The 221935-nt window shown below is 39.2% G+C and overlaps 1 protein-coding gene and 1 long non-coding RNA gene across 2 annotated transcripts; both read right to left on the reverse strand.

The window, feature by feature from the left end:
* Nucleotides 1-31045: 31045 nt before the first annotated feature.
* LOC136862844 (ADP-ribosylhydrolase ARH3) lies at nt 31046-208544 on the reverse strand. Its single transcript, XM_067139110.2, has 6 exons — nt 208270-208544; nt 192802-192901; nt 163227-163503; nt 115222-115334; nt 67227-67416; nt 31046-31381 (listed from the first exon to the last, which is right to left on the reverse strand). The coding sequence occupies exons 1-6, from the start codon at nt 208436-208438 to the stop codon at nt 31160-31162; spliced, it is 1071 nt and encodes a 356-aa protein (XP_066995211.2). The 5' UTR covers nt 208439-208544; the 3' UTR covers nt 31046-31159.
* On the reverse strand, nt 130252-131480 carry LOC136862845 (uncharacterized). The gene is made up of 3 exons (XR_010859074.2): nt 131041-131480; nt 130852-130952; nt 130252-130703 (listed from the first exon to the last, which is right to left on the reverse strand). It is a non-coding gene; the product is annotated as an uncharacterized lncRNA (long non-coding RNA).
* Nucleotides 208545-221935: the final 13391 nt, after the last annotated feature.

Genomic DNA, 221935 nt, shown 5'->3' on the forward strand with positions numbered 1-221935 from the left:
GTTTCGTTAGTCCTAGTAATTACTTGTGTTTGCATTGAAAGACGTACAAGATCAATAATCAACTCTTTCAATGACTGCAAATATGAATACTGTAATGCACATTATCTACTCAGAAGTGTTCTACAATTTATGTTACTATAGACTGATTGTGAAATACTGAAGTTCAACATTATAAGTACATAAATTATAAAATAATTAAACTCAAACCTTATTTCTCTTACTATTAGCAAAGTGTTTCACAAGTCCTGTTGTGTGTTTAACGTACGTGTAACAACTTCAAGTCTAGGTTGCCAAAACAGAATAAGGACGACAATCAAGCTGTAAGTCAAACTGTTCTTTGTATCACTTTTAGGATTTTACCAATCAAAAGGAAATTTCCTTTTACTGCAAGAATATTCATGCTATTTTAAATCATTCAAGGCTAGGAAAACAACAGATAGGGAATCTGCCACCTGGGCGACTGCCTTAAATGCAGATCAGTACTGATTGATTGATTGATTGATTGGTTGATTGATAAATGAGACTTAGTTCATTCACTGGAAACCTTTATTAAACAGTATTATGAAGCAATTAACCTAGTAGCCTATTATGTAATAGCGTTTAATAAAAAATGTAGTTCTTACTTTGTGTTATATTTTTGTGCAAATAAAAGAGAGAAATCAGCTTAGTTTTTATTTGAATAACGAATTTACCCTAATCTCAAAAACACGTTCACAGGTGAAAGTAATGTAACACCTACCATTGGAATTGGATACCAAAATCATAGGACACGACCTCATGAATTAACTCTAAGTATGACTAATTTAATTTCATTCTTGAAGGTATATTTAACTGGAAGTTAACTCTGCTCTAAGTCTACTCACACCAGCTGTTTCAAACACGACGGTCTACTGTCCTCAGTAAAAAAAACACACACACACATGAAATATGGTGTGAACAAATTATTCCTTACAAAATGATATCAAAAGACAACATTTGATACTTCAGACAAAGCTTTAAAAATCTTCATCTACTAACCTTTTTTGAAAAATAATTCTTTACAGACATATTTGAAGAATGAAGTGAAACAGAGTCAATACATGTGAAATGGTCATTTCACCAAAATTACTCACATGAAAAAATATAGTATATTTCAATAGTACTAAATGAAAAATATTTTGGCTAAGTAACTTTGCAGGCCTATCGAGAGATTCAAAACACCTAAAACAAGCGACGCCTGTCACGAAATCTGAAGCTGAAACACTAGACACCAGTCAACCGCCCGGAAGCTATGTATGCCATGGAGCGTCCGTCACTAAATAGAAAAGGCTTGATTGAGATACACAATGACATACAGGGCTCGGAGAGATCCTAGAACCGGTACTGGAAAATGAGAATGCCGGATAAATAAAAATTCAGAGCTCTACTCTCCGACAGAGAGGCTCTCTGATTATGCCAGAAAAAGGATGGTAGGTTTCTATGGTAATGTGTCAAGATTTTCTCCCAACACACTGACCAACTGGCTGTTCACCTTCTGGTAACACAAAAAAGTCCGCACCACAAGGCTGGGGGAGACTGAGAAGGGCATAAAAGAACTGGGGCTGATAAACTTACAAATCAGACAAACTTTGAAGAAAGTATGTGTTTTTCCAATAAAAGCCTCTAAAGAAGAAGGGTGTCCCCTGGTCAGAGGACAGCAACGAATTATACCGGCAGAACGCGACAATACTGGGCAAGAATCAAAATTCAATGGTTGAACATGCGTGGTCCCATGTAGGAAGGAAAAAAGAAACTACTTCATTTTTATACCTGTTTAAAACATTCATTACTCTATAAACATGACTTCGCCGGGCTGAGTGGCTCAGACGGTTGAGGCGCTGGTCTTCTGACCCCAACTTGGCAGGTTCGATCCTGGCTCAGTCCGGTGGTATTTGAAGGTGCTCAAATATATCAGCCTCGTGTCGGTAGATTTACTGGGACGTAAATGAACTCCTGCGGGACTAAATTCCGATACCTCGGCGTCTCCAAAACCGTAAAAGTCGTTAGTGGGACGTAAAGCCAATAACATTATCATTATTATTATTATTATCATTATTATTATTATTAAACATGACCTTCAGATTGCAAACTTAAAAATAATCAGTTTTAATAAACATATAGGTAGATATAATTTCATATTATCTGTTATTTGTAAATATGTGTACGTGTACGTGGGAATTCTATTCACGGACGGCAACAACAACAATAACAACGGAGAGTTCGATAAATCACCAGTGTGCATTTTCTGTTGTTTACTGTCCTTTATTGTCCAGTATCACTCGTCTATCGTCTGTGTTTGTCTTGTTCTCCTTAATTCGATCTTCTAAGATCAGACGTAAAGTCAAGATTGCTTCACGTGTTTCTTTGGAGATTATATACGCTCACCAAAAACACATATCAGTAAGTCCATTGAAGTGTGTGCTGTATGCGCGGTAACGTTATCTTGTTGAAAATACCTATTGAAAATGTCATCTTCCGTTAATATAACTATAAATCGATACAAAATTTCCGAACAGTATCGTTCGGTATTTATTGGTGTCGAAAAAAAAAGTAGGGCCCACAATTCTTTATCTCGATATCGCTAACCACACATCAAATTTTTGACTATGTAGAGGTGTTTCAATAACAGCATATGGTTTTTTTAGGAACACCGCAAGCGACTGCTTTGTGAATGAACACTATTTGACAGATAAAAAGATCAAGCCTCGTCTGTATAAAACGCAGAGTTTAACATTTCAATAACTTTTCTGCTGACGAAATGTTTAAATCACTGGCAATCGTGATTTGGGGCTTTTAATTCAAGAGCTGACGTTACTTTATATGCATGTAGAGCAGAGCCATTTATAACTCTTAAACAAATATTGGGGGTTGGCTTTAAAAATTCATAGTATCCAAACAGTATAATTTTACTGCGTCAAAACGGACTGCAGCATTCTTAGGGGAACGGCCGTCCTCTTTCAACTGTTTTTATTTCTCTGCTGCGCCAACAGATGGAGTCTGAAGCTTGTAAACAAGGACTTGCCACCTCGTGTTGGACACACTGAAGGTAAATATATATTTAATTCTTTTAAAATGCTGCCCTGCAAAGTTTCTACATTAGTTTCAATCAGAAAAGCATATGGCAAAGTTTCTACATTAGTTTCAATCAGAAAAGCATATGGAATTAACATTTCAATAGTGTAATACGAGTATATTTGCCATCTTCTTCACCATCTCCACATTAATGTGCACCACCAAGATTTTGGGGGTTAGGTTTAAACTCAACTTTTAATTTACGTTTACATATTCTCTTTCCTCCTGTAAAACCACATACCATGTGTTGTTTTTACATTTCCTTCATTTCTCGTATTATTTCCAGATTTTCTCAATGATGATTTGATCTTCGAATTTTTAAATAATTCAGACATTGATGAACAATCTAGTGACGTTGACGATGATGATCCAGTGATAAGTACTTACGAACATCCTGTACAAGTGGAACCCTTAGAAAGTTAAGCAGATGAACAAGAAGAAGAAACAAATGGTACTGCAATAGAGACACCCTCTCCAGGGCCAAGGACTGATACTACACCAAGGCGGCTGTTTTGGAAGAAAAAGTATTTCCAGGAAAAGCCACATCCGGTGCCTATTGATTACACCAATATTCAGGTAATAATATTTGCATTATCGACTGACTGTTATATAAAAATGTCCTCAGGTGAAGGCAAATGCAGTTACAATCACTTTTATTATACACTGACTGACAGAGCAAATGCAACACCAAGAAGGAGTGGTTCGAAAGGGATGAAAGTTGGGGAAAAAACAGAGACGGCACGGACGAATAATTGATGTTTATTTCAAACTGATATGCAGGTTACACAATGCGCACCGCATCGACTCAGTAGGATGTAGGACCACCGCGAGCGGCGATGCACGCAGAAACACGTCGAGGTACAGAGTCAATAAGAGTGCGGATGGTGTCCTGAGGGATGGTTCTCCATTCTCTGTCAACCATTTGCCACAGTTGGTCGTCCGTACGAGGCTGGGGCAGAGTTTGCAAACGGCGTCCAATGAGATTCCACACGTGTTCGATTGGTGAGAGATCCGGAGAGTACGCTGGCCAAGGAAGCATCTGTACACCTCGTAGAGCCTGTTGGGAGATGCGAGCAGTGTGTGGGCGGGCATTATCCTGCTGAAACAGAGCATTGGGCAGCCCCTGAAGGTACGGGAGTGCCACCGGCCGCAGCACATGCTGCACGTAGCGGTGGGCATTTAACGTGCCTTGAATACGCACTAGAGGTGACGTGGAATCATACGCAATAGCGCCCCAAACCATGATGCCGCGTTGTCTAGCGGTAGGGCGCTCCACAGTTACTGCCGGATTTGACCTTTCTCCACGCCGACGCCACACTCGTCTGCGGTGACTATCACTGACAGAACAGAAGCGTGACTCATCGGAGAACACGACGTTCCGCCATTCCCTCATCCAAGTCGCTCTAGCCCGGCACCATGCCAGGCGTGCACGTCTATGCTGTGGAGTCAATGGTAGTCTTCTGAGCGGACGCCGGGAGTGCAGGCCTCCTTCAACCAATCGACGGGAAATTGTTCTGGTCGATATTGGAACAGCCAGGGTGTCTTGCACATGCTGAAGAATGGCGGTTGACGTGGCGTGCGGGGCTGCCACCGCTTGGCGGCGGATGCGCCGATCCTCGCGTGCTGACGTCACTCGGGCTGCGCCTGGACCCCTCGCACGTGCCACATGTCCCTGCGCCAACCATCTTCGCCACAGGCGCTGCACCGTGGACACATCCCTATGGGTATCGGCTGCAATTTGACGAAGCGACCAACCTGCCCTTCTCAGCCCGATCACCATACCCCTCGTAAAGTCGCCTGTCTGCTGGAAATGCCTCCGTTGACGGCGGCCTGGCATTCTTAGCTATACACGTGTCCTATGGCACACAACAACACGTTTTACAATGACTGTCGGCTGAGAAATCACGGTACGAAGTGGGCCATTCGCCAACGCCGTGTCCCATTTATCGTTCGCTACGTGCGCAGCACAGCGGCGCATTTCACATCATGAGCATACCTCAGTGACGTCAGTCTACCCTGCAATTGGCATAAAGTTCTGACCACTCCTTCTTGGTGTTGCATTTGCTCTGTCAGTCAGTGTATGTTGAATTTTCTCGCTTCATTTTCAGAATCCGCCTAGTGAAAGAACGCCTTTGCAGTACCATGAAGTCTATTTTGATGACGACTTCTTCAATTTCGCTGCAGAGAAGACTAACATGTATTCCGTGGTAAAAACGGGGAAGTCCATCAATACAAACCCACAGGAATTAAAGAAATTGTTTGGTATTAATTTACCAATGGGTTGCATTCGGTATCCCAGGTTGTCCATGTACTGGCAGAAATGTATTCAGCTGAATCTCATTTCAGAATGCATGTCGCGAGACAGATTTTTATTACTGCGTAAACATCTACATGTAGTCGATACTGCAAATAAACCCAATGATGCTGACTCGAATGCACTTTGGAAAGTGCAACCTGTGATTCAAAAAGTGCGTGATGTGTGCTTACAACTTCCTCGGAGAAATGGTAGTTATTCAATTGATGAACAAATGATTCCTTTCTTAGGGAGGCGTAAACTTAAGCAGTATGTGAAAAATAAGCCACGCCCAGTTGGTCTAAAGAACTTTGTTTGACTACTTCCAAAGGTCTTGTGCTAGATTTTGAGGTATACCAGAGTCAGTCAACTCCTATAGTTAATAGGGAACTTGGTCTTGGTCCAGCAGTTATTATGAGGCTTGTTTCTTCTCTACCTCAAGGAAGTTTTGTGTATGTTGACAGGTACTTTACAACTATCCCACTGCTACAGGTACTTTCAAAAAAGGGGATTGAGGGAACAGGCACGGTCATGAAAAACAGGATTCGAGATATAGAACTGTCACAGAAAAATATGAATAGGGGTGAAAGCAATGAATATCTCAGAAGCGATGAGATAAGATTGTTGCAACAGAGTGGATGGACAACCAAAAAAAGTGGTAATAGCTTCCACGTGTGCTGGGAAGCATCCAGAGCTGCATGTGAGAAGATGGTCCAAGGCTGAAAAAAGACATGTTGAAGTGGATTGTCCATCTGTTGTCTGTAAATACAACCAGTGTATGGGCGAGGCTGATATCTGCAACCAGCTGGTGGAGTGTTATCGAACATGGTTCAGAACCAGAAAATGGACTGTGAAAGTAATTCTTCACTTTCTAGATCTAGCAACGGTAAATTGCTGGATGCTATATCGGGAAGATGCTCTGGCTAATAAGAGAAGCAACAGAGAGATCAAAGATCTCCTGAAATTTAGAATGTCGATAGCTGAAGCAAGGTTGGCCACCCATGCTAGGAAAATTAGAACTGAGGATGATGGAAATAGAGGAATTGAAGAAGTTGAAAATGGTATGCCTGAACCACCTAAGAAGATTTACACACCTTCTCCAATACCTGAGGTTAACAAGCGATACGACGGATATGGCCACTGGCCTGTTGCAGATGACATCCATTCATCGAGAATTTGTCGCATAGAAAGTTCTTGTACGCGCACAAAATTACGCTGTGAGAAATGTGGTGTATATTTGTGCTTACCCAAGGATAAATCTTCTTTCAAGTTATTTCATGTCAAACCTAGATCATAGATATTTCAAACATTAAGCCTGTCAATTTTTGTATTATCTTGAGAGAGAGAATATGTGTATATGTATGTGTTTAGAAAAATATGTAAAAGAGAGACAAAGTAAATGAATGTTATCATTAAGGTGTATATGAATGTAAACTTGTAAAATGTTGCAGAAAGAGTATCAGCAAAAGCCTAACCCCCAACATCTTGGGGTCAATTTTCTTCAAAACTGCGTACACAATATTTTAAAACTATTTTTCTCAACTTCAGGAGACTTGTCTAGTCTAATATAAGGCACTTACTTTTAAAAATCGTGAATAAAATCCTTCAGGGTGGAAAGGGACAATTAAAACCAGACGGTGCACTTGGCCGAGAGGAAAGGAGGCGTGTCCGAGTTTGGATGATGTTTCGCTCATATTCAGTACATTTAGACCAATACAATGATTATAACAAATGCACGCTATTCATAAAATGTTAATAACAAACACTCACATAAGTAAATGCTTTCAGTAAAGTTAAACGTATACACTTTACACGCACAGAAACAAAATACTTAAAATATTCACAACTCAGCTTTTGTCGAGTGACAACTTTCTCCGCTTAATATTTTTATTCTCACTGCTGGCATAACTCTTATTCTTTATCTTCTGCTTTCTACAATTATTTAACATGGCATTGAAAAATGTAGACAATAAACAGTCTATCAGACTACTATCGTCATTCCCATAATGACCAACTTCAAACCAGAACAGTTGATTTTCATCCCTTCCTAAAGCAGCTCTGAACAGTGAGATGAGAACTTTCTTATTATTTGCACAATACAAGTAGTCTTCAGATACCAATAAAGTATTATTATTATTTGATACATGCTTAATGTCGCAATAACACATGGAAGGTTTTCGGCGATAGAGGGATGGAAAAGGGCTAGAAGGTAGCGCCCGTGAACTTAAATAAGGTTTTTACGGCCTAGATTAGTTCTGAAGAGAAGAAGACTACTGTTTTGTAAAATGAACAGCATACGGTATCTAAAAAAGTGTTAAATCCGTGTGTGACAACAAGGTGCAGAATTGGGAATACTACATGGATCGAAATACCGTTTGTCGTTGGTACTGTCTATGAGACTTGTGTACGCTTACACAAATTTATCAAAGTGTGTCGCTTTTGCACTTGCTCTTCGTTGCCTGTCGGTTGCTGCATATGGTACCGGTAGTAAATCGCCATCATCTTGAGTCGTTACGGAAGAGGGGCCATGTTTTCCCGTGTACTTTTATTTCAGACTAGCAAGATACCCGTGCTTCGCTACGGTATTATACTGAAATTTATAATTAAATGCTTAACGTTTTATATATAATCCTCCGAAATTCGCAATCTGACTCGTTTTCTTAGCCGCCAAAATTCGCGATCTGACTCGTTTTCTGAGAGATTACGGCAAAGTTCCTCACATTTTTCAATCTTTCTTTCCAGCAATCGATTTCGTACTTCCCGAGGTAGGTCCAGGTATTCCACGCGGTCAGTTCGGCCCCTAAATCTTTGCCATCTTTTCCTATAAGCATTTTTAGTATGGATCAAATCCTGAAGGAGATCCGGCGTGGTGTCGTCTTGGGTGCCCTGGCGGTACTGAACCCGCGGCTTGACTGTATTCGTAGTCATTACCAGGCCAGGACCCGTTTCCAGCGCGGTCCGCACAATTTGACGACGGTCCAGAACATTATTATTATTATTATATGTTCTGGACCCCACAGCAAGATGCAAGACCGCTACTTGGCGGTAAATTACATCTGCTACCATTGTCATTGTTGACATAGTGACCAGCACCATTGTCGCGCGTAGGCAAGTGTGCGGGATTTCTGGCGATACGAATGACATACTTCCGTGCATTATTATCCTTATTATAGAGGTGAATAATTTGACGGTCAATCTCATTCCTATCGTTTAAAACCGAGCGAGTTGTCCGTGCGTGTAGAGGCGCGCAGCTGTGAGCTTGCATCCGGGAGATAGTAGGTTCGAATCCCACTATCGGCAGCCCTGAAAATGGTTTTCCGTGGTTTCCCATTTTCACACCAGACAAATGCTGGGGCTGTACCTTAATTAAGGCCACGGCCGCTTCCTTCCAACTCCTAGGCCTTTCCTATCCCATCGTCGCCATAAGACCTATCTGTGTCGGTGCGACGTAAAGCCCCTAGCAAAAAAATAGCCTATCGTTTATTTCAAATGTGTTTAAATTTTTATTTATATGCCAGGAGAGTCTACTGTAATCTAAGAATGTACTCCCGAAGGAAAAGATGGCTGTTGAAATCGAACCCAGGAAAGATTAAAAATGATCGGTTTATGATCAGAATAAGTACATCGAAAATCTACAGCCTGTTTCCAGTCATTCGACAGAGTCAGGAATGGAATGAATAAAGCCCCATCTAACGGCGACAATAGGAATTGTGCCGGCTGCCGAAGCACTCCTCTGGGGCAATAAGCGATGAATGACAAATGAAATTAAATATTGGACAGTGTTGCTGGAATGAATGTTGACAGGGAAAACCGGAGTATCCAGAGAAAAACCTGTCCCGCCTCCGATTTGTCCAGCACGAATATCACATGGAGTGATCGGGATTTGAACCACGGAACCCAGCTGTGAGAGGCCGGCGCGCTGCCGAGTGAGCAACGGAGGCTCCTTATAAGTACATTATGAACAGTAAAATCAATTGGTCTCACCTCCTTTTACACACCACCGCCGTTAAGTTTATTTACTCCCCCCCCCCCCAAAGAAAAATTAAAAGAAGGCGTGTTTCTTTATGTTTAAAGGAGACTCCAAACACCAATTTTCACGTCTATTATCTTCAGTTTTGAGATTAAAGTATCCCCATACAAATAATTCACCTTTTTGTCACTTCCTTTCACCCCCCCCCCCCTATCCCGCGCGGGTGAATTTTCCGGCAAAAAATACTTGTTTCTTTAATAGTAAATGATCTTCTAAATACCAATTATCACGACTCTTAACTTCTTCAGTTTTTGATTTGTGTGTCCTCATGAAACGAATTCAACTCCTTTTCACTCCGGCCGCCCAAGATGGTTTCCCCTTCAGAACGCGTTTTTCTTTGTTTATAGAGAGCCAAATACCAATTTTCACGTCTGTAACAACTTTAGTTTTTATTAGATGTATGTATTAAGTCAATTCATTTTTCAATTCTTTCACCACCACCCCCCCCTTCATTGGATTTTCCGAAAATACGTGTTTCTTTACTTTTAAAGCAGATTCCAAATATCAAATTTCACGTCTGTAACATCTTCATTTTTGAGTTATCAGTAGCCTAATTAATAGAAATCGACACCATTTTCAGTCACTTTTACACACACACCCCCTTCCGCCCAAGTGGTATTTCCGAAAACCCCTCCTATTGGGATTTACAGAAAACAAAAACATACGTGTTTCTTTATTTTTAAAGGAGATTCTAAGTACCAAATTTGACACCTATAAACTTTAAAAGTTTTGAGATATAGATATACTCATTTTAAAAATTCACCCTCTTTTCACCCCCCCCCCCCCATTAATTGGATTTTCCAAAAACAAAAATATACGTGCTTCTTTATTTTTAAAGGAGATTCCAAACACCACTTTTCAGGTCTGTAATATCGTCATTTTCTGATATATAAATATCCTCATTAAAGTCATTCAACACATTTTTCACCCTTTTTCACCCCTCCTATTGGGATTTTCCGAAAACCAAAAAATACGTGTTTCTTTATTTTTAATGAAGATTCTAAATACCTATTTTTACATCTGTAAACTTTAAAAGTTTTGAGATATAGATGCACTCATTTTAAAAATTTACCCCCTTTTCACCCTCCCATTAATTGGATTTTCCAAAAACAAAAAAATACGTGTTTCTTTATTTTTAAAAGAGATCAAAAGTACCAATTTTCAGGTCTGTAATATCTTAAGTTTCTGAGATATAAGTACCGGTATCCTGATTAAATGCATTCAACCCCCTTTTCACCCTTTTCACCCCTCCTATTGGAATTTTCTGAAAACAAAAAAATACGTGTTTCCTTATTTTTAAAGAAGATTCTAAATACCAATTTTTACATCTGTAAACTTTTAAAGTTTTGAGATATAAATACACTCATTTTAAAATTTCAACCCCCTTTTCACTCCCTTAGCGAAGGAATCTCCAAAAATCCTCTCTTAGCGAGCACCTACATCTTAATATGAATATATCCCCAAAATTTCATTTCTTTATGTCCAGTGTTTTTGGCTCGGCGATGATGAATCAGTCAGTCAGTCAGTCAGTCAGTCAGTCAGGACAAGTTATTTTATATATATATATATACTAGCAAGATACCCGTGCTTCGCTACGGTAATATACTGAAATTTATAATTGTTTTTGCTAATTGCTTTACGTCGCGCCGACACAGATAGGTCTTATGGCGACGATGGGACAGGGAAGGGCTGGGAGTGGGAAGGAAGCGGCCGTGGCCTTAATTAAGGTACAGCCCCAGCATTTGCCTGGTGTGAAAATGGGAAACCACGGAAAACCATTTTCAGGGCTGCCGACAGTGGGGTTCGAACCCACTATCTCCCGAATACTGGATACTGGCCGCTCTTAAGCGACTGCAGCTATCGAGCTCGGTAATTTATAATTGAATGCTTATCGTTTTATATACAACCCGCCGATATTCGTGATCTGACTCGTTTACTGAGAGATTACGGCAACGTTCCTCCCATTTTTCAATCTTTCTTTCCAGCAATCGATTTCGTATTTCCCGGGCTAGGTCCAGGTATTCCACCCGGTCAGTTGGGTTCCTAAATCTTAGCCATGCTTTCCTATAAGCATTTTTAATGTGGATCAAATCCTTGAGGAGATCCGGCGGGGTGTCCTCTTAGGTGCCTTGGCGGTACTAAACCGGCGGCCGGACTGCAATCGTAGTCATTACCCGTCCAGGACCCGTTTCCAGCACGGTCCGCACATGTTGACGACGGTCCAGGACATTATTATTATTATTATTATTATTATTATTATTATTATTATTATTATTATTATTATTATTATTATTATTATATATGTTCTGGACCCCACAGCAATATGCAAGACCGCTACTTGGCGGTAAAATACATCTGCTGCCATTGTCATTGCTAACAATGTGTCCAGCACCATTGTTGCGCGTAGACAAGTGTGCGGAATTTCTGGCGATACGAATGACATACCTCCGTGTATTATTGACCTTATTATAGAGCTGAACAATTTGACGGCCAATCTCATTCCTATCGTTTATTTCAAATGTGTTTAAATTTTTATTTATATGCCAGGAGAATCTACTCTAATCTAAGAACGTTCTCCGAAGGAAAATATGGCTGTTGAAAAAGAACCCAGGAAAGATTAAAGATGATCGGTTTATGATCAGAATAAGTACATCGCAAGTCTACAGCCTGTTTCCTATCATTCGACAGGATCAGTGATGGAATGAATAAAGCCCCATCTAGCGGCGACAATAGGAATTGTGCCGGCTGCCGAAGCTCCCCTCTGGGGCAATGATCGATGAGTGACAAATGAAATGAAATATTGGACAGTGTTGCTGGAATGAATGATGACAGGGAAAGCCGGAGTATCCGGAGAAAAACTTGTCCCGAGTCCATTTTGTCCAGCACGAATGTCACATGGAGTGACCGGGATTTGAAACATGGAACCCAGCTGTGAGAGGCCGGCGCGCTGCCGACTGAGAAACGGAGGCTCCTTATACGTACATTACGAACAGTAAAATCAATTGGTCTCACCTCCTTTTACACCCCACCGCCGTTAAGTTTATTTACCCCCACCCTCCAAAAAATTAAAAGAAGGCGTGTTTCTTTATGTTTAAAGGAGATTCCAAATACCAATGTTCACGTTTATTACCTTCAGTTTTGAGATATAAGTATCCCCTTAAAAATAATTAACGTTTTTAACTTCCTTCCACACAATCCCCCCCCCCCACCCGCCCCTCACTCGCAAAGTGATATTAAAGCAAAAAATACTTGTTCCTTTAATAGTAAAGGAGCTTCTAAATACCAATTATCACCACTCTAACCTCTTCAGTTTTTGATTTATGTGTCCTCATGAAAGGAATTCATCTCCTTTTCACTCCCGCCCCCCCCCCCCCAAGATTGTTTCCCCACCAAAACGCGCTTTTCTTTGTTTTTAAAGGAGATCAAAATACCAATTTTCTCGTCTGTAACAACTTTAGTTTTTATTAGATGTATGTATTCTCATACAATTAAGTCAATTAATTTTTTCTATCCTTTAACACTCCAAATCCCCTTCATTGGATTTTTCGAGAATACGTGTTTGTTTACTTTTAAAGCAGATTCCAAAAATAAAATTTCACGTGTGTAACATCTTCATTTTTGAAATATCAGTAGCCTAATTAAAAGAATTCAACACCATTTTCAGTCACTTTTACCCCCCCCCCCGCCAACCCCCACTACCCAAGTTGTATTTCCGAATACTAAAAATACACTATTCTTTATTTTTAATACGATAAAAAATGACCATTTTTCACTTCTGTACATGTTAAGTTTTTTGAGATATACTGTAGAAATTCTCATTTTAAAACTTCACCCCATTTTAGTTCCCCTTAAGTGGAGTTTCCAAAGACAAATCACCTACGTTTCTTTACACTTACAGGAGATTCCAAATACCCACTATTTACGTCTGTAACATTTTACGCTTCTCAGATATTCTGTAGATATAGTCTTTCAAAATATTCACCCCAATTTGCCACTCCTGTTTAACCGCCATTAATTGAATTTTCCAAAAGCGAAAATATACGTGTTTCTATATTTTTAAAGGAGATCCCATTTACAAATTTTCAGTTCTGTAATATCTTCAGTTTCTGGGATATATGTATCCTCATTAAAGGCATTCAACCCATTATTCACCCTTTTACACCCCTCCTATTGGGATTTAGAGAAAACAAAGAAATACGTGTTCCTTTATTTTTAAGGGAGATTCTAAACACCAATTTTTACATCTGTAAACGTTTAAAGTTTTAAGATGTAGACACACTCATTTTAAAAATTCACCCTCTTTTCACCCCCCATTATTTGGATTTTCCAAAAACGAAAAAATTCCTGTTTTTTTATTTTTAAAGTAGATCCCAAATACCAATGTTCAGGTCTGTAATATCTTCAGGTTCTGAAATATAAGTAGCCTCATTAAAGGCATTCAACCTATTTTTCACCCTTTTTCACCCTTCCTATTAGGATTTTCTGAAAACACAAAAGTACGTGTTTCTTTATTTTTAAAGGAGATTTCTAAATACCAAATTTTACATCTATGAACTTTAAAAGTTTTGAGATATAGATACACTCATTTTCAAAATTTCATCCCCCTTTTCACCCCCCATTATTTGGATTTTCCCAAAACGAAAAAATACCTGTTTCTTTATTTTTAAAGTAGATCCCAAATACCAATTTTCAGGTCTGGAATATGTTCAGTTTCTAAGTATTCTCTTTAAAGGCATTCAACCCATTTTCACCCCTTTTCACCCCTCCTATTGGGATTTTCCGAAAACAAAAAAATACGTGTTCCTTTATTTTTAATGAAGATTCTAAATGCCAATTTTTACATATCTAAACTTTAAAACTTTTGAGATATAGATGCACTCATTTTAAAAAATCACCCCCCTTTTCACCCTCGCATTAATTGGATTTTCCAAAAACAAAAAAATATGTGTTTCTTTATTTTTGAAAGCGATCAAAAGTACCAATTTTTAGGTCTGTAATATCTTCAGTTTCTGAGATATATGTATTCTCTTTAAAGGCATTCAACACATTTTTCACCCCTTTTCACCCCTCCTATTGGGATTTTCCGAAAACAAAAAAATACGTGTTCCTTTATTTTTAATGAAGATTCTAAATACTAATTTTTACATCTCTAAACTTTAAAAGTTTTGAGATATAGATGCACTCATTTTAAAAATTCACCCCCCCCCCTTTCACCCTCGCAATAATTGGATTTTCCAAAAACAAAAAATATGTGTTTCATTATTTTTCACAGCGATCAAAAGTACCAATTTTGCGGTCTGTAATATCTTCAGTTTCTGAGATATAAGTTGCGTATCCGGATTAAAGGCATTCAACCCCTTTTTCACCCTTTTTCACCCCTCCTATTGGGATTGTCTGAAAACACAAAAATACGTGTTTCGTTATTTTTAAAGAAGATTCTAAATACCAATTTTCACATCTGTAAACTTTTAAAGTTTTGAGATATAGACACACTCATTTTAAAATTTCACCCCCCTTTTCATCCCCTTAGAGACGGAATATCCAAAAATCCTCTCTTAGCGAGCACCTACATCTTAATATGAATATATCCCCAAAATTTCATTTTTTTATGTCCAGTAGTTTTGGCTCGGCGATGATGAATCAGTCAGTCAGTCAGTCAGTCAGTCAGTCAGTCAGTCAGTCAGTCAGTCAGTCAGTCAGGACAAGCTACTTTATATATATAGATATAGACTAGCAAGATACCCGTGCTTCGCTACAGTATTATACTGAAATTTATAATTGAATGCTTAACGTTTTATATATAACCCGCCGATATTCGCGATCTGACTCGTTTACTGAGAGATTACGGCAAAGTTCCTCCCATTTTTCAATCGTTTTTCCAGCAATCGATTCGTATTTCCCGGGCTAGGTCCAGGTATTCCACCCGGTCAGTTGGGTCCCTAAATCTTAGCCATGCTTTCCTATAAGCATTTCTAATGTGGATCAAATTCTTGAGGAGATCCGGCATGGTGTCCTCTTAGGTGTCTTGGCGGTACTGAACCGGTGGCCGGACTGCAATCGTAGTCATTACCCGTCCAGGACCCGTTTCCATCACTGTCCGCACATTTTGACGACGGTCCAGAACATTATTATTATTATTATTATTATTATTATTATTATTATTATTGATGTTCTGGACCCCACAGCAAGATGCAAGACTTGTACTTGGCGGTAAATTACATCTGCTGCCATTGTCATTGATGACAGTATGACCAGCACCATTGTCACCCGTAGGCAAGTGCGCAGGACTTCTGGCGATACGAATGACATACTTCCGTGTATTATTGACCTTATTAGAGAAGTGAACAATTGCACGGTCAATCTTATACCTATCGTTTATTTCAAATGTGTTTAAATTTCTATTTATATGCCAGAAGAATCTACTGTAATCCAAGAAGGTTCTCCAAAGGAAAAGATGGCTCTTGAAAACGAACCCAGGAAAGATTAAAAATGATCGGTTTATGGTCAGAATAAGTCCATTGAAAATCAACACTCATTCAACCGGGTCAGAAATGGAATTAATAAAGCCCCCAGCTAGCGGTGAGGATAGGAATTGTGCCGGCTGCCGAAGCCTGTCGCACTCCTCTGGATCAATTATTAGTGAATGACAAATGAAATGAAATGATACTGGAGAGTGTTGCTGGAATGAATGATGACTGGGAAATCCGGAGTACCCGGAGAAAAACATGTCCCGCCTCCGCTTTGTCCAGCACAAATCTCACATGGAGTGACCTGGATTTGAACCACGAAACCCAGCGGTGAGAGGCCAGCGCGCTGACGCCTGAGCCACGGAGGCTCCTGGTAAGTACATTAGGAACAGTAAAATCAATTGGTCTCACCTCCGTCTTCACCCCACCGCGGTTAAGTTGAGTTACACCGGGCAAGTTGGCCGTGCGCGTAAAGGCGCGCGGCTGTAAGCCTGCATCCGGGAGATAGTAGGTTCGAATCCCACTATCGGCAGCCCTGAAAATGGTTGTCCGTGGTTTCCCATTTTCACACCAGGCAAATGCTGGGGCTGTACCTTAATTAAGGCCACGGCCGCTACCTTCCAACTCCTAGGCCTTTCCTATCCCATCGTCGCCATAAGACCTATCTGTGTCAGCGCGACGTAAAGCCCCTAGCAAAAGTTGTTACCCCCCCCCCCCAAAAAAGGCGTGTTTCTTTATGATTAAAGGAGATTCCAAATACCAATGTTTACGTGTGTTACCTTCAGATTTGAGATATAAGTATTCCCACAAAAATAATTAACTTTTTTCACTTACTTTCACACTCCCTCCACCCCCTTAAGTAAATTTTCCGACAAAGAATATTTGTTTCTTTAATAGTAATGGATCTTCAAACTACCGATTATCTTCAGATTTTGAGATATGTGTCATGAAACGAATTCAACTCCTTTTCACATCCGCCCCCAAAGATGAATCCCCGATCATCCCTCCCCCAAAACGCGTCGTTTTATTATTAAAGAAGATCTAAATACCACTTTTTACGTCTGTAGATGTAAGTATCCTCTTTCAATTAATTCAATTAATTTTTCAACTTTTCACCCCCCACCACCACCCACACTCCCTTCATTGGATTTTCCGAGAATGCCTGTTTGTTTACTTTAACAGGAGATTCCAAATACCAGTTTTTAAATCTGTAACATTTTACGTTTCTGAGATGTACTGTAGATAGAGTGTTTCTAAAAATTCACTCCAATTTGTCACTCCTGTTTAACCCCCATTAATTAGATTTTCCAAAAAACAAAATAATACATGTTTCTGCATTTTGAAAGAAGATTCCATATACTAACTGTCTGGTCTGTAATGTCTTCAGTTTCTGAGATATAAGCATCCTCATTAAAGACATTCAACAACTTATTCACACTTTTCACCCCTCCTATTGGGATATTCCGAAAATTAAAAAATGCGCGTTTCTTTATTTTGGAAGTAGATTCTATGTACCAATTTTTACACCTGTAAAGTTTGAAAGTTTTGAGATATAGATACATTCATTTTAAAAATTCACCCCCTTTTCACACCCCCATTAATTCGATTTTCCAAAAACAAAAAAATACGCGTTCCTTACTTTTTAAAGGAGATCCCAAACACCAATTTTCAAGTCAGTAATATCTTCAGTTTCTGAGATATAAGTATCCTCATTAAAGGCATCCACCAATTTTTCACCCCTTTTCACCCCTCCTATTGGGATTTTCCGAAAACAAAAATATACGTGTTTCCTTATTTTGAAAGTAGATTCTATGCACCAATTTTTAGATCTGTAAACTTTCAATGTTTTGCGATATAGATACAGCCACTTTAAAAATTCACCCCCTTCCCACCCTCCCAGTAATTGGATTTTCCAAAAACAAAAAAACACGTGTTTCTTTATTTTTAAAAGAGATCAAAAGTACCAATTTTCAGGTCTGTAATATCTTCAGTTTCTGAGATATAAGTACCGGTATCCTGATTAAAGGCATTCAACCCCTTTTACATCCTTTTCCCCCCCTCCTATTGGGATTTTCTGAATACAAAAAAATACGTATTTCCTCATTTTTAGAGAAGAATTTAAATACCAATTTTTACGTCTGTAAACTTTGCAAGTTTGGAGATATAGATACACTCATTTTAAAATTTCACCCCCCTTTTCACCCCCTTAGCGACGGAATTTCCAAAAATCCTCTCTTAGCGAGCACCTACATCTTAATATGAATGTATCCCCAAACTTTCATTTCTTTATGTTCAGTAGTTTTGGCTCGGCGATGATGAATCAGTCAGTCAGTCAGGACAAGTTATTTTATATATATAGACTAGCAAGATACCCGTGCTTCGCTACGGTATTATACTGAAATTTATAATTGAATGCTTATTGTTTTAGATATATAATCCACCGAAATTCGCGATCTGCCTCGTTTTCTGCGAGAACCCACCAAAATTCCCGATCTGACTCGTTTTCTATTAGATTACGGCACGTTTCCTCCCATTTTTCAATCTTCCTTTCCAGCAATCGATTTCGTACTTCCCGGGCTAGGCTCAGGTATTCCTCCCGGTCAGTTGAGTCCGTAAATCTTTGCCATCTTTTCCTATAATAATTGTAATATGTATAAAATCCTTCAGGAGATCCGACGCGGTGTCATATTGGGTGCTTTGGCGGCACTGAACCCGCGGCCGGACTGCATTCTTAGTCATTACTCGTCCAGGAGCCGTTGCCAGCGCGGTCCGCACATTTGACGACGGTCCGGAACATTATTATTATTATTATTATTATTATTATTATTACTATTATGTGTTGCTGGAGTGGCTGATGACAGGGAAAACCGGAGTATCCGGAGAAAAACCGGTCCCGCCTCCGGTTTTTCCAGCACGAATGTCACATGGAGTGACCGGGATTTGAACTACGGAACCCAGCTGTGAGAGGCCGGCGCGCTGCCGCCTGAGCAACGGAGGATACTTATAAGTACATTAAGAACAGTAAAATCAATTGGTCTCACCTCCTTCTACACCCCACCGCCGTTAAGTTTATTTACCGCCACACCCGCACGCCCCCCCCCCCAAAAAAAATTAAAAGAAGGCTTGTTTCTTTATGTTTAAAGGAGATTCCAAACACCAATGTTCACGTCTATTGCCTTCAGTTTTGAGATATAAGTATCCCCATAAAAATTATTTACATTTTTCACTTCATTTCACACTACTCTTCCCCCCCCCCCTAAGTGAATTTTCCAGCAAAAAATACTTGTTTCTTTAATAGTAAAAGATCTTCTAAATACCAATTATCATGACTCTAACTTCTTCAGTTTTGATTTATGTGTCCCCATGAAAGGAATTCAACTCCTTTACACTCCCACCCTCCAAGATGGTTTCCCCACCAAAACGCGTTTTTCTTTGTTTTTAAAGGAGATCTAAATACGAATTTTCACGTCTGTAACAACTTTAGTTTTTATTAGATGTATGCATTCTCATACAATAAAGTCAATTAAATTTTCAATTCTTGCACCCCCCCCCCTTCATTGGATTTTCCGAGAATACGTCTTTCTTTACATTTAAAGCAGATTGCAAATATCAAATTTCACGTCTGTAACATCTTCATTTTTGAGATATCAGTAGCCTAATTCAAAGAAGTCAACACCATTTTCAGTCACTTTTACCCACCCCCCACCAGCCAAGTGGTATTTCTGAAAACTAAAAGTACACGATTCGTTATGTTTAATAGAGATAAAAAAAAAACATTTTTCACTTCTGTAATATGTTAAGTTTTTTTAGATATACTGTAAAAATTATCATTTTAAAATTTCACCCCTTTTGAGTTCCCCTTAAGTGGAGTTTCCAAAAACAAATCACCTATGTTTCTTTACATTTACAGGAGATTCCAAACACCCACTTTTTACGTCTGTAACATTTTACGTTTCCAAGATATTCTGTAGATATAGTCTTTCAAAAAATTCACCCCAATTTGTCACTCCTGTTTAACCGCCATTAATTGGATTTTTCAAAAACTAAAAAATACGTGTTTCTTTATTTTTAAAGGAGGTCCCATATACAAATTTTTAGTTCTGTAATATCTTCAGGTTCTGAAATATAAGTATCCTCATTAAAGGCATTCAACCCATTTTTCACCCTTTTACACCCCTCCTATTGGGATTTACAGGAAACAAAAAAATACGTGTTCCTTTATTTTTAGAGGAGATTCTAACTACCAATTTTTACATCTGTAAATTTTTAAGTTTTAAGATGTAAACACACTCATTTCTAAAAATTCACCCCCCACTTTCAACCCCCAATATTTATATCTTCAAAAAACGAAAAAATACGTGTTTCTTTACTTTTAAAGTAGATACCACATACCAATTTTCAGGTCTGTAATATCTTCAGGTTCTGAAATATAAGAAGCCTCATTAAAGGCATTCAACCCATTATTCACCCTTTTACACCCTTCCTATTGGGATTTTCCGAGAACAAAAGATTACGCGTTTCTTTATTTTTAAAGGAGATTCTAAATACCAATTTTTACATCCATACACTTTAAAAGTTTTGAGATATAGATACACTCATTTTAAAAAATCACCCCCTTTTCACCCCCCCCCCCATTAATTGGATTTTCGAAAAACAAAAAAATACGTGATTCTTTATTTTTTAAAGAGATCCCAAACATCAATTTTCAGGTCTGTAATATCTTCAGGTTCTGAGATATAAGTAGCCTCATTAAAGGCATTCAACCCCTTTTTCACCCATTTTTACGATTCCTATTGCGATTTTCAAAAAACCAAAAAATACGTGTTTCTTTATTCTTAATGAAGATTCTAAATATCAATTTTTACATCTGCAAACTTTAAAAGTTTGGAGATATAAATTCACTCATTTTAAAAATTCGCCCCCTTTTCACCCTCCCATTAATTGGATTTTCCAAAAACAAAAAAATACGTGTTTCTTTATTTTTAATAGAGATCAAAAGTACCAAGTTTCAGGTCTGTAACATCTTCAGTTTCTGAGATATAAGTACCGGTATCCTGATTAAAGGCATTCAACCCATTTCCCCACATTTTCACCCTTTTTCATCCCTCCTATTGCGATTTTCTGAAAACAAAAAAATACGTGTTCCTTTATTTTTAAGGAAGGTTCTAAATACCAATTTTTACAGCTGCAAACTTTAAAAGTTTGGAGATATAGATTCACTCATTTTAAAAATTCACCCCCTTTTCACCCTCCCATTAATTGGATTTTCCAAAAACAAAAAAATACGTGTTTCTTTATTTTTAAAAGAGATCAAACGTACCAATTTTCAGGTCTGTAATATCTTCAGTTTCTGAGATATAGGTACCGGTATCCTGATTAAAGGCATTCAACCCATTTTCCCCATTTTCACCCTTTTTCACCCCTCCTATTGGGATTTTCTGAAAACAAAAAAATACGTGTTTCCTTATTTTTAAAGACGATTCTAAATACCAATTTTTACATCTGTAAACTTTTAAAGTTTTGAGATATAGAGCAACTCATTTTAAAATTTCACCCCCGTTTTCACCCCCTTAGCGAAGGAATATCCCAAAATCCTCTCTTAGCGAGCACCTACGTCTTAATATGAATATATCCCCAAAATTTCATCTCTTTATGTCCAGTAGTTTTGGCTCGGCGATGATGAATCAGTCAGTCAGGACAAGTTATTTTATATATATATAGATTTAGATTTGTGTTTATATGTTCAAGTGTTAGAGGAAAAATTTCCAGTCTTTTGTTTGTTCATTTTGTTCATTTTTTTTGCTAGGGGCTTTACGTCGCACCGACACAGATAGGTCTTATGGCGACGATGAGATAGGAAAGGCCTAGGAGTTGGAAGGAAGCGGCCGTGGCCTTTATTAAGGCACAACCCACTATCTCCCGGATGCAAGCTCACAGCTGCGTGCCCCTAACCGCACGGTCAACTCGCCCGGTCCCTCCAATTTAAACTAAAGCATGGTAATATACTCTTCTCTCAGGGAGTGTGCATGCCTTTGTGTTTTGGTTCACCTGCTTCGGGCCATACCTAACCCGCTGAATATGACTAGAAGGTCGGGAACTACATCACAGTTATGTGCCTTAAATGAAACCTCCAAAATGACTTGGAATAAATACAGTAGCTATACTGACATTGCCCACGGAGATCTGTTTCATTAAACATTTGTAACATGCATATAAACAACCCTATAAGAATGAACAAAATGACCGGGCGAGTTGGCCGTGCGCGTAGAAGCGCGCGGCTGAGAGCTCGCATCCGTGAGATAGTGGGTTCGAATCCCACTGTCGGCAGCCCTGAAGATGGTTTTCTGTGGTTTCCCATTTTCACACCAGGCAAATGCTAGGGCTGTACCTTAATTAAGTCCATGGCAGCTTTTTTCCCCCTCCTAGCCCTTTCCTATCCCATCGTCGCCATAAGACCTGCCTGTGTCGGTGTGATGTGAAGCCACTAGCAAAAAGAAAAAATCGAGGGATACATTTTGTTAAGTTCTGGCTCCCAAATTTACGGACATTTTTATTATTACTGTGTGAATTTTGCCTCAGTTTTACGGCCGGATGTCTTTCCTGACACCGAATCTCTGTGGAGGGGTGTATTCATTATTGCGTGATTCTGTGGTGGTTTGTAGTGTGATACGTTGTGTGTAAAAGATGTGTATTAACATGAACACAAAACACCCAGGCCCCGAGCTAGAGGAATTAACAAGACAAACTTAAAATCGTCGGCCGGGACACTCTGAAATGAAGGCCACTACGCTGATCATTCGGCCAAGGAGCGCATGAAGTTAATTCTTTCGTCAATATAACACGAGTGTTGAGAATTAAAATTGTTTTGAACTGTGTAGTATTTTTACGCTCTTTTGTTTTTGGTTGTGTATCATGTCATGGCGACTCTTGGACCAGTGAAGTGAAATAGTGTTGTTGTCTAAGACTGTAATCTATCACGATTATGTGTCGTTATTGAGTTTAAATAATAAATATATTGCATGTATGGAGTCAGATCGAGTTTATTACAAAACGAGGTATTAATTCCTTCTTTAACACACAATCAGTTAAGACATAGATAACGGTAGAAAAAGGTAATGACTGGACCATGATATCAAGAATGAGGATATGCATACCATGATTTGGAGATCTTCCATTTACATAAAAATGAAATGGCGTATGGCTTTTAGTGCCGGGAGTGTCCGAGGACAAGTTCGGCTCGCCAGATGGAGGTCTTCTGATTTGACTCCCATAGGCGACCTGCGCGTCGGGATGAGGATGAAATGATGATGAAGACGACACATACACCCAGCCCCCGTGCCAGCGAATTTAACCAATTAAGGTTAAAATTCCCGACCCTGCCGGGAATCGAACCGTGGACCCCCGTGGCCAAAGTCCAGCACGCTAACCATTTAGCCATGGAGCCGTACTTCCATTCAAAATGTGGTTGGGACGCTAATACGTTCCAAAGTGCGCGAAAACAGCTTCAGTTATGTCGCTAGAAACAAGCTAACAAGTCAATTTGCTACTTGAGGAAACAATGCATTACATGTTTATCTTGTAAGATCAGATGTCTTACATGTCCGGCTCCTTGGCTTAATGATCAGCGTTACGGCCTTCGGTTCAGAGGGTCCTGGGCTAGATTCCCTGCGGGGTCGATCTTGTTAATTACTCTGACTCGGGAACTGGGTATTTGTATTCAATCACACACAACGCAGCAGACTAGTGATGGACAGTCTGAGACTAGGTCTCGAGATTTCTCGAGGCTAGCGTAGGCACAATTTCTCGCGAGAAATTTCGAGAGATCTCGAGAGCGTTGTCCCCGCATTGTGCGGCGAGCTGCGTGTCGTTAGGCCTACAGGTGTCGGAGTTGAACGTTGTTTGTGCTGAGTATGCGAATAGCCAACTACGGGCCTTCTCCATTTCGTAAATACGTATTAACAAACGACTAAGGCGTTCATTTCTACCGAGGTCTATTTTAACGCAGTATAACATAATTATAAAGGATACGCATTCTGGCATTGTATGCACTGGTAGGTACACGAATGAGTGGTTTAAGTACAGAACCTGACGGCTACTGTAGGTACACGTACCTGGATACTAGAGGCGTGCAGTATTCGAACTCGAAACGAGACAAGATGCACCTTGCTGCATATGCAACCACCATTACGCATGAGTGGAATGTGTAATCTAAAATGCTTGGGTTTGCTCCAATTCTTTTGACAGGTAGGTGTACATTGTTATCAGACCCCACATTCAGTATCAGGTTATGACCACTGCTTGTGTTTACCGATATTTTGGTGACGAAGGAAATAATTCCTTACAATGTTATAGAGTAATCGCGTCATATGTAAAGTTAGCATAATTATCCAACAACAACAACAACAACAACAAGAGTACAACAGGCAATTCCATGGAAAGGAAATATTACAAGAAGTACTACTAATTTAACACTCTAAATCCAGCATCATCATACACAAATTCAGTATTTCCAGTGCTTAACATTACCGCTTACAATACTACAGGTTGAGCTTTCTACTAGAGTAACATTACAAGTGATAATAAAGTAAAGTTAAACCATCATCACCCTACAACTATAACGACAACAACAACGAAAGAAAATATGACAAGAAATACTACGAGTTCAACTTTCTAAATCCAACATCAGCTTAAGTATTTCCATTACTTAACACTATGGCTTACAATACTATAGGTTGAATGTACTACTAGCTTAACACTACAAGTGATATTAAAGTTAAAACAAAACTATCCAACAACTACAACAACAAGCAATTCCATGAAGAGAAAATATTAGAAGAAATACCGTACTATTAGTTTAACATTCTAAATCCAGAAGAAAATTACAAATTCAGTGTCCGTCATTTACAGCTTTTAATTTTTTCACTTTACACTAGCATTAATCATCATCTTAAAGGATTTGATACCGGAAGAGAATCTATCAAAGACTGCTGCAGGTAAGTTATTCCAATCCCTTATGGTCCTGTTTACGAAGGAAAACTTGCCCACATCAGTATGCTGGTTATTATTACACTACTGTTAGTGACAGTTGCCACCGGGATATGTCCCATTTGCGATGCATTTGTTATTAATAATAATAATTAGGCACTTCGGTATATGACAGTGCAATGTGTAATTGTGTCTAGTTGTACGCGACAACTTGAAGACGATGTCCCAAATGCAACGTAAGTCGTGGATGTCGGTTATTTTGAAGAGATGCCACCTAGCACAGCCCGCTGCATTTTTTTATTCAAAAGAAGTAAAATACGTCTGTAGAAAAACTTCTGGGATGGTCCGACACTTAAAAACACATGAGGAGGAATAGTCACAGAACACCTCTGGCCCGGTCTGAATCACAAGAAGGTACCCTGCCGACGATTGTGAGGCATCCAGGTAGGTTTACTTACATCCTAATAAGAGTTATTAACACATTATACCAGTTACTCGGATAAGAAGTTCACTTGAAATAACTCGTGAACAGTTTAAGATACTGGCATTCTGTCTTCACTTTCGTTAATGGTATTACGGAGCTCATAGTTCAACATGCAGTGCTTTCATAGGCTTTTGACAAAATTTATCGTCACACACGTTTCTATATGAGAACTGCTAATGATAACTATCAAGCTTACACTCGTAGTTACTGGGACGTCGCACAGCTCGCAGCACACGAGAATCGGTCTCGAGAGCGTTGCCCATCACCCCTGCTGAAATAATTGGAGCAAAATCGGGCATTTTAGATTACACGTTCCACTCATATGTAATGGGGGTTGCATATGTAGCAAAGCACATCTTCCCCCTCTCAAGTTCGAAAATTGCACGCCTCTAGTATCCTATCTACAGTTATTCACAAATTATGCAGGGTTATTCAGCTAAGATGGCCACTCCAAATATTTCGTGAACTGTTTAAGATACTGACATTCGTTTTTCACTTTCGTTAATGGTATTAAGAGGTTCAGAGTTGAAAATGCAGTACTTTTCCAAGCTTTTGACAAAAATGTATTGACTCACACGTTTTCATATGAGAACGTTATTTCACGCAATAACTGCCAATGATATACTATCAAGTTTTCAGCCGTAGTTACTGGTACGTCGCACAGCTTGCACTACAGGAGGACCGGTCTCGAGATCTGGGACGTCATTCTCGAGAGTCTCGAGTGAGAGCGTTGCCCGTCACTAATTCTCTCATTACATGCAGCGCAAGTATGCGAATGAATAGGCTAAGTACAGAGACGGACGGGTACTGTAGGTACACTTACCTGGATACTAGAGGCGTGCATATTCGAACTCGAGACGAGGCAAGATGCGCCTTGCTGCACATGCAACCACGATTACGCACGAGTGTAATCTAAAATGCTTGAGTATGCTCCAATTCTTTCGACAGGTAGGTGTGCATCGTTATCAGACCCCACATTCAATATCATATGATCACTGCTTGTGTTTACCGATATTTTGGTGACAAAAGAAATAATTCCTTACAATGTTATATAGTATTCGCGTCATAATTAGGTATTTCGGTATATGGCGGTGCAATGTGTAATTGTGTCCAGTTGTACGCGACAACTTGAAGCCAATGTCCGAAACGCAACGTAAGTCGTGGATGGCGGTTATTTTGAAGAGATGTCACATAACACAGCCCGCATACTATCGCTGAAGAAGAATCGTCACAAAACACCTCCGGGCCGGTCTGCATTACAAGAAGCTACCCAGTCGACAACTGCGAGATATCCAGGTAGGTGTACATCCTATATACAGTTATTAACAAATTACACGAGCTATTCAGCTAAGAAGTCCACCTGAAATCGGTCGTGAACAGTTTAAGATACTGACATTCTGTTTTCACTTTCGTTAATGGTATTAAGGAGGTCATAGTTAAACATGCAGTGCTTTCCTAGGCTTTTGACAAAATGTATTGGCACACACGTTTCCACATGCGAACTGGTGATATACTATCAAGCTTACACTCGTAGTTACTGGGACGTCACAAAGCTTGCAGCATAGGAGAATCGGTCTCGAGAGCGATGCCCATCACCCCTCTCGAAAGAATTGGAGCATACACAGGCATTTTAGATTACACGTTCCACTCATGTGTAATGGTGGTTGCATATGTAGCAAAGCATATGTTTCCTCGTCTCCAGTTCGAATAATGCACGCCTTTAGTATCCAAGTAAGTGTACATCCTATCTACAGTTATTCACAAATTATACAGGGTTATTCAGCTAAGATGTCCAACTCAAGTAAGTTGTGAACAATTTAAGATACAGTACTGACATTCAATTTTCACTTTCGTTAATGGTATTAAGGGGCTCACAGTTCAAAATGCAGTACTCTCCCAGGCTTTTAGTAACATTTATTGGCACACACATTTCCATATGAGAACTGCTGATGATATACTATCAAGGTTACACTCGTAGTTACTGCGACGACGCACAGCTCGCAATACAGAAGAATCGGTCTCGAGATCTGTGACGTCAGTCTCGAGAGTCTCGAGCGAGAGCGTTGCCCATCACTACCTACTACATATTCCACTGACTAACCTTGCAAAAACACTAATATGTCATCTGCCGCTTCCTTCTCCCTCTGAGAAATGTCTTGCGTTCCTTTCTGACGGAAAGAAAGAATTTTACTTTACGTCAATGTCCGCCAACTATTGCTGTAGATATAAGGCAATGTTTGCTTTGTTTTTCGTTGCCATTGCACTTGTTTATACCAATACTACTAGCAGTATAGCACTGTTGTGATGTACGTGTCGACTGTGCCGTTTAACTGTGCCTCATAGCCTCACACTCTGTTCACTTTTGGATACCTACAGTCCCCCCCCCCCTCATGCCATCAGCAGCCAATAGTGTGCATGAGAGGCAGACGTGTCGTGTCACTAACACGGCGCATCCCACAACCCGAGTACGAAAGGGCGAACTGTGACCTCTCAGTATGAAAGTAATGTAAAACAGGAGTCACCGATTTAAGCAAAAGGGAAACTCAACTCTAAGATTCATAACAATGGCATAGTGAAATACTGAATCAAGGAAAGAAAGTGCTCAGTATTCAGTGTAATAAAATATATGAGAGTAAGTTTAATTCATATATGAATTACCATAAGACAATGCAGTTCTTGAAAAGTTTGAAACTAACCAGGGCATGATGAAATATTAGAACACACTACAGGATGTTTGTACCGTCCTTATCATCGTGTGTACATATTCCAGGGGCAATAGATGAGAACTTGAAGGACGCACGTAGACACGGAAAATGACATGATCTCCAAGCTTCGAGAAAGAACGGATGACAGCTATCTTACTGGGGAAGGGAAGGCAATGACCAATAGGAAAACGCCAACTCAGGATCACGAGTAGAACAAAGTCGACGCTGAATCGTAGGTTTGAGAAAAACAAGAGGTAACTTAAGTCAGGCAGTCGGTCAGCAACAGTAAATCGGTCAGGCCGTCAGTCGGCAGCCAGTAGTGAGGAAATAGTGAGTGAGGGCTCGGAGTCAGGACCTAGCACTCAGGGAGCCACGATCAAGAGTCGGCCGTCAGGCGGTTTGCCCGGAAATCACATAAAGTCAGACCGAGAAGTTAGGGGTTGAAGCGGCACTTAAACGGGTCAAGTAAAGTCTGCAAGGTCAAAAGGGGAAGCCATGTAGGCAGCAGTGAGTGCTCAGGAATTGTACAGTAATTAAGCAGGGAGCTGATCATCACAATCACACAGCCGCGGTATACAGACAATCCCGCGTAGTTAGCCCAAAGACTGCAAACTAAGGTCAGTCGTTCTCCTCAGTTGATTGATTGATAGTCCATGGAGGAGACCAGAGATTAATTTAAGAGACATTACGGGAACAGTTCAAGGGAGAGTCCCAAGTAGTAGACGTCGAGCCATCAGGTCACAGACTCGAGCGAGGGAGAAGGAACTTACGGACTGCAGAGAGGACAGTTGGGAAGAGGAAACAACGGAAGGTTTAGACCCAGTATAGTAACCAATTCCAATAAAAGAGAAGACATCCAGGCATAAAGAACTGCATTCTCTCAGTGGTTGAAACGTGTGAAGTGTTAACGTCTAGCGAGCGTCAATAAGTGCTAGTGAATACCGTAGAAGGAAGAAAGAAGATGTCACAGGAAGCTCCTTCATGTTGGAAGATAAGTATTAACTAGAACTATCTCCTGAAGGAAAATAGGTAACCAAAGCTTCTTAAGTAGCTTGAATGTATGTAGGTTAGGAAGTTCCCTAATAAGAAGAAAAGAACTTTAATCACTTATAACTGTACGTAATTGTACATATGTATTCTTGTGTAATTTATCTTGTTGGTGACTTTTCATTATATTCAGTTCAGCATAAGGCCACCTAATTTGGTGTTGTCATTGTAGAGACAGTTGTGCACTAGAACCCTTTCCAGTCCCAAGCCTGATCTATTCCTTAGGATACAACAGACGATAGATGGGGCTTTGAACGCATTCAGTATCATTAGCCGTTTGCGACCTTGCACTTGCGAGTGGAATCCACTTGCAGATTTCTAATCAGATAGTACAACCAGTTTCTCCTATATTATCTCAGGCTTGGAATACAAAATTACTCTTCGAATATCTCTTGCTACAAGGTCAGGATTAGAATCAAGAAATGTATCACCAACATTGGACATTTTGTCTACTCACCTGCCTTGTTTAATTTAAACATGGAGAAGGAATTCTTGGTGTAATTGAGGGACTTGCTAGATTAAAGGAACTGTACGTAATTGTACATATGTATTCTTGTGTAATTTATCTTGTTGGTGACTTTTCATTATATTCAGTTCAGCATAAGGCCACCTAATTTGGTGTTGTCATTGTAGAGACAGTTGTGCACTAGAACCCTTTCCAGTCCCCAGCCTGATCTATTCCTTAGGATACAACAGACGATAGATGGGGCTTTGAACGCATTCAGTATCATTAGCCGTTTGCGACCTTGCACTTGCGAGTGGAATCCACTTGCAGATTTCTAATCAGATAGTACAACCAGTTTCTCCTATATTATCTCAGGCTTGGAATACAAAATTACTCTTCGAATATCTCTTGCTACAAGGTCAGGATTAGAATCAAGAAATGTATCACCAACATTGGACATTTTGTCTACTCACCTGCCTTGTTTAATTTAAACATGGAGAAGGAATTCTTGGTGTAATTGAGGGACTTGCTAGATTAAAGGTACTTCAACACATATGTCCAAGTGAGACAGACGTAACTAACGATGTCAGTCTTGTCACATGCTGGGGCTGTACCTTAATTAAGGCCACGGCCGCTTCCTTCCCATTCCTAGGCCTTCCCTGTCCTATGGTCGCCATAAGACCTATCTGTGTCGGTGCGACGTAAAGCCAAAAAAAAGTCTTGTCACAAATATAATGTTATGAGCATAGCTAATATAAAAATAATTCAAATCCAACAAGTGAATTTCTTCTGAACAGAATTTAAAATTTTGTGCTCTTAACAACAACAACAAACCAGTGGCACAATAGTCCAATAGGGTCCTGGCCTGAGAAGATGAATGTTGCCCAAGCAGGTGGCCTGCAGATAATGAAGTGCTTCACAGTTAGCGTGATGACATCCTCAACTGAACTGCTTGACTTCTTGACCAGATTTGCTGCTTCTCATATCAGACAACTCTTCAGTTGGTCTCACGAGGCTGAGTGAACCCTGTCCCAGACCTTACTCAAACCCAGGGCGTCCAGGCAAGAGGTAGATATGTTACGTGTCCTCCATAGGGCTCTACTGCAATGCACTTTTCTTGGTCACTTCCAATAAGCATGCAAGATACTGCTTAAAGTACAGTAGTTTTACCCACACATCAAAATACAAAATTAATGACATACATTCTTACAACTTGAGGATCTTACAGAATATAGCAGATATACAATGTGGAACTAACTTAGAACCAAGACTTGATAGACAGCTCAGAGATACCTCTAACTAGATCTATTTCAGAGAAGTGTGTGTGTGCTGCATTAATATAAGCAAATAAAGCTTAACTTTGTAACGATCAACAGTGAAACACTGCCAATATTTTAAGTTGTATTTCTGATAAGGGATGCATAGACCTATCCAACAAGTCCTTCAATTACTGGAGAATGTGACATAAAAACAGGTATCAAGCAAATGAAACAAAAATATGGTAAAAATCAGTTAATGGATGTTTATTATAATTTGCAAAATAATCTTAAGAAACTATCTAATATTCACTGGTATTCTTTTTTTCTAGATCTAGAGGTACCTAGAGATTGAATTCAACTTCCTTTTCCAGCACTTCTCGCAATGGAAGCATCATATAATTCATCGGCTAATTTGATGATCTCTTCTGATGATTCACAATGCTTAATAAAAGAATCATTTATCACACTGGAGCCATAAAATGCACCTGCAATGGCCCCTGCCACGCTAGCTATGGTATCTGTGTCTCCACCGAGAGAAATAGCATACTGGATTGTACGCTGGAAGGGATTCTCTGTCTGGAAATAGAAGAAAATATCATGAGGATGATGTACACCATATTAAGTACAGTGTAAGAACAGGAAAAGCATGTCAAGTATTAAAAGAAAAAAATTCAACCTGTCCAGATTTCAAGCTTTCCAGTCAGGTAATGTATTAAAAAGTAAAGATGCACCACAAAAGACAACACTCAAGACACTTTCACGCTAGAGCAGTACTACCATATACAGAGTGTTTCACCTAAAACTTGCACCCAAAATATTTCTGAAAAGGAAGGTGCTATCGATATGCTGTTTTCACAGAAATGAAGTGTAACCCAAGGACTCATAACTGTAGCCCATACACAGATTTTAATAATTATTAGAATGCGCATTTACTTTAGAAAGTTACATTTTTTCAAATGGTACAATGCCTGTTAACATTAACAAAATAAAACTTGAGTAAACGAGAATGTCAATGGTGGTTTTTTTTTTTTTTTAATTTCCAGGATTCTAGCACAAGTAGTATATGAGCTATTGTAGTTTGAAAATAGTAAATATCGGCAGTTGTCCGCTCCATATGTCAGCGCTAAGTTAACAAAAAAAAAAAAAAAAAAGTGAATAAAGAAATTCATTGCGATTCTGAAGAAGAAAGAGAACTGAACTTCAAAGGTTGTGTTCAAAATGGTGACCACCAGCTTCAATCCAAGCTTCCAGTCTGCCATGTAAAGACTAATGCACACATTCTAACATTAAATCAGAAATTTCAGTGCAGAGAACAGTAACAAGCAGTTTCACATCATCTGGTGTAATCGGTATGTCCTTGTAAACATTGTCTTTTGGCTTTTCCCAGAGAATAAATCTATTAAGATCAAATCTGGTGAATGAGCCGGACAAAGAACAGGTCCCCTTTGTCCAATCCAACGATTTGTAAACAATCGGTAAAGACAAGCTGTACTCATGCACTATGTACTGGACAGTCATCATGTCAATATCACATGTTTCTCCTACTCTGTAAAGGAACATCTAACATCTGTGGAAGTTGGTCTATTAGCAGGTTGAGATACTTTTCAGAATCTAGTGTTCCTTCTTTGAAAAAGGGGCATATGAACTGATGATTCACTATTCTACAACACACATTTAAACTCCATCGACGCTGATATTCCACCTGATAAAGCCAATTGAGATTGTTTACGGAACAATAGTGCATGTTCCGGAAGTTTACGAGGCCATGATTTGTCAATGTTCTTTCATTACTAAACAAGAAACATGACAAATCTGGTGTATCTTGTCTTAATGCTTATGTATAAAAGTTTTACACGATTTTCAAAATCATTTCCATGCAACTCTTGATGGGGAGACATGATACGGATGGAACTGATGATGGTAGAGAATGCGTGGTACACTTGCCTGATTTGTGCCACTTACTGCAAAGCAACAACAGCTAGAATATTCATTTCACCCTCATCTCCTGTCACTCGTTTGTTTCTGTTACGTTTCAAGATGTTACACTTTAGGTTTCATGTAATTGGTTGAAGTGGTTCACAAATAATTGTTGAGATGATGTCTACTGGGATATAGTTCTGCGTACAGAGCACAAGAACAAATAGCATTCTTCCTAAATTCTCCATACACCATTAATATGTCTTTCTTTTTCAGCGTAGATAAATACAGAGATGCCAACTTTCAAGAAAGGCAATTTGTAATGCAGCCGTTGGGGCGGGGCGGCGGCTGTAGAATTTATTTTTCCGAGATCTTACTAACTTAAATATCATTGAAAAATCAATGAACACCAGACAATTCAAGTAGATGTAACATATTCAAAGAATGGCATATAAAGAGTGTAGGATTCTTACATGCTAAAGTAACAGGTGATCTGCAGTACATATCTGAGTGGAGGATGAAGGATCATTTCTTTTACTGAGTACTGTAGTTGCTCCCTTAGCAGCTTGTAATTCCTGTTTGGTAAACATACACTGGTGACATGCTTTTTCTTTTGATATCATGTGCATGCTCTGCACTAACAGAGCACTTAACAGTTCGGAGTTCATATTAGCAAGGAATTCCGTCTTGTTCTTCCTCATCATGCGATCTAAAAAATCGCGGCTGCACACATTACAAAACACATATGAATGACATTTTGGGAAACTCAGTAAACAGGGCCATTTTTTCGAGTATTTCTCCCTAAATTTTTGAACTATTTTTGGTTTATTACTAGCGTCACTAGTCATGGTAACGTGATCACATGAACTTTCCTGCACACGAAATCGCTTCATTATTTCAAACCTTTCGCATTTTGTAACACACAATTCCATTAGCACATATCGCAGAAGAGCAATATATGTAAATTTGGCAACCAAAATCGCAATAAATACTTCTTCAAGTCACGCACACAGTATTCACAATGAAACGGAGTTAGTCACCACTTTGCCGCCAAAGCGAAGACAAAAGAACTCTGATACTTCCATGGAATTCTTATCATGTGACGAACAAAGAAAACAACTCCGCAAGTCATACCACTTCACAGGTGCCTATTTTTCCGGTACTGGAAGCAAACACTGTGTTCAGCACGTGAAAACTCTAAATATTCTTAAACGAGGAACAGGAAAGAGGTATAAATGATTACTGAGGAATCCGAAAATAATGTTCTGAGAATTCAAGCTGTAATGGCATTCCTTGTGTATCCTTTTAAACACTTCATACACTTAGATTTAAAAATCAACAAAAAATCGTAATTTTTTTTTGCTAGTGGCTCTACATCGCACCGACAGAGATATGTCTTATGGCAATGATGAGACAGGAAAGGGCTAGGACTGGGAATGAAGCGGCCGTGGCCTTAATTAAAGTACAGCCCCAGCATTTGCCTGGTGTGAAAATGCAAAACCACAGAAAACCATTTTCAGGGCTGCCGACAGTGGGGTTCGAACCTACTATCTCCCGAATACTGGATACTGGCCGCACTTAAGCGACTGCAACTATCGAGCTCGGTAAATCGTAATTTATGGTGTGTGATTCGTAAAGGCGTAATTATGATGGGTAATTCGTAATTATTACGATTGAATCGTAATAGTTGGCATCTCTGTAAATACCATCTTCCACCACGCCCTACTTCTTGAACTATCACAAAGTAACTGACAAGGAAGTTGCACTGCAATCGGTGTACTGTAAAGGAAACAAACGTAAGAACATCATAGCCTTGTAACTAAGCAGTGGATTGCTAGTGGCTTTACGTAGCATCGGCACAGATAGGTCTTATGTCGACGATGGGAAAGGAAAGGCCTAGGAGTTGGAAGGAAGCGGCTGTGGCCTTAATTAAGGTACAGCCCCAGCATTTGCCTGGTGTGAAAATGGGAAATATCTTCAGAGCTGCCGACAGTGGGATTAGAACCCACTATCTCCCGGATGCAAGCTCACAGCTGCGCGCCCCTAACCGCACGGCCAACTCGTCCGGTGGAATGGAGCAAACAACTGTCTATATTTACAATGTTTAAACTACTTGTACTAGAATCCTGGAAAAAAAACCCCACCACTGGCATTCTAATTTACTCTACTTTTATTTTAGCTAATATCAATAGGCATTGTACCATTTGAAAAATGTAACTTTAAAAAATAATACACGTTCTAATAAACAACCACAATGTGCTCCAAGCACATGAACTTCCCACACAAATAGCACTTGTATTTTGTTTTACGATTTTTTTTTTAGTCACAGTATGCGCACCGACCATGCACTTTTTCTTCCTGTGTAGGCACCGGCATGTTCTCAGCTGAAATGTTACAGATCTCTTGAATTCTCATTCGAGTCAGTCTTGGAACATGCTTGACTGTGGATCTTCTTTTTCGATGATCTCCAATTAAATTGAATACCAGTGTTTCTAAGAAAATTCTTCGCATCATATTAGCTTTAGGATTGTTGCTGTTCATTATCACAAAAGCATTTATAGCAGCAATGGTCATCAAACTGTAAAAGATTACCATAGGCCACCGGCAAGTTTATCTGGCACAGTTATACCCTGCACTAAGCTTATCAACCACAGCATATTTGACACTTGCGATGTATTTTTTTAGTAATAATATACAGCCAAGTTTCATTACCAACTTTCTGTTTAGAAAAATATAAATATTTATGTTTATTTCTGTTTAAATACTTATGAACTTGAAAAGCTGGAACGTATCTTAATGAAAGAAATAGAGTTCAAAATGGCTATGGAAGTAAGGAGAAATTGAAGGAACCTACCAGGAAACTGAATCTAGCAAAGAAGTAAGCTAAGGATAACATGATGGCAAGCATAATCGGTGGTCATACAAATCTTAGTGAAAAATGGAAGAGTATGTATAGGTATTTTAAGGCAGAAACAGGTTCAAAGAAGGACATTCCAGGTCATCATTAATGAACAAGGGGAGTGTGCATGTGAGGATCTTCAAAAGGCAGAAGTATTCAGTCAGCAGTATGTAAAGATTGTTGGTTACAAGGATAATGTCTATATAAGGGAGGTGAGTAATACTAAAAAAGTATTAAAATTTACCTATGATAACAATGACATTTACAGTAAGATACAAAAGTTGAAAACTAGAAAAGCAGGTGGAATTGATAAGATTTCTGGGGATGGCAATGGGTTGGGATACAGTACCATATCTGTAGTACTTATTTGATTATTGTTTTGGTCGGAGGAGCTATACCAGATGAATGGAGAGTTGCTATAGTAACCCCTGTGTATAAAGGAAAGGGTGATAGACATCAAGATGAAAATTACAGGCCAGTAAGTTTGACATGCATTGCATGTAAGCTTTGGGAAGGCATTCTTTCTGATTATATTAGACATGTTTGTGTTAATAACTGGTTCCATAGAAGGCAGTTGAGTGTTAGGAAAGGTTATTCCACTGAAGCTCAACTTGTAGGATTCCAGCAAGATATAGCAGATATCTTGGATTCTGGAGGTCAAATGGACTGTATCGCGATTGACATGTCTAAAGCATTTGATAGGGTGGATCATGGGAGACTACTGGCAAAAATGAGTGCAACTGGACTAGACAAAAGAGTGACTGAATGAGTTGCTATATTTCTAGAAAATAGATCTCAGAGAGTTAGAGTGGGTGAAGCTTTGTCTGACCCTGTAATAGTTGAGAGGGGAGTTCCTCAGGGCAGTGTTATCGGACCTTTATGTTTTCTTATATATATAAATGATATGAGTAAAGGAGTGGAATCGGAGGTAAGGCTTTTTGCGGATGATGTTATTCTCTATAGAGTGATAAATAAGTTACAAGATTGTGAACAACTGCAACGTGACCTCGAAAATGTTGTGAGATGGACAGCAGGCAATGGTATGTTGATAAACGGGGTTAAAAGTCAGGTTGTGAGTTTCACAAATAGGAAAAGTCCTCTCAGTTTTAATTACTGCGTTGATGGGGTGAAAGTTCCTTTTGGGGATCATTGTAAGTATCTAGGTGTTAATATAAGGAAAGATCTTCATTGGGGTAATCACATAAATGCGATTGTAAATAAAGGGTACAGATCTCTGGACATGGTTATGAGGGTGTTTAGGGGTTGTAGTAAGGATGTAAAGGAGAGGGCATATAAGTCTCTGGTAAGACCCCAACTAGAGTATGGTTCCAGTGCATGGGACCCTCACCAGGATTACTTGATTCAAGAATCCAAAGAAAAGCAGCTCGACTTGTTCTGGGTGATTTCCGACAAAAGAGTAGCATTACAAAAATGTTGCAAAGTTTGGGCTGGGAAGAAATGAGAGAAAGAAGACGAGCTGCTCGACTAAGTGGTATGTTACAAACCATCACTCTCCTGGCCAATATTCTTTAGCTCCTGTTCGCAAAAATAAACAAAATCCATCCTCATCGTTTCAACCAATCTAGTCTATGAAGACTTGTATTGACAATTGCCTCAAGCTAACATATGCTCAAATTTTCTTACGAAGAAGATCCACTTCAGTGCCAGACAAGAGTTGTTTTTAGAATTTTATATGACACAAATTTTCTTTTGGACAAAGATTTTAAAATTGTTTACAATGATTTTAACATGTGTTGTATATGTCATGTCTTAAAATCATATTTTATAACTACTATTCCTTAGTGTTTTAAACCTTACGAAATCACAGTTCAATTTTTATAAATTATAAATGTCAATGTCCTCTAAATAATGTTTAAGATTAAATAAGGCTGATGATGCCCAATAAAAGAAGGGCAAACTATGCCCCCTTAATGTTTGGAATTTCTATGTTTATTTAACCACATAACGTAGTATTAATTGTATTGAATAGGTGGGGTAATAAATATACTCCTTTTGTAAACTAAGTGAGATCGCTGTTTTCAATACGGAACAAAACTGAGAGTGATGGTTTGTGATGTAGTAGCCAACCAGGCAAGATGACAACTGAATAGATTCCTTAATCTTAAAACAAACATATGTAAATTAAACAAGGATACAGCTTTCCTAAAAAATTGTCTGAGACTGAAATTGATCCCAAAATTCTTATAATCAACACAAAGAAAGAATTTAAATAATATTAATATGAACAGCGTTCAAAATAGAGTAAATGATATTTGGTTAAAGAATGAAATTAAAATATTGTACAAAAGGGAAGCCCAATTGAACTTACAGCTATATCGAACACATTTAATAGTAGCCCAAGAATTGGCCCCGTTAGAATGGAAATCGTTCCAACAACATGTAGACAACAAATTGATGCATTTGATGGATAAGAAACAGGCGACACTAGTTAAAAAAACTAAGGCATTTAAGAGTATCCCAAACACAACATTCTAAGCAGAATACGGATAAACAGAAGATAAACCCTTTATGTACCAACACTCCTACAGTAGTAAATTTGACGGATACATAGTTTTCAGATAAAGACATAGAGCTCTTGAACAAGAGTCCTAAGTATAATTGGCCTAACAAGAATAAAGAGGTAGACATCATAAAAACAGTAGCCGAAATAGAAACCAACGTTTTCAAACTACTATACGAAATACAAAACAACATACAAACAGAATTAAAGAAAAAACTTCTAAGATTAGCAGAAAATCTGAATACTAAATTTGATCCTAATCAACACACATTAATACAAAACTTGAAAACCAAGATAGAAAACAAATATTGAAAAAACAGCAGATTTTTTAATAGTAATAGTTATACGGTACTTAATAAGGACCTGATAGTAAAAATACAGCGTAATTTAAAGACATTATTAAAGAAATCTATATTTCTCTTTAACGAACAAGATCAACAAAGACTTAAACATGAATCCTAACATCCCTGTAGCAAGAGCCCTTCCTAAAGTACATAAGAATGACATCCCAATACGTCCCATTATTAACTGTCGCAATAGTCCAACCGATAAAGCTTCTAAGTATATTCATGGCTTCCTTAAGAAACATTACACATTTAATAACAAGCAACCTTTACAGAATTCCATTGATTTTTGTGAGATCCTAAATAAGTTCAATCTACAACCTAATCACACAATATGCTCCTCTGACGTGGTTAACAAGTACTCAAATATTCCGACCAGAGACACTGTCAACATCATCCATAATAAAATTTGTAAACATAGTGGCCTCAGTAAAATGGAGATCGATGAGTTCATGACACTATTAAATTTTGTTTTGGACAACAACTATTTCACTTTTAATAAGAAAATTTATAAACAGAATGGCTTAGCAATGGGTGACCCAATTTCGGGCATCCTAGCTCATATTTACATGGACACGATTGAACACACAAAAATAAGAACTTATATTAAAGGGATTTGTTTATGGTTGAGATACATGGATGATACGTTTGTAATAATTGATAAGAATGTCACCAATAGCAGCAGTCTTAGAAAGCTTAAATAATATCAACGCTAACGTAAATTTCACTACGGAAGATGAAGACAAAGGCTCCTTAAATTTCTTAGACATGAAGGTCACCCGAACCAATAACACCTTTGATTTTCAGATTCACAGAAAGCCTACACATTCGTCCGTAACCATAAATAATTCCTCACTACACCTTGGTTCTCAGAAACAGGCATCTTTTTATAGTTTGATATATAGAGCATTAAGAATCCCATTATCCCCTACTAGCTTAAAAACAGAATTAAATTACATAAAGAACCTTGCCCAAATTAATGGTTTTAAGATCGAAATGGTAAACTGCTTAATTCATAAGATTAAAAACAAGATATCCACAAATCTTATACCAGACTAACCTAAAAAAAACTGAGTACGCCACTTTCACATATACCGTAGTAGCCCAGTTGTCCACCAAATTACTAACACTTTCAACAAATATAATATGAACATAGCCTTTAGAACAACCAACACAACACAAAATATATTTTTCAATTATAATAAAATCAATAACAACAAGAATAAAGATTCAGGCTCAGGGGTCTACAGGTTAACATGTTCCCAGTGTGGAATTTCATATGTTGGACAGACTGGACGAAGCTTCTTTATAAGGTACATGGAACACTTCAATGCAGAAAAACACAATAAATATTCGGCAATGAGCACGCATATGAAGGAAACTGGTCATCATTTCACTTCAATAGAAAAGGACCTCACAATAATCAGAAATACAAACAAAGGTAGACTTTTAAATGAATTAGATAATATATATATTTTTCTGGACAAAACATACAATAAAGAACGAAACCTTAACGATGATACAGAAGTCAAAGTCCCTTATATACTTGAACGCCTAAGTTATTAAAAACAGTCAATCCAAATCAGAACAGAGTCCCATGAATATTTAAATCCTTTGAATCAAAAACTCCCCTTATCTCATCGTATACTAAGCCTGCACTAGCCCCTCCAAACAATCCCCCTCCCACATTAACATTGACATGTGATGCTCCGCCTACCTCCGCTTCCCCTCAACATTCCCCTCCTCCTCTACTGCATCAATACAACACGAGGAGTAGGAACTCCAGACAGACCAACGCTGCTAATACATTAAGATAGACATAGTTACGGCGAATGAGTAAGTACCCGTTTTACATAACACATAACTCTTAGATATTAACATACGATTTAAACACACACCGTCATACACGTCTTCTTTTTGTTTCATTACAGTATAATCACTTCCTTTTCAACAATGTTCTACATCTTCTAGACGGACTACACCTTCATGAGACAGTCAAACATACCTGTCGAATACCAGATATACTCGTCTCAAAAGCAGCTTCAATCAGCACATAAACATCTTTTTTGCACTGGTCATATTACGATATATTTTGATAATTTATGGATCAACCAACTTAATAAGATAATTTAAAACATTCACCTTTTCTCCTGGCTCCTGTTCGCAAAAATAAACAAAATCCAACATCAACGTTTCAACCAATCTAGTCTATTGAAGACTTGTATTGACAATTGCCTCAAGCTAACATATGCTAGAATTTTCTTATGAAGAAGATCCACTTCATTGCCAGACAAGAGTTGTTTTAGAATTTTATATGACACAAATTTTCTTTTGGACAAATATTTCAAAATTGTTTACAATGATTTTAACATGTATTGTATATGTCATGTCTCAACATCATATTTTATAACTATTATTCCTTAGTGTTTTTAACCTTAAGAAATCACAGTTCAGTTTCTATAAATTATAAATGTCAATGTTCATTGAAAGGGGGGGTAGCAGCCTTTCGGTAGTTGCAAGGGCGGCAGTCTAGATGATTGACTGATACGGCCTGGTAATAATACTCAACATGGCTTAGCTGTGTTGATACTGCTACACGGCTGAAAGCAACGGGAAACTACAGCCGTAACTACCTCCCGAGGACATGCAGCTCTCTCTATATGAAGGATGTACTGACGATGGCTTCCTCCCGGGTAAAATATTCCGGAGGTAAACTAGTCCCCCATTCGGATCTCCGGGTGGGGACTACACGAGAGGGGGCAATCATCAGGGAGATGGATACTGACATTCTGCGAGTCGGAGCGTGGAATGTTAGAAGTTTGAATCGTTGTGGTAGGTTAGAGAATCTGAAAAGGGAGATGGATAGGCTAAAGTTAGATGTAGTTGGTATAAGTGACGTACGTTGGCAGGAAGAACAGGATTTTTGGTCAGGCGACTACCGAATTATCAACACGAAATCAAACAGGGGAAATGCAGGAGTTGGTTTAATAATGAATAAGAAAATAGGACAGCGGATAAGCTACTACGACCAGCATAGTGAAAGAATTATTGTCGCCAAGATAGACACCAAACAAATGCCCACCACAATAGTGCAGGTCTATATGCCTACTAGTTCAGTGGATGATGAAGAAATTGAAAGAATATATGAGGAGATAGAAGATTTAATACAATATGTTAAAGGTGACGAGAATCTAATTGTGATGGGAGACTGGAATGCAGTGGTAGGCCAAGGAAGAGATGGTAGCACAGTAGGAGAATTTGGATTGGGACAAAGGAACGAAATAGGAAGTTGGCTGGTTGAATTCTGCACTGATCATAATTTAGTCCTCGCCAATACTTGGTTCAAACACCACAAACGACGGCTGAATATGTGGACGAGACCTGGAGACACTGGAAGGTATCAAATAGACTTCATTATGATTAGGCAGAGATTCAGAAACCAGGTGTTGGATTGCAAAACTTTCCCAGGAGCAGACGTGGACTCTGACCACAACTTGTTAGTCATGAAATGCCATCTGAAGTTGAAGAAATTGAAGAAAGGAAAGAATGCTAAAAGATGGGATCTAGACAAGTTGAAAGAAAAGAGTGTGAGGGATTGTTTCAAGGAACATGTTGCACAAGGACTAAATGAAAAGGCCGAAGGAAACACAGTAGAGGAAGAGTGGAGAGTCATGAAAAATGAAGTCAGTAGGGCTGCTGAAGAAATGTTAGGAAGGAAGAAAAGATCAACTAAGAATCAGTGGATAACTCAAGAGATACTAGACCTGATTGATGAACAACGAAAATACAAGAATACTAGAAATGAAGAGGGCAGAAAAGAATACAGGCGATTAAAGAATGAAGTGGATACAAAGTGTAAGGTAGCTAAGGAAGAATGGCTGAAGGAGAAGTGCAAGGATGTCGAAGGCTGTATGGTCCTGGGAAAGGTAGATGCTGCATACAGGAAAATCAAGGAAACCTTTGAAGAAAGGAAATCTAGGTGCATTAATATTAAGAGCTCAGATGGAAAGCCACTTCTAGGGAAAGAAGACAAAGCAGAAAGATGGCAGGAGCATATCCAACAGTTGTATCAAGGTAACGATGTAGATAATTTGGTTCTGGAACATGAAGAGGCTGTTGATGCTGATGAAATGGGAGACCCAGTTTTGAGGTCAGAGTTTGACAGAGCTGTGAGTGACCTAAATAGGAACAAGGCACCTGGAATTGATGATAACCCGCTGAATTACTGACTGCCTTAGGAGAAACCAGCATGGTAAGGTGTGCAAGATGTATGAGACAGGAGAAGTCCCATCCGATTTTCGGCAGAATGTTGTTATAGCTATTCCCAAGAAAGCCGGTGCTGACAGGTGTGAAAACTACCGCACCATTAGTTTAGTATCTCATGCCTGCAAAATTTTAACACGTATTATTTACAGAAGAATGGAAAAACAAGTTGAAGCTGAGTTGGGGGAAGATCAATTTGGCTTCAGAAGAAATGTAGGAACACGTGAAGCAATCCTGACTTTACGTCTGATCTTAGAGGATCGAATCAAGAAGGACAAGCCCACGTACATGGCATTCGTAGATCTAGAAAAGGCATTCGATAATGTTGATTGGACCAGGCTATTTATGATTCTGAAGATGATAGGGATCAGATACCGAGAACGAAGAATTATCTACAACCTGTATAAAAATCAGTCTGCAGTGATAAGAATCGAGGGCTTTGAAAAAGAAGCAGCAATCCAGAAAGGAGTGAGGCAAGGCTGCAGTTTGTCCCCTCTCCTTTTCAATGTTTACATAGAACAGGCAGTAAAGGAAATCAAAGAGAAATTTGGAAAGGGAATCACAGTCCAAGGAGAGGAAATCAAAACCTTGAGATTTGCCGATGATATTGTTATTTTATCTGAGACTGCAGAAGATCTCGAGAAGTTGCTGAATGGTATGGATGAAGTCTTAGGTAAGGAGTACAAGATGAAAATAAATAAGTCCAAAACAAAAGTAATGGAGTGCAGTCGAACGAAGGCAGGTGATGTAGGAAATATTAGATTAGGAAACGAAGTCTTAAAGGAAGTAGATGAATATTGTTACTTGGGTAGTAAAATAACTAATGATGGCAGAAGTAAGGAGGACATAAAATGCAGACTTTTGTGTGGAGCGTGGCATTGTATGGAAGTGAAACATGGACGATAACTAGCTCAGAAAGAAAGAGAATAGAAGTTTTTGAAATGTGGTGTTACAGAAGAATGCTGAAGGTGAGATGGATAGATCGAATCACGAATGAAGAGATACTGAATCGAATTGGTGAGAGGAGATCGATTTGGCTAAATTTGATGAGAAGAAGAGATAGAATGATAGGACACATCTTAAGACACCCAGGACTTGTTCAGTTGGTTTTTGAAGGAAGTGTAGGTGGCAAGAACGGTAGGGGTAGACCAAGGTTTGAATATGACAGATTAGAGCAGATGTAGGATGCAATAGTTACGTAGAAATGAAAAGGTTAGCACAGGATAGGGTGGCATGGAGAGCTGCATCAAACCAGTCTATGGACTGATGACTCAAACACACAACACACAAATGTCAATGTCCTCTAAATAATGTTTGTTTTAAGATTAAAGGATTAAAGGATTGGAATGACTTACCACGGGAAATGTTCAATACATTTCCAATGTCACTGAAATCATTTAGGAAAGGCTAGGAAAACAACAGATAGGGAATATGCCACTTGGACGACTGCCTTTAATGCAGATCAGTATTGACTGATTGATTGAAATCTCCACATCCAAAAGACCTAGAAAGATGAAATCAGGAACATACATTTATTTTTACCCTGTAGGTGCACTAAGAAAGGATTTTTCAAAATTCAGCTTCTACCTTAAATTTAGGCCCTTTGCCCAATAGCATAGGCTAATACAGGCGAAATCGAATTTGTCGTACAAGGATGAGACAAAGCTCATTTTAAGTCTCACGACTTGTGGAACAAATCTCGCATGTTTTAAGGCCCTAAAACCTCCCATTTTCGAGATATTGACATAACACTGCCACAGCTCTATGATCTAACTTCTGGAGAGCAGACATTGACAGACTCACGAATGAGGGGATCAGAAGCATTAAAACTTCTGCTTGGCAGATTGTGTAAGACGTGCAGAAAAACTGCAGGAAGAAGGTTTATTCTGTGAGAAAAACTCATGGTATTCACTTTCAGTTGTCTCATTTACAGCAATACGATCAAACGTGCTTCTACATGTTGCTTTCTCATTTACAGTTATATGATCACACGTGCTTCTGTGTTCCATCAGCTTTATACTGTTCACTGAACTTACTTTTATTCGTCATATACATCTTATTTTCCTTTATATCTCTTTTCTATTTTCTTCTTGTTATGCATAGTATCTGTAATGGGTTCTAGCTCATTGTACACAACTTTGTTAGGTATTATCCACCACTGTCCATCTTTCTGGTATGTTTTGTTGATGCAGGTCCTTCCAATCCTCCTTGCATGCTTGTCTCTATAGATGAGCAAAGTGGCTCAGTAGTTAGTGAGACGTAAAACCACTAACATAATAGCAAGGGATATATTTGTACCTCAAACTAAACTCTCAAATCAGAATAATGAAATAATGAATAACTGTTAATTAAAATTCACATTCTTACTTCTACAGATTTCTAATTTTTAACTGTTTCCATGCCTATGTTGACAATGTTTTGACACACTCTTAGTGTTGTAACAGCCACTAAGTCAAGCACCATGCCAGGCCAGGTGTGTTTTGGAAGTAAACAATGCCTCATGCAATACAGTTGTGCGTGATATCAAAGTTTTATTTTGTATTCTCCAACCCAAACATGAGAAGACTTGGGTGAATCAGATATATCTTACTTCTAAGCGGAAAATAGAACTGTCAATCCGAACGCATCAACTTCCTTTACAAAACTTCCTAAAAAAATTTTTTGGATATAAAAGTTACCCGATCTAATAACTCCTTTGAATATCAAATTCATAGAAAGCCTACACACTCGTCGATTACAATAAATAATTCTTCATTACATCCTGGATCGCAAAAACAGGCATCTTTTTACAGCCTAATATATCGAGCCTTAAGAATCCCCTTATCTCCCGTAAATTTGAGAACTGAATTAAATTACATAAGAAATCTTGCAGTAACCAATGGATACAAAATTGAAATGATAAACCGTCTGATATATAAAATAAAAAACAAGCTATCCACTAACCTCAAACCAGATAGGCCCAACAGAAATAAACATTACATGTAATAAATATCATTTTTGGTCCGTATTGATGATGTAGATTGAAATAATAACATTAAGTTATTTATTAGACCACCTAATCAATACAAGCTAACAAATTTATGTAAATCATCCAAGACGATTTTGTATTGATTAGGTGGTCTAATAAATAACTTAATGTTATTATTTCAATCAGAAATAAACATGCCGTTTTCACATATAACAGCCCAACTATTCACCAAATTACTAATACCTTCAACAAGTATAATATAAACGTAGCTTACAGAACAACCAATACTACACAGAACATATTTTTTAATTATAATAAAATAAATAATAATAATAATAATAATAATAATAATAATAATAATAATAATAATAATAATAACAGCAAATATTTAAGTTCAGGAGTATACAGGTTGACATGTTCGCAGTGTGGTCATTCATACGTTGGCCAGACTGGGCGAAGTTTTATTACAAGATATATGGAACATTTCAATGCCGACAAACATAACAAATATTCCGCTATGAGTACACACATGAAGGAAACGGGCCACCATTTTACCTCAATAGAAAAAGATCTGACAATAATAAGGAATACTAACAAGGGAAAACTACTAAATGAATTAGAAAATATTTATATTTAGCTGGATAAAACATTTAATAAAGATCGCAACCTTAATGACAACACGGAGATTAAGAGTTTTTTATACACATTAATACCTAAGTTGTTGAAAACAGTTATCCCAAATCAAAAGAAAATTCTGCATATATTAAAAGTTGCCAATTCAACAACTCCATCTACCCCCCCGAATACTAAACCTACAATTCCCCCTCTGAATAATCCCCCTCCCGTACCAATACCAATATGTATTACTCCGCCCAATTCTTCCCTCCCTCAACCCATCCCCCTCCCTCCGCCGCACCCTTACAATACGCGTAGCAGGAACGCCAGTCAGACTAACGCTAATAACAGAACAAGACAGACACTCTACGGCATTCGAGTAAGTATCCATTTTTACGTAACCCATAACACTATACAATCACATCCATTATTTATACACACACATTAAATGCGTTTTTATATTTCTTTGCAGTTTATCAACATTCTAACCATTGAGATTTACACAACAAATGGGAAGACTACTGATGTAGTGATAAATATTTCAACTAGTACATAGGAAAATTTTCAACGTATATTCCATTTTAACGTATTCTCACCTGAATGTGTTTTAACCAATTTACGGTAACTCAAGAAGAAACACCATATGTTCATTCCTGATCTAATTTTCTACAATAGGAACATATATTTTATACATATTTTATTCCTTAAATCTACTTGGTGGTTAACACGACAATAATATTGACTTTCACCAAAAAGTTAAACGAAGAGGATCCATTTCAATTCCAGACAAATGCCGATTAAAAAACTTCACGCCAATATAAATATATATATTTTTAGACAATATTGTAAAATTGTACTATAATAGTTTTAACTTGTGTTTTTAACATTCACGTCAAACTTTTTAATCATGATATTGAAAATAACTTTTCACATCACAACGTCTCATTCCAATTTTATATGACCAATAATTGTAAACAGTCTTAATTGCAATTATTTGATTTAAGGTTATCCATTGTGCTGATGATGCCCATTAAAAGGGCGAAATATGTTCACATCTTTCTATTTTTTATAATTATTTAACAACAAAATGTGGTATGTAATCAACTTCCTTTGCCAGTGACAGTGACTCTTACAGAGACAGTGAGCATGAAGTGCTCTGAAAATTCATCTAAAGGACTTGGACCTAATAACGATGTTTGCTTGATGATGAATATGACGACAATGACAGAGATATGGGTAGTGATGGTGATAATTCTTTGACTCTTCCAATGAATGGGGCAGACATGAGACGAGATTCATATGTCACACGTGACCAAACACCTGGTGTACATGTAGGCATGTGCTTCAAGAAGTACCAAAATTTGATCAAATATAGGCCGTGTCTATGTAACATTACTGTTTGAATTTTGTAAGTAAAAATTTTTTCCTGCAGATTAATGACAGAAGTGTAGGAAATAATTTTTCTGAATAAATCAGAGTGAAATGACTAAGAACTAAGAGTTTAAATTGGAGTGGAAATGGTTATAGAGAATGTATTAACTATACTGTTGCGGCTTTTGTGTTGGTACTCGTCTGCCGCATTTCATTTTGTAATAACAGTTGGCAATGTGCTGCTGCGTTTTTGTTTTATACACAGACACTGAACATGGCGACCGGCAGCAGTACACGTGTTTTGGTGTACCTTCGAATTTGTTGTACATAATGTGTAAATATGCAGTGTTTTATTCATGTGTAATAAATGTTTGAATCACCTTGTGAGTGATGTGTTTGTGTCTGCTCGTTTGGGGCAGTCTGGTCCTCCATTTGACTTGTTTCAAAATTGTATTTGTGCGCCTGTGGAACTGAACGTTGTTATGTGCGGCCGATATGGTGTTTCGTCGTTCGCAACATAAAATTTTGGTCCTTCCGGGCCGCGATGAGAATCATTGTGAACCTTGAACGTTGTGTTAGTCGTGCTAGTCACCAGAAAATTGTTATCGTCATGAATTGCTGCCTGCAACCGCCGTTTGAACACAGCAACGAGCTTGGTGCGAAAAGCATCGTGAACAGTTATTGTACAAAAGCACCAGGATATCGTGCTTAATACTAATTACTGCGAATGTTTGAACTCGTCATATTGAGATTTCAACGAAGCCTACATTGTTTTGGAACTGTTTTGATATCGCACGTTAACAATCTGTGGAAGTTACCACGTGCTAATGCATTTGTTCTTGTGAGCTGTTTACGCCAGCTTGTATCTGATACCCTGATGTTCGAGATGTTAAATGCTACTTGGAATTTGGACTCCAGTGAACATTACATCGCAGACGTCATCCTTTGGACTTTCCAGTCACTTTGGGCATGTGATTCCAGCCAAGGAGTGTTTCCAGTGGTAGTGATGATTGATGATACAGCACCGCCATGTACTGTAAGTCTGTTCCATTTGTCTTTATTGTTCCTATCTTGACTAGGGTGGACATCCTGCCTAATATCCTAACCCTACTGCTAGCACTTTTCGTGTATAGAATTAACAGATTTGTCTTGACTTCTCATGGGCATTATAAGATTTCGTGCTAATAATTTGTTGGGCCGCTTTGTGTATTTTTCATATTTTAGAACGTACGTGGTTTATTATACGTTATATCATGCTTTTGTGCATCTACCTACATTGTTGGTTCCATTCAAAGACTGTCACTCATTCTAACAATGCGAAATGAATGCAGTGCACTGAATATAGGGCTTATTGTTTGTATAGTCACCATAGTTGTAGGATTGATTTCTATTATTATCTTGTCAATAACTGATTACCTGAACTACCGGTATTCATCATGGTGTTTGAATCCGAAGCAAAGGCTGTTCAAAAACGTGGTCTACTTAAAAGGTCATTAACTCACCTTGAAAATTACTTAAAGCAAGATAATATCAACCACTACGAACTGCTCTCCAAACAGAATAGGTTGCCAGAAATTTGGAAGGAATTCAGCGCAGTTAGGGAGTATTTAGAATGTGAATTAGACTCAAAATCTGGCGAAACTCACTTCAGAGAGCATGATGAATTTGAAAACAGGTATGATACAATAGTTGGTAGGATTCAAGAATTGCTTTGTTCATTTGAAAGACCCAGGAGTCCTAGTAACACATCCATTGTCTCTGATAACTCTACTCGATCTAGCTGTAGCTTCAAGCTTCCTCCCATTGAATTGCCTGTTTTTAAAGGAGATTTGACAAAATACTTGAGTTTCAGGAACACCTTTCAAAGCTTAGTTATTAACAATACCCGCATTGACAATGTGCAAAGACTACACTACCTATTGTCGTTTCTTCAAGGCGAACCCAGGGATTTGTTAGATAACCTATCCATATGTGCTGATAATTTCACTGTTGCTTGGAATTTAGTTGATGAAAGGTACAACAACAAACGCTTGATTGTTTCACAGCATGTAAAACATTTGCTCAATCTCCATAATTGTACTAGTGGATCTTCCATTGAATATCGCAAATTGATAAACCAAGTAAAATCTAATCTTAGTGCTGTTGACAATTTGGAGGGTTAAGTTCCACTACATGAAATTTTGCTACAGGAACTGATTCTAAGTAAGATCAAGTACAACCATAGAAGTGAATGGGAAAACAAATTTGCCTCCACTGATATTCCCACACTAAATAATTTGATTGATTTCTTGGAAAGAAAATGTCAAACACTAGAGCTAACAGAATGCAAGAAACCTGTTATTGAGCAAAAACGAGACTTAAAATCCAACCTAAAAGCCCTTCACTTTGCCAACAATAGCACTTCCTTGAATTGTAGGTTTTGCAAACTTGATAATCACAGCATTTCTGATTGTAGAAAGTTCAAACAAGCAAACACTGATCACCGTTGCAAGTTTGTGAGGGAAAATAAACTTTATCATCTTTGTTTTTCTGCTTCTCATGTTTCTAAACAGTGTAAGCAAAACAAGTTCCCCCAGTGTAATGGGCCCCACAACTTATTGGTTCACAAGGAACAAGCAAGTCCCAATAATAACAATAATATGAATGCTACAAGTTCTGCAATTGTTTCACCCACTGCTATGAAGGTTGTTTCAGGACTAGGTTCGAATGTTTTGCTGAGCACAGCGTGTGTAGGAGTAAAAAATAGCTCAGGAGAGATTATACTAGTTAAAGCTTTGTTAGACTCTGCGAGTCAATTATCCTTTGTGACTTCTGATCTTGTCAAGAAGCTTGGTATTCGTACTAGGTCTTGTCGTCTACCTATTGTTGGTATAGGCAATGCGAATGTGTCTCCTGTAAGTTCCACATGTAACCTTGTTTTATTCTCCAACGTATCAGATTATACATTGAACTGTGCAGTAGTGAACACAATCACAAGTCCACTTCCTGCACAGGAAATTGATTGTTCCAATTGGGTTATTCCTGATGATATTATTTTGAGTGAAAGGACATTTAATCAGCCCTCTACTATTGATATTTTGCTAGGTGCTGATGTCTACTATGAAATTGTGTCTTCTAACATTTTGCATAAGAAGGGTTATCCCGCCTTATTAGATACCGAATTTGGTTGGGTGCTCTCAGGCACTTTCCCTGAATCGTGCATTAAGAATAATGCCAAGGCTCGTCGTGCCAATCTTGTGAAACTTGATTCTATTGACTCTAAACTCCAAAGGTTCTGGGAGCTTGAAGAACTTCATCAACCAGTTCTTACTCCTGAAGAAAGGGCTTGTGAAGAACACTTTGTGAATAGTGTTCAAAGAGATGATTCTGGTAGGTTTGTTGTCAAACTTCCTATTCGTGCGGAAGTGCCACCCGTGGCTGAGTCTAAGCATAATGCAGTTAGAAGGCTCAAACAGATGGAAAATAAATTTGCTAAGCTTCCAGACTTGAAAAGGAAGTATGTAGATTTCATGCGTGAATACAGTGAAATGGGTCACATGGTAATTGCTCCTCCAGAGACCTCTAACTCTGTAAGCTTTTACTTGCCCCATCATTGTGTGCTCAAGGATTCTAGCACTACAACCAAGTTGAGAGTTGTGTTTGATGGAAGTTGTGAATCATCAAATGGGATAGCATTGAATTCTATGTTAATGGTTGGTCCTACTACTTAGCCTGACTTGCTGTCCATTGTTTTAGGGTTCAGAACCTATTTTGTTGCTCTTACGGCTGACATTGCTAAGATGTATAGATGTGTGCTAATTCATCCTGACCACAGAAATCTTGGACTACCGTCTTACTACTGTCACATACGGTACAAGTTCCGCCCCTTTTCTTGCCACGAGATGTCTAGTTCAACTTGCTGATGAACACAAGGAATCTCACCCCACTGCATCAGAGATCATTCGCTCTTGTTTTTATGTTGACGACCTGCTGACAGGTACTAGTTCAGTTGAAGAAGCTAAGGAGCTTCAATCAGAAATCTCTTCTGTGCTTGATAGTGCACATTTTTATCTTAGAAAATGGACGTCAAATTGTCCAGAAGCTCTTGCCAATGTCCCTGTAGAGGATAGAGAAATGTTGTCACCTTGTAACCTCACTAAGGATGAAGCTATTAAAACATTAGGTATCGTGTGGCATCCTAAATGTGATGAGTTTCAGTTTCAAATAAATTTGAAGAAAGCACCCAAGGAAGTCACTAAGAGAAGCATTCTCACTATCATTGCTTCCATATTTGATCCCCTTGGATTGTTAGGATGTGCCGTAGTTAGGTGCAAACTTATCCTGCAGTCTCTTTGGCAGTTGAAAATTGATTGGGATTTTGTGTTAGAACCTTCATCTGAAATTATTGAAATCTGGAATGCTATCTACAGTGAGCTCTCCTTGCTTAACGAACTCAGAGTGCAAAGAAATGTAATGCCCTTTGCTAAGAATAAGGTTATTGAAATCCATGGCTTTTCTGACGCTTCAGAAGCTGCCTATGGTGCTTGTGTGTATGTTAGGACAGTATCTGATAATGATGAGGTATCAGTGATCCTGTTGACTTCTAAATCGAGAGTTGCTCCATTAAAACAGCAATCTATTGCCCGTTTAGAGCTTTGTGCTGCTCTATTGCTTTCTCGCCTAATGAGTAAGGTAACTGAATCGCTGAAATTGCAAATTCCTTTCTCAACATACTGCTGGACTGACAGCACGATAGTTCTGTGTTGGTTACAGAAACCCGCCAATTGTTGGAAAACCTTTGTCGCTAATAGAATTGCTGAAATTCAATCCCTCACTTCAGTCTCAGACTGGAGACACGTACCTACCCACAGCAATCCAGCTGACCACTTGTCTCGAGGTGTTTTACCCTCACAAATGTTTTCTCTTGATGTATGGTGGCATGGTCCATCCTGGTTGCACGAATTATTCCCGGTGTACCCTGATTTTGTTGCCAGTAATTCACCATCTGCTGTGAATGCAGAATCGAAACCCTCTTTGAGAGTCTTGCTAGTTAACATGTACCCACCTGAGTTAGAGAAGTTTTCGTCCTTTCTCAAACTTAAGCGAGTTTATAGCTATGTTCTGAGATTTATTACCAATGTTCGCTCCACTAAGGATGCTCGTGTCATTGGTTCACTCACCCTTGAAGAACTGATGATTAGTGAAATGAAAATAATAAGTCTGATGCAAGCTATTGAGTATGGTAAGGAACTTCATGACTTGAGGTCTAATCATGTAGTTGCCTCTTCGAGCTCATTGAAAACTTTGAATCCATTCCTCGACGATTATGGGTTGTTGAGAGTCGGTGGTCGACTCATGAATTCTCAGTTAGAATACAATGAAAAACACCCCATCATTCTTCCTCCGAAACACTTTGTTACTAAATTGATTGTTAAACATGAACATGAGATACTATTGCATTCCGGCCCTCAGGCTGTATTGTTTTCCTTGAGTAACAGATTTTGGATTCCACGTGGGAAGACAGTTGTTCGTGGTGTGATCCATTCATGTTACAAGTGCTTCAGGAGCAAACCTCCACTCACCACTCACATAATGGGTCAGTTACCCTCGTATAGAGTTGAACCATCATTACCCTTTGTTAAGGTTGGCCTTGATTATGGTGGCCCAGTCATCATAAAAGGTGATAACCCGAGGAGTAAGATAAAGTTTAAAGCGTACATTGCTCTCTTTGTTTGTCTTGTCACTAAAGCAATACATCTTGAAACTGTGAAGAGTCTAACGACTCAGGACTTCCTCGCCGCATTTAGAAGATTCACGGCCGGTAGAGGATTTCCAAATCTCATCTTGAGTGATAATGGCACAAATTTTGTTGGAGCCAACAATGAGTTATTAAGATTTATTAAGGATAGCTCTACTGAAATAAAGGAATATTCATCTAATTTGAATATGAATTGGAAATTTATTCCACCCTCCAGTCCTCATTTCGGTGGGCTTTGGGAAGCTGGAATAAAGTCTACAAAATCACTTTTAAAGCGGACCCTAGGAAAATGCATTCTTAATTTTGAAGAGCTGAGTACTCTTTTGTATCAAATTGAGTCTGTGTTGAACTTGAGACCTCTCTGTTCAATGACTGACGACCCCAATGATCAATACTATTTGACACCTGGACATTTTCTAGTAGGGAGACGATTGACCTCTATCCCCTCTCCAGACATATCCAACAGCTCCCGCTCCTGTCTAACTAAATGGAACTTGGTGCAACAGCTGTATCACAATTTTTGGCAGAGGTGGTCAAAAGAATACATACAATCACTTCAACAAAGACGTAAATGGTCTTCTGTAGGGAAGTGGACTCCAACTGTGGGAGATTTAGTGCTTCTAAGGGAGGATAACCTTCCTCCTCTGGTTTGGAAGACTGGTATAATCCAGGAGCTCCATCCTGGTTGTGACAATATTACTCGTGTGGTCAGTGTAAAGACTAAAACTGGTCTTTTACGCCGTGCCATAGTGAAATTGTGTCCACTGCCAAAGGATGTTGTATAGTTGTATATTTGTATATGTTTATCTGAGTTTCCTTTTTATTCATTTGTCTGTGATGAATATGAACACTTGACTTTGATTTTGAGTGTTGAGATCCCTCAAAGGGGGGAGTATGTTGCGGATTTTGTGTTGGTACTCGTCTGCCGCATTTCATTTTGTAACAGTTGGCAATGTGCTGCTGCGTTTTTGTTTTATACACAGACACTGAACATGGCGACCGGCAGCAGTACACGTGTTTTGGTGTACCTTCGAATTTGTTGTACATAATGTGTAAATATGCAGTGTTTTATTCATGTGTAATAAATGTTTGAATCACCTTGTGAGTGATGTGTTTGTGTCTGCTCGTTTGGGGCAGTCTGGTCCTCCATTTGACTTGTTTCAAAATTGTATTTGTGTGCCTGTGGAACTGAACGTTGTTATGTGCGGCCGATATGGTGTTTCGTCGTTCGCAACATATACTTACGCAAAGCTTTCTAGATAAATTTTAATAATAGATGGAAGGAAAATGTACAAAGTTATCTTTTGATTTATTAACACCATTTTCAGGTTTTTCCAACAATTATTAATGACTTCCCATCAAGTTTTGAAATCGAAAGAACCTAATTATTGATTAATTTCTCTTCCTCCCCACTATATCATATCTCCTGCTTATACAGTAAAAATATTTTGCTAGTGGTTCAATGTCGCACTAACACATCGAAGGTTTTCAGTGACGAAAAGATTGGAAAGGGTTAGGATTGGAAAGGTAGTGGCCATGGCCTTAATGAAGGTAAAGCCCTAGCATTTACCTAGTGTGAAAATGGCAAACCATGGAAAACCATCTTCTAGGCTGCCGAGAGTGGGATTCCACTATCTCCCAAATGCAAGCTCACAGCAGCAAGACCATAACCACACGGCCAACTCGCTCGGTCTTATAACTATCATTGTTCAACAATTCTTTCTGAGAAAACAGTGTGTTCTAGTGGAAAGAAAAGAAATATACCTCCAACAGTTCTGCTGGCTTGAAACTTATATGTTTATGATAAGCTTTCACCACAGACCACGGGGAAAATCTTAAAACCCTAGATGGCTGAAGGCTATCAATGCCCACAAACACAGAGATGAGCAACAATCCCTGGATGAACTTATTAGAGAAATATTTATGCAATTACATAGTATTTCGAAGAGTAGAGGGGGAGAAAACATCTTAACCCATTGCTTCAGGATTGATGGTCCCGCACACTCGCTTAGAAATCAGATTTAAATCGCCCACAACACAAGTACGCCACCTGGTCAGAACTACTGTGCACCGCTCTGAAATAAACGCCATAAATGGAACAGCAACCAGAATTTTCATGCACAGTTTTCAGTGAAGCATTTAAAATAATTGTACTTACCAACAATGACATCAAAACGAAGCATTGAGTATATGTAGAGGCACTTCACACCTTTTGAGGTCTCAATATATTTATCTTTGCACCAATATAATTGGATGCGAGGCTTAAGCACCTGGGATGTCAGAATGCAGAGGGCAAAGTAGGCCTCATTAGTGTCAAACCACTTGTCATTGTCTATTTTTTTTCTTCCTATCTGGGTCCGATAATTGTTCTGTAGTGCAAATATTTGTTTCCCGCGCAATTGGGAAAACAACAGGTCCATAAACTTAAAAAGCACAGACAAATCTGATTCCGTCAGTTCTCCTGACACCACTGGAGAGCCTGTAAAATGATAAATAATTGGTTGGATATCGCCATTACTAACACACACCCAGTCACTATGTTTTGCTTCCATACGTGGGACTTCAGGTACAATTTTTACAGTCACTCGTATCAGATGAACAGTCACGTTCACTCAAAATCTCTTCTTCAATATTATCATAATCGCCATCACTGTCCAAATCACTGTCTCAAACATTTTCTATTAACTCAGCAACAGCACTGCTGTCAATGGCTTTTACTATGCCCGGAGCCATGGCTAGGAGACACTGACACCTGACAAAATGTTTGTGCTTTCACACAGTGGCGGTGGGCTCTCAGGAGCACATGAGCATGTGAACACCCAGTTCTAACGCATATTCACGCATTCATGGATACCGGTAATTCAAAACTGTTTCCTTTGTTTCTGCCTGATTTCGTCAATTGATCAAAAGCACTTGACTTATATCGAAGCTTCGTTACACTGACAGCTGTTTGTTTCAAATGGCAATACCAGGTAGCACACTGGAGATTTTGCTACGAGCCTAAAGACTATACGCATGCGCATGGAGATGACGTCATGGTTTATGCACAGATATCTCCAAAAGCGAGAAGCACAGTAAGGAATGTGCCTTTCTGTCTACAACCACCCCCCAAACCAGAGATAGTATTACAGTTGACCACAAGGGTCCACCACCTCCCCTGTTACTGTTGTCCACAGGTCCCAAAGTTACGATCGCATTACATCGCCGGAAGACTGCACTAGTAGCTAATTCTGAACAGGGGTTCGTAATCACGCGATCAGAAAGCCAGAGCCTCAGCCTCAGCCAACGCCTGAGCGACTAAGCCCGGCAGTCGTGATTTTAGCTTTCTTGTACACTTACAGATTAGCCTCGGGAAAATGCATCCTCACTTATAAGGGTTCCACCATATTATGAGTAGAGAAGCAACCGTACAAAGAACTTTTAGTGAAATGATTTAAGTAAGTGATTTTGTACTTATTTGCATTCTACTTTGGTATATTTGAGACGTGAACACAAATTTTGTTGTGAACCCCCTGAAAATTTGGTCACGAGCCGCCACTGCTTTCAGAGGCTACAATCGGTCGATAAATTACGGAACAAGTTCCTGTTCTATTCATAGAAGTTCACTAACGGGAAACCCTTACAGGGGTAATAAAAATATAAGCAAGTACATACGACTTGGCACGGCACGTGTATGTCTCGACATTTGAGTTGAAGGCCTGGCCAATGTTCGCGTGAACGTCACGTCAAATGAGTCAAGTGGGTTAAAGAATGCTGAGACCCATTTCTAATCAGATGACGTACACTAAAACCTCATTTATCCAATCATCAGATCATCCGACAGTCCTTCCATTTTTAAATAAGCTAAAATTCTATGTACCTGTTAGAATATAATAAGGCATTGTCTCCCTTCTAAAGATAAGGTATAAAGTAAGAATGGATATTGTGTGAGGCTACATTTGCCATTCACAAAATATGGTATTCTCATTATTCTCATCTGCTGAGCATTGCCTTATTGGCTGCTGTTCAGATCATCTCTCTGAACATCAGTGACCATTCACGGAAGTTTTAAAAAGTCAATCACATGGTTGCGTCTTGTTGACTACTATCAGTTTAGCTTCATTGTTCATTATTAGTTTCAGGGACATTATGCTGAGCTTGTGTACAAGACTATTGAATTGATTTGACAGTGGCAAGGAAGATAAGACTTGATATCATATTTCTCTACAAACTGCACTTGAATCAGCAGAAACCCTCATACAGTTTATGGAACAAGAGGATGACACTTCATTCTTGGACATGATGTTACACTGGAGAATCAGAGTGGACACCAGGAAAAAAAATTGCTGATAGTAAATTTCAGAAGATAGTTACAGACTGCTTTAGAAGAATACATAAATAAGGTAAGAACAAGTTGAAGTGATTTGGTTCCTTTCATCAACCTGTGTGTCCTGGCCAGTGGGCATGGATTTGAAAATAAGACCTCATTCTAAAATACCCTTCAAACAGCATAATCTATATATATAAATTAGCTTGTCCTGACTGACTGACTGACTGACTGACTGACTGACTGACTGATTCATCATCGCCGAGCCAAAACTACTGGACATAAAGAAATGAAATTTTGGGGATATATTCATATTAAGATGTAGGTGCTTGCTAAGAGAGGATTTTTGGATATTCCGTCGCTAAGGGGGTGAAAAGGGGAGTGAAATTTTAAAATGTGTCTACATCTCAAAACTTAAAAAGTTTACAGACGTGAAAATTGGTATTTAGAATCTTCTTTAAAAATAAGGAAACACGTATTTTTTTGTTTTCAGACAATCCCAATAGGAGGGGTGAAAAAGGGTGAAAAAGTGGTTGAATGCCTTTAATCAGGATAGCGGTACTTATATCTCAGAAACTGAAGATATTACAGACCTCAAAATTGGTACTTTTGATCGCTGTCAAAAATAAAGAAACACATATTTTTTTGCTTTTGGAAAATACAATTAATGCGAGGGTGAAGGGGGGGGGGTGAATTTTTAAAATGAGTGCATCTATATCTCAAAAGTTTTAAAGTTTAGAGATGTAAAAATTGGTATTTAGAATCTTCATTAAAAATAAAGGAACACGTATTTTTTTGTTTTCGGAAAATCCCAATAGGAGGGGTGAAAAGGGGTGAAAAATGGGTTGAATGACTTTAAAGAGAATACTTATATCTCAGAAACTGAAGATATTACAGACCTCAAAATTGGTACTTTTGATCGCTTTCAAAAAAAAGAAACACATATTTGTTTGTTTTTGGAAAATCCAATTAATGCGAGGGTGAAAAGGGGGGTGAATTTTTAAAATGAGTGCATCTATATCTCAAAAATTTTAAAGTTTAGAGATGTAAAAATTGGTATTTAGAATCTCCTTTAAAAATAAAGAAACACATATTTTTTTGTTTTAGGAAAATCCTAATAGGAAGGGTGGAAAAGGGTGAAAAACAGGTTGAATGCCTTTAATGAGGCTACTTATATTTCAGAACCTGAAGATATTACAGACCTGAAAATTGGTATTTGGGATCTACTTTAAAAATAAGGAAACAGGTATTTTTTCGTTTTTGGAAAATCCAAATAATGGGGGAGGGGGGTGAAAAGGGGGATGAATTTTAAAAAAAAGTGTGTCTACATCTTAAAACTTTAAACGTTTACAGATGTAAAAATTGGTGTTTAGAATCTCCCTTAAAAATAAAGGAACACGTATTTCTTTGTTTTCTCTAAATCCCAATAGGAGGGGTGTACAAGGGTGAATAATGGGTTGAATGCCTTTAATGAGGATACATATATCTGAGAAACTAAAGATATTACAGAACTGAAAATTTGTAAATGGGATCTCCTTTAAAAATAAAGAAACAAGTATATTTTTGCTTTTGGAAAATTCAATTAATGGCGGTTAAACAGGAGTGGCATATTGGGGTGAAGTTTTTGAAGGACTATATCTACAGAATATCTGAGAAGCGTAAAATGTTACAGACGTAAAAGTGGGTATTTGGAATCTCCTGTAAGTGTAAAGAAACATAGGTGATTTGTCTTTGGAAACTCCACTTAAGGGGAACTAAAAATGGGTGAAATTTTAAAATGAGAATTTCTACAGTATATCTCAAAAAACTTAACATGTTACAGAAGTGTAAAATGGCAATTTTTTAATTCTATTAAAAATAAAGAAACGTGTATTTTTAGTTTTCGGAAACACCACTTGGGTAGTGGGGGGGGGGGGGGTAAAGTGACTGAAAATGGTGTTGAATTCTTTTAATTAGGCTACTGATATCTCAAAAATGTACATGTTACACACATGAATTTTGATTTTTGGAATCTGCTTTAAAAGTAAACAAACACGTATTCTCGGAAAAATCCAATGAAGGGGGTTTGGGGGGTTAAAGGATTGAAAAAATTAATTGACTTAATTGTATGAGAATACATACATCTAATGAAAACTAAAGTTGTTACAGACGTGAAAATTGGTATTTTTATCTCCTTTAAAAACAAAGAAAAGCACGTTTTGGGGGGGAAACAATCTTGGGTTGGCGGGAGTGAAAAGGAGTTGAATTCCTTTCATGAGGACACATAAATAAAAAAACTGAAGAGGTTAGAGTGGTGATAATTGGTATTTAGAAGATCCTTTACTATTAAAGGAACAAGTATTTTTTGCCTTAATATCACTTTGTGAGGGGGGGGGGGGAGAGTGTGAAAGGAAGTTAAAAAAAGTGAATTATTTTCAAGGGGATACTTATATCTCAAAGCTGAAGGTATTAAACGTGAACATTGGTATTTGGAATCTCCTTTAAACATAAAGAAACACGCCTTCTTTTATTTTTGGGGGTGTGGGGGTACATAAAACTTAACGGCGGTGGTGTGTAAAAGGAGGTGAGACCAATTTGATTTTACTGTTCATAATGTACTTATGCCTCCGTTGCTCAGGCGGCAGCCTCTCACAGCTGGGTTCCGTGCTTTAAATCCCGGGTCACTCCATGTGACATTCGTGCTGGACAAAATGGAGGCGGGACAGGTGTTTCTCCGGATACTCCGGCTTTCCCTGTCATCATTCATTCCAGCAACACTGTCCAATATTTCATTTTATTTGTCACTCAACGATCATTGCCCCAGAGGGGAGCTTCGGCAGCCGGCACAATTCCTGTTGTCGCCGCTAGATGGGGCTTTATTCATTCCATCCCTGATCCTGTCGAATGATAGGAAACAGGCTGTAGACATTCGATGTACTTATTCTGATCATAAACCGATCATTTTTAATATTTCCTGGGTTCTTTTTCAACAGCCATCTTTTCCTTCGGAGAACGTTCTTAGATTACAGTAGATTCTCCTGGCATATAAATAAAAATTTAAACACATTTGAAATAAACGATAGGAATGAGATTGGCCGTCAAATTTTTCACCTCTATAATAAGGTCAATAACACACGGAGGTATGTAATTCGTATCGCCAGAAATCCCGCACACTTGCCTACGCGCGACAATGGTGCTGGTCACATTGTCACCAATGACAATGGCAGCAGATGTAATTTACCGCCAAGTAGCGGTCTTTCATATTGCTGTGGGCTCCAGAACATATAATAATAATAATAATAATAATGTTCTGGACCGTCGTCACATGTGCGGACCACGCTGGAAACGGGTCCTGGACGGCTAATGACTAAGAATGCAGTCCGGCCGCGGGTTCAGTAGGATACCGCCAAGGCACCCAAGACGACACCACGACAGATCCCCTGAAGGATTTGATCCATATTAAAAATGCTTATAGGAAAAGATGGCGAAGATTTAGGGACCCAACTAACTGGGTGGAATACCTGGACCTAGCCGGGGAAGTACAAAATCGATTGCTGGAAAGAAAGATTGAAAAATTGGAGGAAACTTGCCGGAATCTATTAGAAAACGAGTCAGATCGCGAATTTTGGCGGATTCTCGCAGAAAACGAGTCGGCGGATTCTCGCAGAAAACGAGTCAGATCGCGAATTTCAGCGGATTATATATCTAAAACAATAAGCATACAATTGCAAATTTCAGTATAATACCGTAGCGAAGCACGGGTATCTTGCTAGTCATGTAGTATTTTTAAAGTATCAGTTAAGAAATGTATTCCAAATACAACTTATTAAGCCAAATGCGCACTGTAATGGGGAAAATAATTCAGCTCAAATGTAAAGAAATCAGTTAAGGTCCCATGCTCCAAAGGAAAGACTATCATCATGTAGAGGTGGACATGATAGCCGAAGATGGATTCATAACCAAATTGATCAAGAGTTCCTTCACCACAGATGACGGGACCTAGAGAATACCATGACAACATTCCCCAAACCATAACACTGCCCTGTCGTTTCTCGCTGGACACGCTGACATACATCCATTCTACGCAGCTGAAACCGTGACTTGTCGGAGAAGGCCAATCAGCAGGGGTCCAGTCACCATACTGTCGAGCAAATTTCAGTCCTTTTTGTCGATGCACCTGCGTTAGCATGGATGCAGTCACCTTCCATCTACTCTGGAGTCCCATTCGCATAAGGGTTTGCTGAACTGCTGCAGTAGAAATATGTCTGGATAACGGGCTATTAATTTTTTTTTTTTTAATTTGCTTTACATCGCACCAACATAGAGAGGTCTTATGGCGACAATGGGATGGGATGGGGCTAGAAGTGGCAAGGAAGTGGCCGTGGCCTTAATTAAGGTACAGCCCCATCATTTGCTTGGTGTGAAAATGGGAAACCAGGAAAAACCATCTTCAGGGCTGCTGATAGTGAGGTTCGTACCCACCATCTCCTGAATGCAAGCTCAAAGCTGCGTGACCCTAAACGCACAGCCAACTTGCTCGGTAGTTTGTCTGGATAACAACTGGTTCATTTGGACAATGAGCTGTTCCACTGTAGCCAGTCGATTGGCCTTCATGCACTGTCGTAGTTGACATTCCCCTCAGACATAAATGGCGCGTTGAGCTCCACAGTTTCTATAATGGTTATTCCCAATGGTGCCATTCTTCCACTCACGATCCACCTCCACCACAGAGGCATGTGAACAGTTCACAAAAGTTGCTGTTCCTGAAATGCTGACCTCCTTGGCCCGAAAGCCTACGATCATCCCTTTCTCCAACTCTCTTAAATCGCTTTCCTTACCCATAAGAGCAGAAATGCAATGTGTTCAGCCAGCCTGTCAGTCGCATTATACACCCGCTTTACCAGCCCACGTCATGGGCTACGCACTGAAAATGGCACTTCTAGAAGGTGGTCTAACAAGGTGATTCAACTATGCATAGTGTAATATACTCCTATTAATTTTACATACTCATCTATTAATATATTTGTTATTTCACTGTAAGAACAACCTGTTACTGCCGTATCCTTCATTGTTCAGATCTGGCTTAGCATCACTGCAACACAGGTAGCCTATGAAGTGAAAGTTTGTTTCCGTTCCCATCGCTGTCAGACAAATTACTGCCCTCAATTTCACACACAGTGGGCAAAGATGTATGAGCAACCTGCTATAGCTTCACTTTGTAACCTTTAGTGGTAACCTGAAGCAACAATTTTACTCATGAACAAGAGGAAACCTAAAAGTTCAAACAAGATAAAACAGCAATTGTTATTTCATTTTAAAGGACATTTGAAACTAATATGAATGCTGTTTTAGCTTAGTGAAGCAGTGGTTCACCTGCTTCAACCCAGTGCAATATGGCAAAATGACAATATGACTGAAGTATGAGCGGAATTATTTCCTACCAACTGTAATTAGTGAATTACTGTTGCTTGACACAGCCATTATAGCCTATTTCAAAGGACACTATAGAACAGGGATTTCCAACTGGCAGCCTGCGAGAGCTTTTTGAAAATATATTTTATGATATATGAAAAAAATTAAGAAAAATATTTCACAGCTCGTTCAAGGCTGTACTAATTTTCAAACCCATTGCAGACCCAAGTGAGAACTAATTCATTCTTTATTATAATTTCCTGTTTTTAAGTATTCACTTGATCTAACTACAGTATATGTCATTGATTTTTTAAATTTAAACCTGAAATTTTGTGGAAAATGTGCTCTCAGATGTCAGTGTTAGATCTTAACCATTATAAAAATGGCTATGGTATCCATTCCAAATCTTGAACTCCATGCCAACCTAAGCTGTGGAAATTTTACGCAACTGAAAAATACCACATTTACGCGAATAACCCTGCACCCTAATTTTAGGAAGGATAATTTTGAAAAACTGAAATGAACTAAAATTCCTTCCATTGAAAGAGTAACGTAGGTATAAACAAACATTTCATACCACTCCTCGAGTACCACGAACATGAACATGACGGATATAGCTACTTTGCCTGAACATATTTGAGATGATAAAAATGCATTATCACTACTATAAAATATATTTGCCATGAAAATGAGCAAGTAGTCCTTCTTACGTGACAAGTATTGCATTAATTGGAACTTAAAATACATTCGATTTGCTGTAGAGCGGAAGATTCTTTGTCTCTTGCATCACCAGAATCCTCTCCTAAATTACTTACAAATTCGTCACACTCCACGTCTAAAACACTTCTCACACACGGTCACCTCTTACTCATATAGTAACACGACCAGTGGTGGATAATTCTTTTCGTGCAATGTAAAGACTTGAAACACACACACCTGCAAAATCGTTTGTTAGTTTTGCGATACAGTAAAACCTTGTTAATTGGAAATCGTAGGGACGCAAAATTGTTACTTCGAATGACGTGATTTCGAATTAAGCGCCAACTCGTAATTCAGAAATGCCAACCCCTGCCGCATCAAAAAGTATTTTAAGACCCATTAATGCATGCAATAACCTTGATTCACAGTTTAAGCCTTTCAAATGCCATGGAAAAAAAACTATTTCCGAAATGTATCCAACAAGGTGCATTTACATTATTCAAATAAAGCACTTGGATAAATCACTGGCAAACATAACCTCACACAACTAAAGAAAAAAGAAAAGATATGATTCAAAGACAAGGAGAAATCTATGCTGCCTCCCCTGTGCGAATGCTTTATTTGTTGGATTACTGTACTATTAGCATCTTTAGATGCCTTGTACTTGCACGGAAACATCGTGGCTTATCAAACTTTCCTATGACGAGGGGAGGAAGTCTTTCGCATCCATATCAACACAGTAGTGTACAATAAGCCCGTTTCATTTCGACATTAAAAAAAAAAAATAGTTTTATCGGCATTTACAATATTGTTTGGTGCATACGAACTGATTATAATTATCAGCCACGCTTTTTTTGCCAACTGTCGATATCGCCTGTGTTCGCTGATTCTGCTTCTCTGCCTGCTTGCTACGTGATATTGTGGTGATCTTTAAAACTCTGAATACAAACGAATTATGATTTCGTTCAAACTTAGCAACAATGAAACACACTGTAGACACACCGAAGCGAGTGAAAGTGCAGAAGACGCGTTTTATCGTGACGCCGAGAAAATTCAAATTTATATTACTCTGTAAAATACTATTTTTTTAAAATGTAATGGCAGTTTTGAATTTAAAATCTGAATTGTTTTCCATTTAAATATTACATATGGGGGCAGTTTTCTTCCATCTGCAGTTACACAAAGCATAACTGTACACCCAATATCGAAAACTATGTGACCCAGGAGCGTATTGACAACCTTGACGCAAATAAAACACGCACCCCAATTTCATGTCTCAATTTTTTTTTAAACTATGCAGGGATTAATCGCGTAAATACGGTATTTTCATTTCTATGGGTGTAAGAGGCGGTTCCAGTTCTTCTCTTGTTGGTAGTACTGGCTAGTACACAGTGCTGCACTTTTGCAGAAATTTCCAGAGAAGTACTCTTGGAAGCACGCTGCTGGGATTTTAGGCTCTTGCAACTAAAAATCAATGCTTCCTCCACAAGGAATATCTTTGCATTTGGACCACACACAAAAAAAAAGGAACACTTTCTTTTAAATTGATATCCAGCAAAATAAACTCAAACTTAAGACAATTTAGACTAAAAATGACTTCAAAGTTTGGAAGCATGTGCATATGTGAAACTGTGTTTTTTCTTCCTATAAAATTCATTAAAAATCAGTATAGAAGTCAACTTGCTGATTCTTCCTTGCTTCCAGCTTATGAGGTTAGCAACAACAAAGCTGAAGGTGGACATTCATTCACTAGTAGATAGAGATGATAGACTACAGTACTACCACTGAATGCTCCTTTCTGAAGTTCTGTTTTGACTACATTATTAATTTTACTTTAGGCTGTTTTCCTTTTTGCCATTTGTTAAATATTAATTCAAATAAATTGACATTGTTGAGTACTTTTATTCAAAATTCAATTATTCTTGGTATAATAGATTTACTCTTTTATGCAAATGTAAAATTGTAAAATAACATTTTAACCCTTTCCCGCCCTTAGCGCCCGAAAGCGCCTGACTTTTCACTTCGCCTTCTAGTCCTTAGCGTCCGAAAGCACCCGGTTGCATTATCTGCATACTTACGCGAGCTATGCGATAGTTTTTTGTTTTCTTCAGCTTTGAAGTGTTTATGAGACATTTGTGAACACGCAGTACGATCTACAAGGCTTAGGAAATGAAAGAAGAGCGATAATCTGTCTTGACGTTGCCTAGGAAACGGTCTTGAACTTCTGCGAGCGCGGGACAGCTGTTTCGTTCGTAAACATGGCGGGATTGAATACTGCGGATATTGAAACTGGGTTGAATATAGGCGACGAAAGTCACACAGAATCGTTGAGTAGGGGTGGAGGTGAAGTTTCAATGAGGGAATAACGTATCAACGAAGATAATTTTAGTGATAACAGTGATGTAAGTGAAAACCGATATCGAGAATTCGGACCTGATTGCGATGCCATGGCTTTTCAGTTAACACAAATATTTTGTTTCGTTACTCCGAATGATTATATGGATGATGATGAACCTGTCCATAATTTTGAAAGAGTATTATTATTTTTGACATATGTTAGGAGGAGACAAACTATTCAGTGAGATAGCCACTTGCTTATAATATCAATGCAGCATTCAAACAGGCACATTCCAGAAACATAGATACAGAATGTGAAGACACTTGCTCAGGGGAAATAGAAGCTGATATACAGTACATGTTCCACTTCCAGAATCACGCAGTTATTGGTTTAGAGGGATTCATACAACATGAGAATGCGACAAATAGAGCCTACCTTTGTGTCGAGTACCACAATTGGGGGGGGGGGGGGAGGTTTGAACCAACAACCTTATGATTCAATGAATACGAAAATGGATGTGATGGTATGTTTTCTAATATTATTGAACATTTGAATACATTGTGATCAGCAGTTTTTATTATATATAACTTTTTCTGAAACAATGTGCTCTGCTTCACTTTTTCCCAAATAATAGGTTGAAATCTGGCGATAAGCGGACTGAAAATGTGGGCGGGAAAGGGTTAAACAATTAAAATGTTTAAACCATCGTTTCAATTGAAATAAGCATATTCTACTATGTTACTATAAGAATACTTTCATACCTCTGTTCTATTTGCAGAATTTTACTACAATTGGCCTATTATTAGTGTGCGGCCCACAATCATCCCTAACATTTACACTGCGTCCCTCAAGCGCTTACAAATTGGAAAGCCCTGTTATAGAAGCTTGGCAGCACAACATGTAACCACTGAGATAGAAGAAAGGAAGAAGAATCTGTCACTAACTCTCCACAAATATATATCTTGGGCTCTATCTCAACACTCCACCAATACCAACAGTCATCCCTTTAAATTTCTAACAATCTTAAATGCAACTATACTAATGCAATTTACCTCAATATCAGGAATAGATTCTTGTGCTCTCAGGAAGCAGAAAATGGCAGTTGGCACAGAGAACTGAGCAGCAACACTATTTCCCAGTAGTTTTTGAACATCTCTATCAGTTGCTCCATCTTCCTTAGCCAGCAAGTCTTGGATGATTTTGAGCTGAGTCTGGTATGGGTGGGGGTCATCCAATCCCAATCTAAACAACAAAACACATATACAATAGCAGTCTTCCAGTTTTTTATTTATACCATGGTGAAACATTTACAATTAAAGTTTATGAATATAACGAGACCAGAAGAGAAGAAGGGTAATTAAAAATGTTCAAGAGCAGGAATTCTTAAAATAAAAAGTAAATTTAAAAAATGTATATATATTGCGCTTCTAAGACAGTGTGATGTGTAAACAGATTACAAGCAAGCACTGTTTTTGACTGAAATAAATAATAAGGGTACAACAAGATTTCATTGTAATGTAAAATGTAGAAAATTTTTACCACATGATTTTCAACTCATGGTATTTCTCACTTAATGGCTACTCTCAACATGGAATTAAAAAATGAACAGACTTTTCTCAGAGTTCAAAACTGCTAGTACATCTATTAATAACATATCTCTAACAGCAAGTTGTTTGATTATTTGTTGTTTGGGCCATAAGCCCATACACTGGTCTGATGCATTTCTCCATCCCACGTATCCTATGTTAACCAATTCATATCTACAAGATGTAAAAGCACTCTTGTGAAACAAAATTCTGATACTTTGGCATATCTGAAAACCACAAAATTAGTTAGCAGGGCATTATTATTATTATTATTATTATTATTATTATTTTTATTTTTAATATTATTATTAGTGGTTCATGTTTGTGGGTTACTGTAGACACGTCCTAGTTCGTGAACCATGGGCAACGGCTGAGTGGCCTAGTAAGTGGTCCTGAGAGTCGGGATACCAGTTGCTATGGAATGGGAGTGGGCATCTCGGACATATTCTGAGTCGTGGCCCTCCTTGTGCTCAGGCGGCTAGGACTATACAATTCACCGGTGGTCCATAACCCGTTAGAGGAGAGATCCTCACTTGGACTATGTGCAAGTAGGGCAGCATCCTGCTTCATGAATTTACCGAGCTCAGAACACTTTAAGCAAGCCTCGGACCTATGGGAGTAATGGAGTCCCACTACCATTTGACAGGCGAGGGACTCCTTGGAAACAACTTGGCAAACGAAATGGAATTCGATGGGGAGCTATCAATATTAATGGGGCTTATGGAAGAAAGAAGGTAGAACTGGCTCAGTCAGCAAAGAGGATGCATCTGGATGTGCTAGGAGTAAGTGATATTCGGGTAAGGGGAAATAATGAGGAAGAGGTGGGAGATTATAAAGTGTACTTAACGGGTGTTAGAAAGGGAAGGGCAGAGTCTGGGGTAGGGCTCTTTATCAGGAATACCACTGCACGCAACATAGTTTCTGTTAGGCACGTAAATGAGCGAATGATGTGGGTAGATTTGTCAGTGGGAGGAATTAGGATAAGAATTGTGTCCGTGTATTCACCATGTGAGGGTGCAGATGAGGATGAGTTGACAAGTTTTATGAAGCATTGAGTGACATCGTGGTCAGGGTCAACAGCAAGGACAGAATAGTGCTAATGGGCGATTTCAATGCGAGAGTTAGGAATAGAACTGAAGGATACGAAAGGGTCATTGGTAAATGTGGGGAAGATATGGAAGCTAATGGGAATGGGAAGCGTTTGCTGGACTTCTGTGCTAGTATGGGTTTAGCTGTTACGAATACATTCTTCAAGCATAAGGCTATTCACTGCTACACATGGGAGGTTAGGGGTACCAAATCCAAAATAGACTATATCTTAACAGACTTTGAATTCAGAAAATCTGTTAGGAATGTACGAGTTTTTCGTGGATTTTTCGATGATACAGACCACCATCTGATCTGTAGTGAACTAAGTATCTCTAGGCCTAGGGTAGAGAAAGTGAAATCTGTCTGCAAACGAATAAGGGTAGAAAATCTCCAGGATGAGGAAATTAGACAGAAGTACATGGATATGATTAGTGAGAAGTTTCAAACAGTAGACAGTAAGCAGGTTCAGGATATAGAAAGTGAATGGGTGGCATACAGGGATGCTGTAGTAGAAACAGCAAAGGAATGCCTAGGAACAACTGTGTGTAAAGATGGGAAAAGGCGAACATCTTGGTGGAATGATGAAGTGAGAGCAGCTTGTAAACGTAAAAAGAAGGCTTATCAGAAATGGCTCCAAACAAGGGCCGAGGCAGACAGGGATCGGAACGTAGATGAAAGAAACAGAGCGAAACAAATAGCTGTTGAATCCAAAAAGAAGTCATGGGAAGATTTTGGTAATAACCTGGAAAGGCTAGGTCAAGCAGCAGGGAAACCTTTCTGGACAGTAATAAAGAATCTTAGGAAGGGAGGGAAAAAGGAAATGAACAGTGTTTTGAGTAATTCAGGTGAACTCATAATAGATCCCAGGGAATCACTGGAGAGATGGAGGAAATATTTTGAACATCTTCTCAATGTAAAAGGAAATCATCCTGGTGGTGTTGCAAACCGCCAAGCTCATGGGGAGGATGTTGGTGAAATTATGCTTGAAAAAGTGGAAAGGATAGTAAATAAACTCCATTGTCATAAGGCAGCAGGAATAGATGAAATTAGACCTGAAATGGTGAAGTATAGTGGGAAGGCAGGGATGAAATGGCTTCATAGAGTAGTAAAATTAGCGTGGAGTGTTGGTAAGGTACCTTCAGATTGGACAAAAGCAGTAATTGCACCTATCTATAAGCAAGGGAACAGGAAGGATTGCAACAACTATCGAGGTATCTCATTGATTAGTATACCAGGCAAAGTATTCACTGGCATCTTGGAAGGGAGGGTGCGATCAGTCGTTGAGAGGAAGTTGGATGAAAACCAGTGTGGTTTCAGACCACGGAGAGGCTGTCAGGATCAGATTTTCAGTATGCGCCAGGTAATTGAAAAATGCTACGAGAGGAATAGGCAGTTGTGTTTATGTTTCGTAGATCTAGAGAAAACATATGACAGGGTACCGAGGGAAAAGATGTTCGCCATACTGGGGGACTATGGAATTAAAGGTAGATTATTAAAATCAATCAAAAGTATTTATGTTGACAATTGGGCTTCAGTGAGAATTGATGGTAGAATGAGTTCTTGGTTCAGGGTACTTACAGGAGTTAGACAAGGCTGTAATCTTTCACCTTTGCTGTTCGTAGTTTACATGGATCATCTGCTGAAAGGTATAAAATGGCAGGGAGGGATTCAGTTAGGTGGAAATGTAGTAAGCAGTTTGGCCTATGCTGACGACTTGGTCTTAATGGCAGACTGTGCCGAAAACCTGCAGTCTAACATTTTGGAACTTGAAAATAGGTGCAATGAGTATGGTATGAAAATTAGCCTCTCGAAGACTAAATTGATGTCAGTAGGTAAGAAATTCAACAGAATTGAATGTCAGATTGGTGATACAAAGCTAGAACAGGTCGATAATTTCAAGTATTTAGGTTGTGTGTTCTCCCAGGATGGTAATATGGTAAGTGAGATTGAATCAAGGTGCAGTAAAGCTAATGCAGTGAGCTCGCAGTTGCGATCAGCAGTATTCTGTAAGAAGGAAGTCAGTTCCCAGACGAAACTATCTTTACATTGGTCTGTTTTCAGACCAACTTTGCTTTACGGGAGCAAAAGCTGGGTGGACTCAGGATATCTTATTCATAAGTTAGAAGTAACAGACATGAAAGTAGCAAGAATGATTGTTGGTACAAACAGGTGGGAACAATGGCAGGAGGGTACTCGGAATGAGGAGATAAAGGCTAATTTAGGAATGAACTCGATGGATGAAGCTGTACGCATAAACCGGCTTCGGTGGTGGGGTCATGTGAGGCAAATGGAGGAGGATAGGTTACCTAGGAGAATAATGGACTCTGTTATGGAGGGTAAGAGAAGTAGAGGGAGACCAAGACAACGATGGTTAGACTGGTCTCTAACGATTTAAAGATAAGAGGTATAGAACTAAATGAGGCCACACACTTGTTGCAAATCAAGGATTGTGGCGACGTTTAGTAAATTCTCAGAGGCTTGCAGACTGAACGCTGAAGGGCATAACAGTCTATAATGATAATGTATGTATGTATGTTATTATTATTATTATTATTATTATTATTATTATTATTATTATTATTATTATTATTATTATTATTGGTAACAGAAATCACTGTCATTTCTGCTTCAGATATATTACTGTAATGGTAAGGCGGATGTGCTTATATATATATACTAGCAAGATACCCGTGCTTCGCTACGGTATTATACAGAAATTTATAAATGAATGCTTATCGTTTTATATATAACCCGCCGATATTCGCGATCTGACTCGTTTTCTGAGAGATTACGGCAACGTTCCTCCCATTTTTCAATCTTTTTCCAGCAATCGCTTTCATACTTCGCGGGCAAGGTCCAGGTATTCCACCCGGTGAGTTAGGTCCCTAAATCTTTCCATGCTTTCCTATAGGCCCTAAGCATTTTAATGTGGCTCAAATCCTTGAGGCAGTATTCGGGAGATAGTAGGTTCGAACCCCACTATCGGCAGCCCTGAAAATGGTTTTCCGTGGTTTCCCATTTTCACACCAGGCAAATGCTGGGGCTGTACCTTAATTAAGGCCACGGCCGATTCCTTCCCACTCCTAGCCATTTCCTGTCCCATCGTCGCTATAAGACCTATCTGAGTCGGTGCGACGTAAAGCAAAAAAAAAAAAATCCTTGAGGAGATCCGGCGTGGTGTCCTCTTAGGTGCCTTGGCAGTACTGAACCGGCGGCCGGACTGCAATCGTAGTCATTACCCGTCCAGGACCCGTTTCCAGCACGGTCCGCACGGCTCTTGAAAACGAACCCAGGAAAGATTAAAAATGATCGGTTTATGATCAGAATAAGTCCATTGAAAATCTACAGTCATTCAACCGTACAGGAATGGAATTAATAAAGCCCCCAGCTAGCGGTGAGGATAGGAATTGTGCCGGCTGTCGAAGCCTGTCGCACTCCTCTGGAGCAATTATTATTGAATGAAAAATGAAATGAAATGATATTGGAGTGTGTTGCTGGAATGAATGATGACGGGGAAAACCGGAGTACCCGGAGAGAAACATGTCCCGCCTCCGCATTGTCCAGCACAAATATCACATGGAGTGACCGAGATTTGAACCACGAAGCGCAGCGGTGAGAGGCTTGAGATATAAGTATTCCCATAAAAAAAATTAACTTTTTTCACTTACTATCACACTCCCCCCACCCCCTTAAGTGAATTTTCCAGCAAAAATATTTGTTTCTTTAATAGTAAAGGATCTTCTAAATACCGATTATCTTCAGATTTTGAGATGTGTGTCCTCATGAAACGAATTCAACTCCTTTTCACACCCGCCCCCTAAGATGATTGCCCGATCCCCCCTCCCCCAAAACGCGTCGTTTTATTTTTAAAGAAGATCTAAATACCACTTTTTACGTCTGTAACAACTTTAGATTTTATCAGATGTACCGTAAGTATCCTCTTACAATTAATTCAATTAATTTTTCAATTTACACCCCCACCCACCCACCCTTCATTGGATTTTCCGAGAATACCTGTTTCTTTACTTTAACAGGAGATTCCAAATACCAGTTTTTACATCTGTAACATTTTACGTTTCTGAGATATACTGTAGATATAGTCTTTCTAAAAATTCACCCCAATTTGTCAATCCGGTTTAACCCCCATTAATTAGATTTTCCAAAAACAAAATAATACATGTTTCTGTATTTTGAAAGGAGATTCCATATACTAACTGTCTGGTCTGTAATGTCTTCAGTTTCTGAGAATAAGTATCCTCATTAAAGACATTCAACACCTTATTCACACTTTTCACCCCTCCTATTGGGATTTACAGGAGAAAAAATACATGTTCTTTTATTTTTAAAGGAGAATCTAAATATCAATTTTTACATCTGCAAACTTTTGACGTTTGGAGATATAGATATACTAATTTTTAAAATACACCCCCCCCCCCCTTTCATTCCCCACTATTTGGATTTTCTTAAAACAAAAAGTACGTGTTTCTTTATTCATAAAGGATATCCCAAATACTGATTTTCACGTCTGTAACACCTCCAGTTTCTGAGATATAAGGATCCTTACTAAAGGCATGCAACCATTTATCACCCCTCCTATTGGGATTTTCCGAAAACAAAAAATACGTGTTTCTTCATTTTGAAAGTAGATTTCAAGTACCAATTTTTACATCTGTAATCTTGGAAAGTTTTGAGATACAGATACACTCATTTTAAAAATTCACGCCCCTTTCAACCCTCCACTATTTGGACTTTCCAAAAACAAAAAGTACATGTTTCTTTATCTTTAAAGGAGATCCCATATACCTTTTGTCAGGTCTGTAATATCTTCAGTTTCTGAGATATAAGTATCCTCATTAAAGGCATCCACCAATTTTGTCACCCCTTTTCACCCCTCCTATTGGGATTTTCCGAAAACAAAAAAATACGTGTTTCTTTATTTTTAATGAAGATTCTCAATACTAATTTTTAGATCTGTAAACTTCCAAAGTTTTGAGATATAGATACACTCACTTTAAAAATTCACCCCCCTTCTCACCCTCTCAGTAATTGAATTTTCCAAAAACAAAAAAATACGCATTCATTTATTGTTTAAAAGAGATCAAAAGTACCAACTTTCAGGTCTCTAATATCTTCAGTTTCTGAGATATAAGTACTGGTATCCTGATTAAAGGCATTCCACCCCTTTTCACCCCTCCTATTGGGATTTTCTGAAAACAAAAAAATATGCGTTTCCTCATTTTTAGAGAAGACTTTAAATACCAATTTTTACGTCTGTAAACTTTGCAAGTTTTGAGATATAGATACACTCATTTTAAAATTTCACCCCCCTTTTCACCCTCTTGGCGAAGGAATATCCTAAAATCATCTCTTAGCGAGCACCTACATCTTAATATGAATGTATCCACAAAATTTCATTTCTTTATGTCCAGTAGTTTTGGCTCGGCGATGATGAATCAATCAGTCAGTCAGTCAGTCAGTCAGTCAGTCAGTCAGTCAGTCAGTCAGTCAGTCAGTCAGTCAGTCAGTCAGTCAGTCAGTCAGTCAGTCAGTCAGGACAAGTTACTTTATATATGTAGATATATATATATATATATATACTAGCAAGATACCCGTGCTTCGCTACGGTATTATACTGAAATTTATAATTGAATGCTTATTGTTTTAGATATATAATCCGCCCAAGTTCGCGATCTGACTCGTTTTCTGCGAGAATCCGCCAAAATTCGCGATCTGACTCGTTTTCTAATAGATAACGGCAAGTTTCCTCCCATTTTTCAATCTTTCTTTCCAGCAATCGATTTCGTATTTCCCGGGCTAGGTCCAGGTATTCCACCCGGTCAGTTGGGTCCCTAAATCTTTGCCATCTTTTCTTATAAGCATTTTTAATATGGATCAAATCCTTCAAGGGATCTGTCGTGGTGTCGTCTTGGGTGCCTTGGCGGTACTGAACCCGCGGCCGGACTGCATTCTTAGTCATTAGCCGTCCAGGACCCGTTTCCAGCGTGGTCCGCACACTTGACGACGGTCCAGAACATTATTATTATTATTATTATTATTATTATTATTATTATTATTATTATTATGTTCTGGACCCTACAGCAATATGCAAGACCACTACTTGGCGGTAAATTACATCTGCTGCCATTGTCATTGTTGACAATGTGACCAGCACCATTGTCGCGCGTAGGCAAGTGTGCGGGATTTCTGGCGATACGAATGACATACCTCCGTGTATTATTGACCTTATTATAAAGGTGAACAATTTGACGGCCAATCTCATTCCTATCGTTTATTTCAAATGTGTTTAAATTTTTTTTATATGCCAGGAGAATCTAGTATAATCTAAGAACGTTCTCCGAAGGAAAAGATGGCTGTTGAAAAAGAACCCAGGAAATATTAAAAATGATCGGTTTATAATCAGAATAAGTACACTGAAAAATCTACAGCCTGTTTCCTGTCATTCGACAGGGTCAGGGATGGAATGAATAAAGCCCCATCTAGCGGCGACAATAGGAATTTTGCCGGCTGCCGAAGCTCCCCTCTGGGGCAATGATCGATGAGTGACAAATAAAATGAAATATTGGACAGTGTTGCTGGAATGAATGATGACAGGGAAAGCCGGAGTATCCGAATAAAAACCTGTCCCGCCTCCATTTTGTCCAGCACGAATGTCACATGGAGTGAGCGGGATTTGAAACACGGAACCCAGCTGTGAAAGGCCGGCGCGCTGCCGCCTGAGCAACGGAGGCGCCTTATAAGTACATTAGGAACAGTAAAATCAATTGGTCTCACCTCCTTTTACATCCCACCGCCGTTAAGTTTATTTACCCCACCCCCCAAAAAATTAAAAGAAGGCGTGTTTCTTTATGTTTAAAGGAGGTTCCAAACACCAATGTTCACGTCTATGACCTTCAGTTTGGAGATATAGGTATCCCCTTAAAAATAATTCACTTTTTTTAACTTCCTTTCACACTTCCCCCCTCCCCTCACAAAGTGATATAAAGGCAAAAAATACTTGTTCCTTTATTAGTAAAGGATCTTCTAAATACCAATTATCACCACTCTAACCTCTTCAGTTTTTTATTTATGTGTCCTCATGAAAGGAATTCAACTCCTTTTCACTCCTGCCCCCTCCCCAAGATTGTTTCCCCCCAAAAACACGCTTTTCTTTGTTTTTAAAGGAGATCAAAATACCAATTTTCACGTCTGTAACAACTTTAGTTTTTATTAGATGTATGTATTCTCATACAATTAAGTCAATTAATTTTTTCAATCCTTTAACCCCACCAAACCCCCTTCATTGGATTTTCCGAGAATACGTGTTTGTTTACTTTTAAAGCAGATTCCAAAAATCAAATTTCACGTGTATAACATCTTTATTTTTGAGATATCAGTAGCCTAATTAAAATAATTCAACACCATTTTCAGTCACTTTTACCCTCTCCCCACTACCCAGGAGGTATTTCCGAAAACTAAAAATACACGTTTCTTTATTTTTAATAGAATTAAAAAATTACCATTTTTCACTTCTGTAACATGTTAAGTTTTTTGAGATATACTGTAGAAATTCTCATTTTAAAATTTCACACCTTTTTAGTTCCCCTTAAGTGGAGTTTCCAAAAACAAATCACCTATGTTTCTTTACACTTACAGGAGATTCCAAATACCCACTTTTTACATCTGTAACATTTTACGCTTCTCAGATATTCTGTAGATTTAGACTTTCAAAAAATTCACCCGAATTTGTCACTCCTGTTTAACCGCCATTAATTGAATAAGCAAAAATATACGTATTTCTTAATTTTTAAAGGAGATCCCATTTACAAATTTTCAGTTCTGTAATATCTTCAGTTTCTGAGATATATGTATCCTCATTAAAGGCATTCAACCTATTATTCACCCTTTTACACCCCTCCTATTGGGATTTAGAGAAAACAAAGAAATACGTGTTCCTTTACTTTTAAGGGAGATTCTAAACACCAATTTTTTCATCTGTAAACGTTTAAAGTTTTAAGATGTAGACACACTCGTTTTAAAAATTCACCCCCCTTTTTACCCCCCATTATTTGGATTTTCCAAAAACGAAAAAATACATGTTTCTTTATTTTTAAAGTAGATCCCAAATACCAATTTTCAAGTCTGTAAAATCTTCAAGGTCTGAAATATAAGTAGCCTCATTAAAGGCATTCAACATCTTTTTCACCCTTTTCCACCCTTCGTATTAGGATTTTCCGAAAACAAAAACATACGTGTTTCGTTATTTTTAAAGGACATTCTAAATACCAATTTTTACATCTATAAACTTTAAAAGTTTTGAGGTATAGATACACTCATATTAAAAAATCACCCCACTTTTACCCCCCACCATTAATTGAATTTTCTAAAAACAAAAAAATATGCGTTTCTTTATTTTTAAAGAAGATCCCAAACACCAATTTTCAGGTCGGTAATATCTTCAGTTTCTAAGATATAAGTATTCTCTTTAAAGGCATTCAACCCCTTTTTCACCCCTTTTCACCTCCCCTATTGGGATTTTCCGAAAACAAAAAATACGTGTTCCTTTATTTTTAATGAAGATTCTAAATACCAATTTTTACATCTCTAAACTTTAAAACTTTTGAGATATAGATGCACTCGTTTTAAAAATTCACCCCCCTTTTCACTCTCGCATTAATTGGATTTTCCAAAAACAAAAAAATATGTGTTTCTTTATTTTTGAAAGCGATCAAAAGTACCAATTTTGAGGTCTGTAATATCTTCAGTTTCTGAGATATAAGTACCGCTATCCTGATTAAAGGCATTCAACCCTTTTATCTCCCCTTTTCACCCCTCCTATTGGGATTGTCTGAAAACAAAAAAAATATGTATTTCCTTATTTTTAAAGAAGATTCTAAATACCAATTTTCACATCTGTAAACTTTTAAAGTTTTGAGATATAGACACACTCATTTTAAAATTTCACCCCCCTTTTCACCCCCTTAGCGACGGAATATTCAAAAATCCTCTCTTAGTGAGCACCTACATCTTAATATGAATATATCCCCAAAATCTCATTTCTTTATGTCCAGTAGTTTTGGCTCGGCGATGATGAATCAGTCAGTCAGTCAGTCAGTCAGGACAAGCTACTTTATATATATAGATATATGAGTCGTCTGTTTGCAAAACCGGCCATCTCCAAATGGTTAAATTTTTCAGGAGACCAAAAAAAACGTATAAAATCTAAATAAAGAGATCTAGAATTATTTTTATTTGCTATATCACTTCTAAATAGCATTGCAATGAATATTACAGAATGCCAATGTTTTATTCGTATAATTATTTGAAATATTTAAAGTTCAAATTTGGAGATGGCCGGGTTTGCACCAAACTAAAGAAACTAAGGAAACTGAAGGAATGAAAATATACAAAAAATGCTTTATTTAAAAGTTAACTTAAAAAATCAATGCAGTATTTACACAAAATGAACCAGAAATAAATTTTCAAAAATTAAAAGTAAAAAAACATTAAACATTAAATTAAACATTAATGTCATTGTCTACACTGTGCTCACATGCATCTCCCTCATCTTCTGGTTGTTTTGTGGAAGGTTATCGTTATCAGTGAGTTCTTTGTAAAACTTAAGCACGTCAACATTTCTCCACTGAGTCCCAATAATAATAATAATAATAATAATAATAATAATAATAATAATAATAATAATAATAATCGTATGGCCTCAGCTACCGTTTGCAGACATTTCGATTTGACGCCATCTGGCTGTCTGCTCGTCAATTTCGACGTTCCGGTTTACTCTGTCTGCCATCTAGCGGACCTAGAGTAAACCAGATCTCTCTTGGGCGTCTATGGCTGAGATTTTAATTAATTTTGTCGGGTAAATACCAAATGTATCACCAGAGATCTTTTACATGCCGACATCGTACGACATGGAGTGTCGATTGGACTTTTTTCCGCCCTTCAAAAATCCGACTACCTCTGCCGGGTTTGAACCCGCTATCTTGGGATCCGGAGGCCGACACTCTACCACGGATCCACAGAGGCAGCTACTGAGTCCCAAAATGTTTAGTCAATAGAGATTCAACATCTTTGGCCTTTAAATTCTTTACTATTTTACCAGTACGTATAACTTCGAGATTAATCATCAAAATATTTTTGCCTTTCTTACAAACGCCTAATTTTGTTCCAACATCTATTCTGTAGTTGGGTTCACCTTGATTTAACACTGAATTGCCTCCTTTTGATTTGGTCAAAATAACCCTTTTCGCAGCAGAAAATTTGAAGTGCCATTTCCCTGTAGGCTTGAAAATAGAAGTACATTCTGTTTCCCAGTCAAAGTCGGGAACATTGTCATCTTTTCCTAGATGAAATAATTTGCCATACTGAGAAAGAACATTATGAAATTCCTCAGGTTGTATTAAAGTTTCTATTTTCTTTGTTTGTTTTTCAATGAGCCCGAAAAATCTGTCGGATAGTAAAAATGAATGGCCTGTCACAGGGAAAATTAACTCAATTTCCTTAATGCTTTTAGATGCCTTTTTGCCAAACCATAAGGAGAGCATTGATATCGTAACAGAATTTTTTCTCCCCCCCCACATCCATCAGCAAAACACCTTATAAAATGAAACATTGGATATATCAGTAGTATTTAGCTTATGATAAAGTGCTGATGCTTCTCATTGCCTTTTTCTGGCCCTTTCAGGTGTCACTTCATCAACCTTAGTGTCCATTTTTCCCAATATAATTATAATAGCTACACAGTTCTATGATAAAAACCACAACTTTCCTTACAACAGAACTACAACACCTACAATAGTCACCATGAATAAGATGTTCTTTCCCACACAATTACTGCGATTCCTCTGCCCTCTAGCGTTAGAGGAGATGGCCGGTATTGCAACTCATAACCATATGCGGGTGGCCGTGTTTGCAACTAATCCAATTTATGATGAAGTAAATAAGCTGGTTGGGGGCCGAGCTTGCAGCTAATAGTTTGCTACCTTGTATAAAAGTGGACAGAGAACACAATCAGCACAAAAAGTGGATTTCAATTTTTTTAGGAGATGGCCGGTTTTGCAAATAGACGACTCAACATATACTGTTTTTTAATACAAAATCTGCACAAGAGTAGCACAAGCAATTAATGCATATTTTACATTCTGTAAAAGTAGAAAAGTGCAAAGTGCCAAAATTAAACCTGTACAAAAATGTTGTTATAACAATACTTTCACACAGATTGGGTTCATATTTTTGTTACTGGTACACAACAGCATGGGAACATGAGCTATGCATGTGTATAGAGCTGCTCTTTGTTTAGAGCATTTGCCTGGAAGTGAAGTGAAAATGGGAAACAAAAAAAAAAAAAAAAAACATTCTCAGGACAGCCGATAGTGGGGTTTGAATCCACTTGCCTCCCATACGCAGAGCTTGGCTCCATATGATATAGATGTTGATTCCCATAGGGAACTTGGCTCCATAGCCGTAGTGCATTAACACATGCGGCCACTCCGCTCAGTCCTTGTCTAGATCAATATAAATGCCATATATGTGGGCATCCTCAAAGACCAGATGTGGAATCACTATTGTTTTACATGATCCTACATTTCTTGGAGGTCAAACTGATCCTCTTCTAACTTGGTTTCAACTTGTGTCTCCATTTTTCAGTATACAATATGTATTCAAATTTTGCAAGCTTGAGATAACTAATGGTGCAATTGTTTTCACATATGTCAGCACCTTCTTTCATAGAAATAGGGATAACAACATTTGTTTTAAAATTAGACACCATTTCTCACGCATTTTACACAAAACGGAATAGCTTTGCCATGTTCGTTTCTCCCAAGGTCTCTCAATGCTCTGTCAAATCCTGACCTAAGAATTGGGTCTCCCATTTCATTAGCATCTACAGCCTAGTCTTTTTCCAGTACATTTATCATCTACATACTTCTTTCCCTCAATACAATTGCTGAATATGCTCCTGCAATCCTTGTATACCCGAAATATGTCGGAATTTTGGCCACACTTGAGACGACAGTTGTGCGATTATGGACAACACATAACTTTCTCACGAGTCTTTCTTACTTGTACCTTAGCGCGGAGTTTCTTAAATGTTACCAAGTTGGCCACAATGGGTTACCTTCAATAGCATTTATGAGTGCAATGTTAATCTTCTATAGCTGCTGCTATTTCATCATTCCACTAGGGAACAAGTCAATGTCGAGGAGCCCTAGGAAAAAAGATGGGATGGACTCCTCGGCAACAACAAGAATAAATTTTTTAACATTTTAACAATTTAACAATTGCACCATTTTAGCATCATCGTCTATGCTCCAGCAATTTGAGTCATTAACCCATTTGGTGGGCGATGTGGTGAGATCCATGGCTACAAGTCACTTGCTCGGCGGGGAACACGGATATTTCCACCAATTCTAATTATATTTTTTTCTCAGTTGCCTGCCTGCCGAGGTTTATTTCTTTTCCAGCAGTGTGTTCTGGATAAGACTGCCCTCTGATGTGAATTTTTTCAACTATGTTCTCTTGATATCAACGTGTCATCCATGAGTTGCATAATAAAGAACGTAACTTACGTCCGGGCAAGAATGACCTAAAGCCTAATAACCTTGCGCTGAAGCTTTAGCTCATCGCCTTATCGTCCCTTGCCTGTAGATGGGATTTCTGGAGATTACAATACTAAACATACCTCTCTGATGACACATTAAAACTGTGACCTAATTTATTACACTCACTCTTGAGTTCTTCCTTCACGACTGGAGTGAGGGTTTACCACGAGTTACAAAACATTTATTATCACACGCATGTGTTCCATAATACAGGTACAATTCATGATTTACTTCCAAACTGCAGAGACCATGGTTCTATTAAATTCTTTTCCTTACATTTTCCCCCGCTAAAATGTCTAAAAGGAATTACCGGCCCTCACCGTTAAAGGATGATTTACGAGCCATGATAAACGAGATGTTGGAATTTAGTGGAGAGGATAATGATCTTAGCAAAGTAAGTTCTGCCGAAGGGGATTTTGTGACAGGAATTTACCTGAAATAAATACTGCAGACTCAAATGTACAAGCTTTGGGCCCAACTGATGCGAATGTTCAGCAGATGCAAACCATTGCAACTTCTTTGTCAACTTAAGACTGAAAATGGACAAAGAAGGTCCTGCTTTGATCCAAAATTCCATAATGGTGTAAAGGGACAGTTTATTAAGATGAAACAAAGGAGTCGAGATCAAGACTGGGTCCTGACAAATCTGGACAAAATAAAGCTTTTTATGGGCATACTACTGCCACAGGAAATTGTACAGAAACTTAAATTAGGACATATTTCTCACAATCACTTGTTGACCATGCCTATTTTTTATGAGAAGAGATTTTTCCTCCACAGCTTTTCACATTTCTGACAATGAGGCATATAACAGACAAATTCCTCCCAATGTATACAAGATAAAACCAGTTTTTGACCACCAGGTAGCAAAATTTTCAGAAGCTTATACCCCTGATGGCAAAGTGTCAATTGATAAGAACCTCTTGTTATGAAAAGGGTGGCTAGGATGGAAAATTTACATACCAAGAAAACTATCACGTTTCAGAATGGAATCATACATATTATGCAAAGCTGGCGCAGGGTATGCCTCCGTGTGCATCATAATGAAGAGCTGTAAAAGACATAGCACTGTGAAGACTGTAAATATTACCTGTAGTGTAGTGTAATATATTCTGTGTGTGTTACCTATGAACTCGTTTCTAGACCCTCAAAAGCGCTAACCAACATAAACAGAAAATTGTGCGAGTGTAATCATTTATTCCATTCGAAATCTTTAAAGTACGTATATGTAAACTTTGTAAATCTACAATTTACAGTATATGTACAAAAATTTATTTCCAGGCAGAGATTGTTAGTGAACTGCTTATAATATTTACGTATAAGTTACTGTAAAAACGAAAGCCAGGGATTTGGTATTAGGAAGAAATAAGCTTGGTATCATAGTGAAAAAGCACTTCATACGTTCTTGTACCAAGTACTAAAAATTAAAATAAGATTTTTCAACAATTAAATACACTATATTCAAGTAAAAAGGGGCTGCCCGGCCGAAGTGGTAAAGACGTGCTCGGTTCGCCCGGAAGGACGTGGGTTTGAATACCCGTCAGGAAGTCGTACAATTTAAGAAACGAGATTTCCACTTCTGAAGGTGCACATGGCCCTGAGGTTAACTCAGTCTACACCAAAAATGAGTACCAAGTTAATTGCTGGGGGCAAAGGCAGCCGGACGTAGAGCTAACCACTCTACTATCAAAGGGTAAAGAAGGATCCACCTATTCAATACCAGTGATCAATTGTCTTCATCATCATTTCATCCCCCATCACGACACACAGGTCGCCTATGGGCATCTATTTGCTTTTTACGTCGCACCGACACAGATAGGTCTTATGGCGACGATGGAACAGGAAAGGGCTAAGAGTTAGAAGGAAGCGGCCGTGGCCTTAATTAAGGTACAGCGCCGGCATTCGCCTGGTGCGAAAATGGGAAACCACGGAAAACCATCTTCAGGGCTGCCGACAGTGGGACTCGAACCCACTATCTCCCGAATACTGGATACTGGCCGCACTTAAGCGACTGCAGCTATCGAGCTCGGTGCCTATGGGCATCAAATCAAAAGACCTGCACCTGGCAAGCCGAACTTGTCCTCGGACACTCCCGGCACTAAAAGCCATACGCCATTTCATTTCAAGTGTCAATACGGACCATAATAAAATTCATAACTTATAACCCCTCTACCCCATCAAGTACCGAGGTTACGGACAGTGGAAGTCTTTACCTTCCACCCCTCCAAGGGCCTTCATGGCCTGTACGGAGAAGACTTTGCTCTTTCAAGCAAATATTGACTTTCAAGTCAATATTTCTCTTAAGGCCCTTATATAGTTCATTTTAGTAGAAGATTGGCTTTAAGCAAGTAATTAAATATTTTCTTCAATCAGGAAATTGAGCCAGAGTGTACCAAGCTGCCCCCTTAAGAGGTTAAAGACAGCTAATGATGTGTACTTTGGCCAGTCAACACGTTTCAGAATGCGTTGAGGAGGAGCCTTGATGGATTACTATTGCAAAAAAGGAAGAAAATATAGGAAAATTGTCACTGCCACAGAGGTCATTATGTATATCCCACTAAAACAGGAGAAAGAGTGCATGGCTCCAAAGACTAATGTCAATCCAGGAAAAAGTTCCATGTGCTAAGCTAAAATAAGTTGGTTTCCCTGTATTTAAAAGGTATAAACTCAGCTCCCCTATCAGCTCCTCCAGCACCCTTCCACTGGGGCAAGGCATTTCAGAGCCCCATGATGGCAATGAGCATTAAAACCATGCAATAGGAGGAAAGATGAAGGGAGCTGATCAATAAGATCAATTAAATCATCATTGATATTGAGAGGCTGGCCTGGTAGAATATACACATAAACTGTAGCCATGACAGGTAATGAAACATATACCGCTACTCTCTTCAGTTCGGTTTTAGTGAAACTGGTTCATTGTAGGTATTAGAACGAATGAAGATACCAATGCCACTGGAAGCCCATTTGGGATAATCCTGTTGTTTCGAGTATAGTCTAACATTTCTCAAGACCGTATTATGATCTGATCTGAGATTAGTTTCTTAAATAAATTATTGACGTAATGGCATAGTTCAGTAAGATCCTGCTATAACTGTTACAGTTCCACTGTCATAGTGCCATAGTGTGGACTCTTGCTTGCCCTAGCCTAACTACTGTTACCACTGCTTCTGTCTCCATTAGAGGATGGAAATGAACCCTCAACATCCACCATCTCATCACTGACGAGTCTTGGGAGAGGCTGAGGGTCCTGGAAGGTCTCTGAGACACTTTTCAGCGGTGGGGGTCCTCTTATGAGACGAGCATACTGGCTTAGAAGCAGATACTCCACCTGGTGCTGACACAAGCCCTCCAGATGGAGAGCACTTTTTCTCCCTCATACATGGGGTGAGGGAGAACCTAGGATGGGCTCTCTTCTTCCCAGTCTTCTGTTCTTACTTAGACAGGCTGGGAGGGACGTTCCCAGCCGTGGTTGACAAATCCACCTCCGGCGGCTTGGCTGCGGATTTCACTGACCTACTGGGGGAAGAAGGGCAGCGCAGGCTTGCTTGTGGCTCAAGGTGATTTAGACTGCACCTTTGGACTTTTACTCTTTGAGGCGGTGTTGCTCAATGGAGCAACTGTTGCCTTGGAGGCAGCGATCTTAGCAGGTATAGATAGAACAAACAACGAACTTGAGGGACTCTGTGCTGTATCGTTATAATTCCATATGCTTTGAAGGAGCATTCATACAACTGAATTTATGGCACGCTTCCTGGTACGGGTGTTAATATCCTAGATCTTCTTCTCGCAGAGATAAACAGGACTGTTTCTATCACAAGGAGAATGAAGAACAGAGCAGTTAGTGCACATGTTTTGAGGTATGCGCTATTCTGCACCAAGAGCTTCCTTTCCACAAATAGCGCAGATAGATTTATTCAAGCACTGAGATACCATGTATCCAAATCTCTGGCAATTATACCCTACATAGGAGGTGGAATGTGCGGCATCATGTTGCTACAACAGACTGTTACCTTCACTTTCTCTGGTAAAAATGACAATTTGAAGGAGACAATGAAGGCACTGGTGGAATGTCTTCGCTTTTGACTTTGCACATAATGCGCATGACATGCGTTATACCACAGTTCTTCATATCGTCTATCAGTTCATCATCAGTGTTCAAGATTAGGTTACGGTGAAGGATAATTTTGCGAATCAGATTCAGAGATTTTTGCTCTTCCACTTTGACAGGAAGATTGCCAAAGTGGTTACTCTTGAACAACCACTCAGCTTAAGCTGCGGTACAAGTTTTCAACAACAAACTACCATCATGCATCTTTTTAAAGTTCTCACATTCAATGCAGACACCTTCCATGTGTCTACTGAACAAAATAGTCTTCACCAGCTTGTAGTCATTCCCACCTGTCCTGGTAGCAACCAGGAACCCTAGGGTAGCTGGATCCCAAACTTTTATGCTGCACTTGCTCACGGAAGGTACCTCCCCTGAGGGAATTAAATGTTAAAGACTTGAGTGATGGACCACCCTGGACAGGTTTCGGATATTTCGAAGCTATGCCCAAAAGTATCCTCCTCGAAAGTTACTAACTCTGATCACTGGCAGACTATAGCCACCACACAGCCAAAGCAATACTCACCTGACTTGGAAGATACTGCCCGGGGTCCAACGTTAAACGATGCCATTTAGGTATGTACACCACAGCACATACAGAGAGGTTCCTGGTCAGGCATTTGGCTGTGCAAGAAGCTTTGTTTTCAGGCAGATACGACTACAGGGTACATGATGTTCCCACCTGATGGGTTGTGGATACTATTTGGGTTTTTGAGCATAGTTACATATGTAAGAGGCCCTCACCCAAACAGCACATATATTAAATTTTGAATTGTTCTACAACAAGCCCTCACAGGAGGGAACCAATAGCCACATGACCCTTTTAATTGCCTTCTATAACAGCTATTCACACCCTCCCACTAATAGGGGACCCAAACACAATTACAATGTTGTAATCCATTTCCATGCCAAGATTTCCCCTTTTAGTTGACAAATGTAAAGACAAAAAAATTTTGCTAATTATGCAAGATAATGGCCCACATCTGGAAATATTGTTCTACATACCTACACTAACATAAGGTTAGGACCCCTGCCTGCAGTAAAAGATTGCCAGTAGACTATAGATATTTTGAAACTAATGCACTTACTTATCTCCAAATACCTTGTAAGAATACTGTTACGGTGCTTTCAGACAATGGTTTTGTCTATATGCAGCTTATATTTTACAATACACAGCAAATGGAGTTATGTGTAGAAAATAAATTTGTTCAACTGGTCATGTCAACAAAAGGAAATTTATTTCTTTATCAGAGTTTGCTCAAATGAAATTATTTTACATTGCTCCTTATGCAACTGTACACAGGTATTACAAATACTTTTGTTCAACTGGTATTGATGATGATGATGATGATGCTTGTTGTTTTAAGGGAACTAACATCAAAGGTCATCGGCTCCTAATGGAACGAGATGGACGACATGAGATATGAAGTTAAAACTTTAAAATGTATCCACTGACTAAAGTTAAAAATATGGTGATGAAGAAAAATGAGTATGAGATTAAAACAATCAGTGGATCTAGTGCGCAATGCCTTATCTATATATATAAAATAACTTGTCCTGACTGACTGACTGACTGACTGATTCATCATCGCCGAGCCAAAACTACTGGACATAAATGAAATTTTGGGGATATATTCATATTAAGATGTAGGTGCTCGCTAAGAGAGGATTTTTGGATATTCCTTCGCTAAGGGGGTGAAAAGGGGGGGGGGGTGAAATTTTAAAATGAGTGCATCTATATCTCAAAACTTTAAAAGTTTACAGATGTGAAAACTGGTATTTAGAATCTTCTTTAAAAATAAGGAAACACGTATATTTTTGTTTTCAAAAAATCCCAATAGGAGGGGTGAAAAAGGGTGAAAATGGGGAAAAATGGGTTGAATGCCTTTAATCAGGATACCGGTACTTATATCTCAGAAACTGAAGATATTACAGACCTGAAAATTGGTACTTTTGATCTGTTTTAAAAACAAAGAAATACGTATTTTTTTGTTTTTGGAAAATCCAATTAATGGGAGGGTGAAGAGGGGGTGAATTTTTAAAATGAGTGGATCTATATCTCCAAACTTTTAAAGTTTGCAGATGTAAAAATTGGTATTTAGAATCTTCATTAAAAATAAAGAAACACGTATTTTTTTTGTTTTCGGAAAATCGCAATAGGAGGAGTGAAAAGGGGCTAAAACGTGGTTGAATGCCTTTAATGAGGCTACTTATATATCAGAAACTGAAGATATTACGGACCTGAAAATTGGCGTTTGGGATATCCGTTAAAAATAAAGAAACACGTATTTTTTGTTTCTGGAAAATCCAATTAAGGGGGGTGGAAAGGGGGTAATATTTTAAAATGGGTATATCTATCTCAAAATTTTTAAAGGTTATAGATGTGAAAATTGGTATTTAGAATCTCCTTTAAAAATAAACAAACACACGTATTTTTTCGTTTTTGGAAAATCCAAATATTGGGGTTAAAAAGGGGGGAGGGTAAATTTTTTAAAATGAGTGTGTCTACATCTTAAAACTTTAAAATTTACAGATGTAAAAATTGGTAGTTAGAATCTCCTCTAAAAATAAAGGAACACGTATTTTTTTTCCTGTAAATCCCAATAGGAAAGGGTGAAAAATGGGTTGAATGCCTTTAATGAGGATACATATATCTCAGAAACGAAAGATATTACAGAACTGAAAATTTGTATATGGGATCTCCTTTAAAAATAAAGAAACACGTATTTTTTAGTTTTTGGAAAATCCAATTAATGGCGGTTAAACAGGAGTGACAAATTGGGGTGAATTTTTGAAAGACTATATCTAAAGAATATCTTGGAAACGTAAAATGTTACAGACGTAAAAAGTGGGTGTTTGGAATCTCCTGTAAATGTAAAGAAACATAGGTGATTTGTTTTTGGAAACTCCACTTAAGGGGAACTCAAAAGGGGTGAAATTTTAAAATGAGAATTTTTACAGTTTATCTCAAAAACTTAACATGTTACAGAAGTGAAAAATGGTATTTTTTATCTCTATTAAACATAAAAAAACGTGTATTTTTAGTTTTCGGAAATACCACTTGGGTGGAGGGGGGAGTAAAAGTGACTGAAAATGGTGTTGAATTCTTTTAATTAGGCTACTGATATCTCAAAAATGAAGATGTTACAGACGTGAAATTTGTTATTTGCAATCTGCTTTAAAAATAAAGAAACACGTATTCTCGGAAAATCCAATGAAGGGGTGGGGGGAGAATTGAAAAATTAATTGACTTAATTGTATGAGAATACATACATCTAATAAAAACTAAAGTTGTTACAGACGTGAAAATTCGTATTTGGATCTCCTTTAAAAACAAATAAAAACGCGTTTTGGGGGGAAACCATCTTGGAGGGCGGGAGTGTAAAGGAGTTGAATTCCTTTCATGAGGACACATAAATCAAAAACTGAAGAAGTTTGAGTCGTGATAATTTGTATTTAGAAGATCATTTACTATTAAAGAAACAAGTATTTTTTGCGGGAAAGTTCACTTAGGGGGGGGGGGGGGGGGAGTAGTGTGAAATGAAGTGAAAAAAGTAAATTATTTTTATGGGGATACTTATATCTCAAAATTGAAGGTAATAGACGTGAACATTGGTGTTTGGAATCTCCTTTAAACATAAAGAAACAAGCCTTCTTTTAATTTTTTGGGGGGGTGGAGGGGGGTGGCGGTAAATAAACTTAACGGCGGTGGGGTGTAGAAGGAGGTGAGACCAATTGATTTTACTGTTCTTAATGTACTTATAAGGATCCTCCGTTGCTCAGGCGGCAGCGCGCCGGCCTCTCTCAGCTGGGTTCCGTGGTTCAAATCCCGGTCACTCCATGTGACATTCGTGCAGGACAAAACGGAGGCGGGACAGGTTTTTCTCCGGATACTCCGGTTTTCCCTGTCATCATCCATTCCAGCAACACACAATAATAATAATAATAATAATAATAATAATAATAATAATAATAATAATGATGTTCCGGACAGTCGTCAAATGTGCGGACCGCGCTGGAAACGGCTCCTGGACGGGTAATGACTAAGAATGGAGTCCGGCCGCGGGTTCAGTGCCGCCTAGGCACCCAATATGACACCACGCCGGATCTCCTGAAGGATTTTATCCAGATTAAAAATGATTATAGGAAAGGATGGCAAAGATTTACGGATCCAACTGACCGGGAGGAATACCTGAGCCTAGCCCGGGAAGTACGAAATCGATTGCTGGAAAAGAAGATTGAAAAATGGGAGGAAACGTGCCGTAATCTAATAGAAAACGAGTCAGATCGGGAATTTTGGTGGATTCTCGCAGAAAACGAGTCAGATCGCGAATTTCAGCGGATTATATATCTAAAACAATAAGCATTCAATTATAAATTTCAGTATAATACCGTAGCGAAGCACGGGTATCTTGCTAGTTTTCTAATAAATTAAGAGAAAATACAGGAGACAGAGGAATAAGGCATTGCCTGGTAGTACAAATATATATACATAATTTACGTTAGATGTTAAAATAAAACATTAAAATACGCAACACAAAGTAAAATGAAGTCAATAGGATAAAAGCACAATTAACACAAATACACTAGCACAAAGGACATTACACATGATAAAACAGACCACTATCCCTCATAAAGCGGATGACGAGGTCTGCTGACTGCTCGTCATCATGCAAGATAAGGGAGATTGTACTCGGGAGGTAAAGACTACGGCGCAGATCAACCAGGTCCACACACTCTGTAAGGATGTGTACCACGGTAAGATGATCGCCACAAGTACACACCGGAGGAGGTTCTCCTTTCAATAGATGGGAGTGAGTCAGGATACCGTGGCCGATCCGAAGAAGACATAATACCACAGCTTCCCTCCGCGAAGGAAGTCCTCCTTACCTTCGTTGTACCTTTTATCGCTCTCAGCTTATTTGGAAGAGGAGTGGCCTGCCACTCTATCTCCCAATGGGACATAACCAGATGTCTCAGCTGAGAGCGAATATCACTTGCTGGAACCTTGAAAGGCAACGGGTGGCAGTGTAACTGCCTCCTTGGCAGCCCTATCTGCTAGCTCGTTTCCCTCTATACCCATGTGGCTTGGGAGCCACAGAAACATGATTCTGGTGCCGACATCCGAATACCCGGCCAGCAGGTCCTGGATCCACTGTACCAGAGGGTGCCGAGGGAAACAGTAATCAATAGACTGTAGAAAATGTCGGCACTCATTGGACAGTGCGTACCTCAGAGCTTCACGAATAGCATAGAGATCTGCTGTGTGCACACTACAGGTTTCCGGAAGAGCAAAAAGAAACCTATTATTGTCGACAATGAACGCACAGCCCACCTTCCTTTCTGTCCTTGAACCATCCGTGTAGACGACGACTGAACCTGGATATCGGCCAACAACGGACAGGAAGATCCTCCGATAAATCGAAGGGTCCGTGTTTTCTTTCGGGCCAGTGTGCAGATCCAGGATTATTTCGGGTCGTCATACTACCCAGGGAGGTACTCCACTCGGTTGTCTGACAAGGCAAGGAACCGAAGGTACGTAAAACAATCTGTTACTGCTATCCAAGCAGATTCCAACCGGCCGCGGTGCTCGAGGACAACCAGCGTACAGCAAACGGTTGCCATTGTTGAATACACAAGGATAGCTTGGATGAAGTGGCATCTGTCACATATTTGCAGCATACGAAAGTAGGAGTTGCTGGCGCCTCAGGTGTAAAGGCGGCACACCAGACTCAGCAAGCAGACTGGCAATGGGGCTTGTACGAAAAGCTTCCATCGCCAACCTAACCCCGCTGTGGTGGATGCTGTTCAGCTTAGCAAGAATGCTTGGTCTTGCTGAGCTATATGCTGCACTGCCATAGTCTAACCGGGATAAAATATGTGCCCTATAGAATGGTAGGAGCACAGTGTGGTCAGCACCTCAATTAGTGCTGCTAAGAAACTTCATGATATTCAGCTTCTTAGTGTATTGCACTTTTAACTGCCGCACGTGTGGTTCCCACGATAATTTGCTATCAAGAAGGAGCCCAAGAAATCGGTAAGTGTCAACAACTGATAGAATGATATTTCTAAAATAAAGCTCAGGTTGTGGATGAAGAGTACGGAATCAACAAAAGTGGACAACAGAGGACTTCACGGTGGAAAACCGAAAGCCATGTTCTAAGGCCCACTGTTCCACTCTCCTAATAGCTTGCTGTAATTGTCGCTCTGCGACTGCCATGTTACGCAAGCTATAGGGCAAAGCAAAATCCTCCACATACAGCGACGGTATTACTGCTGAACTAGCAGCAGCGACAATACCGTTTTTGGCAATCGCGAACAGAGTGACACTAAGAACCGATCCCTGTGGGACTCCATTTTCTTGAACGTGGTATTGCGAATAAGTCCTGCCTACTCCGACACGGAATAGACGGAGGGACAAAAAATTCGCAATAAATACCGGCAAGTTACCTCAGAATCTCCATTGATGCAGGACTGAAAGGATACCATATCGCCATGTAGTGCCGTATGCCTTCTCTAAGTCAAAGAAAACAGCTACTAAATGCTGTTTGCGGAGAAACGCATCCTGGATAGAGCTCTCCAGGTGTACCAAGTGGTCAGTGGTCGATCGAGCGGCTCGAAAACCACACTGGTACTCGGACAAGAGTCCTCATTTCTCCAGACACCACAAAAGTCGGCGATTTCCCATCCTCTCAAAAAGCTTACACAGGCAGTTTGTAAGACAAATCGGTCTGTAACTTCCAGCATACTTAGGATCTTTGTCAGGCTTGAGGACAGGAATGACTATGTCCTTTCGCCACTGAGATGGAAAATTCCCCCTCTATCCAGATTCGGTTGAACACACGAAGGAGATATAGTAGACTATCCTCACTAAGGTGTTTCAAATCTAGTTATGGAAATTGTCTGGTCCAGGAGACGTGTCCTTGCAAAGCGCTAATGCACTGCGGAGTTCCCACTCCGTAAAGGGCACGCTGTAGTCTTCTGAAGCTTGAGGGCCAAAACTAAGTTGATGACGTTCTGCCCCCCGCCTCAGAGCGAGGAAATCACGATGGTAATTCCCGGAGCCAGATACGTCCGCAAAATTACTAGCTAGATGGTTAGCAATCAAGAGAGGGTCAGTGACGACACTGCCTGCAATGGAAATTCCCGGTACAGAAGATGATCCTTGGATACCCGAAATTCGTCGAAGCTAAGTCCACACTTGAGATGATGGAGTATATGACGTCATAGATGACACATTTCTCCCACGAAGCCTTCTTACTTTGACGAATAAGAACTTGCGCCTTAGCGCGGAGTTTTTTAAATGTAACCAAGTTGGCCACAGTATGCTGCCTACGATAATGTTTATGGGCTCGACGGCGTTCTTTGATAGCTGCTGCAATTTCTTCGTTCCACTAAGGAACGAGTTTTCGGCATGGAGGCCCGGAGAAGGAAGGAATGGACTCCTCAGCAGCAGCAAGGATAATTTGTGTTATGTAAGTTATTTCGCCATCTATGCTCCGCGTGGCATCGGCGTTAAAGACAGCTAGGGATGTGAACTTTGGCCAATCAGCATGTCTAAAAATCCATGGAGGGGGAGCCTTGACGGATTTTTGTTTCATCAAAGTAAGAATGATGGGAAAATGGTCACTGTCACAAAGATCGTCGTGTGTATTCCACCAAAACAGCGGAACCAATGTTCAGCTGCTTAGACTTGCGTCTATATGAGAATATGTGCCGTAATGTACACTTAAGTGAGTGAGTTGGTTCCCCTGTGTTCAAAATACATAAATCCAGCTCTATTACTAATGTTTCCAGCTCTCTTCCCCGGGGGGCAAGGCGTCTCAGAGCCCCAGATGGGGTGATGGGCATTAAAATCTCCCAATAAGAGGAAGGGAGGTGGAAGCTGATCTATAAGATCAGTGAGTTCATTTATGTTAAGAGGCTGGACTGGTGGAAAATAAACATTACACACTGTTGCTATGGCAGGCAGTGGAACGCAAACAGCTACAGCCTCAAGAGGGAACCTCTTCGTTGTAGGTATCAGAAAGGACAGAAATGCCAACGCCACTGGAAGCCCGATGAGCATAATATCGTTCTGTCCCGTATAGTTGAAAATCTTTCAAAACCGTATGACGACCTGGTCTGAAATTTGTTTCCTGAATACAGACTATACTCGCCAAATACTTGCTAATGAGCTGGCGCAGCTCAGCAAGATGCCTATCATAACTATTACAATTCCATTGTAACAGTGCCATATTGTGGCTGTGGACTTCTGAGGTTTAGGTTAGGAGCAGCGTTATGCTACCTAACCTAATCTACACTCACATCCCCATCTGAAGATGGAGATAAATTCTCCATGTGCATCACCTCTTCACCAGACGAGGTGATGCATGCCTTGAATTTCTTCGACGTAGTCCGGGGGCGGGGTTTCTTCCTATGAGAGGAGCGTGCAGGTTTTCCAGGAGGAAGACCCGCTGGCGCAGAATCAGGTCCTCCAGGTGGAGGGCGTGAGGCCCCATTTGTAGGAGAAGTAGAAGAACGCCTGGTAAGGGCGTCCTTTTTCCCCGCCGTCGATTCTTGTTTAGACAGGCTAGGGAACCACAGAAAACCATCTTTAAGGCTGCCGACAGTGGGGTTCGAATCCACTACCAGGTGAATGCATAAATCTTTTCAGGTTTTACTAAGAGATGGGCACCAGCAAACAGTACGCAGCGTATGAATTTGACACATCAGTTTGTTCGTCTGACATTAACCTACCAACACACAAAAGCTGAACCTGCCAAACACTAGCATCTGTGTTGTAACATTCAGTGATCATGTCGACGTTTGTGCCTGAAAAGGAACATTTGCGGCACGCATTGCTTTTCTTATTTAATCAAAAGAAAAAGGCTGTGGAAAGTCATTGTTTGCTGGTAGAAACATATGGCGAACACGCTCCATCGATTAGCACATGTGAGACATGCTTTTGACAATTTAAACATGGTGATTTCAATGTGAAAGACAGTGCGCGCTCTGGTAGACCACAAAACTGAAAAGACGAGCAATTGCAGGCATTACTGGACGATGACCCAACTCAAACTCAATAGCAATTGGTACAAGCATTAAATGTGTCACAGGAAACAATCAGCAGATATTTACGAACAATGGGGAAGATCAATAAACTCGGTAAATGGGTCCCACACGATTGGAATGAACGGCAAATGGAAAATCGTGAAGTCACTTGTGAAATGCTGCTTCAACGCCACAAAAGAAAATCATTTCTGTACTGATTTGTGACGGGTGACAAAAAATGGATTTATTTTGAAAACCTAAAGCAGATAAAATCATGGTTGTTACCTGGCAAAGTTGGTCCTTCAACACCAATGCCAAATTGCTTCGGCAAGAAGACCATGCTTTGTTTCTGGTGGGACCTGAGCAGTATTGTGTATTATGAACTCTTGAAGCCCGGCGAAACCGTTAATGCCCTACGCCATTGCCAACATTTTATTTATTTGAATCAAGCATTGATCGAAAGACGACCGAAATGGGCCAGAAGACATGGCAAAGTGATTTTGTTACACGATAATGCGCCGTCTCACACAGCAAAACCAGTGAAAGACACCTTGAAATCGCTTGGATGGGACATCCTTCCACACCCGCTGTACTTCCCTGACCTGGCACCATCTATCACCTCTTCGCATCAATGGGGCACACGCTCGCACAGCAGCACTTCAGCAATTCTGAGGAAGTTGGAAAATGGCTCGACGAATGGTTTGCCGCAAAAGAAAAGCAGTTTTGCTGGCATGGAATACATAGCTTACCTGAAAAAAATGGGCGAAGTGTGTAGAAGCCGATGACCAATATTTTGAATAAACAAAAAATTAATTTTCCTTGAAAATTATGTGTTTTCTTTACCACAAAAACTGGCAAAAACATATGCATATACCTGGTATTTCCCGGATGCAAGCTCACAACTGAACCCCCCCCCCCCCCTTCCCAGCTCACAAGAAATAATCATTACCTTAGGTTGTTGTTGTTGTTGTTATTATTATTATTATTATTACATTTGGAGGAGAGGGGGGGGGGATGATTAGTTTGGTGGCTTAGCTGATGGCTTTCCACCCAGAAGGCTGAGGTTTGAATCCCAGTCAATTACAGATCAAGATTTTTATCTCAAAAAAAAATCACATGGCATCGGGAAGGGCATCCAGCCTTAACACACTGAACACTGGCATATTTGTAATGGTTTAACTGCTGTATACTGAGCATTTTAGCCATATTTTGAGGCTTTATAACTTCTCACAATTTTTGAGCTAAATAAATTATTATTTTTTGTATCCAAAACTGTAATTATCTGTCTCAACGCTGAACTTATTATTATTTTTTCAACACTGAAATATGAATGGTCGGCCCCGTGGTGTAGGGGTAGCATGCCTGCCTCTCGCCCAGAGACCCCGGATTCGATTCCCGGCCAGGTCAGGGATTTTTCTCTCGACCTGAGGGCTGGTTCGAGGTCCACTCAGCCTACATGATTAGAATTGAGGAGCTATCTGACAGTGAGATGGCGGCCCCGGTCTCGAAAGCCCAGAAAAACGGCCAAGAGGATACGTCATGCTAACCACACAGCCCCTCGTAATCTGCAAGCCTTCAGGCTGAGCAGCGGTCGCTAGGCAGGCCAAAGCCCTTTCAAGGGCGTTAAGTGCCGTGGGGGGTATGAAAGAGGGCCAATACACTTAATGTGTTTTCGAGCTTAATATTTATTTCAAATAATGTATGTAGTTAATTTTTTTTTTTTTAATTTGCATCTAACATTGTTACATCAGTGTTAATGTGCATTCTAAACAAAATGTGACTGGTAAGGGTAATCCTTTTTCTACAGTCCCAATTAAGAAAATTTTGACTGTGTGTGAGAAAAGTTCAAAACATTTGGGATACAAGTATATCACCGACAGATTTTTGTTAATATTTTGCTACTAGTAAATGTACCCGTGCTTCACTACAGTACTGTGCATTGTATACAGATTTCTGCGTAAATTACTGTACATGCAGTGAGTAATATCTTATTAAATTGCATGACTCTTAGCGTTATCTGAGAAACACCATGGGGAGACCCCATACGTTGTTTCCAATGTAAGGTGTGTGTTGGGGAGTTTTGACGATAATGACAGGCCACGTTTCCTACTGCAGGCTCACTTGCCTACTGCCATTCATTATAATGACAGGCCCCTTTTCCTAATGCCAGTCAAAATTGAGTTGGGGAGTTTTTAATTACATGGCAGGCACACTTGCCTACTGCCAGACACAACTGTGAAAGGGAGTTTAGATTATAACGGCAGGCCTCCTTGCATACTGCCATTAATACCAGAGGTGGGGTGCTTTCATTATAATAGCAGACCCACTTGCATACTACCAGTCACAATAGAACTGGGTGTCATCATTATAATGAGGGGCATACACTCCTACTGCCAGTCACAGTCAAACTGGGGAGTACACATTATATCAGGTCATCTTTCCTACTGCCAGTCGCATTCGAGTAGGGGGGTTTCGATTGTTAGAGAAGGCAAATTTGTCTACCACCAGTCACAATCTACCTGAGGAATTTTGTTTATAATAGTGGACAGCCCTGTCTACCGGTGAACAAAATCGGGTAGGGGAGGTTTGACAAAAATTGCAGGCTCCCTTGCCTATTGCCAGTCAAATGGATAAGGGGATTTTTCATTAGTACAGCAGGTCCCAATTACTAATGCCAGTTACAGAGGAGTTGGGGAGTTTCGGTTATAATGGCAGGCCTCTTTTCCTACTGCCAATCATTATCAATTTGGGGAGTTAATTATGATGGCAGCCCCCACTCCCTCCTTTCTAGAACACTACAAGTCCACCAGCACCTTGCGATCCAGTTTTATGCATCCCTCCACATTTGCTACAATTCTGAAAGACATCGGTCCCTCTCCCTAAACCGGGGTAATATAATGAGATGTGTGTTTACGGGCTAGAAGACAGCAGGAATCGTGATTGCCACTATTAATTCATTATCGGTACATTGAATGAACCCGTAAAACGTGTACAGATACGCAGAACACATAGTTTAAAACAGGAGGTGGACATACCGACTGGGAGCATGGTACTGTATAGTCTGGGAAGTGGGCGCCGTAGGTCAAGTGTCACTGCAGCTCACATGGCAAGCGGGCGGGGAGGTATGTGGTAGTGGACAGTGCTCGCAGTAGGATGTTCAAATCCCACATAAAATTTCTTGTAACAGCCAGTTGCCTGGGATGTGGTAAGGTTGCATACTTCTTAGCTTCCAAGGACTGATTTCTTAATTTTTTTTTTTGCTATTGGCTTTACGTCGCACTAACACAGATAGGTCTTATGGCGACGATGGGACCGGGAAGGGCTAGGACTGGGAAGGAAGCGGCCATGGCCTTAATAAAGGTACAGCCCCAGCATTTGCCTGGTGTGAAAATGGGAAACCACGGAAAACCATCTTCAGGGCTGCCAACAGTGGGGTTGGAACCCACTATCTCCCGAATACTGGATACTGGCCGCACTTAAGTGACTGCAGCTATCGAGCTCGGTGATTTGTTTATTTGACCCTGTAAAAGACCGTATGTATTGTTGCATTGGGTGTGGTGCTGGGTTGGACGAGGATGAGGAGATGATGGTCTGTGGCCAGTTAGCTACGTCGTACATGTTCCAAGCTTCGTAGACCACAGGTAGGGCAAAGTATGTAGCTGTGTGAATTCTCCTCCTTCGAAGCAATTCACAACACAAAGAGATAGGGATCTGCACTCAGATGGCCTTCACTTAAACCGCAGTGGTACATATAAGTTAGGAAATTTGTTTAGAAGGGTTATGGGGAGGTACAATCAGGGAAACAGGGTGCGCTAGGCAGCGGTGTTAAGGGAACAGGGAACTGGAAATCAAGTAGGGATGACATAAAACTGTTAGTGCTCAACTGTAGAAGTATTGTAAAGAAAGGAATAGAATTAAGTAATTTAATAGATATATATACTTACCAGATATTGTAATAGGAGTTGAATCATGGCTGAGAAATGATATAATGGATGCAGAAGTTTTCTCATGGAACTGGAGGGTGTATCGTAGAGATAGGATAGGAAATGTAGGAGGGGGAGTATTCATTCTCGTGAAAGAAGAATTTGTAAGCTACGAAAAAGTTAAAGATGACAAGCATGAAATTCTAGGGGTAAGGCTCATTTCTAAAGATAATAGGCAACTAGATGTCTTTGGAGTGTACACACCAGGAAAGGGTAGCGCAGATGCTGATTCAGAATTATTTGATAAGATAATCAGCTATGTGGGAAACGATAAGGAAAGGAACGTGATTGTAGCGGGTGATCTCAATTTACCAAATGTCAATTGGGAAGGTAATGCGAATGACAGGAAGCATAACCAACAAATGGCAAATAAGTTAATATGGGAAGGGCACCTGACTCAGAAAGTGATGGAACCAACTAGAGGGAAGAATATTCTGGATGTGGTGCTGGTAAAACCAGATGAGCTCTATAGAGAAACCGAAGTAATAGATGGTATTAGTGATCACGAAGCTGTTTTTGTGGTAATTAAAAATAAATATGAAAGAAAGGAAGAGATTAAAATTAGGACTGTTAGGCAGTACCATATGGCTGATAAAACAGGCATGAGGGAGTTTTTAATAAGCAACTATGATCGGTGGAAAACGGTAAATAAAAATGTAAACAGACTCTGGGATGGGTTTAAAGCAATTGTTGAGGAATGTGAAAATAGGTTTGTACCTTTAAAGGTGGTAAGGAATGGTAAAGATCCACTATATTATAACAGGGAAGTAAAGAGACTAAGAAGGAGGTGCAGGTTGGAAAGAAATAGAGTTAGAAATGGCTGTGGAAGTAAGGAGAAATTGAAGGAACTTACTAGGAAATTGAATCTAGCAAAGAAGTCAGCTAAGGATAACATGATGGCAAGCATAAATGGTGGCCACACAAATTTTAGTGAAAAATGGAAGAGTATGTATAGGTACTTTAAGGCAGAAACAGGTTCTAAGAAGGACATTCCAGGAATAATTAATGAACAAGGGGAGTGTGTAAGCGAGGATCTTCAAAAGGCAGAAGTATTCAGTCAGCAGTATGTAAGGATTGTTGGTTACAAGGATAATGTCCAGATAGAGGAGGTGACTAATACTAAAGAAGTATTAAAATTTACCTATGACAGCAATGACATTTACAGTAAGATACAAAAGTTGAAAACTAGAAAAACTGCTGGAATTGATAAGGTTTCGGGGGATATACTAAAGACAATGGTTTGGGATATAGTACCATATCTGAAGTACTTGTTTGATTTTTGTTTGCATGAAGGAACTTTACCAAATGAATGGAGAGTTGCTATACACAACTCCCTTCCGTGCGCCAATCACAAACCTACAGCCCCGCCCCCTCCAAACCATTCCCCTCCACACAGACGACATGCGTACAACACAAGGAGTAAAAACGTTAGCGACCACTAGAATCCTGACAACGAATCTCACAACAAGTCAAACAGGCCAACAACGCCACAGGTAAGCACCAACATCCTCTCTTCATCAACACTTTTACAAAACCTTCCCAAGTTTTTTCTTCTATTCTCATCAAAATTAATACAGCTTTTTCTTCATTTCAGAACCAACCAATCTACAACATTATTTCAACAGCCCCATCAAACTTCCACAACATTCGTCAATAAGATAAAATTTCCAATATCAACACTTTGAAAATAATTGTCAATCAGTTATGAAAACAACAGCCATTCAACCTCATGTCAAATCTTTCCAACGTAGAGAATAAATGCTTATCACCATCTCTACAAACTTACTCCGATGATTCAAAATAATTTTTTTTTTTTTTTTTTTTTTTTTGCTAGGGGCTTTACGTCGCGCCGACACAGATAGGTCTTATGGCGACGATGGGATAGGAAAGGCCTAGGAGTTGGAGGGAAGCGGCCGTGGCCTTAATTAAGGTACAGCCCCAGCATTTGCCTGGTGTGAAAATGGGAAACCACGGAAAACCATCTTCAGGGCTGCCGATAGTGGGATTCGAACCTACTATCTCCCGGATGCAAGCTCACAGCCGCGCGCCTCTACGCGCACGGCCAACTCGCCCGGTCAAAATAAATTTAAGCCAACTTTAAACTTTGTGTAAACACAATCTCGCTGAACTATTTTATAAACAATCTACGAACTGTTTGACCATTAAATATTATGGGCAAATATACGCTGGCGTCAACAACAATTGCCCAGCATTTTGGAATGTTTTTTCTTTATCTTTTATATTCATTATTGTAATCTTTTTCATTTTCTTGTACCTCATATTAACGTGTTATTTTACTTATGCATCAAACTCTGACTACGGCTTTAAGCCATCAACTGTCACTCATAATCATAAGATACCTCCATTTTTAAGTGTACCACCGAAGAACCTAAGAACCTACTATTTTAATATCATTTAAATGTATTATATATTTTTAATGAAATGATTTTATATGCTTTCCACTATGTATTTAAAATTTAATATTGACTAAGGCTTCTAGCCATCTTCTGTAATACTGTACCATCCTATGACGTCCTTTTCATCAAGTGAACAACACATGTTTTCATCACTACAATAGAGTTTTAGTTATTTCATGAACATTTGTGTAACAGCTGTAGAATATTTGGAAACGTTGTCTGACAGAAATAATAAGGTTTTGATTATTGACTGAAGATGCCTCAAAATATGAGGCAAAACATGTCTCACTTTTGAAAAATGTTTTAAGTTAAATGTCAATATCTTATATTGTATTGAATAGGTGGAAATAAAATTTTAAATATTTTCCTATATACTTAACGAAATTTTCAATACGGATAAAAATGATTTTCATTACTTGAGTGTAATCTACTCGTAAACAGCTTTGACAAAGAGAATATGAAATGATAGTAATGTATAACCGAATGTGTTGTACGGGCCATATAGATCTAGCTTGCATTCTGGAGACCGTAGGTTCGAAATGCATCATCGGCAATCCTGAAGATTGTTTTCTGTAGTTTTCCTACTTGTTCACCAGGTAAATACTAGGGCTGTTATTATGGCCACAGCTCTTCTTTCCCAGTCCTCCTCTTTAAACAATAATTACCACCACTTGCTTTTTCCTATCTCATAGTTGCCAAAAACTTATCTGAATGAGTGCAACGATTATGTATAAAAAACTCATACAACCTACTTTTGAGTTTTCACTATTATGTGTGCATGTGTGCTTACTTGGCAGTGAATATAAGTGAATCCCTCCCAGTTGATGTGTGTGACAGCCCTCTGACGATTGGGACAAGTAATTCAGACATGTATGTAGTCAAAGTGACCTATAATTTCATGGAAATTATCCCATGTATAATAAAATATATCAGCTGCCAAGAATTGTATTCAAGTTGACAGTTACCAGACTGTCCCTTTGTCAGTCTCAAGAAAAAAGTCTCTTGAAGAGCGAAATATTATTTTAAGCTCTACCTCCCCGTACATTTCAAATAAATTGCTGCGATTTCGCAACAGGTGACCCACAGAGAGGCCGTTGGACTAACCTTTCTTCCCAGAATCCTCTCAACATGATAATACAAATTACATGTTTCGTGGTACATAACCTCTGATTGTGATTCGTTCCTCTCACTTAAGGTTAAACAGTGTTCTCAGCAGTGTTTAAATACGGCCGGTTGAACAACAGTTTTAGACAGTCTTTAAATGATAAATAACGTCTCTGCAATGCGGCAGCCATACTTAGGCATTGTATAACCGTAAACATCGTCTAAATACTGTTTCTGCAATCGGCTTTATAAGTCTGCCAAATTTCAATTTTCTAGTTTGTCTGGCAGACTGTGTCCACCATCTTAATTTGGGGGGGGGGGGGGGGGAAATTAAAAATTAGGACTTTCAGGAAACTGTTAAGCCCATGAAAACTATAGGTCATCGCTTTGGAAAAATATACCCTACTAGGTGAAAGAAATGAAAGTATTTACTATTTATTTGTCATAAGTCTGTACAGAGTTCTCCTCCATTTTCACAGACACTATACATATGTGTATATAAATGCCTGAGTGAGCTTTTTTTTTTTTTAAATGAATGATTCCATGACTGAATTAAACTGTCATGCATGCAAGAATAAATGAATGAACACTTCTCTCCCAGTCACAGATAGCCACCAACTGAGGAGAGAGCATTTGGTTCGTAGAATAAATGCATGGATGGGATTATGCATAACTACTGCCCGGTCGTGTTATCCACCCCTGGTGAGAAAAGGAGCCACCTTCCCAGGGATAACACGCCCGGCCCTTTCTCTTGAGGCCCAAACGGAAGACCCCACCTAATCTAATAGCTGTCAAACACTAATTTCTCACCATTCCCTAATTTCTGCAAGGCACACGTAAGCGGAAATCCCGCTCCCCATGTGCCCCCTCCCTATTCTTCTTTCTCTGTTGCATTTAGGTCACTCTACATATTCGATTGGGATAGGCCCGTCCTATCCTGTCCTGCTTCGGTTATATGCTTACATAAGTGTATGAATTAATGAATGAATGAATTAATTAGCTATGATTCCCTGCCTAAATTAGTGCCTCCTTGCACACGCGGATCACCATTCCACATGCAAGGGCCACGCCTACGATTTTATCTACATGAATGTATGAATAAATGAATTAATTACTTAATTACTGATTCCCTAACTGTATCGAGGAAACATGTATGAATAGATTTATGAATGGGTATATGAACATTCATGCATGCATAATAGGGGAGAAGACTCATCTCCCCCAGTACGTATAACCAGTAACTGGGGAGAGAGCCCTTATTTTGAATTAAATAAATGATTGAATGAATAATAAATGTGGAATGAGTAGTGAATGACTGAGTGAATGTTATCAACCTACAGCTACGGATCGCCACCAGCTGAGCCCTGTCTCATTACAAACAGTTTAACAGTTAATTGGGTTATGGCTTACTAACATATCGATTTTACAGTGCTACTTATACTAATATTCCTTTTACTACATATCACTATTGGCAAATTCTTAACTAACAGGTTCGTAACACAATCATCCATCTGTAATCTGTCCTACCCTCATTGTAGGCTCTTTCAACACTCTTCTACATGAAATTCTAATTACAATTAACAGTTTACTGAGATTACCAGGCTTATACCATTCTTTGCTTATCATCTTAATAATCCTATAGTCATTCTCATCCTCATTTATCATATATTGTTCCTTGCTATTCAAAAATTTTCTTCTCACCACTATGGTTTCTTTACATGATTTCAACATGTGAAATTCTTCTCTGTTTTCACCACAGAGAAGGCACCTTGTTGCATCCTTCACCCTAATCCATCCCTTGTTTTTGTAAATTCCCATCATCCACCATATCAAACCCCGGATTTCCCTTCTATTTACACTCACAATATTTATGTTCATATCCTGCCTTATCCCATTAAACTCTGAGAGGGTCGCCTTGCTTCTACACTCGGATACCAACCACTGTCTTTGAATATCTCCGAGTCATCTAATGATTAGTTTATTCGTCGATCTTTCCAACCTCTCCCAATAACTTCCGTATCCCAACCTGTCTAATATACTTCTGATTTTTGTTAACCAATACTCTCCCTGGATATTTTCTCTCTGATGTTGATATGCGATCTGCAGAAGCTCGCCACCCTCTCTTCCTTTCAGTCTCAACAGATATTTCAAAATTCTCTTACTTGGATATTTTCTTCATATATTAATCTTACTCCACAATTTGCTGTACAATTTGGTAACCCCCTTCCAATTTTACAGAACTTACTTATAACCTGGTTCAGCATCTCACACTCTTTCTCTACACCCCATAGCTCAGCTCCATATAGCATTCGATTTTTTACTAAGGCTTGCAGGACATTTCTCTGAATCTTATAGTCTATATTTGGGAATTTATTTTCAAGAATTCTAATTACTGATAATGCTGCAAGACCCTTCCATTTAGCTTGTTTTATTTGATGGACCCACTTCCCGTTATTTGCTATATATATTCCCAGGTACTCTAAATCTATTTGTGACCTCCACTTGACATCCATCTATCGTCCATTGTTCATTCTTCGCTCGCTTACAGCCTTTCTTACAGATCAGAACTTTCGTCTTAGAAATGTTAATTTTTAATGACCACTTTTTAGCAAACTCTGTCACAGCATTCATGCTCTTTTGCATGCCTCCGGCCGTTAACGTCATCAGCAGGACATCATCCGCGAAAATTAGGCCTGGTATTTCTTGATTTACTAAAACTGGGCTCATCTACTTATCACCTCCATGTCCATTTAATATATTGTTTATAAAAAACAAAAATAAAATAGGACATAGCTTACATCCTTGTTTCAAACCCAATAGAGATTCTATTTGACCACATGCTACCCCATCACCTACCGTAATACTGCATTGCACCCTTCAATAAACCGCCTCCAATGCTTGTACCATCTTACTAGATACCCCTAATAGGCGTAATTTCGTGAACAATGCGCCCCTGCTGACTGTGTCAAAAGCCTTTTCAAAATCTATAGCCGATATATATAGTCTTCCTGCTTTCAGTTTTATATACTTACCTATTATTGTTTTTACAATCATGATGTAATCTATTGTTCTTCTGCGTTTCCTGAAACCACTTTGATATCTCGAGAGGATGGAGAATTCTTCCGCCCATTTCATCAGTCTATTTGCCAGAATTCCTGTATATAATTTACTTAGGGAGTCCAATAGTGTTATACCTCTATAGTTATTTGGATTACTTCTCTCCCCACGCTTCTTGCAGATTGGACATATTATACCTGTCTGCCATGCCTTAGGAAACTCCAAAGAATCAAATATCCTATCGAACAATTTTACTAGTATTTCCAGCATTTGTTGACTTTTTACTGCTTATTTCCAAAATTCATTAGTTATACCACTGAAGCCCCCCGCTTTCCTACATTTTGGCCTTTCTAATCATTTCTAAAACCTCACATTCTGATATTTCTCATCTAAGCAGGGGACACAAATCTCGAAACCCCTCGAGATATTCATACATGTTCTATTATTTATCCAAGTATCCTGTCCTCCTAGCACTTTATTAAAATAATCAATTCAGACTCCATTAGCAATTTTAACATTGGAATATCCTCTCTCACCTCTACTTACTTTGTTAATTCTATTCCATACCTTATCACTTTGATTATTCTTACAGTCTATGTTTATTAATTTTGCCTCCTCCTGTTGCCATATCCTCTTTTGTTCTACAAACAACACTTTATATTCTTTTCTTAGTTTACAATAATGTGCCCGAACCTCAGGCTCCCCCTCTTTTCTATATGCCTTTAGGGCTCTAATCACCTCCATTTTCTTTGTTTTACACACATCATTATACCATCCTTTCCTTTTATCTTTATTATTAATCTGCTTTCTTTTCACATGAGCTACAGTTTTAAAGGGTTTCTCTACCAGTTCTACCGCTAAGTCCACCTTACTACTCAATAACGCTACCTCTACTCCACTCTTAATTATCTGGAATTCTTCTCCCTTTAAATATGACTCTAATCTTTCTGGGGTATTCTCGCACCACTTATATTTATTAATTATCCTATTATTATCTTTTTCATTTACAGTGTTACGTTCCTCCTGTTCTTTCTCATACACTTCTAGGGTAACAGATACCGGGGAATGATGTGTTTCGGCCCATTCTAAGATCTCTATTCCTTTACCATCTCTAAAATATCTCCCATACACACAACCAAATCAATTACACTATATCCCTGCGCTGTGATATGTGTTAGCTTTCCCGTTTCATCTCCCCGCCACAATCCATTTAGAATATATAAATTCTCTGTGGCACATAGTTCTAGTAGTTTATCCCCATATACATTACGTTCTTTATCCAGGCTGTTTCTGCTACCTATCATTGGCTCTAATCCTTCTTTACTATATGCTGGAATTGACTCTCCAATTCGTGCGTTCCAAACTCCCAACATAATGATTCCTGCTTCTTCATAGTTACCTCTCATTAAGTTAATCTCCTCTATTAAGTCCTCAAAAAAGTTCACATTCGTATATGGTGACCCCATCGGATGGTTGTATATAAAGGCTATGCATATATCTCTCTGTTTACTCCCTTCCAGATTAAGTTTGATCCAAATTACATCTTGCACATCGTTAGGCAATTCTTCTATCTGACTACTAAACTCTTCCTTTATCAGAAGTGATATTCCTCCCAGAATTCTCCCTCGAGTCTCTCGTTTTCTTTTTATTACACTTCTCGTAACATACCCCTTCCATGTTAAAATCTTTCCTTCGGGTATCCATGTTTCTACAAAAGCATCTCAAAATTTTCCACAAGCTCAGACACTCCATCATTCCCCAGTTTACTTAATAAGCCTTCTATATTAACAAAACCAATTCTCAATGCCAGTTATTTCACTTTCCTGTTATCAGAGACACTTCCTGTTTTGCTACGTGTGTTTATTGTTTTATCAATTTGTACTATACTTCCATGGCGTGCTCGGTCCGCCCGGAAGGACGTGGGTTCGAATCCCCGTCAGGAAGTCGTAAAATTTAAGAAACGAGATTTCCACTTCCGGAGGTGCATATGGCCCTGAGATTCACTCAGCCTACACCAAAAATGAGTACCAGGTTAATTCCTGGGGGCAAAGGCGGCCGGGCGTAGAGCTAACCACTCTACCCCATCACGTGCCGAGGTTAACAATGGTGGAAGCCTTTACCTTCCACTCCTCCAAAGGCCTTCATGGCCTGTACGGAGGTGACTATACTTCCATGAGGAGAACTATAAATTTCCCCTAGCTTCTTTCCTTCCCGATTATTACCTTTTCCATCTGAGAGCACTCCCTTCTTAGCCCATAAGTTTTTCAAGCTCTGTCCCTGCTTCTTTTTCTTATCTTCCCCTGTCTTGCCACTGCTTTTTTCAGCTACCGGAGTAGTACACGAGATATTTCCCGATTCCTCATCAGGTGTTAAACATTTACTTACAGGTCGTCCCTCCGTACTAGTGGCAACGCTCTCACTCTCAGTAGGTGTCAGCAACCTTGACGACACGAGCTCTGCTCCTGTTTCCTGCACATCATCATTCCTTCTTCCGTATTGCGCTGGTACCGCACTTCCTCCTTGCATCAAGGCTTCCAGCTGGGATGGCGTGTAGTTCTTTCTCCAACCATCGCCTATGATGGATAGTCTCTTGCCTCTAATAAACGCTGTAAGGCCCTCTCTTCTTGCTCTCCCTATGTGAAATCGTAGGATTCTCATCTCCTTCCTTTCTTCAATTCCCAGGTCTCTCTGGATCCAGACTTCCGTCCCTTTTAAATTCCTGGCATTCCGAAGGACTTGGTAGGTTTTCATTCCAGATACCAACTGTACTTTAATCGGCCTGTTCCCTTGGGTCCTTCCTATTCTCTGCACGTTGTACACATCGGATACCGTGCAATTTACTTTCACTCCTAGCGTGAACACTTCCAACACAGCATCTAGTAAAGCCAGTTTGTCCTCGCTTCTATTCTCCTTGATCCCATGTATGACCAGGCATCTGCTACGTTGGGCAAACACTGATCTCCGGACCTGCATCTCCAGCTCCCGTGTGCGCTGCTCCAACACTAATCGGTGTTCCTTAGCAATTTCCATTTCTTCCTGGTATTTATCCAGAGATTCTTTTACACCTGCCATATCACCCCGAAGGCTATCTTTCATATCCTGAATATCTTTATTCTGTGCTATAATGAACTCCCTCGTTGTGTCTGTTTGGCTGACCTCTTTTATCACCTCTTTGACCTTTGCTATATCTTCCCAATTCAGTGGCCCAGGGTTGCTTTTCACTCCTCCAAATACTAACAGCGCAGCAATCACTATCGCTGCCAGCACGATTTCAGAGTATTTTATATCACATTTTAAACCCCATACCTGATATTTTATTCTATTGTTCCATCGGCCGATGACCGCTCGGTAGAGTTCTATGCTTATTCCCATTTCGCTTACGCCACAACACTCAGCACTCCGCACACACATCTGCTCCGTTTGCAGGGCTCCAATCGACTGGGTGAAAGAAATGCTTACATTTTTATTCTTATGCTGAGCCCCAAATTTCAAAACCAGTAGTGAATTTGATCCTGCCTTAGTTCGACGATATGTGAAGAGGTGTCACTCACGGGAAGCTGGAAATCAGTAAAGCTCATGTCGGTAGAACTACCTGTACATAAATGAAATCTTGTGGCATAAAATATCTGGCTCCTCAGTGTCTTTGGAAACCATGGGATGTAAAGCAACATTATTAAAAGCAGCCCCAGATGTCCCAGATTTTCAATGATGTTCTCTCTGCGAGCTATCAGCATTGTACCCCAAATGTAATCCTACATGTGACCACATTCAAACCGGCCTCACGATCAGAAGCATTCTCAGATGCCCTAGAAGTGGAATAGTGTTTTTAGGCTTAGAACAAAAATTTTTCAAAGGCAGCTGGTTTTTAGTTGCCATAGAAAGAGGCACCAACTCTCAAAAGTGTCAAACTACCTTGCCTTTGGTCGAGATCTATCCAGCTGTTTCGCCATGGTGTTGGAACAGACAGACACGAAAGCTAAAAACCACTGATATGTACTTGAGTCAACCTAAAACGGATAAATATATGAAAAACTGCAGACAACTTTATATAGATTTCACCAAAACTGGGTATGTGTTTTTACCTGAATTACTGATGGAAGGTATAGATCAGGGATGGCGAACTTATGACACGTGTGCCACTAGGCGACACGCGAACGCAACTTCTATGGCACGCCGCTCAACTAGTGAAAATGAAAATCCACAGCCTGTTTCCAGTCATTCCACCGGGTCAGGAATGGAATGAACAAGGCCGCCATCTAGCGGCGAGGATAGGAATTGTGCCGGCTGCCAAAGCTTGTCGCACTCCTCTGGGGCAATGATTAATGACTGATTAATGAAATGCTAGTTGCTTTATGCCGCACTGACACAGATAGGTCTTATGGCGACAATGGGACAGGAAAGGGTTAGGAGTGGGAAGGAAGCGGCCGTGGCCTTAATTAAGGTACAGCCTCAGCATTTGCCTGGTGTGAAAATGGGAAACCACGGAAAACCATTTTCAGGGCTGCCGACAGTGGGGTATTAATGAAATGAAATGATAAAGGAGTGTGTTGCTGGAATGAAAAATGAGAGGGAAAACCGGACTACCCGGAGAAAAACCTGTCCCGCCTCCACTTTGTCCAGTACAAATCTCGCATGGAGTGACCGGGATTTGAACCACGGAACCCAGCGGTGAGAGGCCGGTGCGCTGCGCCTTAGCCACGGAGGTTCCCGCACAACTACTAACATTAAAAAATTTTTAACACGTAATAAATAGATAAAAAATCTACCAACATTGCACATTAACATTACGCTTTAATAAAAAAAGTATGTCAAAGTTAATTAATTCTATGATCATATTCCTTAAAACATTTATTAGTTTAAAGCAAAAATAAAATGAAATGAAATGGCGTATGGCTTTTAGTGCCGGGAGTGTCCGAGGACATGTTCGGCTCTCCAGGTGCAGCTCTTTCGATTTGACTCCCTTAGGCAACCTGCACGTCATGATGAGGATGAAATGATAATGAAGAAAACACATACACTCAGCCCCTGTGCCAGAGAAATTAACCAATAATGGTTAAAAAATTCCCGACCCTACTGGGAATTGAACCCAGGATCCCTGTGACCAAAGGCCAGCACGCTAACCATTTAGCCACGGAGCAGAGCAGTTAAAGCAAAAATATATTTCTTAAAATTTACCACATTTAAAAAAATGTAATTTCCAGTGATGTTTGCAAAATAAACAGTCAGTGGAATGGATTTATATATAATGCAATGTACTACCTAAATTAAGTCAAATGAAGGGGTTTCATGATCATTCTAAAGGAAAATATAACAGGTGGCACACTAGACAGTAAAAAGTAATAAACAACACCTTAATTGACATGCAAGTCGGAAAAGGTTTGCCATCCCTGGTATAGATCATCGCTGCCATCCAGTTCAAGTCCTGAACCAGTTTAGTAAGGTTTATATTGCACAGAGAATCAAGACACTGTAAAGCAACTGTTGGAATGAACGGGAAAACAAAGTGCATGGAACACATGCTTGCTACCTTTTAAAACAAACGTTCGTATTCTATCCCGCACGGATCAGTGGTCTGATCTAGCAGCAATATAAGGAAATGTAATGCTGTCAATCATGTTTACCAGCGACATGGATGCATTTCCAGCTTGTGACGGTTTATTAGTGAAGAAAACAAAGCCTGAGCACTCTCGGCCACTATATATGGCAGAAAGTAAGGGAGCCCGAGCAATGCTCAGGCACCATGCTCAATGGCCAAAACCAAAATAAACCACGATGAATCCAGTGGTCCCAAAAACAACTGGGATAAGCTGAAGAAAGTTATTATTTATTACTTTTGGAAAATAAAATTTAGAAATAGGTCACAAATTGTCTATAACATAGTTCCTTTAAGGATGAACATTGTTTATGATTTCAGTAAATGAATAACACAGGAAGATTATCCTTACAAAAATCTGAGTTGATTGTGAAGATCTCATATTGAGAAGCTTCACTATGCTCATCCCCGGCTTCTTCTCTCCTGTAGCTACATCTTTACATTTGCAGTTACCTAAGAAAAGAGATATAGGATTTCCAAGACTATTTATCCAGTAATCATGGGTACTTGCTCCTTGACATTTTCGTTTTGTTTCTTGAGCCTTTCCGTATATCTAGCACATTAGAAGGGTACAGGTCAACGAATACCCGCAATATTAAAAAAACAAGAGTTATTTCGAGCATCAATTTCAAATGATGCAAATTTTATTTGACAGTAAATTTACACTTATTCTTGAAATGTTTTTTTAATTCTTTTTGCTAGTGGCTTTACGTCGCACTGACACAGGTAGGTCTTATGGCGACGATGGGACAGGAGAGGCCTAGGAGTTGGAAGGAAGCGGCCATGGCTTTAATTAAGGTACAGCCCCAGCATTTGCCTGGTGTGCAAATGGGAAACCATGGAAAACCATCTTCAGGGCTGCCGACAGTGGGATTCAAACCCACTATCTCCCAGATGCAAGCTCACAGCCGCACGGCCAACTCGCCCGGTTTCTTGAAATGTGAAAAACATATAATAGCCCTTTCGCTCCCTGCACTCACAATTGTGAGTGTAGATTTAACATTAGGTAGATGCAAATTATTATTGTTGACTTTGTTCACTCCGCTCTCGCATAAAGTGAAGGTTCTGGCTTAGGCGAAACCACTGCAGTCTGGTGGTATACCTCAGCATCAAAGTTGAAAACAAGGATTCTCATTGCTTGCTCTGTGACAAGATAGCACAAAGAGATAGTTATGTTTCTATTTTAGTCAATTTGCACTTCTAACTATTATGTAGCAATACATTATTAACTTAAAATTCTCTAGATTTGAATTGTATATGTTTATTTCCAATCTAAAAGTGTTTGGGGTATTCAATTCACTTGTGAATTATGCGCACATGTTTGTGAATGTTGGGAGTGTATGCATACCTCTCCGGTTTGAGGTTAAGTTCGTCAGACATGCATTTATCGCTATTATAGTAGCTGTCATTAGTCCGACTCATTGGCTGAATGATCAGCGTACTGGCCTTCGGTTCAGAGGGTCCCGGGTTCGATTCCCAGCCAAGCCGGGGATTTTAATCGCTTCTGATTAATTCTTCTGGCTCGGGGACTGGGTGTATAATTATGTCCATCCCAACACTCTCCTCATCACATTCAGACAACATACCACACTACCAACCACCATAGAAACACACAATAGTGATTACATCCCTTCATATAGGGTTGGCGTCAGAAAGGGCATCCGGCCGTAAAACAGGGCCAAGTCGCAGGTGCGAACTGCATCGCAGGCCTGCAACCCCACAGGCGTGGGAAATGCGGCAGGAAAAGAAAGAAGAAGTAGCTGTCATTACCTATCTATTGTTCCTGTTACTAATTATAGTGTTAAATCGTATATATACTGGCAGTATATTTTCAAATAGCTGTAATTGTTTTAATATACATTACAATCTGTATTATCTATGCCTAATTTTAAAAAAATGTAGTCCAACCTCTCTATAACTTTTCAGGTAAATTATGGCCACTAGAAAAACCTCCTAGATGATCCAGAGACTATTCAGGATTTATTAGATACATCAGATTTTGATGACTTTGATGACAGTGATTACCAGTCAGCATGAGAACCAGAACCTTGTGCATATGGTTCTAGATCAGAATCTGAAATAGAAGTCCCAGTGAACACAGTTCGTTCAACAAGTGTCTCATGGTCTAAGAAAGCATTTAAATGTAAACCTGGTTCTGAAGTTATTTCTATAGGAGGAGAAAATCCAGTTTCGGTGAATCAAATTTACGGATTGCAAGTCGAATGGGAAGGCACCAAGAGGGATGATGAACCTACCAGCTTTCCTGTTGGTCATTGGAAAGTAAATTCTAGGTGGACGTAAGAGAAAGAGAAATGAGGATTTCAATTAGAGGAATGGGAACATGTCTCCCCCAGAAAGAAGACCTGCAGGTATGCCCGGACAAGACAAACGACTTGATGGTTTTGAACATTATCCGGTTGTAGATAATTTGAAGACGCCACTATGTTGCAGATTTCACGGCTGCCAACGGAGATGTCTCACACGTTATATGAAATGTTCACCTCTGTTTAAATAAAGACAATATTTGTTTCCATTTGTTATACACAGTAAAGTAGAGACACTACTGCACGGTAGAAATACCGTCATGAAGACAAATCCTAAAGTGACATTTAGCCTGCTGTAACCAATATTTATGTTGCTGTAATTTGTTGTATTTCTGGTAACAGCTAATAAAAATTTACTTCAATAAAGGATATGACAGCAAAAATTATTTTTTCATTGATGAAACACATTTTAGGATGACAAATGCCAGATCTCAACCATCCTCATTGCCTTAGTGAATCTGATACAATTGTGAGGGGTCAAAAATACCCCCCAGTGGTTTCCCATTTTCACACCAGGCAAGTGCTGGGGCTGTACCTTAATTAAGGCCATGGCCGCTTCCTTCCAACACCTAGGCCTTTCCTATCCCATCGTCGCCATAAGACCTATCTGTGTCGGTGCGACGTAAAGCCCCTAGCAAAAAAAAAAAAATACCCCTAGTTGCATATGCAAATTCTGAAAATTACATTTTCTGCATTATTTATACCATAATCCCTTAATAAATGGGAATTACGTATCCATATTCTCGTAGTATATGTGTGGGGAGTGAAAGGGATAGAAATGAAATGGAATTACAATCTTACAATACCATTCGTGGATGAGGCTATTTGGAGAATAACACAGGATTTACTCAAATACATATATTTTTTACATTCTGGGAATTAGTCAAAAGGTTATACAGACTTGACTACACAAAGGTTGAATCAAAGGTAAGAGTCAACGGCTACACTTCTCTTTGCTAAGGGAAGACAAAAATACATACAAATCACAACCACCAATCCAGTAATGGATTACCTGAACATGCAAATACATACACCACATTAATGCATACATAACCTGCTCTAAAATTATCCCTGTGAATATTCTGAAAACCATTTCGGTAACTTACGTCCTAATCCAAAAAATGATGACTAAACAGGAACTTCTGAATTATCTACATAGCATAATTTGAATTTAAGTACTCATAAAAAAAAAAAAAAAAATTTTAAAAGCAGTACCGGTAGCAAGATTTTTTCAAGTTGCACAGATCATTTCAGATTTCTAGTTTTGTCACTTCACATGAAAAGTTGGGCAAAAATGCAGGGGGGAGCATTAATGCTAATGAAATGCATGTTCAATGCAATGTCGTTCATTTTCCAGGAAGGAAATATGAGTTAACTAAATAAATTATGGGACTGTGCAATGACTGATCATAATTCTAGAACAGTGGGTAAATATTCAACACCTCTCACCTACAGAAATGCTAAGGGCTTTACGTCGCACCGACACAGATAGGTCTTATGGCGACGATGGGATAGGAAAGGCCTAGGAATTGGAAGGAAGCGGCCGTGGCCTTAATTAAGGTACAGCCCAAGCATTTGCCTGGTGTGAAAATGGGAAACCACGGAAAACCATCTTCAGGGCTGCCGATAGCGGGATTCGAACCTACTATCTCCCGGATGCAAGCTCACAGCCGTGCGCCTCTACACGCACGGCCAACTCGCCCGGTCCTACAGAAATGAAAATCAGCGAAGAGTGGACTTGCATTTTATATTGTGGTGATGAATGAATATCTACCAGTGTGCAAATGGCATAACTTCAGCTTCCTGTAATTAATGAGAATTATCCACAGAGTCTGCTGAATGTATCCCTAAAAACTCTGCTATGACAATGAAATTTCAGAAAATAAGTACAAGTAATACATACATGAATACAGCAGATTCTTGAGGACACCACACGCAACAGACTTAGAATAACATCAAAATGGCTTTAAGGTAAAAATACATACATCCTGAAAGCAATTAGTATACTTTCACACGGTCAGTATTTTTTTTTCCTTTCGTTTCATTGCTATTTGCTTTACGTCGCACCGACACAGATAGGTCTTATGGCCCCTAACCGCACGGCCAACTCGCCCGGTTAGTATATTTTTAGACGTGCCTTACCCTTCCTCGTCTTTCTCGATAGCAGCCATTTTCTGCAACAGCCCCTTTGAAAACTCCTTGACATCTAGATTTTGCTTAGGGTTGGCTTGAAGGCTCTGGTAAACTGCGGCTGCCTAAAATGTGCAACAGTTAAAAGGTTTGTACACTTTAAATGAATACTATTACCATAATCACAACTTTTATGCATTTCCAGAATGGCAGCACTTACCATCAGAAGAACTAAATCTGTATCATACAGAACAAAATTAAAATATAACTAATGGAAGAGAACGCAAGATTTTGATGTAGGAAAAAAAAAGCCTCTATACTTCTGAAGTTATACTACTAATTTTCAACAATTAAGCTTATGATGAAGCAGATTTCTCCAACACATTTAATAACATTTAATAATAATACAATAACAGTAAGCCAAGTTTATCATGAAGCTTAAATGCTGATTCTGGAAACACAAGAAAATCCTTCTCACACTAGCATTCCTGAATGCCCAGCACTGAGAGGAGTTTCAATTAAAACATTTCACATAACCACATTTAAAACAAAAACTTGAATCAGTTTAATTAATGTAATTTAAAAGCTTTTCAGCCTATAAAAAACAATAGATCAAACACATATAACACTATAATATTACCTGTTCTGTTAAAACAAAGAATGACATGTTTTGTTATACAAGAACATCTTCAGATTCTATCAAATCACTTTAAATCATGCACATATATGTAGGCCTACAGTATTGTTTATGTTGCATTAACTAGTCAATGATTATGAATTGTTGATGTTATGAACAAGTAATTAATAACATTCGTTTTAGTAACTTATGGAAATTTTCTGTACTTATCTAAGCTGTTATCCATTACTTTCAGCAACTGTGTTTGGAAAGACACCAGTTTCTTACCTCCGGTCATGGGCAACAGCAGCTAAGATATCACACATAAGAAACTTCATGTTCGATCCGTATTGACACTGTTTTTGGAAAGTAAGAGGGAAATAATCCACCATTCAATAAAATACTAAAATTAAATGACTATAAATTACAACATTTTATGCTTATGATACCAGTATTTAAATGCATTTTAAAATGCTTTGTACAAATTTTTAACAACACGTGCCGATTTTGAATACTGTACGGCTGATGATGACCTCAGGAGAAGGTAGAAACCGATACCATAAACGTGAAATGTTGTAATTTACAGTCATTTCATTTTAGTATTGTATTGAATGGTGGATGATTTCCCTCTTACTCTCCTAAAGCAGCTATGATAAGTACAGAAACATTTCCAAAAGTTATTAAAGTGACAGTGGAGGACTACTAGGTACATTATTTATTCATATTTGTTCATAACATCACCAATTCGCAATCATTGACTACTTTATGCAACATTAACTATATAGTACAAAAGTGCGCATGATTTAAAGTGATTTGATAGATTTGGAGGATGTTCTTGTAGAATGAAGCATGTCATTCTTAGTTTAATAGTGTGTTTTTTTTAAATTTTCACAGGTAACACTACATTGTTATATACATTTAAACTATTGTTTTTGACAGACTGCAGAGCCTTTTAGTTACATTGACTAAGTCGACACTGAAAAGTATGGCTTCCTTCTCAACAAATCAGTTCAATACTACAAAGCTACCTGCAAAGCAGTAGGGAGTAGGGTTTCAGAGATGTGTAATAATATGGGAGTAAAAAAATAGCTGTAAAATTTCCAGTCCTCTCCATTACTACTAGATTTCTTAGGAATAAAATAAAATAAAATCCAGTACCTGTCAAAATTATTTGATAACTTTAATTTGTTGGACCATGCAGTTACCCATTTATGCAAGGGGCATCATGTTATCTATTAAAAGCATCCACCCCTAAGAGTTGCCCCATATGATGTATCTATCCAGGTGGCAGTCTACAAAGATCGACTGATATAAAATGACTGAAAAGACTGCAAAGATCATCCTAATGATGCTAAGATCAATAAGGTGGCCAACAGCAAGGGCAACTGTAAAGAACTTGTACATACAAAACAACTGAAGATCCTATGACTCGCAAAAACCCACAGTTTTTTATTTGGATATGAAAAAATTCAGGAGGAATGGATAATACTAATTTGCAGTAAGATAAAGATTTATATACAGAGTGATCTGAAAATGTTCACTCAAAATGGTTCAGACAGTAGTAAGAATAATGTGTTCTGCTTCCATTTTTGTAAGATCTGCAGGTCCTCTACATGGGGCATTGTACTTCCTTACAAAGTACAACCACACTTGTACGTTCACTAGATGGTACTGCAACTAATGTCCTATATGCCAGAAATGCTATAAGGGTCAGTCATTTATTTGTGTTTGGGGTACGGGTATGACACCCTTGTCAACAGTGTGACAATTGGGCAGAAGGTGGACAAGCATCTTATATACAGCATAGCCCAGTCATGCGGTAGAACGGCTCAGAGCTTCACAGGAGATTGTTTCCACTCAGACGATGTTCAGACTATTGCACATTCAGTTTCTTAGATTGACATCTTCAAGAAACTGTTGCATTCCAGGTAAGTATGAATATAGTACAGTGCACAGTGGTCCAGAGATCCTGAAAACCTGGCAAAAAACTGTTTCCATATCATTTTACGACATCTTAAGTTACTTTAATGTACATTCCTCGGTGTGAATACTGATATTCTGAGCCCCATTTTACAGGCCAATCAATTAACAGAATAAGTGCATGGCATTGCTCTTCACAAGTATGCTTATCTCCAAAAAAATTGAAGCTATAGATATACTGTTTGTTGCGGGTATCCATCGAGTTTGTATCTACATGGGAGGTGAATTATACTTTGATAATTTAAATTTAGTCTGCATCATACATACATCTTCATTATAGAATGTTATGCCTTTTAGCGTTCAGTCTGCAAGCCTCTGTGAATTTACTAACCACCACTACAATATATTATGTGAACTAGTTCTCTGGCTTCATTTAGTTCTATACCTCTTTATCTTGAAATCATTAGAAACCAAGTTCAACCATCGTCGTCCTGGTCTCCCTCTACCTTTCTTGCCCTCCATAACAGAGTCCATTAACCTCAATGGTAACCTACCCTTCTCCATTCACCTCACACAACCCCACCACCGAAGCTGGTTTATGCGTACTGCTTTATCAGTCAAGTTCATTACTAACTTAGCCTTTATCTCCTCATTCTGAGTATCCTCCTGCCATGGTTCCCAACTGTTTGTACCAGCAATTGTTCTTGCTACTTTCATGTCTGTTACTTCTAACTTATGAATAAGATATCCTGAGTCCAGTCAGTTTTCACTCCCGTAAAGTAAAGTTGGTCTGAAAACAGACCGATTTAAAGATAGTTTTATCCAGGAGCTGACTTCCTTCTTACAGAATGCTGTCGATCGCAACTGTGAGCTCAATGCATTAGCTTTGCTGCACATCCTGGGAGAACACACATCCTAAATACTTAAAATTATCTACCTGTTCCAGCTTTGTATTCCCAATCTGACATTCAATTCTCTTAGATTTCTTACATACTGACATCAATTCAGTCTTGGAAAGGCTAATTTTCATACCATACTCATTGCGCCTATTTTAAATGCCAAGACATTAGACTGCAGGCTTTTGGTACAACCTGCCATTAAGACCAAGTCGTCAGCATAGGCCAGACTGCTTAGTGTATTTTCACCAAACAGAATCGCTCCCTGCCACTTTATACCTTTCAGCAGATGGTCCATGTAAACTGTAAAAAAAAAACAGGTGAAAGAGTACAACCGCTTCTAATCCCAGTAAGTACCTTGAACCAAGAACTCATTCTACCATCGATTCTCACTGCAGCCCAAATGTCAACATAAATGCCTTTCATTTCAATAACCTACTCTTAATTCCATAATCCTACAGTACGGCAAAAATGTTTTCCCTCAGTAGTCTGTCATATGGCTTCTCTAGATCTACAGAACAAAAACATTCCTCTCGTAGAATCTTTCAATTATGTGGGGGCATACTGAAAATCTGATCCTCTGTCGTCTGAAACCATATGGGTTTTCATCCAACTTACCCTAAACCAGTGATCGCACCCTTCCTTTCAAAATCCCAGTGAACACCTTATCTAGTATAGTGATCAACGAGATACCTTGACAGTTGTTGCAATCCTTTCTGTTTCCTTGCTTGTTGTGAGCCCTTATTTATGTAAATCAATATGACAAATTAATGGAGTTATTACAAATATATTGAAAGAAGGGCCCTCATATTTTTACTCCACTCTGTAACAAATGTGGAAACTTGACCGGATACTCATGGCGCCGGCTGTCCGGGAGAACTGAAACAAGGCCCTTTGTGTTGGAAGAGAAAGGTACAGTAGCCATTGGTTTCAAGCCAAGACAACCTCGCCAGAGTTATATTTTGAGACAGGAAGAAACCCGGTAAAACAATAGAAATATCAACGGATAGCATTTCGGATGCCTGGTCTGAGGCTAGAGTAGGCGTAACCTAAGCTCATTGGTGCAAACATCAAAAATTTGAAGACAGTGAAACAGACACATGAAATTAACCCAGTGAAATAATAGCATCATTCTAATATTTAAAAGTGATTGGACCAAGTGGAACTTGTGAGGATGAAGTGATGAGAAAAGATGGTTTGCTGACCCTACCGTGGTGATGTGTCATCAGCTCATCACTAAAGGATGGGGTAGCCTGGCCAGATGCAAAGTGGCAAATTAACAGATGTGTGCTAAAGTTGAATGATTTATGATGTGTGACCTTCACCTGATTGCCAAGGGGATAGGTTAATTTGATAGATTGAAATGAAATGGTGTATAGCTTTCAGTGCCGGGAGTTTCCGAGGACATATTCGGCTCGCCAGGTGCAAGTCTTTCGATTTGACGCCTGTAGGCGACCTGCAAGTCGTGATGAGGATGAAACTGTGATGAAGACAACACATACACCCAGCCCCCTTGCCAGCGAAATTAACCAATGATGGTTAAAATTACCAACCCTGCAGGGAATCAAACCTAGGACCCCTGTGACCAAAGGCCAGCACGCTAAACATTTAGCCATGCAGCTGGACATTACATAGATTAATTTTATAGGACAATGTCCTAATTGCTTTCTTTAAAATGTAGAGTCAATTTTTTAAATAATTTGTAAATAGTGTACAGTAAATAATGATTATTGCATGAAGACATAAGAGTTTGTCATTTTATTTTCAGCCAGGTGGGCTAGTGTAACTTTTATTTTATTCCTCTGCTTATTTTTCTATTTATTATATTTTTTGTTTGCTTATTATGGAGTTGTATTGTACATCTCGGGGGTAACGTAAATGTAATGGGAAGTACGAGGCGTGTTTTTTAAGTAAGGTCCGTTTGAAAATAAGTACACAACAAAAGGTTATTTCAAAAAGGTAAATTTATTTTCAGAAAGTACGTACTTCACTCTATTTTTCAACATATTTGCCAAGTTTGTTCAAACACTTGTCATACATCGTAACCAATTTTAAAATACTCTCTTCATAGAAACTTGCCGCCTGCTTTGATAACCAAGAGTTCACTGCCGTTTTCACGTCATCCTCATCATTGTAATGGCTGCCACTGAGGTGATGTTTGACGTGGAGGAACAGATGGTAATCGCTCGGCGCAAGATCAGGACTGTAGGGTGGGTGGCCTAAAACTTCCCAGCCAAAACTGTCCAATAAATCGCGGGTCTGACCTGCAGTGTGAAGTCTTACATTGTCATGGAGAAGGACAATTCACTTTGTCAGCATGCTGCGTCTTTTGTTTTGAATCGCTATGCGTAGCTTTCTCAGGGTTTGGCAGTATGCTTCTGAATTGATAGTGGTTCCTCGTTGCATGAAGTCGACCAACAAAACACCATGCCTATCCCAAAACACCGACGCCATGATTTTGCGCTGGGACAGAGTCTGTTTGGCCTTCACCTTTACAGGCGAGTGTGTGTGTCTCTCCATTCCATGCTCTGTTGCTTCGATTCGGGCGAGATATGCGAAACCCATGTTTCGTCTCCAGTTACGATCTGACTCAAGAAGCCGTCACCTTCTTCATCATAACGAGTCAAGAACTTCATCGCACACTCAAATCTTTGGTTTTTGTGGTCCTCTGTTAGGAGTTTCGGGACGCAACGGGAGCACAGTTTCCTAAACTTCAGGTGTTCAGAAACAATGTTGTAAAGCATTGATCTTGACACGTCAGGAAATTCGTTTGAGAGACCTGTTATTGTGAAATGCCTGTTCTCACGAATCTTCGCTTCAACTGAAGCCACCAAATCGTCCGTAATCAAAGAAGGGCAACTGGAGCGGTCCTAATCATGGACGTTGTCACGGCCATCTTTGAATTGTTGTACCCACTTACGCACTTTGCTTTCACTCATAACAGTATCACCGTACACTTCACAAAACTGTCGATGAATTTCTGCAGCAGACAGGTTCCTTGCTGACAAAATCCATATCACTGACCGAACCTCACACGCGGCGGGCGAGTTGATATTCTTAAACATTTTGAAAGCACAGAACAGAACCGTACAGGTTAGCTACAGAGCTGAAACTGAGCACAGTTGTTCCCGAGGCATGCCGGTACACGACGCACGCGCTCGTTGAGATATGCGCGCGAACTACTAGTGTCTACAACAAAACAGACCTTACTTAAAAAACATGCTTCGTAATTGAAGTAAGATTTTACTAGTAATTTTTAATAACTTTTTTGATGGTGAACATGAAGTCAGATTTTCCCATGCATGTGTATGAGGATGTCTGTGACAGATCCAAAGGATCGCATGTCCAACGCCAGATTTGGGCAGTCAAGAGATAAGCTGCTAGTGGGAGTGCATGTTTTTTTCGTGGTACTTTTGATCCACAAACTGATAGTGTCATCGCCCAAATTCCCATATGCAAATATGATTTATTTGTATTATCAGCATGATTAGGTTGTCAGACTTTAGAAAGAACTAACCATTTGAAATAAGTAGGATTGCAATTTCACAGTAAAGGATTAATCAGAGATTATTTGGATTTCAGACCTCTATTGTAAATTTATTAATATTATTTGGAAGTATAAGGTAGGTTAGTAACGTTTATGATTTTGTCAGAGTAAATTACGGATAACTTTTAGTTATCAAAGATAAACTAATGTGGATTAATTGATATAATTATATAACATCAAACAAACGCAAGTACGATCTTTATGAGATGATTCAACAACATTTGTGAGAGTCTTGGGCGATGTTAGGCGTCATCTACACAATGTCAATTTAACAAAATGAGGATGTGGAATTATTTTATTGTGCAACAAAGGGGAAGATTGTTCTTAAATAAAGGCCATCATAATGGAGGTGTTATCTGTGTTTGAGTTGCCTTGGGTAGAATTTTGTTTTGCAGCATATTTGTGTGAGCCAGGAGCAATTGAGGCCAGTGTGTCATGTACTGATTTGGGTATTGGAATCCCAGTTCAATTTAGCTGCGTTAGGATTATTCCGTCAATGTCTGGCAAGAGTAATTATTTTGTCTACCAAAGAGAGTTTTGTGTTTAAAGCAGCTGTTATCTACGTTCTTAGATGCTGTTACCTTTGATAATCAATTAATGCGAGGTTCATGATTTTAGTCGTCCAAATTCAGTGAGGAATAATGTGAGGGGTATTTTGCGTCAGGAAAACAACGTTGAGTTAATGGTTAAATTAATGTCCACAGTGTGATTTTGTTTCAGAGAATCCATGCTGAAATAAGTTGAGTAACATGCATTTTATTACAGGGATTGCATTTTTATTCCATTTCCTTCCACGGAAATTTTAGATTTGATCAGAATGAAAGGTGCATGTTTATTTGTATGTAAAAATATGACAACATGTGGGTGTTCTATAATTTTGTTTGTGTGATGTTTGTAGAGATATGATTTTGTTGTATGTAGTTCCAATCCACCATTCATTCATACTTGTTTGTTTACCCCAGCGGGAGTTCTGTATATATGTACTCACCATAATTATTGTAGGACTTTCTCCAAAGGAGATTAGGTAATATGTAAGGTTAGCGTTTCCACTGCGATATCGTATGCAGGAATAAAGTAATAATATGTAAACAAATCAGCCAGGAGTATGAGTGATTATGCCAACCCAATTAAATTAATGTTTAAATGTGTGTGTTAGCGTGTGATTGCTGGTTTGTCTTTATTTTATTTCTAGATTAATTTTATTCAGAAACTTTGGAAGTCTAATTACAAACAGGTCAAATGTTGTGGTTTGATTCTATTTAATATCTTGTTTTTATTAATTTAATAAATCATTTCTTCAATCCTACATCGTGGTCTGCCTATCATCATTTGTAGCTGTAGTTTCCTTGTCTTGTCCATACTATTACTTATATGTTCCTGATCACTTAAAAATCCAAGGTGTCCTTTAAATTAGAAATAAATTTATCTACTGCGGACTGAGCATGCCTGGGATCAGGTGGAGTGGCTTGGGGCAATCACCGATGTGGTACTTAAAAGGGGACAGTAGATAGGTGCAATTACTGCTTTTGTCCAATGAGAAGGTACCTTACTAAAACTCCATGCTAATCTTATTACTCTATGAACTCATTTCACCCCTGCTTTCCCATTATATTTCAATATCTCAGATCTAATTTCATCTATTCCACCTGCCTTATGAAGATGGAGTCCATTTACCATACTTACCACTTCCTCAAGCGTAATTTCACCATCATCATTGTCTTCCTCCCCATGAGCTCAGTTGCTGGTGACATGACCAGGTAGATTTTTGAAATATTCCTTCCACCTGTCCAGTGATTCCCTGGGGTCTGTTGTGAGTTCACCTGATTTTTGCAAGGCATTATTCTACTACTTGCTTTACGTCGCACCGACACAGACATGTCTTATGGCGACGATGGGATGGGAATGGCCTAGGATTGGGAAGGAAGCGGCCGTGGCCTTAATTAAGGTACAGCCCCAGCATTTGCCTGGTGTGAAAATAGGAAACCACGGAAAACCATCTTCAGGGCTGCCGACAGTGGGGTTCGAACCCACTATCTCCCGATTACTGGATACTGGCCGCACTTAAGCGACGACAGCTATCGAGCTCGGTAAGGCATTATTCATTTCCTTTTTTCACTCTCTTTCTAAAATTCTTTATTACTGTCCAGAAAGGTTTCCATGCTGCTTGACTTAAACCTTTCCAGATTATTACCAAGATCTTCCCAAGATGACTTCATAGATTTAACAACTCTATTCCTCTACTTATTTCAACTAGGTATAATTCCATCTCCTTCAGTCCTTGTTTGGAGCTATTTCTGATACGCCTCCTTTTTATGTTTACAAGGTGCTCACACTTCATCATTCCACAAAGATGTTTGCTTTTCCCCCATCTTTACACACAGTTGTTCCTAGGCATTACCTTGCTGTTTCTACCATAGCATCCCTGTATCCACGCATTCTCTTTCTATATCCTGAACCCGCTTACTGATCATTTTTTAGAACTTTCCACCAATCATATACATGTATTTCTGTCTAATTTCGTTGTCCTGCAGATTTTCTACCTTTATTCATCAGCAGACAGTCGTCTCTATCCTAAGTCTAGAGATACTTAGTTCACTACAGATCATATATTGGTCTGTGTCATCAAAAAAATCTCCAGAAAACCCTCACATTCCAAACAGATTTCCTGAATTCAAAGTCTGTTAAGATATAGTCTATTATGAATCTGGTGCCCCTACACTTTCATGTGCAGCAGTGAATAGCCTTATTATGATGTATTCATAACTGCTAATCCCATACTAGCACGGAAGTACAGCAAATGCTTCTCATTCATAACAATAATAAAAATAATAATAATGTCATTGGCTTTACATCCTACTAACTACTTTCTCGGTTTGCAGAGATGCCATGTTCCACAATTTTGTCCCTCAGGAGCTCTTTTATGTGCCAGTAAATCTACCGACACGAGGCTGATGTATTTGAGCACCTTCAAATAACACTGAACTGAGCCAGGATCAAACCTGCCAAGTTGGGGTCTGAAGGCCAGCGCCTCAACCATCTGAGTCACTCAGCCCGGCTTCCCATTCCTATTAGCTTCCATATTTTCCCCACATTTACCAATCAACCTTTCGTATTTTTCAGTTCTATATCTAACTCTTGCACTGAAATGAAATGGCGTATAGCTTTTAGTGCCGGGAGTGTCCGAGGACATGTTCGGCTCGCCAGGTGTAGGTCTTTTGATTTTACTCCCGTAGGCGACCTGCACGTCGTGATGAGGATGAAATGATGATGAAGATGACACACACACCCAGCCCCCGTGCCAGCGAAATGAACCAATGATGGTTCCTGCCAGGAATCGAACCCGGGATCCCTGTGACCAAAGGCCAGCGTGCTAACCATTTAGCCATGGAGCCGGACACTCTTGCACTGAAATCGCCCATTAGCACTATCCTAGCCTTGCTGTTGACCCTGACTATGATGTCACTCAATGCTTCATAAAACTTGTAAAAAAAAATACTAGTCAACTTCATCCTCTGCACCCTCACAGGGTGAATATGCTGAGACAATTCTTGTCCTAATTCCTCCAACTGCTAAATCAACCCACATAATTTGCTCATTTACATGCCTAACAGAAACTGTGTTGCTTGCAATAGTATTCCTGATGAACAGTCCTAACTCACACTCTGCCCTTCCCTGATAAATATTAAATGCAAGGAATATCATGGTTTTTGTTCAGTTCTTGTATTTACTGTTGAACCTACATTTACTCTCAGGATAGAATGTCAAATTCTCACAATAAAATCATCTGAGTCTGTGAAAATCCATACATATTAGCGAAGGTATAAAATACAAAATCTCTGTTATTGTGCAGGCAGATGTTGTTGCAAACTACTTTATAGGACCATATACAATACCCAATTGCCTGGACGGTATTGTATACAGGATATTTCTTGAAGAAAGCCTCTCTTCTAAACTACGGTACTACTAGATGTGCGTCTTGCAGTATGACAGTGAACAGTGCATGAGTTTTAAGTATATTGCATAAAATGGTGTACAAGTGCAACTAAATTTTTAACACAGTGCTTCTACAAGGTATTCCCAGTGGTCCTTCCAGTGAAATATTGAACTCTCAAGAGCAACATAGTGGAAAAAGATTTCAATTTAATTGGTCATGAAACAGCCTGTCTGAAATTGAGTAATTTGACTATTCCTCAACCAACAGTGCTGACACAACAGCAAGCTTGTCTGAGGCAACGCTTCTTGTGGGGGGGTCTTCTATGATGGGCTTTGGTTAAAATGGATGTGTTGTTCAAGTGGGCTCTGGCTCCACTAGAGGTTAGGGCATTTCCAGGGATAAGAGTTTCATAATGTGGATTTTATGTTATAATTTAAAATTTTGTGAAGTTCACGTGTTTATTCTAGGTCACATTTCTCGACCTTTTGTTTTTCTTTTTAACATTTGGTAATATTTCATCGAGCAAGATACAGACAATAGTAGCCTGATACATTCTGGTGTTGCTTAAGAAACAAAGAGGGATGGAAGCTTTTCTAATTTCATAACTATGTAATCTCCCCTTCAGTTTTTCAGCTAACCATTCTTATTTTTTTAAGGTATAACAGACATTGAGTATGAATGCACATTTCTGTTCTGTTTATGTTTAACAAATGTGAGTTACAATAAATGTTGACTACCTTATGCAACACATTAATCTACAAGTTTACATCCCCTTGGCCTCAGCCTTATTTTCTTCCACATCCTTGATTTTTCTTATATTTCTGCTTTATAGGTATATAATGATTTTGTTATGTCAGTGCCTACCTTGCCAGCCCCATGGTGTAGAGGTAGCACACCTACCTCTTACCCGGAGACCTCTGGTTCGATTCCCGGCAAGGTCAGAGATTTTTACCTGGACCTGAGGGTTAGTTCGAGGTCCACTCAGCCTACGTGATTAGAACTGAGGGGCTATCGGCAGCCCCGGTCTAGAAAGCCAAGAATAACGACCGAGAGGAGTCGTCGTGCTGACCACGCACCACCTCGCAACCTGAAGGCCTTCGGGCTGAGCAGCAGTTGCTTGGTAGGCCAAGGTCCTTCAGGGCTGTAGTGCCATGGGGTTAGGTTAGTGCCAACTTTGGGTGGTACAAACATGGTTTAAGGCGGATAGGGCCCAGCTCACTATTCTCTACTGAAGCATCGGTATTTCACTACTACTGTACATTCCAGAACAAGTAGATAGGTCAGAGAGGGCCAGTTGCCTGGCCACACTGATCTCTGGAATTCAATTCCATTGATTCTTTTTTCTTTGGAGTCATATAGGTATATAATAGGTATATAATGATTTTGTTATGTCAGTGCCTACCTTGCCAGCCCCATGGTGTAGAGGTAGCACACCTACCTCTTACCCGGAGACCTCTGGTTCGCCACTGTAGCTGATGACATTCACACAATGCCATATATTTCTGGAGAGTTTGCCAATCACTACTCCACAACCCTTTGTACAGAGGTAAGAAGAAGGCATTCCAAATATATGCTGTGATTAAGCAAGTGATTTGTAGGGAAGTACAACGCTCCACATGGATGAGCAGATCCTAGGAAAAGGGATGAAGAACTGTGCAACCTTTTTTTTATGTCATTCCTTTAGGTTGCTACTACCATCCAATTATTTTGCATAGACATTTTCACAACACACTATGATTATAATTACAAAGAAGTCCACCAGACACTTATAATTCCTGAAGATGTGCAACCCATCTAACACTGTTAGTTCTTATGCTTGATATTGCTCTCCTCACTACCTTCAAGTCAGCAACTTCAAATGAACTTATCAAGCACAGGAAAAATCACTATACTGTCCCTTAAGAAACAATACTAACCTTACAAGAGGTGAACAAAACTGTTTATCAGTGCTATCTTTCGGATCAGGATTATTGCCACATTTTATGCTTCAAATATTTTATTTAAAGGTGCTGAGATGTCAATGAGGTTTACTTCCACTTTTTTTTTTTTTTTTTTTTTTTTTTTGCTAGGGGCTTTACGTCGCACCGACACAGATAGGTCTTATGGCGACGATGGGATAGGAAAGGCCTAGGAGTTGGAAGGAAGCGGCCGTGGCCTTAATTAAGGTACAGCCCCAGCATTTGCCTGGTGTGAAAATGGGAAACCACGGAAAACCATACTTCCACTTTTTACTCTGCACAGAAGGTCAGTTACATGGTTTAGGAATGCATTACCTTAAACCAAATGTAACAGATAAGCTGTAGTGTTAATAAGTAACATAAAACATTTTACCATCAGAAATTGGCATTAGAGTTTGTTTTCGTCAGATGTGTAAGTAATACCTCAACTTCTATTCAAGATAATACCGGTATATTTCAGTGCAGCCTTAACCTACAAATACAAGTGAATGAACAATATCATGACAAAGTAGAAGAGCCCGAAATTACACTATAAACATACATGCCGAAGTTGGCTCAAAACAACTAACAGGTCAAGTACAAAATAAGGGGTTCAACACCACAACAATCTATAGGTATGGAATGTTGTTGTAGAAGAAATGACAATCCTTATTAGGAAGAACACTTTTCAGTTGCTGAAGATGTTTCCACTTCAAATTTTTGACCTTGAGTCCCTCCTTGTAAAGTTTTGGGAAGTCTACTACAGCAGCTTTGTTTGTGTGCTTCAGCATTTCCTTGAAGTTGTCATTAACCCTTAACTTGTAGTAAATCATGCCCTCCAGACTTGTCACTGAAGGATCATTTGTTTGTTCTTCTTCCAGGACGAATTGAACTGTACACCCAGGATGCTTTCCAGCATAGTTTGTGAAGAAGGTGTGGTCTAGGAGCATCACTTGGCAAGGGCTGGGATTCTTTCTAGCTTCCTTGAAGGTCAGTGCATACTTGCTACAAAGTATGACCTCACAGTTCTTTATCTTACACACTATTGCACTGTTCACTAAGTATCATTCCATTTGAGTGTGCCCCTTCTCAAGGAACTTCTCAGTTATTACAACAACTGGCTCCATTGCAAGTCTCAGCAAAGCACTGGCCATAACGACATTCCGATTCTGATAAGTACAGCCATCAGAATAAAGAATCACTGGCATTGGGGACTGACGTATCTTCTAAGTTACTGCGTCAATGGCACACAAAGCAGAATGAGATGCCACTAGTTCAGCCCGACTCTCATCAAACCAATAACGTATTGCTTTATGGCTGAAAATATAGGACACAGTAAAATTGTGTACAGAAGTTTGGTTTCATATTATAGTGCACTGGCTTGGAGAAACTGTGCCACTTTCAATGCCTGTAAATCCATCGTAAAGACACTGCACAATCCTTGCCGAGCATGTTCCTTGTCATTTTCTTTTCCTTCACAAGCTCTTTCCTTCCCCCAAAATTGGTTCTTCGTATTCAATTCTGTCCTGTGGGCACAACAAACATCACACTGGTCTAAACAAACCAGGATTCATCTCTTAAAAAATGGCATCAAACGTGTGGCAACTAAGAACATCCTTATTGTTTGATGAACATTTCTCAGAATACAGTTCGTGTAACAGAATGTATTATGGGCTCAAGATAAAGAGTTTGGAAGACTTCTGCTGGCAGCAATGAGGTGGCAGTTTCAGCAGGCTCTAAGGAAATTGTTTAAGAAATTCCTTTCCAACATTTTTATTCTTCTTTGCTTCAGGACGCCGCTTGTTGCTGGCTGGAGTCATTCTGCAACTTGAGTTTTGTTCCTTCGAGTACCGCACAGTCCACCACTTTATCCCAGATATATTCAGAAACAACTTTTTTCACGCTTGCTCCTTTCCAGAATTCACTTTTAAGGAATATATTAGGGTACCTTTTCATTGTGATTCTGCACTGGATGCTCCCTTACATGGTACGAAATTCACTAGACTCATAATGTAGATTCTTCTTTGCTCCCATGACACTCCTTCCCAAAATTCCTTGAATAAAGATTCCCTGTAATTTTCTGAGATGGTGTCACAATTCCTTTGACACTTATCACACATTCTTGAAGTACATGCTGGACCTAATTTTCTTACCTCTCTTTCAGTATCCTGAATTACTATACCTTCTTTGGATCTTCTGTCACCGAGATAAGCCTTGCCTAAAAAAAAATTAAATTAATTTTTGGAAATTTAAAAAACAAAATGTGCATTTGGTACTGAAAGCTAATAACTGGAAGTAATAAAATGTAATCAAACTTTCATAAAGCCTTTACAGCATCAAACCAACTATGAATACCTAAAGCAGTCATTTCAGCCCGTTGTAATATAATCTTAGCCATAAAAATGGCAGTCTCATTTTTTCATAGAATTAATTTTAAGTAAAGAATTAAGTGTATAAAAGAGTTTCACAACATAACAAAGAAAACTGATCATCCATCTTACTTTGATTTTCATTTGTGACCTGTTGCTCAGAATCTGGCTCCTCAAAATATCATCAGAAAAAACTGGGATGGGTCCTTCCTCTAATCCCATAAAATGGTTTAACTAACTGTCGAAACTTTAATTTCCCAGTTTCCATTCCATACCTAAAAGAGTAAGGAACTGGTAATAACTTTCCGAGACAGTACAATTAAATAGTAAATATATTTAGGTAATTATGCCATTATTATTTTAGTACAACAGACAAAAGGCTGTCAAAAATAATAATTTTATACAGCCTGTTAAATTACTCACTTCCTTCAGCTAGAACTGGAGTAGATCTTCCCACTTCCAGTTGCACCAACATCTGTATTAGATGATAAAGCTACATCCTCAAATTCTTCACTCATCTTGCCCTGAAATAAGATGCAAGAACTCAAAATAACATAATTATACTAGCTATAGATAAGGTGCATAGAAAGGAATTGTGATAAACTAACTTACCTATGGACTGGTTGCTTGTTTTAGAATCAAGATCTGATTTGTGACTACTTCACAGCTAACCCTGTCCCATGGTCTGGTACCTTGACATGGTGGGGAGACTTGCGTGTCTGCATGATCCCAAGAGCGATGTTGGCAGGAGCTTTAGCTCTTGACAGGATCACCGAAGCTGGTAAGGTCAAGAGTGAGAGATCAGACTAAATGACAGATCACATCTATATTAGGTCCCTTGCCAGGGTTATGGTGAAGCCCTCAATGACTGTTGTGGTAGAGAAAGAGATCTTCAAAATGGTGTAGTTGGCAGAAGAGGCACTCCACTCTCTGGTGGGAAATAGGGAGGGAAACCGCTGTCTTGCAGAGAACAGGGATCCTCACAGACTAACGGAAAAATTCGGAACAGAAAATTAGCCTGCTTGGAGGCTTAGGTGGCAGCCCCGCCACCAAGCTCGGGCCTGTGGGATAATAATTTGCATGCCTTAAATTCAATGATTACAGAAATATTTATGAAGCATAGCTAGACTCATTCTAAGTTGACAACCTCTGGCATGAAACATAAAACACAAATAGGATGTTTGAATGTGAGAACAATGAGAGAGAGTGGTAGACTTCATCAAGCAGTAGCCACAATGCAAACTTATGGATTGGATATTCCGGGAATTTTACAATTTGCTTTAAGTCACACAAACACAGATAGGTCTATAATACCAATATAGTTGGTCCATTATTGGATATTATAAATTTTCCAGCTAACACATTCCTGGTTGCCAGTGTTTCTTCCCAGTGTGCTAAACTGAGCTCTTCAGTTGGTAAATAGCACATCTGCCAAGACGCATGGCTAGTGCATACCGTGGAGGCCACTGTGTGGGCTACTTGTAGCTACCGGCAGTGCCAATGCACTATGAGAGACTTTGTCTCATTTTCAAAAATTGTTGCCTGCCTGGCCATCAGATAGTAGAGATGTTAATTCCCATAGGAAACCTGAAATATTTGTTCTGAATGAGTAAATTTATAATACCAATATAGTAGGTCCATTATTGGACATTATAAATTTTCCACCTAACTCATTCCTGGTTGCCAGCGTTTCGCCCCACATCTTTATGATCTGATGGCCAGGCAGGCATCAATTTTTGAAATGTCTCTCGTAGTGCATTAGCACTGCCGGTATCTCCAAGTAGCCTACGCAGTGGCCTCCACGGTATGCACTAGCCATGCGTCTTGGTAGGTGTGCTATTTATCAACTGATGAGCCCAACTTAGCAAACTGGGGCAAAAGGCTGACAACCAGGAATGAGTTTCAGGTTCCCTATGGGAATCAACATCTTTATCATCTGAGGGCCAAGCAGACATCAATTTTTGAAAATGAGACAAAGTCTCTCATAGTGCATTGGCACTGCCAGTGGCTCCAAGCAGCCTACGCAGTGGCCTCCACGGTATGCACTAGCCATGTGTCTTGGTAGGTGTGCTATTTACCAACTGATGAGCACAACTTAGCAAACTGGGGCAAAAGGCTGACAACCAGGAATTAGCTGGAAAATTTATAATGTCCAATAACGGACCAATTATATTGGTATTATAAATGTACTCATTCTGAACAAATATTTCAGGTTCTCTATGGGAATCAACAGTTTTTATCATCTGATGGCCAGAAAGGCATCAATTTTTTTAAATGAGACAAAGTCTCTCATAGTGCATTGACACTGCCAGTAGCTCCAAGTAGCCTATGCAGTGGTCTCCATAGTATGCACTAGCCATGTGTCTTGGTAGGTGTGCTATTTACCAATTGATGAGCCCATCTTAGCACACTGGGGCAAAATGCTGGCAACCAGGAATGAGTTAGCTGGAAAATTTATAATGCCACTATATTGGTATTATAAATGTACTCATTCAGAGCAAATATTTCAGGTTTCCTATGGGAATCAGCATCTTTATCAACAGACAGGTCTTACGGCGACGACTGAATAGGAAAGGGAAGGAAGTGGCCGTGGCCTTAATTAAGGTACACCCCCAGCATTTGCCTGGTGTGAAAATGGGACCACGGAAAACCATCTTCAGGGCTGCCTACAGTGGGGTTCGAACCCACTCTCTCCCAGATGCAAGCTCACACCTGCGCGCCCCTAACCGCACGGCCAACTCACTCTGTATTCTGGGAATTAGTGAGGCCAAATGGAATAGTTTTGAAGAGATAAGAAATAAGGATGGGTTTACTTTCTTATACATGGGAAGATCGGAATCGGATCAACATAGAAATGGTGTAGGAATTTTGATGAGTCAATTGGCTAACTGCAAGGCCAACTCGCTGCGGAAAAGATGGAATTTTATTCCAGACTGCACCAAGTAGGCCTACTCTTACAAAATAAAAAGGATATCTGTCTTTTGATGGGAGACCGAAACGTTAAAGATGGATAATTGAATGAAGGATTGGAGCACATTATGGGAAAATATGGCCTTGGAGAAATAAATGAAAATGATCAGATATTTGTAGACTTTTGTGCAGAAAATGATCTAATCACAGGTGGAACTGCTTTCCCCCGCAGAGATATTCATAAGATAACAAGGGTATCTCCTGACCATGTGACAGAGAATCAAATTGACCGTATGTGTATTTCCCCCAGTTGGAGAAAGTCACTCCTAGATGTTAGGTGTTGATATTGGTAGTGAACACATTTGCTAATTGCACTTTTTAAACTCTGTATAATGGCAGAGGTCAAGAAGTTTTTAAAACTGGAAAAGAATTTGATATAAGAAAACTGGAGAATAAAGAGGTAAAGAATACATTTATACTGGAGCTAAGAAACAAGTTTGAAATACTACAAACTGATGGGGACATTGAAGAAACTGGAAATGAACAAAATGAGGTAGAAGACAAACAGAAGAAGGCCAAAAGTGTGTTACTAGAAGTAAGTGAAAATGTTCTAGGATACAGAGAGAGGAATCAAAAGGGATGGATGTCAATGGAAACACGGGCATTGTTGGATGCGCTTGAGAACGGTTGGCTGTTGAGAGAGCTCTTGCATTATTGTAGTGATAAAGTAGTGAAAACCTATTGAAATAGCTTGATTTTGTGTATATCTGATTCATTTAGTGCTGTTTATATAGTGGTGTTTAGTGCTTGTTGGTAGAAATTGGGAGTAGTAATAATTATTTAAATTTTGTAGCAAGTAATTCAGTTGGTCTTCAGTAAATTACGTTTTCTAGGTTAAGTAGGCTAGCTAGGTGCACCTTGTTTCGAATTTAGGTTTAGGTAATACTTTAGGTAACAATATTAACTTTTAAAATATTTGTAAATACCGGTATCTGTAGGTTCGTTGGTTGTACTTACAAAGGCAGATTATCATAAGGAATAGTACCGTAACTTCTGCAGCAACTCCTCCGGTATTTCGTATAGATATACGTTCAAACTATCGCGAAGGTAATAATTAACTACATTAAAAAAAACACGATACGCCTGTAAACTTCCATTTAAAAAGAAGTTAAAGAGATTACACGGTAATAGTTAACAGTCGTATTGTTACTGATTATTGTCGCTCCTCATATTCAAATATTGCATTGTTGGCTACAATCGTGAACAAAGGGTGTAGTGTAGTCAAGTAAATATAAATAAAAATCAGCTGACCTTGTATTCCATTCATTTGTACTTCTGAGTAGGTAGTTAGTATCCGTAATTTATATTTCGCTCCCTCGATCTTTCAGTATTTTGTGAGCGGTTAGCTAATAATAATAAAGTTCATATATCCCAGTAATTGCAGTTCAAGTCCCTGGAGAAATAGTAGTAGTAGTTTTGACAGAAATATTTGAGAAATTATTGTAGACAACCTCGTATTTTTCAGTAGGCCTAATTAAGGACACTTTTTGTTTTCTCCGTCCCGTGGAGTAGGGAAAATAATAGTAATCCACCAGCTGTAATAATCACATAACCACATTTCAGTAGAATTGTAGTGAAGATAAGGTATAATATATTAGATAGTATCTTGCCAGTTATATTCGTGTTTTTCTTCGTGTACGGCAATCCTTTTGATACTTAAGCATTTAACCAAACGCAGTATAGTGTAGTGTAGATACATTGTAGTATAGATACAGTACGGTACATTTAGATAGTGCCGTATCTTGCCTGCTATATTCGTGTGTTATCTTTCGTGTGTATCTATTAGACCCTAATACTAATAATAATTTGTCTAAGCATTTAGCTTCGTTGGTAATCTTAGAGTACAGTAGTTCTTGCAAATTTCATTTCTGTTGTGCTTAGTAGTGACATACGGTGCGGTACCGGTATCGTAATTAGGATACGTCTGAAAGTAGTTTAAAAATTACTGTAGTGTACTGTACAGTAGTATATGAGTAATATCCTATTAGAATTTAGTGTGCTTATTTTATTATTGTAAAATATTTGTGTAGTACTGGTGTAGTAGAGGTATCCGTAGAAACTCTTACTAAAATATTGTTGAAATTAGGATAGGCTTAATTGCAGTTTGGAATTGTGTAGTTCTTGTGTATTACTTTCGATATTCAGTAATTAACAGCAGTTTTCATCCTGTTAGGGGTTGTAGGATAATAAAAAAAATAGAGCACGACTAAGTAGTATTGTAGTGTAGTCGTATATTAATTACCTTATTGTTGTGTACTATCCCAGACAATATATCCCTCCATTCATTTATTTTTTTGCAAATAAGTTACTTTATTTTTTTAATTTATAATTTTCCCCCCGTAAAGAATGGCTAAGGAGCGCGAGTGTAGTTTCTGTGGGTGTGGTGAGGCATTGAGGGGTATGAGGGAGGAGTTGGAAAGTTTGAGGGAGATAATTAGGATTCTCACAGAAGACAGGAAGGAAGATAGGACTCCCTCAAACAATGTACAGGTTACAGTAGGTGTACAAGAGGGAGGGGAAGGAAAGGGAGGAGTTGTAGAAGACAGGTGGTCTAATGTTCTAAGGGGAAGGAGATTGCAGGCCAAGGGCTCTATTCAGGATCAGAATTCAGGACAGGTGTCTGTGCGAAATCGGTACGAGTCACTCCAGGTAGAACAACAGGGGGAAGATGAAGGACAGGGAACTGTTGCTGAGATGCATGGAAGTAGGAGGAAGAGAAAAGGTAGGAAAGGGAAATGTAGAGTAGAGGATAGGAAAAGACAGGTGGAACAGGGTCATGGGAAGGAGAAAAGGGAGGAGGAAGTAGCTTCTGCAGCTATCAGGAAAGATAGGGCTGACCAGAAGGGGAGGGGATCAAATGAGGTGGGTAGGGTTGAGGCTCTGGTCATGGGGGATTCCATCGTTAGACACGTGGGGAAAGTGTGTGAAGGAAAGGGAGCCAGGGTAGAATGTTATCCAGGAATTAGGTTGAGGCAGATGTTGAGGAAAGTAGAAGAGAGGGAGGAGGGGAAGGAGAAGGTGGTAGTGTTTCACGTTGGTACCAACAACGTAAGGCAAGCTGATATAAGTACCAACATAGTTGGAGATGTGTGGGATCTGGTAAATGCAGCACGGGTGAAGTTTAAGAAAGCGGAGATTGTTATTAGTGGAATACTGTGTAGGAGGGATACTGACTGGAGGGTGATTGGGGATTTAAATGAGACTATGGAGTGGGTATGTGGGAAACTGGGAGTGAAATTTCTAGATCCTAATGAGTGGGTAGGAGATAGGGATCTGCGCTCGGATGGCCTTCATTTAAATCGCAGTGGTACATATAAGTTAGGAAATTTGTTTGGAAGGGTAATAGGGAGGTACATTCAGGGAAACGGGATGGCCTAGTGAGCGGTGATAAGGGAACAGGGAACTGGAAATAAAGTAGGGATGACATAAAGTTGTTAGTGTTGAACTGTAGAAGTATTGTAAAGAAAGGAATAGAATTAAGTAATTTAATAGATATATATTTACCAGATATTGTAATAGGAGTTGAATCATGGCTGAGAAATGATATAATGGATGCAGAAATTTTCTCACGGCACTGGAGTGTGTATCGTAGAGATAGGATAGGAAAGGTGGGAGGGGGAGTTTTCATTCTGGTGAAAGAAGAATTTGTAAGCTACGAAAAAGTTAAAGATGAGACACATGAAATTCTAGGTGTAAGGCTCATTTCTAAAGATAATAGGCAACTTGATATATTTGGAGTGTACAGATCGGGAAAGGGTAGCACTGATGCGGATTCGGAATTATTTGATAGGATAGTCAGCTATGTGGGAAACGACATGGAAAGAAATGTGATTGTAGCGGGAGATCTGAATTTGCCAGATGTCAATTGGGAAGGAAATGCGAACGACAGGAAGCATGACCAACAAATGGCAAATAAGTTAATATGGGAAGGACAGCTGATTCAGAAAGTGATGGAACCAACCAGAGGGAAAAATATCCTGGATGTGGTGCTGATAAAACCAGATGAGCTCTATAGGGAAACTGAAGTAATAGATGGTATTAGTGATCATGAAGCTGTTTTTGTGGTAGTTAAAAATAAATGCGATAGAAAGGAAGGTCTTAAAAGTAGGACTGTTAGGCAGTACCATATGGCTGATAAAGCAGGTATGAGGCAGTTTCTAAAAAGTAACTATGATCGGTGGAAAACGGTAAATAAAAATGTAAACAGACTCTGGGATGGGTTTAAGGAAACTGTTGAGGAATGCGAAAACAGGTTTGTACCTTTAAGGGTGGTAAGGAATGGTAAAGACCCACCTTATTATAATAGAGAAATAAAGAGACTAAGAAGGAGGTGCAGACTGGAAAGAAATAGAGTTAGAAATGGCTGTGGAAGTAAGGAGAAATTGAAGGAACTTACTAGAAAATTGAATCTAGCAAAGAAGGCAGCTAAGGATAACATGATGGCAAGCATAATTGGCAGTCATACAAATTTTAGTGAAAAATGGAAGGGTATGTATAGGTATTTTAAGGCAGAAACAGGTTCCAAGAAGGACATTCCAGGAATAATTAATGAACAAGGGGAGTGTGTATGTGAGGATCTTCAAAAGGCAGAAGTATTCAGTCAGCAGTATGTAAAGATTGTTGCTTACAAGGATAATGTTGAGATAGAGGAAGAGACTAAGGCCAAAGAAGTAATAAAATTTACATATGATAACAATGACATTTACAATAAGATACAAAAGTTGAAAACTAGAAAAGCGGCCGGAATTGATCAGATTTCTGGGGATATACTAAAGACAATGGGTTGGAATGTAGTACCATATCTGAAGTACTTATTTGATTATTGTTTGGTCGAAGGAGCTATACCAGCTATAGTAGCCCCTGTGTATAAAGGAAAGGGTGATAGACATAAAGCTGAAAATTACAGGCCAGTAAGTTTGACATGCATTGTATGTAAGCTTTGGGAAGGCATTCTTTCTGATTATATTAAACATGTTTGTGAAATTAATAACTGGTTCATTAGAAGGCAATTCGATTTTAGGAAAGGTTATTCCACTGAAGCTCAACTTGTAGGATTCCAGCAAGATATAGCAGATATCTTGGATTCTGGAGGTCAAATGGACTGTATCGCGATTGACATGTCTAAAGCATTTGATAGGGTGGATCATGGGAGACTACTGGCAAAAATGAGTGCAATTGGACTAGACAAAAGAGTGACTGAATGGGTTGCTATATTTCTAGAAAATAGATCTCAGAGAGTTAGAGTAGGTGAAGCTTTGTCTGACCCTGTAATAGTTGAGAGGGGGGTTCCTCAGGGCAGTGTTATCGGACCTTTATGTTTTCTTACATATATAAATGATATGAGTAAAGGAGTGGAATCGGAGGTAAGGCTTTTTGCGGATGATGTTATTCTCTGTAGAGTGATAAATAAGTTACAAGATTGTGAGCAACTGCAACGTGACCTCGAAAATGTTGTGAGATGGACAGCAGGCAATGGTATGTTGATAAACGGGGCTAAAAGTCAGGTTGTGAGTTTCACAAATAGGAAAAGTCCTCTCAGTTTTAATTACTGCGTTGATGGGGTGAAAGTTAGTTTTGGGGATCATTGTAAGTATCTAGGTGTTAATATAAGGAATGATCTTCACTGGGGTAATCACATAAATGGGATTGTAAATAAAGGGTACCGATCTCTACACATGGTTATGAGGGTGTTTAGGGGTTGTAGTAAGGATGTAAAGGAGAGTGCATATAAGTCTCTGGTAAGACCCCAACTAGAGTATGGTTCCAGTGTATGGGACCCTCACCAGGATTACCTGATTCAAGAACTGGAAAAAATCCAAAGAAAAGCAGCTCGATTTGTTCTGGGTGATTTCCGACAAAAGAGTAGCGTTACAAAAATGTTGCAATGTTTGGGTTGGGAAGAATTGAGAGAAAGAAGAAGAGCTGCTCGACTAAGTGGTATGTAATACCAATATAAATGGTCCGTGATTGGACATTATAAATTTTCCAGCTAACTCATTCTTGGTTACCAGCGTTTCGCCCTCGTGTGCTAGGGTGGGCTCATCAGTTGGTACCTAGCACACCTACCAATACGCTGGCTAGTGCATACCGTGGAGGCCACTGCCTAGGCTACATGCAGCCACCGGCAGTGCCAATGCACTAAGAGACTTCGTCTCATTACCAAAAATTGATGCCTGCTTGGCTATCAGATGATATATGTATATGTTGATTCCCATAGGGAATCTGAAACATTTGTCCTGAATGAGTAAATTTATAATACCAATATAAATGGTCCGTGATTGGACATTATAAATTTTCCAGCTAACTCATTCTTGGTTACCAGCGTTTCGCCCTCGTGTGCTAGGGTGGGCTCATCAGTTGGTACCTAGCACACCTACCAATACGCCTAGGCAGTGGCCTCCACGGTATGCACTAGCCAGCGTATTGGTAGGTGTGCTAGGTACCAACTGATGAGCCCACCCTAGCACACGAGGGCGAAACGCTGGTAACCAAGAATGAGTTAGCTGGAAAATTTATAATGTCCAATCACGGACCATTTATATTGGTATTATAAATTTACTCATTCAGGACAAATGTTTCAGATTCCCTATGGGAATCAACATATACATATATCATCTGATAGCCAAGCAGGCATCAATTTTTGGTAATGAGACGAAGTCTCTTAGTGCATTGGCACTGCCGGTGGCTGCATGTAGCCTAGGCAGTGGCCTCCACGGTATGCACTAGCCAGCGTATTGGTAGGTGTGCTAGGTACCAACTGATGAGCCCACCCTAGCACACGAGGGCGAAACGCTGGTAACCAAGAATGAGTTAGCTGGAAAATTTATAATGTCCAATCACGGACCATTTATATTGGTATTATAAATTTACTCATTCAGGACAAATGTTTCAGATTCCCTATGGGAATCAACATATACATATATCATAAGTGGTATGTTCCGAGCTGTCAGCGGAGAGATGGCGTGGAATGACATTAGTAGACGAATAGGTTTGAATGGCGTTTATAAAAGTAGGAAAGATCACGATATGAAGACAAAGTTGGAATTCAAGAGGACAAACTGGGGCAAATATTCATTTATAGGAAGGGGAGTTAGGGATTAGAATAACTTACCAAGGGAGATGTTCAATAAATTTCCAATTTCTTTGAAATCATTTCGGAAAAGGCTAGGAAAGCAACAGATAGGGAATCTGCCACCTGGGCGACTGCCCTAAATGCAGATCAGTATTGATTGATTGAGAATCAAAGCTAGGAAGAGCAAGAAGGAGGAACTGAATAATGCTAAAACAAGAAGCAAGAAAGCCTTCTTACAATTAGAGTATAAGGACCTTGATAAAGAGGTAAGGCATAATGTCTGAAGTGACAAGCATAACTGGATAGAACAACATGCAAGCATAGCAAAAGAAGCAGCAAGTAAGGGTGACATGAAATAGCTTTATCAGACAGCACATTTGCTATTAAGACTGTGAGTGAAGAAGAATGTACCTGTGAATGATAAGAGTGGCAGGTTATTAACAAGTAAAGAAGATCAAATGAAGAAATGGAAAGAACACTTCCAAGAAATTCTGAATAGAGGCAGGTGTAATGGTGAAAATGAAATAGATATTGAGCATGGCTTTGAACAACCTGGCAAGGATCTGATAATTTCTGATCTTCCCCCTACCGTTCAGGAAATTAATGTGGCACTGAAACAAAAAAAGTATGAAAAGGAAGCATGCATGAATAGATCAAATTCCACCAGAAATCCTGAAGGTGGACATAAGAGTTGGTGGCAGAAGTTTTGTATTGGGTTTTCAAGGAAGTGTGGGAAAAGAAAAAGATGCCAGAACATTGGAAGAGGACTTATAATCAAAATTCCAAAGAATTTTACAAATTACAATAACTGATGAAAGAGGGAGGGAAGAAATCACACTGTTGTCTGTTCTAAGCAAGATAGTTGAAATGAAATGGCGTATGGCTTTTAGTGCCGGGAGTGTCCGAGGACATGTTCGGCTCGCCAGGTGCAGGTCTTTCGATTTGACTCCCGTAGGCGACCTGCGCGTCACGATGAGGATGAAATGATGATGAAGACGACACATACACCCAGCCCCCGTGCCAGCGAAATTAACCAACGATGATTAAATTTCCTGACCCTCCCAGGAATCGAACCCGGGACCCCTGTGACCAAAGGCCAGCACGCTAACCATTTAGCCATGGAGACGGACAGCAAGATAGTTACCAGGATTATACTAAACCACAAACCAACTAAAGGATAAAGTGGAAGCAAAGACTAAGAGAGAACAAACAGGATTTCATTCTAACAGATCCTGTATAGACTAGATTTGTACTAAGAATAATTCTAGAGCAATATATTGAGTGGAATACTAGTATGTATATACTATATTTGTAAAATTTGGAAAGGCCTTTGATTCAGTAACATGAGAAAGTATGTGGATGGTACTACAGCAATATGGTATACCAAAGATGATGGTAAGTATAATCCAAGAATCATGCAATCTATATACCATACAAGCCAAGTTATTCATGAAGGAGAAGTACTGTTACTTCTCCTTCAACACAGAAAATGGAGAAAGACAAGTTTGCACCCTGCCACCTCTTATCTTTCTTGTGGTCATACCGAGCAATTGGCTGTGTAGCATGGGTCACATAGTTATTGGCTTGCATTCGGGAGACAGTGGATTCAATCCCTACTGTCGGCAGCCCAGAAGATGTTTTCCGTGGTTTCCCATTTTCACACCAGGCAAATGCTGGGGCTGTACATTAAGGCATCGGTCACTTCCTCCCCACTCCTAGCCCTTTCCTATCCCAACATAACCATATATTTGTGCCTGTGTGACATAAAGCAAAATTGTAAAATAATAATAATAATAATAATAATAATAATAATAATAATAATAATAATAATAATAATAATAATAATTTAAAAAGTCTTCTGGTCATAGATGCTGTAATGAAGAGATCCACTGCAAGAAAAAAAAAAAGAGAGAGAGATACAGAGGGGCCTCACAAACAGATTAGAAGATCTAGACTTTGCTGATGATGTGTGCTTATTCGCAGAGGCAGAATTGTACAAATATGCCACAATAAAGGGGCTGTCTGGCCGAGGCGGTAAAGGCGTACTCGGTTCGCGTGGAAGGATGTAGGTTTGAATCCCTGTCAGGAAGTCGTAAAATTTAAGAAATGAGATTTCCACTTCCGGAGGTGCATATGGCCCTGAGGTTCACTCAGCCTACACCAAAAATGAGTACCAGGTTAATTCCTGGGGGCAGAGGCGACCAGGCATACAGCTAACCACTCTACCCCACCAAGTGCCGAGGTTATGAATAGTGGAGGCTTTTACCTTCCACCACTCCCAGGGCCTTCATGGCCTGTACGGATATGACTTTGCTTCGCTTCGCTTTGCTTTGCTTTGCCACAACTAAATTATAAGATCTAGTGAAAGAAGCATAAAATTTTGATCTACTGCTCAATAAACCAAAAATACCAGTATAAAAGACACTAACCAGCTGGAAAATGAACCACTAGAATATGCAGAGCGTTTTACCTATTTACGTTGTTGCAAAGGACGGAGGGGCAGAAGAGGATGTAAAACATATCCAGAAAGCAAATGGGGCCTTTGTTCAGCTGTATCCTATCTGGAAGAGCAAAATAATAAATAAATTTAAAAAAACTAGGCTGGCAACTTTCAGCAGCAATGTCAAGACTGTTTTTTTTACATGGATCAGAATAATTAAAAAAATCACAAATCAAAATGCACATAAATGTCTCAGAAGGATACTAAATATACATTGGTCAGAGGTAATTACAAATGAAGAACTGTGCACACGAGCATTGGAAGAACAGATCAAATATAAAATAAAATGAAGAAAATAGGTGTGGTTATGACACAAATTCAGGAAAGCAGACAGTGCCACTGAGAAACAAGTACTTGAGTGGAATCCCCCGAGTGCTCGGAGAAGGGCAAGGCCAAAACACTCGTGGAGACATTCCATCGAGGATTACATTCAACAACAGGGAAAGAGCTGGAGAGAGGGTGAGATGGCACAGCTTCACGATATGTTCCAGAGCCCTGAATGACGCTTGTGTTTAACAGGCACATTTGGAAAATCATCTCCTGTTAGAGATGCTCAGGTAACATCTGATCATAATAAAGAAGTTTTAAAAACTGTCTGAAAGTTCCTTTTTTGCTAATTTTTTAAAGCTCCACTAACGCATCGAAGATTTTCAGCAATGCAAGGATGGAAAAGTGATGGTAGCATCTGTTGCCTGTACAGCCCCGGCATTTGACTGGTGTGAAAATGAGAAACCACGGAAAACCATCTTCAGGGCTGCTGACAGCGGGATTCAAACCCACCATCTCCCAAATGAAAGCTCACAGCTACATGATCCAAATTGCAATGCCAACTCATTCGGTGTCTGAAAAACCCTCCTCTTGATACCATACGTGGGCACTTGCACAACAGACCAACATCAGCTAGTATGTGAATATTGCATAACAAATTTCACCTGTGCCAATTGTGATTACATTAGGAATCAGAAACTCCACAGTCATGACTTGGATGCTGGAGTAGCATTTTGTCAATGGTCATCACACAATGTGCTCAATGATGCAGCCTTTTCATCAAGAGTCCTCCTTTTTTGGTGAACCACAATTTTGCAATCATAGCACTGTCAACTGACACAATATGCACTATTGGAGTGTGGAAAATCCCCACAAATAGTTGTTGAATCCAAAAAGAAGTCGTGTTAAGATTTTGGTAATAACATGGAAAGGCTAAGTCAAGCAACGGGGAAACCTTTCTGGACAGTAATAAAGAATCTTAGGAAGGGAGGGAAAAAGGAAATGAACAGTGTTTTGAGTAATTCAGGTGAACTCATAACAGATCCCAGGGAATCAGTGGAGAGGTGGAGGGAATATTTTGAACATCATCTCAATGTAAAAGGAAATCTTCCTGGTGGTGTTGCAAACAGCCAAGCTCACAGGGAGGAGGAAAATGATGTTGGAGAAATTATGCTTGAGGAAGTGGAAAAGATGGTAAATAAACTCCATTTTCATAAAGCAGCAGGAATAGATGCAATTAGACCTAAAATGGTGAAGTATAGTGGGAAGGCAGGGATGAAATGGCTTCATAGAGTCGTAAGATTAGCATGGAGTGTTGGTAAGGTACCTTCAGATTGGACAAAAGCAGTAATTGCACCTGTCTATAAGCAAGGGAACAGGAAGGATTGCAACAACTATCTAGGTATCTCATTGATTAGTATACCAGGCAAAGTATTCACGGGCATCTTGGAAGGGAGGGTGCGATCAGTAGTTGAGAGGAAGTTGGATGAAAACCAGTGTGGTTTCAGACCACAGAGAGGCTGTCAGGATCAGATTTTCAGTATGCACCAGGTAATTGAAAAATGCTACGAGAGGAATAGGCAGTTGAGTTTATGTTTCATAGATCTAGAGAAAGCATATGACAGGGTACCGAGGGAAAAAATGTTCACCATACTGGGGGACTATGGAATTAAAGGTAGATTATTACATCAGTCAAAGGCATTTACTGTATGTTGACAATTGGGCTTCAGTGAGAATTGATGGTAGAATGAGTTCTTGGTTCAGGGTACTTACAGGAGTTAGACAAGGCTGTAATCTTTCACCTTTGCTGTTCGCAGTTTACATGGATCATCTGCTAAAAGGTATAAAATGGCAGGGAGGGATTCAGTTAGGTGGAAATTTTGTACGCAGCCTGGCCTGTGCTGACGACTTGGTCTTAATGGCAGATTGTACTGAAAGCCTGCAGTCTAATATCTTGGAACTTGAAAATAGGTGCAATGAGTATGGTACGAAAATTAGCCTTTCGAAGACTAAACTGATGTCAGTAGGTAAGAAATTCAACAGAATTGAATGTCAGATTGGTGATACAAAGCTAGAACAGGTCGATAATTTCAAGTATTTAGGTTGTGTGTTCTCCCAGGATGGTAATATAGTAAACTTAAGTGAGATTGAATCAAGGTATAGTAAAGCTAATGCAGTGAGCTCCGAGTTGCAATCAACAGTATTCTGTAAGAAGGAAGTCAGCTCCCAGACGAAACTATCTTTACATCGGTCTGTTTTCAGACCAACTTTGCTTTACGGGAGCAAAAGCTGGGTGGACTCAGGATATATTATTCAGAAGTTAGAAGAAACAGACATGAAAGTAGCGAGAATGATTGCTGCTACAAACAGGTGGGAACAATGGCAGGAGGGTAATTGTAATGAGGAGATAAAGGCTAATTTAGGAATGAACTCGATGGATGAAGCTGTACGCATAAACTGGCTTCGGTGGTGGGGTCATGTGAGGCGAATGGAGGAGGATAGGTTACCTAGAAGAATAATGGACTCAGTTATGGAGGGTAAGAGAAGTAGAGGTAGAGCAAGTCTACGATGGTTAGACTCAATTTCTAACGATTTAAAGAGGCTGCAGCACTAGTTGCAGGCAGAGGATTGTGATGACGTTTAGTAAATTCACAGAGGCTTGCAGACTGAACACTGAAAGGCATAACAGTCTATAATGATAATGTATGTATGTAATATTATTATTGTAATTTAAATTGTATTTGAAAACTATTTAGAGGTTGTCTAATGAGCTTGTAATAGGCTGAGTAATTTACTCTAATTTTCAATTGTCATGTTGGTTACGAGAACACTTTTCTTGGAAATATATTTGTAGTTTTTAAATTATTATTATTATTATTATTTTTATTATTATTATTATTATTATTATTATTATTGTTGTTGTTTATTTGGGATATAATTTATGTTAATGTTTTGAGTGAGCTAAGTATGAACTGAATTAAAGTGTAGCTTGTTAAACATTATTTTAATTGATAAATGATCATAAATAACTAATTAATAATAACAAAAAACGCTCAGAGTGGCCAATACGCTGCATAAATTCAGGGAATTTACTACAGATAAGAATATCCTAACCCATTTTCCAGACCTCTAAGTCAGAGTAAGCTCCTGTGGGATTCATTAAGCACTAATTCAATAAGTGTGGAATGCTGTTCATAAATTAAATAGTGCAAAGAGGGGTGAAATTTTTAAATTTGTATGGTCATTGAGGTTGGCTTGGTTAGGTTTTTAAGTGATGCCAGTATCGATACCTTCTTTAATATTCAATAATTTGCCTTATTTTCAATGTATGAAATGTTTAGATCTGTGTTGATATCTCTGAAGTGCTGTGAGTTGTCATATACAGGACCTCCTATATAAACGAAGACCGTCCAAGTAGTGTTTTTACCCTCCAATACGTAAGCTGCAGTATTGGAGGCGCGTGTATAGTTCTTGACCTTGCAAGGAGCGTGCACGTGTTCGACCTCGCAAGCATCAGTCGCCAGTTGAATCTCAGCATTTAATATGGTGAGACATTTATCACTGCAACATCGTATTTTCGTATGTAAAAATTATTTTAAGTACAAGTCGGCTCGACGGGTACGTGATGCATTTGTTCAGCAATTTCCTGGTGAAGTGCCACCTTGATGAGCACAGATTTATGTAATTGTAAATAAATTTGAAACTACTGGCTCAGTGCTCAATAAAAAACATGTGCACACATGAACAGTTTTAACAGAGGAAACGCTAGACAACATTGGTGCAAATCTTGAATGGTCACCGAATCGTTGTTGTCGGCAGTTACTTGTTTCTGAGTTAACAGATTTCCTGGCTAATAGGTCACTTCAATTCACAGCAGTTTATGTTTAAACTTCTGGTGACTGTACAGGCCAATTCTTGCATTAGAACATACGCCCACACATCGCGCAGCTGAGGGACGGGGGAGATCTTGGCTGGGTGTGGCGAAGTTTGCGTTCTTGTCGCTTAATATCTTCGTGTCTGTGGTGTTCTTGTTTGAAGGGCTGAACTGAGGCACAGACACTTTGCCGCCAATGTAAACGGTCCTTGGCAAATATTTCCCAGGTTTGGTGTCACCGAATAAATCACTCGCAAAATTAGCACTACAAGAAGGGGTTTCTGTTTCTTCTGCACACAGAGCAATAAGCTGTTACACATCAAACCCTTTGTTTAAAACCTGTTGATCCAACCACAGGAATGAGATATTATAAGCGGTATCTTGCATCACTGAATGATCATTTATTCGACCCAAATTTCGTGTTCTTTTCCGATGAGCTGGTTTCATCCTAACGGTAGTGTGAACAATATTAACTCTCGCTATTGGTGTGCAGAAAATCCTAATGGTGTTTATGAAGTCTCTAATTATGATAGGAAGATTGGTGTTTTGTGTGCTGTTTGTCTCTTCTCTCCCTTTCCTAGCATTTATTCCAAAGTATGTTTACATGGCCTGCCTGCTTCCTCCAGCAAGCCAGTGCTTGTTCTACATCAGACATTATAGGTGAGTCTCATAAATAATTTTTCTCCTTGTTAATTTCTTTTCTGTATGTTTATTCATTCCTAATTCTGACTATCATTTCCAGTGGTGTGTTTAATGTGTTTTCAACTATTAAAGACCTTGAGAGACACCGCTGTTCCACAATTTTGCACTGAAGACAGAGTTCACCTGGAGCACTGTTCTCCACGTGTTTCATAAATATTCCACTTTGTGTTCTACACTAACTGGTATTCAACTGAAATGTTTTGTTTGTTTGTTTGTTTGTTTGTTTGTTTGTTTGTTTGTGTGTTTGATTGTATGGTTACCTGTTCTTAGCATAATGCAACTCTGCTCTCAAGATAAGAAAACAACCCTCCCTTTAACACATTAGGATATCAATTTCCTAGTTCTTTGCATGCCCAGAATTAGTGTTTAAGAGAGTCACAGCTATCTGCAGGTTCTCACGCAAACTTTAATTTATTAGTTTCAGCTACTCAAGGTTGTCACGAAAGCTTTAATTTATAAAATGAAAGGATCATGAATCCTTCAGGTTTTTTTTTTCCTATAGGTTTCCATTGTGTGGGAAATTCTGAAGCAGTTAGAGATGTGCTAAACCACGAGACATTTATGCATTCATATTGGCTAAACAGGGCACCATTGTGGGCCCAAGAATTGCTGAGTAATACTTGAGCTATACCACTCATCTTTGAAACTGAAAACTTTTGTGGTTTGCCATTCACTTTTCATTTTTAGAAATTCAAACCCAGATGCACAACATTGCATTCATCATTAACAGAATTTTCTAACACACCATCGCTTCTCTTGGATCTGCAGGTGTCACCAGTACCACTAAACAATTTTAGCATTTCAGACTCACTTTCAGTCCCCTTTTGGATCAATTCAATAAAGAGGACTGCAAGAAGAAAAAGAAGAAGAAGAAGAAACCTGAACTGGGAAAAAATGATGGAAGAGAAATGGTGGAAGGAGAGAGGAAGATGGAGAAGTGTTACAAATGCCCCGACATGGCAGGAGCTGGATAAGGGGATACGTTTGCTGTATGAATTTATTTAATGTAAGAATATGTAATTCATAGTATATGATTCATTATTACCAGTAAATATAATGTATAAATCCAGTGTAATATTGTGCAATACACGGTAATAGTCCAGAACAATGCATTTTGTCACTAGAGTTGTATAGAAAATTCCATTCATTGTAAATCTTGTTCAGAATTCCAGAAATATCAATGCTTGCTGATAACTTCCTTCTACACAACATGATTACTACTTACTGGCCTCGGATGGAGACAGGCGCAACAAGGATACATACTCAATGTCAAACAGAATGTGAACCATCAAAATAATTCAATGCAGTCTTTTTCACGATAAAGAACAATTAATTCTTCACTTGAATGTTATATGTCATGCCATCGCTCGACAGAACATCCAAAATATGTGCTTGAATCTGATCACGCTTCACACTGCTGAGAGCCATGCGTATATTGCATCCTTAGACTAGGACTAGATTTAATATCAGCACATCACTCCAAACAAAAGTTCTTCTTCCACACCAAATCTTCATTTTCACTGCACTGAGACCAGAAAATAGTGCCAACTAATGGAGAACCATGGCAATATCCAGTCATACTATGCAAACGGTTTATCTTCATGATATTAATAGCATTTTGATATAAAAGTTATAAGAAAATTTTGACTATGTTTAATAACCCAACGATATGCTGTAATAAATTAAGTGCTCAATAACAAGGGTTTGTTAGCCACGTTGCTGTGCCATAAGCACCATCCCTCAACCAAGTAACGCTGCCCTTGGCAGGAAAATGCAGACTGTATCAGAGTTGGTTTTATATAAATGTAGTATCTCTGGTGGAGACATGAATATATTATAAAGTTTCACCTGGTATCCAGCAACAGAAATCTCATATGGTTAAGAAAAGCCTCAAATCCATATAATTAAACTTGATGCAAGTGTAATGGACTAGTATAACTTGGAAACAATTCTCTAACCCATGGGTAAATAATGAAAATATTGAGCTTGATTATTATTATTTTTTACGTAGGACTTCATTTGGTATAAATCGTGGTCGTAAACAAAACATGTGAGGTTATGTCATGACATGTCTGCTCTATTTATATTAATATGAGTTTATTTAATGTAAGAATATGTCATTAATAGTATATAATTTACTGAAAATGAAAATGAAAACCTACAACCTGTTTTCCAGTCATTGACCAGGTCAGGGATGTAATGAATGAAACATATATAGGCTGTTATTACAATGGGGTCGCCACGCCCAAGGTGATTATTAACGAGTGATAAATGCTATGAAATGATAATGGAAAGTGTTGCTGGAATCAAAGATGACAGGGAAAACTGGAGTACCCGGAGAAGAACCTGTCCCACCTCCGCTTTGTCCAGCACAAATCTCACATGGAGTGACCGGGATTTGAACCACGGTATCCAGCGGTGAGAGGCCGACGCACTGCCGTCTGAGCCACGGAGGCTCTATATAATTTAATATTACCTGTAAATATAATGTATAAATCCAGTGTAATGTTGTGTAACACATGGTAATAGTCCAGAACAATACATCTTGTCACTACAGTTGTATAGAAAATTCCATTAATTGTAAATAGGTTATTGGAGACTCTAGAAATTACGAGAAAACATGTTGTGTCATACTTTTCTAGAAGCCTGGCCAGGCAATGTATATAAAGAGGTAGCCTTGGGAGTTGGAGTAGAGTTGTTAGCAAGAGTTGCTAGTGAAAGTTGTGAACTCATGTTGTGATTTTGTTGTGTTGGTAGCTGGCTGACATGCTAATGTTGCAGTCTTCTTCTTCTTTTTCTTCTTCTTTGTAGAAGTGTTTTGTTCACAATGGTGGTTCATTCATTTGTGTGTATATAAAATAGTGTAAACAATTGACAGCATTGCATGCCCACATCTTTGTAGTTACAACAGAGGGACACCAAGTTTGAAATTCTCAGATTTAGCGCTATGCAAGATAACACGCTGGTAGACCTTGTATCAATATGCTGTGCAGAATGGATGTACACATAAATATCCCTTCTAGCTGTCAAATAGTGTCACTTTGCCGGCCTGATTGGGGGCCATAAAAATCAAAAAGCAAACTCCATACAGGTCACGAAGGCCCTGGGAAAAGTGGAAGGTAAAGGCTTTAGCAATCCGTAACCTTAGCACTTGATAGGGAAGAGTGATTAGCTCTATGCTCATTGATTGAGGCCACATCTGTGCTATTATATTCCATGAATATTTTCCAATCAACAAAAGTGGAACTTAGAATAATTTTCACCAAGTTGGACTTAGAAATTTTTCACATGAGTCACAAAGGGACTTGTAAAATTTGTGAAATGAACTACACGTTAGTTTGGAAAGCAGATAGTGATAATTTTAAATGTTGTATTAACACTCAGGGTGGAACCTGAGACCTCATTACATTACAACAAAACAACGTGTAGTGCGCATAAATTAAAGTGTACATTTCTCAGTGCTAAATTGTGGTGTTCAATATAATGATGCAAATTTTCCAGCTGTGAAATATAAATGTGTCTATGTTGTTTGCTGTCAGCTTGAATAATGTGCTGATTGTTCCAGTAACCACCTGATGGTTGATGTGAGTGAGAAGTTATAAAGTGTGTCAGATGTCTGAAAAATGCATGTTCAAGAGATGAATTTCCATAGAAGAAATGTATGTTGCTAAATCTTTGAAGATCCCCACATACACATACACCTTGTTCAGTAATGATTCCTGGAATGTCCTTTTTGGAACCTGTTTCATCATTATCATTATCATCATCATCATCATCATCATCATCATCATATTCAATTTTATCTCAGTAGATCCTACCTAACATAACCTCACAACTGCCCTATGAATGACATACCGGTAGGGGAAAAACATCCCTGTTAAAAGCTATTAGGTCATTCCACATGCATTACAAAAAAAATTCACATACCTAAGATGCATCAAAAAGTATTTCAAAATAGCAAGCAAAAGAAATACTGTTCATCAACCATTGAATGTGTGTGGGTATTCTCATGTGTTATGTTGTTTAGAGTCATCTGGTAGAAGCTATCATCTCTCTCATATTTCAAACTTTTTTTTTTTTTTTTTTTTACAATTTGCTTTACGTCTCACCGACACAGATAGGTCTTACGGCGACGATGGGACAGGGACTAGTTAGGAGTGGGAAGGAAGCGGTAGTGGCCTTAACTGATGTACAGTCTCAGCATTTGCCTAGAGTGAAAATGGGTAAAAAAACGGAAAATCATCTTCAGGACTGCCGACATTGAGGATCGAACCCACTATCTCCCGGATGCAAGCTCATAGCCGTGCACGCCCTTAACCGCATGGCCAACCCGCCCGGTGAAACAGGTTCCAAGAAGGACATTCCAGGAATCATTAATGAACAAGGGGAATGTGTATGTGAGGATCTTCAAAAGGCAGAAGTATTCAGTCACCTGAATGTAAAGACTGTTGGTTACAAGGATAATGTCCAGATGGAGGAGGTGACAAATATTAAAGAAGTATTAAAATTTACCTATGACAACACTAACATTTACAGTAAGATACAACAGTTGAAAACTAGAAAAGCAGCTGGACTCGATAAGGTTTCGGGGGATATACTAAAGACAATGGGTTAGGACATAGTACCATATCTGAAGTATTTACATGATTATTGCTTGCATGAAGGAGCTATACCAAATGAATGGAGAGTTACTAAAGTAGCCTCTGTGTATAAAAGAATGGGTGATAGACATAAAGCTGAAAATTACAGGGTGTCAGTCTAGAGGATTGACTGATATGGCCTTGTGATAATACTCAACGTGGATTAGCTGTGTTGATACTGCTACATGGCTGAAAGCAATAGGAAACAACAGCTGTAACTAACTCCCGAGGACATGCAGCTCTCTCTGTATGAATGATGTACTGATGATGGCTTCCTCCCGGGTAAAATATTCCGGAGGTAAAATAGCCCCCTTTTGGATCTCCGGGTGGGGACTACACGAAAGGGGGCGATAATCAGGAAGATGGATACTGACATTCTGCGAGTTGGAGCGGGGAATGTTAGAAGTTTGATTCATTGTGGTAGGTTAGAGAATCTGTAAAGGGAGATGGATAGACTTAAAGTTACATGTAGTTGGTATAAGTGAAGTACGTCGGCAGGCAGAACAGGATTTTTGGTCAGGTGACTACAGAATTATAAACACAACATCAAACAGGGGAAATGCAGGAGTTGGTTTAATAATGAATAAGAAAATAGGGTAGTAGGTAAGCTACTACGACCAGCATAGTGAAAGAATTATTGTCGTCATGATAGACACCAAACCAATACCCACCACAATAGTGCAGGTCTATATGCCTACTAGTTCAGTGAATGATAAGGAAATCGAAAGAATATAGAAGAGATTTAATACATGTAAATGGCGACGAGAATCTAATTGTGATGGGAGAACAGAATGCAGTGGTAGGCCAAGGAAGAGAAGGTAATACAGTAGGAGAATTCGGATTGGGACAAAGGAATGAAAGAGGAACTCGGCTGGTTGAATTCTGCACTGATCATAATTTAGTCCTCGCTAATACTTGGTTCAAACACCACAAATGACGGCTGTATACATGGATGATGCCTGGAGACACTAGAAAGTATCAAATAGACTTTATTGTGATTAGGCAGAGATTCAGAAACCAGGTGTTGGATTGCAAAACTTTCCCTGGAGCAGACGTGGGCTTTGACCACAACTTGTTGGTCATGAAATGCCATCTGAAGTTGAAGAAATTGAAGGAAGGAAGGAAGGAATGCAAGGAGATGGGATCTAGACAAGCTGAAAGAAAATTATGTGAGGGATTGTTTCAAGGAACATGTTGCACAAGGACTAAATGAAAAGGCTGAATTAAACACAACAGAGGAAGAATGGATAGTCATGAAAAATGAGGTCAGTAGGGCTGCTGAAGAAATGTTAGAAAGGAAGAAATGATCAACTAAGAATCAGTGGATAACTCAGGAGATACTACACCTGATTGATGAACAATGAAAATACAAGAATGCAAGAAATGAAGAGGGCAGAAAAGAATACAGGTGATTAAAGAATTAAGTGAATAGAAAGTGCAAGATAGCTAAGGAAGAATGGCTGAAGGAGAAGTGCACGGATAATGAAGGTTGTATGGTCCTAGGAAAGGTGGATGCTGCATACAGGAAAATCAAGGAAACTTTTGGAGAAAGGAAATCTAGGTGTATGAATATTAAGAGCTCAGATGGAAAGCCTCTCCTAGGGAAAGAAGACAAAACAGAAACATGGCAGGAACATATCCAGCAGTTGTATCAAAGTAAAGATGTAGATGATTTGGTTCTGGAACAAGAAGAGGCTATTGTTGCTGATGAAATGGGAGACCCAATTTTGAGGTCAGAGTTTGACAGAGCTGTGAGAGACATAAATAGGAATAAGGCACCTGGAATTGATGAAATACCCTCTGAATTAATGACTGCCTTAGGAGAAACCAGCATGGCAAGGTTATTCAATCTAGTGTGCAAGATGTATGAAACAGGAGATGTGCCATCCGGTTTTTGTTATACCTATTCCCAAGAAAGCCGGTGCTGACAGTTGTGAAAACTACCGCACCATTAGTTTAGTATCTCATGCCTGCAAAATTTTAACGCATATTATTTACAGAAGAATGGAAAAACAAGTTGAAGCAGAGTTGGGAGAAGATCAATTTGGCTTCAGAAGAAATGTAGCAACACGTGAAGCATTCCTGACCTTACATCTGATCTTAGAGGATCAAATTAAGAAGGACAAGCCCACATAAGTGGCAATCGTAGATCTAGAAAAAGGCATTATATTTTACTGACTTGAGGATGGATTATTTACTGTGTGCTTGTGACTTGTGAATCCATTTATTGAGTTTTATTTTGGAGAATACGTGTTGATGAACATAATTTCTTCAAGTAGAGCACGTGTTAATTGATAGACATGGAGTTGAGTAATAATAATGTCATGACTCATGAACCATGAAGGTGAATGCTTGTATTTGACCTGTTCTATGTGCGTTTCTGTAGTCGACAAATTTCTTCAGACAACAACCGCCGATATTATCATGATCAGCATTGTTAATTTCATCTTCTTTAATTAAGTGATTATCCAGACTTCGTCACATTCCTGAGGGACATAAAATATTTTCTTTGCCTGATACCGTCATCGAGAAATTTCAAATATTAGGATTAAGAATCAAAGGTTAATATTCAAAGGCTAGAATTCGTTGTAAATAGTGTAAATAATTCTCGTGTGCTTTAGTGTGAATGTTGTGTGTGTGATTGATATTATTTCAATGCACTGTGATATTTTCTTTGACCAGATTTTGACCAGACCACGTGTTTGTTACGTTGAGACCTGATTGTCAGCGTCGTTATTTGTGTTGGCATAACTTTTTGGAATTTAAATCTTTAGTGAATTTTATTTGGTATTTAAGTAAAAGAAGGTTCAGAGTGTCACACGGTAATGAATAAGGAAGGATCATTTCCATGGACTTGGTTCACTATTTAATTTTGTAAAGCCTACGGCGTTAAATTTTTCTTTAGAAGTGTCAAATACCAAAGACTGACTTTACGTTTGTCAGACGAAATATTAGAGGAAGATTAAGAGGAATAATTATTGTACAGGCACAATGGTGCAAAATTTTAAGTCCAATGGAGACATTTTTGAGAAATATTTTTGATAAGATTTTGGTTTAATTAATTTTCAATTTCATTGAGATAACGCTTTATTCAGCACATTAAAGAAGGAAGGATTTATTTGAGATAAATGAGTAAATCTGGTAATTCGACATTCAAGATAAATAGGAATCAGACAATTTTCACTTTCTTTTAACTTATAAAGAATAATATCATTATTGAGAGGAGGTCCTCCTACAAATTTTTTTTTTATTTTCTTATTATTTCGTTGAGCCAGAAGTAGGCTAATGAACATTATGTATACTTACAGAAACATTGTCGACCGAGAATAGTGGAGATTATATGCAGTTAATAGGAACTGGCAGAGAAGAAAAATTAATTTCTTATCAAGATTGTTAATTAAATTTGTTATTGTTTACAATAAATGTCAGAACCTGTTGTTTTATATTCTTGTGTTATTGTCGCTAGTCCTTGTCTCTTACCCTGCCTTCGAAAATAAGTAAAGCCGGACAACGAACGGTCCACCCTCGGGACTCTCGTTCTCCAGCTGAGCTATGCCCAGTAAGAAGGGGGCAGTGGTAAGAACAGTAGCGGTAGACCAAGGTATGAATATGACAAGCAGATTAGAGCAGATGTAGGATGCGATAGTTATGTAGAAATGAAAAGGTTAGCACAGGATAGGGTGGCATGGATGCTACATAAAACCAGTCTATGTACTGATGACTATAACAACAACATCATTTGCTTTACGTTGCAATAACACAGATTAGTCTTATGCGGTGGGATAGGAAAGGACTACGCGTGGGAAGGAAGCAGCTATGGCCTATGCCTGGTGTGAAAATGGGAAAAAACAGAAAACCATCTTCAGGACTGCTGACAGTGGGGTTCGAGACCACTATCTCCCTAATGCAAGCTCATAAACCCTAACCACATGGCCAATTGCTTGGTGATTCTGATAAGAGTGATAGACTAGGAGGCTGATTTACTTGAATAGGATCATCAGTATTATTATCTACATTTTTAAAACACAGTGTATCTTTAAAAGCATAAAAATATGTCACCGTATATTTTTAAATTATTAAGCAAAAATGTAGCCATCTGATTGGCTAATGCATTCGCTAGTACTTCAAGTTCGCCTGAAACGTGAGAGCATTGAGCAGCACAGCCGGTACAATAGGGGAGGTGGAGGGGGAGTAGGCATGCATGCACAGTCAGTGTCATACCGGTTAGCTGTACTTCGTGGACAGGAATAGAGGCTGTTTTTTTGCCCAGTTGTTGAACAGTGCACATTACATTCAAAATTCCTCTAAAAGTAAATGAGAATTCAGTGTCTGGTTTTAAATTAAATTCCAATGCAGCTGATGATATTCAATAAGCATGACTCAATACGGGTTAAAGCCCCAATGGCAAACAGTCATTCATTAATGTGTGTGAATCATCTTCTAAAGTATATCATAGTCAACAACATTCCATTCTTTCTGGTGGGAAAAATTATTGTTCTTGGGAGAGATTTCATGAAGGTTTTATCTGTTTTACCACATGCTTATCACCAAACAATTATTTATTTATAATTGTATTACATAATATCCTCTCTGAACCTTTCAAAATACGCCACTTAACTTACATAAAATATGCGGGCAAAACCACAAAAAATGGAATTTGCCGATTTTTCTTTTTGCAAGAATTCGGTAATGGTGACAGATCAAATGTTATTGAAATACCAGCCAAAATTCTACCACATGGTGATATCGTAATTGAAATTTGTAGCAAAACGTTCACTTTTGCAAAAAACATCATCTTCTCTAAAGTTACCATTCATAATTAATTAATTAATTAATTTAATTTTATTAATAATTAATTTCAAAATCATTGGGGTTATAGGCCACCCGGTAATTGAAAACCACACACTAGCGCCAACAAAATACACTGACTGACAGAGCAAATGCAACACCAAGAAGGAGTGGTTCGAAAGGGATGAAAGTTGGGGAAAAAACAGAGACGGCACGGATGAATAATTGATGTTTATTTCAAACCGACATGCAGGTTACACAATGCGCACGGCATCGACTCAGTAGGATGTAGGACCACCGCGAGCGGCGATGCACGCAGAAACACGTCGAGGTACAGAGTCAATAAGAGTGCGGATGGTGTCCTGAGGGATGGTTCTCCATTCTCTGTCAACCATTTGCCACAGTTGGTCGTCCGTACGAGGCTGGGGCAGAGTTTACAAATGGCGTCCAATGAGATCCCACACGTGTTCGATTGGTGAGAGATCCGGAGAGTACGCTGGCCACGGAAGCATCTGTACACCTCGTAGAGCCTGTTGGGAGATGCGAGCAGTGTGTGGGTGGGCATTATCCTGCTGAAACAGAGCATTGGGCAGCCCCTGAAGGTACAGGAGTGCCACCGGCCGCAGCACATGCTGCACGTAGCGGTGGGCATTTAACGTGCCTTGAATACGCACTAGAGGTGACGTGGAATCATACGCAATAGCGCCCCAAACCATGATGCCGCGTTGTCTAGCGGTAGGGCGCTCCACAGTTACTGCCGGATTTGACCTTTCTCCACGCCGACGCCACACTCGTCTGCGGTGACTATCACTGACAGAACAGAAGCGTGACTCATCGGAGAACACGACGTTCCGCCATTCCCTCATCCAAGTCGCTCTAGCCCGGCACCATGCCAGGCATGCACGTCTATGCTGTGGAGTCAATGGTAGTCTTCTGAGCGGACGCCGGGAGTGCAGGCCTCCTTCAACCAATCGACGGGAAATTGTTCTGGTCGATATTGGAACAGCACATGCTGAAGAATGGCGGTTGACGTGGCGTGCGGGGCTGCCACCGCTTGGCGGCGGATGCACCGTTCCTCGCGTGCTGACGTCGCTCGGGCTGCGCCTGGACCCCTTGCACGTGCCACATGTCCCTGCGCCAACCATCTTCGCCACAGGCGCTGCACCGTGGACACATCCCTAAGGGTATCGGCTGCGATTTGACGAAGCGACCAACCTGCCCTTCTCAGCCCGATCACCATACCCCTCGTAAAGTCGTCTGTCTGCTGGAAATGCCTCCGTTGACGGCGGCCTGGCATTCTTAGCTATACACGTGTCCTGTGGCACACGACAACACGTTCTACAATGACTGTTGGCTGAGAAATCACGGTACAAGTGGGCCATTCGCCAACGCCGTGTCCCATTTATCGTTCGCTACGTGCGCAGCACAGCGGCGCATTTCACATCATGAGCTCAGTGACGTAAGTCTACCCTGCAAATGGCATAAAGTTCTGACCACTCTTTCTTGGTGTTGCATTTGCTCTGTCAGTCAGTGTAATACTGAAGATGAAAGTTAGCTACTTCAATTTCCTACATAGCTTTTGAATTCTTTGGAATTAATTTTTTGCCTCCACATATCCTTATTCTAAAAATTGGAGCCATAGTTATGCTTCTTAAAAATCGGAACATTTCCCAACGGCTCCTAAACGAAACCAGATTAGGGCCTAATTCTAAGAATTATGTACAAAAACTGTTTACATTTCGAAATAAGTGAAGATAAAGCTGGACATAGCTCTGATCCCTCAAATCGACTTAACAGTATCTGATAAAACACTTCCATTTTCTTTCAAGAAGCATCAATTTCCATTCACTTGGCATTTTGTATCACATCAGTAACTCTCAAGGGACGTGAAGGTCTCTGTTTACCTGAGCCAGTTTTCAGCCTTGGTCAGTTAAATGTTGTAATGTCAAGAGAACAATATTTTAAAATTGCAATAGTGCCAAGAGGTACAAAGTTTGAGGTACAGGGAATGCACCGACCGAGGAGCTACATGGTTTGGGTGACGTAGCCATCAGCTTGCATTTGGGAGATAGTGGGTTCGAACCCCCCTGTCAGCAGTTCAGAAGACGGTTTTCCGTGATTTTCTAATTTCACACCAAACAAATGCTGGGGCTGTACCTTAATTAAGGCCACGGTCACTTCCTTCCCCCTTCTGGCCATTTCCTAATAGGTGTAAGACTTATGTGTGTCGGTGTGACCTAAAGAAAATTGTGAATAAATATATTAAAAGGAATGTCGTATATAAGGAAATCCTTCAAAAAATATTTACCCTATTGAACGTCATGTCCTGATGGGTTTCATCTAATAATAATAATAATAATAATTATTATTATTATTATTATTATTTATATTTGTAATTTTTATCATTAAAACATGGTAGGGTGAAAGTATGATAATTATTGTGTAGGGTTAGTGTTTCTCTTATGAGGTGTGATCATGTGATTTCAGGTTATTTACATGTTATTTCTTGAGGCCAGGTATTGTTTGTTCGAAGCTGTTTACTGTTACTGTTTGTTGTTTGAGTTACTGACTGTTGTTCACATGGAAGGTCCATATATGATAATGATTCAGATTACTGTGTTCACCATGCGAAAGGTGCATGACTAAGATAACTTTTTTTTTTTTGTCCAACAATCATAGAATTACTCACACATTATGTTAGTTACTATTTATTTGGGACAGAAACATTAAATCTCAAGATGTTACTGAAAATTCACTTTGTATTTTACCATCATGTGTGACTATTTAGGTGATGCTATTCAAAATTTATTTTGTATTTCACCATTTGTCTGACAAATTTGGAAGATAAATGTTTAAAGATTTTTAGATACAATTAAGCTTCAGATTCAATGTAAAAGAATAAATTCAAACCAAAGCTTACAGTTTACAGCACCAAATTTTAATTATTGTGTTTGTGTCAATGAGTTGAATAAATTTTGTTTTAATTTAATAAATTCATATAGCTGAGGAACACTAAATCTTTAATTTCATTTTCTTAAAAATATTATATCTTCTTAATCTTCCCTGCCAATGCTTAAGAAATGTTGTGAGGTAAGTATCTTGCTCACTAAATTGTGCTCCAAGCTAGCTGGAGGGGTAAGTACGTGATAAGAAGAGAAGTATTCTGCACTACCGACTGAGAATAATCTCTAAAAGGTACAAGTTGCGCACTGTAGCACAGATGGGAGCTGGAAGTATATGCCAATGCATTCAAACAGCAAGGGCACTGAGCGAAAGGGGTTTAAAAAACAGAACAATGAACAGGAATACGAAAAGCCAGTGCTGCATTCGAACAGATGAAAATGCGATACATTTAAACTAAGCCAGGGAGTTTCCAAGAAAATTGAAAAATCTGGTCTGCTCCCATTAGAATTAAGAAAAACTGTGGCAGATGTGCAAAATCTTTGCATAAAAACTCCCAGCCTGTGAGTGTGAGTTATCTAAGCTGACAATTTAGCCTTCTCTACTATTTCCTCATAATTCTGATGATAGAATAGTGCCAAGGGTGCTATCCTCATAGCTGCACCATTTCCCAATGAACCAGCACCATCAAACTGTTCTCTAGCAGGACCAAATTGATCTTCAAATTTTTGGGCACGAAGCTTTGAAAATACATCTTTAACATTGTCCCCATTCCACGCCTTGGATCATTAAAGTATTCCACTACAAATCTGTGGAAAGATCAGACAAAAGTAATACTCTGTTAGGTATAAACAACTTAACACTAGAACCGCCGGAATTATTATATACCTGGAACCGCCGACGCGGTCATTTTGACCGCTATTGAAATTATTATATCTTCGTTCTCGATACACACGGTTACTCATTATTATCCTTTTGCCTCTGTTTCTGTACATTGATTTATGAGTTTCAATATTTATTTGTCAACAAAAACGCCACGCACTCGTTACACTGTCGTCAGTTTCATACCACTATGAATATGGAGTAAGTCCTGAATTTTCTTTCAAGGGGTAATGCGAGCAATCCAACCAGGTGTCATCTTCCCACTCTGCTACAGTCCACTCCCTGATGCCATCAGTACCTGAGGACGCATTATCTGGCCATGGTAAGACTTTTACCTTGGTTGTCGTGTCCCCAATGATACCATGCTTTACATTTTACTACGTCTACGGCTGTACGAGAAGAATTGAAAACTCGTCAGTACTCAGCCTATGTGAGGAATCATTATAATTTGAATACGGTATAAATCAAGGAACTTCACCATATTTGTTATGCTGATAGTTATAACAATACTAATATCAACTTACCTTTCAGCCTGAACAATTCGCTTTCCGAGTTATCACTTGACTGGTAGTAATATTTGTATGCATTTTTCTTTTTACGTCCTTTATTTGCCTTTGCTGGCGAAATGTAGTGTTAACAGTGCACTATGTCTTCTGGTATGGGCTAGAATAAATTTTTCACTTTCATTGACCTGTCTCAGTCTCCACCTTGGCTTTGACAATATGAAAGTGACTGAGGTATGCTAGTAATACAATTCCTTATGCAGCCAGTCCCTGTTATGATTGGTGTGAAAATGTCACTCATAGGGTCGGTTGGTGCATGCATTGCAATGAGATTGGTAGACTGATATGTAATAGCAACTTCTAGTTCGGTGAGGAAAGCAACGGGAAACTACCTCACTCCTCATTTCCCTAGTATGCCTCCTGAGTGACAGCTTTTGGCAGAACTGTGGATGATCAAACTAGCCTTCGGGCTGAATACCCAACATACATATCCCTTATATCTGGACCACTTTCTACATCAGACGTATCTTCAGGAACGTCATTCAATAGAATCAACAACTGATGGTTTACTAGATATGTCTACTGCACTGTGAGAAGCTGACGAATGATAAAACTGCCGGAGACGCAGCGGAAATAATGCTCGTTCAATTCGTAATATATCCGAGTTCCATTGTTGTGTTTTTGAACATTCCTTTGTTGATAGGATAATTATTAGTACATGATTACATCTCACCGAGAGATGTGTGTTATAATACATTTTATTACGAAAATTAATACAGCGGTCAAAATGACCGCTCCGGCGGTAGTAGGTATACCCGTTACTTACACCCCTTCCATTGATCCAAAATTACTTATATTTAACAGGGATTTTCCTGACCACTAATCAGGAAAAGTCACTGAAGCCCAATATTCTACAATAAAAACTGTAGTCAAAATTGAGTTCGGAATATGTGTAGCGGTCATTTTGACCGCTCCGGCGGTTCTAGTGTTAATAAGACAAAAATAATAATAATAATAATAATAATAATGTTATTCTGCACAAAATTTTGTCTTTCTTTCTAAGAACCTATCCTGGTGAGCCAGCCAAGTTCCTGTTAGCAACAAAAAGATCCTTTGAGAATACTTGCAATACAAATTTTTTTTTTAAAGTACAGGAGCTTAAATTTCAATTACAATTAATTTATTGTAGAATTAATTTTGTTACTATACAATGTAGACCCAGACGAGGATGAGATCTGTATCTTTTGGTATGGGCTAAAGCAAGTTTGTTAATTTTGTAGTCTGTCTCAGTCTCATCTTTGGTTTTGATAATAAAAAAAGTGATAGAGGTAAGAGCCATTCTTGTGCAGCCAGTCCTTTGACAGATGGTGTGAAAGTTTTGTTCATATGGTCGTCTGATGTATAGAGCACATTTAAGTCCGCTTGGCACCTTCTGGCTCAGTGATGAAAGCCACAGGAAACTACCTCCCTCACTTCCCTAGTATGCTTCTTCAGTGATGCCTAGACTTTCTATGACAGCTGATGGTGGAGCTGCTGGGGAGCCTTTGTGGGCTGAGGACTCGACAGACAGAGAGACAGAAAGACATGATGAAGCAAGATGTAGGTGGGAAATAATGTACTTTTGTATTCTGTAGTGATGTGATATGAGCCATATCCTAACTGAATAAAACAGAACCAGCAGTATATCTCAAGCTCTTACCTGTAAGACAGTACCATCAACTCCCAGCTTGTGAGTGTGAGTTATCTGAGCCGACAATTTAGCCTTCTCTACTAGTTCCTCATAATTCTGATGATAGAATAGTGCCAAGGGTGCTATTCTCATAGCTGCACCATTTCCCAATGAACCAGCACCATCAAACTGTTCTCTAGCAGGACCAAATGGATCTTCAAATTTTTGGGCACGAAGCTTTGAAAATACATCTTTAACATTGTGCCCGTATCCACGCCTTGGATCATTAAAGTATTCCACTACAAATCTGTGGAAAGATCAGACAAAAGTAATACTCCGTTAGGTATAAACAACTTAATATGACAAAGTAATTATAATAATAACATTAATAATAATAATAATGTTATTGGTTCCCACTAACTATTTTTAATGGTTTTTGGAGATGCCGAGGTGCCGTAATTTAGTCCCGCGTGAGTTCTTTTTATGTGCCAGTAAATCTACAGACACGAGGCTGATGTATTTGAGTACCTTCAAATACCGCCAGACTGAGCCAGGATCGAACCTGCCAAGTTGGGGTCAGAAGGCCAACGCCTCAACCGTCTGAGCCACTCAGTTCGGCAATACGACAAAGTCCAACTTAATCAAAAGCATAACTGGAACACATATACACCTATTAAGAAAATGAATGAAATACATCTTAATATAATATATTGTAGACTGACTTAAGAGAATACTTGGTTAGGCGTTTGTCCATGCTGAAGGCTACAGAGGCTGGATCCAAGCATACGAGAATGCTTAAATGTCAGAAGATTTACTGGCATATTATTAAAGAATTCCTTTATAAGTCAAAATTTCAACCCATTGGCATCTTTTAAGTCCAAACGTTATTATTAATATGTGCTCATGAACATCACTACGAGTGAAATGGTTGAATAATCACATGATTAGCAGTAAAAGAGAAACATTGATTAAAAGAGTTGTTCAGAAGTTATGCTTGGTTTTCCACGAAGAAACCATGGAACTTGTTGCATAAGAACAGAACCAAACTGAACAGAACAGCTATCGATATAGCCTGGCTTTCTCAATCTACCAGTGTTTGACCCTTTCATTTATATATACCATGTTACATGCAGTAGGACAATTCTCAGGTGTAAGTTTAGTTAAAATGCCAATTCATAGCATTTTATATTTATCTCACCTCTGACATTGTAGGTAATGAGAATACGATCATCAAAGCCAATGGTGAAGCTACAGGAGAATGTAATCAATATTGGCTGAATGTAGACAGAAATACATTACTGAATTAACTATCGAGAATTTGGAGGAAAAATTATAAAATACAGAGATGAATTCTTTAACTTATTTAGCAGGTGTGCGTGCGCGCACTCGCTTTTTTTCCTAGCCAGTGGAAAAAAAGGCCACTGATAATTTACAAAAACTGTTAACAGTGACATAAAGTTTATTTTAACAATCACAGATCATCCAATAAATTCCTTGAGTGTGCAACTTACCCATAAGAAATACAGTAATCATCAATTCTGATGCTCAAAAATGAGGTATCTTTTTTTGTACCTTTGTATTTCCAAAGAAAGGAGTCAGATTAATACTGTTCTTGACACAACTCAGGAAAGCATATATTTCCTGTTTTCTTCAGAAGTCCCCAGCCATTATTCTCAGTTCAGAACTTCCCTTCTGAAACTTCTGGCTTGCTCTCACTACAATTTTTGTTCCAGATTCAGACTCCATGAAACTCAAATGTTCTTTCATTTAAAAATGTACCCTCATATACTGAGTAAAATTTAATAGTGAAAAAAATGAAATGGCATATGGCTTTTAGTGCCGGGAGAGTTCGAGGACATGTTCGGCTTGCCAGGTGCAGGTCTTTTGATTTGACACCCACAGGCGACCTGCGCGTCGTGATGAGGATGAAATGATGATGAAGACGTCACATACATCCAGCTCCCGTGCCAGCGAAATTAACCAATGATGGTTAAAATTTCCGACCCTGCCGGGAATCGAACCCAGAACCCCTGTGACCAAAGGCCAGCACGCTAACCATTTAGCCATGGAGCCGGACAATTTAATAGTTATTATTATAAAGAGAGTAGAACAGCCTTAAAGCATATTACAGCTAGATGTTCCTTCTCAGAAAATCTCATTTATTTTATTTAATCAAGTGACAATATAAAACAGCCAGTTCCTTGGCTGAATGGTCAGCATAAAGGCCTTTGGTTCAGAGGGTCCCAGGTTCGATTCCCAGCCGGGTTGGGGATTTTAATCATACCTGGTTAATTCCCCTGGCTCTGGGACTTGGCATTTGGTCAAAAAAAACACAAAAAAAACACACACACACACACACACACACACACACACACACACACACAACCTCAGAAACATATAAGAGTGAATACAGGGTCTACCATATAAACTAAGACCGAAAGAACGGTGTTTGTACCCTGCGCTATGGCAGTTGCTTGAGCAAAACTTCTGTTGTGCGTGGCTGCCCTGCATTAAGCGCGTATAAAATCTTATGTGAAATCTTACCTTATAAAAGATGCTGGAAGTGTCATCCTTCCTGGGTTATACAGGCATTGTATCTGGTAACCACATTCTGGCTGATGCGAGGGAGTTCTGCCACTGTAATGTTTCTGATTTCATTTGTTATGTTTTCTTTCAGTTCCTCCAATGAGTGAGGATTTGTTCGATACATTTTTTCTTTCAGTTTACCTCACAATTAAAAATCATTCACTGTTACATCTAGAGAACGAGGGGGAAATAGACCAGCACTGATCACTCTGTCTGCAAACACTTCCGAGATTGTAAGATTGTAAGAAGGAAATTTTCTGCTGTATGAGCAGGGGCTGAATCTCGTTGAAACCTCCCACACAAATTTTCATCTTCTATTAACTGATGGAAGAATGATGCCAAAATGTCATCTTGGTACCTCTCTGCATTTACTGTCGTCTTGAACAAACTAGGCCCAAGAGAACGCCACACACCAATCTTCCTATCATAATGAGGGATTTCATAAAAACCATTAGGATTTTATTTTCTGCACACAAATAGTGCGAGTTATAACTGTTCACATGACCATTAAGATGAAACGTGGCCTTGTCCAAAAAGAACACAAGCTGTGGGTCGAATAAACAGTCATTTAATGATGCAAGATACCACTCGCAAGATATCATTCTTGTGGCTGGATCAGCAGGTTTTAAACAATGGGCCCGTGTATACCTATACGGTTTGATGTGTAACAGCTTTGTAGGTCTGTGTGCTGTAATATTCCCTTAACCTTAGCTGTAATATTTCTTTCTTTTTGTATGACTTTGTGAAAATGATATACCATCCACCTGAGGTTATTTATTTTCAATATGGCCATCTACTATTATGAGCAGATTTTAGTATGCTGCATAATTATTCTAGTCATTAAAATCCATGTTACTTTGGTGTCGAACACTCTTGATATTATTGATGCTTTTGATCATCATCATCATCATCATCTGTTTACCCTCCAGGTTCGGTTTTTCCCTCGGACTTAGCGAGGGATCCCACCTCTAACGCCTCAAGGGCAGTGTCCTGGAGCTTCAGACTCTTGGTTGGGGGATACAACTGGGGAGTATGACCAGTACCTCGCCCAGGCGGCCTCACCTGCTATGCTGAACAGGGGCCTTGTGGAGGGATGGGAAGATTGGAAGGGATAGGCAAGGAAGAGGGAAGAAAGCGGCCGTGGCCTTAAGTTAGGTACCATCCCGGCATTCGCCTGGAGGAGAAGTGGGAAACCACGGAAAACCACTTCCAGGATGGCTGAGGTGGGAATCGAACCTACCTCTACTCAAATGACCTCCCGAGGCTGAGTGGACCCCGTTCCAGCCCTCGTACCACTTTTCAAATTTCGTGGCAGAGCCGGGAATCGAACCCGGACCTCCGGGGGTGGCAGCTAATCACGCTAACCACTACACCACAGAGTCGGCAATGCTTTTGATACTAGTCAAATATATATATTTTATAAAACACCTTTTCTCTCTGTATGTCCACAGACTCCTCTCGGTAAAGGCCCTAGACACACGTCTATATCCACTGTGAGCTATTCATCCTCCCTTCGGTAATAAATTTATGTGGCAGCCTTATGCTACGATTATTAACTAGTGTCTTCATCTTATTTATTTGTTTGTTTATGTTTTTCATGCCGCCTGTTGCCATTTCATGATGAATGTAGTACTTTTGTATCCATCTCTTGGCAGAGGCCAGAGCAAAGTGTAGCTTCTACTGAAGTCCCAGTCTCATCCATGGCTGTGACAATATGGAAGCTGCTGGGGTGTGGGTGGTGCTGAGTAATGACATTCGGAACACAACTAGTGTGTAAGTGTTATAAAAGGTGTTCCTCATAGGGTCAGTTTTGGAGCAATGGCACCTTCTGGTTCATTGAGGAAAGCAATGGCAAACTACCTCACTCCTCATCTTGCCTAGCACGCCTCATTTGGGCTCTGCCATTGGTTTTTGCGGTTTTTCTCTAACTGCATAACCTTTGGTGGTGCTATCTGAGGATCCAACCAGCCTCTGGGCTGATGACTTAACAGACGCACACGTTATTCACCCTAGAACATATCAGTGCAGAGGAAACCGAAACCCCTACTTGTTGTGCTAATTTTGTGAGCGATTTATTCTGTACCGTTCAAGATTCACACCAAAGTCATCCAGCTTTTCCTCCGTTAAAATTGTGTGTGTGCGCTGTACATTATCACTGAGCCACTAGTTTCAAATTTATTTACAATTATGTGAATCTGTGCTCATGAAGATGGCACTTCACCAGGAAGTTGCTGAACAAATGCATCACGTACCCATCGAGCCAACTCATACTTAAAATAACTTTTACATACAAAAATGGGAAGGACGAGTTGTTAGTTAGAAGTCTCTCCATGATATTGTAACATGAAGGCGGTTATGTAAATGAACACTAAGATTTATTGACTAATTAATAATTGCTTATACAACTACACAGGCACACAATTTTTCCAGTTTGATCTCTCCCTCACTGCTTCAGTCACTTGACACTTGCGAACTAGAACAATTGCATGACAACCCTTCTACAACTGTCATTTAGATCCTAGGGCAGTTCACACTTACAATCGCTGTACATTATCATGATCACACAGTTTATAGCTTGTGCACACGCAACACAGCCTTACAATTCTGTATGTGGTACACAGTCCATACACTCATACTGGTCTTCGTTCAGTGTCCCTCATCGTTCAGCTGCACTGTCCCACACTTGTCATCAGTTCACATGCACACAAAGCACCAACAGCACTCAGTCGTCACTGTCTACCAACCGATTCAGGCCTCCACAGCTGCACCCATTCTACTGAACCTCTGACAGAATCGAACCATCTCGATCGCTGGCAGAACTGAATAGTCTCAATCACTAATGGAACTGACTGCTGAAGCTCGTCCAGCCTGCCTTAAACAGAGAGACTAGACCGTCTCGATACTTCACGAAGGGAGAAGCCTCCAGAGTATTCTGGAATCAGAAAGCTCTAGGTTCACCTTCCAGTCTCCATTCAGCTGTGGACAGGTATATATAGAAACTACAAAATGCAGCATTGCCACACGACTGAAACAGCACAACAGGCACAGTCGGCTGCGAAAAACAGAAAGGTCATCAGTCACTGAATGCTCACTGTTAGCAGGCCATGACATACTGTAAAGCAACATCAAAGTACTGTCAACTACTGTATCTTATCACGCCCGGTTACAAAGGGAAGCCATTGAAATCCTGAAGCATACCAACAGCTTCAACTGTAAGGAGGAATCCGAATGTGTCAACAAAGCCTGGTTTCCAGTCCTGAAATCTTTAAATCCTCGAGGACATGACAGTTGAAGCAGACCAGAAAAAGCAATGGGTGATCTGTCTCCATCAAGGCAGGTCGACCTATATCGGGCTCTTTAATGCTTCAATCATTGGCTGAAGGACAGCCAACCAGCGACCGCCCCTCCAGCAAGGCGGACCAATAGGTGAGCAGCACACCGTAGCCTGCACTATATAATGTGTAATTGCAACACCACTCCATTCCACTGTAAGTTTCGCAGCTATCGAAGTTGGCCAGAATCCTTAATAATGCTGAACCCAGCCTTCGATGAAACATCGGGGACCATCACATGCTCCTGGACCATGGTCTACAAGCCTGGAAAATACAGACACGATTTCTTTTTTGTGTTATAAGGGAGGCCAGCAGAGAGATCACAGAAAGGTGGCCGAGGGAATGGCCTTGCACATTTGGCTTGATCCTGACTGGTTACTGCAGTGGCAAGTAGGCAGGGTCCTAACTCAGTGGCATCACTCGTAGCTGGAGTCAGGCTAACTTGTACCTCAAAAGGCCATACAATAAAATGGCACCCAATGTCACAATATTATCCTATATGAGGTAGAGAACCGTGAGATATGAGCAGCTTTCTATGAACCGAATGCATACTTGCCTACCTTCAAAAATTAAAAAATCGGGAGATTGTGAAGTAAAATCAGGAATAACATTTTTAGACAAAATATTAATATGTTAATCTTACAGACAGTATGCAGTCTCTCTCAATATTTTTCTTGAATGTGCATGTTTTCCTCATTTTTTGTACAGAAATACAAGACCAGTGGAAAGAAGGAATATACAGAACAGCTATAATATAATGGCCCTCCAGGTCAACAACTTGAAAAGGATGACCAACCGGAAACAGACATTCTAAAGCAGAGGTGCACAAGTAATGCACAGTGTGCAATATGTTGTACACATGCGATGGTCACACATGCATGGGACGGAACAGTCCAGCCCAGGATGGGTGAGGCTGGACCTAAGGAGGGGAGGACTGTCGTTGAACATGTTCTGCCGGCCACAAACTTTTTTCAGTTCTGAAATGAACCAAGACAAGCTATCATTCAAGATTATCCAATGCAATCCTAAAAAGAAGACTATATTTCCTGACATTTGCAGAAGAGTTGAAGGAAATCTAAATGTAGCATAAATTATAAAACTTTAAGTAGCAACTCTATATGTAGAAAATGATAATGTTTTCAAGGAACTGGCAATTTTACAATCCTGTCATTCTTATGTTTTGTTCAGTTTAATAAAAATAAGCTAGTTTCTGTTTCGTACTTTGGAATTGCATTTTCTAACTTAGCTGCAGCAGAACAAAATGAATTTAAATCATGGACTGTATAGGAACCTTCATATTTTGAAAGAATTGTACTTAAGAAATAAAGCAAATCACCAATTTGCATAATTATGTGTATTTTAGGTAAAAACAACTTAAAAATTTTATGACTGCCATTTATTTTTCCATCAGTTATGAAACTAACAATATTTGTAGGTGCATTCATTTAACTACATAAGTATTGGGGAAGAGAGATGAGTAGCATGAGAGAATACATCAGTATTTGGAGAAAGATAGATACATAGATATAATCTGCCTGTTACAGCAAGATGGGGAGATTAATTCAACCCAGCCACTTTGCACACTTCAACAACGCGCTTCATGTATGCAAGAATCCTGTGCAGCTCTGTTCTAGAGGAACATGTCACATGGGCATTGAAACAACTAGCTAATCACAAAGCCCTCGATATTAATGGATTAATTACATGTAAATTAATGGAATTACCGCAGAATTGTTGAAGATCCTAATAACAGCAGTACTGACATTAAACCAGCGAATGTGGAGAAACTGTGAATAGCCAGGAAATGGAAGCAAACAATGTTCATCCATATTCCGAAGAAAGGTGAGAAGAAAGACTGCTGCAACTATCACAAAGTTGTCCTTATACCATATGCAAGTAAGATTTTCTTGAAAACTATTCAACAACATTTGATGACTATTATTGACAGAAATGCTGGAAGCAAAAGCTGGTTTCCACAAAGGACATGACATAAGGAACCATATAGTAAACCTTCAATGGATAATGGAGAAAGCCAAAGAATATCAGAAAGATATCCATATTTATGTTTCACTGATTATTCAAAGGCCTTAGATGATAATGAATATGGCAAGCCATGGTGCTGTCTAAAAGAAATAGGAACACCAGGATGCCTCGTCAAACTAATCAAATCACTCTGCACCAATCAGGAAGCAACCATTCAAATGCCATACATGCCATACATCCAGAAAGGGACTCATCAAGGTTGTATTCCATCACCTTCAATTTTCAACATGTACGCAGAAGTCGCCATGAGAAAGGCTGGTGTGGCTGAGTCTAGGATGGGTGTGAAAAATGGTTGCAAATATATTATGCTCAGAAATGCTGACGATACCATCCTGTTGGCAGAGAGCAAAAACGGCACTGAATATTTCACCAGGAAAGGAAAAGATGAAAGTGAGAAGTTTGGGCTGTATTTATGTCTCTACAAGGCCACAATCATGGTGACAGCAAAACACATGTAGGTTAAGACCGAAATTAACAAAAAAAGAAATAGAGGTGGTTAAGGATTTCATCTTCCTGGGTTTTAAAATTAATTGTGAAGGTGACTGCTTCCTTGAAGTCCAGTGGTGGTAGACACTTGGAACACAATAATAAGCTTGAAAAATATTGGGAAAAGCAAGGACATCATGAGAGAGCCAAATACAGACTGGTCAGTGCTATTGTTAACCCTACAGATGCTTATAGCAGCAACACATGGACCCTCAAACAAATGACAGGAAAAGGATTGATGCATCTGAGCCTTGGTGTTGGCAAAGTCTGCTGAGAATATTGTTTTCAGACAGAAGTAGGAAAAAGTAAATATTGGACCATATCAAGCCAAGCATCTCCTTGGAAAGGAGTACAGTGAGACAAAATGTAACTTACTTTGGCCACATAATGCGATGTACCTCTTTTGTAAAGGATGTCATGCTTGGAATGGTGGTCACAAATGCAGAACTGGAAGGGCAAGATCAGGATGGTTAGATGGCATCAAAGGAGGTACTGCCATGACAATGGCCGAACTGAAAGAAGCTGCTCAGAATAGAGCTGAATGGAGACACATGATCCATAGGATGAACAACAGCAATAATCAGCTGAATGGATGAAGAGATAGGAGAAGAGAGATATTTCATGAAAATAAACCTCTGTTTCCTCTCGTTTAATATAATTTACGAAGGGTGTTTAATATATAATGCAAACCTTTTTTCTTTCTAAAAGCAGGTTGGTTTTATTGAGGATTCAAATACACCATATTATTTCAAATCCTTTTGCTAAAATACCGTATTTTTCAACATAATCTCTGTTCAATGCTACGGCCTTATGCCACCACATACCTGCCAACTTTTGAAAAAAGGGCTATCAGTAAAACTCACGCGTGACAATAAAATCTAAGGATTTTCGACATACCCCTGCTTGATGAAAATAATAATACTTCTGGGCTACAAAATACAATAATTCATGCTTTAAACAGGATATTTCAATGAAATCAAATCTACTTACATCATAGGCCAATGATTTGTAGATGAAAATAACAATCAAGAAGAAATCCATGTTAAACAGCAGCAGGCGTGGTGAATATTAGTTTGGAGCATACATAACATGACTTCTTTGATAAACTAAGCAGATATGTGATAATTGAAAAAGGCTTTACAAAATAAAACTTGTTTAACGTAACACAAGCAAGAAATAATATAATACACACTGCAAATCACACGCTAGTTCGACTTTAAAATCATCGTTGTGGCCTTTTTAGCTTCCTGCAAAATATTTTGTCATAACAGGGACCCAGACTCCTGGTCTTCAAAATAGAAATAGACTCCAGAGATTCATTGGACACTGATGATCTGAAATCTGTTCTATTTTTCTTCACAAGACTGAAAACACATTCTCATTCTGCATTGCTATGGGGTATAGTGAGAATAGAGAGCACCCTAGAAATTTGGTTATACTTAAGAAGTCCATCGGCTCCACGAATTCTTGATATTTGTGCCCAACTGGAATCACTTGCAGCATCTTGATTTGCAACCAAAGTGTCATCTACCTGAAGAGCTGCGAACTGCCTCTGAAGCTCATTCACCACCTCATCTGTAGTTTCATTCTCTTCCTTGCATAACATGATAGGAAACTTTTCCAAGAAAAAACGAATGGAAGAAAACCATGCATCTTCAATTTTGTCTAACCTAGCAACTTGAGCAGGCTTTAACACATCATCCTTGAGTGGAAACTTGTTGATGATGTAGTCACAGGCAGTACAAAAGTAGTTTCTTACTGATGAAAAGAAAAGGGATTTATCTGTATCCTGGAGATCATTCACTATGTTTGAATTCTAAATGCCAATAACTAACTTATCATCACTTCTTTGATTTTGAATCAAGTTGTACTCAACTTCAAGCAATGAGGAGCTTTTGACAATTTAAGACTTAACAAACTTGGTGAACAACTGCTATAGCATATCCATTAGAAGTTGTAATAAAAAGTGAACTTGTGGGGAAGAAGTATGAAGGGCAACACTGAATTTGTCAAAAACAGGAATAGTCACATGAAGGAAAGTGCAAAAGGCCTTGTTCAAGTTTGAGGATGGGAACATAAACAATTTTTCCTCACGAGCTGTAGCAGAAGCCTTACTTTTTAGGATGGGTTTGTCACTTTTGGAAGAATACGAGTATCCTATTCTTTCAGGGGCATGTGTAGTAGCAGAATCAAGAATTCTCTTCTTCTGATACTCTTTGGATCAACTTTCTTCAACTCTAGGTATTCTGAAAGATGTCAAGCTTGTGGAAATGTTTTGGGTACATAATATTACTTTCTCCTTGAAGAAAGAAAGAAGCGGATCCCAATGGTCCAGTAGTCTATCTAAACATCTGCCTAAAGATAACCACTAAGTACATACATGCTTCAGAATTTTCTTAGCCTCTTTATTGTGCAAGTTCTGAAATTTCTGAAGGCGTTCTTTCCTATTGACACTCTTCTCTAAGAAATAAAATATATCAACGAGGATCTAATCCACTTTAAGTGGTAATCTTCCAGCACCTTTTTCAGCTGTTAGATTAATCAGATGGCAAATGCAACCTATGATGGCAATACCCGGCTGAACTTCCTTCAGAACTGCTGAAACCCCACTTTTGTGTCCTATCATAACAGGAGCACTGTCAGAGCAGAAAGCCACACAGTTTTCAATTGGTATGTTATGAGAATTCAGCTGTGATAACACCAGGATAGTACAGTGCCCACTACTTTTTCCCATGGAATATCGTAGAATGTAACAACAATAGGATACAAACTGGCATTCGTATCATTGCTTCCATCCATTACCAAAGAAAATGGTCCATTGTGAAGGCACTTAACAACTTCAGATGATGCATTTTTTGCCATTTATTTACAATGCATGTCGTTTTCGTGTGACCACAACTGTATTTCTTTGTAACTTCCGATGTGGGAAACATCATCTTAAATAAAGCACCATCATGATCAGCTGCACTTAAAGGAACATTGTGTTCCACCAAAAAGGAAGTAAACAGACACTCGGCCTTAATTACGTCACTATCAAAGTTCCCAGACTTGGCAAAAAAGGTGTTGATTTTCCTGCTATCTTCCTTTGATTTAACGTAACTTACGTCTTTACCACACTTCACATGATTACTTAAATCATTTCTTCCACCATGTGCAATATTAATATCACACCCACATACCATACAAAAGGCAAATTTTTCTCCCTTTCTTGATTTCAGTATGCACGGAAAATCAACAGAATATGATTCTTTAAATATCTGGAAGTACTTTTTCTTGTTGGATTTATTAATGATAATCTACAATAGGAATATAGCGTATGAAAATGTCTGAGAAAAAATGTCTCTATATCCATTGAAACATCAAAAGGAACCTGGATCACTGAACGTCACATAAAATTATAACAAACACTCAAGGCAGTCAAACGCTTCATTAAAACATGGCAAAGCACACAATGTCTTAAACCTTTAAATGAACATGACGCCAACCTCGTGAACAAAGAATATGCATATGGTAAAAAACATACACACGTGGAACGAATGTAATTCTTCTTTTTCTTTATAATTTAATGGGCTTCGCTAATAGCGGTATACCCAGTCACTGGAACGAGTGTAATTAGTCCAACAAATAGAGGAAACTGCGAAGCACGAAGTTATAACACAAAAACTCGAACACTTCATTAAAATATGTCATAACCTTAAAAGGCCAACAAAGAACAACCACCACGTGGTTAAAGGTTAAATCACAACAAGCAAACGGAGCAGAAGAAAGAATTTGCAGAGCAGAGCCTGTCGACACCTAAGATTCACATGGAAGAACTGTTATCCCAGCTTTAAATTAAATTCCAATAACGACATAAACATCACACGATTAAAAATACCAATCATATCACAGAATGAGTTATCGACTATCGTGTACTTGCCTTCGACCCACGCAAACAATAGATTGTACGGAAGTGGAGCGATTATCGAATGTTAACGTTTCAAATTTTTGTCCACGAAGTCGTAAAATGAAACCGTCCACACGTAAAAGCGTAAAATGCTGCAATTTACGTAAATTTTATGGATAAACCGTAAAAGTTGGCAGGTATGCCACCATAATGTGAGAGCCTGCATGTTACCACTGGACTGGTTGATTTTGGAGCCAACCAATGTAGTTGGTCCGTTATTGGACATAATAAATTTTCCAGCTAACTTATTCCCGGTTGCCAGCGTTTTGCCCCAGTGTGCTAAGTTGAGCTCATCAGTTGATAAATAGCACACCCACCAAGACGCATGGCATGATCAGCCGCATTTAAAGGAACATTGTATTGCACCAAAAAGGAAGTAAACAGACACTCGGCCTTAATTACGTCATTGTCGAAGTTCCCAGACTTCGTAAAAAAGGTGTTGATTTTCCTGCTATCTTCCTTCAATTTAACGTAACTTACGTGTTTACCACACTTCACATGATTACTTAAATCATTTCTTCCACCATGTGCAATATTAATATCACACCCACATACCCAGTAGAGGCCACTGCGTAGGCTACTTGCAGCCACTGGCAGTGCCAATGCACTATGAGAGACATTGTCTCATTTTCAAAAATTGATGCCTGCCTGGCTATCAGATGATAAAGATGTTGATTTCCATAGGGAACCTCAAATATTTGTTCCGAATGAGTAAATTTATATTACCAATATATTTGGTCCGTTATTGGACATCAATAGCTTCCCCCATCATCCACATAGTGCTTCACGTGGATTGCATCCTTCATTGGGCCAAACGGATGATAGTCAGAAGGCGCGAGATCTGGGCTGTAGGGTGGATGAGGAAGAACAAGCCAGTGAAGTTTTGTGAGCTCCTGTCGGGTGCGCAGTCTTGTGTTGTCGTGGAGAGGGCTCACCATGCTTTTGTCAACTGCCACGTCTCCATAGACATTCTGCACGTGCCTATGAATATCTGTGATACCCTAGTTTTCCGCCAAAAGAAACTCAATAACTGCTCTCTGTTAGTATGCACCTCCATTACAAATACCATTTTGAAGGCTAGTTATAGAGCTGCCACCTATTGGAAATTAACGAAACTCTACTAGACGAAGCAGCAATATTCAAAGATGTCCCAAACAAAATTCCAATTTTTTAAACCGAAATTGGCCGAGAAAGAAAATGTGTTGCATTATATATTGAACGCTCCTCGTATAATATAGGAAGTACAACTTCCTGTCACCAAGTCATGCCATCTTTCTAGCTTCCCCGAAGGATGTAAAAACTTACGATATCAAATTCTTCGATGTGTTCATTAGAATATTTTGTGATGAACGTGAGGTCCACTAGACTGTTAAACTGTGTTCCATTTCTCAAATGTAGGTACTAAGCTGATTAGAAACAAATAGAGCTTTATTTAAATACAAGCTGTTACCCGTGGCTTCACTCGCGAGTATTTTGTAATTTGATAAATTGATCGTTCCTCGGTACTGCACTAAGACATTATCTGAAAATTCCTAAAGTATAAAAACTCACCGAAAATTTGTGGGTTTTTTTACCCTAGGACCTCTTTGTAAACCACATTTGCGGTATTGCATTTTGGGGCTAAGAATACCAGCCTACTGGCAGAGCTAACTCTGGAACATGCGACATGGAACTAGACATTTGAAATACAGTCCTCTCTAAAGTCAAAAGCAAAAAATTGTGTTTCTTTTTAATTTTAAAGGAGATAAAATACATATTTCCACGTCTGTAACATCTTCAGTCTTTGAGATATAAGTATCCTTCTTCACTTATTTTCACCCCCCCGTTAAGTAGCTTTTCCAAGAACAAAAAAAGTGCATTCATTTATTTTTGATGGAGATTCCAAATACCAATTCTAACATCTGTAACATCCTTAGTTTCTAAGATATAAGTATCATCACAAGAAGAATTCAATTTCTTCTTCAGTTCTTTCCAATCTCCCTCCCCCACCCCTTAAGTGGAATTTTCAAAAACAAAAAGTAGGTGTTTGTTTATTTTTAAAGGAAATTCCAAGTACCAATTTTCACATCTGTAACATGTAAGTTTATGAGATGTACTGTAGATATACTGATTTTAAACATTAACCCGCTTTTTCCGTTCTTTTCACCCCCTTAACCCAATATGCTCTGGGCCTGATTATCCCTAACAAACGTTCTGGACTGGGCATTTCTAAGGATTTGAAAAAGATTATATCTCTGTACCTGTAGGAGATATTTGCATGATTCATTTTTCTTTGTGCTTGTTTGAGCATCTAGTTTTTAAAAATGTTGTTTGTTTCATGCCAGCTATAACTTGAGATTTTAAAATTGTATATGTTATACCAGGAATGATTGTCCAAGATAGAGTTCCCGATGTATAAAGTTATATTCCGCGCCAAGCAATCACATCCGGCAGCCTGCAAGCACGACAGCTGAGAGCGAGGTGGAGGTGTGACGTCACGACCTAAGGAACACGGTCAAGGCCAGATTACATCAGCCAATGGAAAGTTCTATAGATTCTATCGTCACTATCTTTTGATTGGATTACCGAACGGGAAAATGAACTACATCATCGTGTAGCCCAATTTTTTAATGATCATCATCCCCGAATTTGGAAGAAATATATAAAATATTAAGGGAGATATTGAATAAGATAAAATAGCTTCAATTCTCCGAGATCCTGTATAAAAAGGCAGGCATTTCACTTGTTAAACCAGTCTACTTTGTGCCACAGTCGAGCCCAGTCGGTCAACTGAAGGTCATTCTTCGTTGCCGTTATGTGAGTTTCCAGTTCGACCTCGACGAAAGTTTAAGTCCGTGTTATGGAACTCTAACTCTGCAACACTTCGAACAAACTTAAGAGTATTTTAGCATCGTGTTGCGTGTGACAATAGAAGTTCTACTACAAGACGTGTACATTTCGAGTGACTAATTATTATTACATGTTATAAACCTCATTTTAGGTCCGTATTGAAAATTTTTTAACAGTTCAACAATAATAAAGGTGTTTTTATTTATTCCACCTATTCAATACTTATATTTTCACTTATAGTTGTTACATAATTAAATTCTTAGTTACATGGGACATGTTTCGCCCTCAATTAAGGGCATCTTCAGCCTAAATACAATAATCAAAAATACAACCCAATTAAAAGTGGAAGTTAAATACAATCATCAAAAATACAACTAAAATAAAAAGTGGAAGTTAAAAGTTTAGTCTGTTATTAAAATTCGGAACAATAAAAATGTGAAAAATGATAAAATAAAAAGATGCTAATGGAAAACTGTCTTATGATTAAACTATAATCTTGTCGGAGACTAAAACTTCTATTAAAATTCTAATTAAAACAGTTCATATAAAATATTGGAAAATCAAAGTGGTAGTAATAAAAAGCCAACGACATGAGGGCGTGTACACAAGCATAAACTTGATTGTTATGAATACAATCTTTTCAAGGCCGCTGATGAAATTCGTAGCAAGTAAGGCAGAAGCGTCTATTGAAAAATTGTAAGAGGCCGTTAGCACCGGTATGCTACATTCACTTTTAATAATCCAGCTATACACCAGATTACTAGCGTATTCAAGAAACATAATCTTAATATAGCTTTTAGAACTACTAATACTAACCAGTCCATATTCTTTAATCATAAAAAAGTTAATTATGATAAGAATTGTTATTTAGGATCGGGAGTATACAGACTTAAATGTACTCAGTGTAATTTTTCATATGTTGGACAGACTGGGAGAAATTTTATGACAAGATACATGGAACATGTTAACGCGGAAAAACATAGGAAATACTCAGCGATGAGTTTGCATATGAGGGAGACTGGTCACAGATTTGAATCCATAGAGAAAGACTTAGCGATAATTAGAAACATACAAAAAGGAAGAATGCTGAACGAATTAGAAAGTTTATACATCTATTTAGATCAGACGTACAATAAGCAAAAGAATCTCAATGAAACCACGGACAATAAAAGTATGCTACTTGAATTAATGCCGGAATTATTAAAGTCAGTTAGTTCGAATAAATTTAGGATACCTAATATATTTAATTCTTCAAACCCTAATACTCCTCCCATACCTACAGATATTAGGCCTACTTCCAGCAATGCAGTTGACTCCGCCCCTTTGTCAGCCTCGTCACATTTGACTCCACCCATCCTCTCCTCCCTTCCGCACTCCCCTATTCCTTCCCCTCCGAGTTCACTACCGCCTCTGCAGCACAGTTATAACACCAGACTCAGAGCCAACAGACGGGCAGCAACCAACTCAACAGTAGTTAACAAATAACAACTTCCACTTACATGTAAGTCCTCATCTGTTTCAAAATTATGTAAGACTGAATTCTCTCCTTACGTTCAATTTCTTATTTCTTCTTTTCCTTCTCTTACAGAAAACTTATTTCTGCATCTGTTGACATTTTCTGGCAAGGATTCAGCCATTTTATTACCGGTGCTAACGGCCTCTTACAATTTTTCAATAGACGCTTCTGCCTTACTTGCTACGAATTTCATCAGCGGCCTTGAAAAGATTGTATTCATGACAATCAAGTTTATGCTTGTGTACACGCCCTCATGTCGTTGGCTTTTTATTACTACCACTTTGATTGTCCAATATTTTATATGAACTGTTTTAATTAGAATTTTAATAGAAGTTTTAGTCTCCGACAAGATTATAGTTTAATTATAAGACAGTTTTCCATTAGCATCTTTTTATTTTATCATTTTTCACATTTTTATTGTTCCGAATTTTAATAACAGACTAAACTTTTAACTTCCACTTTTTATTTTAGTTGTATTTTTGATGATTGTATTTAACTTCCACTTTTAATTGGGTTGTATTTTTGATTATTGTATTTAGGCTGAAGATGCCCTTAATTGAGGGCGAAACATGTCCCATGTAACTAAGAATTTAATTATGTAACAACTATAAGTGAAAATATAAGTATTGAATAGGTGGAATAAATTAAAACACCTTTATTATTGTTGAACTGTTGACTAATTATTTACGTGAAAAGTGTGGTTCGAACTTATATTTTTTCTAATGAGTACGATTCTACCTTATCAAGCATTTGAACATAATTTGATCTTTGAATTTCATGAGGTGATAGAATTTGTATGACAGTGAAACATCAAACTGTACGTTTTCTTGACAAAGTGATTTAACATAACCCCGTACTTGAATTCTAAAAGAGATAAAACTTTTCTGACAGTGAAATATCGACTTGTACATAACCTAGTATTTGCATTTAACAAGTGTTAGAACTTTTTCTGACAGTGGAACGCCAAACTGTACATAATTTAGTATTTAAATTTACCAAGGTGATAAGAGTTTTTTTTTTTTTGAACTGTACATTTACTTTACCAAGTTACTGAAATAATTAATTGAGTCTAACAGTGCCAATGAACTTAGATTTTTCCAAGTGATCCAAGTCTTGGTAGAACTTCGTTTCCAATCTATGATTAAATGAACTAGTGTAATTAATGTGCATAAGACATTTATTAATTATTAGGATAGGACTTGTGTCAAACCCACGACACTTCTAGAACAAGCAGTGTTTCCTTTTCAACATTATTTAACTGTGAACGGAACTAAATTCACAGAATAAGAATCTTTAAGTTAAGTACAGTTTATATCAAGGATAAATTCGTAATCGAACTGTGTGAACTTCAAAGTGAAATACTTTATTTCCTTCGTTATTATTTAGCCAACATTATTCATATTTGATGGTGATAAAGTGACCTGTTTATTTTCTTTCTTTCTTGGCTGATACATCACAGATTCAATCTCAATTAACATAAAGAGTTCAATTTGATTTTGTTAATTCTATTGACTGTGTTAACTTCGACGTCAGTGACATTATATCATCATCATCATCAAGTTCGATCAGACTTTAGGGACAGTCTATCCTTACCTGTGATTTGTTTAAAAACGTCAATAATGATAATAATAACAACAACAACAATAATAATAATAATAATAATAATAATAACAACAACAACAATAATAATAACTTTGTTTGTGCAGAGATTGAATACCTTACGAATTCATTTGAACACTAGAGCAGTGTCGTTCCCATTTCTACAAGTGCTCCTAAGTCATTGAGATCTTCTAGAAATTCAAGATATTCCAGACCTTTTCGGAAGATGGTGCAGCTGTAAATGAACATTGCAAACCCGGAGTGTACCAGTTCCAGCCCAACCCAAGGAGAGACACTTACTGTAACTTCTGTACTGAGGTGATGTTCAATTTTGACCTTTACTTTATGAATAAACTCTTCAGCAAACTTAGAAAAATTCCATTATACTTATTTTTTGCTACCCTCTCCTCTGTAACGATTCAGATAGAGACTGGACACACCCTGTGTCAAGTCTCATGCCTTGCTAGCCGACGTAATGAACTTCTACTGTTACAATATATTATACCATGTTTGCGAATGAAAAAAAAAAAGTCTGATGGATTATTAAGTAAGTGCAGTTTTCTGAAATACTGATATATTTTCCCTAAATTGATGATGTAAAATGTGCATTGCAATTACAAAACAACAATAATAATGAAACTGATATAAAATAATAACTGTTCAATAATAAAAACAGTAATAAGAACAACGAAAATGGGAGCTCTTATGAAATTTTATTTATATATTTTTATGCAACGATACTGGCTCGGAAGGTGATGTTAGCGAAGATGATATTGAAGGTATGTAATTGTAATTTTATTAATTTTTTTTTATAACTGCGCAAATACTTCAGAATATCTACATATTATTAAAGTTTTCTGTTTTCTAGATGTGAGGGATTACGATTACATAAAATATCAAAAATATAACTTCTATCAAGCACTTGCTTGCCGCGAAACGCCATGTTTTAGACCACATTGAGTGACTACACCTACTAATGCACACTCGTCAATTATATAGTAAATTCTCTGACTTAGACAATACTGCCATCTATTGAAATACTTTTGTAAGTAACACATGAAGAAACACGATGTAGCCAGCAGAATGTGTGCATAGCTCGTTCTCGATTTTTAGAGAATTGTCAAACCTTACTACGGGCTATGCTCGCAGAGCAGCGTGAACGTAATTTTGGGTGCTGCGAGCTATGCTCGCAGTTAGACTGGAAAGAGTTACGTGGATAATCCAAAAACAAAAAAATATGTGTTCCTTTATTTTTAAAGGAGATTCCAAGTACCAATTTTAATGTCTGTAACATGTTAGGTGTTTGTGATATATTGTAGATATACTTATTTTAAAAATTGACCCACTTTTTCAATTTTTTCACCGCTTAAGTAGATTTTCCAAAAAACAAAATACACGTTTCTTTATTTTTAACGGAGATTCTAAATACCAATTTTCACGTCTTTAAACTGTTCAGTTTTTGAGATATAGATATGCTCATTTTTAAAATTCACCATCCCCCCAACCTTTCACCCCCTTGGCGACGGAATATCCAAAAATCCTTCTTTAGTGAGCACCTACATTGTAATATAAATGTATCCCCAAAATTTCATTTCTGAATGTGCAGTAGTTTTGGCTCTGCGATGATGAATCAGTCAGTCAGGACATGTTATTTTGTATGTATAAATTACAACAAGAACAAAGTGATATAATCTTGTTTCATAATTAACAGTGCAGAGGAGTCCGGCTCCATGGCTAAATGGTTAGCGTGCTGGCCTTTGGTCACAGGGGTCCCGGGTTCGATTCCCGGCAGGGTCGGGAATTTTAACCATCAATGGTTAATTTCACTGGCACTGGGGCTGGGTGTATGTGTCGTCTTCATCATCATTTCATCCTCATCACGACGCGCAGGTCACCTACAGGTGTCAAATTGAAAGACCGGCACCTGGTGAGCCGAACATGTCCTCGGACACTCCCGGCACTAAAAGCCATACGCCATTTCATTTTTTTTTCAGTGCAGAAGAACAAGGGACTGATGAGTTGCTAGACCTTTTCCTTGAAAGAGCAGCATTCTCATGCAGTTCAAGATCTGGTGCATTTGGGAATTTTGAAATACAGCTCTCTTACCTGAATTCACCTCATGATGAAGCAAGATAGTTAATGGCTGTCACTCTTCCAATAACCTGGAAAAACATCAGCCCACAAAAGCATCATATCCATACAATTTCCCAGAAATTTTTTGTTTCAATATCATATAATTTGTGAACCTCATTCAACTTCTTCCTCTTTCTTTGTAAAAAAAAAACAAAAAAAAAAAACATGTCTACCAGTAACCCTTTTCTGCACCTAAATTTAACAGATTATAAAGACATTCCATAACAAACAGATCACGCACCTCACATTTCAATGCACACATAACTCCAATCATTACATTGTCACAACAGGCTAAACAGTTCTCACGTAGTATATTGCAATTCTTTAGAATATCAAGAAGAAATAGATCTAAGTTAACACCTATACAGTCTCCTACTAGGTCAAAGACAGACAACAAGCAACTTACAATGTTTCCATTCTTGTTACTGTACAACAAAACAACTACTGGATACAGCTTAGCATCACCCTTATTTTTTAGTCTTATCTACGTTTGGAGATCTTGATGCTTCCTTGTCCCCACGTGTTTCCTGCCATGCATCCCTAAAAATCACACTAGCAAAAACCCCTTCCTTAATTCAGTAATATATGAAAATGTTCTGAAAATTATTTCACCAAAACAGAATTATATTTATTTGCCAAAATAAAACATCAAATCTTGTAATGATAAGTAGTAGCACTATCTCTGGCTCTGTCACATGAACAAACACGTCACTTCCTTTTTTCTCTCTCTACAAAACCACATTAACCCTTTGGAGTCCAAAGTCAAACTTAATCTGACATTGTTAATACTTTGGTTCAGAGGTCCCAGGGTTCCATTCCAGACTGGATTGAGGATTTTAATAAAAAATTATTAATTCCTTTGGCTCAGGGACTGCTTGTTTGTCCTGTCGCCAACATCGTTTCATCCCATACACCACACACAACACTGTCCTACACCGCAATAACACATGGTTTTCCATTCACGGGAAATGCCGCCCATCCTCATTGGAGGGTCTAGCTTACAAGGGCTGCACTAGACTAGCAATAGCCATAAGAAATTATTAATATCTACAGTTAATTTGTTTCACTTTAGAAAGACTATCTCGTGAAATATATTATCAATGGAATAATGTTTACATTCTCGAGCAATGTGACATCTACTAGCCACAGCATGCAAAGTGAAGATATTTACAAGCAGTTACGTGATAGTAGTAATTTTGATATTGATTTCTCATCTCAATTGGAAGCCACAGATCGCTGATGCCCAAGAGGACAAGAAAACCAAGGATTGTGTGCCTTATTTTCAGAGAGGAAAGTGATGGGTGGAGAAGTTGTTTTTCTATGGAACATTTTCAAGGAACCCAGGACTCAATAGCAGCAAGTGCTTCTGAAAGTACCATAGATGAAAACATATTGCTAGGCGTATTGTTGACTGATTGACAATATAAAATTTTGTACAGATTTTCTTTCAGAGTAGACATGATAATCTTTTGAGGTTTTACCATGTCAAAGAAAAACAATATGGAGGTTCTCCATGAAATGTAAAGAATGTCTACTCTATGCTTCACTGACATGGCAAAATTACAAGAGATCATATCTACACAGTTTAAAAAAATTAGCGGAACATGTTTTGTAATGTCTGGTAACGTTAATTTGGTAGATGGGGTTCCAATGATCGTACAGCATACCTTGAGACCATAGCTACTCAGGGTGTGTCAAATCGAAGTTATTCTCCTTTTGTAGGCGTAATCATGCATTAAACTGTCAGGTGACCCCTCAAAACAAAGTGAATAGCGGTGCGTCCATGTGTCATCAAGAGGTACACAGACTACTGCGGTCATTCGTGCACACTGTACATCAACCAGCACATCCCATGAGACATCTTAACGAGGTTCAAGACGCAAGGGCCGTCACTTTGATCCAGGAAGGATGGACTTTACGTCGTGTTGCTGTGGATCTCAATGTCTCTCCGTCAGTTACTCACCACTTGTGGAATCGCTACAGTGAGACAGGCCAGTTCACAAGGAGGTTTGGACAAGGTCGTGGACACATGACAACCCCACAGGATGACTGATATCTGACCATCTGTGCGTTGCGGCGCCATTCAGCAACTGCCAGACAACAGCAACAAGACCGCAGGAGGGTCACTGGAGTCACGGTGTCTGACCAGACAGCAAGGAACAGGTTAAGAGAAGTGTCCTTAGGAGTGCCCCATTTAACGCAGCAACATGGCGCAGCTCACCTTCGGTTTGCCCGTACCCACGTCGACTGGCAACTTCGTCAATGGAGACCTGTGTTGTTCACAGACGAGTCCAGATTTCTCCTGACCCAGCGTGATGGACGTCAACGTGTATGGAGACGTCATGGTGAGCAGTACATGCCAAGTGTTGTCCAGGAAGGCGACCAATTCGGACAAGGTTCTGTGATGTGTGGGGTGGCATCAGTATTCATGGCCGTACGGATCTTGTCGTCGTCCGTGGTAATCCTACCACTGCAGGGTACATCGAGCAGATACTGCTACAGCATGTGTTGGTTGCTGCATACGGAGTTGGCCCTGAATTTGTACTCATGCACGACAATGCCAGGGCTCATGTAGCGTGCATCGCCAGAGCTGTCTTGCAAGAACTGGACATTCAAGAGATGGAATGGACAGCAGTGTGACCCAACCTTAATCCCATCGAGCATGTGTGGGATAGGCTTGACAGAAGTGTTTGTGGGCATCCTGTTCCACCACAGACTCTCCAAAACCTCGAACAGGCTCTCATTGAAGAATGGGACCTGATACCACAACGTGACCTGCGTCGACTTATATGGAGCATGATACGTAGGTGCCAAGCTGTGATAAATGCTCATGGAGGACAAACAGCATACTGAAGCTCTCCAACTGTGATAAAAATCCACCCTGGAGGACTGATATCACTTTGTTTTCGCCCCTATTTGGACATTTCCATTTGTGTTCTGAAAATGAATGTGAATCCATCGATGTTCTTTTGTATACTTCCACGGTAAAGAATAAAGGTTTAGCTGGTAATATACCTGGATGTGAGGTATTTTTTTGTGGAGCATGGCATACGTTCAAAAACATGTTCCTCTAATTTTTTTTAATTGTGTATTAATATGGGCCATGAAAGCAAAGTGTTATATAAAATAAATACCTGTATATTTTTCCCCATATTGGCCTGATTTTAAATTGGGCCTGCAGAGGTTGCAAGAGGAAATGCATCTGGACTCCAAAGGATTAACAATTAAACGCATTCAAGCCACGCTGATCAACCTCCTGTACACCACAATATCACCATCTTACGAAGGACTTCCACCTATACAGTGGCCACTAAGAGAAGCATTTTCAACTATATCTCAGCAACCTATGACAGAAGGAATTTTGGCATTCACGGTGAATAACAAGAGAAGGACCTTCAGCCACCGAGCCAGCATTCTGAAACAGCAGGATTTTCAAAACATATTTTAAGTTCTGCAATCAATGGCCTCAAATCAGAGAAACAATTAACTGATCGGGAGGTTGCGAAGCTGTGTAAACCTTATGAGCCTCCAGCCTAAAATGGGAGAGTAGGTAAGTATGTGAATTAACAGAATGCCAGGCTCCAGTATTGAATACCCTGAACACTACATTGCTGCAGTATTCATATGTGAGCAAGATGTTCATAACCACTTTTGTCAATAGGAAGGATGTTGATGTCCAGCCTAGTCTTGAGTGATTTAATGGTTTTAGCTTCAGAAGCACAAAGACAGGGAAGAACTGAAAAGTCAGAAACTTAGGACCCGGGAGGTTATCAAGTAAGAGGTTCAATATCTGGGGGACTGATCCAACTGGTAGGGTCTATGGACAAGTGTAGGAGAAATGCCTAATTTTACGAGAAAGGCCTCAATTTCATTGGATGATGGAGTTGAAATTATCACTGGAGGGAGCCACTTGTCACTTGGGTTACTTGTTTGAATGGATTAGGTTAGTAACTGGTACAGTTCTTAGAAGAGTAGACTATTTATGATATATTGCTTAAGGCGACACTCCGGAGATAAAAATCGATATTTTGATCATTTTGGTGATTTTTTTAATGACTGAAATTGAAAGGATTGAGTTTCTTTTTCCTTGTCATATTCCGCTGAATTAAAACCAATTTATCACTGTAATAATGCTTTCTTTGCCAATTGTAATTTTACACTTAAATCCCATTTTTCTCCCATAATATTCTGCCAACGGTAACAAAATGTGCATGGTATATGTATCACAGCTATATTAAGAAACCTGTGTACGGAATTTTTGATTGCAGAATTTTTTCAAGTGGTAGGAATTTTTAAGTCCAAAATTTTAGAACGTAAAAATTACACAAACTTTAGTACGATATATCTCCTTATATAAATTATGTACAGAAAAACCGATACATAGTGCTTTTAAAAGAAGTATTACCTACCTAATTACGAATTTTCATTAACATAATTAAATTTTATGAAAAAATGGAAACAAAAATTTCAAAAGAAAAAATATTATCTTGGAAAAACAATTAATTGTATATGAAATAAATGTTCGTGATATCTCTACTTTTATGTAGGTGACATTCCCACAAAAAGAAGCTACTTGAATATATGGTTCAGAAGATTGTTTGCAGTAACGATAAGTGGGGGGTGAGAGATTTGAGCTAGATAAAGTGTTTGATGGCACATGCAGCAGTGTCGTAGAGATTAGGGCACTGAAATGGTTGGTAAGACATCAGATGGGACAGATTATCATTATACAGTATATGAATCTCAGATAGATGAACAGGACTTTCATATATTAACCAATATATATATATATATATATATATATATATAAACTGTTCCTCTTGGTTAACACATAAGCTGTGTCAATCTGTGTCATTCAAAATGTTCAATGATGAAGTCAATGAATAAGACTCAAAGTAATGGACTCAAGCATCTTGATCAACAGTCTCATGCCCTTAGTAAGTGTTCATCCTGTCTGATACATTGTATTTCCATGGTGTCTATATTAGTAAGCATAGATTAAATTTATTGGGGCTAGGATTAGCAAGAATGATTGCTGGTAAATACAGGTGGGAACAATGGCAGGAGGGTACTCAGAATGAGGAGATTAAGGCTAATTTAGGAATGAACTCGATGGATGAAGCTGTACGCATAAACCGGCTTCGGTGGTGGGGTCATGTTAGACGAATGGAGGAGGATAGGTTACCTAGGAAAATAATGGACTCTGTTATGGAGGGTAAGAGAAGTAGAGGTAGACCAAGAAAACGATAGTTAGACTCAGTTTCTAACAATTTAAAGATAAGAGGTATAGAATGAAATGAGGCCACAACACTAGTTGCAATTGTGGCGACGTTTATTAAATTCACAGAGGCTTGCAGACTGAACGCTGAAAGGCATAACAGTCTATAATGATAATGCATGTATGTATGTAGGATTAGGAAAGGAAACAGTTATGGCCTGTATGTTACAGCGAATCATAAAAACAGCTAGTACTTGGACAAGCATTACCAATGGGTGGGAGTTGCACTTTCGAATGAACCTGCCCGAAGGTCAATATAAAAAGGGCATGTTAGAGAGGAGTTGGCTTCATACAGCAAGAACTGGAACATAATTAATACAGACAATCTGATTTAATGGATGACATCCTCACAAACTCCAAAAGCAGAATTCTATTCCCTGCTCCTCAAAAAGTAGAATACAATAAGCCCATAAAAAACAAACTGTGTATGATTCTTTGCAACTGTATACATAAACATCTAAAACAAACTTGTGAATGTGCAAACTGGAAAGAAAAAAAAAACAACATGCTTTTATTAGTGGTTTAACGTTGCACTAACACACTGAAGGTTTGTGACAACGCAAGGATAGGAAAGGCCTAGGAATGGTAAGGTAGCAGCTGCAGCCTTATTTAAGGTACAGTCCCAGCACTTGCCTGGTGTGAAAATGGGAAACCATGGAAAACCAACTTATGGGCTGCTGACGGTGGGATTCGAACCCAACATCTCCTTAATGTAAGCTCACAGCTATGTGACCCTAACAACATGGCCAAATCGCTTGGTTAAAAACATTTTAGCACTGTAAACTCTTTCTAAATAGAGGAGACTAAATTATATGCATTCTGAGAAATACATTATGCTGCAACTATCATAAGCAATAATATGAAGTAGAGGGCTAAAAAAAAAAGGAAAATCTAAGAAAAAATTCTAAAGGTAAGAAATTAAAAAAATTGTGTATTATTCTTTTTAGTTTTGTGCATAAACATATAAAACCAACTTATGGATATATAAAACAGAGAACAAAAACATAATAAAGATATTAACACTACATAATTGACAAACATAAGAAATACAAGCGCTGTTGCAGTTATATTATACTTCCTAACAGATCTAAAATATCCACGTGAATATTTTGCAACTATTGCAAGCAATAATACAGTGTTCATAACTATCAGAAAACACAGAGAAATAGAACAGAAAAGTATATTCTAAAATAATATTTGCATTATTGTCCCTGATGAAACAGTTTTTCTCTTGTACAACAATAACTGCCTTACAAATGTTTCTATTGCTATTAAGTACTGCTGACAGTAATACAAAGAACTATTTTGGCCAGCAACACTAATTTTGAGCACTCATCTTCATGTTTTTCCCATCAGGAAATAACTTCTTCTTCTTCTGCTTCTTCTTCTTCTGCTGCTGCTGCTGCTGCTGCAATATTAATGCCCAAGGATGCAGAAGTATATCTGCTAACAGGAGCTAGAAACTATTCATCATCACAGTAATTCAGACTTCTTTCCTCTTAGGCCTGGATATGGTGCACGTGTGTCTTTTGAGAGAAGAACTGGAACTACTTTTGTATGTTAATATGGCAAAACATAGCAGACACTGAATATATCCAATACATGTATGTGTGTCACGTTTAAGCCATGTGATTTAATTTACCTTCTGAAATATCTCTTCTGGAATTTCTTATCAGATGACAACACACAGTACTTAAATGTTGGAAAAATGACCACAGAAATGTTGCTCTTTTGTGTGTCATTGTCACCTCAAACTTAAGGGGTATCAAATCACGTGCTTGTTTTTTCAGTGCACTCACAACCTGAATTATAGTAGAGTTAATAGCTACAGGTCTTCACTAACTTTTACAGATACACCAGAATCTTCCCGTTTAAGCAGAATGTCTCAACAGCTTTTGTTGACAAAGGAAAACCAAATTAAGAGAAAGAAAATTTTCTCTTTCCAATCTTTATGGTATTTCCTTAAAGGGCCTAAGAAAACTAATTATATATTGGGCAAAGTCTTGGTTGAAGTCTTTCATTATTGATCTAAAGCATTCACTCTGATAGCACTGAGTCAGTGAGGAGAAGTACCTGATGGCATATCATCATCTACAAGCAAGGTAGGCTCTAATCATGATCATGAAAATTCTATTGTAGGACAATTCACCAAGGTGGTGTTTGTCAGATAATCGTTTCTTATTCACTCATGTATATCACCGCAGTTGAATGAAGTCGACAGTGCAATTGCCTGGGGTCTACCCCATTTAATTCCGACACTATTTCCAAACATTGACAAAAACTACTTTAGTAACAAATTCGGTGCCCAAAATCGTTTTTAAGCTAACTCTGGATAAAGTGGTTAATTCTTGGACTCATAGATGGCAGCACGGATCACATGTTTCTTTATAAACAAATGTGATTATTTTTGTTACAGTCTTTAATGACACAGTTCTCAGATATGTGCATTTCTCATTACATAAATATGCAGTAGCTGATGACCAGCCTTCCTTCTTTATCAATATGGAGCATAAGTCTTAGACAAACTTGGTTTTATTGTGGTCAGCAGGAAACTTTCTTTTAAAATGAAGCTGATTTTCTAAATTTGGTTGTGTTCCAAAGATGAATGTTTGTGTTCAACAAAAGTAAAAAGGAGGCAAGAGACTTTTGCAGCATTTTGTCTTCCTATTGCTTAAATACATTTCGCATATGTATTTCCTTTTGGTAGGTCCCTTTAGCCATTATACTCATGTTGTGTGGTTATTGTAATCAAAGGTGTTTTTTTTTTTGTCTTCCCTAGCCTTTAAATGTTGTTACTGTCGTATAATGCATTCCTTTCCTTTTAAACAATTTTTATTCAAAGGGGTTGTTATTTATAATGTATTGTGATTGCAGGTCAAAGCAATGCAGACCTATGGTGTACCTCACATAGTGGTACTAATCACAGGTACCGCAGACCCATTCTGAATACACGGGAACTAACACAATTTAGCGCAGCGCATGGCATCTATTCAGAATTTATTATTTTATCCATGATGCCACGCAATTACATTAGTGTATGTAGTTGAGCACGCCCGCACCCCCGCCTCAGTGGGATGCACAAGATGGTACTAACCACCGGCAACGTCCAGACTCATGGTGTTCCTCGCGTAATGGTACTAATTGGAAGTAACTTCGACCCATGGTGTTCCTCACAAAATGGTAGTAATCACAAGTAATCTCGTGGTTCGAATTCCATCATCCATTGGTTGCCCCTTTTAGTCTCCTCTTATGACAGGCAGACAACACTGTGAATGTACTCTTCGTCTGTGTCCCCCCACCCACAGGGGCTCAAAAATGAGACTAAGATGCTAAAATGGTCAACTGGTGCCATAGGTTTGATAGTGATTCCAAAACAAACATATGAAAACAATTTGGCAGTAAGCTGATCCAAGAAAATGCACAAAACTGACCCTGATTGTTAGGACATGTAGTAAGAGTATAAGCTGATCCAATTGTAAAAATCAACTATACACTGGAAGTCATCTGAGAGAGATAAAAATGAACATCCACGACAACCACCACCAGTACACAATGTTGTGAAAATTCATCACAGGACATAAAAGGGTTAAATTTATTTACAATATAAAATAATGAGTAGGCCTACCCATTAAGATGGATGGGTGTACAACTGAAGAGAGACAAAAACATACTATTTCCATCGCACAATTTTCAAGTGTTCATAAACAAGATGAACAGCAAGGTTATATTCTACAATCTAAAAATAAATACCCTTTAACAACGAGGACGAGATTTTAATTAAGAATCTGTTAGTGTCAGCAACACACAGTAGGCTATAACAGAAGTTTTAATGTAGTTATCATCATGTATCATCTCACCTTTTTGCTAAATCTTGAGGGTCGAGTCCTCCTTTGGCAATCAAAGAACTTGCTACACATTTTGTCATAGCAGTATCATCAGTGTAAGGTTTGTATGGCACTGGAAAGAAGAGGATAATATTTCACAGGCATGAATTCTAACAGTAAGATAACCATTTAATTATCAATTAAAACACAATGGTATTCATTTTAGAACAGAACCAAATAAATTAACTCCCTTAAGATAACAAGAGTAAAGGCACATATTTCCGGCAAGATGAAGGACATAACTGTAAGAGAGAAGGGAGGGAAGGGAAACAAACTCTATATGCTAACACGCTTCACCCAGAAGGATGTGGGTTTGATTTTCCATCAGGCAGTCGAAAAATTTAAGAAATGAGATTTCCACTTCTGAAGCAGTACATGCCCTAAGATTCACTCAGCCTACACCAAATATGAGAACCAGCTTAATTCCTGGGGGCAAAGGCAGCCAGGAATACAGCTAGCCACTGTATCCCACTTAGTGCCAAAGCTTTTACCCTCCGATCCTCCATACGTTATGGAGACTGCTAGGGTTGACTTAGCTTTGCTTTGTTTTTGTTAACATACAAGTGGATAACTTACATACAAAGTGCACTTTGTTTAACATTATCACAACTATTATTTCAGGTGCACTACTGCTACAAATTTGGCACTGTAACACACATGAACAAATACTGGCACACAATTTTGTAAGAGAAATTTCTATTTACTTAATTAACACTTTGACACTAAGCAGATGAAGTTACACAGAGCATTTTAGTACATTTTCACATTTTTATACAAGAATATTATGTCCATATGCTTACTTACAACCCCAAACCTGTTTTGGATTCAGCAATGTTTTGGCATTGCATGCATACCTTTTTTTTCAAAATTTGAGCAAAATTACTTTTTTTTAAATATTAACATTTTTTAAAATTTTCACAATGCATACTGAAATCATGAAAAATTAGGCAGTCATGTACACCATGATACATTTAGAAAACACAAAAAACAAAAGTAGTAATCACTGAGAAATAAAGAAGTCATAACACTAATTTCAATTATCTGTAAAATTGGCTACGGAATGAAATAAAATAACTCAAAACACTTACGGAAACACACGTCGACATTTATTTTTTGCTAGTTGTTTTACGTCGCACCGACACAGATAGGTCTTACGGCGACGATGGGACAGGAAAGGGCTAGGAGTGGGAAGGAAACGGCCGTGGCCTTAATTAAGGTACAGCCCCAGCATTTGCCTGGTGTGAAAATGGGAAACCATGGAAAACCATTTTCAGGGCTGCCGACAGTGGGATTATATTTATTTATTCACGAAGCACAAGATACAGCTACACTGAGCAAATTTCACTTGCACTGTCAACAGACTATTTAACAAACATAAACTTTCATAATAAAATATAACAAACATAACAAAATATAACAAGATCAGGTACACATCCTACTAATAACTGTCCAAATCGAAAACCATGAGAATGTCCATGTTCATAGCCAAGTCGTCGTGGGTCAAGATGGCGGTATAATCCCTTCACATCAACTTATCTTTAAGATACTATTTACACACCTCTCGAATACACTTTTATTTGATGCTATATCAAGCTCTTGTCTCCTATTAATATTGTTAAAGAGTGTTGGGAGGCAGATTAGGAAAGATCGTTGAAGTATTGAGTGCTGAGTGTGGGGAGTGTGGAGAAGGTCTTTGGTTCTGGTGGAGCGGGAAGGAACGTGGAGAGAGAAGAGAGAAACAAGATGTTCTGAGCGGTAATGTCCATTTAAGATCTCGTGGAGGAAACTCAGGTCAGCTACCTGTCGCCTGATGTGCAGCGGTGACACATTAATTGCCATTAATACCTGCTGCGTAGACAGATTTCTGAGCTTGGGGTTTCTGTTCCTTACAATTGCAGCAAAGAAGGACACTGCTCTGTCTAACTGCTTGGTATTGGAGGGGGCGGCTGTTGTCCAAATCGGAGAGCAGTAGTTTAAGAGAGGTTGAACGATCGTGAGGAAGAAGTGACGAAGAGCAACGGGGTCAGAAATTTCTGTGAAGCGATAGAGAATGCCTAGTAATTTCATAGCCTTGGTTGTATATGTTTCTATATGGGTCTTAAATTGTAATTTTGTATCGAATATTACACCTAGGTCACGCTGTTGCGTAACCACGGTGATGGGCTTGTCAAGTAGGTAATATGGTGTCGGTAGAGGAGATTTACGCAGTGTTATGGTCATGTGGCTGCATTTTTGTGGATTGGGGATAAGTTTCCAAGTACGGCACCAGTTCGAGAGGGCATTAAGCGATGACTGTAGTAGAGCTGCATCTGCTGGATTCCGATCTCCCTAAATATCTTGCAGTCGTCAGCAAAGAGTAGGGTATTCGCTGTTTCGTTGAGTTCGGACGGCAGATCGTCCATAAACAAAGGAAACAGCAAGGGGCCAAGAGTACTGCCTTGTGGGACACCGGAGGTGACTGGTAACCATGAGGATGAAGTGCCTGATATTACCACTCTCTGCCAACGGTTATGTAGGAAGCCAGCAAGAAGGGTCAGTAGAGTGCCATGTATATTAAATCGTTCGGAGAGTTTATGGAGCAACAGAGTATGGTCAACAGAATCGAAAGCTTTCGAAATGTCTACGTAGCAGATATCCAGCTGTGATTTAGCTGCAATGGCGTGTGATGCAAAGCTATGCAGAGTGGCCAGGTTTGTTAGACAAGAGCCACCTGGTAGAAAACCATGCTGCTTGGTTGAGATATACGGCAAAGTGAATGCGAGGAGACGCTGGTGTATAATTTTTTCAAAGATAAAGGATAGTGTGGGGAGAATAGAGATTGGTCGGTAAGATGAAACATTAAACTTGTTGCCTGATTTGAGAAGTGGAACAATATTTGCCTGTTTCCAGGTAATAGGAAAATAGCCCGCGGCAAAACATCTGTTAAATAATTTAGAGAGAGGGACGCAAAGAGTGCTGGCAGTATTTTTTAGGAAAAGAGGACGTATAGTGTCGGCACCGGTAGCTTTGTTGGTACGAAGAGTTTGAAGAAGGTTATGAACTTCACTTGGTGTGGTAGTTATGCTTGATAGGGTTCTGTTTGAAGCTGTACCAACAGGAGGGAGCGGTTGGTTTTGTAAAGGAGGGGAGAAGTTGGAGAAGAAATGCCTGTTGAACAGTTCATTGCGATCGGCGCCATCTGCTGTTGTATCGTTGTGGTTCACGCTGACAGGAATCCGTTCCGTCCTTCTCCGTGTGTTGATGAGACTCCAGTAGCGCTTGGGATTGCTGCGGACGTTTTCAGTGACAGTGTCTACGTGTGTTTTGTAGTCTCTTCTGACCATAAACCTCACGTGGCGGCGGATTTTAATGAAGGTATTGTGAGTGTGTGGGTTAGGGAAGTCTTTCCACAGGCGCCAAGCTCTCTTCTTATTAAATAGTATCAGTCTGGTCTCTTGTGATATCCAGTGTTGATGTTTGCTAGTAGTATCCCGCTGTGCAGGTACGAAGTCTTTAATTGCAGCTTGCAGCCAGTCGTACAGCAGGTCAAGAGCCGATTCGATATCAGCTATTTCGAGCAGACTCCAGGGAAGGCATTCCAGGGCACGACACATTGCAGGCCAGTCGGCACGGCGCCAGATGTAGGTAGGGCGGTAGGATGTCCTGCTGTGAGGCTTTGAGGAGGGGTGGGGAAGGAGGGATGTAGCATCGAGGGACTGGTGGTCGCATAGGAAAAGGTTTCTGCCTGGGGTTATTGTTTTAAGTTCTAATGAGGAGAGTATGAAGTCCAGGGTGTTGGGTCCACGGGTTGGGTACATATTAAACTGTTTCAGTCCGAGACCATTAATAAAACTGTCACAGTTGTTAGCTGACAGTCCGGTAGTTGGAGAAGACCACTTTATAGACAAGTTAAAGTCGCCCATTAAAATTACTTCACCATGAGGGAGAGCTGCAATGACTGAGTCCAGGCACTGTTCAAGGTCACTGAATGGGCTGTTTGGTGGTCTGTAGTAACATCCCACAAGTACAGGGCGTCGAGGAAAGAGTAGCTCCACCCACACTAACTCACAGTTCCGTTCGAGATCTGTCCTTCGTTTACATGGTAAAACATTGTTCACTGCTAGCAACACTCCACCACCTAGAGTAGCGCGATCACGACGGAATATGCTGTAATTAGCACTGAGTGGTAGTTCACTGTCACTAGCCCAAGAGAGCCATGTTTCAGTAAGTCCGATCACGTCAACTTCTCTTAAGTCTGGCAGGGATAGTTCACAATCAGACAACTTATTGTTTAGGCTTTGCACATTCTGACAATAGATGTTTATGTCTGTTTTCATTTCACAAGTGGTGGGACTGGGGTTTAAGTGGACATCTCCAGCCAGTAGTAGGAGGCAAAGCAAGCCCCTAATCGCTGCACGACCAGGCCTAGGCTTGTTCGGCTCCGAGCTAGTAGGGAGGCGCCTATAAGTCTGGAAAATGGCGCATCCAGTCAGAGAGAACGCCGGAATGTAGTAGTTTCTCTCTGCTAGTAGCCACGCAAAAGGAGAACTCACTTTCTCACTTGCACACACCGATTCCTTATCTCGAATAGACCCGTGCAGAGAACCGTAAAGCGCAACAACTCTGATTATTACCACACAAACAACACAAACTGCAGCAGCACTAAGCTTGCGCGTGTCTCCTCCAGCCGCCATCCAGGCTACATTGCTCACAATAGAAACTAGTGTCTTTCAACACTTCATTAAAATCGATTTCATCGCGGTCTGAACCATGCCCCTTAAAACAAGGTTGTAAATAATAATGTTATTGGCTTTACCCACTAACTACTTTTACGGTTTTCGGAGATGCCGAGGTGCCAGAACTTAATCCCACAGGAATTTTTTTTTTTGCTAGGGGCTTTATGTCGCACCGACACAGATAGGTCTTATGGCGACGATGGGCTAGGAAAGGCCTAGGAGTTGGAAGGAAGCGGTCGTGGCCTTAATTAAGGTACAGTCCCAGCATTTGCCTGGTACGAAAATGGGAAACCACGGAAAACCATCTTCAGGGCAATCCCACAGGAATTCTTTTACGTGCCAGTAAATCTACCGACATGAGGCTGACGCATATTTGAGCACCTTCAAATACCACCGGACTGCGCTTGGATCAAACCTACCAAGTTGGGTTCAGAAGGTGAGCAACTCAACCAGGCAAGGTTGTAAAAATGAACAGAACACTTTAACGCCAAAGAACATCCACCTTAAACATAAGCATACATCTTTATTTTGATTATTCTAAATAATTTTTAACTAAATATTTGCCCAGGATTTTTTTTTTTTGCTAGTGGTTTTACGTCGCACCGACACAGATAGGTCTTATGGAGACGATTCCTGGGAGATATTACAAGAGATTTTACAGCCCTTACATTCATTACAGCTTCAGGACATAATCATTCAGCTGGGTGTACAAATTTAGCACATTTTTCTTTACTGCAGTATTCTCAAGAAGGGAATAACCACCCAGCGTGACACACAAATTCTTGATGGAATTAAACTCAACTTTCAGGTTATTTTTCCACCTTTTTTTCTTCTTGTAACAATGTCCCTCAAACACAGTTTCTTTGCTTGAACAAACTTGAACCACCCCCATATACTGCAATGTTCACTTCTGCAAAACCTGACTCCCACTTTATTTTCATTCCTCAATTCCTACTTTCCTCCCACTTGCTTAAATTGATTTTATTTTTCACAATGATACAAGATACACTTTTGTGTGGAGCGTGGCATTGTATGGAAGTGAAACATGGACGATAACTAGCTCAGAAAGAAATAGAATAGAAGCTTTTGAAATGTGGTGTTACAGAAGAATGCTGAAGGTGAGATGGATAGATCGAATCACGAATGAAGAGATACTGAATCGAATTGGTGAGAGGAGATCAATTTGGCTAAATTTGACGAGAAGAAGAGATAGAATGATAGGACACATCTTAAGACACCCAGGACTTGTTCAGTTGGTTTTTGAAGGAAGTGTAGGTGGCAAGAACGGTAGGGGCAGACCAAGGTATGAATATGACAAACAGATTAGAGCAGATGTAGGATGCAATAGTTACGTAGAAATGAAAAGGTTAGCACGTGATAGGGTGGCATGGAGAGCTGCATCAAACCAGTCTATGGACTGATGACTCAAACAACAACAACAACAAGATACACTGGAAAATCCCTTGGTAACTTGTGAGCAGTCACTGGTAGCATTCCCAGGCAACCAGAATTATCAGAATGTACACTAATTAGAACACAAGATGACCCTACCAAAAAGTTTGGATAAAGGCCTGTGCAGAACAGTTGACTTCACGGCTAGTTCAGCTTTCCTATGTACGTTTCTTTTTGTTTTCCTTGGACATGAAATAGTACAAACATTCAAAAGGAATTTCCATATGTCTGCAGAAGGATTTTAAGAGAAAGAGTGACATAGCCCTGTGTAAAGAAAGTATCCTGGAACGTGTAAAGTGTCCGCTTAAGACAAGAGGACAAGACTAATGGCAATGTCCAGAATTTGAGATGTCCGCTTAAATGAGACTTATTTAACATGTGTCTCATGGAAAATAAAATTGGTTCGTGGAAAAATGTAAGCATCGGGAGGTGTCTGCTAAATAAAGGTGTCCGTAACAGCAGGTTCGACTGTATCATACATACATACATACATACATACATCCGTCTTCATCATGAGACCATTATGCCTTCAAGCGTTCGGTCTGCTCGCCACTGTGAATTTACTACATGGCACCACAATCCTCAATTTGTAACGAGTCCTGTGCCCTCGTTTAGTTCTATACCTTTTATATTTAAATCGTTAGAAATTGAGTCTAACCACCATTGTCTTGATCTCCAACTACATATCTTACCCTCCATAACAGACTCCATTATACTCCTGGCTATCCTGTCCTCCTCTATTCACCCCACATGACCCCATCACTGAAGCCAGTTTATGCATAGAGCTTCATCCATCAGGTTCATTCCTAACTTAGCCTTCACCTCCTCATTCTGAGTACCCTCCTGCCATTGTTCCAACCTGTCTGTACCAGCAATCATTTTCGCTATTTTCATGTCTGTTGCTTCTAACTTATGAATAACATATCCTGAGTCCACCCAGATTTCACTCCCATAAAGCAAAGTTGGTCTGAAAACAAACTGCGAACTCACTGCATTTGCTTTACTGCACCTTGTTTCAATCTCATCCTGGGTGAAAACACATTCTAAATACTTGAAATTATCTACCTGTTGGAGTTTTGTAGTCCCAATCTATTCTTTATTTATTATTATTTTTCTCAAGATCACAGTAAACAAATTCCCAATCGATCCATTGAATGAGAAAAATAACACTGTTCATCTTAAGCCACACACACAAACTACTACTAACTTTGAAACAAACAGACATAGTTAATATACATAAAAGAAATAAAAGGACACCACAGTTTATAAACCAAAAAAAGGAAACAAAAGAAAAGAACACCACATAATAACCTACCGTCCGACCAAGTCATCACCCCTTGTGAGAAGAAGGCCACTCTCCCAGCGATGACTCGACCGGCCCTTCCCGTTGAGACCACCTGAAGGCCCCAAGATCTAACCAGATGACTATTTTTCCTTCTCACCATTCCACTCCTAATCGTACTCCTTGGACATGCCGTGAAGTCCGTTGGATACTCCGGATATGTGACCCCCTCAGATAGGGCCACCCAGTAGCCATCCTCAGTGTCTTCATGTCATGTCCAGCATAGGTTTATTAGTCTTGGGCCCTTCCCACCCCGACTTCTTACGGGTGAGTCCATCTCACCCTTTCCCCACTTTCCTTGCCATCTACACCATCATTTCTCCATATTTCTCCCTCACCATCTTTCAACATACCTAATAAACAACATAAATACTTAAAAATAAACATATATTACCACCTATGCAATCTCGGAGCAAGACTACACCATGCATCCAACTGTCCTTGTTGACACATCACATTTCATCACCGCCATTGTTTTTCAGTTTGACCTACTCCGGATTGCTGAGTCCAGACAACCTTACCTCACCAGCCATGTCTGTGTTTACATTATTCCTCTCCTGTTGCAATTTCATCCTTGCTTAAACATGCTTGATCTATTTCAATACCCAGCCATACTCTACCTTAGATTTGCCCTTTCATCTACAAAACCACAATTTGTCAACTCTCACTATTACATATAGACCCCTATGTACTACTTCTCTAAAAATACAATATAGTTAAAAGATATACCTCTACCATCATTTCTCCAACTCCACATTATAGCAATGAATACACCACACATCCCTCCATCTCCATAATTCCGCCACAAATAGATTTACATATTACAGCAATACATACACCATCACTACACTCTACTTTTCTCACACCTCATTTCATCTTACCACACATCTACCATCACCTCTCAGCCAATACTTTAACTTCACTCTTTAATCATTTATTACAACAATAAATACACCACCACTTTTCTATACTTCTCCAGCACCACATTTCATCATATCCCCAACCGAAATATACCAAATGACACCACTTCTCAACACTACATTCCGACATATATAATCCATCTATATACTAAGCCACACATATTATAACCATCACTTCACCCTACTTCTCTCACACCCCATTTCATCATGCCACACACACTTCATATTTTTTTACCTCTACCATCATCTCTCAACCAATACCTTAACTTCACTCTTTAATCATTTATTACAACAATAAATACACCACCACTTTTTTATACTTCTCCAGCACCACATTTCATCATATCCCCAACCGAAATATACCAAATGACACCACTTCTCAACACTACATTCCGACATAAATAATCCATCTAAATACCAAGCCATCTTCACCTTCACTCATATACCATCTCTTCACCAACACCACATTTCAACCTCCACCATCCAAAACTCTGCTCCCTCTGAACACTCACTTATTTAGCATTAAATAAACATCATACCAAATGCAAAAGCTATTACAACTACCATTCAATACCAACACATCGCTTCATATACCACCTCTCAATCTCATACCACACACAAATACTATTGCATCCACATATTTACCAAATAACACCTCTACTCAACACTACATTCTTACATCTAACAATCTCTATCTTCACTACTCACTAAACTATTGTTTTTTTTACTTCTAGTGACTACACCCCTCTCATTTCTACCTGTACCCCACATGTCAGTCAGATTTCTATACCTTCCTGCCTCTCTACCACCTCTCTTAGCTGCCAATTCATCACTATCTTCACTCTGTTGTGTACCTTTGCCTCCAACTTCAGCTCTCATCATCTCCGTAAATTTTCTGCCCTTGCCTCTTTCCCAACTCAGATAGAGACACCCCCCGGTTGCCTCTGACATCACCTTTTTACCCTGCCCTGCCCTTACTTCACTGCTTTCACTCCCCTGCCTTTCTTCTTCACTTCTTATGGTCACCTTTTCACTTGTCATCTCTTCCTGAACTTCTTCACTGCTTATGATCACATTTTCACTTGGCATCTCTCTCTGACCCTCTTTACACAGTACACTATTACTGTTATCTCACCTCACTTCCCCACCTTTCGTTGCACTACTCACTTTTTCTTCGTCTTTTTTTTATCTTCATTTCTAAGTTGATCAGTCTATTCACAGACCAGTTTCTCTTCCAATTTCTGCCTGATACCACTAGTTCTTGTCCTTTGATGGTTGCTCTCAGCCCTTGATTTATCGCACGTATCTTGTGTTTTCCGAGTATTTTCTCATTCCTAATCGCCTCCCGACCCACGTCTCTCTTGATCCATATTTTCTCTCTCTGCACATTATTCGCATTGCCTATCGCAGCATCAGCCATCAACGTAGAAAACAGTTCTACTTTGATAGGCCTGTTGCCCCTAGTTCTTCCCACTCTTTGCACATCGCCTATGTCCACTTCGCTAAAATTAAGTTTCAATTTCCCCTGCATTAAGGCCACTACTTTATAAGTAGTAAGTACTTTGTCTTCTCTCAACTCCTCAGGCACCCCATATATAAATAGGCACTTCTTCCTGCGATTTAACGTATTGGCATTCACTTCTGCTTTCAACGTCTCCTCTTCCAATCGTCCTATTCTTTCTCTTAATATTGCCACTTCTTCGTCGTTCTTTCTCACTTGTGATGCTATATCGTCCGTCCTTTCTCGTAACCATACCTTCATTTTACCAAACTCCCTGGTTTGTTCTTGGATCATATTCTTAATTTGCTCAAAGGGGCACACTTCTTCCACCGCCTCTTTTACCAGTCTTTTGAATTCTTCCATGTCTTCCCTTCCCTCATTTTCACTAGTTGATGTAGATGTTGGTTCCCATAGTGTGCTAAGTCCCAACTGACGAGCCTAACTTAGCACCCAAGGGTGAAACGCAGGCAACCAGGAATGAGTTAGCTGGAAAATTTATAATGTCCAATAACGGACCATTTATATTGGTATTTCCACTAGTTGTCGGGCCTGGGTTCGGCTCGACCCCTCTAATCAATAGCAATATTATAACCACTGCCGCTGTTAGCACTAATTCTCCTTTAATCACCAAATCCACTTTACATCCACCTGATTTTACTACTTCTTTCTTCATTCTCCTCTGCCATCCTACTATAGTACGGCTCCATAGCTAAATGGTTAGCGTGCTGGCCTTTGGTCACAGGGATCCCGGGTTCGATTCCCGGCAGGGTCGGGAATTTTAACCATCATTGGTTAATTTCACTGGCACTGGGGCTGGGTGTATGTGTCGTCTTCATCATCATTTCATCCTCATCACGACGCGCAGGTCACCTACGGGTGTCAAATCGAAAGACCTGCACCTGGCGAGCCGAACATGTCCTCGGACACTCCCGGCACTAAAAGCCATACGCCATTTCATCCTACTATAGCCACCCTGTATTGATCCACTCCAATCATTATCGTCAAACTCCTCACAACCTTCCTGCACTCAGCACTCACTCCTTACTCCCACTCCCGGGCCCCTCCACTCAATGCGTCCGCTCTCCTTCGTGGCTTAAGCCGAACTGTAGTCCCAATCTGACAATGAATTCTCTTGGATTTCTTACCTACTGACATCAATGTAGTCTTAGATGTGCTAATTTTCATACCATACTCATTGCACCTATTTTCAAGTTACAAAATATTAGACTGCAGGCTTTTGGGTACAATCTGCCATTAAGACCAGGTCGTCAGCATAGGCGAAGAATGCTAACTACATTTTCACCTAAATGAATCCCTCCCTGCCACTTAATACATTTCAGCAGATGATCCATGTAAACTATGAACAATAAAGGTGAAAGACTAAAGCCTTGTCTAACCCCTGTAAGTACCTTGAACCAAGAACTCATTCTATTGTCAATTCTCACTGCAAGCCAATTGGCAACATAAATGCCATTCATTTATTTTAATAAACTACCCTTAATCCCATAGTCCCCACAGTACGGTGAACATCTTGTTCCTCAGTACTCTATCATATGCCTTCTCTACATCTATGAAACATAAACGTAACTGTCTACTCCTCTTGTTGCATTTTTTAATTACCGAGCGCATACTGAAAATCTTATCCTGACAGCCCCTCTGCGGTCTGAAACCACACTGGTTTTCATCCAACTTCCTCTCAACCACTGATCGCCCCCTCCCTTCCAAGATGCGAGTGAACAATTTGCCTAGTATACTGATTAATGAGATACCTGGACATTTGTTGCAATCCTTCCTGTTCCAGTGCTTATAGATAAGTGCAATTACTGCTTTTGTCCAATCTGAAGATACCTTACTAACACTCCATGCTAATCTTATTACTCTATGAAGCCAGTTGTTATCCCTGCCTTCCCACTATACTTCACCATTTCATGTCTAATTTCACCTATACCTGCTGCTTTATGACAACGGAGTTTATATACCATCCTTTCCACTTCATCAAGTGTAATTTCACCAACATCATTGTCCTCCTTCCCCTGAGCTAGGTTGTTTGCGACATCAAAAGGAAGATACCCTTTTATGTTGAGAAGATTTTCAAAATATTCCCTCCCCCTCTCCAGTGATTCCCTGGGATCTATTATGAATTCACCTGATTTACCCAAAACACAATTCATTTCCTTTCTCCCTCCCCTCCTAAAATTCTTTACTGTCCAGAAAGGTTTCCCTGCTGCTTAACCTAGTCTAAGCCTTTAAAAGTTATTACTAAAATCTTCCCATAACTTCGTGGATTCGACAACTATTTGTTTTGCTGTATTTCTTACCTGTACATTCCTCTGCATTAGTCCTTATTTGGAGTCATTTCTAATATGTTTACAAGCTGCTCCCACTTTTTCATTCCACCAAGATGTTCACCTTTTCCCATCCTTACACACAGTTGTTTCTACACATTCCCTTGCCGTTTCTACTATAGCACCCCTGTATGCCACCCATTCTCCTTCTATACACCGAACCTGCTAACTGTCTGGAACTTTTCACTAACCATATTCATGTACTTCTGTCTAATCTCCTTGTTCTGGAGATTTTCTACCCTTGTTCGCCTGTAGACAGATTTAAATTTCTCTATCCTAGGCCTAGAGATACTTAGTTCACTACTAATCAGATAGTGGTTTGTATCATAAAAAATTTCCCGGAATACCCTCACATTCCTGACAGATTTCCTGAATTCGAAGTCGGTTATGGTATAGTCTGTTAAGGATCTGCTGCTCCTACCCTCCCATGTGTAGCGATGAGTAGCCTTATGCTTGAGGAATGTATCTGAACAGTTACAGAAAAGATTCAACACGGACAAAAAATGAAATTCTTGACATTAAATAATATATTTGAAACCACTAATCCCATACTAGCACAGAAGTTCAGCAAATTCTTCCCATTCCTATTAGCTTTCATATCTTCCCCACATTTATGAATCACCCTTTCGTATCCCTCAGTTCGATTTCCAACACTCACTCGCATTGAAATCGCCAATTAGCACTACTCTATCCTTGCTGGTTTTTTTTTTTTTGCTAGTGGTTTTACGTCGCACCAACACAGATAGGTCTTGTAGTGACGTGGGATAGGAAAGGCCTAGGAGTTAGAAGTGACCGTGGCCTCAATTAAGGTACAGCCCCAGCATTTGCCTGGTGTGAAAATGGGAAAACATGGAAAACCATCTTCAGGGCTGCTGACAGTGGGATTCGAACCCACTATCTCCCGGATGTAAGCTCACAGCCGCGCGCTCCTAACCGCACGGCCAACTCGTCCGGTATAACCTTGCTGTTGACCCTGACTATGATGTCACTCAATGCTTCATAAAACCTGTCAACTTCATCCTCATCTGCACCCTCACATAGTGAATACACTGAGACAAGTCTCATCCCAATTCCTCCCACCACCAAATCTACCCACATCATTCACTCATTTATGTGTCTAACAGAAACTATGTTGCGTGCAATGGTATTTCTGATGAACAGTCCTACCTCACACTATGCCTTTCCCATTTTAACACCCGTCGAATTTTATAATCTCCTATCTCTTCCTCCTTATTTCCCCTTACACAAATAACATTTCCTCCTAGCACATCCAGACGCATCCTCTTTGCTGACTCAGTCAGTTCTACTTTCTTTCTTCCATAAGCTCCATTAATATTGATAGCTCCGCATCGAATTCAATTTTGTTCGCAACGTTGTTTCCAAGGAGTCCCTTGCTTGTCAAATGGGAGTTGGACTCCGTTACTCCCATAGGTCTGAGGCGTCCGACTCATTGGCTGAAAGGTCAGCGTACTGGCCTTCTGTTCAGAGGGTCCCGGGTTCGATTCCCGGCCGGGTCGGAGATTTTAACCTCCGTTGGTTAATTCCAATGGCCCGGGGGCTGGGTGTTTGTGCTGTCCCCAACATCCCTGCAACTCACACACCACACATAACACTATCCTCCATCACAATAACTTGCAGTTACCTACACATGGCAGATGCCGCCCACCCTCATCTGAGGGTCTGCCTTACAAGGGCTGCACTCTGCTAGAAACAGCCACATGAAATTATAATTATTTATAGGTCTGAGGCTTGCATAAAACATTCTTTTCGTGCTCGATGAAAAATTCTGTGAAGCTGAATGCTACCCTTACTTACACATCATCCAAGTGAGGATCTCTCCTGTAACGGGTTAGGGACCACGATGGATTGCATAGTCCTAGCTGACTGAGCACAAGGAGGGCCATAATTTCGAATATGTAGGAGGTGCCCACTCCCATACTATTACAACTGGTATCCCGACTCTCAGGGCCAATTGTGGCCCCTGGTTCACGAATAGCACACGACTACAGTAACCCACAAAATGAACCATTGCTATATATAAGTTTCACAAAAATTTTGTTTTCCTTGCCACTTGGGAGAAAAGTTCTTTAAACTCCAAAAATGTTCCTAAATGATAATTATTGTAATTCCGGGATTCTGACCGTTCTGGCTAAGTAAAAATTTCCTCCAGGATATGGTATACGATGCCTGTTTGTTTACATGCTCGCAGCCTTATCGAAAAGGATGCTGTCAAGTGGTGCTCAATGCTGCCAACCTCTCTACTTAGGAACTAATGAGTGAGTGGTGCTTCGATATGAGGTGATGATGATTATTGTTACACCATTGGTCTGGACTGGTTCTTGCCGTGCGGACGTTTAGGATAGGACCTGGAAGAGACCAGTGATAAAGGGACAAGCAAGAGGGAGTCCGGGCATAAGCCCGCAGGTTACAAGCCGCGAAGCAGCCTTAGACCTCTAGTTTCCTGCGGAAACACAATTGGTCTGGACTGGTTCTTGCCATGCGCATGGTTAGGACAGGACCTGGACAAGATCACTGGTCCGGACTGGTTTTTGCTGTGCGGACAGTTAGGATAAGATCTGGACAAGACCTGTGATATAGGGACGAGCAAAGGGGCGCTTTTATTATGCTGGGGTTGGTAACGGATTATGATTATCATAATTGACAAGAATGAGATCACATGCCACTTTATGTTGGTCAATAGGAATGCAAGTACCTACTTCAGCAATGAAAATGGCAAGTAATATTCTTCATTAGGCCTAGGTTATATAAGTAAATGTAGTTTTTGGGCCGGGATGGTGGATTCCTGGGACATCGCTATGAACACATTTCTCCTCTGACTTGCAATCCAAGCAAGATTTCATTAATTTCCACTTGCTTATAACATTAGAAAAATCTTGTCTCGAGGGCTGGAGTTTTACCGCACCTAGGTGTTAATATAAGGGAAGATCTTCATTGGGGTGATCACATAAATGGGATTGTAAATAAAGGGTACAGATCTCTGCACACGGTTATGAGAGTATTTAGTAGTTGTAGTAAGGATGTAAAGAAGAGGGCAAATAACCGCCTGGGCGACTGCCCTAAATGCAGATCAGTAGTGACGGACTGATTCATTCCATGGTTTACTTCCAATGAGAGTATTTCATATAAAAATATAGAAAATGCATACCTTTGTTAGCAGTATAAGATCCACCTAATTTATTGAAGTACTGCTGAAGTACAACCTTCGAAATATTGACATCGCCTTCATAAGGTGCCCCTAGACAGTCCCCGATCAGTGAGCCCAACAAACCACCTCTAAATTTGGCTGCCAGCAGCAACCCATCTACTATCGCCATTCGTAAGACAGGCCGGGAGCACACCAGACTCGACCTCTTCTTCTTCTTTTAAGTGGTGGTGGTTGCTGTTGTTGTTGTTGTGGTGGTGGAGAGAGCGTACGGGCTCAGTTATTTCGCCCAGTCACAAGTTTTGAAATACTGAGAATCACCGCCGTCTCGATCCTCTCATACTGCCTGCTCTATGCCACTAGTTTAACACAGGAAGGCGCGACTACCAATAGTTCTCCTAATCGCCGTAAGAGTGCAACAGTAGACGCACAATCTTCGCTGTCAGTGTGGGTGTAGCACTGTATTATTGGTGCATGAATGTGTGTGAAAACCTTAGTTATTTTGTACAATGAGTAAACGTGTCTGGTCACTTTCGTTCGTACAAGATATATTTTGAATAGAACTGTGAAATGAATAAATCATGTTATGTTTATAGATATTTGAAAAGTGATGTTAAGGTGTTGGTACTTGTTGCTTTCCGTTCGTACAAGGTATATTTTTCGTAGATCTGAAACTTCAGATTCTTTCCCCGAAATATTCAACTATTGTATACCATGTTGCCAATCTCAGCAACGTTGTTCGCAGCCAGAAAATATACGACTCCATGAAATACAGTCTAGAAGAAAATTGAGAGAAAAGCGGCTGTCGTACTTGCTTCTTTCCGTTCGTGCAAGGTATACTTTTCGTAGAACTGAAACTTCAGATTCTTTCCTCGAAATATTCAACTGTTGTATACCATGTTGCCAATCTCAGCAAGGTTGTTCGCAGCCAGAAAATATACGACTCCATGAAATACAGTCTAGAATTGAGAGAAAAGCGGCTGTCGGCTTTATCTAGGCAAAGACCTAATGAAGGAAGTAATTGGATATCCTCAGATTACTCTCGCATCTGTGCCTTTACACCTTACTTCAGAATTTGATGGAGCCTCCGCGGCTCAGGCGGTAGACGCCGGCCTCTCACCGCTGCGTTCTGTGGTTCATATCCCAGTCATTCCATGTGAGATTTGTGCTGGACAAAGCGGAGGCGGGACAGGTTTTTCTCCGGATACTCCGATTTTCCCTGTGATATTTAATTCCAGAAATACTCTCGAATATAATTTTATTTCATCTGCCATTCATTAATCATTGCCCCGGAGGGGTGTGACAGGCTTCGCCAGCCGGCACAATTCCTATCCTCCCTGCTAGATGGGGGCTTCATTCATTCCATTCCTGCCCCGGTCGAATGACTGGAAAGAGGCTGCGGATTTTTTTCCAGAAGGTGATTAAAGCCGTGGAGGATAGTGGATTCCTTGCGATAAAAATTGTGACGGACAATCACTAAACGCCTTCATGTTTAGACATTTTGGACAATCTCAGATATCCATACGATAATATTCCAATCAAACTAGAAACAGGAAATCAAATCCTAGCTTGCGGGTACTAGGTTCGTGTTGTTGAAGAGAGGATGGAGTGTGACATTTGTGTCAGCAACATCTCACTGCCTAGAGCTTCGACACCTCTAAATGGAACTGATTATACTTCAGGACAGAGGAGGAGTTCGATACCCAAAACCTAGTTTTGTTGCTCTGGTGAAGCATCTCCAGGAGTTCGTTTCAACTGATGTACCCTATTGTCGAAGTCCTTCAAGCGTATGAGCGTAATACGAGGACTTGCGACGTCTTCCCTTTCAGAATACCGGGCGAGTTGGCCATGCGGTTAGGAGCGCGCAGCTATGAGCTTGCATCCGGGAGATAGTGGGTTCGAACCCCAGGTCGGCAGCCCTGAAGTTGGTTTTCCGTGGTTTCCCATTTTCACACCAGGCAAATTCTGGGCTGTACCTTAATTAAGGCCACGGCCGCTACCTTCCCATTCCTAGGCCTTTACTATCCCATCATCGCCATAAGACCCATCTGTATCGGTGCGACTTAAAACAAATATTAAAAATCTTTCAGAATGCGTTTTGTTACACTGTGAGGTCAAAGAACATCAGCAAAATGTTAGTGATATTATCCTAACCAAGTTCGTAGGACCTCTATTATTTGATATTGCGTTGGCAAGAACACAAAAAGTACGGTACCACTCCAAGCCTTCGTCCAGGAAATATTGCAGGTAATATTGCCGATATTTATTATTACTGATGTATTTTACGAGCTTCAGTGAACATATGACCATACTGCATAGTGTTTTGTAGGCTGTCGTCATTAGAATAAGTTTAGACCATTGTGCGTCTATGTCTGCCATCTAGCGGAGAAATTTTGTCGTAGCGTAGTCGCAAAAAGGCTGGCATAGAGCAGGCAGTATAGGAGGTTCGAGACGGCGGTGCTGAGAATACATTGATAATGACATAACCAACTCAAGTATCTTCACTGATAAGAGCGCAAGTACAGAATGGAACAACACTTTTTTTCTTTTTTTTCTTGAGGAGGTAGGTTTGGGATTAAGGCCACTATTTCCCAGTCACAAGTCCTACTTAATATTTCACTTGAGTCACTTTACGATACACTCACATCAGAAATAACCGTTTTAGACACAAGTATTCTGGGTTATATGTAATAAGAAAAAACACTATTCTGTTCTTCGTGAGTAGAGCCAGACAAAATATTACATTTTAGGAACTTTTGGAATACATAGGGATCCTTATGGACTTTAGCAAAACAAAACTAAAAAACACTTAACTAGAATGTAACAAGAGTGAAACGCTAGGGTCGTGATACACTCTCTAGGAACGTATAGAAATGCCACTTCTCTGCATTCCTGAAAAACAACTGAATTTCTATAGCGTAATTACAATTTGATTTGAGTGTTGTTAATATACTCGTTAAGATAGTGATGATGTGTGGCGAAGGTTGTGATAGTAGGACTGAAAGACTAGTAGGCAAAGGTACGTGTAATCGAATTAATTTCCGCATTAAAATTTCCTGGTGTCGTGCGTATTGGGGACATTGGAAAAATAAGTGGTCGCTGTCTCCATAATTATGTCCACAGGAACAAGCTGAGTCATTCTTGATATGAAAACGGTGTAGGTACACAGGAGTTAGCGAATGATTGCAACGTAATCTAATAATGTTAGTAATGTGACGTCGCGTGTACTTACCATTTGCAAACCACGGTTTTATTGGGATGTTAGGTTGCAATTGATAATAGTATTGTCCTTTTGTACTAGCTGATAGACGCCATTGTGTGTGCCATGCAAGCTGAGCTTCATGTTTAATACGTGGGAAGAAATCGGAGACCGGAATTTTTTTTTTTTTTTGTAATAAATGAACGGTATCTGCACTTGCTTCTTTGGCTGCTAAATCGGCTATATCGTTACCTACGTGCTGACTATGCTCTTTTATCCATAATAACGTTATAAAAAACCAGACGCCTCGAGTTGGAAAAGAAGATATTTAACATCGTAAACATACGTATTTTGACTTTGGGAGAACGATTGTAGAGCTTATAGCACACTTTGGGAATCACTGAAAATATTTATTTTTCTGTAATTCAAATGCTGGACATATAAAAGAGCTTGGTATATGGCGTATAGTTCTGCTGTAAAAATGGTTAAACTATTCGGCAACGGATATTTAAAGCTAGTGTGTATTTGTGGATCAAAAAATGCTGCTCCAACTCCAGTACACGATTTTGAACCATCGGTAAAAAGATGATAATCTACAGAATTTAATAAAACTTTAAATTTCTTATGAGCAGGTGGTTTGAGGGTAGGGGCACGAATAGATTGATTCGACGAGCCAAAGGGCACAATAATAATAGATGCACGGAATGTTTGAATATCATAAATATATGAGTACATATTCAAGCGTGGTGTTCGCAAAATGGCCTCGGGAATATGTTGTATTTCAACGTATGCCATATATATTGCGGGGTATTGATGATTATTAGGAGGACGCTGTTGATAATATTCATGTAGTAATTTTAATTTATGGAATATAATGGAGTTCGATCGACTAATATGTTTGAGTAGAATTTTTTTCAAAATTTTTAACCTTCGAATATGAAGCGGTTCTTCTGAAGTTTCCACCAACAGGGCGTTGGTAGGTGTTGTTCTCAGGGCACCCACACTGATACATAATGCAGAAAATTGTAATCGATCCAATGTTAATAGACTTTGTTTAGAAGCTAAATCAATTATATGTGCACTGTAATCAAGAGTGGAACGAATGGTTGCACGATATAGCTGTAATGCTGACAAGGGGTCAGCATCCCATGCACGTTTCGTTACTGTTCGTAAGATATTGATGTATCGATCAGATCATTAAAGACTGTATTTGAGGATGCCATGTTAGCCTTTGGTCTATATAAATGCTGTGGGACAAAGGGGATGTTAAAATCATCGAAAGTAACAGGAATTTTATTAAAAATTCGTTTGCTAGTAAAAATCATCGCCGCACACTTTGGTAAGGAAAGAGAAATTCCATGGGTCGATAGCCACCGAAAAACTAGACATAAAACATGGGATATTGTAGCTCTACAATTGTCAATGTTGTGGTGTGAACAATAAAGTGCATAATCATCTGCATAGGCTAGAATTCGGGCATACGGTGTTACTATATATTCTAGATCTTTCATATAGAGAGAAAACAAAATGCCGCTTAGTATTGATCCCTGTGGCAATCCCTGCGATGTGAGCCGGCTATCAATTTTATGTTGAGTTGATTTAATTGTTAAACTACGATTGGGGAATAATTGGTGTAAAATAGAAATGAATCTGATGGGGAATCCATAGGTAGATAACTTCTCCCATAGGATATGTAATAAAACGGCATCATAGGCGCCTTTTATATCCAAGAAAACTGCAATAGTAGATTGCTTCCGCCATTTTGCTAACAAGATATCCAAAAGGAATATAATAATAGGTTCCTGTGTACTATGACCGCGCAAAAAAGCGAATTGGTACTTAGGTAATAACGAATAATATTCTAATATCCACGCCATTTTTTCATTAGGATTTTACAAAAAAAATCGGATACATGTTCCCAATACAATTCCGCGAAAATTGTCAGGTACAGTGGGTCGTTTGGTGGGCTTTAAAATGGGAGTTATAAAAAAATGTAATGGAACAACACTAGTGATGGGCGAATGATACTCAAGTTCGAGCGTTGCCTACGAGATATACAAGGCCGGGACATAGCTACTAATTTGCCGCTGTTCACGGTTCGGCCTCTAGAATTCTCTAGGTTTCTCTTCTGCTCTTGGCGGACTATAACATTGTGATGTCCGGAGTAATGTGATGTTGTGTTGATTTTATGCAATTTATTGTGCGTGTTGTTTCTGTCGGTGAGTGTCCGTGAGGTTGAAAGGCATGGTGCACTGTTGTGTACCACTATGTACTTCGGATAGCGCTAAAAAAGCAAGAATATGTGACGTTCCATAATTTTCCTTCGGAGTGCGATTTAAAGAGAGAAATGCAGGCAAGCTATTTCGAAACACTGTTATGTAGCTTGCATTTGAATACATCAGATTTCAGTGTGAGCATATCAATCAAGCGAATTCTCCCCCAACTAATTTCCTTCTGCTTTTAGTAGAGATGCTGTTCACAATAGAAAAGTGTCAAACGCAGGAAGGCTCCAGCTCCAAGAAATGACTCATTGCCATCAAAATTTAGTAAAATTTCTCATTCAGATAACGATGAACATACCGTATCTTCAGCATATAACTGATTTACGTCACACACAAACAAAAAAGAATTACATGCAAGTATCGTTTCTATTTCAAGGAAAGGCTACGATTATCTATGTTAAATCTAAATATGTATTGATGAGATTTCAAATGCCAGATTACAGAAAACAGTCTTTATATTGAGAAGTAGGATACGATAATGAAATCAGAAAAATGATTGAAGGTATCTGAACTTGACCAAAATGTAACCAAATTCAAAATAATTGTACAAATGATCATTTAGGAGCTTTATTCCTGATAGAACAAACTGAATCTTAAGGGAAGAAAAAGTGAAATGCGGAGAAACGACGCTAAAATTCCCATCCTCTGGCAAAGGAAAGCACTTACCCGCTACATATTTGAGATCCTTGCACTGCTTAACTGTATCACATCAGAAGATGCTAAAAATTATATAGGATTTTCTATTGGCGAAACGGGCATAACATAGCTCTCCAAACAGCGGCTTCAATACGAATGTCGCAACATCAGATGTTTGGAGGAAAACGTAGGATAGCTGATAATTTGTAAGATGGTGATTAAACCCAAAGTTATTTATGGTCGCAATCTCGATCAGTTTATCGGATACACTGAGGCAGAATTAGAGTAAACGAGAAGAAGTGACAAACTCGCTAATATACTGTACCCGCTCAAAGCCTGAGTCCCAACCAGCATTTATCTCAGGGAGTGTTACGGTCCGAATCTATCGCAACAAATAAACAAAAAAAATTATATTTTGAGATATAAGATCTCAAACTAAATGTAAGGGCACCATCCAATCAGTACTACAGGGTTGAACGGGACACTCTAATCTTTAACTTTAAGGCTCATCATAAAACACACAAATTATATATATATATTCAGATCAAAGGAAACTTATGAAGGCTCCGTCTTAGGAATGGGGACGGATATTTAAACGGTCACCAAGGGGTTACTATTCTACAAGAACAAGAACCTGGAAATGTTTCCTTGCAAATGCTAAAGGAGCATTTTATTTAAGTAAACAAAATAATTTTTACACACAATCAAAATCTGTTGACCCTTGATTTGCCGATAATTTGGCAAATTATTCCTGAAAAATGATTACATAATATTTATCACTTTTGACCACCCTTCCATTTGGGTGGTGGAACCGTTGATATCTGAAGGTATCACATTTACCTTCGTTAACACCATGACCATTTTTGGTCGTGGACCAATTACCTGTTGGCTAAGTGGGCGCGATCGCATGAACTATGTTATCGCCTCAACTTTGATTGAGATGAGACCAAGCCGGGAAACTACAAACTCTCCCCGGGTTCCTAACCAAGATATGCTAATCGTTAGTTGAAGGCAACGACAAAGGGACTATAACCTAATGGTCCAGATGTAGGGATTTGCCTTCATTTTACAACTATTAACTTAACTTATTATTCACAACATTTGACATTATTACGTTAATTCGCCAGCTGACTTCCCTAGTATCATTCATCATCAGCATCCGAAATAATAATAATAATAATAATAATAATAATAATAATAATAATAATAATAATAATAATAATAATAATAATAATAATATTTTATATCGATTTATTTGATGGTAGACGAGTGTGTGCTAGGGCTGAAATGTGGTGTTGGAAGTAGAGGTGGTATATGTTGAAATGTGGTGTTGGAAAGGTATGGAGAAGTGAGGGTGTACTCATGAGTAAGTTGTATCTAATGTGATGGTATATGAGTGGGTGGTATTTGTAGATGTTGAAATGTGGTGTTGGAAAAGTATGAAGATGTAGTGATGTAATTTGGCTATTTGTATGTGGAGTTGGTGTTGTATGAGGTGTTATGTGGTGTGGGAGAAGTGGTGATATAAGATAGTGGAAGGCAGAAGGTGAGTGTAATTGTCGGAGAAGTAGAAGTGGTATATATAGAAATGAGGTGTTGGAAATGTGGTTATGAGGTGATGTATGGCTTGGTATTGAGATGGTTTATTTACGGCTGAATTCGTAGGAGTTGGGAGGTGGTATTATTGTATTGGTGTCTGGTATGAGTATTGAATTTTTGGAGTTGGAGAGAGATGATTTTATTATCATTTTGTAAATTTTGGTTTGTTTGTGTAGAAGGGACGAAGAACTATGATGTTGGAGAGGTGTTGGTATATGATTACCGAAATTTTTTTGGAGATGGAGAGGTAATTTTATTATGGAGTGCTATGACGGAATGAAATGAAATGAAGCAATGTTACCGAGGATTTGTAAAAGTTGTGGTATGGTGGATTGGAATGTAATGACGGAATATTGTTGTTATTATGGCTGGTTTGGTATGCAATCGTGTAATGTTGCTGTGGTAGTTTATTTTGGAGTAGGTCAGGGAACAATAAAGGTGATGGAAATGCTGAAGGTAAACATAGGCATGGTTGGCCTGAGCACACCAAAGCAGAGTAGGTCAAACAGAAAAACAATGGCGGTGTGGGAATGTGCTGAGTAAGAAAGGAGAGTTGGTGGAAGGTGTAATCTTGCTCCGGGATCGCATATGTGATATTTTAAGTTTATTATTTACTGCAAGTAAGGCAAACGGTTCATAGAGGGAATCAACCGTTGGCCAGTTGATTATTAATATTATTATTACTTTATTATTATGATTATTATCATTATTTTATATTATTATTATTATTATTATTATTATTATTATTATTATTATTATTATTATTATTATTATTATTATTATTATTATTATTATGATTGACATCACTATTATTATTTTATATGTGGGTAGGGGGTATTTTATATTTAGTTATTTATTTATTTATTTATTCAAATAATTATTTATATGACGTGATAGTGTAGAGTGGCTTAGGAATTGAGTATTTTTTAGAAGGGAAGCATGGACGTGCCATGGGGAAAAAAGGATGGCTGCCGTGGTGACCTATATTTGAAGGCACGTTTCCGGAGCATCTGATGGACTCCATGGCGCGCCCAAAGGAGTGCAGGATGGCATGTGGTTTTCTCTCCCTAGTCATGTATAAAGACGGAGTGGGGGTGGGCCCATTCCAAATGAAGAAGGGGGTGGGAGGGGCCCACGCAGATTAGAGTTAAGAAGATAAGATGGGAATAGAGGAATAGGAGAAGGGAGCGGCGCCAGTGAAGTGGATGGGCCGCATTGGATTGGTGAGAGGGAATCACATTGTCACCTGTGAGGATTATGGGGGTCCATAGTTAGACCCCAGGGAGAGGGCCGGCCATGTCATCGACGGGAGGGTGGCCTTTCTCTCACAAAGGGTGATGACATGGCCGGACAGTAGTAGTAGTAGCTAGTTAATATTATGCTCTATTGTGAACATGTATTGGGGCTAATCGCCTGTGTTGTTCATTAATAAACTTCAACTTCAACTTCAAAAATAAAAAAAATTATATCACCCTTACCACCGTTATGAAACCATCAATTTATTCACTGATTGGCAATTAGTCCGCCTCTGTGGTGTAGTGGTTAGTGTGATTAGCTACCACACCCGGAGTAATCTGGAGCAGTGTCTCAAGCTCCAGGAGACTGCACTTAAGATGGTAGAGTTGGGATCCCTCGCTGAGCCCGATGGAAAACCAACCCTGGAGGGTAAACGAACTAAGAACGAAAAGAAATAATAATAATAATAATAATAATAATAATAATAATAATAATAATAATAATAATAATAATAATACCGAGTTAAGTGCGGCCAGTATCCAGTAATCGGAAGATAGTGGGTTCGAACCCCACTGTCGGCAAAACTGAATATGGTCTTCCGTAGTTTCCCATCTTCACACCAGAAAAATGCTGGGGCTGTACCTTAATTGAAGCGACGGCCCCTTCCTTCCCGCGTCTAGCCCTCTTCAATCCCAATGTCGCCTTAAGACAGATCTGTGTCGGAGCGAGATAAAAGCAAATTGCAAATAATTGTCTAGTAGTTATCAGTAAAAGTATACAATAATAATATTATTAATAATATAGATTATTTCCCCCGCCCACTATCCCTGATGCGCCTCTGACTTCTGGCCAGGATGTAATAGTGTCGAGGATAGTAACAAAAGTATGTTCCTGCAACGGTACAAATTACTCGCATATATACAAATAACGTTGCCGCAACATTGTATGAAGAATTTCTTGTGACGCGTGTCGTCTTTGTACTGTACATTCAAATTTAGTTATAGAAGCAGTCTGTATCGAGAAAAACAAGTGAAATGCGTAGAAACAAACGCAGTGGAAGCAGGAGCATTTGACCTTGGGTAGATTAGAATTACGGAAGTTTACAAAACAATCTGGGCATCTTCCAAATATTGATTGATCACGTGTATTACAGCAGGTGACTGATTAAAAAGCAAACATGAGACATTGGTGGGAAGGGGGTAACGGAGACTTACGAGACGAGAAAGAAAAATTAGGCGGGGAGAGTCATACAACAGGAATTGAAAAAATAGATGGTTCGCATCAGCGTTCGGTGTTCCACATATGCAGGAAGAATGGGCGGTGAAGAAAAATATATGTTTATACAGAGGCGTTAGTGCATGATTGAATCGAAGGCGAATAATGCTAGTAATATGACGGCGAGAATAATTACCCTTCGTATACCAAGGGTGAGTTGGAATAATAGGCTGGATATTGCAGTAGAATCGTCCTTTATAGAAAGCAGAATAATTCCAATCTCCTTACCACTGACGATAGGCTGTATTTTTTAGAAGAGGATAAAAATCAGGCAAGGGAGCAGCGATCTGAAGTTGGGAATTTCCGTCACGAACGGCTCGTGTGGCAAAAAAATCAGCTTGTTCATTTCCATATATACCCTTGTGAATAGGGACCCAGACAAACGTGAGAAAGACACCAGATTGGTGCAGGGTATATATTAGGCTTTTGGCATTATACAAATACCAATTGAGAGAGAAATTAAAGGACATTAACGATTGCAAGACACTGAGCGAATCCGTAGAAGTAGTAGCCTTGGGAATGGAATGTTGCATAATATATATGACCGCTTGTCTAATAGCAAAGAGTTCCGCAGTGCAAATAGAGAATTCAGTCGGTAAACGATAGAGCTCTGCGACGTGAGTATTGGCGATAAAGAAAGCCGCCCCGACGCCATTGGGATTTTTTGCACCATCAGTATAGATATTTAGTCCGAGATCATTAAGAGAAACACGTATTTTTTCAGATGAGAGTCGTTAAAAGAAGAACCCGAAGGTGGGGAGGAAAAACGAGATGCATAGGAGACGATGATTGAGGGTACAAAAAATAAACAGTCAAAGGAAACATAATAAGATGAATTAGCAGGGGTGCCTAAGATCGAGTTTTTATAGGAGAGCAATACTTGGTAGGCATACAACGGAGCAGGCATTTTGAAACATTGTGCTTTCGGCAGGAGGGAGTATTCGTGTAGTAAGTGCAGTTTGGGAATGAACGGGTGATGAGCTACAGCAAAGCGTTTAAACAAATATTTTGATGTATATATTTATGTACCGGTAATCACTTTACGACGAATTGTTAGAGGAGGCTCGGCAGTCTCAACAAGGAGAGCATGAGTAGGGGAGGACGACAGAGCTCCAATACAAATTCGGAGGGCTTGAAATTGTATAGTATTGAGATGTTTTATGGAAGAATCAGACGCAGTATCTGTAACATGCACACTGTAGTCCAGTCTGGAGCGTATAGTGGCCGTGTATTATAACTTGGCTGTGACAGGATCAGCACCCCATTTTCATCTCGTGACTGATTTGAGTATTTTAGTATATGCATCAGAGGTATTACGTAATCGGCTAGTATGATGTTTCCAGGAAACGTTACGATCTAGAAGGACGCCGAGGTATTTATGAGAAGAACAAAAGGGGACGGAATATCTCAAATCTCCTTTTAGGGTCAAATCAGTACAGAGACTTAACCATAAGATCGTGCAACCGACTGGTGTGTCATATGTTCCTACCGGTTCAATTAAAGTTGTTTTCCGCTCGCAGCATCTCCCAGAGCATGTATTTTTGTGTCAAGTTCATTTAGAATTTCAACCCTTTATTATCTCTCCGATAATTTGCTTCAAAGGCCAACGACACGGTCATACGCAATAAAATTGCCAAGCCAGGTCGCCACGTTGTGCTCATTGTTCCTGGCGTCATCTTACATCTGAGTGTCTAGAAAACATGCGCCGATGTGTTCATTATCAACAAGAACAGTCTACCGGTTCATTCAACTGTCCAGCACATCAACAACAAACTGCCATCAAAAAACTTATGTGCACGGAAAACATTTCATTCTCTGAAGCATCTGCCAGAATTCCATCGTCGCAATTTGATCTGTCTACTAATTCTCATCTCTTTCCACCCCTCCCCTCTCACCGCCCTTCTTCCCCCGTTAAACCCCCCAGGAAGCGTAAATTTACGCAGGTGGTGATGAAACACCCCCGACCGATTCATCCGCCTGGATTTGATAAGTCTGCGTATTTCAATCTTATTCGGCCTACACACATGCTTGTGGATACCTCTGTCCTTCCAACACCACCATCTACATCTTCTGAGTCCCCTATTCTGTCTAGGCCCCAAATTCCTCAGTGCACCCCTGTTCCTACTCAATCGACTAATTCAAATGTGCAACTTCAAAAGGCCCATTTACAACATGGTGTACAACAACTACTACTTCAACTTATTCAACTATTAGGGGACCAACCCCAAGTTACTCATGCGCTATTATGAACTCCGTGATTGTTTTCATACTATGTTCTCTCTAGATGTTGTACATCCTCCAGTGGAATGCTAGGAGTATTCTTGCTAAGTGGTACGAATTGCAGGTCTTGTTAGCTGAAACGACCCTTCAGAAAATAGCATTACAGGAGACTAGGTTTTCCCCTTCTTCCAAGTTTCATCTTAAAGGATTTAATGTTGAGCGTTGCGATGGTGTTGGCTGCGGTATTGTCGCCATGTTTATTCACAATCAGTTATCATATCAACTCCTTCACATATCACATCGCATACCAAATACCTTTGTCATTGGTATCTCCTATAAAAGCCTTTATATGTATTATTAATCTTTACTGCCCGCCAGATCTTTATATTAATCAAATTCATTGGCATCAATTTTACAGCAATTTTCTTTATATTCGGTTAGTTGAGTTAGTACTGTTGAATTTCGTATGAAGGTTAAGCGAAAAGGCCGGGGTATGCGTTGTATGTGTGATAATGTTAATGCAGGTAAGTACATTTGGGAACTTCTAAGCGATTGTGATTTATATGATTTTATATTCTTCAAGAAAATTAGTAAGTATATTAACTAAAGGCTCTATAGGAGTGTGAGCGGGGCAAAAGATACTTGTTGGTAGAGGAATGTTATGGTCAATTAGTGCTTGGAAAAAACTTTTCCGTTGATTGGAGTAGTTACAACGTTGAAATAGTATGTGGTGGATGATGCCACGAGCTTGCTGACAGGAGCAGGTATCTGTGTCGCTGATGTGAAATCTGTACTTATATTCGGGCGTTAGCGATTGATTATAGTGGTGATATGTCTCCTTCACTGTTTGCCCGTAATGGACCAGGGGGCTCGTTGAACCTCGGGTTGTAGTTGGTAATAAGATTTATCCTTTGTTTTCGCGGAATATTTTCAGAAGAAAGCCTATTTTTGGGTATGTTCTGTTTGATAGTGAGGGAATAATCCGTATGCGAAATGCCGATTTGATAAGCAAGTCCTGTACCTGTGACTGCCGTTTTTGCAAACCTATCGACCTGCATGTTACCGGGTATATTACAATGACTAGGTATCCAGGTTAGATGATGGTTGCCTAGATGTGCTTCCTCTTAAAACAATAATCACCACCACCACGTATCCAGGTTAATATTGTATCGTGCTGATTTAAAGAGAGTGTGGTAACAATTTGCCGATGTCCCATATATAC

Source organism: Anabrus simplex, chromosome 2 (assembly GCF_040414725.1).
Source record: "Anabrus simplex isolate iqAnaSimp1 chromosome 2, ASM4041472v1, whole genome shotgun sequence".
Taxonomy (NCBI): domain Eukaryota; kingdom Metazoa; phylum Arthropoda; class Insecta; order Orthoptera; family Tettigoniidae; genus Anabrus; species Anabrus simplex.

What these genes read in the sequence shown, in the direction of transcription:
- LOC136862844 (XM_067139110.2), bottom strand. Translation starts at nt 208,438, where the DNA reads ATGGCGATAGTAGATGGGTTGCTGCTGGCAGCCAAATTTAGAGGTGGT. An exon ending in TTGATGGTACTGTCTTACAG is followed by an intron (nt 115,335 to 163,226) that starts GTAAGAGCTTGA and finishes TGCACATTTTAG; the next exon opens with GCAGCCGCAGTTTACCAGAG. An exon ending in ATCGAGAAAGACGAGGAAGG is followed by an intron (nt 67,417 to 115,221) that starts GTAAGGCACGTC and finishes TTTGTTGTTTAG; the next exon opens with ATTGGGATTGGATGACCCCC.